Source organism: Doryrhamphus excisus, chromosome 12, assembly GCF_030265055.1.
Source record: "Doryrhamphus excisus isolate RoL2022-K1 chromosome 12, RoL_Dexc_1.0, whole genome shotgun sequence".
NCBI lineage: Eukaryota > Metazoa > Chordata > Actinopteri > Syngnathiformes > Syngnathidae > Doryrhamphus > Doryrhamphus excisus.
The window spans coordinates 20,226,992-20,462,042 of record NC_080477.1 but is presented as its reverse complement, the minus strand read 5'-3'; the positions used below and the strand labels follow the sequence as shown (position 1 = coordinate 20,462,042).

General features: G+C 39.1%; 2 protein-coding genes across 10 annotated transcripts; both read right to left on the bottom strand.

The window, feature by feature from the left end:
- Positions 1 to 109,498: 109,498 nt before the first annotated feature.
- Positions 109,499 to 204,467, bottom strand: chd9 (chromodomain helicase DNA binding protein 9). Of its 9 annotated transcripts, none has more exons than XM_058089449.1 (39): positions 204,130 to 204,467; positions 196,787 to 198,425; positions 166,894 to 167,294; positions 152,175 to 152,277; positions 149,167 to 149,304; positions 147,379 to 147,447; positions 146,193 to 146,248; positions 143,291 to 143,408; positions 141,915 to 142,001; positions 141,542 to 141,679; positions 140,299 to 140,420; positions 139,507 to 139,750; positions 137,700 to 137,876; positions 136,296 to 136,439; positions 134,606 to 134,861; positions 132,684 to 132,894; positions 132,234 to 132,429; positions 131,976 to 132,158; positions 130,449 to 130,634; positions 130,202 to 130,312; positions 128,754 to 128,953; positions 128,465 to 128,664; positions 127,167 to 127,326; positions 124,752 to 124,841; positions 124,128 to 124,231; positions 123,033 to 123,150; positions 122,890 to 122,947; positions 121,955 to 122,003; positions 121,583 to 121,829; positions 119,995 to 120,200; positions 118,030 to 118,896; positions 116,706 to 116,872; positions 115,552 to 115,776; positions 113,398 to 113,575; positions 113,175 to 113,314; positions 112,882 to 113,106; positions 112,648 to 112,797; positions 112,150 to 112,254; positions 109,499 to 110,756 (listed from the first exon to the last, which is right to left on the bottom strand). In XM_058089449.1, the coding sequence occupies exons 2-39, from the start codon at positions 198,320 to 198,322 to the stop codon at positions 109,851 to 109,853; spliced, it is 8,871 nt and encodes a 2,956-aa protein (XP_057945432.1). In that variant the 5' UTR covers positions 198,323 to 198,425; positions 204,130 to 204,467; the 3' UTR covers positions 109,499 to 109,850. The 9 variants fall into 9 exon arrangements, with proteins under 9 accessions (XP_057945432.1, XP_057945433.1, XP_057945435.1 ...); XM_058089450.1 differs by having other exon boundaries at positions 113,398 to 113,572; XM_058089452.1 differs by having other exon boundaries at positions 113,398 to 113,572; positions 115,603 to 115,776.
- Positions 204,468 to 205,234: 767 nt separating this feature from the next.
- aktip (akt interacting protein) lies at positions 205,235 to 212,313 on the bottom strand. Its single transcript, XM_058088999.1, has 10 exons — positions 212,174 to 212,313; positions 211,509 to 211,650; positions 210,270 to 210,478; positions 210,087 to 210,151; positions 209,901 to 210,001; positions 208,569 to 208,657; positions 208,396 to 208,494; positions 207,323 to 207,430; positions 207,194 to 207,254; positions 205,235 to 206,269 (listed from the first exon to the last, which is right to left on the bottom strand). Exons 2-10 carry the CDS (start codon positions 211,548 to 211,550, stop codon positions 206,165 to 206,167), a joined length of 879 nt encoding a protein of 292 aa, XP_057944982.1. The 5' UTR covers positions 211,551 to 211,650; positions 212,174 to 212,313; the 3' UTR covers positions 205,235 to 206,164.
- Positions 212,314 to 235,051: the final 22,738 nt, after the last annotated feature.

Here is a 235,051-nt window from a genome sequence, read left to right as displayed (position 1 = left end):
GGCTGGGGACCAGTCTCGGGTGGGATGCACGCTGTGACCTGAATGAGGATAAGCAATCTGGAAAATGGCTGAATGTCTGAATCCTCAGCAGCCTTGGAAGACAGGAAGGACTTACTGACCGCATGGCTAATTTGCATAGACAATGTTGACTTTTACCTTATTTCTTTGTTCAAAAGGCTTTTTAAAAAAAAAAAAAACATAATCATATTTTATTGCTCATCAGTGGCATGCGCCCACCAATCAGGGGCAAGGACTGCACAATGACAAATCTGCAGGACATTTCATTACATTACTCCCAATTATAAATATGTCCTCGGCAGCGTTAAGTCATTCACAGTGCTCGTCATTCATACTAATTAGCGCTCGTCCTGCGTGAGCCACGTGCTGCAAGAGCATATTTCAATATCCCATTAAACGATTCTGAGATAGGCGCTCTGATTGACGTTCCCGTAAACGCTGAGAGAGGATTGAATTATGTTCTGGGCTCCACTTTTTTTTTAACGGTGTCAGATTTGCTGAGGTTTGTTAAAGGGCGGCGTAAAATGTAACTACTATGGGGACAACAGAGCACAACCTGCCATTTACTCGTTTAATGGATAAATCCTTGTGCTCCGATCAATACATCTCGAGTGCTGTAAAACAATCAATTACTTATGCTTACATTATGTAGACTGGCTTGTTCGTTGTAAAAAAAATATATATATATATATAAAAAAAGACGAAGAAGCAGATTTTGACTCATTAATTACAAAAAACACCCCAAAAAATGAAAGTGCCCCCAACACTTTTACAGTTACTCGAGTGAACGTCTTAATTTTGTGTGGCACTTTTCATGTTTGAAGAGGTTTTGTGTGAAATTTTAATGATTTGCTGATTTAAAGCGGTGTAAAGTGGATTCTCGGAGCCTCCAAGAGCCACCCCGGCTTAAATTAAAAGCACACACAGAGCCTCGGAATGTGTGAAATATTTATTTCCTTGCCACCAAATATTAATTACTGTAGATTTTGACAGGACATCTGTTATTCCAGAAATGTTGGCTCGCCAGGAAATATTATACGCGTCTCCTGTGGTACTGCACGATCTCTAAATGGTCCTGTGTAATGAGTTTTTAGTAATGAAATTTCAATGCGGTATGATTAATAGCTCTCAGCTAGAATGCAGTCAATTATTCTGCCACACATTTCTTTGTATACTTAATAGGAAAAAACAGTAATTTGTTTTTTTTGCCCCTGTATGTCCATTGAACATGAAAGGAGACTCAAATATTTGACTCAGCTGAGTAATAAAAACTGTATCTGATCTGAGAGAAGCGTTGACATGACAGCAACCTAGCAACAACAGAGACAACAATCCCTATGACACTGTAATATACATACCAGGCTAATAGTTGGCTATGTAAAGAAATAATACAGCATTGACCCAAATATGACAAAAAAAGTATGATATCGCCTGAACACTTGTGTGTGTGCATTAGGAAGAAAAGCTCAGACTCCCTTGGGTAGAAGTAATTTGGCGTCTGTTGGCTTGCATTTAGAAATCTCTAGTCCCAAATATAGTAACCCCTCATTTATTGTGGTTACCGTATTTTCCGGAATATAAGTCGTACTTTATTTCATAGGTTGGCTATTCCTGCGACTTATACTCCAGAGCGACTTATAAATGAAAATAGTGTTTATGTTACATAAACACTGGACACCTTTTCTGTTCATGTTTATTTTTTGTGTAGCTGAATAAGCATTGTGTTAGCATATCTTACACCTATTCAGCCTGTTCTCTATTCTTTTATTGTTAGAACTTGCCTTCCAAGAGGACGTAATGTCTGTTTTGGTCAAGTTTGTAAAATAAATTACCCGCAAAAAATGCGACTTATATTCCGGTGCGACTTATGTATGTTTTTTACCTAATTATGCATTTTTGGCCTTGTGCGACTTATACTCCCGAGCGACTATAAGTCGCACTTTTTTTCATAGGTTGGCTGTTACTGCAACTTATAATGTCTGTTTTGGTCAAGTAGTTTGTAAAATAAATTACCCGCAAAAATTCCACTTATACTCCAGTGCGACTTATGTATGTTTTTTTCTACCTAATTATGCATTTTGACCTTGTGCGACTTATACTCTGGAGCGACTTATAGTCCAGAAAATACAGTAGATATACCATATTTTACGGACAATAAATCACACTTTTTTTCATAGGTTGGCTGTTCCTGCGACTTATACTCCAGAGCGACTTATAAATGAAAATAGTGTTTATGTTACATAAACACTGGACACCTTTTGTGTTCATGTTTATTTTTTTGTGTAGCTGAATAAGCATTGTGTTAGCATATCTTACACCTATTCAGCCTGTTCTCTATTCTTTTATTGTTAGTTATTGTTATTGTTTGTAAAATAAATTACCAGCAAAAAATGCGACTTATACTCCAGTGCGACTTATGTATATTTTTTCTACCTAAGTATGCATTTTTGGCCTTGTGCAACTTATAATCCGGAGCGACTTATAGTCCAGAAAATACGGTAATTGGTTCTGGACCTGACTGTGATAAATGAATTCCACCAAATTCTTTATTTATAAATTTTATATTTTCATAGTTTTTTTTACATGATTAGAGCCCTCTTGGCTTGAAATAACACCCCTATCGTCATTGTTACACTCATATTACTCAATATAGTAGACATAACAAGAGAAAATAAGTCTTGTTTTGCTTGTGTGTTGCTGTGAATGTGTTGAGTGTTAGCTTGTCGTGAGCTATGGCTACAACAGTAGCCCATTTTAGGGATTACTGTTGCGAGATAATTCAAGCGTGCAATGAAAAAATAAAAAAATCAATCAAAAAATAAATCAAAGCGTGCTGCCCCGATGGTCAAATCTGGTGCTTGTGTGTCTCACTGAACACTACACTAACATTACTGACACCGCCATCTTGTCAAGTATGTGTGAAGTGCGTGAGAGTGGCAGGAAGAAAAGCTCTGACTTGCTTGGGGAGAAATTGTTTGGAACCTGTTGGTTTACAGTTACAAATCTCTGCAGTTTGACGCCCCTGCACAACTTGAAGCTCCTTTGTCCCATACTAGACCACGATGGTGCCATTGTGAACCACAGTTCAAGTGCACCAGCAGAGCAAACACCACAGTTTGCATACCGACTGCAGTCATTTACTCCACATGATCAGTAGGTTTGACTTAGAAGAGATACTTTCCATATAATCATCACGGTATATTTCCCATAAAGGGAAAGGTGCTCCAACAAGTCAGATCATGTCTCATATGCGTTCCATAATCACGGTAATGATGCAGATGCTTCTGTAGTATCAAAGACAGGTTATTCTATTTGATCTGACGTGGCCGCACGCTAATGCCTGTCACTGGCCATATTCCTGTGTTTATATCACGGGGAGGAAAAAATCCTCATGAATATTTATGAAGCGCTGCAACTGAATGCTCAGCATGAAATGAAATGGTGCACTGCTTGTTGGCTTTGGGACTCAATGTACACATTTTACATTTCATACAAATTCATGTGCTAACAGCGTGAACCCGCGGGCTACTTCAATCGGTCTGACCGCTTGAGAGTCTTGATCCTCTTGATCCTCTTGCAAGTGAACGCGATAGGGACTCGAGACACGATCCAGTGTTGAAATGACCCAAAAAAAGCATATAGAAATTACAAATATCGAAGAGAAAATTATTCCTAGTGTTGCTTTGGTTAGCTTATGTCTGTTTTTCGGTTTAGGTTGAAAATTTACGCTAAAATATTGCCTTGGTTTGCGTACCTTTTCTGGATAGAGTACAGTATAGTGCATCTTGTTGAGTTATTAATTAGTTTGAGTCCAACTGTGTTCGTAATGTTTCTTTATTTAAAAATTTGTCCCCAAGCTCTGTCACTCGTTGATGATGTCATCAGCGCTCAACTTTGTAGTTCTTTGATAACAAACACAGTGACAACACAAGTGTTTTCTAATCGATCACAACTACAAAATAAGCCACAATGAAGCTAAAGAAAGTTGTGTCAGCACTTTAACAAATAAAGTTTTGAATTGAAGAGATACAATAATCCCTCGTTTATCACAGTTATTTGGCTCCAGACCGCGATGTAGGATTCTTTCTTTATGAATGGAATATTTTCATGGTTAAAGCATAGAAAATAGAATGATGATACAGTTTGTAGTATTCTATGATAAGGAGAACTGTTGTTGTATGTTGGAACTAAGCACTCATAATGGCGTTAAGTTTGCCAAAAAAAAAAAAAACATTAAAAGAACGCTGGATTCTATACGAATGCTACATTACGTTAGCAAGTCGTGTCCCAGAATTTAAAAAAAGAAACAACAACATTACGTTGTTCATTCATTCATTCATTTTCTACTGCTTATACTCACGAGGGTAGCGGGGGTGCTGGAGCCTATCCCAGCTGTCTTCGGGCGAGAGGGGCGGCGTACACCCTGGACTGGTGGCCGGCCAATCACAGGGCACATATAGACAAACAACCATTCACACTCACATTCATACCTATGGACAATTTGGAGTCGCCAATTAACCTAGCATGTTTTTGGAAGGTGGGAGATGGCAGAGGGTGGAATTGAACTCGGGTCTCCTTGCTGAGAGGCTTGTACGCTAACCACTTTCTCCACCGTGCAGCCTTAACAAAACATATTAACAGTTGGAATGGAATTGAACCCTGGTCTCCTAGTTGTGAGGTCTGCGCGCTAACCACTTGACTGCTGTGCAGCCCCCAAATCTATTTTACGTGTAATTTTCCATTATTATGTCTACTATATTTGGTAATAAGCGTATACAGGTGACTATAGGGGTGTTATTTCATGTCTAGAGGGCTCTAATAGTGTTTAAAAAAAAGCCTACTTGGAAGGTTGGAATATTATATATTAGATTTGGTTTGTGTCGGACCTTCTGGAACAGATTAATGACACTAACCAAGATTTCACCGTACTTACTGATGCATGTGGACAAAATAACAAAATAGCAGTGTCAACGCTAAGCCAACCTCAGTAGCTTTTTTATTATATTATTATTATTTTTGGGCCAGACTAGTGTACCTAAAGTGTTAACGCAGCTGAAAAGGTTGTGGTGTGCACACATTTTGCACTCAAGCCATGTTTTTTGTGTTTGGTTCTGTGCGGCATTAAAAGACGTATTTTAGATGGGCAGTCAGCGAAAAACCTCCAACGCAGACGAAACTATTGTCTGCACAAAAAAATAAAAAATAAAAAAAGACACCCTACATTTTGCCAATGCACATTTTCAGACAGCAATCGCGTTTCTTGGCTGGCAATCACATCATGCTCTGAGCATGGAGACAGACAGTATGAACACAGTGCACTTTTGCAGATACATTTAAAATAACTGCATTTTCTCTTCCATGGTCCAATAACTGAAGAAAGGAGCTTGATTTGTTTTCCCCCATGGCTGCAAATCTCATTTTTATAGCACCAGATATTATGTGCAAACCAATTCCAAATCCACTTTTCCACAGTCTACTTTTCCATTATCACAATAAAATTGAGGCTCATTTTTTACGACGGCTGAATGTTGAAATACATTAAAATGGCTCGGAGAATAGCCTTGCCCTCTTGAACGTTGTCTTTTGAATTAAATGTCAACAAAAGGTGTAAAACAAAATGTAACCTCATCTCGGGCTGAATATAAATGTGCCATTTACTGATATAGATGAGGCCCCCGCTAGAAAAAGAGACTCATCTCTCTGCTCATAAATTAATAAGAGGGTGTCTTCACTTGAGTGACACATCTTTGATTTGTAGCAAATAGTTCATTTGAATCCAAATCTGCCATGCCATAATTCCTCACCGTGTCTTGCCTCCCCTCACGGTCAATTCCGGGAGAAAAGTAATACACCGACGTGTAATAAATGAACGTATCTGCTAATGTAAGCTAAAGTAAAATCAATATAACAGAACACAATTTAAATAAAGTTCATTTCAACTGCTTAAAACAAATTGCTGATGGAGCCCGGTGCATTTAATGATTTACACCGCTAATAGTTTTCCACTCTAATTGATTTCTGCATCTTGATTACGCCGGGATTAATGCAGTCTTTGCATTAAGGGGACTCGCACCAAAGCTAAAAAGTGCAGTCGTGTTGTTTTAAAAATCGCATTGCTTGCCTGCAAATTGAATATATTACATAACATCGACTCACACGTGAGCGGTTCCTTGTTGTTTTTTAGGACGACGTACTTCCTGAGGTGGATGTTGTCTTATCAATGTATCATAATGGCGGCTTTAAATGGATTTACATTGGTATTACGCAATGAACTGATTATGTGATGCACTCAATTGTAATCTGATGCGTGTTCAAATGAAATAAAACCATTATCGATACCATATACAGTAAACCTCGGATATATCGGAAATTCGCTCACAACGGACAGATAAAAAAGAACCGATTTTTCTGTAATGCATTTCCAATAAAAATTCATTGCATATATCGGATTTTTTATAACGGATTTCGCCTATTTCGTACAAAATCTCCAGTCCCGTTCCAATGCATTTCCATTAAATTTCCCTCGCATATATCGGATGGCCGCATCGTGGCGCTCCGAAGCTAGCTGACATTCTGAGACGTTTTAAAGCAGAGGACATTTTTAATGCCGACGAAACTGGGTTATTCTGGCAAATGCTGCCAGAAAACACACTGGGATTTATTGAATGAGATCTTAACCTCACTATTGGAAATAACGTAGGCCTGACGGGCGTAACAGGGCCTAGCTTAATTAACAATTTGTTATGCTCAGAGTCCAATAAAGTTAAATTCTCATTACCTTACGTTTCTTTTCATTGCCTGGTCCAGGTACATTGGAAACATAGTCAAGGAAGTGCCTTTTTATAACGGATAAAATCCGATTTACGCATATACCGGATATAAATCCCATATATGCGTAAAACTGACATTTTCCGGTATACGCATATAACGGATTTCGCTTATATCGGACAAAACCAGTGGGAACAATTGAATCCGATATATCCGAGGTTTACTGTAGTAGACATAATACGAGTAAAAGTACTGTTCTTGTGTTCCCCGGCATCACATCTGGCCTTTGTCTCACCCAACACTGACACCAAGTGGTGTGTTACAGTACTACAATCACAGTTTAAATGCTTCTTCTGCCTTGTAATTGTAATTTAGTTAATTTAGCAATTTTTATGCTTGAAAATGTTTAACATTTGCTTAAAACCGAGCGACGTAGAATTGTTCCAACAGCGATTTAACGAGGTTACGGTTTGGTTCATAAAACTGGCTAGCTTTTGTAGAAACAGCTTGATGAAATGCAACTCGGGCTTCATTCGTTTGTAGAAATAAATTTGATATTTATCCCAGTTGCATATATCCGACCTATACGACATTGGAAGGCGGGAGGATAAAGGTACTCGGGCAAAAGTTCTTCTTGTCATTCAAAGATTATTTTAAAAAGTGTCAGTGAAGCACCTCACGTCAAAATCTCAACATTCCTAAGCGCCGACATCCACCCACACGCTCTCTGAGTTCTCCGTGAACTGACACATCCAAAAGTCTTGGCCTCTTTATTCTGCACAAAATCATTTGGTTAAGAAACTGTTGACTCGTAGTCCTTGAAACGGCAACAAATATAAATAAGGAGAGCACAAATTGAAGCAATATTGACCTCCACAAACACACAGCGATGCGTCGTTCATGGTTGGATGACATGACATTAACGACAATTTCAAATCTAATTTTCAAGTTATAGTATTTTAAAGTCCAATTGCTGCACATCAGTGCCTGATCCTACTGTGTGTGTGTGGGGGGGGGGGAGCTGTAGCTGAATCCTACAGTCTCTTTCCAAAAACTGTCACATCCATTAGTGTAGACCTGCCAGTGCCCTGACAAACTCCCTCAACTCAATTCAATTGGACATGCATTGGACTGTGTCCTCATAAATGGCAGTGCTTTCTGAAGAAGGGATGACTTCATTTTGCCAATAAAAGTAATCACTACATAGTATTAAAGTAGAAGTCGGAATATATATTTTATTGGTATTTGGACAAAAGAGCTTAAGGAGGCGGTCAATGTGTAAGAATTGAGGATGGTAGACTATATGGTGCATTATGGTATGCATATGACAGAGGCTGATTGGGTCATGATATATTGAGGTCATACAATTTGGCTTGAACAAGTATGAAGAGACATAATTTTGCAAGAAAAAATATCAATATCGCAATTATAATGTCAAGTATTTTAATATAGATATAGAGTATTATTGCATAGACATCATTGTTCTGTGTTAAGGGCCTACATCTTCTCCAAAAAGCTGGTCCAAAATCCTTTATATGACAGCAAAGACCAACTGCATGAGTGCCCAGACTGCAAGCTGTATTTAGTATTTTTAGAAATATGACAATTGATCGACAAGTTACACATCCACATGATTTATTTCATAATATAAAACATATAACATATATTTAAAATCTAACTGGTAAACTTTGAAACAACTATACCGTCCTAAATACTAAGTTGATATCATTTCATAATACACAATTCGATTCAATATGGAAATAAAGATTCATTCATTCATTCATTTTCTACTGCTTATCCTCACGAGGGTTTGGTACACCCTGGACTGGTGGCCAGCCAATCAATCACAGGGCACATATAGACAAACAACCATTCACACTCACATTCATACCTATGGACAATTCGGAGTCGCTAATTAACCTAGCATGTTTTTGGAATGTGGGAGGAAACCGGAGTACGCGGAAAAAACTCACGCATACACGGGGAAAACATGAAAAATCCACACAGAGATGGCCGAGGGTGGAATTGAACCCTGGTCTCCCAACTGTGAGGTCTGCGCGCTAACCACTCGTCCACCGTGCAGCCCCCAAATCTATTTTATGTGTAATTTTCCATTATTATTTCTACTATATTTGGTAATAAGCGTATACAGGTGACTATAGGGGTGCTATTTCATGTCTAGAGGGCTCTGAAACCAAGAAAATCTAACAAAACAGAGAGTTAGATTGCATGTTCATTCATTCATTCATTTATTTTCTACCGCTTATCTGTCTTCGGGCGAGAGACGGGGTACACCCAGGACTGGTGGCCAGCCAATCACAGGGCACATATAGACAAACAACCATTCACACTCACATTCATACCTATGCACAATTTGGAGTCGCTAATTAACCTAGCATGTTTTTGGAATGTGGGAACATGCAAACTCCACACAGAGATGTGGAATTGAACTCGGGTCTCCTAGCTGTGAGGTCTGCGCGCTAACCACACGACCAACGTGCAACCCGGAAATAAACATGATTACACAAAATTCCACAATACTTTTGGATATAACTATATATATAACTACTAAATATATTTAGTAGTTATATATATACTAAATATATATTTAAAAATATATATATATTTTTTATTCTGTTTACTTGCTCTATTCAACTTCATTCTTTTGTAAAGTGTCTTTGAGTATCTTGAAAAGTGCTATACAAATAAAATGTATTATTATTATTATTATTATTAACCTCAGCAGTATGTCAGTCAATGTAGCGTTGATTATACATACAGGTCATGTATTACACCCAGTTAACCTTTGCTATAAAATATACCAGATGCACAAGGAATGAAAAATGAAAAGTTAAGGCAAGTAGCCATAAAACAATACTTTCACAAACAAAAATGTAGAAAACACACATTTCAAAACAAAGATCCTCCACGTGACAAGACAGGAAGTGATGGCAAAGAAGAAATGGAACTTATTGTCATGCAAGCGAGCTAAATTCCAACAAAAATCAACCACTGTCCTAGAACATTAAAATGTCCTTATAATATGAATGGAATAAAGGTAACGTTTTTTTTTTTCCCAACTAACAAGGGAGTTCCGCATTTTTATGTAAGGCCTTATGTATTCATAATAAGTCTTATGTAACCTCGGCTATAATAGCCTTTTTGTGTGCAGAGCACTGAACCGACGGACTCTTTTTCCAGGTCTCAACTAACAGGCAAGATGCAGTTGTATGAAGAGAGAAAGAAAGAAATGGAGTAAGATTGAACAGAGCTGAAGAGCAAAGGGGGGGATGAAATGCGCGCTACAGACAATCCATTTACTCCCCAACACACCTTGGGATATTGAGAACGATAACAATGCAGCCAGAGCCGTTTGTGCCCCGAGACCGACATATAATTGCCTGCTCTTCCTATATTTTCTATCCGGGCAACATCAATCTCTGTTGCCGCTCTGTCAGAGCTGTCGGAGGCTCACGGAGTAAAGTCAGATCTCCTCTATTGGGCTTTGGGAAGTGCCGGAGTTAAGAGTGAGTATGAGGCATGATACAAGTGGCTCTCCTTTAAGCCTCGGATGTCCTTTTTATATCTCGTGTCGCTGCTTTGATTTGCTATGCAACTCTACAGCCGACAATAACAAAGTGGATCTCGGTGCCGAGATTGTAGACCCGGTGTGAAATACACATTGTTTATTAGAAGCAGGGAATAACTTACCTTACCTTGTAGCATTACCTTACGTTACATTACCTTAACACTGCATGAAGTCCGACATGATTCAGGGAAAAAAAATACACATTGTTCATTAGAAGCGGGGAACAGGGCGACAAGCTGGAAATATTATGCTTCATTTCAGGAAATAAGAACGTTCATTAAAATATCATAATAATAGGAAATCATTTGAAAAAGAACTACAATATTTTCGGCACAATAAGTTACAGTCAGTACAGTCATCCCTGAAAATATCAGTGTTTGATTATTGGTATGTCGCATTTTTCCAAAAATTAATAAATGTGCAGTTTCATGGTAGACTGTGATCTATTATCAGTCAAAATGTACTGAAATCCAAATGATGAGACATTACCTTACATTACATTACCTTAACACTGCATGAAGTCAGTCATGGCACATCCGACATGATCCAGGGAAAAAAAATACACATTGTTCATTAGAAGCGGGGAACAGGGCGACAAGCTGGAACTATTATGCTTCATTTCAGGAAATAAGAAAGTTCATGAAAATATCATAATAATAGGAAATTATTCGAAAAAGAACTACAATATTTTCCGCACAATAACTTACAGTCAGTATAGTCGTCCCTCAAAATATAAGTGTTTGATTATCGGTATGTCGCATTTTTCCAGAAATTAATAAATGCGCGGTTTCATGGTAGACTGTGATCTATTATCAGTCAAAACGTACTGAAATCCAAATGATGAGACATTACCTTACATTACATTACCTTAACACTGCATGAAGTCAGTCATGGCACATCCGACATGATGCAGGAAAAAAAACAAACATATTGTTCATTAGAAACTGGGAACAGGGCGACAAGCTGGAAATATTATGCTTCATTTCAGGAAATAAGAACGTTCATAAAAATATCATAATAATAGGAAATCATTTGAAAAAGAACTACAATATTTTCCGAACAATAACTTACAGTCAGTACAGTCGTCCGTCAAAATATCAGTGTTTGATTATCGGTATGTCGCATTTTTATGTCGCTAAATTAACATAACAATCCAGTGAGTCCAACAAGCAAGTTACTGGTAAGCAAGTTCACCAAGCTCCCGATCTCTTGGCTGTAAACGGAAACGTTCAATGGATAATTTGGTGTCGCCGATTAACCTAACCTTCATGTTTTTTGGAATGTGGGAGGGAACCGGACTACCTGGAAAAAAACACATGCACAAAGCGGAGATTCAAACCCAGATCTTCCCAATCTCCTGACTGTGTGGCCTACATGCTAACCACTCGGCCACCATGCAGCCCAAATAGAAGTGCAAGAGTCACGACAACCGGAGTCATAAACTGTTTTATTTATGAAGTGACGGCACTCATAAACAGGCCAAATGCTATATAATCCTCCATTAATCAGGAAGTAACGTGCTAACTCACAATCCGATACAGCTGTACGTGTTTTTTTTTCCACTTTTGTTAGCAGTTCAGCCTTGGCAGAGGTCCTTTTTCCGCTATGATATTGCATAATTGAGACATTGTGTGGTCTCTGTGTGAACACTGGATTATAATATTAGTTTCACAGTCAAGCTAAATGTATCGTAGCAATGAAGGGAAAAGGGGGATTTGACATTAACGCCCCTTTCCTGGCTAGGCCACGCTAGCTTCAGCAATAGCCTAGCGAATATTTTACGTTCATGTTCACAAAAACAGTCCCGTGTAAAATGTCGTTGACAAATGAAAATATTTTTCTCTTGCTCCAATAACTTTTGTCTGAGAAGGCAGAGAGTTTATGCGCCTACAGCCCCGCCCATAAGGAAGCCTGTCCCTCTGTGACATCACAAAGGAACAGTTTTGCAACGCCCTCTGAAACGTAGCGTTTTTGAGCCATACCAAACTTCTTTCAGGGCTCACTTCCAAATGCGTAAACCTCATTATCTTAAACTTTAGCATCATTTAACACAAGAATACAACATTCTAACAACATTTATAGGTCAGAAAAGTGGGAAAAGCTGTATGTGTTTTTTCCACTTTTGTTAGCAGTTCAGCCTTGGCAGAGGTCCTTTTTCCGCTATGATATTGCATATTGTGTGGTCTCTGTGAACACTGGATTATAATATTAGTTTCACATTCAAGCTAAATGTATTGTAGCAATGAAGGGAAAAGGGGGATTTAACATTAACGCCCCTTTCCTGGCTAGGCCACGCTAGCTTCAGCAATAGCCTAGCGAATATTTTACGCTCATGTTCACAAAAACAGTCCCGTGTGAAATGCCGTTGACAGATGAAAATATTTTTCTCTTGCTCCAATAACTTTTGTCTGAGAAGGCAGAGAGTTTATGCGCCTACAGCCCCGCCCATAAGGAAGCCTGTCCCTCTGTGACATCACAAAGGAACAGTTTTGCAACGCCCTCTGAAACCTAGCGTTTTTGAGCCATCCCAAACTTCTTTCAGGGCTCACTTCCAAATGCGTAAACCTTGTTTTCTTAAACTTTAGCATCATTTAACACAAGAATACAACATTCTAACAACATTTATAGGTCAGAAAAGTGGAAAAAGCATAATAGGTCTCCTTTAAGAAAACGATAAATAACTGGAAACATACAGGAAATGCATTCATACCTATGGACAATTTAGAGTCACCAATTAACCTAGCATGTTTTTGGAATGTGAGAAAAGGTGGAATAATTAACATGCACAATTAAAGCCGACTTGATTTGAATACATGTTGCTATCATTGTAAAAATAAATGCACTGTGATGCAACAGCTGGTTCTGTGAATACGTATGTAATATTAAGTTTCTACTTGAACTTGGGGGGCGTTTTTAACACTCCGCAGTTGCCTCATTTACATAACCAAACACATATCCGCCATCCGTGCACACCGTATTTGCATGTGGAACCCGCCTCATAAAGGCCACACCTCGCAGAGCCGTAAACCACCTTGAGATTGTGAGCTGCGCTGTCGACTAATCACTGTTTGCAAACATTTCTCCCAACTTTGCCAGGGGAAAAAAAAAAAAAAAAAAAGATTGTTTGAGGGGCTGAAGAGAGGCAATATTTCACCGGGCCAAAGAGGTGCAGGCAATCTGCCTTTGGAGTGGAAAAGGCAGCAGTGTTTTATAATGGAAGAAATTCAATGTGACATGTAGAGAATGAATTGCTCAGTCAAGCAGAAATATCCCTTGTTCTAATGGCCAGGGACATTCAGTGGCGTGTACTCTCCTCCTCCCCCTACTCTCAACCATCCCCCCACACTTCTCTCTATCTTCCGCCTTTTAGCTGTGCAATCACAACATGCTGTCGTCTGCAGTGGATTAGGATACAAACAGTCGGATTGATACAGCTGCGACATATAGACGCTGAGGGGCGGTTTTGCAATGTGAAAAAACATGCTCAGACGTGAACTCAGATAGCAACGTTATTTGTGTCAAATTGGTCATGTGCGGTGAGGTTCACGGCTGGCGAGGCACTCTTGCGTTTGACTTGCTGCACTCCAGCTGGTGCTGCTGCTGTAAAAAAATAAAAATAAAAAGTTGACTTTTCCTTTCTATAGAAGGACGGCAGTGACAAGCACCTTCACGCATGCCCTAACCCCTTCAGGATGTGGCGAGTACTGCAGGGCAAAGAATACATAGGCATGATGTATAATAAGGAGAACCAGGAAGTGCGATTGCCTTCAACCTCGCTGTGACTACAGTCACATTTATACTTTTTTTATTTACGACATATTGCGCAACTGCAGAGTCTTGAGACACATGCTAACTCACAAACTAGAGAGCTAGCGACCTAAACGGTAGCCTCCAAGTTATTTTCTTTAAACTTAAAAAGCCAAAAACTTACCACTTCCACACGGATAGGGAGGATAACTATTAACAGTTATTTAACCTTTAACATGAACATTAATCAAACGTAATAATTTTTTCTGGGTACATGATACCATACAGCATCCATATCAAACTTGCGCTGGCATTAAACTTGCATATCAAGGCGGGGGCCTCAAACTAGTGTCCTGCGGGCCACATTTGGCCCGCGGGCCGCATGTTTGAGACCCCTGCTTTACAGCATCCAGTAGAATCTCATGAGTATACTCTACGATACATTTGAAGCCCACAGATATAAGGGTGTCTTGAGACGCTAACACGAGACGGGATTTCAACCTTAATAAAAGTAAATTGAAAAAAATATATGACAATATATTGCAGTCCGCTAATTGAATGTCTGCCACCTTGCATTGCTACACTCTTGGTATATGCTACTAGCCACACCTCCAACCGTCAAAAAGCTCACTCTGTTTATGCCCTTGTTCTATGCAACAAATGCATCAAGGTGCTGAACGGTAGCCTCCAAGTTATTTCCTTTTAACTTAAAAAGCCAAAAACTTACCACTTCCACACGGATAGGGAGGATAACTATTAACAGTTATTTAACCTTTAACATGAACATTAATCAAACGTAATAATTTTTTTCTGGGTACATGATACCATACAGCATCCATATCAAACTTGCGCGGGCCGCACTAACATTAAACTTTCATATTTGGCCCGCAGGCCGCGTGTTTGAGACCCCTGACATAGATGAATACAAATGTAAATAATGGAAAGTTATATTTTGATTGATGTAAGAAATGTACTGTAATGTTTCATATATTTGCCCAAACAAAATGAAAAAATTATAATAAAAATAAAAAATTCCTTGTCTGTTCTCCATCAAAAAGTCACAAAAGTAAAGCAATCGGCGCTTTAGCCTTTGTCCATTCATTCAACTGGTAAATACATGTACACGTTTGTAGGACTGATTGAACCAGCAACTAGCATGTTGTGTGCAGTCATCCATATTCCAAAGTTAATAGCTACAGAAGCCACGTCTTGTAAAGTAAAAACTAATATCATTCAAGTCCCGCCCCCCCCCTCCCATGTCACACGAAGCCTGCTCAAACTGTCATGTAGTCGTGTTATCTGTGAAGTGGGCCTGTGAGCGTCAGGCGGGGGCTCTTTGCAACAACAGAATGTATTTTCCATGGGTCAGCGCCATACTATACTATACTATACTATACGGTGATACTACGTGTATCTTGCTGCTGACACTAAATATTTATTCTGTCCCCCCGTGAGTCGGGATGATATACCGCCATGCATCCTTTTGCATTATTGGCTTTGGAGTGTTTATACTTTCTGTGATTGGCACTTTAGATATTCATCTCTTTTTCTTTCCTTTCCTTACATGAAATATGATTTCTTGAAAGGTGTGAGCCCGGCTTGGAAGATTGCTTTCTATTATGCGGGGTGTGAAAATGATGAATTGGTGCCGGGAATGTTTCAGCTGTCAGACTCGCCACTCACATCCATTGTGTTGACTGCATTGCTGAGGATTCTCATGAACACATAATATGTTGTTGATGCTAAAGGTAAAGGAGGGAGGGGGGGTTTGGGTTAGTGCAAACACTTTCCTGTTCACGCAATTTAGCCGCTGTCACTGCACAGACAGGAAATAACTCTGAGACTGAAACATGGCAACACTGAGGTTATCTTGGTGCCGATAACAGGTGACAAAACGTGTAACTTATTAACAGAAATTCATGCCATTGCTGTCATTTTTCTCTGGTGGCAGACACAGTGTCTGTTGGTACTTTAATTTGTCCGCTTGAATGCATTACAAGATTCCCACATGTTATTGTGAGATGGCTTTTGGATTATGTTATGGAAGCAACTGAAGTCAAATTAATTACTAATGAATTTTTAAAAGGGGCTGCATGGTGCACGAGTGGTTAGCATGTTGGCCACGCATTCATCTGTAGATGACCTGGGTTTGTATCTCTGTTTGTGCGTTGAAAAATTCAAGAGGAGCCTTTACAGCAGGGGGTCTCAAACTCAATTTACCTGGGGGCCACCGGAGCTAGGGTCTGGGCAAGGCTGGGCTGCATCAAAAAAAAAAAAAACGCATTTATTAAAAACAGAAAAATATACAAACTTTTTCAGTGCTTTGGTTCCGATTTTCTACAATAAAAGCTCTGATAAAACATTCCACTGTTCTCAAATATCTATTTTCTGCACAAAATAAGATGAAAAACAAATCAAGAATAAAGAAAATCAATCAATCAGTAATAAATAAATATAATAATAATAATAATAATAAAACGGCAAAAAAAAAAAAAACTTAAGAAACCACATATAGTTGGTGGGTAGACAAATTATTTTTTTTTAGATTAAAATGAACAAAGCATTATTAGAGCCCTGTAGACATGACAAAACACGACTATAGTCACATTTATACTCTTTTTATTTACAACATATTGCGCAACTGCAGGGTCTTGAGACACATGCTAACTCGCAAACTGGAGAGCTAGCCACCTAAACGGTAGCCTTCAAGTTATTTCCTTTAAACTTAAATAGCCAAAAACTTACCACTTCCACACGGATAGGGAGGATAACTATTAACAGTTATTTAACCTTTAACATGAACATCAATCAAACGTAATATTTTTTTCTGGGTACATGATACCATACAGCATCCATATCAAACTTGCGCGGGCCGCACTAACATTAAACTTTCATATCAAGGCGGGGGCCTCAAACTAGTGTCCTGCGGGCCACATTTGGAGTCGCTAATTAACCTAGCATGTTTTTGGAATGTGGGAGGAAACCGGAGTACCCGGAGAAAACCCACGCATGCACAGAGAGAACATGCAAACTCCACACTCCACTCTGAGGGTGGAATTGAACCCTGGTCTCCTAGCTGTGAGGTCTGCACGCTAACCACTCGACCGCTGTGCAGCCCCCAAATCTATTTTATGTGTAATTTTCCATTATTATTTCTACTGTATTTGGTAATAAGCGTATACAGATGACTATAGGGGTGTTATTTCATGTATAGAGGGCTCTGAAACCAAGAAAATCTAACAAAACAGAGAGTCAGATTGCATGTTCATTCATTCATTCATTCATTTTCTACCGCTTATCCTCACGAGGGGGTGGCTGGTGCTGGAGCCTATCCCAGCTGTCTTCAGGCGAGAGGCGGGGTATACCCTGGACTGGTGGCCAGCCAATCACAGGGCACATATAGACAAACAACCATTCACACTCACATTCATACCTATGGACAATTTGGAGTCGCTAATTAACCTAGCATGTTTTTGGAATGTGGGAGGAAACCGGAGTACCCGGAAAAAAACGACACATGCACGGGGAGAACATGCAAACTCCACACAGAGATGGCCGAGGGTGGAATTGAACTCGGGTCTCCTAGCTGTGAGGTCTGCGCGGTAACCACTCGTCCTCCCCTATTATTATTATTATTATTACTATCATCATTATTCTTCAATGAGATTCTACTATCATCATTACTCTATCCTCTGATTATTACTACTACTACTACTAGTAGTAGTAGTAGGCTAGTATTAGCCTGCTTATTGGCTTTCTTATTAGCCTGCTAATAAGAAAAAATAACGTGTGAGTGATGGGAAGAAAATTGTGCAAAAGAAATTTAGATTGCATGATAAAAAATCTCTAGGGTCGGCGATCTAGAGCAGTGGTCACCAACCTTTTCGAGCCCAAGATCCCTGGTCTTGACCATGACCTGGGTTGTCGTCCCAATATATTTTAGTTCTTGTCACTCAAATGTCATTCAAATATACCTTGAAGAATGATTACCACGATACAGTATAATGCGCGGGGAGAATATGCAAAATCGACACAAAGATGGCCGAGAGTGGAATCGAACTCGGGTCTCCTAGGTGTGTGGCCTGCACGTTAACCACTTATTTACATTTATTGTGTATTTAATTCATTTATCTATCATCGTCCCAAGCAGAGTGCCCAGGAATCAGGTTTTTTTCCAGAACGAGAAATCTTGTCGTGATGTAATCTCGTGATCTCGTTATTTGTTTTGAACAAATATGGTTCCAAATGTTCCAAACATCCAAAGGATTGTCAGAATGAGTCATCATTTGCACTGGATTACCCCAACCTCTCCCCGGGGACAACGACCGCCTATTCACATGGACTCATCTCCCTCTGCGCTGTAGATGTGCTAAGCTAATACTCTTCCAGGCGTTAACATTAAGCTGGTCTACAAAGTCCGGCGCCGCTGAGGAAAAGGGGGCTCCCTGTGAGGCCTTGTTTCGAGTCAGCACGCCATTAGTCAAATCGCCATAGAAAAAAAAAAAAAAAAAAGATCTGGAAAAGGGGGAAGGAGGTGGGAGTGTGGAATCAAAACAGAATATGCATGCATAAAATTGAAACACATTTGTTGCCATGGCAACCATTCAGCATGTCATTCACTTGTCAAGCCGCATCAGGGCCGATGGGTACTATTGTCTGGGGTCCTGGTGAGCAAGGTTGCCTGGAAGAAGCTCAAGCGGGGGGGCCCCCTTCTTCTCGGTCCCCCCCCCCCCCCCCCCCCCCCCACCCCCCCCCCCCCCCCCCCCCCCCCCCCCCCCCCCTCGGACGACATCCAGGTCATTCACCACGCTGTTACTCCTCTTTAATACACATTCTGCTCGTTTTCGCCGAGCGCTAATCGCAGGACAAATGGCCGCCACGGCTAAAAAAAGAATGGAGTAAATGCGGTGTGGTACTAAGGCGTGGCGCTTATGATTTGTATGAAAAGCAGCAGGGAAGGAGGTCCAAAAGGAGGGAGGTGGGGAGGGGGGTCGTCGGGATTAGGGTGAAATTTGGGGGTCACTATACTTTCAGTCCGAGATTTCTCTGCTTCACTTCATAGATTTGGTGGGCGGGGCAGGCCTTGCGGACCCTCCATGACTTGGTTGTCAGCATCAGTTAAACAGCCACAATGGAAGAAATGGCCGTTTGACTTTTCATTTCTGACATATTCCCGCTCCTGAAACCTTAAAGTCGTCCCGAGTCTGTTCGGTGTTGCTTTACGACGCACATTCGTGATAGCGAGCGACGCCGAAACGACATTTTGAACAAGTAGCTTATTTGTTTGGCGAGAACAGGCTGACCTCCGTTTGCGGAACAAATGCACACTTCCTCCTTGTGGCTAATGATCAACCTTATGTTAGCTTGTTAACAAACGTTATGTTAGCTTGTTAACTTTTGCTTCAAGCCTTTCCTCGTAGTGGATGGGCTTCTTCTAGATGCATCGAGGCCCACTGGGAACATGGAGTTCCCACACGGAACACATTAGGTGAGGAACAGGGACGGAGAAATACAATGCAGCAAAGTCGTTGGCTCATTGCTAGCAGTAGTAGCAAGGAGAACCAGAGCTTGACAACCCTCTCCTGCTTGGGAATACTTGGTCTTATGGGTGGGGAACGGGGCTATAAGCTAGAACCATAAAATTAAAATTAAAATTAAAATTAAAATTAAAATTTAAATTTAAATTTAAATTTAAATTTAAATTTAAATTTAAATTTAAATTTAAATTAAAATTAAAATTAAAATTAAAATTAAAATTAAAATTTAAATTTAAATTTAAATTAAAATTAAAATTAAAATTAAAATTAAAATTAAAATTAAAATTAAAATTAAAATTAAAATTAAAATTAAAATTAAAATTAAAATTAAAATTAAAATTAAAATTAAAATTAAAATTTAAATTTAAATTTAAATTTAAATTTAAAATTAAAATTAAAATTAAAATTAAAATTAAAATTAAAATTAAAATTAAAATTAAAATTAAAATTAAAATTTAAATTTAAATTTAAAAATAAAATTTTCTTCACTTCCTGCTTTCCTAATATAAATTAAAATTAAAATTTAGTGCATCCCATAATCAGTTCACAGTTCCACATGTCCAAAAGGAGTAGGAAGAAGCAAAGCTTGTTAAATCCTATCCCTCCATCTGGTACTTTTACAATCAATAACTGTTACATTTGTTCACTTCCTGCTTTCAAAATTAAAATTAAAATTAAAATTAAAATTAAAATTAAAATTAAAATTAAAATTAAAATTAAAATTAAAATTAAAATTAAAATTAAAATTAAAATTAAAATTAAAATTAAAATTAAAATTAAAATTAAAATTAAAATTAAATGCATCCCATAATCAATTGTTAGTAACTGTTACATTTGTTCACTTCCTGCTTTCCTAAAATAGTTTAAGGTTTTTTTTGGGGGGGGTTGTTTTAAATTTTAAATTTTATTTTTGTCATGTACGGCCCTTTTGATGCTAAAGGTTGGAAACCCTAGACGGCCCAAGTCAATATAAACTAGAAATACCTTAAAAATACGACAAGGCTTCGCTACACATCTTAAAATAAAGCCAACCCTTGCATGATGCTGCTGTTAAAACATGGGTGTCATGTTTGCACTCAAGCGCACATCGCCATGCTAATGTTGCTAACATGTGTTCGCCTGTCCCACTCCTGAAAGTTCCGATGCGATACTTTGGAAAAGTGGTGATTTCTTCAGTACTTCGATGTTAGCATTTTGTTTTCAATTGACTTTAAATCAAGTCTACTTCATGCTGCAAAGAATTGCAAAGAAAACTCAGCACACAAGAGAATTGCTTTTTTTTTTTTGTAATCATAATTACCATTTTTATATACGGCTTATCTCACAACTTTCTCCCACAGGCACTGCCGCACATCTCTTATACTTGTAGAGAAAGTCGTATTTAACAAGGCATGAAGGTTGAATTTACTTCCCGGTAATAGTCAAATATAGCGTATACATCAGTGCAAACTCATTTCAATGATGTTTTTGTTTTTGTTTTTGTTCATAAGTACTGTAAGTGAACCAGACAGCACATGAAACACCGTCCTTGAAAATGATGGAACGAAGGGACGCGGTGGTGCGCTTTGATGAAAAATGACTTTTAATTAAAATGTGCTATTTGATAACATAAAGACTAAATGAGATTGATTCAATAGACTGAAGCTGCATTTCTAATTAGTGCTTGACCTTAAATGAGCTTTTTTTTTTTTTTTTAGACTTTAATATGTGTTTTTTTTTTTTTAATCTATCGTCCTCGTTTATTTCACTAAAACAAATTGGAAAGCTCTTGCAAACCCTGAAGGGAAAGTTCCTGAATATATTGAATATATTTTGAAAAACAAGCTAAAGTATCACTTAAAATAACAAAGTTCCCTTTATGAAGTGTAAACATGTCATATGACTTTGTTAAAAATGTCCAAAATAAAGTAAACCATTACCAAAGTCCCTGCTACAAAGTGAAAAAAGTGGACTTAAACCATTTTTAATGAACTCTCCTTACCTACGAAGGTTTGCGTTATGGCTTAAATGCACGCCCGTGTTCACAGCCGGTATCGGGCCTAATGAGGCATTAATCGGAGGTGTGGGTTGTCACTCTTTAGAAAAAAGCACGGGGTCAGCAAAGCACAATGAAGACGACAACAAAGAGTGACTCTGCTGAGCGTCAGTCTGAACTGTATGCTCAGCAGTCACTTCAAAAGATGGCTGACAGAATATTCAATGGAAAAGATATGAAAGGATTCTTTCACTGCTTTTGTTTGTTGCCTTTTTCTCCTTTTGATTTCATTTCTTTTTTTTTTTTTTTCAAACGAGCGATTAACCCCTTCATCGCGAGCGTACCCCCACGCATGTGCACACACACAACACACACACCAAACCTTTCTCTGCATAACTATAATGAAGTGTTATGGTCACATACTATCAAATAGGCATACTACAGGAAGAAAAATAATATTGAAAAAAAAAATATATATATATATAATACAAAATATATAGAATAAAATAGCAATAAAAATAATAGAAAGTAGATGTTATGCTGGAAAAAGTATAAAGTATAAAGGTAAAATATATAAAATATTTATATTGTGAAATATACAGGTGAAAATTTGTTTTACTTTAGTCAGGTTGTAATTTACTGAAAATAAACTTGTAATATGAGAAAAATCCAATATTTATATTATAATATAAATATTTATATTATATTTATATTATAATGTGTTTTTTATCTATCTTCCTTGTTTATGTCACTAAAGCATTATTATTATTATTATTATGCATTACCATTATAAATTATTATTAATAATAATTATCATCATCATAAGTCATTTTTATTTTTATTTTTATTTTTATTTTTATTTTTAATTTTATTTTTATTTTTATTTTTATTTTTATTTTTATTTTTATTTTTATTTTTATTTTTATTTTTATTTTTATTTTTATTTTTATTTTTAATATAACTAAAACTAATGTCAAAATTATACTTCATGACAAAAAAATTCCCAGATTTTGTTTTTTGTAACATCCCAAGTACTATTATTAAAAAAAGTTTTGTTTTTACCGCAACATGGTATAATTAAAACTTAATAATAATAACTTTTAAGAAAAAAAATGAAAATTTTGAAATTTTACTGACAAAAAATGTTGGACACACAAAAGTAAGATTTAATTTCACCAGAAAAAAATGTTACAAAAAAGTCAGAATATAAAGGTGAAAATTTATTTATTTTATTTATTTTATTTATTTTATTTATTTTATTTATTTTATTTATTTTATTTATTTTATTTATTTTATTTATTTTATTTTCAAACTGTAAATGAGAAAAAATATATATAATGTTTTTTTTATTTACAAAAATATCAGTCACACCAAAGTAAGATTAAATTTCACCAGAAAAAATGGTTACACGGTTTACTGTACTCAAGTTGTAATTTTACTCGGCGAAAAGTAGTAATATTATAATAAAACTACCCATTTAAACAATACTACAGGTGTAACATTGCAATAACTCTGAAATCTTGATTTGATGCTTTTTAAATTGTGCCAAAACCATCCATAAAGCTTCTCCGCTACACAGGAAAGAAACATCAAGATGAATGCTCATTATGGCTCACATTTATGTCACCTCATGAATTGCTACTTTACATTAGCATCAATCATGCAACTTCTCATCAAAGTCCTCGCATGTTTTCAAGATTTCAAGCAAACATTCCCACTGATGATGCAAACAGTCTTTGCAGTGCTTGATCATTCCAAAGCACTCCTGTGTTTTTCCTTGGCGCTTTGAAAATGGAGGTAAAGACGGCGGCTATAAATACGCAAGGGAACAAAAGAGCAATTGACTGCCACCGTGTAGGAGTTCCACCATCTGCTCGAGGAAAAGTAGACTTTTTTGGAAGCTTGACCATCATCCACGATCCTTAGAAGATATTGGGGTTGGGTTTTTGGTTTTTGAGTCTGGGAAATTTAACGCCAACTGGAAATTACGGTCCAAAGTCCAAAGTATTACTTGTTACAATGCATGTACTTGATACTACATGGTAACAGAATGTATATGAAACCTTGTTGGAGGTTTTTGGATGTGTTTTGAGGCACATCTCAGCACTGGACATTTTTGAGAAATTTTTCATGGCACACCGATTATTGTATTCCAGGGTTATGTAAAAATAGAAAAGAGGAATCTACCAAAAAGAAAGATTAGACTCTCATATTTCATCAAAAAATAGAAAGTTTGTTTCTACCTTTTTCTGTTCTTTAGTAATCAGGAGTAAAATATATGTAAGTTTCAGGAAAATATCAGTTCGCAACAAAAAGGGGAGAAAAACAGCTTTTTGTGAAAAAGATATATTTCAAGCACTTTGACACAAATTTAGCTATTTAGCCAAAAGTATTAAAGTTAGCTTGCATTAAAATGTAACTTTGTGTATGCTACCTGGCCTCCATGCTTGGGAAAGATGCATGCCGAATTCTTATAAAATGCACTTCTTATAATTGCACCGAACATGATCTCTTCTATTGTACAGTTACATCATCATCTCTAGTAGTTGACTTTGTCAATCACATAGGAGTGTCCCATTACGTGCAATAATGAACTGTCTATTTTTATCTGTTTTTATATCTTTAGCACACACAGAAATAAGAAAGACGCATGTTAGTGTCTCATATAAGGATTGTGGATGATGGACAAATTCCCCAAAAAACGTCTTTTGTATTCCTAATTAGCATACATGTCCTCGCTTTGTTTAAAGATACCCGTTTTGACCTTTAGCGCTAAGGAAAAATAGAAATGCATTTTGCGGAAATTAGCTTCATTGAGCTTTTATTGAGACGAATGGTCTCAATAAAAGCTTGGAAGAGCTGGTAGATAAATGACGGCATTGCAGAAATAGTTTTCAAACAACCTCATTACGGCGTGTAAATACATTGAAACTATTCATACTGTATCGGTGTGTACTGCTGTCGAACATGAGCTGTACGTCCGTGGACAGAAGGTGACATTGTTGCAGAGCTGTATTGATTAACAGAGCACATAATAAGACACAAGGACGATGTCTGACATGCAGTCCAAAGCCTCCAATACAAGGTTGAGTGTAACATCGTCTATGTTACAGCTATACGCTATGATAGGAAATAGCTGATTCTATAAGGACACAAAGGAAATGGATCATGGTTGACTGCATTACCTTAACAACCACCCTCTACTCAAGGACTTTTTGGACTAGATAAAATCATGTTTCTACTTCAGAGTGAAGTTTCATTACATGGAAATATCGTCAAAGATACTCTAGAGCAGGAATCGACATCTACGACAGTAGATATTGCATACAAATATGCCTTTGCTAAATGAAGGCAGGTTGATGTTTGCTAAATACAAGGATGAAGAGTCTTGAACCAGTCGTGATGTGCTATATATATCACTAAAAAAATAAAAGAATAAAAATTAAATTATATGAGGAAAGCAGGAAGTGAACAAATGTAACAGTTATATATATCACTATATTGACAGTTACTATGGTACCCATTATGTCATTGGATGGTCATATCACCTCGTACTTCGGTACGTGACAAAAAATAAATAAATAAAAAATACAAATAATAACTTATATGAGGGGGCGGCACGGTGGTCTAGGGGTTAGCGCACAGACCTCACAGCTAGGAGACCAGGGTTCAATTCCACCCTCGGGCATCTCTGTGTGGAGTTTGCATGTTCTCCCCGTGCATGCGTGGGTTTTCTCCGGGTACTCCGCTTTCCTCCCACATTCCAAAAACATGCTAGGTTAATTAGCGACTGTGAATTAGAGTGTGAATGGTTGTTTGTCTATATGTGCCCTGTGATTGGCTGGCGACCAGTCTAGGGTGTACCCCGCCTTACGCCCGAAGACAGGCTCCAGCACCCCCCGCGACCCTTGTGAGGAAAAGCGGTAGAAAATGAATGAATGAATGAACTTATATGAGGAAAGCAGGAAGTGAACAAATGTAACAGTTATATATATATCACTACTATATTGACCGTTACTATGGTACCACTATGGTGGTCATATCACCTCGTACTTCGGTACATAACAAAAAAAATAATAATAATAATTAAAAAAAGTAAATTATATGAGGAAAGCAGGAAGTGAACAAATGTAACAGTTATATATATCATTATATTGACCATTACTATGGTACCCATTATGTCATTGTATGGTCATATCACCTCGTACTACGGTATGTGACAAAAAAATAAAAACATGAAAAAAATAAAATTATATGAGGAAAGCAGGAAGTGAACAAATGTAACAGTTATATATATATCACTATATTGACCGTTACTATGGTACCCATTATGTCATTGGATGGTCATATCACCTCCTACTTCGGTACGTGACCAAAAAAAACAACAACAAAAAAAACTATAAAAGTATATTAGGAAAGCAGGAAGTGAACAAATGTCACAGGAGTCCTTATTAACAACAAAACACCCCTATCAGACTCTATAGAGGATCTTTGACAAGCGTTTTTGCAGAAGGTCCGAAACAACAGCAGAGCACTCCTGCCACATAGAGGATCTTTGACGAGCATGTTTGCAGAAGGGCCTTATCAACAACAAAACACCCCTATAACAGACCATATAGAGGATCTTTGACACATGTTTTTGCAGAAGGTCCTAACAACAGCAGCACACTCCAGCCACATAGAGGATCTTTGACTAGCATTTTTCCAGAAGATTCTAAACAATAGCAGAGCGTTATTGCCACATAGACGATCACTAAATGACATTTTTGCACAACATTGTTAAAAACAGTAGAGCGCTCCTGCCACATAGAGGATCTTTGACTAGCATGTTTGCAGCAAGTCCTTATTAACAACAAAACACCCCTATAACAGACCATATAGAGGATCTTTGACACATGTTTTTGCAGAAGGTCCTTAACAACAGCAGAGCACTCCTGCCACATAGAGGATCTTTGACTAGCATTTTTGCAGAAAGTCCTAACAACAGCAGCGCACTCCTGCCACATAGAGGATCTTTGACTAGCATGTTTGCAGCGAGTCCTTATTAACAACAAAACACGCCTATAACAGACCATATAGATGATCTTTGACACATGTTTTTGCAGAAGGCCCTTAACAACAGCAGAGCACTCCTGCCACATAGAGGATCTTTGACTAGCATGTTTGCAGGAGGTCCTTATTAACAACAAAACACCCCTATCACAGACTCTATAGAGGATCTTTGACTTGCATTTTTGCAAAAGATTCTAAAAAAACAGCAGAGCGTTATTGCTACATAGAGGATCAGTAAATGACATTTTTGCACAGTAGAGCGCTCCTGCCACATAGAGGATCTTTGTCTAGCATATTTTCAGCGGGTCCTTATTAACAACAAACTCTATAAAGGATCTTTGACACCTGTTTTTTACAGAAGGGCCTTAACAACAGCAGAGCACTCCTGCCACATAGAGGATCTTTGACTAGCATTTTTATAGTAGAGTCCTAAAAGCATATTGAGGATCTTTGGCACACATAATAAAATGATGAATATGTATTGAAGGATACACATAATCACCATGTTTCTTGCTATTTGTCCATATCGTGTATCCATAATGACTTGCAGTATTTATTTAAGTACTTATGTATGTAATACTACTGCTTTTTAGGATGCAGAAAGGCACACATTTACTTCATTAGCCTTGATTGAAATCCATTATATGCATGTAAAATAGATGCTTGCACAGCTAGAAAGAATAAAAGAAATAGGCAAGGAGAAATATGGAGTAAAAAAAGAGAGGGTGGGGTGGGATGGGGGGGGGGGGGGCTGCAGTAATATCCATTAGATTTATTGTGCTGCAATTCCCAGTCCCTCCAGTTCTGCCTGAGGGGGACTATATTACATTTCATCACAGTTTCATTTTCTCCCGCAGATGAGAAATGGGAGTTGTGTTGCCGTAATGTCGCGTGTATGTGCTCAATCTCATCTCTAATAAAATCAAACACAACTCCTGGCACTTCTTTTTTTCTTTTTTTTTTTTGGCCTGCACGGCTGCGTGAAACAAAATGAAACACCATCTGTTATCATATCACCAGCCCCTTATTAGAACATAAAGATCACAAGACACGCAGCCGAGAAGGAAAAAAAAAAAATCCATGAGCATAATAAATACAGTCGGTAATGGGAGGAGATGGCGAGCTTGCTGTCTAAAAGGCGTTTTCATCAGAATCACAATCATTAGATTCTCTTAAGTGCTGTGAATTTATGCTAATAAAGACAAATATTGTTGATATGATTACATTTTCTCATCCTAACTGCTGCACTTTGTATATTTAAGTGTGTATACTGGAAGTGTATAAAAAAATGCATTTGCATTTTCCCATCCAAACAAACCAAACTAAGCATCTAACCTTCTTTCATTTCCATTTTAATGGATTTTTTAGATTCAAATGTTGATATATGACTACACAAATGACTGTATGATTAATATCTATATGTAATGAAACCCACTTGCGGTTGTATTACAATACAGCAATAGTAGAATAGAGTTATAATGTACCGTGAAGGTCTAATTATAGCAACCGTGTTTATTTACCCAAACTAATAAATTGGAAGCAGAGAATAATTAGAGAAAGTCTCATTTCATAATATGAAAACGTTCAATAAACACTCCTTTTTCATTGTTAATTGATTCCACACCCGAGTGTGATAAGTGAATTCCCACAAAGTAGGATTCCCTATTTATAAATGGAATATTTCTGATTAGTAAGCCAATTGAAAAATGATCCACATCCTTTCAATACTGTTTTTAGCATTGTTAGAGCACTCTTGACATGATATAACACCCCTATAGCCACCTTTCTACTCATGCTTGCGTATATAGTAGATGTAAAAAGAGTAAATAAGCCATTTAAGACATAAATAAGATATAAATAAAAACTGTGTTTTGCTGTAAATGTGTTCCAGTGCGAGGGGAGCCGAGTGGGTGAGCGGACAGGAAGTGATGTTGGGTCCAGTATGCATACTGTAAGTTAACAAACTGTGATTCCTTTGATGACTTTTAATACATTTCAAACATACTTATATTGTTTGCAATATATATATATATATATATATATATATATATATATATATATATATATATATATATATATATATATATATATATATATATATATATATATATATATATATATATATATATATATATATTGTTTTACTTTAGTCAGGTTGTAATTTACTGGAAAAAAAAACCCTGTAATATGAGAAAAATATAATATTTATATTATAATATTATAATAATGTGTTTTTTATCTAGCATTATTTTTATTTTTTTTATTTAGCATTATTATTATTATTATTATACATTATCATTATTTTTTTTAATTATTATTATAACTACAACTAGTGTCAAAATGATACTTTATGACAAAAAAATTCCCAGATTTTTTTTGTAACATCACAAATACTATTATATATATATAATAGAAGATATATATATGTAGAATAAATATATATAATAGAAAGTAGATGTTAGGAAATATTTATAAGGTGAAAATTTGTTTTAGAAAATAAACCTGTTATATGAGAAAAATATAATATTTATATTATAATATTATAATAATGTGTTTTTATCTATCTTCCATGTTTATTTCACTGAAGCATTATTATTATTATTATTATTATTATTATTATACATTATCATTATTTTTTTTATTAGGGCTCGAGCACTGACCAGTGCGAAAGCCCTATTGTAATCGTAATGTTTATTATTATTATTATTAGGGCTCGAGCACTGACCAGTGCGAAAGCCCTATTGTAATCGTAATGTTTATTATTAGGGCTCGAGCACTGACCAGTGCGAAAGCCCTATTGTAATCGTAATGTTTATTATTATTATTATTATTATTATTATTATTCTGACGAAATGACGGCCTTTTTGAGGGCCTGAACATGCCCGAAAACTCACCAAATTTGGCGAGCGCATCAGGTCTGGCGAAAAATTTGATATTTTATGGGTTTCAAATATAATGTCCCAAAATTGGCTCTCTAGCGCCACCTTGAATTTTAAAAAAAATTAGCCCCCGCCACCACTTTCACCGATCGTCACGAAACTTGGTGGAGACGTCTATCGTGACAGGACGGACCAAAAAGTCTCAAGAACCCATATTGGAAAACGAACAGGAAGTCGGCCATTTTGGATGGCGCCGGCCTTTTTCGGGCCAGAAGTTGGGGTCGTATCTCGACGAACTCCTCCTAGGGGGTTTGACCGAATGAGTCCGTTGTTGCATCAACGGACACTAGACGGATGGCCGACGTTAAATTGCGAAGGATTTTGGGATATTCCATACGATGTGGGCGTGGCACGCCCCCAAATTTTGCCCTTTTTCATCTGTCCGGGCCTTGCACGCTGAGCGTAACTGTAGACGTGAATAACTTGGCTCTACGTGGTCAGATCTTCATCATACTTGGTACATGTGATCATGTTCCCGCCCCGAAGGTCCCCGTAGGTCACTTCCTGATTTCGTCGCAGCGCCACCTATTGGCGACAGGCTAAAGGCGTGTCATCTACATGAGGCCTTTTCTGGCAGGAGATTCATCAGATGAACACCGAGGTCACAAGGTCACTGCCTGACAGCCTGGTGAAGCCTGTTGATGGACCATGATGCAGGAAAAGCGCACGTGGTGGGCGTGGCCTGGCGGCGAATGCTCAGGCCTCGCCGTTTACAAAAAAAGGGTCATCATTCGCCCGCAGAAGGTCGCATGTGCTTGAAAACTCATAAGGGGGGGCAGATTCCAGGCCTGAGGGCCCTGGTGGGGCCCCCATTTGAAACCAAGCCAAATTGACTCACTAGCGCCACCTACAAGTTTTAAAATAATTATCCCTCGCCTCCCGTTGCACGTATGGGCATGATTTTCGGAGGAGACATCACTCGTGACAGGACGCACAAAAAAGTCTCAAGAACCCATGTTCAAAAACCAACAGGAAGTCGGCCATTTTAGGTGGCGGCGGCCATTTGGGGGAGGATGTAGGGGTCGTATCTCGACGAACTCCTCCTAGGGGGTTTGACCGAATGAGTCCGTTGTAGCATCAACGGACACTAGACGGATGGCCCACGTTAAATTGCGAAGGATTTTGTGCTGCTACTTAGGATGTGGGCGTGGCACGCCACCAAACTTTTACTTTAACCTTAACTTTTACCTTATCTGGCCCTGCCTGGTGTCTGGCCTTGCCTTGAAGCAATGTACATCAAAGTCAATACACAGTTTGACTGACAGACTGATGATGTCAGTTGATGGACTGTGATGTGTGTAAAGCACATGTGGTGGGCGTGGCCACGGCGAATGGTCAGCCTTCGCCATTGACCATCGAAGGCTCATATTTCGCCCGCAGAAGGTCACAGGCTGCTGAAATCTTACACGTAAGGTCAGAATCCAGGCCTGAGCGCCCTGGTGGTGCTCCCATGTGACACCAATCTAAATTGACACACTAGCGCCACCTAGAAGTTTCAATTCATTATCCCTCGCCGCCCGTTGCACGTATCACTATGATTTTCGGTGGAGACGTCTATCATGACAGGACACACCTAACGCTCCAGAACCCATGTTCAAAACACAGCGCCACCAACTGGTGGAAATGTATATCTGCTGTAACTTCCTCCCACTTGGTCCGATCTGCCCAAATTTTTTTCTGGTGGTTTGGGGTACCCTCTGCTTTATGACAGTGTGTGTACATACACTATAGCGCCACCAACTGGTGAAAATGTATATCTGCCATAACTTCCTCCCACATGGTCGGATCGGTCCAAAATTTTTTCTGGTGGTTTGGGGTACCCTCTGGTCTATGACTGTGTGTGTACATAGACTCTATAGCGCCACCAACTGGTGGAAATGTATATATGCCGTAACTTCCTGATTCATGGTCAGATTGTCTTGAATTTTTTTTTGGTGTGTTGGGTCAATCTCTGGTCTGTTATACTGTATGTACATAGACTGTATAGCGCCACCAATTGGTGGAAATGTATATCAGCTGTAACTTCCTTCCACATGGTCGGATCGGCCCCTAATTTTTTCTGGTGGTTTGGGGTACCCTCTGGTCTATGACTGTGTGTGTACATAGACTCTATAGCGCCACCAACTGGTGGAAATGTATATAACTGTAACTTCCTTCCGCATAGTCTGATCGTCTCTAAATTTTTTTTGGTCAGTCGGGTCACCCTCCACTCTTTGAATCTGCGTGTCCATAGACTCTATAGCGCCACCAACTGGTGGAAATGTATATCTGCCGTAACTTCCTCCCACATGGTCGGATCTGCCCGAATTTTTTTCCGGTGGTTCGGGGTACCCTCTGGTCTATGACAGTGTGTGTACATACGCTATAGCGCCACCAACTGGTAGAAATGTATATCAGCTGTAACTTCCTTCCACATGGTCGTATCGGCCCCAAATTTTTTCTGGTGGTTTGGGGTACCCTCTGGTCTATGACTGTGTGTGTACATAGACTCTATAGCGCCACCAACTGGTGAAAATGTATATCTGCCGTAACTTCCTTCCACATGGTCGGATCGGTCCCAAATTTTTTCTGGTGGTTTGGGGTACCGTCTGGTCTATGACTGTGTGTGTACATAGACTCTATAGCGCCACCAACTGGTGGAAATGTATATAGCCGTAACTTCCTTCCACATGGTCGGATAGTCTCTAAATTTTTTTTTGGTCGGTCGGGTCACCCTCCACTCTTTGAATCTGCGTGTCCATAGACTCTATAGCGCCACCAACTGGTGGAAATGTATATCTGCCGTAACTTCCTCCCACATGGTCGGATCTGCCCGAATTTTTTTCCGGTGGTTCGGGGTACCCTCTGGTCTATGACAGTGTGTGTACATACGCTATAGCGCCACCAACTGGTGGAAATGTATATCAGCCGTAACTTCCTTCCGCACGGTCGGATCGGCACCTAATTTTTTCTGGTGGTTCGGGGTACCCTCCGGTCCGTTACCGTGTGGGCGCATAGACTGTATAGCGCCACCCACAGGCGGAAACGTATATCCGCCGCAAGTACCTACCGCACGGTCCGATCGTCGCGGATTTTCTTATGGCGGTTCGGGGCGTCGGACGGGACGTGACCGCGCACCCGCCTCGCCGCCGGCGTCGCCCCCTCCTGGCGGAAAATTGCAAGTGCCGTAACTCCCTTACCGCTTATCCCATCGCCACAGTTTTTCGAACGGCGCGTCCGCGCGCCCGTCCGGACCCGCGCGCGCCCCCGACCCGTGCGTACCCCCGACCCGCGCGTACCCCCGACCGCGTCGGGGTGCTCGAGCCCGCTCATCACTGCTTGCAGTTTTAATTATTATTATTATTATTCTGCCGAAATGATCGCCTTTTTGGGGGCCTTAACATGCCCCAAAACTCACCAATTTTTGCAGGCGCGTCAGGTCTGGCGAAAAATTTGATATTTTAGGGGTCCCAAATATCATGTTCCAAATTTGGCTCTCTAGCGCCACCTTTTAATTTGGAAAAAATTGGCCCCCGCCACCAGTTTAACCTATCGTCACGAAACTTGGCGGAGACGTCTATTGTGACAGGACGGACCAAAAAGTCTCAAGAACCCATATTGGAAAACGAACAGGAAGTCGGCCATTTTGGATGGCGCCGGCCTTTTTCGGGCCATAAGTTGGGGTCGTATCTCGACGAACTCCTCCTAGGGGGTTTGACCGAATGAGTCCGTTGTTGCATCAACGGACACTCGACGGATGGCCGACGTTAAATTGCGAAGGATTTTGGGATATTCCGTACGATGTGGGCGTGGCACGCCCCCAAATTTTGCCCTTTTTCATCTGTCCGGGCCTTGCACGCTGAGCGTAACTGTAGACGTGAATAACTTGGCTCCACGTGGTCAGATCTTCATCATACTTGGTACATGTGATCATGGTCCCGCCCCGAAGGTCCCCGTAGGTCACTTCCTGATTTCGTCGCAGCGCCACCTATTGGCGACAGGCTAAAGGCGTGTCATCTACATGAGGCCTTTTCTGCCAGGAGATTCATCAGATGAACACCGAGGTCACAAGGTCACTGCCTGACAGCCTGGTGAAGCCTGTTGATGGACCATGATGCAGGAAAAGCGCACGTGGTGGGCGTGGCCTGGCGGCGAATGCTCAGGCCTCGCCGTTTACAAAGAAAGGGTCATCATTCGCCCGCAGAAGGTCGCATGTGCTTGAAAACTCATAAGGGGGGGCAGATTCCAGGCCTGAGGGCCCTGGTGGGGCCCCCATTTGAAACCAAGCCAAACTGACTCACTAGCGCCACCTACAAGTTTTAAAATAATTATCCCTCGCCTCCAGTTGCACGTATGGGCATGATTTTCGGAGGAGACATCACTCGTGACAGGACGCACAAAAAAGTCTCAAGAACCCATGTTCAAAAACCAACAGGAAGTCGGCCATTTTAGGTGGCGGCGGCCATTTGGGGGAGGATGTAGGGGTCGTATCTCGACGAACTCCTCCTCGGGGGTTTGACTGAATGAGTCCGTTGTAGCATCAACGGACACTAGACGGATGGCCCACGTTAAATTGCGAAGGATTTTGGGCTGCTACTTAGGATGTGGGCGTGGCACGCCACCAAACTTTTACTTTAACCTTAACTTTTACCTTATCTGGCCCTGCCTGGTGTCTGGCCTTGCCTTGAAGCAATGTACATCAAAGTCAATACACAGTTTGACTGACAGACTGATGATGTCAGTTGATGGACTATGATGTGTGTAAAGCACATGTGGTGGGCGTGGCCACGGCGAATGGTCAGCCTTCGCCATTGACCATCGAAGGCTCATATTTTGCCCGCAGAAGGTCACAGGCTGCTGAAATCTTACACGTAAGGTCAGAATCCAGGCCTGAGCGCCCTGGTGGTGCTCCCATGTGACACCAATCTAAATTGACACACTAGCGCCACCTAGAAGTTTCAATTCATTATCCCTCGCCACCCGTTGCACGTATCACTATGATTTTCGGTGGAGAAGTCTATCATGACAGGACGCACCTAACGCTCCAGAACCCATGTTCAAAACACAGCGCCACCAACTGGTGGAAATGTATATCTGCCGTAACTTCCTTATACATGGTCGGATCGTCTCCATTTTTTTTTGGGTGGGTTCGGTCACCCTCCAGTCTGTGACTGTGTGTGTATATAGACTCTATAGCGCCACCAACTGGTGGAACTGTATATCTGCCGTAACTTCCTGATTCATGGTCAGATTGTCTTGAAATTTTTTTTGGTGTGTCGGGTCAATCTCTGGTCTGTTATACTGTGTGTACATAGACTGTATAGCGCCACCAACTGGTGGAAATGTATATCACCTGTAACTTCCTTCCACATGGTCGGATCGTCTCCAAATTTTTTTGGGTGGGTTCGGTCACCCTCCAGTCTGTGACTGTGTGTGTATATAGATTCTATAGCGCCACCAACTGGTGAAAATGTATATCTGCCGTCACTTCCTCCCACTTGGTCCGATCTGCCCAAATTTTTTTCTGGTGGTTTGGGGTACCCTCTGGTCTATGACTGTGTGTGTACATACACTATAGCGCCACCAACTGGTGGAAATGTATATCAGCTGTAACTTCCTTCTACATGGTCGGATCTGCCCCAAATTTTTTCTGGTGGTTTGGGGTACCCTCCGGTCTATGACTGTGTGTGTACATAGACACTATAGCGCCACCAACTGGTGAAAATGTATATCTGCCGTAACTTCCTCCCACTTGGTCCGATCTGCCCAAATTTTTTTCTGGTGGTTCGGGGTACCCTCTGGTCTATGACAGTGTGTGTGCATACACTATAGCGCCACCAACTGGTGGAAATGTATATCAGCTGTAACTTCCTTCCACATGGTCGCATCGGCCCCAAATTTTTTCTGGTGGTTTGGGGTACCCTCTGGTCTATGACTGTGTGTGTACATAGACTGTATAGCGCCACCAACTGGTGGAAATGTATATCTGCCGTAACTTTCTCCCACATGGTCGGATCTGCCCGAATTTTTTTCTGGTGGTTCGGGGTACCCTCTGGTCTATGACAGTGTGTGTACATACACTATAGCGCCTCCAACTGGTGGAAATGTATAACAGCTGTAACTTCCTTCCACATGGTCGGATCAGTCCCAAATTTTTTCTGGTGGTTCGGGGTACCCTCTGGTCTATGACTGTGTGTATACATAGACTCTATAGCGCCACCAACTGGCGGAAATGTATATAGCCGTAACTTCCTTCCACATGGTTGGATCGTCTCTAAATTTTTTTTTGGTCGGTCGGGTCACCCTCCACTCTTTGAATCTGCGTGTCCATAGACTCTATAGCGCCACCAACTAGTGAAAATGTATATCTGCCGTAACTTCCTCCCACATGGTCGGATCTGCCCGAATTTTTTTCCGGCGGTTCGGGGTACCCTCTGGTCTATGACAGTGTGTGTACATACGCTATAGCGCCACCAACTGGTGGAAATGTATATCAGCCGTAACTTCCTTCCGCACGGTCGGATCCGCACCCAATTTTTTCTGGCGGTTTGGGGTACCCTCCGGTCCGTTACCGTGTGGGCGCATAGACTGTATAGCGCCACCCACAGGCGGAAACGTATATCCGCCGCAAGTACCTACCGCACGGTCCGATAGTCGCAAATTATTTCATGGCGGTTCGGGGCGCCGGACGGGACGTGACCGCGCACCCGCCTCGCCGCCGGCGTCGCCCCCTCCTGGCGGAAAATTGCAAGTGCCGTAACTCCCTTACCGCTTATCCCATCGTTGCGGTTTTTCGTACGGCGCGTCCGCGCGCCCGTCCGGACACGCGCGCGCCCCCGACCCGCGCGTACCCCCGACCCGCGCGTACCCCCGACCGCGTCGGGGTGCTCGAGCCCGCTCATCACTGCTTGCAGTTTTAATTATTATTATTATTATTATTATTATTATTCTGCCGATTCGACGGCCATTTTGAGGGCCTGAACATGCCCGAAAACTCACCAAATTTTGCAAGCGCGTCAGGTCATCCGAAAATTGCGATCTGGTGGGGGTCCCGAAAACAATGTTCCAAAATTGACTCTCTAGCGCCACCTTTTATTTTTGAAAAAATTGGCCCCCGACACCAGTTTCACCTATCGTCACGAAACTTTGTGGAGACGTCTATCGTGACAGGACGGACCAAAAAGTCTCAAGAACCCATATTGTAAAACGAACAGGAAGTCGGCCATTTTGGATGGCGCCGGCCTTTTTCGGGCCAGAAGTTGGGGTCGTATCTCGACGAACTCCTCCTAGGGGGTTTGACCGAATGAGTCCGTTGTTGCATCAACGGACACTAGACGGATGGCCCACGTTAAATTGCGAAGGATTTTGGGATATTCCATACGATGTGGGCGTGGCACGCCCCCAAATTTTGCCCTTTTTCATCTGCCCGGGCCTTGCACGCTGAGCGTAACTGTAGACGTGAATAACTTGCCTCCACATGGTCAGATCTTCATCATACTTGGTACATGTGATCATGGTCCCGCCCCGAAGGTCCCCGTAGGTCACTTCCTGATTTCGTCGCAGCGCCACCTATTGGCGACAGGCTAAAGGCGTGTCATCTACATGAGGCCTTTTCTGGCAGGAGATTCATCAGATGAACACCGAGGTCACAAGGTCACTGCCTGACAGCCTGGTGAAGCCTGTTGATGGACCATGATGCAGGAAAAGCGCACGTGGTGGGCGTGGCCTGGCGGCGAATGCTCAGGCCTCGCCGTTTACAAAGAAAGGGTCATCATTCGCCCGCAGAAGGTCGCATGTGCTTGAAAACTCATAAGGGGGGGCAGATTCCAGGCCTGAGGGCCCTGGTGGGGCCCCCATTTGAAACCAAGCCAAATTGACTCACTAGCGCCACCTACAAGTTTTAAAATAATTATCCCTCGCCTCCCGTTGCACGTATGGGCATGATTTTCGGTGGAGACATCACTCGTGACAGGACGCACAAAAAAGTCTCAAGAACCCATGTTCAAAAACCAACAGGAAGTCGGCCATTTTAGGTGGCGGCGGCCATTTGGGGGAGGATGTAGGGGTCGTATCTCGACGAACTCCTCCTAGGGGGTTTGACCGAATGAGTCCGTTGTAGCATCAACGGACACTAGACGGATGGCCCACGTTAAATTGCGAAGGATTTTGGGCTGCTACTTAGGATGTGGGCGTGGCACGCCACCAAACTTTTACTTTAACCTTAACTTTTACCTTATCTGGCCCTGCCTGGTGTCTGGCCTTGCCTTGAAGCAATGTACATCAAAGTCAATACACAGTTTGACTGACAGACTGATGATGTCAGTTGATGGACTGTGATGTGTGTAAAGCACATGTGGTGGGCGTGGCCACGGCGAATGGTCAGCCTTCGCCATTGACCATCGAAGGCTCATATTTCGCCCGCAGAAGGTCACAGGCTGCTGAAATCTTACACGTAAGCTCAGAATCCAGGCCTGAGCGCCCTGGTGGTGCTCCCATGTGACACCAATCTAAATTGACACACTAGCGCCACCTAGAAGTTTCAATTCATTATCCCTCGCCACCCGTGGCACGTATCACTATGATTTTCGGTGGAGACGTCTATCATGACAGGACGCACCTAACGCTCCAGAACCCATGTTCAAAACACAGCGCCACCAACTGGTGGAAATGTATATCTGCCATAACTTCCTGATTCATGGTCAAATTGTCTTGAAATTTTTTTTGGTGTGTTGGGTCAATCTCTGGTCTGTTATACTGTGTGTACATAGACTGTATAGCACCACCTATTGGTGGCAATGTATATCAGCTGTAACTTCCTTCCACATGGTCGGATCTGCCCCAAATTTTTTCTGGTGGTTTGGGATACCCTCCAGTCTATGACTGGGTGTGTACATAGACTCTATAGCGCCACCAACTGGTGAAAATGTATATCTGCCGTCACTTCCTTCCACTTGGTCCGATCTGCCCAATTTTTTCTGGTGGTTCGGGGTACCCTCTGGTCTATGACTGTGTGTATACATAGACTCTATAGCGCCACCAACTGGTGGAAATGTATATAGCCGTAACTTCCTTCCACATGGTCGGATCGTCTCTAAATTTTTTTTGGTCGGTCGGGTCACCCTCCACTCTTTGGATCTGCGTGTCCATAGATTGTATAGCGCCACCAACAGGCGGAAACGTATATCCGCCACAAGTACCTACCGCACGGTCCGATCGTTGCGAATTTTTTTATGGCGGTTGGGGACGTCGGACGGGACGTGACCGTGCACCCGCATCGCCGCCGGCGTCGCCCCCTCCTGGCGGAAATTTGTAAATGCGGTAACTCCCTTACCGCTTATCCGATCGCCGCGGTTTTTCGTACGGCGCGTCCGCACGCCCGTCCGGTCGCGTGCGCGCCCCCGACCCGCGCGCACCCCCGACCCGCGCGTACCCCCGACCGCGTCGGGGTGCTCGAGCCCGCTCATCACTGCTCGCAGTTTTAATTATTATTATAACTAGAACTAGTGTCAAAATGATACTTTATGACAAAAAAATTCCCAGATTTTTTGTAACATCCCAAATACTATTATATATACATATATAATAGAATATATATATATATATATATATATATATATATATATATATATATATATATATATATATATATATATATATATATATATATATATATATATAATAAATATATATAATAGAAAGTAGATGTTATGAAATATTTACAAGGTGAACATTTGTTGTTATTATTATTATTATTATTATTGTTATTATTGTACATTATCATTATTATTATTATTATACATTATCATTATTATTATTATTATACATTATTATTTTTATTATTATTATAACTAGAACTTTTATTATTGCTATAACTACAACTAATGTCAAAATAATACTTTATGACAAAAAAAATTCCCAGATTTTGTTTTTTGTCACATCCCAAGTACTATTATGAAAAAAAGTTTTGGTTTTGCAACATGCTATAATTAAAACTCAATAATAATAACTTTGTGGTGGAATTGAACCCTGGTCTCCTAGCACTTTTAATACATTTCAAACATAAATTGAAGTCTTTATGTGTTGTTGTTGTTTTCAGACCTTTTCCTACTAGCTTATGTTGTTTGCCAAATAACACAAAAAGTAAACGGGTAGAATAGCAGTCTATGCTACGATAGCATGCAAGAAAACAACAGCGGCGAGAATAATAATGCTAGTCTGATGGCAGCGTTGTCATTAGCACCGTGACCGTAATGCATGTACTGGCTTGCTGCAAGTTGCCTCATAAAGCAGCTCATTAGACGGCGGGGCGGCCGGGGTCAGTTGCCTCAGTTTGATATTGTGTGTCAGTATCAAATAGCAACGGGGCAACAGGTGGGGGGGGGGGGGGATTATCATTGCGGTGGCGCTACTATTAATACCGACGTTTTTTTTTTCTCGCATATCGCTTACCACAAACACAATGAACAATCAGAGCTAAAGGACGGGATCGTAGTCGTGTTGTCTCGATGTTCTAGCGGAACCAAATCCACTTAAAAAATGCATTTCTCATCTCCAACCCGCCAGAAAACAAAAGAGCTCACAGCCAGAGAGAGAGAGAGAGAGTGGGTGTAAATAATTTTCCGTGGCCCCACTTTGTCAATTTCAGAGAGCCATCTCATGATAGTCATTAAATAAGTTGTGTGTGCCGCTTGTTTTAATTGTCAATAGTAAAGCAATCTGTTCATAATTACAAACGTTTGCTTGTGGCAATTACAAAAGAGTGGCTGGTAGCGCTTTAATTTGCCTGCTCTAATCTTGTCTGTAATTAGAGCACACACAAGCAGCGAGACGACTCGCAGGCAAACAAGACGGGACTGGAATTCCCATTACGACAAAGTGCTGACTGCCTGCCTGCAGCAACACACACACACACACACACACACAAACACACACATGGTTTGCCTTTAGCGCAAACATTTTTCATACATTGAAATCCATTTGTTTAGCTTTACAGTGCATGTGGTAGATTCCGGTTTAAGCCTCCCTGCAAACGACTAAAGTCTGCAACATCAACATGGACTCCTGCACGTCTGTTTTATTACAAAGAATGATGATAATCATGTATAACGACTGACATGTCGACTAATTGTAATGCGTAATGACTGACAAGTACAGGACCAACCAATGACTGCTGCATGACGAATGAGTCACATGACTGACCAATGACTTGGGCAAAGTGTAATCGGTCATGCCGATGACCAATAACTGTTAGAGTGTAATGACTTAAATAACATAAATAATTAGTCACATGACCAACCAATGACTGGTGAAATATGTACTGTTATGACCGACATATAACATATATTATTTTGATAATATTATAAATAATATATACTAATAATGTATATAATATAATATAATAACGATAATAATAATAATAATAATAATATCTAATATTATATAATATAATAATAATGTATAATAATTATATATATATAATATATTAATGATATATTAATATAATATATATACATATATATATTATTTTAATATATTATTGACTGAAAAACTATTGCTAACTTTGCTGGTTAGCTAATGTTAGCTAATATTCAAGATATTTAACGATATTGCTTTAAGTCAAAATCACATCTGTAGAATCATAGAATACATTTTGACATTTTTGCAATATTTTAGTTCTTTATCATTCAGGAAATAAACGAAAAATATCTTAAAGACATCAGGTCATTGAATATCTTATAAACAATGAGTTTCTTTTCTCAAAAATTTTATTTTCACTGAAATATTGCAGCCTTGGAGTTTGTAGGACTTCAGGATGTTTGCCACCACCTGCTTATAATGATCTGCCTCGTAGTTTCCAAGAAAGTCAATTTCTGCAACTGTTTGTGAATTTTCTCTACATGCATGCATTTTGTCCACCAGCTGCTTATAATGATCTGCCTCGTAGTTTCCAAGAAAGTCAATTTCTGCTATTGTTTGTGAATTTTCTCTACATGCATGACATGATTTTGACATGTTTGCAATATTTTAGTTTTTCGGGATTTCGGGACGTTTGCCACCAGCTGCTTATAATGATCTGCCTTGTAGTTTTAAAGAGACTCTGCTGTAAATGTCAGTTTCTGCTACTGTTTATGGCATTTCTCTACATGCATGCATTTAAGTCAAAATCACATCTGTTTATGCAATAGATTTTGAAAATTTTTGCAATATTTTAGTTTTTCGGGATTTCGGGACGTTTGCCACCAGCTGCTTATAATGATCTGCCTTGTAGTTTTAAAGAGACTCTGCTGTAAATGTCAGTTTCTGCTACTGTTTATGGCATTTCTCTACATGCATGCATTTATGTCAAAATCACATCTGTTTATGCAATAGATTTTGAAAATTTTTGCAATATTTTAGTTTTTCGGGATTTCGGGACGTTTACCACCAGCTGCTTATAATGATCTGTCTTGTAGTTTTAAAGAAACTCTGCTGCAAATGTCAGTTTCTGCTACTGTTTTTGACATTTCTCTACATGCATGCATTTAAGTCAAAATCACATCTGTTTATACAATAGATTTTGACATTTTTGCAATATTTTAGTTTTTCGGGATTTCGGGACGTTTACCACCAGCTGCTTATAATGATCTGCCTTGAAGTTTTAAAGAAACTCTGCTGCAAATGTCAGTTTCTGCTACTGTTTATGACATTTCTTTACATTTTATGTCAAAACTCTTGACATGGAAGCTGACCAATGTGTGCATAAAGAATATGTCACATGACCGACCAATGACTGGCACAGCGTATGATGCACGGCATGGAAACGGACTAATTCCTGCATTAAAAATGAGCCACGTGACACCCCCATGACTAATATCTCTGTCATGCATTTCACTTTCAGCACATATCTTTACACACATGCAACCAAACAATTTTTCTTCTCTCTTCCACTCTGGTGCCGCGATAACAATAACTCCATGAGGCGCAACATCGTTCACTGTCACTGCAACCTCCATTTCACTGTCTCAGACCTTTTCCTCCCCCTCCCCTTTTTGCAGAGCATAGCTATTAATTCTCCTCAGAGGCAGCTTGATGGAAGGCTAACAACATTTTATATTGTTGATACACTTCTGACTCGGAGCTGCATGCTCTCAATTACAGATGAGAGATAGCCGGTAACCAGGTTACAAATAGGCTTCACTCTTTAGATGATGTCAGGCACCTTTTATCAAAACCTGCATGAAAACAAAACGGGAGCTTCTTCTCGCGGTGCTGATTTTTATCTTTCAAGACGAGATGCTTTGCTAAGCATTCAGTTTTTGGCTCGCTGCCACCGTAACTCACTTTAAGAGATTAGAATTCATATTCATTCACACACTTCATTTGACTGGGGTTCTCTCCCGCAGCCCAGTCAATTAAAGGAGCAATTTGTAATTTGCCTCTGGAGAGATGCTGTTTCAGTTTGTTTGCATGGATGAGAGTTCCCATCCTCTGCTTTGTATATCACCAGGGGATTGGTGTATTTTGGTAAAAGGCTTCTTTAGATGTGATGTTTTGCAGAATGAAAGCAGAGCACTTTGGAAAACATATGAAAGGATAATAAATGTAAATATGAAGCTAAAATTCAACAACAAAATTCATTACGGACTACAAGTCACTACGTATGTATCTGTGCAATACTTGCTTTTATAGTCAGTATAGTTACTCCAGACCCCATTCACTGTGCAATATCTGATCAACCTCCATGTGCAATATTAAGAGCTCTAAATGCAATATACAGTAAACCTCGGATATATCGGATTCAATTGTTCCCACTGGTTTTGTCCGATATAAGCGAAATCCGTTATATGCGTATACCGGAAAATGTCCGTTTTACGCATATATCGGATTTATATCCGGTATATGCGTGAATCGGATTTTATTCGTTATAAAAAGGCACTTCCTTGACTATGTTTCCAATGTACCTGGACGCGCAGGCAACGCTGCAAACGCTGCAAATGACGTCGTATAGCGGCCTGTCACGATTCGGCGAATCGGAGCGCCACGATGCGGCCATCCGATATATGCGAGGGAAATTTAATGGAAATGCATTGGAACGGGACTGGAGATTTTGTCCGAAATAGGCGAAATCCGTTATAAAAAATCTGATATATGCAATGAATTTTTTCTTGGAAATGCATTACAGAAAAATCGGTTCTTTTTTATCTGTCCGTTGTGAGCGAATTTCCGATATATCCGAGGTTTACTGTACTAAGTTCTATGTGAAGTATTTCCATAATGCCTCATATTAACTCTCTAACAAGATCTCAGTGTATAGACTGGTCATATATATATATATCTACATAATGTATTGTATATAACTCTGGGGAAAACTGTTGATTTTGTTAATACTTGGGTTGTTTATATTGTTTATTTTTTCTATATTGTGTATTTTGTACTGCTTAACTGACTCTGTACTCTTGCTGCTGTGCAATACAAATTTCCCCACTGAGGAAACGAATAAAGGCATATCTTAATCTTAATCTCTTAAATCAGCTAGGAAACGGTAGCGCTATCTTTGGCAGGAGAGCCAATCACAAGCTAGCAATGCACTCACAACAAAACATTGGAAATCGCAGGATGTCATTAAAGGTAACAGCATCACATTATAACAATGTCATCTTAACACTAAACTCATCACGCAGCAACTTAACACTCAAAAGGTATACACTGGAAATATACAAACATGGACCGATATGAGTTTATAATGAAATTCAAATTTTCCCATAATGCATTGAGTCTGATCAAAGTATTCATCGGCCCCTGTGGGGTGCTGCAATGACGTCAGCTTCTCTTTGGACTCTCATTTTTGCAGCATTGTAACGCCATCCATTTTCTATGCTGCTTGTCCTTCAATGGCCTACATTAAATCACACAATATCAAAGTGAGACACTCATCTCCTTGATATGCAGATTATCTGTCGAAAGTGAATTTACACTCATTTTAATGTAGGAGTGTCACAATGACACTGTACGCCGCGGGGCAATCATTAGGTACGAGCAGATGTTAACAAGTAAAGAAAAATGCCACAACTTCATCAACATTTTCAGACTATGTTGACATCTCAAGTACGACAACAAACATACAAGGACTATGTTGTTTCCCCGGTAGGATGCAATAATGAATTAATTATTTGCGTATCAATAATTAATATAAAACATTTATCACTTGATTGAATTTAAATCTTCTTATGTATTTGAGTCAGCACAAAGAAAATGGCTGCAAAAATGAATATATGTTTTTAGGAGTGACTGAACGCTTCTGTGCTCTGGCCTGAATACAAATGCAAACTGTTACATAATGAATGAGCGCCTCACTCAGGGAATAAAGATTAGCTGCTGACCCCTTTTTACATCATCATCTTATTTCAGGAACCAGAACCTCTTGGGTTCGCGACGGTTTGTGCACCAGTTTCCGAACACTTGGTACCGAGAAAACAAGGCGGGCTTGGTTGCACCATGTGACGTGCACTGTCGTGCGCATGATGCTGCTGTTCGAGATTGAAGATGATCTGATCAGTTTAAGTTGCGCTAGCTTTAGCGCTGAGGGTCAACAAACAAACATGAGCTTCTGCGCAGAGACTGTGATGAATAAATCATGAACACCCCCCCCCACACCCCCTTCCCCACACATGCTAAACAAACCCCCCCTCCCTTTCTCGTCATTCTTGCACATCTGCTGCCATCATATAGCCTCTTCCTACTTGCTGTTCAATAATGAAAATAATTAAAATATTTTTTTTATTTGTTTATTTGGTTAGCAGGATTTACGCATTAATTAATTGATGATTTTTTTTAAAAATGTATGTCAAGTGTTTCAAACGCATGCATAGGATGGCAAAAGATACCAATTTTGTGGAATTAATTAAAAATGCATCAGGAGGTTGCCTACAGCCACTGCTGTTAACTCATACAATCCCAGCCATTTTTCAAAAACCGTTCCGCTCAGTTTTGATGATTTGGATTTTGAGTGGTTAATTGGCCACTCCAAATTGTCCATAGGTATGAATGTGAGTGTGAATGGTTGTTTGTCTATATGTGCCCTGTGATTGATTGGCTGGCCACCAGTCCAGGGTGTACCCTGACAGTTGGGATAGGCTCCAGCACCCCCCGCTACCATCGTGAGGAAAAGCGGTAGAAAATGAATGAGTGAATGATGATACAACAGCCACCACAGGAAGTACGCTGTCAAAAATTAGTTAATCATTCACTCATTCATTTTCTAGGGCTTATCCTCACGAGGGTCACAGGCGTGCTGGAGCCTATCTCAGCCGTCTTCGGGCGAGAAGCGGGGACAAGCTAAAAGTCAACTTCCTGTCCGCCCACCACTAAGGTATCGCAGGTATCCTTTACCCTGATTATGTCTCCTATATTGGATAATACAAGTGAATGTTTAGCCATCTTTATAATACACTGATGATACAACAGCCACTGCAGGAAGTACGCTGTCAAAAAAAAACAACAATTAAGTACTCAGGAAGTAGCTTGCTCGGTAAGAAAAGGACAAACCAACACAAATAAGACCGTCTTTCGCCAGAATTTAAAAAACGATTAATTCTGATGATGTTATGTGATTTTCTGTGAACCAGGAAGTAGCCTAACAAGCGGGAACAAATGAACACAAATCGTTTGTAATAACAATTGAACCTTGTCGGCCATTTTGAAGGGGTAAAACTTGTATTTGGCAATTGTTTGAAGTATTTCCCAAGGGAATAGCTGTGTACAAGTCTAGTTTTTATCTTTGTGTTTAGCGGGGTGATCCAAATTAGAAGCGGTTGGCCCTGATAGAATTCTATGCTCCATTGAGAGTGATGCATTGTGTGGCCTCCACCCTGGGGTCCCTGCCAGCAGAAATTAAACTCTTCAGAAAAGATAAACATCATATTACTTCATTAGCCTTTTAAAACGCATGCAAATTAGAATTATCATTATCTGCAACCCCCCTCAACCCCCGCCCCAACACCCTCGTCCATACACACAGTGCAAAATGATGAAGTCGGTCTGTCCGGCGTCCGCTTCTACCCCTTTTGTCACCAACCGTCTCGCTGGCTCCGCCCCGCTCGTTTTCCCACACAGGGAATTAAGCATTCACGCCGCCAGTCAGCGATAAATAACATTTGTCATGACGGGGATCTAATAATGATGGTGGCCGAGCTGAAGCGCCTCATCAAAGCCCATCAGCGGACCAATATGGCGGCGTGATTACATGCGGCAGCTGTCCGTGACAAGTGTATCTTAATCAGCCTCCACGCGTCTCATGAATACGTCTCCTTATTACAGACGTCTTTGCATTGGTGTCCCTCTTTGTCATACTAATTACTTTGCCCATGGTGGATATTATTATGATGCCATGAAAGAACCTTACATTGAAGTACACACACAAATACTAGTTTCCAAGAAAGTCAATTTCTGCGACTGTTTGTGAATTTTCTCTACATGCATGCATTTTTTTCCCACCAGCTGCTTATGATGATCTGCCTCGTAGTTTCCAAGAAAGTCAATTTCTGCGACTGTTTGTGAATTTTCTCTACACGCATGCATTTTGTCCACCAGCTGCTTATAATGATCTGCCTTGTAGTTTCCCAGAAAGTCAATTACTGCTACTGTTTGTGAATTTTCTCTACATGCATGCATTTTGTCCACCAGCTGCTTATAATGATCTGCCTCGTAGTTTCCAAGAAAGTCAATTGCTGCGACTGTTTGTGAATTTTCTCTACATGCATGCATTTTTTTTCCACCAGCTGCTTATAATGATCTCCCTTGTAGTTTCCAAGAAAGTCAATTTCTGCGACTGTTTGTGAATTTTCTCTACATGCGTGCATTTTGTCCACCAGCTGCTTATAATGATCTGCCTTGTAGTTTCCAAGAAAGTCAATTTCTGCGACTGTTTGTGAATTTTCTCTAAATGCATGCATTTTGTCCACCAGCTGCTTATAATGATCTGCCTCGTAGTTTCCAAGAAAGTCAATTTCTGCGACTGTTTGTGAATTTTCTCTACATGCATGCATTTTGTCCACCAGCTGCTTATAATCATCTGCCTCGTAGTTTCCAAGAAAGTCAATTTCTGCTACTGTTTGTGAATTTTCTCTACATACATGCATTTTGACGACCAGCTGCTTATAATGATCTGCCTCGTAGTTTCCAAGAAAGTCAATTTCTGCGACAGTTTGTGAATTTTCTCTACATGCATGCATTTTTTTTCCACCAGCTGCTTATAATGATCTGCCTCGTAGTTTCCAAGAAAGTCAATTTCTGCGACTGTTTGTGAATTTTCTCTACATGCATGCATTTTTTTCCACCAGCTGCTTATAATGATCTCCCTCGTAGTTTCCAAGAAAGTCAATTTCTGCGACTGTTTGTGAATTTTCTCTACATGCATGCATTTTTTTCCACCAGCTGCTTATAATGATCTCCCTCGTAGTTTCCAAGAAAGTCAATTTCTGCTACTTTTTGTGAATTTTCTCTACATGCATGCATTTTTTCCACCAGCTGCTTATAATGATCTGCCTTGTAGTTCCCTAGAAAGTCAATTTCTGTTACTGTTTGTGAATTTTCTCAACATGCATGCATTTTGTCCACCAGCTGCTTATAATGATCTGCCTCGTAGTTTCCAAGAAAGTCAATTTCTGCTACTGTTTGTGAATTTTCTCTACATGCATGCATTTTTCCACCAGCTGCTTATAATGATCTGCCTCGTAGGTTCCAAGAAAGTCAATTTCTGCGACTGTTTGTGAATTTTCTCGACATGCATGCATTTTGTCCACCAGCTGCTTATAATGATCTCCCTCGTAGTTTCTGAGAAAGTCAATTTCTGCTACTGTTTGTGAATTTTCTCTACATGCATGCATTTTGTCCACCAGCTGCTTATAATGATCTGCCTCGTGGTTCCCTAGAAAGTCAATTTCTGTTACTGTTTGTGAATTTTCTCTACATGCATGCATTTTGTCCACCAGCTGCTTATAATGATCTCCCTCGTAGTTTCCAAGAAAGTCAATTTCTGCGACTGTTTGTGAATTTTCTCTACATGCATGCATTTTTTCCACCAGCTGCTTATAATGATCTGCCTTGTAGTTTCCAAGAAAGTCAATTTCTGCAACTGTTTGTGAATTTTCTCTACATGCATGCATTTTGTTCACCAGCTGCTTATAATGATCTGCCTTGTAGTTTCCGAGGAAGTCAATTTCTGCTACTGTTTGTGAATTTTCTCTACATGCTTGCATTTTGTCCACCAGCTGCTTATCATGATCTGCCTCGTAGTTTCCAAGAAAGTCAATTTCTGCTACTGTTTGTGAATTTTCTCTACGTGCATGCATTTTTCCACCAGCTGCTTATAATGATCTGCCTTGTAGTTTCCAAGAAAGTCAATTTCTGCTACTTTTTGTGAATTTTCTCTACATGCATGCATTTTATCCACCAGCTGCTTATAATGATCTGCGTCATAGTTTCCAAGAAAGTCAATTTCTGCGACTGTTTGTGAATTTTCTCTACATGCATGCATTTTGTCCACCAGCTGCTTATAATGATCTCCCTCGTAGTTTCCAAGAAAGTCAATTTCTGCGACTGTTTGTGAATTTTCTCTACATGCGTGCATTTTGTCCACCAGCTGCTTATAATGATCTGCCTTGTAGTTTCCAAGAAAGTCAATTTCTGCGACTGTTTGTGAATTTTCTCTAAATGCATGCATTTTGTCCACCAGCTGCTTATAATGATCTGCCTCGTAGTTCCCTAGAAAGTCAATTTCTGTTACTGTTTGTGAATTTTCTCTACATGCATGCATTTTGTCCACCAGCTGCTTATAATGATCTGCCTCGTAGTTTCCAAGAAAGTCAATTTCTGCGACTGTTTGTGAATTTTCTCTACATGCATGCATTTTTTTTCCACCAGCTGCTTATAATGATCTGCCTCGTAGTTTCCAAGAAAGTCAATTTCTGCGACTGTTTGTGAATTTTCTCTACATGCATGCATTTTTTTCCACCAGCTACTTATAATGATCTCCCTTGTAGTTTCCAAGAAAGTCCATTTCTGCTACTGTTTGTGAATTTTCTCGACATGCATGCATTTTGTCCACCAGCTGCTTATAATGATCTGCCTCGTGGTTCCCTAGAAAGTCAATTTCTGTTACTGTTTGTGAATTTTCTCTACATGCATGCATTTTGTCCACCAGCTGCTTATAATGATCTGCCTTGTAGTTCCAATCTGCACTTCATTAGCGACTTAAACCAAGAAAAATATCACTACTTTTGTTCCAGAAAACATTTTGTAGGATTATTATTTTGGTGTGAATCAGAATACGGTCTGCGCTCCCCGGGTGCTTTTGGAGTTTACAATGTTTTGAATAGAGAATAACAGCGTGTCCTCAGAAGGGTGTGCAGTGAAAATATGTGTTATTTAAGCATCTGTCCTCTATGATTGCTCTTGTCCTGACCTTGCTGCAGCCACAGTGCGCTGCTGAAAAGCTCTGAGATTGAAGTCAAATGGAACACGATGATGAAAGTAGTCTTCGGCTTTGCTTTTCATCTTTTTTTTTTCTCTTCTGTCTGGTATGACAAAAAAAAACACATTGTGTCTTTGTGAAGAGAGAGTGAGTGAAGGCATTGGCCTGTGTGCCTTTAAAAGATAAGCTAAAAAGCCATCAGACCTTGTGAAGAACAGACAAATATCAGGAGAATCAGAGCCAGGGTGAATAAGATAATTAAATTGTGTGCAAAGAGAGATTCATTAACCCATTAGGGTACACCATTGCCTTAGATTACACTCATGGAAGTGTAATAGAAATATAAGACCACCGATAATAAGATCTACAAAACAATATTTATAAACACAACACTTTTGTTTTCCCTCTAATCTTTCATAAGCTGAACTCAAAAATGTGAAACTTAATTTAATCATTCATTTATTCATTTTCTAGGGCTTATTCTCACGAGGGTCACAGGCGTGCTGGAGCCGTCTTCGGGCAAGAGGCGGGGACAAGCTAAAATTCAACTTCCTGTCCGCCCACCACTAAGGTATCCCAGGTATCCTTTACCCTGATTATGTCTCCTATATTGGATAATACAAGTGAAAAGCCATGTTTAGTCACCTTTATAATACACTGATGATACAACAGCCATCGCAGGCAGTACGCTGTCAAAAAAAACAACAACAATTAAGTACTCAGGAAGTAGCCTACTCGGTAAGAAAAGGACAAACCAACACAAATAAGACGGTCTATTGCCAGAATTTAAAAAACGATTAATTCTAATGATGTTACGTGATTTTCTGTGAACCAGGAAGTAGCCTAACAAGCGGGAACTAATGAACACAAATTGTTTGTAATAACAATTGAACCTTGTTGGGCATTTTTTTTGGGGGGGGGGGGGGCGAAACTTGTATTTGGCAATGTTTGAAGTATTTCCCAAGGGAATGGCTGTGTACAAGTCTACGTAAGTGAAAAGCCATGTTTAGCCACCTTTATAATACACTGATGATACAACAGCCATCGCAGGAAGTACGCTGTCAAAAAAAAAACAACAACAATGAAGTACTCATTGGTGAGTCTATGTTATCTCTCTCTCAATCTCCCTAGAAAAGGAACCCAAAAGGGTTCACTTGTTCTGTTCATTCTGCTATAGAACCAACATGCCCAGGCTGTTTTTCATACGGTTGATTTATTTATCATAGTGGCAGGCCTAGGTAATTCTCATGTAAAGGTGACTACAGTAAACCTCGGATATATCGGACTCGGATATATCGGAAATTCGCTCACAACGGACAGATAAAAAAGAACCGATTTTTCTGTAATGCATTTCCAATAAAAATTCATTGCATATATCGGATTTTTTATAACGGATTTCACCTATTTCGGACAAAATCTCCAGTCCCGTTCCAATGCATTTCCATTAAATTTCCCTCGCATATATCGGATGGCCGCATCGTGGCGCTCCGATTCACCGAATCGTGACAGGCCGCTATACGACGTCATTTGCAGCGTTGCCTGCGCGTCCAGGTACATTGGAAACATAGTCAAGGAAGTGCCTTTTTATAACGGATAAAATCCGATTTACGCATATACCGGATATAAATCCGATATATGCGTAAAACGGACATTTTCCGGTATACGCATATAACGGATTTCGCTGATATCGGACAAAACCAGTGGGAACAATTGAATCCGATATATCCGAGGTTTACTGTATAAGGGTGTTATTTCCTGTCTTGAAGTTATCCCATTGATTCAACATTCACCACAGCCACATTCCATAATCCGATGTGAAATGTCTTGCAGTATGTGACGCAAATGGCGGATATGGACTGGTTTTCCGTCAGCGCCTCGAGGGTTAACCGCATAGTCATGTGTCACTTTTCAATTTCACATTGATTCATTATGTTCAATTGATGATAATAAAACATTCATCATAAACACACACACAGTTCACTAGCTAACAGGACAATTGGATCACCGCATCAGGCAGCAGTTAATTGGAACGCCTTGGAATCTTTGCACAGTCCACCATCTGCTCCGATTCTCCACGTAGTCTAATCTCCGTCGGAAGCAAATTAAAAGTCCAGTCAAATAGTGTATCAATTCCACCTGACAACCGACTGCCTCTCAGGCGCCTTTTATTCCTGTGATTGCTTGTTACGTTCCATTTCAGAGGGGGGGGGGGATATCAGGAGGCCAAAAAGGAAGCTCCTCTCATTAATCTTCCATGAAACTGCTGGGAAATTGAGTTCAGGATGGAAAGCCCCCGTGTTTGAACCGGCAAAAGGCGTGTAAGCGTGTCCGAACAAAGCGGGCGCGGAGGTGTTGAACGTCACTTAATACATCACTTAGTCGCTGATAAGCAGCCGAGTGATGGGTCTTCCTGTTCTGCCTTGAAGTGTGTCGTCACACTTAATCACGACACTTGTCGCTTGTCGGCAATCTTTCATCAACCCAACAAGAAATTGTTTTTTTTTTTTTGCTTTAACCGCCTCTGCATGCGCTATAAAATATCCGTTTACAAGAAAGTATAATATCAATTTTTGAAGTTGTCTACCACACACCTTCTTGCATAACAATATGTCATTCAAAGCCGACAAATTTCAGATTATAACAAAGAAACATTCAAAAGTAAATAAATAATATCCTCGGTGTCGCTATCAATTTCATTAGCACTAAAGGGTTGTTCAAAGTGCACTAGAAAGAGAGTAAACGTCCACAGTGACATGCAGTATTATCTCCAGCGCTACATTCAATTCATTGGAGTCTTCAAAGCGCCGCTTAAATGAAGAGCGATACAGACGCCCGAGGAGAGACACTCGGACTGCATACCAACTAGCCTCGCACCAGTAAGACGTTGATTGGCGCCTGCTTCGCTCCAGAATCAGTCAAGAGAGACTGATTTACTTTCTCCAATGTAGCATTCATGGCAGGTCAGCTTCATGATGTTTTATGGATGATGGGGGATGGGGGGTGGGGGGCTGGGGAGGGACGCCTAGTTCACCTTAACAAATACTTGCAACCCTGAACAATTATGGTAATGGTAATGGTAATGGTAATGGTTTTATTTCATTTGAACATGCATCAGATTACAATTGAATGCATCCCATAATCAGTTCCCAGTTCCACATGTCCAAAAGGAGTAGGAAGAAGCAAAGCTTATTAAATCCTACCCCTCCATCTGGTACTTTTACAATCAGTAATTGTTACATTTGTTCACTTCCTGCTTTCTGTAATACAATTTAAGGTTTTGTTTTGGGGTTTTTGGGTTGTTTTGTTTTGGTTGGGGTTTTGGTTTTGGGGTTTTGGGGTTTTTGGGTTGTTTTGTTTTGGTTGGGGTTTTGGTTTTTGGGTTTTGGGGTTTTTGGGTTGTTTTGGTTGGGGTTTTGGTTTTTGGGTTTTGGGGTTTTTGGGTTGTTTTGGTTGCGGTTTTGGTTTTTGGGTTTTGGGGTTTGGGGGTTTTTGGGTTGTTTTGGTTGGGGTTTTGGTTTTTGGGTTTTTGGGTTTTTGGGTTTAGGGTTTAGGGTTTTGGTTTTTGGGTTGTTTTGGTTTTTGGGTTGTTTTGGTTGGAGTTTTTGGATTTTGGGTTTTGGGTTTTGGGTTCTGGGTTTTGGGTTTTGGGGTTTTTGGGTTGTTTTGGTTGGGGTTTTGGTTTTTGAGTTTAGGGTTCTGAGTTCTGGGTTTTGGGTTTTGGGTTTTGGGTTTTGGGTTCTGGGTTCTGGGTTTTGGGGTTCTGGGTTCTGGGTTTTGGATTTTGGGTTTTGGGTTTTGGGTTCTGGGGTTCTGGGTTTTGGGGTTCTGGGTTCTGGGTTCTGGGTTTTGGGTTTTGGGTTCTGGGTTCTGGGTTCTGGGTTTGGGGTTCTGGGTTTTGGGTTCTGGGGTTCTGGGTTCTGGGGTTTTGGGTTTTGGGTTCTGGGGTTCTGGGTTCTGGGGTTTTGGGGTTTTGGGGTTTTGGGGTTTTGGGGTTTTGGGTTTGGGGTTTTGGGTTTTGGGTTTTGGGGTTTGGGTTCTGGGTTCTGGGTTCTGGGGTTTGGGTTTAGGGTTCTGGGTTCTGGGTTTAGGGTTTAGGGTTTAGGGTTTAGGGTTTAGGGTTTTGTTTTGTTTTTAAATGTTGTAATTTTTTGTCCTGCCATAATGGTAGTATAGCTGAATAAGCATTGTGTTAGCATATCTTACACCTATTCAGCCTGTTCTCAATTTTTGATTGTTAGAACTTGCCTTCCAAGAGGACGTAATGTCTGTTTTGGTAAAGTAGTTAGTAGTTAACCCTAACCCTAAAATAAATTACCCACAAAAAATGCGACTTATACTCCAGTGCGACTTATGTATATGTTTTTTCTACCTAATTATGCATTTTTGGCATTGTGCGACTTATACCCCGGAGCGACTTATAGTCCAGAAAATACGGTAATTCTGCATTTTTGGGCTTGTGCGACTTATAGTCCGGAGCGTCTTATAGTCCAGAAAATACGATATATGTCAAATGATGATCAATATACTGTACATAGCTAGACAGACAGAGCGACAGACCACGTAATGTTTTTTCCACCCGCATAAATAAAATCAAGGTTACGCAATCAATCTTTAGGGGATTTGAAATCATAATATTGAACACGACTGTCAGCCATGCCATTAGCGTGATTCATTCCTGCCGTTTTACATTTACAATTTTCCCACAAGAACATTGATTCCCTTTTGCTGAGTGTGTGTGTGCGTGTGTGTGCGTTAGCATCCATTTGTTTGCCTTTTAATACGCACAAGCACGTTCCCGGGTGGATTGCTTATGTATGGCACTATTTCCTTCTTATTTTATTTTTTATTTTTTTGCATAATTTCAATGGGAGAAAATGTATTAATTTTTTTTTGTGTGTATGGGGTGAGAAGAGCCAGTGAATAAATCTCCTCCACCCTATTATTATTACCCACAATGCCTTGTCAGGTCCATACATCATCTGAGCACATCATAATTAATTGCACACTGAACTATTGTGTTCAATTAAGCATGAGGGAATGGATGGAGGGGGACGGAGGATGCCGTGTGTGTTAAGACCTTTATTACTTCCACTAAAGAGGTCACATTTTTTTTAGTATAGACTCCCAAAATTCCAGCATATTATTTTGTTTGGATTAATAGTATGTCTCGTTTTTTTTTTTTTTGTTTTTTTTTCACAAAAAAAATAAATAGTATGTCTTGTTATTGTATTAAAGCAACAGTATGTATATTATTTGACTATGGTGCAGTGGCTAATGCTGTATTATGTGCTGAAATTACAATTCAGAAAAACATGTTTGCAGCTGGGATAGGCTCTAGCATACGCCTACGACCCTAGTGAGGATAAGCTACAAAAAAAATAGATGAATGGAACCAATTCCATTATCAATGTCTAACCACTATATTATATTTTATATATATAAACTGGCTAGGTTTAATTAGAGGTCAAGCTTAGTGACTTAGTTATTTTGGTCATGACATCATCATGAGTTCGTAGCGACAAAATCATTGACATACCCGAAAAGCCCTCATGCAAGACCTTTAATTTAAGAGACGACTCAATGAAGTCTGTTAAAAATTGATTTTTCTTTGTCCTCAGGCGGATTTCCTTAAGGTCAATGTCAACCACCACTAAAAACGAAGCGGCTAATTGGCTCTATTTTGACTCGACGCTTGCTATGTTTGGAGAGTTTCCGATGTTTAAATTGCAGTTTTTGAGTTCGACGTACTGTATTAGTTAGTATTTGGCATTGCTATGATATTTACCTTTAACCCTTTGCCATTACGGATTTATACCGCCCGCCCCCCCCCCCCCCCCCCCCCCCCTCCATTTGCGCACCTAGGCGTGTGATAGGTCATTGGACACCTTATTTCCCAGAGAGTCGACTGATATGCACCATTTCCAGGATACAATTAGAACTGCAGGTTCCGTGAAGACAAATGTTAGACTACCGGTACTTGCAAACATAAACCTGTGGAATATACTATTTTTGTAGTACAATCGTTCCTTGTTTATTGTGGTTAATTGGTTCCAGACTCGAATTTGATTAGGGAATTTCAATGAAGTAGGATTCAATATCCGTTAAATATTTTAGTAGTTAGAGCATAGAAAACCTGTTCATGACTTTCTAAATAAGATTTTTAACCATCATTAGAGTTCTGTACACATGAAATAACACCCCTATAGTCACATTTACACAACTATTATTATTATTTGTTGACAACATATTTCTCAACTGAAATGTGCAGGCTACGGGAACACTATGCTAATACACTAATGGTAATGGTAATGGTAATGGTAATGGTAATGGTAATGGTTTTACTTCATTTCAACATGCATCAGATTACAATTGAATGCATCACATAATCAGTTCACAGTTCCACATGTCCAAAAGGAGTAGGAAGAAGCAAAGCTTATTAAATCCTACCCCTCCATCTGGTACTTTTACAATCACTAACTGTTACATTTGTTCACTTCCTGCTTTCCGTAATACAATTTAAGGTTTTGTTTTGGGGTTTTGGGGTTTTGGGTTGTTTTGTTTTGGTTGGGGTTTTGGGGTTTTTGGGTTTTTGGGGTTTTTGGGGTTTTAGGGTTGTTTTGGTTGGGGTTTTGGTTTTGGGGTTTTTGGGTTGTTTTGGTTGGGGTTTTGGTTTTTGGGTTTTGTTCACTTCCTGCTTTCCGAATACAGTTTAAGGTTCATTCATTCATTTTCTTCCACTTTTTCCTCATGAGGGTCTCGCGGGGGTGCTGGAGCCTATCCCAGCTGTCTTTGGGCGAGAGGCGGGGTACACCCTGGACTGATGGCCAGCCAATTACGGGGCACATATACACAAACAACCATTCACACTCACATTCATAGCTATGGACAATTTGGAGTCGCTAATTAACCTAGCATGTTTTTGGAATGTGGGAGGAAAACCGGAGTACCCGGAGAAAACCCACGCATGCAGAGATGACCGACGGTGGAATCGAACCCTGGTCTCCTAGCTGTGAGGTCTGAACGCTATCCACTCGACCACCGTGCCGCCCAGGTTTTTTTGTTTTTCTTTAAATTTTTTTATTTTTAAATTTTTTTGTGATTTTTTTTTTGTGATATGACCATCCAATGACATAATGGGTACCATAGTAACTGTCAATATAGTGATATGTATATATATATATATATATATATATATATATATATATATATATATATATATATATATATATATGTATATAGCACTTCATGACTGGTTCAAGACTCTGAAGTGAGTCTGAAATTCATTTATTGTAAACATAAGCAAGGGTTTAAAATATGGTGTGGGGAAGAAAAACATACCACTTCCACACTGAATGGGAGGAGAACTTTTTTTTTTTTAATACTTCATAATGTCAGACATGCCTTGGCTTAACTAAATGCAGTGTGAAGGTAATGTACCAGAATGTACCAGAATACTACGAACAGCGGAGAAACACACACAGCTGGCAAGATGTGACAAGATGTTTCCTTGTTTCCTTGCTGTCATAATTGTTAGCCCCTCCCACCATGTCATCAATCCAAAGCAGGTCAACTTTCTCTTCCTGAGTCACCAGCAGCAAATACACCCAAGGCTGAGAACATGAACGAGAATCTTGGTGGAGGATCATATGGCTGAGATGATGGTTGCAGATACGGAGGAGCAAGAGGAAGAGGAAGAGGAGGAGGAGGAGGGTGTTGGGTTGTGTTTGCTCGATGCAGCAGAAGTGGGTCACTGAGCTGAGCTGCAGGTACATCATCGTGTCTTGGCAACATCGTGAAACTGTCCCATCTGACCTCATTCTATTTTCTCATTATGTTTGAGCGTAGACTCCCCCCCCCACCCCCACTCTTCTTTTTTAAGGTTAGGAAAACAAACATTGCAGTTAGGTTGTCATGGTGATTGCAATAGGAAGTGATGATTCAGGAGTAGAAACTGTGTCACGGGTAGTTTAGAACAGATGCGTAGAGAATAGTTGGAATTTCACATGCAGAAAAAAACAATGCAAAAAAATGTTTGTTTTGTCAAACTGGGAGGCTTTGCTACACGTCTTGAAACTAAAGGCTACAGTCCTGCTAGCTATTAGTCGTTCAACTACAGACACGGGAGCTGTAAGTTTGATCATTTTGTTTTTCTTCAGTAAACAGGCTCACCTAATGTAATGTATAATGTTAGCAGTTTAGCTAGCATAGGTATGCTAGTGTTGTGTTTGTGTCTTGTTGTGTTGTAATATTCGATATATGGCATCTATTACAGTGGACACGTGCAGAGTTACAGTGGACAATACGACTTCTCGTGGACAAACATAGCCATTAGCATAAAAGCTACAGACACGCAAAATAGCATCAAGGCTACATTTTAGCCAACACACTCCCAAATACCTCTGAGACTTCAAATAGTTGATAGTAATATTTCTCACATTAGCCACGTTTACATGAGGAGTTTTTCTCTTTCCGAATGGAATCTTTTCCAAATGACCTTTCTGGTATACATGAGGGGTCTCAAACATGCGGCCCGCGGGCCAAATGTGGCCCGCAAGACACTAGTTTGAGGCCCCCGCCTTGATATGAAAGTTTAATGTTAGTTTGATATGGATGCTGTATGGTATCATGTACCCAGAAAAAAATATTACATTTGATTAATGTTCATGTTAAAGGTTAAATAACTGTTAATATGTAGTTATCCTCCCTACCCGTGTGGAAGTGGTAAGTTTTTGGCTATTTAAGTTTAAAGGAAATAACTCGAAGGCTACCGTTTAGGTTGCTAGCTCTCTAGTTTGCGAGTTAGCATGTGTCTCAAGACCCTGCAGTTGCGCAATATGTTGTAAATAAAAAAAAGTATAAATGTGACTATAGTCGTGTTTTGTCATGTCTACAGGGCTCTAATAATGCTTTGTTCATTTTAATCTGAAAAAAATAATTTGTCTACCCACCAACTATATGTGGTTTCTTAAGTTTTTATTATTTGCTGTTTTATTATTATTATTATATTTATTTATTACTGATTTCTTGATTTGTTTATTTATTTTTTATTTATTTATTTATTATTTATTTTTTGGGTGCAAAAAAATAAAAATTAAGATATTTGAGAACAGTGGAATGTTTTATCAGAGCTTTTATTGTAGAAAATAGAACCAAAGCACTGAAAAAGTTTGTATATTTTTCTGTTTTTAATAAATGCATTTTTTTTTTTTTTAGAAAACCTGATGCGGCCCAGCCTTGCCCAGACCCCAGCTCCAGTGGCCCCCACGTAAATTGAGTTTGAGACCCCTGGTATCCATGGAAAGGAATATTCCAATCTCTTGTCTACATGCGCCGCTGTAATCAACCAGAATAGTCAATGGGGCATGCCCAGTAAAACGTAAACATCAACATCACATGATACCGACTTCTTTGAGTTTTTCTTACACTTGTTGGAATAACTCCGTATTGCCAGTTTTTCGTCCGTCCAGTCTTGAAATTTAGTTTGAATCAAAAACGAACTTTCCACAGCCTCCATTTTTAAAACTGAAGAACGTCTGGAGCTGCGTGTTACGTCATATCTCAGCATTCGCTGAAAAAACGCACCCGGGATTAATTTAAACTGGAAAAGATCAAATTTAATCTTGCTAATATTTTATAATTAAACTTGGGACATGTTTTATATAGATATATATTTTCTTTTTTAATAAAAGTGGACTTGTGAATGGCGTATAGAAGGGTTTAGATTCTGTTCCACAGATGGCGCTAATGCACACCAAAGCTGCTTGCCAACCAACAATAAACAACAGAAGAAGAAAAACACCATGAAGAAGAACGCACCCTGATCCGGGTACAAGATACCTCAATCGGATTGTGGAAAGGAATATTCCACCCCTGGGAATACGATTATATACTCATTCGGATTGGCACTATTCTTTCGGAATGAGGTTAGATTCTTTCCGTTTGAGCAAATAACCCGAATGCAATTGGAATATTTGGGTCCATGTATACGTGGCTATTGTATTTGATAATCGTTGACATTGAGTACATGTGAACCGCTTCCAGATGCATTTAAATTGATTCATTTAAAGCAAACTTATAAATCCACCAAGCGATTCACTTTATTGGCTGCTACAAACTCTTTAATTGACAATTCCTCCTTACAGTTGAATAGTCTCCAGAGAAATCAGCCTGCATTAAATCCTATCTCTGTTTGTGAGCATTAGCCCTTATTTAAAAGGGGGGGGGGGGGGGTGCTATTAGTGGATGCTGAGATTTTAGAAGGATCGTTTAGATTCAGTCTGATACTGTTTGTCAATTAAAACAAACAACATGTGACTCTTGAACGCACACATATACACGTATTTCAAGTTTGTGCATGAATATTGGATGAGCGTGTTGCAGCAGAGAGAATGAATGTATGATTAAAGGAAGAAGAATGAAAGTGTAATAGAAATTAAATTTTTGGAGGGGAGGAGGGAGACATCCATAATCTGTTTCCCCCCTCTTTTGTTCAAACACAAATGCTCCGGGCTCCAATTTCCATTTCCCACTCGGATAATAATGAGACGGTAAATTGAAGTGGACTAAAAAAGAAAGGAAGGACTTTCAAGTTGAACTCGGATATATTATGACCTTGATTTCTTTTTTTTTTTTTATTATTTAAAAAAAAAAGAACGTACATGGTGCAATGGAATGAAAATGAAAAAAAAAAAAACGGCACAGTAGCATCTTTTGTCATTGCAGTTAATGCACATACAAGATGCATCCATCCCATAATAACACAACACCCACTGCAGCTGACTTTGTGTTCTTTTCCACGTTGCCTTGTGTCCCTGCTGTCATATCATTCTCACAACATTGTCTGAAATGTACAGCAAGAGTTATTTTGAGTGAAGTGGATCAATATATGTGATGACGGAGACGACATGCTTGACATTCACAACACAGTACACGATAAAGTACACGCACGCATGCTGTGTACCACTATTCACTATTATATACAGTACTAAGCGCTAACAATACAGAGCTGTGTTCCTATACAAAGATAACATAGTAATGCTCACTTTCACATATAGAGGACTTGTGTATTTTTTTGCACCGCATCTAACTGAGTTGTGTATTTTGTGTACGGTGGAATCTTAGTTAGTGTCAAAACGAAACCTCGCTCCGTCACGGTTTTTCACAAAGTAATAACCACAAATTCAGTGTCTAATCCGCTACTTTTTTTCTTTAGCCTTGAACCCTGCAACTAATTTCCGGCTAACTTCGAATCTCGTGACATCTATGTAATGTACAACAATGTACAACAATATACTAGTCTTACAAAGATCACTAAACTCATCACACAGTAACTTAACACTCAACAAGTATCCCTGAAAACATTAATTGGGGGAATTCAACATGAATTGCGGTGCTGCAATGACGTCAGCCTCCTTCTTCACAAAGAACTTGTCAACCCACTGGAAATCACAGGAGGTCATTATGTACACTGTAATTGTAAAACGATATAATAGTCTTACAAAGAACACTAAACTCATCACACAGTAACTTAACACTCGGCAGGTATCCCTGAAAAAATTCATTGGGGGAATTCAACTTGAATTACGGTGCTGCAATGACGTCAGCCTCCTTCTTCACAAAGAACTTGTCAACCCACTGGAAATCACAGGAGGTCATTATGTACACTGTAATTGTAAAACGATATAATAGTCTTACAAAGAACACTAAACTCATCACACAGTAACTTAACACTCGGCAGGTATCCCTGAAAAAATTCATTGGGGGAATTCAACTTGAATTACGGTGCTGCAATCACGTCAGCCTCCTTCTTCACAAAGAACTTGTCAACCCACTGGAAATCACAGGAGGTCATTATGTACACTGTAATTGTAAAACGATATAATAGTCTTACAAAGAACACTAAACTCATCACACAGTAACTTAACACTCAACAGGTATCCCTGAAAACATTCATTGGGAGAATTCAACCTGAATTGTGGTCCTGCAATGACGTCAGCCTCCCTCTGGGCTCCTCTGGTGGACAGAGGCGGCATTGCAGCCCCGTCCATCCATTTTCTATGCTGTTTGCCTTTGAACCCCGCAAGCTATACAGCGGTGCAGCTAATTCCTGGCTAACTTCGAATCTCATGACATTTACTTTACTTCAGAAGTACTACTAGTTGTTTAAATACTGTGCCGAAACGAGGAGTGAGGAAACGGTCACTTTTTCTTGGACAGGAGCCAAACATGAGCTATCAGTGCACTCGCAAAGAACTTGTCAACCCACTGGAAATCACAGTAGGTCATCATACATATTTACTGTAAATGTACAACAATATACTAGTCTTACAAAGAACACTAAACTCATCACACAGTAACTTAACACTCAACTGGTATCCCTGAAAACATTCATTGGGGGAATTCAACATGAATTGCGGTGCTCCAATGACGTCAGCCTCCTTCTGGGCTCCTCTGGTGGACAGAGGCAGCATCTATCAGTGCACTCGCAAAGAACTTGTCAACCCACTGGAAATCACAGTAGGTCATTAAACACAAAGAACACTAAACTCATCACACAGTAACTTAACACTCAACAGGTATGCCTGAAAACATTCATTGGGGGAATTCAACTTGAATTTCTATGCTGTTTGCCTTGTCTAAGCTTCGCTCAACAATTCCGGCACACGTGACCTCCAGTTCTAACATTATAATCCCATTTTAATCAGTTTTTTAATTTACTGTATCTTATTCATATTGCATTGTTTTTTATTTAAGTAGCTTTAATAGTCTTACAAAGAACACTAAACTCATCACACAGTAACTTAACATTCAACATGTATCCCCGAAAACATTCATTGGGAGAATTCAACATGAATTCCGGTGCTGCAATGACGTCAGCCTCCTTCTGGGCTCATTACAGAAGCAGCATTGTAGCCCCGTCCATCCATTTTCTATGCTGTTTTCTATGCTATAATTCCATCTTAACATCAAGCTAGCTTAGGCTATTTGCTGAGGGAAGTGTAGCTGAGTGTCTGCTAGTTGGAAGTGTTATTTTAGGATGTGTAGCGAAGCCTTTAAATTTTTTTTTTCTTTTTTTTTTACAAAGCTGTCTTTTGTGAAGTGGTGGTTCCATCTTTCATGACAGAAATTAACGTACCCGATTCCACAAAACCAGGAAAATTGTAGGGCCGGGGGGGTCAATCGCACCACAGTCTGGACCCCAACATCCCGATGTGATTGCACCCTCAAAGCTAAACAGGCTCGAATCCCTTGCCTCGTGAGGCACTTTACTGCTCTGTGGTCTACGGGGCAAGTCAAGAACCCAAATCCACATTCAGCGAGCCTCCGAGTGTTTCACAACAATAACACAACGGGGGGGGGGGGGGGTGGGGGGGGGGCTATTTACGGTGCTCATTTTGATCCAGCGCAGGACAGAGATGTTTAAAAGACAGAATCTAATTGTAGCCCTGGGACCTCAAGTCAAGGCCGTGATATTTGCGAGCTTGAAGACGGGAGACGCAACATCAACATCTTCTTCGTTCTGCACTCCGCTCTACATGAATCGCATTCCCTTGTGTGGTTTTTCGCAGCCATTAAAAAAAGAGACCGATCGGCCTCTCTCAGTCGGGGAGCCACAGGCTAGCGTAGCTCCACCGTGGCGGAAAGGTTAACGTCTTTAAAAAAAAAAAAACATCCCGATGATCAACGCAAGGCTCACTTCTAACGAGCTCGTCGTGCTATTTGTAATTTCAGGTGGAAACGGTGTCAAGTAAAGTCATCACATCACAGTAGCTCGCCACTTGGCGCCCCAATGAAAGTGTTGCTTATGCATATATCAGCCCCATCAAAAGAAGAAGAAGAAGAAGAAGAAGGGGGTTGGGATGGCGTCTTTGTGCTCGCTTGAAGCTCATTATTCAGTCGATAGAAGAGCACATCCACTTCATTGTTCTTCAAATCTGCCTGAACGGACTCCTGAGCCGCCGCAAAAGAACACAGCTGTGCTATACGTGCTGAAGGGTGGAGGAGATGTATCGAGAATGATCCGTCAAGAGCGACGTTATTATTGCCTTTTTAATCACCTTTATAGTCGACTGCATTGATATCACCATAAATGCTCTAATTATAGCCGGAGCCTTTTATTTACCTGAAGCACAAACAGGAAGTAGGGAATAATCGGATGTTATTATAGAGGCTGTTATTTACGAAATGTGACAAAACCATCTGCAGTTGTCCCTCGCGATATCACGGTTCGAATACTGCTACCATACAATATTGCAGTTTTTTCACAAAACTGCGACTTGGACTCCGGAGCTACTAATATCTCCTCCTCCTGTCACTCATTCATAGTGGACGATGACCTATTATTGGTCAAAAAATAATGAAAGGCAAGTTGCAATATTCTGGTCACTAGGCAACAGTAATAATATGAGACATGACATAAGAATACATTACCATATGCCATGGCTGAGATCAAGTGTAATAATGGTTCTCCTCTCATGTGTGGAAGTGGTAGCTTTTTGCCTTCTTTGTCCTTTTTTCCCACTCTGTTTTGAACACTTTGTTAATAACTTTCTTTTTTGACTAATTGTTTGAATACTGGCGGCACGGCGGTCGAGTGGTTAGCGCGCAGACCTCACAGCTAGGAGGACCAGGGTTCGATTCCACCCTCGGCCATCTCTGTGTAGAGTTTGCATGTTCTCCCTGTGCATGCGTGGGTTTTCTCCGGGTACTCCGGTTTCCTCCCACATTCCAAAAAAACATGCTAGGTTAATTAGCCACTCCAAATTGTCCGTAGGTATGAATGTGAGTGTGAATGGTTGTTTGTCTATATGTGCACTGTGATTGGCTGGCTACCAGTCCAGGGTGTACCCCGCCTCTCACCCGAAGACAGGTGGGATTTCGGTGCTGCAATGGCGTCAGCCTCCTTCTGGGCTTCTCTGGTGGACAGAGGCGGCATTGCAGCCCCGTCCATCCATTTTCTATGCTGTTTGCCTTGTCTAAGCTTTGCTCAACAATTCAGGCCCACGTGAGCTCCAGTTCTAACATTATAATCCCATATTTATCAGTTTTTTATTTTACTGTATCTTATTCATATTGCGTTGTATTTTATCTAAGTGTCTTTAATAGTCTTACAAAGAACACTAAACTCATCACACAGTAACTTAACACTTAACAGGTATCCCTGAAAACGTTCATTGGGGGAATTCAACATTAATTGCGGTGCTGCAATGACGTCAGCCCCGTCCATCCTCCTCCATCTGTTTTTTTTTATTTACTGTATCTTATTCATATTGCATTGTATTTTATTAAAGTGTCTTTAATAGTCTTACAAAGAACACTAAACTCATCACACAGTAACTTAACACTCAACAGGTATCCCTGAAAAAAAATTCATTGGGGGAATTAAACATTAATTGCGGTGCTGCAATGGCATCAGCCTCCCTCTGGGCTCCTCTGGTGGACAGAGGCAGCATTGCAGCCTTGTCCACCAAATTTAATTTACTGTATTTTATTCATATTGCATTGTATTTTATTTAAGTGTCTGCAGTTAACCTACTCCAACCAACAATTTCCCTTGTGACTCAATAAAGTCCAAGTCCAAGTTAAGGTATGCCTAAGTTGACCATGATGTCGCAGTGAGTGGAGTCAATTCCCGTGGGACGAGGAAGACAGCTCGCTTGGAGCGTGATTGAGGAAATAAGCGGTGTTGCCCACAAGGCCGGGGCGATGACTGTGACCGTGATGACTCACAACCACAAATGTAAACTGATCTTATGTGTCCAATCATGGATGCTAAAGCCATGTCCACATGGAAGACAATACTTTGGAAATAAATATGTATTTTTCAGTGTGTTTTGGCCTCGAGTCCAAACACAGTTAAGGTCTCTTTATATAGAATAATGTGTTCTTAACTGAAAACAGATAAAGCCAAACTACATGCATGATTTTGTTCACTTCCAAGAGAGAGATGTCAGCATTTTTTATTGAGTTTTGTTTGTTTCTTTCGGCTTTTTCCTGATTACGGAGTCGCCACAGTGGAGTGCAACTGCTAAATAACCAGTCATGGGGCCAAAGGCAATTGATCGCCAGGAGTGCCCGGGACGTCTGCATCAACGAAATCCATTGGTAATTTTTCACTATTAATTATTATTAACTATTAATTTAATATTTTTTATTTATTTTTAATTATAATTTAATGTAATTATTAAGATTAATTAATATTAATTATTATAAAATTATAAAATTATAAAATTATAAAATTATAAAATTATAAAATTATAAAATTATAAAATTATAAAATTATAAAAATACTATTAATGTATTTGTGGTTCTAATTTTGGGGGATTGAAATGGATTTACATTACATTTACATAATTTCCTGTTGGACAGTTGGTACGTTTTGTTCTTAATTTATTATTTTTTAATTTATTTTAATTATAATTTGATTATTAATATTAATTAATATTATTATAAAATTATACAATTATAAAATTATAAAATTATTATATTAACTATTAATGTATTTGTGGTTCTTATTTTGGGGGATTGAAATGGATTTACATTACATTTACATCATTTCCTGTTGGACAGTTGGTACGTTTTGTTATTAATTTATTATTATTTTTATTAATTTTAATTATAATTTAATTTAATTATTAATTAATATTAATTGTTATAAATTACTCATTAAATTATTCATTAAATTATTAAATTATTAAATTATTAAATTATTAAATTATTAAATTATTAAATTATTAAATTATTAAATTATTAAATTAACTATTAATGTATTTGTGGTTCTTATTTTGGGGGATTGAAATGGATTTACATTACATTTACATAATTTCCTGTTGGACAGTTGGTATGTTTTGTTATTAATTTATTATTTATTTATTTTTAATTATACTTTAATTTAATTATTAATATTAATAATATTAAATATTCTAAAATCCTAAAATCCTAAAATCCATAAATTATTAAATTATTAAATTATTAAATTATTAAATTGTTAAATTGTTAAATTATTAAATTATTAAATTATTAAATTATTAAATTATTAAATTACCTATTAATGTATTAGTGGTTCTTATTTTGGGGGATTTACATCATTTCCTGTTGGACAGTTGGTAGGTTTTGTTTGTTGTTGTTATGAGGGTAATGGTTTCACTGTATTGCCATTTTGTATGAATTGCAACAACTTACCAAAGCAGTAACATTCTGCAATGTCGGGACTCGGGTATGAACTTCAACACCGGACATTCGCATCTTCCGCCCTGTTGTGTTGGAAGCAGTCGTCGCCGTCTGACAAGCATTTTATACGTCACATCGGAAGCTGAGTCATCTCGTGAAAGCTCATCCCGTCGAGGCGATGCCCGCTTTGCCGGGTTCTGTATGAAAGGCACAGGCGGATAAATATATCAACAATCGACTGTGAAAGAGGCTTATTGTGTGCTAATGTATTAAGTCATTGATTAGCGAGTTGTGCCATAATGTTATAGTCCATGTAGTGAATATTACAGCTATTAATCATACATCATAGTGCTTATGACAAGCCCCCATTGTTCCACACAATGAGTTTCGGGGGGGGGGGGTGTTACTAAACCTCCCCTATTGGCTATTACAGCTATCCTAATCAGACACCAATGTCTTTCTTTGCACTGTCGTCACTGTTGGTTAAAAACAGCCCTAATTAAAACACATAGACAAGCATTGCCCCCCGTACCCCCACCCAAGGGAATCCATCATTCTGCCATTTAACACTGTACTTATTTTTTATTTAACATTGATTTCCCTCAGGTGTTTTTTTTCTGCAATATAGTATTAAAGCTACAAGGCAAACAATTACATACAAAGCAGCTGCATAATTTATATAAACACAGTTGTGCTTGTATGAGTTTTATTCCTTTCTGTGTACTTACTTTGGATATTTTTTTCAGAAAGAAGCTCAAAAAATGTACTCTGACCAAAGCATATTAGCTTAATAGCCAGAGAATGAAATATAAAAGATGTTGTACAAGCAAAAGTGCCACTAACATACCTCCCATAATATTGTTGTGTTTATCCTTTTGTCAATATTTCAATCAAGCAATGCTGCCAGAATAAAGCCAGCGTGTAGTAAATCATGGGCGGCCTACATGACCCAGTTGACCTTGCAGGGATAATAGGAAAGGCATTGTTGCTGATATAAAGAGTATGAGAGGGGGAGAGAATTCAATTTTGATTCAGCAGAGTAGTTCCAAGTGATTTTGACCTAATGGATTGGCAGAGATATTGCATGCGGAGGTCACCCTGGATGAGGGTTTTTTTTTTTTTTTTGGGTGGGGGGGGGCTGCTGTCATGATTGTCCTAACTGAGATTTGTTCTGCATTTCCAAAACATGCAATGCTCTGCCTCAAGGTTAGATACTTTTGGATTCAGAATGGAAATGAAAAGGTCTGGTTTTGCAGTAATGGCTCCTTGATCACGGTTAATGGGTTCCAGACCCGACCACGAAGTCGGATTCCTTATTTATAAAGCAAACATTTTCATAGTTAGAGTATAAAAAACATGTTTATGACCTTCCACGTATGGTTTTTAATATTATTAACCCCCAAGACAGGAAATAACCCCACTATAGTCAACTTGACACTCATATTACCCAATATAGTCGATCTAATCAGAGACAATAAACCATTTCAGACATATAAAATATTCGTCCTCATGTGTGTTTCAAGACATGACAGGAAGTGACATCGGGGATTCAGACTCGTACGGAAAAACTGTAGCCCGATGATGATTATTATGGTGTTATAGTGGACAATTCAAACCTGCAATAAAAGCCTGTTGTTTTGGCGATCAAGTCCGGTGGGTTTTACTAGTGACACCTACTGTACTTCTTTTAATGTCCAAACTGTATTTGTATTTTACTTCATTTAGCCTTTTTTATAGTTGAAAATGAATCATTTGGGACAAGAATATGTAAAATTTTCATCACACAGCAACTTAACACTCAACAGGTATCCCTGAAAACATTCATTGGGGGAAATCAACATTAATTGCGGTGCTGCAATGGCGTCAGCCTCCCTCTGGGCTCCTCTGGTGGACAGAGGCGGCATTGCAGCCCCGTCCATCCATTTTCTATGCTGTTTGCCTTGTCTAAGCTTTGCTCAACAATTCAGGCACATGTGAGCTCCAGTTCTAACATTATAATCCCATATTAATCAGTTTTTTAATTCACTGTATCTTATTCAAATTGCATTGTATTTTATTTAAGTGTCTTTAATAGTCTTACAAAGAACACTAAACTCATCACACAGTAACTTAACACTCAACAGGTATCCCCGAAAACATTCATTGGGAGAATTCAACATTAATTTCGGTGCTGCAATGGCGTCAGCCTCCCTCTGGGCTCCTCTGGTGGACAGAGGCAGCATTGCAGCCCCGTCCATCCATTTTCTATGCTGTTTGCCTTGTCTAAGCTTTGCTCAACGAATCAGGCACACGTGAGCTCCAGTTCTAACATTATAATCCCATTTAAAAAAAATAAAAATAATCCAGTCCAACAAGGTTTTAACTTTGATGCACATTCGAACTTTTTTTTTTTTTTACAGAAAAACAGTAGCCCGATGATGATTATTATGGTGTGTCTGCTGTGAGACAATTCAAACCTGCAATAAAAAGCTGTTGTTTTGGCGATCAAGTCAAGTGTGTTTTACTAGTGACACATTAGAATCCCATTTAAAAAAAAAATAAAAATAATGTAGTCCAACAAGGTTTTAACTTTTTTGGCGATGCATATTCTAACTTTGTTTATTTGCCTTTTCCGGAAATGACATTCCTCAAGCTTCTGATTGGTTAAATTGCCTCTACAGTTTGTAGTGACAGCGCCACCTAGCTTGCAGATTCATTTTCAGTTTTTTTTTTTTTTTTTTTAACTAAACTGAGTGAGGACAGACTTTTTTTCTTACCCTGCAGTGGAGAAAAAAATCTTTTTAGCAGTTCAGCAAGAAGAAACCAGTGAAAGGAATAAAGTCCCTGCAGTACACCTTCCTCACCTCTGGATTGACTTGAACATGACCTTATCAAAGTGCAGATCTGTTTACCAATTCTTGAAGGAGACAGAGAAGAGAAACAGTTCGAAGAGGGGAATGCTGGGCTGCATTTTAGCCCCACCCCCCCTTTTTTCTGTATTACCTGAGGCATGTCAGGAGAGAAGAAACATAGCAGGAGCACATAAATTGAAGCAAACAGCCAGCCATGTATATACGACACAGACGCACACAGGCTGAATGATTTATTTGCAATGGCTGCTTTGAAGGAGAGGAGAGCACAGTGTCCTCTCACAACAACAACACCACCAACAGTCCAAGTTGGCTTTTGACTGAGCTTCTTCGATGCTCCGCTGCGCTGCCCTTTCATTTGGCCACCTACGTGACATACTATTACACAACTAGCAACTATGACGAGTCTGTCAAAAAGAACATTGGAGATAAAAGGTCGCTTCTGGTTATCAGTATGCCAGACCCAAAAGGATAGAATGAAGCAAATTTTAAGGGTTTTATGATACCTGGAAAACTAACATATTTTGCAGGTGCATGTACATGGATAAATTTGTACGTATTTTAAGGCTCTTGGATATGACGTAAAATCAAAAATGGTGTTTTATATGATTTTTGGCTCCTGGCGAAAATCTGAAGAAATTGATTTTGAGACCATTCCAGACCTGACATAATGATAAACAAATCAACCCCTGGCAAAAGTACAGTTTTATGCCATTTTTGTTGGTGCCGTGAACACAGAAAACACTCTTTTACATCAGATCAGGTCTTGCTACGTCATTTTTTGCTAATAATTTGTTCCAAAAAGGTCAGAAAAAAACTAAAAACTCGCAGGGGTGCTGGAGCCTATCCCAGCTATCTTCGGACGAGAGGCGGGGTACACCCTGGACTGGTCACCAGCCAATCACAGGGCACATATAGTCAAACAACCATTCACACTCACATTCATACCTATGGACAATTTGGAGTCGCTAATTAACCTAGCATGTTTTTGGAATGTGGGAGGAAACCGGAGTACCCATGCACGGGGAGAACATGCAAACTCCACACAAAGGGTGGAATTGAACTCGGGTCTACTAGCTAACTCTAATTGTAAAAGTATTACATTGCAACTTGTGACATAACTGTTGTCAATGAACTACGGTCAACCACTGATGACATCATAGACGTGCGACAGAGCTGACTTCTGGTTCCTGTGTCCATATACTGGCAGGCAGTGTTGCCAACTTGACGATTTTGTTGCTAGATCTGGCAACATCTTCGGGCAAGAAGCGGGGTACACCCTGGACTGGTGGCCAGCCAATCACAGGGCACATATAGACAAACAACCATTCACACTCACAGTCATACCTATGGACAATTTGGAGTCGCTAATTAACCTAGCATGTTTTTGGAATGTGGGAGGAAACCGGAGTACCCGGAGGAAACCGAGAGTGGGATTGAACTCGGGTCTCCTAGCTGTGAGATCTGCGTGCTAACCACTAGACCACCGTGCAGCCTGAAGAAATTTTTCTCATAGGATAAATAAAGTAACCTGTTTTGTCACACTACAGGTTATTTAGCAGTGACGTTGAATAAAAATTGATTCTCTGGAAGGATATGTTGGAATCTCTCGCCACAGAGTTTACAAGGTTTCCTGGCCCAAAATGACCCGTTAGCAAAAACGGGGAAAAAAATATATATTGTTGTGGCAGATGATGAAACAAATCTGAATACCCCCCCCCCCCCCCAAAAAAAAGTGTCCATTTATGCCTTTTTTTGTTTCTCTTGGGACAACTGATGAGGGTTTGGAAGGTTTCCCGGACCTTCTGATGCAACATGGAGGGCAGCGGCAGCAAGCTGGAAAATAACCGTCTTATGAAGGAGGATGAAACAACTTTGTATCAAAGCCTTGGAAAATCGGTGTTGCCATTTTGGCTTTTTCTGGACCCCCTAAAAACATGACTTTACGACAGGTCTGAACATACCAAAACATTTGAAACTTTTTTAAAAAGTAGTGCCATATCCCGTTTGGGTTCCTGGCAAAAACCTGATTTTGGTACAAGTCCAGACCTAACAAAACGACAACCAAAAAGGGAACTTTGATGCCATTTTTGGGTCCAGATGGGACCCTGATGAGAGTTTGGAAGGTGTCCCAGAACTTTTGGCCCAAAAAGGAGCGGGGGCATTATTTGGTTGGTGATGAAATCACCCCGCCTTCTCACCCAACATCAGCTGGGATAGGCTCCAGCATACCTCAGTGACCCTAGCAAGGACAAACTGCATAGAAAACGGATGGATGGTGATGTAACCAACCATATTTTGGTACTGCAGGGCCCCATGATGAAAATCCTACCCCTCCATCTGGTACTTTTACAATCAGTAACTGTTACATTTGTTCACTTCCTGCTTTCCTAATATAATGTAAGGTTTTTTTTTAATAAAATAAAATAAAATAAAATAAAATAAAATAAAATAAAATAAAATAAAATAAAATAAAATAAAATAAAATAAAATAAAATAAAATAAAATAAAATAAAATAAAATAAAATTAAATAAAATAAAATAAAATAAAATTAAATTAAATTAAATTAAATTAAATTTTTGTCACTTACCGAAGTATGCCATAATGCCATAATGTGTACCATAGTAAGTGTCAATATAGTGATATATATAGCACATCATGACTGGTTCAAGACTCTTCATCCTTGTATTTAGCAAACATCAACTGCTTGTATTGTTTCTTGAATTGGCTCATCGTTGTGCATTGTTTAAGGGTCTTACTCAATCCATTCCATAGTTTGATTCCACATACTGAAATGCTATGGCTTTTTAACGTAGTCCTAGCATAGAAGTGTGCTTGACATTTTTAGCTAATTGGTTATTTTTAGCCTTATGCATTATTTTAGCTGTTTGAAGACGAACTACATCAGCAAGTTGAAGTATTTGTGATTTTAGAAATAATGAGTTAGTATGTTCTCTGTAGGCGCCATTATGAATTATCCTTACTGGCCTTTTTTTGCAGTACATTTAGCGAGTGAAGATTACTTTTATAGTTATTAGTATATATTTCCACATAATAAGTAAGATATGGTAGAACCAGAGAGCAATAAAGAGTGTGGAGTGATTTCTGATTGAGAACAATACATATTTTAGAACAATACGTTGTTTCAGGCTTTGGAGAAGAAGTAACTTCTCCAAGATGATCCGTCAAATTGATACCAAATTTGAACCATGTAGGCTAAACTACACAGATCGACTAAGCTAAATTTGAGCAGGTCATGCCAACAAAAAAAAAAATTCTGAGAACTTGGCTCTACCATACAGCTTGAGTTCTGTATTATTGATGAAAAACATGTCCTATTATTCTAGCCATCTTTTAGATGAGCAGTGAGGGATATTGAAGCATGGCCGTTTATGTATATTGTAGTTATGTTACATTCCAAGAAAGACCTTCCCCGATGAATAAATTCCTCAGTTGTTGTCAAGGAAATTAAGACGGAAGATGAGCTAGGGATAGATTATTTCTACACTCACATTGTAATTCTAAGTTGCTGTCTGCTTGAAAAATGGCGAGCAGGTTGGTGGACAACAGACTGTATGAGAAGACAGGCCATAACTTAAGCCCACTTTTTTTTGCAAGACGCAGCAAATGAAGCTGAATTACCCTTCAGGTTGCCTCATCAAGACACTGCTTCAATGAAGACAGATTGTTTCTGCGGCCTCTTTGAGTAGTATTTCATCATTTGAATAGAGGAGCCATGTTGGAAGGCAAGGCTACGTACACATTGAGTTTGACGAATAATAACGTATTTACCGTAGAGCCTCAACGGTCATCTTTCAGCTTTTACGCCACGGTTCTTCTTCTGTTTTATTGCATATTACTTTGATTTTATGGAGCCATTTTTGCACACCGGATAGCAAACTGGCCCAGCATGCTGTTCGGGCGGCAGCCAAACGGGGGAAAGTGATTATGGAGCGCGAAAGTAATGATTGCCCATGAGGAACAGCAAATTAGTTTTCTGTGTCACTTGTGAGCTAATAGCTCCTCTCAAGGAGATGAGATCTGTGTTTATCTTGAGACATTTGCATAGAGGAGGGTTCTCCAAACATGGGTTCGGGGACCAAAAATTGTTCACAGGAATTTAGAAATAAATGTACATGTATAACTGGTGTCTTATTTTCTTCACATGACTGTCCTATGACTGTCATAGACATGCTATAGTCGTGTGTCAGTCATGAACGAACAGGTCAAAAGAACCAGTTCTTTTTTTGTGAACGGAATGAATGGTTTTATTTCATTTGAACATGCATCATATTACAATTGAGTGCATCCCATAATCAGTTCACAGTTCCACATGTCCAAAAGGAGTAGGAAGAAGCAAAGCTGATTAAATCCTACCCCTCCATCTGGTACTTTTACAATCAGTAACTGTTACATTTGTTCACTTCCTGCTTTCCTAATATAGTTTAAGTTTTTTATTATTATTATTTATATATTATTTATATATGTTTATATTTATATTATTAAGTAATATTTTAAGTATTATTTTAAGTTTTTTTTTATTTTTTTATTAATTATTTTATTTATTTTTTGTCACGTACCAAAGTACGAGGTGATATGAGCATCCAATGCCATAGTGGGTACCATAGTAACTGTCAATATAGTGATATATATAGCACATATAAAGCATTTTTTTTGGGTTGCGCCCCTAAAACAAAAAAAAATACCCGTTAAAATAAAAATACCCGTTCAGTTCGTTCAGTTGCAAATGCTTTTTTTTTTTTTTTTGATTGGCTAGAGAGTCAGTTCAACTTTCATTTTTGCAGGGCGGGACTATCTGCGTGCTTGCCTGTCTTATCCTATCATCACGCCTCTCTCTGTGAGTGGGTGGGGTTAGCTTGACTGAAAGACCGAGACCGAGAGATTGACCGACACTGTTGATGACCTGGTTCAATCCGTTCACAAAAAAGAAGTACTTATTTTGACCCGTTCGTTCATGACCGACACACCACTAGTCATCACGTGTTGTTGCGCTGTTGAGTCGGAACGAACGTGAACATGAGTGAACAGACTGACTCGACACGGCCGACCGGGTCTGTGCAGATCACAGGGTAATGACCAATTGACCGAAATGAACGGATCTTTTTACTGAAATTAACGATTTTGCCCACCACGAACATGCTAGTATACATGTAACACAATATCTTAAAAGTTTTATAATCATTAAACAAATGATCAATAACTTATGGCTAAGTAGTTGCTCAGTCTTGCCTATGCTTCTATAATAGTTTGCTTGATGGCGGACATGTTTTTCAAACAATCATGCTCAAATTTTACAAACTTATGGGGTGGGTTGCACGGCGGTCGAGTGGTTAGCGTTAATGTGACCAGTTATTATGTTTGACAAATACAATGCATTTTGAATTGTTTTATTTACATAAAGTAAGACCAATGTGGGCCGAGTGGTTAGTACGGTGAAATCTTGGTTAGTGTCATTAATCTGTTCCAGAAGGTCTGACACAAACCGAATCTAATATATAATATTCCAACCTTCTAAGTAGGCTTTTTAAAACACTATTAGAGCCCTCTAGACATGAAATAACACCCCTATAGTCACCTGTATACGCTTATTACCAAATATAGTAGACATAATCATGGAAAATTACACATAAAATAGATTTACACAACGTTAATGGGGTTGCACAGCGGTCGACGGTTAGCGCGCAGACCTCACAGCTAGGAGACCCGAGTTCGATTCCACACTCGACCATCTCTGTGTGGAGTTTGCATGTTCTCACCGTGCATGCGTGGGTTTTTTCCGGGTACTCCGGTTTCCTCCCACATTCCAAAAACATGCTAGGTTAATTAGCGACTCCAAATTGTCCATAGGTATGAATGTGAGTGTGAATGGTTGTTTGTCTATATGTGCCCTGTGATTGGCTGGTCACCAGAAAATGAATGAATGAGCTAAAGGTTTGTAACTAATTTCGTAGTGATTCGGTGAATCAATCTGACGTATGAGGGGTCTAACTTTGGGATTCGATCACAGTGGCGCCTTTTCTGAAAAATAATAGCACACTCAGCAGGGTATAAATGCATGTTTTGACTAAATTTCACTTGTTTGTGTGCAATGCTAAAGGAGTAGAAGAGTAATATTGCACAAAGAAATATCCTGCATCGTAATCAAATATCTAAATTGGATTTTGAGCTGAAAAAGTTTTCTCCAAAATGACCAAACAAACTCCAAGCAGCGCTACTCTGTCAGTCTGAGATCCATCAAGTCAACTTCTACAACATGGATTTATCCAACATGTCAGCTGAAAGTGGTGGAGCGAGGTGGACTATTAGACACGTCACCTGTGAGTGATCATTGTCTTCACGCTAACCCGTCCGTGTTGCCGGACAAAAGGCAGACAAATGGAGCGGGGGGGGGGGGTTGTTGTTTCAAGGAAGGAGGGGTGACATATGTGCTGTGATAGAAGCGGTGTGCCAGTCATGCATCAAGAGGTCCTTTACCCTGCTGTTTGTAGCCTTTCATTATTGATGCGTCCACAGAGTTTGGCTTCACCGCAATGCAGCGACAGTGTCAGGCATGTCAACGCATTTGCAGCGCGGGGCGCTATGTAAACATTTATGAATGATTTAGGTGTGCAGGCTGCTGCTGTTGCTATATGGTGCAGGGTTTTTTTTCCCTTATAGATGAGAGGGAATCTTGCGCTACAAGTTTGGACGATATCATCAGGGATGTGCAACTTGACCTGGATTGTGTGATTTCCAGCAAGGCAACATATTTTGAATAACATATTTGTCTTTTACACCTGTTGAGTGTTAAGTTGCTGTGTGATGAATTTAGTGTTGTTAACAAAGTGTCCTTCATAAAATGCCACTGTGAGTCAGACTTACGTTGTTATACTGCTATATGTAATGACCATATGTGTCCCTAAAGTTCACCTAACATTAAGGTCATTCCTATCAGGTACATATTTGTCTTTTACACCTGTTGAGTGTTAAGTTGCTGTGTGATGAATTTAGTGTTGTTAAAGTGTTCTTAGTAAAATGACACTGTGAGTCAGACTTACGTTGTTATACTGCTATATATAATGACCCTCTGTGTCCCAAAAGTTCACCCAAAATTATGGCCATTCCTATCAGACACATATTTGTCTTTTACACCTGTTGAGTGTTAAGTTGCTGTGTGATGAATTTAGTGTTGTTCACAAAGTGTTCTTCGTAAAATGCTGTTATACTGCTATATGTAATGACCGCTTGTGTCCCAAAAGTTCACCCAAAATTATGGCCATTCCTATCAGACACATATTTGTCTTTTACACCTGTTGAGTGTTAAGTTGCTGTGTGATGAATTTAGTGTTGTTAACAAAGTGTCCTTCATAAAATGCCACTGTGAGTCAGACTTACGTTGTTATACTGCTATATGTAATGACCATATGTGTCCCTAAAGTTCACCTAACATTAAGGTCATTCCTATCAGGTACATATTTGTCTTTTACACCTGTTGAGTGTTAAGTTGCTGTGTGATGAATTTAGTGTTGTTAAAGTGTTCTTAGTAAAATGACACTGTGAGTCAGACTTACGTTGGTATACTGCTATATATAATGACCCTCTGTGTCCCAAAAGTTCACCCAAAATTATGGCCATTCCTATCAGACACATATTTGTCTTTTACACCTGTTGAGTGTTAAGTTGCTGTGTGATGAATTTAGTGTTGTTCACAAAGTGTTCTTCGTAAAATGCTGTTATACTGCTATATGTAATGACCGCTTGTGTCCCAAAAGTTCACCCAAAATTATGGCCATTCCTATCAGACACATATTTGTCTTTTACACCTGTTGAGTGTTAAGTTGCTGTGTGATGAATTTAGTGTTGTTAACAAAGTGTCCTTCATAAAATGCCACTGTGAGTCAGACTTACGTTGTTATACTGCTATATGTAATGACCATATGTGTCCCTAAAGTTCACCTAACATTAAGGTCATTCCTATCAGGTACATATTTGTCTTTTACACCTGTTGAGTGTTAAGTTGCTGTGTGATGAATTTAGTGTTGTTAAAGTGTTCTTAGTAAAATGACACTGTGAGTCAGACTTACGTTGTTATACTGCTATATATAATGACCCTCTGTGTCCCAAAAGTTCACCCAAAATTATGGCCATTCCTATCAGACACATATTTGTCTTTTACACCTGTTGAGTGTTAAGTTGCTGTGTGATGAATTTAGTGTTGTTCACAAAGTGTTCTTCGTAAAATGCTGTTATACTGCTATATGTAATGACCGCTTGTGTCCCAAAAGTTCACCCAAAATTATGGCCATTCCTATCAGACACATATTTGTCTTTTACACCTGTTGAGTGTTAAGTTGCTGTGTGATGAATTTAGTGTTGTTAACAAAGTGTCCTTCATAAAATGCCACTGTGAGTCAGACTTACGTTGTTATACTGCTATATGTAATGACCATATGTGTCCCTAAAGTTCACCTAACATTAAGGTCATTCCTATCAGGTACATATTTGTCTTTTACACCTGTTGAGTGTTAAGTTGCTGTGTGATGAATTTAGTGTTGTTAAAGTGTTCTTAGTAAAATGACACTGTGAGTCAGACTTACGTTGGTATACTGCTATATATAATGACCCTCTGTGTCCCAAAAGTTCACCCAAAATTATGGCCATTCCTATCAGACACATATTTGTCTTTTACACCTGTTGAGTGTTAAGTTGCTGTGTGATGAATTTAGTGTTGTTCACAAAGTGTTCTTCGTAAAATGCTGTTATACTGCTATATGTAATGACCGCTTGTGTCCCAAAAGTTCACCCAAAATTATGGCCATTCCTATCAGACACATATTTGTCTTTTACACCTGTTGAGTGTTAAGTTGCTGTGTGATGAATTTAGTGTTGTTCACAAAGTGTTCTTCGTAAAATGCCGTTATACTGCTATATGTAATGACCGCTCGTGTCCCAAAAGTTCACCCAACATTAAGGCCATTCCTATCAGGTACATATTTGTCTTTTACACCTGTTGAGTGTTAAGTTGCTGTGTGATGAATTTAGTGTTGTTAAAGTGTTCTTAGTAAAATGACACTGTGAGTCAGACTTACGTTGTTATACTGCTATATATAATGACCCTCTGTGTCCCAAAAGTTCACCCAAAATTATGGCCATTCCTATCAGACACATATTTGTCTTTTACACCTGTTGAGTGTTAAGTTGCTGTGTGATGAATTTAGTGTTGTTCACAAAGTGTTCTTCGTAAAATGCTGTTATACTGCTATATGTAATGACCGCTTGTGTCCCAAAAGTTCACCCAAAATTATGGCCATTCCTATCAGACACATATTTGTCTTTTACACCTGTTGAGTGTTAAGTTGCTGTGTGATGAATTTAGTGTTGTTCACAAAGTGTTCTTCGTAAAATGCCGTTATACTGCTATATGTAATGACCGCTCGTGTCCCAAAAGTTCACCCAACATTAAGGCCATTCCTATCAGGTACATATTTGTCTTTTACACCTGTTGAGTGTTAAGTTGCTGTGTGATGAATTTAGTGTTGTTAACAAAGTGTCCTTCGTAAAATGCCACTGTGAGTCAGACTTACGTTGTTATACTGCTATATGTAATGACCCTCTGTGTCCCTAAAGTTCACCTAACATTAAGGTCATTCCTATCAGGTACATATTTGTCTTTTACACCTGTTGAGTGTTAAGTTGCTGTGTGATGAATTTAGTGTTGTTGAAGTGTTCTTCGTAAAATGCCACTGTGAGTCAGACTTACGTTGTTATACTGCTAAATGTAATGACTGCTTGTGTCCCAAAAGTTCACCCAACATTAAGGCCACTCCTATCAGGTACATATTTGTCTTTAACACCTGTTGAGTGTTAAGTTGCTGTGTGATGAATTTAGTGTTGTTCACAAAGTGTTCTTCGTAAAATGCCGTTATACTGCTATATGTAATGACCGCTTGTGTCCCAAAAGTTCACCCAAAATTATGGCCATTCCTATCAGACACATATTTGTCTTTTACACCTGTTGAGTGTTAAGTTGCTGTGTGATGAATTCAGTGTTGTTAAAGTGTTCTTAGTAAAATGCCACTGTGAGTCAGACTTACGTTGTTATACTGCTATATAGTTACAATAAGTCTTGTAACAAAGGTCTTCATTCATTCATTCATTCATTTTCTACCGGTTATCCTCACGAGGGTTGCGAGTATGTTGGAGCCTATCCCAGCTATCAGATAGCTAAACAACCATTCACACTCACATTCATACCTATGGACAATTTGGAGTCACTAATTAACCTAGCAAGTTTTTGGAATGTGGGAGGAAACCGGAGTACCCGGAGAAAACACGCATGCAAACTCCACACAGAGATGGTCGAGTGTGGAATCGAACTCGGGTCTCCTAGCTGTGAGGTCTGCGCGCTAACCGTCGACCGCTGTGCAGCCCCCAAATATATTTTATGTGTAATTTTCCATTATTATGTCTACTATATTTGGTAATAAGCGTATACAGGTGACTATAGGGGTGTTATTTCATGTCTAGAGGGCTCTAATAGTGTTTTAAAAAGCCTACTCAGAAGGTTGGAATATTATATATTATATTGTATTTGTCAAACATAATAACTGGTCACACTAAACAGTGCTTATGACCTGTAAGGACCCAAAGATTAAGACAATGACTTTGGACTTGCCTTCAGGTCATTTCCAAAACATCTCAGTCGAAACAACAATGGAAGCACTAACTGATCTATTCACGTGGCCATATTTATGTACAAATATTCAAATCGGTAGAGTTATTACCAGCGTAAACAAGACGGCAGTCAAAATGTGTAGACAAGAAATCAATATTTAATAATATGAGAGAAATGGTTACACACATTTTAATTACATCTCCTAAAGTTTACATCCAATCTTGTGGGTGTTATGGACTTTGATTTAAAGCATGAGCACATAATGGTGGTTTATGGAGTGTAATATTTGGATGAAATCCAAATATATTTCATTACACATTTCCTGCAGAAATACTACTATTTCCTCTTGCCTACGAGATGGACCTCCTCAGTACAGTTTGGCCCACAGCTCGCGCTCATATATTTTCTTTTTTATATCACAAGCACAGCTTATGACCTCAGCTCTGATTTGCGCTTCAGGGGATCTTTAAAAAGCAAGCATCACACACACTGTCTGACCGACTGCCTGTGTCCATCCGTGTTAATAATATAGTGCCCGTGATATTTTCATGGAAGACGGGATATTTTACAAGCCATCTCTCCAGAGTGAGAGAGCGAGCAAATGTGAAAATGCAGCAAAAATGATTGCAAAGATCTTGCTGTTGGCGCAGAGCAATACGGGTAACGACCGTGATATGACAGGACAATATGATGCTAGATTGTGCTGGTGGAATGGTGAAGTCATCCCAGCAATTTTGGCACTAGTATTAGAGCCTGTGTAAAAGTACTGCAATACTGGAAACCGTAATCACGCCACAGGTGACGAAATCAGGTAAATGACATCAATTTGAATGGACTGCCATGGTGTCGGTAGTCATCAAATAAGCACGTGGATAGGCTCAAACTGACAACAACTTTGTAAGAAATATTTGTTGATGCTTGATAGGAATGGCTTTAATGTTGGGTGACACAGAGGGTCGTTATATATAGCAGTATAACAACGTAAGTCTGACTCACAGTGTCATTTTACTAAGAACACTTTGTTAACAACACTAAATTCATCACACAGCAACTTACTCAACAGGTGTACGTAAAATACAAATATGTACCTGATAGGAATGGCCTTAATGTTGGGTGAACTTTTGGGACACAAGCGGTCATTACATATCGCAACTAAATATAGCACTAAATTCATCACACAGCAACTTCACACTCAACAGTTGTAAAAGACAAATATGTACCTGATAGGAATGGCCTTAATGTTGGGTGAACTTTAGGGACACAGAGGATCATTATATATAGCAGTATAACAACGTAAGTCTGACTCACAGTGTTATTTTGCTAAGAACACTTTAACAACACTAAATTCATCACACAGCAACTTAACACTCAACAGGCGTAAAATACAAATATGTACCAGATAGGAATGGCCTTAATGTTGGGTGAACTTTAGGGACACTGCAATTACATATAGCATTATAACAATGTAAGTCTGACTCACAGTGTCATTTTACTAAGAACACTTTGGTCACAACACTAAATTCATCACAAAGCAACTTAACACTCAACAGGTGTAAAAGACAATTATGTACCTGATAGGAATGGCCTTAATGTTGGGTGAACTTTAGGGACACAGAGGGTCATTACATATAGCAGTATAACAACGTAAGTCTGACTCACAGTGTTATTTTGCTAAGAACACTTTAACAACACTAAATTCATCACACAGCAACTTAATACTTAACAGGTGTAAAAGACAAATATGTACCAATATGATTTTGAAATGGAAAAAAGTTTTCCCATAATGCATTGTGTCAGAGCAACACATACGTACATTAAGGTGCTGCAATGACGTTAGCCTCCCTCTGGGCTCAGATTTTTGAGACAAATTTGTAGTATTTATTGTTGCTCTTGTTTCATTATAGACTGTAATATGGAGGATTCATTTACACAAGAATGATTGCATACTTTTACATTTCTCATATAATCAAGCACCCATTTTTGTAAGAGGCAGTTATAATTTATTTCTGCGTCTAATAGCCAATGTATCACTGGCAGGAGGGTGCCGGCTTGGTGCATATTTCATTTTCCCCGAGCATGACAGCTCCTGAATAGAAATCTTAATGATTTGCTCTCGCTGGCATAATTTTAATTATGGATTTTCCTGCACATGATCGATCCGGAGAAAGCCACAGTAATACAAGCTGTACGTTCTACTATATTAATTATTAGATATCCATTAAATTTTGATGATTAATGTGCTGGAAAGAATCCGTTTCTCTAAGCCACCCCCCCCCCCCCTTCCACTCTTTTTATTGCAGACTAAATTAGGGCTTTGACTCTCCTCCTCTCGTTGAGAGATGTGCTTTTATATTGTGGACGAGGGCTTTGGCTGCCCTGAGAGATGGAGCAATTTGCCATCGATTGGGAGGGAGCTTCAAAATTGTGAGAAAAAAAAAGGGATCCTTTTTGAGACGGAGTAGGGAATTACATTTTAAACATTCAGTACAGTATGTCATCGTTCCAAGAAAGTGGAGGTAATCTTTGAAAATAGAAAAATAGCTTTGTTTGTCTACACGGCATACTTCAAGTGACACAGTTACAACTTTTTCAACCATATGGCATAAAAGAATAAAATGGATAAAAACAAAAATCCTTCATAAAGATCAGCCACATACTTATATATGTGTGTAATGTATAATTAGTAAAAATTAAAAGTAAGCAATTAAAAGTAGCATAACATTTTACTCTATATTTTTATTATTTATTATAAAAATATATATATATATATATAAATATAATATATAATATAAAAATATATATTTTTTATTATATATATATATATATATAAATAAGACTTTCTAAATGTTATTTTTATTTAGAGTCCTGTAGACATTAAATAACATCCCTATATTCACCTTTACAGTTCAATTATTAATTTTTTAGACCACAGTACAACGCTTATGCTCCAGGGACTCGAGCTTAAGAAACTTAAAAAGTAAAAAAAAAAAAATACCACTTCCACATGGAATGTGAGATTTATTTTTACTCTATCATGTCGTGATTAAGACTTTCTAAATATGTTTTTTTAACATTTTTAGAGTCCTGTATACATTAAATAACATCCCTATAGTCACCTTTACAGTTCTTTTTTTTTTTTTTTAGATCACAGTACAATGCTTATGCTCCAGGGACTCGAGGCAGCCGCTAGCTAGCGAGCTTAAGAAACTTAAAAAGTAAAAAAAAAATACCACTTCCACATGGAATGTGAGATTTATTTTTACTCTATCATGTCGTGTTTAAGACTTTCTAGATATGTTTTTAAACATTTTTAGAGTCCTGTAGACGTTAAATAACATCCCTATAGTCACCTTTACAGTTCAATTATTCATTTTTTAGACCACAGTACAACGCTTATGCTCCAGAGACTCGAGGCAGCTGCTTGCTAGCGATCTTAAGAAACTTGAAAAGTTTTTAAAAAATACCACTTCCACATGGAATGCGAGATTTATTTTTTACTCTATCATGTCATGTTTAAGACTTCCTAAATATGTTTTTTTTTAAGTTTTTAGAGTCCTGTAGACATTAAATAACATCCCTATAGTCACCTTTACAGTTCAATTATTAATTTTTTAGACCACGGTACAACGCTTATGCTCCAGGGACTCGAGGCAGCCGCTAGCTAGCGAGCTTAAGAAACTTTTCATTCATTCATTCATTTTCTACCGCTTATCCTCACGAGGGTCGCGGGGGTGCTGGAGCCTATCCCAGCTGTCTTTGGGCGAGAGGCGGGGTACACCCTGGACTGGTCGCCAGCCAATCACAGGGCACATATAGGCAAACAACCATTCACACTCACATTCATACCTATGGACAATTTGGAGTGGCCAATTAACCTAGCATGTTTTTGGAATGTGGAAGGAAACCGGAGTACCCGGAGAAAACCCACGCATGCACGGGGAGAACATGCAAACTCCACACAGAGATGGCCGAGGGTGGGAATTGAACCCTGGTCTCCTAGCTGTGAGGTCTGTGCGCTAACCACTAGACCGCCGTGCCGTGCTTAAGAAACTTAAAAAGTAAAAAAATCCGACATGCCATGGTTGACTTCATGCAAGGTAATGTAATGTAAGGTAATGTCACAATGTTGTGAGTCCTTGCTGCCACCTAGTGACCAGAATACTACAGATGTCTTATATTTCAATATGTTTTGACTAATAGACCGTAGTCTACCACCAAACTGCCATTATTACTGTATTATATCTTGCGGAATACACACTAATAGAGGTTCCACTGTAGTAAAAGTCTTTATTCAGAATTCATAGGAATTCTATTGGAAATCCTTGACGACCACACATTCTCTACAGAAGCAAGATGATCATCTTGGATGGTAAATATAAAAAAGGACAAGGCTAAATACTGAAAAGGCTTTAATCACATACAGGTGCAACCCATTTGGAAGAGGAGAGTATTCAACGCATACGAGGCTTATTTTAATGTAAAGGATCATTCAACAATGCAAACAAATGAATGCAGTCATTAGCTATATCTCGTATTGCGTCTAAATGGATGATTTCGATGTTCTTAAGGCCGAGTCCAGACCACAACGAGAGTAAGCGAGCCTACTGATTGTGTATGTGATTGCAGAGGAAGGCCAGGCCTCCTAATCTGTGAACACGAAGGTGTTGGAGGGCGATGCTACACGTGAGGAGATAGGAGGAGAGGCAACCACATAAAGAATAATGAGGTACCAAAGCATGAGTTGTGTGGATTATAAGAATTCTTCCTTCCTTCCTTCCTTCCTTCCTTCCTTCCTTCCTTCCTTCCTTCCTTCCTTCCTTCCTTCCTTCCTTCCTTCCTTCCTTCCATCTTTCCCTCCCTCCTTCCGTCCTCCCTTCCTTCCTTCCGTCTTTCCCTCCCTCCTTCCGTCCTTCCTTCCTTCCTTCCTTCCTTCCTTCCTTCCGTCTTTCCCTCCCTCCTTCCGTCCTTCCTTCCTTCTTTCCTTCCTTCCGTCTTCCCTTGCTTCCTTCCTTCCTTCCTTCCTTCCTTCCATCCTTCCTTCCGTCTTACCTTCCCTCTTCCCTTCCTTCTTTCTTCCCTCTTACCTTCCTTCCTCCCTCCCTTCCTTCCATCCTTCTATCCTTCCCTCTTCCCTTCGTTCCTTCCTTCTTTCCCTCCCTCCTTCCATCCTTCCTTCCTTCTTTCCTTCCTTCCGTCTTCCCTTGCTTCCTTCCTTCCTTCCTTCCATCCTTCCTTCCGTCTTTCCTTCCCTCTTCCCTTCCTTCTTTCTTCCCTCTTACCTTCCTTCCTCCCTCCCTTCCTTCCATCCTTCCTTCCCTCTTCCCTTCCTTCCTTTTTCCCTCTTCCCTTCGTTCCTTCCTTCTTTCCCTCCCTCCTTCCGTCCTTCCTTCCTTCTTTCCTTCCATCCTTCCTTCCATCTTTCCTTCCCTCTTCCCTTCCTTCTTTCTTCCCTCTTACCTTCCTCCCTCCCTTCCTTCCCTCTTCCCTTCCTTCCTTTTTCCCTCTTCCCTTCGTTCCTTCCTTCTTTCCCTCCCTCCTTCCGTCCTTCCTTCCTTCTTTCCTTCCATCTTCCCTTGCTTCCTTCCTTCCTTTCTTCCTTCCATCCTTCCTTCCCTCTTCCCTTCCTTCTTTCTTCCCTCTTACCTTCCTTCCTCCCTCCCTTTCTTCCATCCTTCCTTCCTTCCCTCTTCCCTTCCTTTTTCCCTCTTCCCTTCGTTCCTTCCTTCCTTCCTTCCTTCCTTCCTTTTCGACCGAGGGTCTAGGGGGTGTTGGAGCCTATCCCAGCTGTTTTCAAGCGAGAGAGGCGGGGTACACCCTGGACTGGTGGCCAGCCAATCACAGGGCACATATAGACAAACAACCATTCACACTCACATTCATACCTATGGACAATTTGGAGTCGCTAATTAACCTAGCATGTTTTTGGAATGTGGGAGGAAACCGGAGTACCCGGAGAAAACCCACGCATGCACGGGGAGAACATGCAAACTCCACACAGATGACCGAGGGTGGAATTGAACCCGGGTCTCCTAGCTGTGAGGTCTGCGTGCTAACCACTCGACACTATTTTATGTGTAATTTTCCATTATTATGTCTACTATATTTGGTAATAAGCGTATACAGGTGACTATAGGGGTGTTATTTCATGTCTAGAGGGCTCTAATAGTGTTTTTAAAAAAGCATACTTAGAAGGTTGGAATATTATATATTAGATTCGATTTGTGTCAGACCTTCTGGAACACATTAATGACACTAAGCAAGGTCTGCGCGCTAACCACTCGACCACCGTGCAGCCCCCATTAACATTGTGTAAATCTATTTTATGTGTCATTTTCCATTATTATGTCTACTATTTTTGGTAATAAGCGTATACAGGTGACTATAGGGGTGTTATTTCATGTCTAGAGGGCTCTAATCGTGTTTTAAAAAACGTACTTAGAAGGTTGGAATATTATATATTAGATTCGGTTTGTGTCAGACCTTCTGGAACAGATTAATGACACGAAGCAAGGTCTGGCGCTAACCACTCGACCACCGTGCAGCCATTGATATTATGTAAATCTATTTTATGTGTAATTTTCCATTATTATGTCTACTATATTTGGTATTAAGCGTATACAGGTGACTATAGGGGTGTTATTTCATGTCTAGAGGGCTCTAATAGTGTTTTTAAAAAAGCATACTTAGAAGGTTGGAATATTATATATTAGATTCGGTTTGTGTCAGACCTTCTGGGACAGATTAATGACATGAAGCAAGGTCTGCGCGCTAACCACTCGACCACCGTGCAGCCCGGATTGCATACAGTATTTGCAAAATGTCCATCTTTTTTTTTTTTTTTACTTTTGAGTGCAGCTCCAGCAAGAACTCACAATGTCGCAGCGTCCTATCAAGTACAGGTAGCGGTGGCGTGTTATTGATGCATGACAGCGAGGAGTGAGATGGCTGCGTATAAATGATATGTATCTACAAATCAGCCACAATCTGATGGACTCAACGTCTTTCCTCAGCAAAAGTGGCAAAATGTGTTTCTGGAGGGCCGTTAAGCTTCAGCATCTCTGACAAAATATTTATCTGGCAGTGACACTGAGACGTAGATTGCATTTTTATGTCGCTCCATCGCACGGCTGGCTCTGGACTAAAATGTTATTCCAAAAAAAAAAAAAAAAAGAAAGTGACTCTTACTCTGCTACATTTACTGCTTACTTGGGATTTTCCCCCTCAAGTCTCTTTCCTTTTTAATATTAGCCCCCGCTGACTCTCTCCGCGCTGCTTTCTTTTATCTGCAAGTTCATTATCATCAATAAATCAACTACTTTCTATCTTTCATCAGCATATCGTGTTGTTCCCAACTGCGGCACCCGTTCTCTCGCTGCCTTTTTTTCTGTGTAAACCAATTTATTTACCTTCCCTTCTCCTCTATTGCAGATAGTATTAAACAATGCCCTAAGAGCAGTAGCTGTCTGAATGGGAATGATTTATTACAAAGAGAGAAGTCTGTGCATCAGTTTGCAGAGGACTGCGCTGTAAAATAAGCCCATTTATATTCTATATGGTCAGGCCTGCCTCGCTTAATATTCCTGCCAGCGCTTGTACGCCTCGTGTCGGCCTCGCCCGCAATAAAGCCTTTGAAAAGTCTACAAACACTATTAAGCACATTTTTATTGGATTAGTGCATGCAAGGTGGAGCGCTTTTAAAACAACACAGTGGGGTCAGAGTGTGTGTGTGTGTGTGTGTGTACACGTGTGTGTGTACATGTGTGTGCATGAGGCTACATGATCATCAGGACCATTACAATGGAGATATGCTTCAAGAAGCTACTTGCTACTGGCTACCTTTGTGTGGGCAGGGAATGTGATGCCTGTGTGAAATGATAATGATGACGCACTTGGTGTGTGTGTGTGCACAGTACAAGTCATTGGTCGGTCTGATGGGTTATTCTTACATACATTGGCAGATTCATATTTCAATGATTATGCAAGGTGCAAGTCATTGGTCATGTGACTAATTCCTCATGCGATCAGTGATTGTTCACACATGTAAATTATGCACAGTGAAAGTTATTGGTCAGTCATGTGACTAATTCTTCATGCAGCCATTGGTCGGTTCATGACGCACATAATTATGCACAGTGGGAATCATTGGTCAATCATTAGACTGATTCTTCATGCAAACATTTGGTCAGTCCGATGAGTCATTCTTCATACAGACATTGGCCGGTCCACATTTCAATAAATGTGCAAGGTGCAAGTCATTGGTCAGTCATGTGACTAATTCTTTATGCAGACATTGGCCAGTTCATGACACACTAATTATGGGCAGTGGGAATCATTGGTCAGTCATTTGATTAATTCTTCATGCAAACATTGGTCAGTCCACGTTTTATAAATCATACAAAGTGCAAGTCATTGGTCAGTCATGTGACTAATTCTTCATGCAAACATTGGTCAGTCCACATTTTAATAATTAGACAAAGAATTCTTCATGTGATCATTGGTTGTTCGCAGGTCAATACTTACACAGTGTAAGTCATTGGTCAGTTTTATGAGTCATCATTGGCTGATCCGCATTTCAATAAATATGCAAGGTCCAAGTCATTGGTCAGTCATGTGACAATTTCTTCCTGCAGACATTGCTCAATCCATGTCCCAATAATTATACACAGTGCAAGTCATTGGTTGGTCCACATCTCAATAATGAAAGTCATTGGTCAGTCATGTGACTAATTCTTCATGCGATCAATGGTTGTTCGCAGGTCAATACTTGCACAGTGCAAGTCATTGGTCAGTCCTATGAGTCATTCTTCATACAGACATTGGCCGGTCCACATTTCAATAAATATGGAAGGTGCAAGTCATTGGTCAGTCATGTGACTCATTCTTCATGCAGACATTGGCCAGTTCATGACACATTAATTATACAAAGTGCAAGTCATTGGTCAGTCATGTGAAGAATTCTTCATGCGATCATTGGTTGTTCGCAGGTCAATACTTGCACAGTGTAAGTCATTGGTCCGTCTTATGAGTCATCCTTGGCTGATCTGCATTCCAATAAATGATATATTATATAATTATATATAATGCAAGATATATAATATGCAGATATTGGCCGGTCTGTGTTTCAATGATTATGCACAGTGCAAGTCATTGGTCAGTCATGTGACTAATTCCTCATGCGGACATTGGCCAGTTCATGACACACTAATTATGGGCAGTGGGAATCATTGGTCAGTCATTTGACTAATTCTTCATGCAAACATTGGTCAGTCCACGTTTTAATAATTATTCAAAGTGCAAGTCATTGGTCAGTCATGTGACTAATTCTTCATACAGGCATTTTGCCGGTCCACATTTCAATAAATATGCAAGGTGCAATGTCAGTCATGTGACATACTCCTCACACTAACATTAGCGAGTGTTCCCCCCCACCTGTGTCTCAGTCGTGTTCCACTCAGCTGTTTCCTGTTAGCATACCCATACGGTCTACCCACCAGTGTCATCATCCCGTCTCCATGTTTTACACGCCTGTTGATGAGACGTAATTGGTTCTTGTCGCCTCGCCCTTCCTGTTCTACACACCTGTGTCTAATCAGCCTGTCCTCTCCGTTTCTTGTTAGCATACCCTCATGGGCTATCTTTCTGTATTTCATAATTTTGCCTTCATATCGTAACCCCCCCCCCGTGTGTCCCACCATCCGACCATGCAGGTCCACATTACGTACTTCTGGGGTCTCTTAAAGCCACGACAAATTGAATGATGTAGCAGTATAGGAAGCCATTGTGTAAAGATGTAAAAATGCAGCTGTCCAGGTGAAGGCTGCTGACCCGTGAGAGCGCAGCTGCCATCAGGCACACAATACCACACCTTCCTGCGACCCAATTTACACACGCCACTTCACCAACGTATTCAGCGCTCGTTTCCTCTCCAGGACGAAGATTTTCTCTTATGGAAGGGAAAGAAAAGGTGCAATACAGTAACGTCTTTCTCCTTTAAGAGGTCTCACGGTTTGCATCATAATAAAGCCTTTTAATTGACATAAATGGAGATATGAGGAGTGCCCGGGGGGGGGGGGGGGGGGGGGGGGGGGTGGTTCGTTGTTTGCACGGTAGAGGTGCAGCAACAAATGTGTTCTGTTAATCACATGTGAACACACGGCTAATGAGTAAGGGGCCCTGGGCTAATTGGCGGCGTTTGTCTGCAGCTGGTTGTGTTGCTTCGAGGACCTCGCAGAAGCTTCCCACCGCTATTCAGGCTTTGTGCTCCCAAGCTGAGACGCCAAGCCACTAGGGGGATGGAGACCCCCCCCCCCCCCCACGCCCCCCTTAGCCCCGGGACCCTTCCGTTTAGTTAACAAGTGCGACTTTGGTGCACCTTGGGCGCTACCTTCATCCCAGGAGCTCAGCTTGATTCCGTGGAGATACCTGCTATGTTTCTGTTGGTAGGTGGTCTCGATGCTTGACGTTTTTTACAGTATATTGGAATAACATCATGGCAGCTTCTAAAAACAACAAAAAAAATCGGTTAATTGACATTTTTTTGCGCGTTAACGAGCTGTTGTGGAAATTTCTAGTGCAATAAAGTGAGATTTTTACTATGCAAGTACAATGTAAAATTAATTAATAGTACATACCAATGACTCGACCACTGTGGTGTTCATTAATCAATAAAATTATTGTAATTTAAATGATCAATTTAATGTAATAATTTCATTAGTAGTACAATCCGCAACTTAGAGACGTTCACATATCAAAATAATGAGTGCTCTAACACTGGAAAAAAATCAATATATAAAATGCGAGTATTTTCTAAAGTCTTAAATTTAGAAAGTCTTTCATTTGACTTATAAATATATTTATGTCTTTATAACTAAATTTATGCCAAAAGAGTTGGAAATTTGAGGTCAAATAAGTCAAAGGTCACTTAATATAATACATATAATAAAGTTGTATGATTTAAAAAAATTATTCATAATTTTACGACTTTTTTCTTTAAATATTTGGCAAATTCTTGTTAATTTTCAACTTTATTCTCAGAAAATTACTTTATTTTTCATTATATTATATTTTAATTATATTTTTAATATTTTTAATTTTACTTTAAAAAAAACGTTATTGTTGGAAATTTACAACATTTTTTTTTCTCATCAATTTATGACTTTACAGTAAAAAATAGAAAAGACACAAGCGTAGGGAGGGATACAGCTGATTGGCTGTCATTATTATTGTGTCGTATTTGGTTAATTTAAATAGAAATTCTCATTTGTTTACGTTTTTAACAATAAAAAACAATTTCATGAAAATATGAAGATAATATTTCACTTTATTTTTAATTATATTTTTGTTATATTTTAAATATTTTTAATTTTACTTTACAAAAAACTTTATTGTTGGAAATTTTCAACTGTTTTTGTCATCAAAATTACTTTACAGTAAAAAAAAATAACAACAGAGGAAAAACACAAGCGTAATGAGGGATGCAGCTGATTGGCTGACGCAATAATGAAGGGGCGGGGCAGGCAAATAAAACTAATACAACAGTTTAAACTACGTGAAAAAATGAAATGTTGACTTTACATCATATTATTATGTCATTATTGTCATATTTGGTTAATTTAAATAGAAAATCTCATTTCTTTACGTTTAACAATAAAAAATATTTCATGAAGATAATATTTTACTTTATTTTTAATTATATGATATTTAAATTATATTTTAAATATTTTTTATTTTACTTTACAAAAAATTGTATTGTTGGAAATTTACAACCTTTTTTTCTCATCAATTTATGACTTTATAGAAAAAAAACAACAGAGGAAAAACACAAGGGTAGGGAGGGATGCAGCTGATTGGCTGACATGATAATGAAGGGGCGGGGCAGGCAAAAAAAACAATACAACAGTTTAAACTACGTGAAAAAATGAAATGTTGACTTTGCATCATATTATTATGTCATTATTATATTGTCGTATTTGGTTAATTTAAATAAAAAATCTCATTTGTTTACGTGTTTAAAAATAAAAACAATTTCATGAAAATATGAAGATAATATTTCACTTTATTTTTAATTATATTTTTGTTAAATTTTAAATATATTTTAATTTACTTTTCAAAAAACTTTATTTTTGGAAATTTACACCTGTTTTTTCTCATCAATTTATGACTAAGTTAAATAGAAAATCTCATTTGTTTACATTTTTAACAATAAAAAAAACAATTTCAAGTCCACCAATAAAGAACATCACAAGCGCAGCAAACAAATGACTGAAGAGCAGATATTTCCTACCCGGCAACAAGAGCGAAATCCATAGTGATTAAGGAGGATAAATAAGCGATGAAAACAACAAGCGGCGTTGTGATGGTGGGGGGGGGGTTATTATGCTGGAGGAGGAGCTCCATTAAAATTTCATCATGCGTGCATATTTCCACGAATGACATTATCCGCATTATGCTAAGTCACGTCAGCTTGTCTGCCACCGCACTAAAGTGGGCACGTCAGCTGACGGCAGGCCGCGTATGCTAATCACTAGTTAGCCGCGGCACCGGAGGCATCGCTTTGTAAAAGCCAAAGGAAGAGCACGTGTCGCCGTGCTTGGCAAGTTTTGTCTTTAAATCCCAAACCACACAAAAATCATTCAGACATGACTTTTGCAAACTTTGCTCGAAATCCGTCAAGGTAAAATGCTAACGTATTTTCTTAATAATAACACAAATATAAGTACAATTACTACTTACATGTAGACATTTTCCGTATGCTTTTGTGTGTCTTCTCCATTGCGTTTGTTTTCATTACGCTACTAACATTGCTAGTAGCGTGTCTGCTAAATAAGCTCGTCGATTAGCATGCGCATGCATAAGCGGCGCCGCTCCATTAGAATTCCAAAACATCCATATGTTCTATTTTGTACGGCTGAAAAATGAATACATTTAAATACATTTTGCCGCCGCATTGTTCACTGAATCATGTCCATAAAAGTGTTGTGATGAAAAAGTTCACAAGGTATGCACATAGTTTTTCATACATTGGCTGCCTTCCTGCCATCATTTGTAGCTGGTATTTCACCTAAAAGTAAATAAATATCTGCCCCATGCTAACGTTAGCCGCCAGTGCTAGCCGCATATGCTACTCATTCCAACCATTGGAACATTCAAATCTTTACATTTGTCTTTCAAGAGAATATTTAAGTTTTCCACCTCTGAGCACAAAGATGAAAACTAAAATTTTGGTAAAAGGTAAATACAAAAAAATTAATTACAATGAAAAAAATTCCAATAATAATAATTATATTTTGAAATTTGAACTTCCAAGTATTATTTTGTGCCATGTACCTTTTCAAGAGTAACAAAACTAAAATAAAATACCACAAAACTAAACTAAAAAATTAAATTAAATTAAATTAAATTAAATTAAATTAAATTAAATTAAATTAAATTAAATTAAATTAAATTAAATTAAATTAAATTAAATTAAATTAAATTAAATTAAATTAAATTAAATTAAGCTGGCTAATAAACCCTAGTAAAAAATGAAAAAAAAAAATTAAAATGAAAAATGAAATCGTAATACATTGTGTGACTATAAAAAATATAAATATAACCAAAAATGTATTTAAAAAATGGCATGATGTGAAGAAATAAATATATAAGGATAAGTAAGTAAACGAAAAATACAATTCGATTATGAAATAAAATATAAAATTCTAATAAATTATTTAAAAAAAATAAAAATCACTAGACTGCCACACAGTCCTTAAAATGAAAAATGAAATCATAATACATTGTGTACTATAAAAAAAATAACACAAAAATATATTTAGAAAATGGCATGATGTAAAGAAATAAATATATAAGGATAATATAAAATGCAATAATATGGTAGTGTATTCTAATTTAAAAAAAAATCTATATGTGAAATTAAAAATCAAATAACTGGCTAATATGCCCTAATAATGAATGAATGAATAAAACAATAATTAAAATACAAAAATATATAAAATATGAAAATAAATATAAAAATAAATAGTATGAAAACACACAATATAAATAAGTAAATAAAAAATGTGATTATGAAATAAATGATAAAAATCTAATAAATTATTTTAAAAAAATTAAAATCACTAGACTGCCAAAGAGTCCTTAAAATGAAATCATAATACATTGTGTACTATAAAAAATATAACACAAAAATATATTTTTAAAATGGCATGATGTGAAGAAAAAATATATAAGGATAATATGCCCTAATATAAAACTGAGAAAACAATAATTAAAATACAAAAATATATAAAATATGAAAATGAACATAAAAATAAATAGTATGAAAACACACAGTATAAATAAGTAAATAAAAAATACAAAATGCGATTATTAAATAAAATATAAAAATCAAATAAATTATATATATATTTTTTAAATCACGAGACTGTCACAGAGTCCACTCAGGTTACAAATGTTTCAAACCTCTTATCCAGGCACGACTGACCGCTGCAGAGCAACAAAGTGAAAACGTTCCAACGTTACAGTAAAAGCAGAAAGCAAGCAACACTCGGCGGTGCCGTGCTGGCTTGCACACTGCACAGCTGTTAAGTACTATTTAGCCGCGCTATTGTTCCGCCAGACAAAACAGCCCATTCAGCCACCAAATGTTTAGCGGTGTTGTGACACCACGGAGGCCGGGACAGCAGGAGGTCCACCTATGGATGGCAGCCAGCTAATACGTGTGCGTACTGTACGTTAGTCAATTAAAATATAAAAGAAGAGCTTGTGTCCGTGCGGGGTGACATACAGTACGTCAGCATAAACAAACATCTTCTTCTTTCTTCTGTTCTCCAAATCGTGCAAAATGAGGTTAGTGAAGCTCCAAGATACAAAGATGATGAGATAGTTTTTTTGAATTTCTTCATCCTGCGCGGGTCATTTCTTACTTTATTCTAATTGCATACTTTCCATTAAAAAGTGGGGGAGAGAAAAGCTTGTTTTCCTTGATTACTTTGATGTAGAAATGGGAGCAAGGGAGCAATTTACATTTATTCTGTACTATCTCCATCCCTCCACCCACCCTTTCCTCTTTTGTGCTAACAGCAGAATTCCTATTTATATATTGGCAGTGGAACTAAATTACTGCAAACATCTCTGAGGGCCAGCCAGGCAGAACAGATTGGCACAGTACGGTATCGTGTCAGTGCCCCCTACCGGCCCTTAGTGGAAGTGCATGGTTGTTTCTTTCCAGTACAGCAGTGGTATTGACTTATGTTGTTTTTTTTTGCTGTGTTTTTAAATAACTGCATCATAATTATTTATATGCATTTAAAGCAGCAAATCAAGGCATGGAAATAACTTGAAGAAGGCGTATGGTAAATACAAACAGCATACAAGTTACATTGGTACTGCATCACATACGAACATACAAAATAAGAACAACAAAAAGCACAAATGTTTGAAAATACAAAATAAAAAAATAGAGTGGATAACATGCTAACATAACTATCTAGATAGCAACTTGAGTACAGGAAGCACACCATAAACATGTGAATTACACTGTATATATGCATTGTACCATGTAAGATACTATTTATTTGATAGTGGTGCTAACATGCTAACAGTTGGTATGCTAACATACTGTATAACAAGCCAACAGCTTGAGCCCAGAAAGTACAAAAGCAGACGCATAAGGGGTTTCATTCAATTGAAAGAGTGATATCATGATTAAGAGTAATTTGTCAATGATACACTTATATGCTAGGACTACGTTATGCTAGCCATAGCATTTCAGTATGTGGAATCAAACTATGGAATGGATTGAGTAAGACCCTCAAACAATGCACAATGATGAGCCAATTCAAGAAACAAGCAGTTGATGTTTGCTAAATACAAGGATGAAGCAGATGAACCAGTCATTAAAATTGATTTTAATTTTAATTTTAATTTTAATTTTAATTTTAATTTTAATTTTAATTTTAATTTAAATTTAAATTTAAATTTAAATTTAAATTTAAATTTAAATTTAAATTTAAATTTAAATTTAAATTTAAATTTAAATTTAAATTTAAATTTAAATTTTAATTTTAATTTTAATTTTAATTTTAATTTTAATTTTAATTTTAATTTTAATTTTACACGGAATTTAATTTTAACTTAAATTAAAATTGAAATTAAAATTTTAAAATTTAAAGTAATTTTAATTTAAATTTACAAGGAATTTAAAATTAAAATTAAAATTAAAATTAAAATTAAAATTAAAATTAAAATTAAAATTAAAATTAAAATTAAAATTAAAATTAAAATTAAAATTAAAATTAAAATTAAAATTAAAATTAAAATTAAAATTAAAATTAAAATTAAAATTAAAATTAAAAAATAACTTAAATTTTTATTAGAAAAGCAGGAAGTGAACAAATGTAACAGTTACTGATTGTAAAAGTATGTGACAAAAAAATTAAAATTAAAATTAAAATTAAAAAATAAAGTAAAAAAAAACTTAAATTATATTAGGAAAGCAGGAAGTGAACAAATGTAACAGTTACTGATTGTAAAAGTACCAGATGGAGGGGTAGGATTTAATAAGCTTTGCTTCTTCCTACTCCTTTTGGACATGTGGAACTGGGAACTGATTATGTGATGCATTCAATTGTAATCTGATGCATGTTCAAATGAAATAAAACCATTACCATTACATATGGTGCAATTACATTTCACACGTCCAAAAAGACACACAAAACCTCAGAAACGGTCACATTCAAATAATGAATATTCACTAGAAGTACTGTAGTATCATGCATTGTTGTTAAAGCACACAGAGTAACCCCATCAGTGATACTCCCATGACTTTATGCTGCAACACAACCAGGCTTTTGCCTTTTAGAGTATTTTGTACACACACATACACACACACACACACACACGCAACACCTGAGGTCTTAATGGGCTCTTAGCAGTCAAGTGCGGATCAATTAGCAGTGTTCAGCGACTCCACTGGAAAAAAAAAAAAAGAAGCTTTTGGTGGTGTTCAGCCTCTAAATAGGATCCAGTGTTTCCGTTTCCACGTTTCCAGCCAACTGCGTGATGAAATAGTTCCGATTTTACTCGAAGGGATGAACGCTTTAAGACGCGACACTAATGACGTTTACAAAAAAGGGAAAATGGCGTCCTTACCACCATTTCTCATTTGGCTGGCAAATGCCAAGATAATTGAAATGTCATAAAAAGTTCATGACGCCTGAGAGGTGACTTGTATTCAGAAGCTGGCTTATAATTATGTATTTATTTTCATCACTTTCCTGGAGCACCATAAAATAAGAAAAAATAAGAAATGAAAGATGATCTTAAGTCGACGTCTTTTAGCAACATGTTCGGCTATAATAAAAACGTCTGTGATGGGACCGTTTTGACAATACGGTCATTAAATGTCTCACGCCGACAGTGTTTGTAGTGATGCTAAATTAGCAGTTAGCTCAGTATGCTTTTGAATGGCACCACTCGCAATAATGCACAATGCAACAATATCATTGTTTCAAAATAAAAGTATGTTACATATTGTTCGATACCGAACCGTGACCCCTGTATGGATAGTTGGATATGTTATAAATATTATATGAATATATAAATAATTCCAAAATATTTTTCCGCCATATTATTTTCCTATAAGACGTCACCTGTGTCTCCACTACAGCAAGGTGCTGATTATTGCTATTCCAACGGCGTCGGCTTACAACAGTGTCATCTGCCAACGTTATTTCATGCTCGGTTGGCTGGGAATCAATTTCACTCGGGGAAACAATTACTGAAGGTTTTTTTTTTTTTTTTTTTTTTTTTGTGCATCCTTCCAATCATAATATTTGAATCCAATTCATTGTGCCCGAGCCAGAACCCCAACTCATCAGCTGCTCACTGATCATGTGACACTGATGCGTGTGACAAGCTGTTTGCTTCAGTTTGGGATTCTTCCCAGCGCTTCTCTGGTGTGATGAAGATTCGTGGTGACCCATCAGGACTCCGACTCAAAGCGTTTAGCTTGCTAGCGCTCTCGTACCAACGACCAAGTCCATCTAGTCTCCATTTTAACGATCAGGTTAGGTTTAAAGAGACTACACGCCGTCTCGTTCTCAGAGTACATTTAGACCAGGGGTGTCCAAAGTGCTGCCCGCGGGCCATTTGTGGCATGCAGGTGTTTAATTGGTTAAAAATATAATTTCACAACATAATTAAAAAGGCAAATATGAAAAATTCAAAATATTAAAAGAAAAAAGTTGTAATTTAATGACAAAATATTGTAATTTTACAAGAATAATATGAGGAAAAAGTCATTTTAGTAGCATAAAGTGGAAATATTCATGAAAAAAGGTGCCATGCTATTAGTATTATTCCCATATATTATGGGAATAAAGTCATAATTATGAAAATAATATTTAAGAAAGTTAAAATATTTGAAAAAAATGCATCATCATGAGAAAAAATTGAAAAAAATATTAAAATAAAAATCATAAAATGAAAACCCCCCACAATTTTTTTTTTAATTAGGTTGTGGGAAAGGTTATATAATGGTAATAATATACAAAAATTACTTAAGAAGAAAGTTTAAAAAGTTCAAATATTTGGAAAATAAAAACAAGAAGGATTAAATTCATTAAGTAATTTTTAAGAGAATTAATAAATGGTGTTTGTGCCATACTATTAGTATTATTCCCATATATTATTGTAATAAAGTCATAATTGTGAAAAGAATATTTAAGAAAGTTAAAATATTTGAAAAAAATGCACCATCATGAGAAAAAAGTCATTTTAGTTGCAAAAATTGAAGAAAAATATTAAAATAAAAATCATAATATGAAAACTAAAAAAAAACATTTTTTTTAAAAATTAGGTTGTAGGAAAGGTTATATAATGGGAATAATATTACTATTACTTAAGAAGAAATTTAAGAAAGTTCAAATATTTGGAAAATAAAAACAACAAGGATTAAATTTATTAAGTAATTTTTTAAGAGAATAAATTCTAAATATTCAGAGAAAAAAGTTATATTCTAACAAGAAGAAAATTTGTAATTCTACAGAAATAAACATGTGACATAAGGAAAGATAAAGTCACAAAGGGGAGTTATGCTGGAGCCTATCCCAGCTGTCTTTGGGCGAGAGGCGGGGTTACACCCCGGACTAGTGGCCAGCCAATCACAGGGCCAACTAACCTAGCATGTGTGCTTACGTTTAAAAAATAAGAAATATCAAAGTGGTCTTATCGTGGCTAATAATTGACAGCCTCCCTTCCCAAACAGCAGAGGAAGAAGAACTGTCTGTGGATGGTTACCACGACGATATATCTATTTATCCAGCAAGGACGGGAGCCACAAATAGATGAAGTGCAACAACATGACATTTGCTCTACTTCAATTACTTTTGCGGGGCCCGGGCCACGTGGGTTAAAAGCCAACAAACCATAACTTTCTGTGACATTCAGCTCCTCTAACTGCGACCTGTGATGGATTCTCCCCGACAAAGCCTTCATCATCACAAAGAACACAGAGTACACTCTACGCCCTCCAGCAGCACACACGGAAAAGAACCGAACCCGATTGGGACGTCAGCTTTATCGCTGCTGCAACATGCAATCATCGACATGTAAGACGAATGCAGTTTTAGACTGGCCAATGACTGTAATGATTGATAAGTAAACAGACCAATACCTAATACCGATACTTGGTAGCATTACCGACCAATGACTGTAATGATTGATAAGTAGATAGACCAATACCTACAGTACCAATACTCAGTAACATGACTGGCCAATGACTGTAATGATTGATCAGCAGATAGACCAATACCTAATACTGTTACTTGGTAGCATTACTGACCAATGACTGTAATGATTGATAAGTAAACAGACCAATTACTAATACTGATACTTGGTAGCATGACTGACCAATTACTGTAATGATTGATATGTGACTGACCAATACCTAATACTGATACTTGGTAGCATTACTGACCAATGACTGTAATGATTGATAAGTAAACAGACCAATACCTAATACCGATACTTGGCAGCATTACTGACTAATGACTGAAATGATTGATATGTGACTGACCAATACCTAATACCGATACTTGGTAGCATTACTGACCAATGACTGTAATGATTGATAAGTAGACAGACCAATAACTAATACCGATACTTGGTAGCATTACTGACCAATGACTGTGATGATTGATAACTAGACAGACCAATCCCAAATACCACTACTTATTAGCATGACCAACACATGTTTAGCCACATGATCAGGCCGACCAATGACTGTTATCACATCTGGTGAATTTACAGCAGTTTTTATCCCATTTCTACAGTTTTTTTAAATTTCATACTATTTCAACTTTGTGATTTTTTTTCTCACAATTCAATTTTTTTTAACATCTCATCTATGTGATGCTACTGGTTGCTATGGTGTTTCCTGGCCCTTGAAGTCTAAAGATAAGGGGGCGGGGCATCAATTCATGCATATTCATATGAGAGCAACATGTGTCATATTCCACATATGTTCCCCTTTAAGAAGCAGGAGGCTGACCTGATCCAATGGGACAACATGGAACCCGGATCCCGGAGGCCACGTGGCTATCGGGGTATCGTGTTTGTGCCCTCACTGTCAACACCGACTATAATGAGCGAGTGCTGCACTTAGCTTCTTTCACAAGAAAGAACAAATGAGGAGGAAAGCACACAACAACACCACCAAGACGAGGAAAAAAAACACTCCCTTTGGACTGGAACATTGTGTTTGGAACACCGTAAATACAATTTGATTGACACAAACAGAGGACTATTTGGCAGCCGGAGATCAAGACAGGACCAGTGGTGGTCTCAGCAGCTGGTGCAGGTAGACTGGTGGAACAAAGCCTTCTTAATTGGCCTCCTAATGGTCCCTTTAATAGCACACTCATTAGCATTTTAATGATGGGCCTGTAATTAGGGTGGCCAAAGGATATTAGAAGAGCCTAATAATAATAATAATCATTATCATCATAATACCTCTCAGATCACAGGGAAAAGGCACCGTCACCGCGACTTGTAATATTATGTACTTTTCTCATCAATTTATGACTTTATTATTGTGAAAACGCATAATATTATGAGAAAAAAGTCATTATGAGAATGAAGTTGTAATATTACGGGAATAAAGTTGTAAATAATTTGAAAGTTTTCTCATCAATTTACGACTTTATTCTTGTAAAAACGCATAATATTATGAGAAAAACGTTATTATGAGAAGAAAGTTATAATATTAATATTACAACTATATTTAGTTGTAAACAGTACAACAGTAATATTACTATTACAGCTATATTTAGTTGTAAATAAAAATGCATAATATTATATATTATTGCTGTAATATTTACAACTAAATATTTACAACTAAATATACGTAGTTGTAATAATAATATTACAACTAATATTAATTTATGAGAAAAGTTTCAACTTATTTACGACTTTATTCTTGTAAAAACGCATAATATTATGAGAAAAAAGTCATTATGAGAATAAAGTTGTAATATTAATATTACAACTATATTTAGTTGTAAATAAAAATGCATCATATAAAAAATGCATGAATAAAAAATGCACAATATTATATATCATTGTTGCATATTAATGTTACAACTATATTTAGTTGTAAATAAAAATGCATAATATTATATATTATTGTTGTAATATTTACAACTAAATATAGCTGTAATATTAATATTACAACTAATATTAATTTATGAGAAAAGTTTCAACTTATTTATGACTTTATTCTTGTAAAAATGCATAATATTAAAAAAGTCATTATGAGAATATAGTTGTAATATTAATATTACAACTATATTTAGTTGTAAATATTACAACAGTAATATCAATATTACAACTGCATTTAGTTGTAAATATTACCACAGTAATATTAATGTTACAACTAATATTAATTTATGAGAAAAGTTTCAACTTATTTACAACTTTATTCTTGTAAAAACGCATAATATTATGAGAAAAAAGTTATTAAGAGGATGAAGTTGTAAAATTACGAGAATTAAGTCGTAAATAAGTTGAAATTTTCTCATAAATTTGTGACTTTATTCTTGTAAAAATGCATTATATTATGAGAAAATTAATTATGAGAATAAAGTTGTAATATTAATATTACAACTAATATTAATTTTAACTTATTTATGACTTTATTCTTGTAAAAACGCCTAATATTATGACTTTATTGTTGTAATATGATGTGTGTTTTCTCCAAAATGTCCAGGCCATAGAAAGACACCACATAGAGCAGATAGACGGCGTTTTAGCCAAAGTGGTGGAGTCGCCACCATCACACAGACTTTTATGTCTTTGTCTTCTTATCAAAAGTGGTATTTAGCCAGCCTGCTCACAAGGGGAAGAGATGGCTGTGCTGAAGGTCACTTTGTGAGCTGAAAGAATGACATTTGAAGATACTACTTCCTCTTTTTTCACCCGTGACACACGCACACGCACACACATCACTTCCTCCAAAAGGAGCGTAGTGTAGTTACGGCACGGTAAGGAAACAACACCAGATGAGTTGTTGTTGTTGTTGTTGTGTTGCGTCGACTAAAAGGACAGTCAGTGTGTCCTTACGCTGCCATCTGCTATAATCAAGTCACGGCGGTCCACATGTCTCCTCGTATCGGCTGACCTTTTATCTCCACTTAAATCTTATTTGCCTGCAGGACTTTTATGTGCATTCATAATCTATTTGTACTCATGCTTCTCATGACATTTCACCCAAAACAACAACTGCTCAGAGCACTGTAAAGATACACCAGACCCATGTCTTTACAAAATATCATCATATTGCAAGCAAAAAATAAATATAAAAATAAAATTATTTAATATATTTATATATAAAATAATAAAAAAATATATACATTTAACATATATTTAATATATCAAATATATATTTTATAATATTTAATATTTTTATTTTTATTTAGAAAAAAGTCATATCATCTTTACAAAATATCATCACATTTCAAGAAAAAATATATGAAAATAAATAAAAATATTTAACATATTTATATATAACATATTAAAAATTAAAAACAATATATATAATATATATTTAATACATTAAATATATATTTCATAATATTTAATATTTTTATTTATTGAGAAAAAAGTCATCATATTACAAGAATAAAGTCATAATATTGCAAAAATAAGGTCATCACATTGCCAGAAAACATCACCATAAAAAGTCATAACGTTGGTTGGAAGTTGAAATATTACAAGGATAAAGCCATACTGTGGCAAAAAAATAAAAGCGTAAAATTATCATTTCATTTAATTATTTAATTTAATTATTAATATTAAATATGTATTTCATAATATTTAATATTTTTATTTATTGAGAAAAAACTCATCATATCATCTTTACAAAATATCATCATATTGCAAGAAAAAATATATAAAAATATAAAAATATTTAATATATTTATATATAAAATATTAAAAAATAAAAAATATATTTAACATATATTTAATATATTAAATATATTTTTATAATATTTAATATTTTTATTTATTGAGAAAAAAGTCATCATATTACAAGAATAAAGTCATAATATTGCAAAAATAAGGTCATCACATTGCCAGAAAATATCACCATAAAAGTCATAACGTTGGTTGGATGTGGAAATATTACAAGTATAAAGCCATACTGTGGCAAAAAATAAAAGCGTAATACTGGCAGAAAATAGTTGTAACATGGCCATAAAAAGTAATAATATTAGTAGAATAAAGTCATAATATTGTGAGAATATTTTTGTCTATATCAAGAGGAGAATGTTGCAATACTATAAGGAAAAAGTCACATTATAGGGTAGAATACAAATTAAAAAGTCATAATATTATGATAAAAAAATAATACTACAAGGATAAAGTCATAATATTTCAAGAATAAAGTCGTATTTTGCACTGTTTTGTGCTACCAAACATGATTATTTGGAATTAATTCATTGTACAAAGTACATCATTTTGTTGTGAGAATGCTGAGAATCCAACATTTCCATGGATTGAAATACGACAAGGGTCAGAAAAGAAGCACAAGAACATAAAAATATGACCCCATCAGATAAACAGGCATTACAGTAGGTACAGTATAATTGTAAATACGGTTAAACACGGGAAGGCGGAAGCAAGTAAAAGGAAGGCGCTGATTGGTGGACACGTGATGACGACAGTTGAAAGTAATCACGGACAGACACAAAAAAGGGACAAATCATATTAATTAGCTGATAAAGCTTCTAAAATACTTTCTTCTTATGACGCTACTTAAATTAAAATCCTCCCACCAACTCACATTAATAATTTTCTTATTATTCAATTATATTTCCACAACATGACCGATACTTGTAATTAAACATTTGCAGCACTCTTCTGCTCTCTGGTGGCGAAAGAGTGAACTGCTTATACTTGTTTTCCTTAATTGCGTCGTCATCTAGTGGTCACTCGGCAGCACTACAGTTTAATATGGCTAATGACTCATTTTTTTTGCTTGTCTCTTGTAGTTTTTCTGCTACAAATTATGATTGAATTCTCATTAAAAAAAACTTTAATTGGCTATATAATATGAAAAAAGGAACCATGAATTTAAAACAAAGACTTACTTTGTTACAAGTGAACATATACCTGTATCACTGATGAAAGGAGAGTTTTGATGTGAGGGCATATTGCTGGAACTTCCTGGTACGTCACAAAGCACCAGGTAAATTCGGTGTCTTCCATTGCTGGTAATGGCTTCTCATGTCCTCCATTGAATTCCATTTATTTCGTCAATAGTTTCTTCAAATGTCGTATTAATGCTTGTTAACGTGCCAGCCAGCAATATGGCTTCCGTGGCACGTGCTCGTAAAGTTCCACATGATTGTTATTGGGGGACAAGTGGGAGGAGCTTACCAAAGACGTTCGGTGGGTTAAGACAGTACACCGCCCGAAAGGATCGCTGCGGGCTAAATAGTGCTAGCTAGCTAAAGATTGTGATCGATCTCGTGATTTTTGACAAAAATCTGCCTTTTATATGTAATATTAATGCTGTATAGTAATATTACAACTTAAATTTGATAAAAACGTGGACTGTTTCATATTACAACTTTACTATTATGATTTTATTCATATGAAATGACACTTAAAATACTACTACGTTATTTAGTTTTTTCAGTGTAATATTCCAACATTATTTTTATGATTTTTTTTCTTGGAAAATACAATTTATACTGGTAAAATTATGTATATATTATGAAATAAGTTCAGACAATATATCTATATCTAAACTGAGAATGAAATAATATTTAAAAATGTGTTTTATCCCAAAAATACTTTATTAAGATAAGAATTGTGTGCGTGATGGACAGCAGTGGTGTCTTGTTGACCGTGGACATGCCAATCTGTAAATCATACAAATTATAATTAATACCATTTCTGATCACTCTCCTAATAAGGTGATGGCGACTTACTTTAGGATGAAGTGATGCCAATCAGCTGGAAGCTTCCTGGCTTTCCTGTTGGTCCTTGTCTCCATCTTCTCCCTTGGCGTCCTCCAGAGGTGTCTCAGGAGCGGACACGGCCGTCTGTGGCCTTTCTTTGGGTTTTTGCGAAGGATCCGCGGCCTCCGTGACGGCGGCGGCGGCTCTGCTGGTGTTGCAGCCCATGACTTTGTCTGATGTTCCTTCTCACCTGGTCCGAGTATGAAGACCCGATCAGGCCGCTTCCACGTGTCCACGTGACAATGAATCTCAGCATGTTTTGGGTCACCACGGCAACCGAAGACACTTCCTGTTGTCTCGACCGGACTGTTTCTTCACCTGCCAGGTAACAACGGCAGAAACCAAACAATGGCATGTGACCGTTGTGTGGTAACCACGGCAACAGCAGTCCCTCACTATGGACATTCTGTTCTTATCAACTCTTGCTGAGTCATCACAAAACCAAAACAGAAGCATAAGACTAAAAATTACAGCTTTTAAATAAATTCTGGGATTATTTTTGGAACATCCGAATGAGAAAACTAGAGATTTTGACCAATATCGTAGATTATTTCATGTCATAGCAAGAAAATTACAGATTTTGAATGAGGTCAGGGATTATTTGGTTACATCCGAGTGAGAAAAATACTGACTCACAAAGTACATATATTATTTCATGTCATGGGGGGAAAAATTATATATTTTAAATAGAATCTGGCATTATTTTTGGAACATCCGAATGAGAAAACTAGAGATTTTGAACAAAATTGTAGATTATTTCATGTCATAGCAAGAAAATTACAGATTTTAAATGAGGTCAGGGATTATTTGGTTACATCCAAGCAATCAAAGCATGAAAACCATCACTTTTGGACAAGACTAGGGATTATTTGGTTACATCCAAGTGAAAAAAATACTGACTCAATAAGAACATATATTATTTCATGTCATGGGGGAAAAAATGACATCTTTTAAATAAATTCTGGGATTATTTTTGGAACATCCGAATGAGAAAACTAGAGATTTTGAACAATATTGTAGATTATTTCATGTCATAGCAAGAAAATTACAGATATTAAATGAGGTCAGGGATTATTTGGTTACATCCAAGTGAGAAAAATACTGACTCACAAAGAACTTATATTATTTCATGTCATTGGGGGAAAAATTACAGCTTTTAAATCAAATCTGGGATTATTTTTTGAACATCTGAATGAGAAAACTACAGATTTTGAGCAATATTGTAGATTATTTCATATCACAGCAAGAAAATTAGTGATTTTGAATGGGGTCAGGGATTATTTGGTTACATCCGAGCAAGAAAATAACATACCTTGACCAATGAAGTATATTATTTCATGTCACAGGAAAACAATGACAGATTTTAAATGAGCTCTGGGATTATTTTGTTACATCTGATTCATCAAAATTACAGATTTTAAACAATGGCATAGATTATTTCATGTTCTAGCAATAAAATAATTGTTTTCGAGTGTGGTCAAGGAACATTTGGTTACATCTGAGCAAAAAATCTGAATGAGCTCTGGGATTATTTTATTCTTTTTATTATTTTTTAGCAGGGACATGTGGTTGGGATGATTTTGGGGAAAAGATTTTGGCCAACGATCTTGATGATGTCACGTCAGAGCAAGAAAATTACCAATTAAAATCCAGACAATTTATTATTTTCAAACATAAAACCAAAAAATGTATTTATTTTTGAATAATTAAGAATCACGTTTGATCTATTTAATCCAAGTACTGTAGATTTTATAGGAATGTTAGCCAAGGCCAACGACCAGACTAAATGAAGTTATTTACAATAAAAATGATCTTCAAATAAATTATTGTTGACTTTTTTAACCATTTGTAAATAATAAAGCGTAATAACAAAAATGGCTCCAAACAAAGAGACACGTGATGAATACTCAGAAGAATATGTTTAATAAAAATAATTAAACCTCAGTTTCCTCTATAGAACTTCATAGAAAGTAATCCAATAAATTACAAATGACTCTTTTCTTCTTTTAAGACCCCCCTCCCTCCCTCCCCCATCCCATTTCTTCCCCCCCCCACTACATAAAATCGACTACACAGAGCACAACTTTTGCAAATATTACTCAAGAATGAAAAATAACAGGACAAAAAGTGACCATGGTGGTGACATTTACGATATCGTCAAGCTTGAAATAAAAAAAAAAAACGACTTGATGCGAATTCTGTCTCAGTGATGACATGGATGACAACCTTCCTATACAGCAGTAATGTACGCGCGTATTTAACACCGCTGGAATTCCCCCCCAAAAAAGCAGGAGCCGAGGAAAAACTGATGGATTATACATTAATGAAGCATAAGGGCACTGCAAAGCGTAAGAAAAAACATAGAAAAATACCTTCAAGCTAGCAATGCAATGATTTCAGTCTCGGTGCGTTCACTGACCGTGGGAGAACGAGGCTTAACAGCGACTCTGAGCGTGTTGATGAACTAACAGTCCAGCAGTGTCGGAGCCAGCGTCGCTGTCCGATATAACACACGAAAAAAAAGGTACTTCGGTTTGATTTAATTCCAGTGTTTGTGTTGTTGCAGTGTCCAAAAAACTGAGGTACAAGATAAGGGCACTTCTACGTCTAAGCTGAAGCTCCGAAATAAACAAACGAGTGGCGGCGGGGGGTGGAGCCCTTGCCACAGCTAGCTAGCTAGCTAGCTAGCTTGCCATTTCGCTAGCTAACTTGCCATCTCGCTAGCTAGCTAGCTAGCTGTGGCACTGCGTTTCAAAACAAAAACAATCAGAATTTGTGCTTGAGCCGCGCTACGACCCGGAAATAAACACCGGAAGCCGTCACACGACGTTCCGATATCGCAACACATTACCGGAAGCTCGTAGTGAGACATTTTGGCACAGCCGTGTGAAATTTTGGAAGCTAAAAAAAATCTCCGGACACGACCGAGCGCCACGTGCCGTGCGATAACGCAGCCAAAATCATATTTTTTTCGGATTTTTTTTGTTATTGTTTTTAATTTAAAGGCTGTGCTAACCGTGCGGGAACAAGCTGATGCTTAAAAAATGCGCTAGTGAAACGGAATCTACAGCTTGAGTGACATTCGTTAGCTGCCCGAGTTATTGCTCACTATCAGACACTATCCGCCATTTGCAAAGCAAACATAAACATTGACAAATTATAGCCCCGCCCCCACCATCCAAATATATTAATAGCACAGCTCGACCAGCGTGTCGATGTGGTTTTGAATAATAATAATAATAATAATAAAAGTAAATCCTGACATAATTACAATAATGCCTTTTTCCTTTTCATGATGCATTTTTGTACATCGTAGGTGTGACGATTCTACATGCAAAATGTCTCAAAACAAGACGGTACCTTTTGAACAAACACTGAAATTTTATTTCAGTTTTTTTTGTGCCTTTTTCGTGTTTTTTTTCCTCATATTTTATTACACAACAATTTTGTTAGTTATTTACATGTAAAGAAAAAATCGTAAGTGCTCGCAAAAAAAAAAAAAAAAATCCATATGTGTGATATATGAATACATTTCTAGGAGGGCGATACATAAATAGATTTATCGTCTTAGTTTCATCCGTCAGTCCTCGTCGCTGGAATCGTCTGAGGATGATGAGGAGCTCCCCGATTCCGATGAAGATGACTCGGCTTTTCCTGAACCGCTGTTGTCTTTCTGTTCCCCCGACTCGTCGTCTTCTTCGTCATCGTCGTCGTCATCGTCGTCTTCCAAAGTTTCCTGCTTTGCGGTTGACTGCGGGACTACGGTTGGGGGCGGAGCGTGAGAAGGGGCGGGGTCAGCGTTGGCGGGCTGCGCGGCGGGAGTGGGAAGGTTAAGGCCTGGAGTGAGAAGCATCCCTGGGTAAAGCATACTGGAGAGTAACAAGGGGTTGAGCGGGACTGCGGGGGTGGAGCCTGCCGAGGCACTTTGGGGGCCACTGGCAGACGAGGCGGTGCTGGAAGTGGAGGAAGCCGCGGCGCTCGCGCCCTCTGTCCTTTCTCCTTTGGCGTCGACCGAGTGGGCGGACGACTCTCCTGACGCGCCGCCTCCGCCGACGCCGCTTCCATTCTCCTTCTTGTCCTCGGAGTCCTGGCCGGCTTTCCCGAGCAAGGGGCTCACCCCGAGCAGATTGGGCATTCCCGCCATGCCGGAGAGCATCATAGGGAACATGGCGGCTAAGTTACTAGCGGCGAGGTTGCCGGCGTCCGACGGCAGGCCCATGAGGCCCGCGGTGAGCTGCAGGGACTGCAAACTCTGGAAGTTCTGCTGGAAGGCCTGTAGGCTGCCCAGGTCCATGCCCGCGAGGAGCCCGTTGGCCAGCAGGGGGTTCAAGCCCAGCGAGGACGCCGAAGGCGTTGCTGCTGCCGCCGCCGCCATTGCCGCCGCTTTCACCAGAGGGTTCTTTGGCCGCCGTCCTCGGCGACTCACCTCCTCGGGAACGATGGGACCCGTCAGGATCCGGTCAAACATGCTCTCTGGGAGGTAGCCCTGAAAGGATGCCAGGTGGATGGGTTAGCATTTAAGGGAAAGGAAAGGGCGGATAAAACCTGCCTCTTCTGTAATGTCAATTTGATTAGCCAAAATGCTACTATTAGCCATTAGCCACTCTATCCTCCTATCCCGCCTCAATATCGCCGATTCTGCTCTGTCCTGGCTCCAGTCATACCTCACCAATCGTCAACAGTTCGTGCACATAAATAGCTGCCCCTTTACCTCGAGGTGTTCCCCAAGGTTCGGTGCTTGGTCCTCTTCTCTTCATCCTCTACATCCTTCCACTCGACAATATCATCCGTCGACATGGCCTCAGTTTCCACAGCTACGCCGATGATATTCAAACTATACATTTCCACCACCTCCACCAACTCCAACATCTACTCCACCCTCACCAACTGCTTAACTTGGATGGAACAAAAAATTCTTAAACTTAATATAAAACAGATATTATCATAATTGGTCCCAAAAACATCGCAACACCTACCCATAATTACAAAATTTAAAAATAAAATAAAAAAAACCCTTAAACTGTATTATGGAAAGCAGGAAGTGAACAAATGTAACAGTTACTGATTGTTACTACTGCAACAGTATTCTCTACGTTACACCATCCAAAACCCTCAACAAACTACAATATATTAAGAACTCCGCTGCCCGCCTCCGAACCTCCACCCGCTCCCGTCAACACATTACCCCTGTCCTCCAAAACCTCCACTGGCTTCCCGTCCCCCAACGCATTCACTTCAAAGTTTTCAAACAGCTAAAATAATGCATAAGGCTAAAAAATAACCAATTAGCTAAAAATGTCATCCAATACTTCTCTACAAGAGAGGAGAAATATGATCTCAGGGAAGAAGTACATTAGAAACACTTCTATGCTAGGACTACGTTATGCTAGCCATAGCATTTCAGTATGTGGAATCAAACTATGGAATGGATTGAGTAAGGAAATCAAACAATGCACAACGATGAGCCAATTCAAGAAACAATACAAGCAGTTGATGTTTGCTAAATACAAGGATGAAAAGTCTTGAACCAGTCATGATGTGCTATATATATCACTATATTGACAGTTACTATGGTACCCATTATGGCATTGGATGGTCATATCACCTCGTACTTTGGTACGTGACAAAAAAAATAAATAAAATTAAATATAATAAAAAATTAAAAATAAAATGAATAAAAAATAACTGAATTAATTAAAAAAATAAAAATTAATTAATTAATTAAAAAAAATAATAATAATTTAGATTATGTTAGGAAAGCAGGAAGTGAACAATGTATTATTATTATTATTATTATTATTATTATTAAATACAGTGTAGTACTGACTGCATTACATAATATTTTGTCTATTCCCGTTCCCCAAACATATCAGACTCACCGACTGCTTGACAACGTCCGCCCATTCGGGCGGGACCCCGTACTCTGGGTTCTCCTGAAGGAAGCGGCACAGATCCTTGAGCGGAGGCGCGAAAGCTCCACCCACCTTTAAAAAAAAAAGATAATAATACAGACGGTGTAAGGAAAAACAAAAACATATAGCATATAATCTAATTGCAGTTCATTAGCATTGTTACATTTGATAAATAAATAATCAAGTGAAGCTGCACGGTGGTCTAGTGGTTAGCGTGCAGGCCTCACAGCTAGGAGACCCGAGTTCAATCCCACTCTCGGTCATCTATGTGTGGAGTTTGCATGTTCTTCCTGTGCATGCGTGGGTTTTCTCCGGGTATTCCGGTTTCCTCTCACATTCCAAAAACATGCTAGGTTAATTAGTGACTCCAAATTGTCCATAGGTATGAATGTGAGTGTGAATGGTTGTTTGTCTATATGTGCCCTGTGATTGGCTGGCCACCAGTCCGGGGTAGTAGTACCACACCTTGCGTGCGTTCCTCCTGTTGATAATCTGCACTCTCTCCTCGCCCGTCAGACTGTTGACGTCGATCTTGTTGGGGTTCCTGCAGCGATGCCTCTTCTGCTTGGGCCGTCCGTCCTGGATGTGGAACTGCAAAGGCATCTTGTTGACGCCCTACGTGGAAAAACAATAAAAAAAAAAATGACGACAAAGGATATATAGCTCCTCGGATTTTATGTACGCAGCTCAGATTCTCACAGGGATGAAGGCTCCCGTGTCCGGTACAAAGCCGGGGTGCTCCTTCAGCCACTGCTCCAGATCTTTCTTCCTGGGAGCGTCATCCCCAGCAAGCCGGGTACCGTCTTTGAGGTTGATGACGGGAACCCTGCTCTCCATGTCTTCGGGACCCGGACCCAAGTTCTGAGTGTAACCCGGCACTGGAGGCACGCCCACTTGGCCGATTCCTCCCCACCCGGGAAGTGCCTGGCATCACATTGGGAAACCACGGTTGTGTATCTGTACTCGCGTATCATCGCGGTCCGGCATCTTACCTGGTCAGGGACTTGAGTCCTGTTCATAAAGAGCAGGTCCATGCCCTCGACGTTCTTCCTCCTCCCCCTTCTCCGCTTCGCCACCGGCTGACCATCCAGGACTCCGTTTATCCTCATGGGACCAGCAAGACCTGAAGGCACTGCAGCACAAGCGGCATCCAATACTGTAAATCATCAAGTTTTTGCTGCCATCTGGTGGTAAGAATAAGAAAAGACGCCGTACCGTTCTGGAAGCTGCACTGCGGCTTGGTGATGTCGGCCAGGCCCGTGTCCGAGGCGCTCTGCAGGTCGTGGAGTCGAGCCAGGTACTGCTGCTGTGACTGGGGGCCCTCCTCTGTGTCCAGGGGCCTCTTCAGAGGGAGACCCTGTTTCTGGAAGGTCAGCTTGAGACTTCCCTCCTGCTGCACAAAAGCACAGGGGCAGCGGTTGGGGTGAGTCCTCCTTGTTGGGTGATGCATTCAAGGTTCTTTTTGGAGCTCCAATGCTACATGATTTTATATATATATATAGCATTGTTTTTTTTTTCAAAACACAAATACATACAGTGGAACCTCAACATTTCAATGTCCCCATTTGGTAAAAAAAATATAGATGTGCTAAGATGTTATATACTGTAGATACTATATAAATATCTTTGTTTTTGGAAATGTTTTTTTTTTTTTTTTTAAATTGTATTTACTCTTGTTACATAACGTTTTCAGCAACCAAATTTTTAAAATTTTTCATAAAATAGAAATAAATAAATAAAAAATTATTTAGTATTTCAACTTTATGCTACTAAAACTAATGTTATTTTCACATTACTGTGTAAAATTAAGATTACAAAATTAACATTTATTCTTGTTAAATTAATGCAGATTTTTCTATTTTTTAAAATTTATTATTATTATTTATAATTTATTTTTTGTTTTTTTAAGTTAAATCATTTCTAAAAACATATTTTTAAAAACAGAAATACATAAGAATAACATTTTCTTTAGTATTTCAACTTTATGCTACTAAAACTAATGTTATTTTTCCATTACTGTCGTCAAATTAAGATTACAAAATTAACATTTAGACTTTATTCTTGTTAAATTAATGCATATTTTTCTATTTCTTAAATTTATTATTATTTATAATTTATTTTTTGTTTTTTTAAGTTGAATCATTTCTAAAAACTTATTTTTTAATTATATGACAATATATTATTATTATGACTATTATTTATAATTTATTTTTTGTTTTTTTAAGCTAAATCATTTAAATCGTATAAATTTAAATCATAAAACGTATTTTTAAACAATATATATTTTTTATTATTATAACAATATATTATTAGAATTATTATTCTAACAAGAACACAAAAAGTTGACTTTCCGCTTCTGCATGCCGTGGATCATCTCTCAGGGCGCTTTAAACATTTGATTGGTTTGATTTGATGCCGCCAAGCAGTGGTTAGCTTCTTTTTACGTTTTTATGAGTGTCAAGTATGCCGAAATGTTACTTAAAGAGTCACGCAGATAAAGTGAGGAAATAACAGACCGTTTCTGCATAAAATAAGTTTATATTTCATGGATGTAAGCCAGTTAAAAAACATAAATTTTACTTTGTAATTGCTTGTAAACATTTTTAAAAACGCCAAAGTCTTGGCGTTTTTTTGGAGACGCCAAGACTTAGTGTCGCGGGAAGGTGCGTTAATGGCACGGCTCAGTGTCCGTCTTTTTAATTGGCCGAAATATGAAACAGTTGCAAAGAGCTGTCTAAAAACAACAAAAAAGTGGGGGAGGGGCATCGAAGTGGGCGTTGTTATGCTTGGCGTATTTTAATTACGACGCTTTGAGGACGTTTGCGGTGTTGCCAGATTGTTGGCATATCCGACACCGAAGCTTCCAGCTGTGCATAGCAGTATGCGTATGAGTCCCGGTTGGACTTATTGGTAAAAAAAAAATAAAAAAAATGAGGAGGTTCTCCTGTAAATACTTGCGTTGCCTGCGTGTTAGTACACCTGACACACAGCAGATAGTGCCAAGTGGGTAGAATTGATTGGACCGTACTTTGGAAGCCATGCTGCACAGGAAATGTGGATATTAAAAGCACCCAAAATAGTAATATCCTTTAGTTGGACACTTTTTACAGTGTTCTCTTCACGTGTGCTGATGTAATCACAACCTTTTGGCCCCGATTCACAGTGAGTGCGTGGGAAAAAGACAGGAAGGCTGTTATTACATGAATCTCTCCTCCTGTGAGGCCGTGACAAGCACTAATTTCACCCCAAAGGAAAGGAAAGAGCAGCGGAAAAAAAACCAAAACATGCTGAACATGGCAGCAGAGGTGCAAGGGGTCCTAACAAGAAGCTGAGGGGGTCATGAGGAGGAACGGGAGAAAATCAACATACATCGTTCAGCTTTACTGAGAACTCCTTGCTTTCTGCAACATGCTTGGTCACCTTTGACCCCTGGGGCGAGGCCGAGGGGTCCTCACACAGACTGCCGTCCAGGAGCTTGGTGGTGTAGAAGGAGGCTATGGCGCCGCCGGGCTCGTAGACGCGCCGCGTCACCGGCCACTTGCCCTTCAGCACCGCCTGGCAGATGCTGTCCAGGCGGTTGATGATGACACGGTCCTGAAAAGAAACGATGCAGAGACGTCAGGGGGATGAATGATCCCGCTTAAACGGAAGAGTAATAACTATAAAAGCAATCTTCACTCGATAAATGTACTGCAAAAAAGGTCAGTAAGGATAATTCATAATGGCGTCTAGAGAGAACATACTAACTCCTTATTTCTAAAATCACAAATACTTCAACTTGCTGATATACGTAGTTCATCTTCAAACAGCTAAAATAATGCATAAGACTAAAAATAACCAATTAGCTAAAAATGTCATCCGGTACTTCTCTACAAGAGAGGAGAAATATGATCTGAAAATAAAAATAAAAAAATAAAAAATTAAAAAAATAAAAATTAATTAATTAAAAAAATAAAAATAAATTCATTCATTCATTTTCCAATGCTTTTTTCTCACGAGGGTGGAGCCTTTGGGCGAGAGGCGGGGCACACCCCGGACTGGTGGCCAGCCAATCACAGGGCACATATAGACAAACAACCATTCACACTCATATTCATACCTATGGACAATTTGGAGTCGCTAATTAACCTAGCATGTTTTTGGAATGTGGGAGGAAACCGGAGTACCCGGAGAAAACCCACGCATGCACGGGGAGAACATGTAAACTAAAAATAAATAAATAAATAAATAAATAAAAAATATAAATAAATTAATTTAAAAAGTAAAAATAAATTAATTAATTTAAAAAATAAAAATAAATAATTTAAATTATGTTAGGAAAGCAGGAAGTGAACAAATGTAACAGTTACTGATTGTAAAAGTACCAGATGGAGGGGTAGGATTTAATAAGCTTTGCTTCTTCCTACTCCTTTTGGACATGTGGAACTGTGAACTGATTATGGGATGCATTCAATTGTAATCTGATGCATGTTCAAATGAAATAAAACCATTACCATTACCACAAGAGCACACGCGTGGCTCACCTTTGGCCAATAGGAGGCGAGCATGTATCCTCCTGCCTGGAAGGGATGGGCTGCGCTGTGGGCGATGCCGTTTTCAGAAGAATGGGGGTCCTGCGTGTCGTCTTGTGTGGCGCCAAGAGATGCCACGCTGTCCTCGTCAAAAGCCTTCACGCTGGGGGCTGCGGGCACTGCAAATGAGACGGTTAGCGACCTTGCAGGTATGCGTGATGTGGAGTTTTGTGATTTCCCGACCGCCTTTGAACTTGTCACATGTAACATTAGTCTTATTAATGATTGAATGATGAGAATTATTCTGCGCTTAAAAAAAACTGGGAAGTCCTGGGTACGAGTGCCAGTAGTGGCATCTATGTACTACTGTACTATGTACAATGTACATCAGGGGTCTCAAACACGCGGCCCGTGGGCCAAATGTGGCCCGCAGGACACTAGTTTGAGGCCCCCACCTTGATATGAAAGTTTAATGTTAGTGCGGCCCGCGCAAGTTTGATATGGATGCTGTATGGTATCATGTACCCAGAAAAAATTATTATGTTTGATTAATGTTCATGTTAAAGGTTAAATAACTGTTAATAGTTATCCTCCCTATCCGTGTGGAAGTGGTACGTTTTTGGCTATTTAAGTTTAAAGGAAATAACTTGAAGGCTACCGTTTAGGTCGCTAGCTCTCTAGTTTGCGAGTTAGCATGTGTCTCAAGACCCTGCAGTTGCGCAATATGTTGAAAATAAAAAGAGTATAAATGTGACTATAGTCGTGTTTTGTCATGTATACAGGGCTCTAATAATGCTAAGCCCACAGTCAAAGGGCTTTTGAAGCATCTAAAACTGGGGTCTCAAACACGCGGCCCGCGGGCCAAATGTGGTCCACAGGAAACTAGTTTGAGGCCCCGCCTTGATATGAAAGTTTAATGTTAGTGCGGCCCGCGCAAGTTTGATATGGATGCTGTATGGTATCATGTACCCAGAAAAAATTATTACGTTTGATTAATGTTCATGTTAAAGGTTAAATAACTGTTAATAGTTATCCTCCCTATCCGTGTGGAAGTGGTAAGTTTTTGGCTATTTAAGTTTAAAGGAAATAACTTGAAGGCTACCGTTTAGGTGGCTAGCTCTTTAGTTTGCGAGTTAGCATGTGTCTCGAGACCCTGCAGTTGCGCAATATGTTGTAAATAAAAAAAAAAGTATAAATGTGACTATAGTCGTGTTTTGTCAGGTAAATTGGCCCCCAGGTAAATTGAGTTTGAGACCCCTGATGTACATCTATGTACTGCTATGATATGCTGTGATGGTGACTGCGAGTGAATTCGAATGTTAAATTCCCGACTCACCTTTCTCCTTCCTGTCCTCTCCTTCACTGTCGCTGTCATCAGAAGAAGAGGAAGACGATGACGACGAAGACCCCGAGGAGCAGGACGATGAAGACGACGATGAACTGGACCCGGAGCGGGACGAGGAAGAAGAAGACGACGATGACGACGAGGAGGAGCGTGACGAGGAGCTCGATGAGGAGCCGTCCGAATCAGACCCGGACGCCCGCCTGTTCTCCCTGCGGCCCCGTTTGCTGGCCTTCTTGGGTTTCCTCTCGGAGGAATTGGGCGTCAGGGGTTTGGTCCTCGCCGCCACCATCTGCCTCTCGCTGTCCCTCAATTCTGTGACGGGTTTCTCCTCCGCCGTGCCTGAAGGGGTCGCTGGTGCAACGGCGGGACTCCAGCCGTCTTTCATTTTTTCCCTGCTTTCCTCGCCTTCTGATGGGGGCTCCGCTTTGGGGACGACTCCAGCCGTCTCCGAGTCCCTTTGGCTCGGAGGCGGGAGCGGAGAACCCGTCAGCGGCGAGGCCTGGTACTGAGGGTGCAAGAGCGGCGTGAACGTACGCGGCTGCTGCGACGCGGGCTTCGTCTGGCTGGAGTTACGCTGCGCCGCCATGAAGCCCAGTTCGGGGTCTCGGAGTATGTGGTAATCCGTGCGGCTGACGCCGTGCTTGGCGGCGCCGATTAGCAGGTCTCGGTCGTGGGTGCCGACCTCCCACCACACGGGTAAGTCGGAGCTGATCTGGCACAGGGACAGGCGCTCGTAGAGCAAGCGGTGGCGAAGGACCTGCTCTCTCACTTGGCGGAGGAGCTCCACTCGGTACAAAGTGCGAGACGCCCGCTCTTCCGTGATGGGCTGGATGATGAGGGACGGGTCCACCGCGGAGTCTGGAACGCATGTTGGGAAACAACGGAAAAAACCCTATGTTTATTTTTCCACCAATCATTAAGCAGCCTGGAACTCTGCTGAGTAGTCAGCATGTTGTTTTGGCAAGTACAGGGGTCTCAAACTTGCGGCCCGCGGGCCAAATGCGGCACGCGAGACGCTACTTTGAGGCCCCAAAGTTTAATGTTGAAATGACAGCTTAAAGCTGTGTGCACAGCGGACACAATTAACATGATTTTGCCCCGCCCCATACTGTTACCCTACCCTGTTACGCTTTGGATTAGCAATGAAGCTAAAGGCTTATATGACGCTGGGTACAAATAAATGCAGGAAATGATTTGGAATAAAATACGTGTCAAGATAAAGCATCTCATCAAACATGTTGTTAAAGTTACGACACTGCTCCCAGATGGAACTGAGTACGATGCTAACTTGCTAATTGGGTCAAATTATTAAGTTTCATTAATGTTCATGTTGAAGGTTAAATAACTGTTAATACTGTTAATTTGAATATGAAAAAAAAATTCTCTACCAACTGTATGTGGTTTCTTATGTTTTTCTTATTTGCTGTTTTATTATTATTTTACTTATTTATTACTGATTGATTGATTTATTGTCTTTATTCTTAATTTGTTTATTTATTTTTTAAAATCTTATTTTGTGTATAAAAAAATAAAAATGGATTGATTTATTGTCTTTATTCTTAATTTGTTTATTATTTTTTAAATCTTATTTTGTGTATGGAAAAATAAAAATTGATTGATTTTTTTTATCTTATTTTGTGTATAGAAAAATAAAAATTGATTGATTTATTGTCTTTATTCTTAATTTGTTTATTATTTTTTTAAATCTTATTTTGTGTGTAGAAAAATAAAAATTAATATATTTGAGAACAGTGGAATTTTTTATCAGATATTTTGGTGTGAAAAACCGGAACCAAAGTACTGAAAAAGTGTAGGGTATAGCAGAAGCAAAAGCATGTTTTTAATAAATGCGTTTTTTTTGTTTTTTTTAAAACCTAAAACCTTCACCCAGAACCTAGCTCCGGTGGCCCCCAGGTAAATTGAGTTTGAGACCCCTGGTTAAGTAGATGATCTGACCTCCTTCTTTGGGCGGCAGGCGACAGACGCGTCGGCACATGGCGGCGAAGGCGCACAAATATTTCTGCAGGCTCTCGTCGGTCTTCTTGTGCAGTCGAGCCATCGCGCGGAACTTTGTCCAGTCGAAGCGGCCCAGCGTCGGGTCGAAGACGACGCCGAAGGTGGAGACCACACGGTAGAAATCAGCTTCTTCCCGCCGGGTCCATCTGTTAACAGCGGAAGGAAAACATTCTACGTTTAGTCATAGTCGAGTTCCGATGAGAGAGCTGAAAAATAAGGATCGACCGATATATCCAGAAATATTTTGCACATGGTTAAATATTTATTCCTTTTAAAGTTGATTATGCCGTTTAAATGTATTTTTAAGGAAGCTGAATGCTACTTTGTTCAGTGTTTACATTTTAATAAATATTTGTTTAAAATTGAGACCTGTAATATTTGTATATTGTCGAGTGGTTAGCACGCAGACGTCACAGCTAGGAGACCGGGGTTCAATTCCACCCTCTCTGTGTGGAGTATGCATGTTCTCCCCGTGCATGCGTGGGTTTTCTCCGGGTACTCCGGTTTCCTTCCACATTCCAAAAAAAACATGCTAGGTTAATTAGCCACTCCAAATTGTCCATAGGTATGAATGTGAGTGTGAATGGTTGTTTGTCTATATGTGCCCTGTGATTGGCTGGCCACCAGTCCAGGGTGTGTCCCGCCTCTCACCCAAAGGCGGCTGGGATAGGCTCCGGCACCCCCCGCGACCCTCGTGAGGAAAAAGCGGTGGAAAATGAATGAATGAATTTATTTTTATTTTTTTAAATTTATTTTTATATTTATATTTTTATTTTTATATCTTTATATTTTTATTTTTATTATTTTTATTATTTTTATTTATTTATTTATTTATTTATTTATTTATTTATTTATTTATTTATTTATTTATTTATTTTATTTTATTTTAAGATCATATTTCTCCTCTCTTGTAGAGAAGTATTGGATGAGCTGGGATAGGCTCCAGCACCCCCGCGACCCTCCTATAAGGATGAGCGGTAGAAAATGAATGAATTAATTAATTAAAATTTCGGCCTGCACGGCGGACGAGTGGTTTGTGTGCAGATTTCACAGCTCGGAGACCCGAGTTCAATCCCATCTCTGTGTGGAGTTTACATGTTTTCTCCGGGTACTCCGGTTTCCTCCCACATTCCAAAAACATGCTAGGTTAATTAGCAACTCCAAATTGTCCATAGGTATGAATGTGAGTGTGAATGGTTGTTTGTCTATATGTGCCCTGTGATTGGCTGGCCACCAGTCCAGGGTGTACCCCGCCTCTCGCCCAAAAGAGAGCTGGGATAGGCTCCAGCACCCCTTGCGACCCTCGTGAGGAAAAAGCAGTAGAAAATGAATTAATATTTGTTATCATTGTCATTTTTTCATGTAAATTGAGGGAGCAAAAGCAGTATCGGCCACAAATATTGGGCCAAGCAAAATCGGGTGATGGGAAAAAATCGGCACTGGCTCAAAAAAACACATCGGTCGATCCCTATTGAAAACAATCATATTTTTGCAGTCTACAGTATGAAAGGTGTTTCTAATTTCTTACCTTTGCTGTCGTTCAATCTTGGCCGCCATCTTGGGGTTGAGGGGTTCGACGAGCGCCGGCGGCAGCAGCGGGCAGAGCGGCGCCGACATCATGGAGACCTGCTGCAGCGACTGAGACTGTACCTGGTGGATCTGCAGGATCTGCCGGCTCTTGGTGTAGCGCTGCGAGGCCGTGATCAGGCGCCTCAGCCGAGCGGTGAGCACAGACGATGAGGGCCAGTAGGCGCTCTCCGCTTCCGGAGCCGCATCTGGAGGGAAGAGGAAAAAAAAAAAAATTGCAAACTTGAGTGCTAATTAACGTCTGTGGACATTTCCGACTTGCGGACATCATCCTGATGATTCAGCGGCAGGATTACGTGTGACTAACACTCACCTCCGGCGTTGTCAGTGACGACCAAGTCTCCGGGAGAGGAGGCGTCATCCTGCAAGGGTAAAAAAAAGGCTGTTACTTTACAGCAGGGGTCTCAAACATGCGGCCCGCGGGCCAAATGTGGCCCGCAGGACACTACTTTGAGGCCCCCGCCCCCCGCGCAAGTTTGATATGGATGCTGTATGGTATCATGTACCCAGAAAAAATTATTACGTTTGATTAATGTTCATGTTAAAGGTTAAATAACTGTTAATAGTTATCCTCCCTATCCGTGTGGAAGTGGTAAGTTTTTTCGCTATTTAAGTTGAAAGGAAATAACTTGAAGGCTGCCGTTTAGGTCGCTAGCTCTCTAGTTTGCGAGTTAGCATGTGTCTCAAGACCCTGCAGTTGTGCAATATGTTGTAAATAAAAAGAGTATTTTGTCATGTCTACAGGGCTCTAATAATGCTTTGGTTAATTTTAATATGAAAAAAAATAATTTGTCTACCCACCAACTATATGTGGTTTCTTAAGTTTTTATTATTTGCCGTTTTATTATTATTATTATATTTATTTATTACTGATTGATTGATTTTGTTTATTCTTGATTTGTTTACTTTTCATCTTATTTTGTGCAGAAAAATAAAAATTAAGATATATTTTATTGTAGAAAATCAGAACCAAAGCACTGAAAAAGTTTATATATTTTTCTGTTTTTAATAAATTCGTTTTTTTTGTTTTTTTTTTGGAAAACCCAGACCCTAGCTCCAGTGGCCCCCAGGTAAATTGAGTATGAGACCCCTCCTTTCCAGAATGAAGGATGCCTCAGCAAGAATGAGTAACATGAGCAGACGTGCATCAATGCTAAGAAGGAAAGGTGTTGGTCTCTGTCAGTCTGATTATTGATCGGCCTTTTCAAAAGAGACAACGTGACCTTTTAGGTGGGGGTGTGACATTACCTCCATATCATCCTTCAGCAGCGCCGGAGCAGGCTTGTACTCGGGATCATCCACATCCCTGCAAACACACACAGAAAAATATTTAACGCTTGATAACTAGACATGTTTTTTTTTTTTAATTTGTTTGGTGTTTGGTTACCCACCCGTCCATGAAATCGTTGCCTCTCTGCTCGGCGGCGATGGCTTTCTCGTCCGGTCGACCGACTCGGTCTAGGAAGCACAACGCGGGATCCGCTCGGATGGTGTTGTACTTTTCATAACCTGGAAGTACAAATGATAGTTACACAATGAAAGCATAACAAATGAACATAATGGCCTCCACAGCGTCACTATGGAGGCCATAAAATAATATCGGATGACAAAATATACTTTACATATACATTAAAGGTTACGCATTGAAGGGGTATTATGTGTGTACTGTGTGTACACACGCCAGTTCAGTTGCAAATGTAGAAAAAAAGGTTATTTTCTTATGAAACAACAATTTTTCTGTGTTGTTTATGTTGTGGCATTGTTGTTTAGACATTTTGGACAAACATATATGGATTAATTTGTGTTAAAATCAACAAAAATGGCTTGATGTGATAAACTCATACACCTACTGGGTGGTAATATATAATATGAGAAATGCAGCATTAATTAAAATGACAAAAAAAATGAAAATAAAATAAAAATATATATACATAAAAATACCCAAATACTTAATTGAAATAAATATTAAATATATATATTATATTATAATATATAATTACTATATTATTATTTTTAAATAAATACACATTGTACAAATACAGACCTTTCCCATAAAATGACAAAAAAACATATCAAATATACATATAAAAAATATCCAAATACTGAATTGAAATAAATATTTAGTATATATGTATATATTTAATAACACTCAATTATTATTTAAATTATTTTTAAATAAATACACATTGTACAAATACAGACCTTTCCCATAAAATGACAAAAAATATATAGAAAATATATATATATAAATATCCAAATACTGAATTGAAATAAATATTAAATATATATATTTAATAACACTCAATTATTATTTCAATTATTTTTAAATAAATACACATTGTACAAATACAGACCTTCCCCATAATAAATACCTAATACCCTAATAGATCCCTGGCAGTTTCTACAGTCTGCCATGAGGAAAGATGATACTGTATACATAAAAAAAATAAAAATACAATAAAACCCTTTATGAAAGTGTCACTGACCATGCTTGAAGACCCCCAGTAGCAGACACTTGTCAGAGACAGCGTCCCACCACAAAGCTGGCAGCTCGGAGTGGTCCGGTTCTGGCACCCAGATCTTTAATTCACTGGAGGAGGACGAAAGGGGGGGCGGGAAGTCAAAACTGTGTGATATATGATTAAAAGCTAGGAGTAATTGTACGCTGCCTGCATTGGAGAAGGAGGTGGGATTGACTAAATGCAATATTTTGTAAAAAAAAAAAAAAATACTTGTAGTCCCATCACACTGTTATTATGGATCCGTTCTAATGCAGTAATATCTTTCACCAGCGGGTGGAGCTCTTTAGCTTTCTGGTGGATTTGTCCAGTGAGTTTTTTTCACCCCCACAACAGGTGCGAAAACAACATACTTTTACCCACTTTTGAAGCTGTTTAAATATGCATTTATTCATGCAAGTCTTGGAATACTCACAATTGTAACAGTAATGATAATAACAGTAAAAATTACAAACGACGAGGACCGTTATCATCGCATCATTTGTATTGCTGATGCTGCCACGCATGTAATGGCATCGAACTAAACGTGTTGATGAGGATACCGTCACATCTTCGCCAAGCTGCAGCATAAAGCTAAAGTGGCGCACTCACCTGGAGTCCACGTTGTTGAGAACCTTCTGGGCCTCGCCTCCTATCACCTCTTGTTTCAGGTAGTACAGCATTCTGACCCGTAGCAGGACCCTGCACACACAAAACCCACCAACGCGTTAAAAAAAAAAAAAACCCTGACCAAGCACAACTGCCTGAGTGAGCATTGAACACGCACACACGGCCGAGTTGAACACAAAGCCACCATAATCCTCAATGGAGAAATACTGTGGTGTTTTTTTTTGATGGGAGAAACATATGACTTTTATCTTATTGGGTGACGTCTTTAACGTAAATTCGAGCACTTTGGACCTGATGTTCAATCAGCCGAGTCGTCGTATCGACTTAAAATGGAGGATGAACGTGGTAGAAAGTGTTTTTGGTGTGATGCTGTGACCTTGACCTCTGTGTTTTTGGACTCGGACGTGAGCTTCCTGGCTTTCATTTTTCCTGCCACTTGTTGCTAGGCAGACCACAAATGGCGTCGACTATCACTACCACTGGGAAAAAAAAAAAAAAAAAGTTGGCATATGCCAGTCACGCACGCCTCCACTTGGCTGTTTGAATGCCAATGGCGGTACTCTGTATTCAATATAAAATGCTGATATTAGACATTTCACTAGATGATAGGCTCATTAATATTAATTTTAATTATTTTAATTATTTTGATTTTAATTATTTTAATTATTTTAATTTTAATTATTTTAATTTTAATTATTTTAATTGTTATTTTAATTTAAATTTCAATTTTAATTTTAATTATTTTAATTTTAATTTTTTGATGATAGGCTCACAAAATTATTTTTTTAATAACTTCTAAACATAAATGTAAATGTATTATATTATTATTATGTTAGTATAAGCGAATGTCAACGTTCTGAACTCCTGTTTCCATGTTCCATGTTGTCATATATATATAGTGAAAATATTTGCATGTTGACATTTTGTGTTTGTATTATTTAGTCCAAAATCCCCAAAATAAAATAATTTTAATTTTGATTTTAATAATTTTAATTTTAATTTTAATAATTTTAATTTTGATTTTGATTTTAATAATTTTAATTTTAATATGATAGGCTCACAAAATTATTTTTTAATAATTTCTAAACACAAATGTAAATATATTATAGTATTTTATTATAAGCGAATGTCAACGTTCTGAACTCCTGTTTCCATGTTAGTGTCATATATATATAGTGAAAATATTAGCATGTTGACATTTAGTGTTTGTATTATTTAGTCCAAAATCTTCCACGCTATTCCCAAGAAGGGGCCAGAGTGTGGTGAATAGGCTCCGCCCCTCCGGCCGCCACACTTCTGTGTGACTGGAGCAGCTGCTGTAACGCTCCACAACACCTTGACTCCCAATCCACCTGTCAGCACGTCCCTTCGTCACTCTCCTTCCTGGTTCTGTGTGAGTACGTGCGGCGTGAATCACACACACACAAACACACACAAACACACACAAACACACACAAACACACACTACTGCCAACAATCTCTGCGCTGTCACACACTTGTTAAAGAGCGAGCGGTTGCGTGACGCGGTTGGCATGCGAGGAATCCCTCAAGGATGCGTTCATAGACAAACAATTCATCCAGAAGCCATCATAAGAGAAGGAAGTGGCGTGACAACAAGCAGGAAATGAAGTGTGATAAATGCTTTCTATTCCTGCAATAGGTGCTCTGGAAAGAAGGCGGGTTAGCGCCCTCGAAAACGCAAGCGTCAGCAAACTGTGTCCCCGTTGGCTCTGCGTGTCACGTATCAGACAATCCCTGCTTTCAGCACTACTGGACTACGCCGCACAAAGGGGAACTTTCCACGGAAAACGCAGCAATCCGTGGGCACGAGCACGCCACTGAACAGGAAGGCAGCCATCTATTTGGCTTTTGTCTCCGTCAACAGCGGCATCCGCCCCGGCAGTCTTTCCTCTCCTCTGTCAGCGATCAAGAGTGATCCATGGTGGCCATTAGCCGGCCTGAAGTCTCATTAAGATTTCTATCACTCAAGCGCCGCCCCGTTGTGATCCGCGTCTGTTAATGAATCAGCAGGAAGAGTCAGAAGCGGTGCATCGTTCGATGCCTCATCGCTGCTGGAGCTGAAATGTGGCATTGTGACGAGGACGGCACGTTTTTTATTCTCAAAGACGTCGAGTCAGGACAAAAACAAAAAATTAGGAGGTCTGTGATATTTCCTAGTATGAGAATCAGCCGTGTAAACAGTACACCCGTACAACCAAAACTACAGCTGCATAATGCAGAATTATAAAGATAAGAAATGCATGATATTATTCCCCCTGGCATCTATGCAACTTATGACTGGTGCATCATGAGCTTGGGTCAAACAATGGCCAGTGTAAGCTGGGGGTGGGGGTGGGGGTGGGGGGGTGGAGGGGCAACACAACAACATGAACTTACTTGTTGCAGTGGTGTTTGAGGTGCTTCTTGTAACCGTCGTCCTGGAGCATGTGCTCAGGATTGTGCTTCCGTAACCACTCGGCCTTGTGAATGTCAAAGGAGCTGGACTGGGTCTTCATCTTCTTTCCCTTCCTGCCCCGAGGAACCGGGGCAGAGAGACCTAAGCGGCAGAGGACAAACACTCATAAACGGTCTTCTGTATGGTTATCAGTGGCGTCATTAGGCCTATTTTAGGGGGATTTTAGCCCCCTTAAAATGTTCTCAAGTAAATAAATAAATAAATAATTTGATATTTTTTTATAGATTTTACAATTTTTTTTTGATTTTTTTAATTTATTTTATTTTTACAAAACAATTATTTATTTTATATATTTTTTATATTTTTATTTTATTTTTACAAAAATATATTTATTTTATATTTTTTAATATATTATTTATATTTATTTTATTTTAGGGGGACTTTAGCCCCCTTAAAATGTTCTCAAGCAAATAAATAATTTGATATTTTTTATAGATTTTTAAAAAAATTAATTGAATTGAATTTTAATTGATTTAATTAAAATGATTTTATTTTTACAAAAATGTTATTTATTTTATATATTTTTATATTTTATTTTATTTAGATTCATTTTATTTTAGGGGGACTTTAGCCCCCTTAAAGTGTTTTTAAGTAAATAAATAAATAAATATATAATAATAAATAAATAATTTGATATTTTTTATTGATTTTTTTAATTTATTTGATTTTTCAAAAAATAAATCTCTGACAAATTTCATATAACAGGGCAAAAGCAGGCTAATAAGCAAGTCAATAAGCAGGCTAATACTAGCCTACTACTACTACTACTAAGAGTAGTAGAACCTACTACTAGTACTACTAAATAGTAGTAGTAATAGTAGAGTAGTAGTAGACCCTACTACTAGTAGTAGTAGTAATAATCAGAAGAAGAATAATGATAATAGTAATAATAATAATAATCAGGGGGCTGCACGGCGGATGAGTGCTTAGCACACAGACCTCAGCTAGGAGACCCGAGTTCAATTCCACCCTCGGGTATCTCTGTGTGGAGTTTACATGTTCTCCCCGTGCATGCGTGGGTTTTCTCCGGGTACTCCGGTTTCCTCCCACATTCCAAAAACATGCTAGGTTAATTAGCGACTCCAAATTGTCCATAGGTATGAATGTGAGTGTGAATGGTTGTTTGTCTATATGTGCCCTGTGATTGGCTGGCCACCAGTCCAGGGTGTACCCCGCCTCTACTACCATCGTGAGGATAAGGAAATTCAGCTTTTTATACCCAAGTGATTCTGCAGCTCCTTGGTGCGTCCGTCTTCTGTGGGTGCGATCAAGTCCCACATGAAGCTTTTGATCTTGTCATCGCCACGGTAATGCACCAGACAGTAGGCCAGGAGCGCCCTGCAGATGGACTCCACATCCCAGTCCGTCAGCTGCTTCTTAAAGCGCCCGTGGTTTAGGATGTCCTTCCATCGCCCCCACCTGGGTGACGACACGTTTTATATTTGAATTAAATTGACACGATGCCGCTGTGGCGTATTGATGGCGTCGACGCGGTTTAATGACCGCACCCGTATACGAGCAGATTCTTCTCCACTCGGAAACATTCGGTGCGACCGTAGCTGTTGGGACGCTCGTGGGTTCGCCTGAGTTTGGGTTTGGAGTCGTCGCTGTCGCTGTCGCCCTCCGACAGCTCCGCCAGCTCGTCCTTGGTGGAGCTGAAGGGCCTCGTCTGCTTCCTGACACGCGGGGTGTCGATGACCAGGCTGTTCTAAAAACACAAGAGAAAGATTCTTCACGGTGTGGCTCTCAACGTTTTTTTGGAAAATTACTATAAATTTCAACATAATTGGGGACATGACATTAAATCACTACTACGGTATTTACGTGCGGAGTTCCCCAGGGGTCAATACTGGGGCCAAAACTGTTCATCAATGATATCTCCAAAGTTACGAAAGACTTAAAGCTGGTATTATTTATGGATGATACCATTGCTTTTTGTTCTGGAGGGGGTATAGATGAAATCATTAGAAAGGTCAGAGACTAACTAAGTTATTATTATTATTATATAAAATTAAAATTAAAATTAAAATTAAAATTAAAATTAAAATTAAAATTAAAATTAAAATTAAAATTAAAATTAAAATTAAAATTAAAATTAAAATTAAAATTAAAATTAAAATTAAAATTATTATTTTTATTATTATTTTATTTTTTGGGATTTTGGACTAAATAATACAAACACTAAATGTCAACATGCAAATATTTTCACTATATATATATGACACTAACATGGAAACAGGAGTTCAGAATGTTGACATTCGCTTATAATAAAATAATAATAATATATTTACATTTGTATTTAGAAGTTATTAAAAAAATAATTTTGCGAGCCTATCATCAAAAAAATTAAAATTAAAATTAAAATTAAAATTAAAATTAAAATTAAAATTAAAATTAAAATTAAAATTAAAATTAAAATTAAAATTAAAATTAAAATTAAAATTAAAATTAAAATTATTTTATTTTTTGGATTTTGGATTACAAATTTACATTACAAATTTTAAAAATTACAAATTTTAAAAATTACAAATTAAAAAAAATTAACAATTACAAATAAAAACGTAAATTATATTAGAAAAGCAGGACGTGAACAAATGTAACAGTTACTGATTGAAAATTAAAATTAAAATGATTAAAAATATAATTATTAAAATTGGAATAAAAATTAAAATTAAAATAATAAAAATTAAAATAATTGAAATGAGAATTAAAATGAGAATTAAAATGAGAATTAAAATGAGAATTAAAATGAGAATTAGAGGTTTATTTTAGAGGTTTATTACAGGTTTATTTCTTAGAGGGGTTTCTTTCCCATGCACGAATCTCTGCTCTGGTCGAGGTTTCGTATTCGCGGGAGTGGACCACTCGTGCCCCACAACCACACTTTGACAAACACTACCCCGCACTTTCTTAAGAGAACCTAATCGCTTTACGAATATGGTAGAAAACCCCTTACTCTGCCGTTCACCATATCCATATCGACGTCTGCCTTTTTGGCCCACTTGTCCCAGAAGTTGGGGTCATCCAGAGAGATGTCTGTGCGGTTTCCGGACGCCACAAAACTGGCCTGGAAGAAGATAATGTCCGATAAACTCAACAAGCTGTATTCCAATTTAATGCAATTGTGATCAAGCATAAAAAATAAAGGTGCTATTTTAGGAATATGGGATACTATATATATATCAACCCGGTTCTTATATTACCTTGGCAAAGGTGGACCCCCGCCCCTCGGACTCAATGGTGATAGTCTTGGTCCTGCGTTGGAGGATCTGGTCGATGTCCTCCTCACAGAACTTGGCACCTTCATCCTCTTCATCCATGATGGCGCCGTAGGCCCCACGTCGCAGCAGATCCTCGATTTCCTTTTTGGACAGCTGTTGCTGGATGGCCTGGGAAGGAGGAAGGATGATTAAATCCTGGCAGCAGATGGCAATGACTTGCCTTGGGGGATTGGAGGTCTTGCTCAAGGACTTTAGCCACGTTTACATGAGGAGTTTTTCCTCTTTCCGAACTGAATCTTTCCGAATGACCTTTCCGAAAGCAATGGTATACATGGAAAGGAATATTCCAATCGCGTGTTTACATGCGCCGCTATAATCAACCAGAATAGTCAATGGGGCATGCCCAGTAAAACGTAAACATCAACATCACGTGATACCGACTTCCTTGAGATTTTCTTTCACCTGTTGGAATAACTCCGTATTGCCATTTTTTCCGTTCAGGGGTCTCAAACACACGGCTCGCGGGCCAAATGTGGCCCGCAGGACACTAGTTTGAGGCCCCCTGCCTTGATATGAAAGTTTAATGTTAGTGCGGCCCGCGCAAGTTTGATATGGATGCTGTATGGTATCATGTACCCAGAAAAAATTATTACGTTTGATTGACATCTTCATGTTAAAGGTTAAATAACTGTTACTAGTTATCCTCCCTATCCGTGTGGAAGTGGTAAGTTTTTGGCTATTTAAGTTTAAAGGAAATAACTTGAAGGCTACCGTTTAGGTCGCTAGCTCTCTAGTTTGCGAGTTAGCATGTGTCTCAAGACCCTGCAGTTGCGCAATATGTTGTAAATAAAAAGAGTATAAATGTGACTATAGTCGTGTTTTGTCATGTCTACAGGGCTCTAATAATGCTTTGTTCATTTTAATCTGAAAAAAATAATTCTACCCACCAACTATATGTGGTTTCTTAAGTTTTTATTATTTGCCGTTTTATTATTATTATTATTATTATTATTATAATTATTTATTTATTACTGATTTTCTTTATTCTTGATTTGTTTATTTATTTTTCATCTTATTTTGTGTAGAAAAATAAAAAGTAAGATATTTGAGAACAGTGGAATATTTTATCGTAGCTTTTATTGTAGAAAATTGGAACCTAAGCGAAGTTTTTTTTTAAAAATTGTTTTTAATAAATGCGTTTTTTTTTTTTTGGCTGTGGCCCAGTCTCACACAGACCCTAGCTCCAGTGGCCCCCCAAGTAAATTGAGTTTGAGACCCCTGGTTTAGATTCTGTTCCACTTTTGTCCACCTTTTTTTAAAATTAAAAATTATTTTATTTTATTTCATTTTATTATATTATTTCATTTTTTAAATTAAAATTAAAATTAAAATTAAAATTAAAATTAAAATTAAAATTAAAATTAAAATTAAAATTAAAATTAAAATTAAAATTAAAATTAAAATTAAAATTATTAACCCCCCAATTCCAATTCCATTTCCAGCACTCACCCCTCCGCCGGTGCCTCCTCCCAGACTGTTATCTCTGCCGCTCATGCTCTGCAACACGGCTTTGTCCAAACCCAGCTTGAGGCTGGCGCGATCAAACATCTCCCGCTCGTAGGAGTTCCTGGTAATCAGTCGATACACCTTCACCGCTTTGTTCTGACCAATCCGGTGGCAACGTGCCTGCGCCTGTCGAGTTCCGTATTAAAATCAGTACTGCTTACCGGGTTTTTGGATTTCATGTCTTTTCTGTTTGTGTTCTACCTGCAGGTCGTTCTGAGGGTTCCAGTCCGAGTCAAAGATGATACAGGTGTCGGCCGCCGTGAGGTTGATGCCCAGGCCGCCGGCTCGTGTGCACAGGAGGAAAACAAAGCGGTCTGAGTCGGGTTTGCTGAAGCGGTCGATGGCCGCCTGACGCAGGTTCCCTCGGACGCGACCATCTATCCGCTCGTACAAGTACCTGCCAAGACAGAGCAGTCACATTCTGTATATGACCCAAATATAAGACAAAACCTGAATATAAGACAAAATTTGCGTTGAAAAAATTAATTTTAATTATTTATTATAATTTATTATATAATTATTTAATTAATTATTTTAAATTTATTATTACAGGACAAAAATTATCTTGTATTTTAACACGTATTTTTAATTGGCTAATATTGAGCGTCGTCTTATATTCGGGCAAATAAGTGCAGCGAGTCGAGCAGTTACCTTCTCTGAATGAGGTAGTCTTCCAAGATGTCAAGGCACCGCACCATTTGGGAGAAGATGAGCACCTTGTGGCCGCCGGCCTTCATCTTCGGCAGTAGTTTGTCGATGAGGACGAGCTTCCCGGCGGACTGCACCATGGCTTGTAAGTGGAAGTCCAAGGCAGCCGGGCTGTAAACCTCCCTGAAGTCCTCCAAGATCTTCTCTTCTGCCCCTAAAATTTGTGAAAACAAAATTCGAAATTCAGAGATATGGAATGACATTTTTTGAAATTATGAAAATTGAAATTTTTTGAAATTATGAAAATTGAAATTTTTTGAAATTATGAAAATTGAATTTTTTTGAATTTTTTTCTTCAGATTTGTTGAATTTTGTTTAGACTATTCAACAATTGTTTTTTTGTTTTGTTTTAAATTGTGTCTAACTTCCAAATTTACAAGTTATAACTCACATTATTATTAGTTTCTTTTTTTATTCATTTGTTTATTTTTCAATTGACATGTGCAGATTAAAATTAACATTCTTAAAATTATTGTTATTATTATTTTGCATGAATTTGTTTGATTTTGATAATGGTTTTATTTCATTTGAACATGCATCAGATTACAATTGAGTGCATCCCATAATCAGTTCCCAGTTCCACATGTCCAAAAGGAGTAGGAAGAAGCAAAGCTTATTAAATCCTACCCCTCCATCTGGTACTTTTACAATCAGTAAGTGTTACATTTGTTCACTTCCTGCTTTCCTAATATAATTTAAGTTTTTATTTTTAATTTTTTTTAATTAAAAAAAATATTCTCTTTTATCATGTTGTTATACTATTTCATTATTTCATTTTTAATTAAAATTAAAATTAAAATTAAAATTAAAATTAAAATTAAAATTAAAATTAAAATTAAAATTAAAATTAAAATTAAAATTAAAATTAAAATTAAAATTAAAATTTTTAGTTGACTTAGGAAGGCATATGCAGTACTACGAATCTAAATTTATTATTATTTATTATTATTATTTAATACAAAACACAATGTAGTAACGTATAAGCCTTCCTAAGTTGACTTAAAATTAAAATTAAAATTAAAATTATTTGTTGACTTAGGAAGGCTTATGCAGTACTACGAATCTAAATTTAAATTTTAATACAAAACACAATGTAGTAACGTATAAGCCTTCCTAAGTTGACTTTAAAATTAAAATTAAAATTAAAATTAAAATTAAAATTAAAATTAAAATTAAAATTAAAATTAAAATTAAAATTAAAATTAAAATTAAAATTAAAATTAAAATTAAAATTAAAATTAAAATTAAAATTAAAATTAAAATTTTAAGTCAACTTAGGAAGGCTTATACATTACGACATTGTGTTTTGTATTAGTTTCATTTTAGTGGACCTGTATGGGTTATAAGTGGCTTTAATTCAGGTAGTTTACATTACATAACATACATACATAATATATATGAATGAGGTCCATCATCCATCATTTGTTTATGTTGTTTTTATGCTTTGTTGTTTTGTCTGTATCATGTCCATGGGTCTTTAGAAAAGCACTTACAAATGAAATATATCTTTATTATTATTATTGCTACAGGTCCACACCAGTGCAAACTACAAAGAAACTAAATGTTATTAAATTATCTTTACATCAGCGTCAATTAAAAGTTATCATTAAACACTGCGCTATTGTCAAGGGAGTGTATAATTTGTATCTATTTATTAAAACAAAATGCGGCGTAGCAGCGGTATCAACATAACCTTCAGACATCACTGCTCTGCTCATGTCTCCTTTTTAGGTGCTCTTCAAGCAGATGCAGCAATAATCCCTCTAATGGTGTCATTGAACACGCAAACAAATCACACGCTGTGATGCAAGGATCTGTTAAGACAACCACTTAGTGATGCAAGCGCACACACAGGAAGCCGTTACCTTTGATGAGGTAGGGGTGGTTGCAGCACTTCCTCAGCTCCATCATGGTGTTGACCAGGTTGGGCATGTTGGACTGGCCGGCGCCTTTGGCCAGGAAAGAGAAGTTCTTCTCCAGGATGGCGCGGTAGTACTTCTTCTGGATGTTGGTGAGCTCCACCTCGATGATGGTTTCCTCCTTGGGCGCCAACTTCTTCTCCACGTCCTCCTTCAAACGCCGCAGCATCATCGGCTTCAGGATGCCCTGGAGCTTCTGCACCTGTTAGCCCATAAAAAAAAGACAATTTAGATAGTGAAAGTTTTAAACAAAGCGACAATAAAAAGAGGTTATTATCCTGAGAGCTGGGATGTGTTATTGCGTGGAGCTCAAACAAAACCACAAGCTTGGAGGGCGGAAAAATACACAGCAGCTGTAAATGTTAAGTGCTGCGTCTGCTCACGAGAACATCTCAACTTGAGGCTAGTAGTTTTTTTTTTTTTCTTTCTCCCACACTTTCCAAACAATTGCAGGCAAAGCCATTAGCGCAGCTTCACTTGTTGGTTCCACCTATGTAGACCTCATTTACACCATTTTACAGAACACGCTGTGTCTTATTGATGCATTTATTTTATTTAATGTTTTATTATTTTATTGTATTATTATTTAATTGTATTATTATTTTTATCATTTTATCATTTTTATATTTTATTATTTTATTATTTTTATGTTTTATTGTTTTATTGTTTCGTTTTATATTTTTATATGTTTATATTTGTATATGTTTATATTTGTATATGTTTATATTTTAATATTTTAATATTTTTTGATTATTTTTATATTGTATTATTGTATTATTTTATTTTATATATTATTTTTTATTATTTTATTTTATTATTAAATTTAAAATGTAAAATGTAAAATTTAAAATTATAATAATAACCCATACAGGTCCACTAAAATGAAACTAATGAATTCAAATTTTAAAATTTTACATTTTAAATTTAATAATAAAATAAAATAATAAAATATAAAAAAAATAATATTATATAAAATAAAATAATACAATAATAAAATAATACAATACAATAATAAAATAATACAATATAAAAATAATAAAATATAAAAATAATCAAAAAATATTAAAATTTAAAATTCATTAGTTTCATTTTAGTGGACCTGTATGGGTTATAAGTGGCTTTAATTCAAGTAGTTTACATTTTTATCATACATAATATATATGAATGAGGTCCATCATCCATCACTTGTTTATGTTGTTTTTATGCTTTGTTGTTTTGTCTGTATCATATCCATTGGTTTTTAGAAACGCACTTCCAAATTAAATATATCTTTATTATTATTATGATTTACATCAGCGTCATGATGCTTCCACCTATGTAGACCTCATTTTCACCATTTTACAGCACACGCCGTGTCTTATTGATGCAGTGCAGCACTGATGAAATCATCAGAGAGGCTTCAGAGTCAGAGACTAGTGTAACATTACGCCTAAATCAATATTAAATTAAGAGCGCTAATTACAAACTTCATGCCTTGCAGGAGTAAAATGAGTGCGTCTTAATAAGCTGTACTGAGGAAATATGGAGTCGTTTTCTTTGGGGGGGGGCTATTGACACCTGGTGCTCTGTAATCACGGTTGGATAAGTTTTTCAATTCTAAGGTTTGTTACGAGGGTGTTCAAGGGTGTGGGTTCACCTGCTCTTCAGTTTTGAGGTCTCCAAACTCCTGCATGAAGGTGTTTTCCGAGGGGAAGCGCGCTGGCTCCAGGAAGTGAAGCAGGCTGAAGAGTTCCTCCACGGTGTTCTGGAGAGGGGTGCCCGTCAGCAGGACCTTGTGCTCCTGAAGAATGGAGAAAAGCCAATAAAAATAAGCACGGGCTTATTCATGCTAGCACAATTCGGGACACAAACTGGGGTGCACTACTGGGCGGCGGCTGACTAATTTGCATCCACTTTAGGAAGTTGAACTACTCACTACACTTATGCACAGCTCAAATATAGAAATATAAAATATCTACAGTCTGAATCACATTAACGTCAGTTCAACTCAACGTTAATGTGCAGAGCCATCCAAAACTTCTTTCACTTCCGAATGTCTAAACCTCATTATCTTACACTTTGGCATTATTTAACATGACAACACAACATGGTACCAATATTTAGAGGTCAGAAAAGCATAATAAAAGCATATAAAAGCATAAAAAAGCATAAAAAACCATAAAAAGCATAAAAAAGCATAAAAAAGCATAAAAAAGCATCAAAAAAGCATCAAAAAAGCATAATAGTTCCCCTTTAAGAATGTTAAAATGTCACATTAAAAATATATGCCATTTTGGATTCAACCAAACTTGGAAGTTGAACAGCCATTATCATCATTATGTGCATTTTGCTTTTTCTTTGTTTTATTGGCATTCATTCATTCATTCATTAAGACATAGTGCAGTTGCCAACGGTGATTAATCCTTCATTCATTTTCTACCGCTTTTCCTCACGAGGGTCGTGGGGGGGTGCTGGAGCCTATCCCAGCTGTCTTCGGGCGAGAGGCGGGGTACACCCTGGACTGGTGGCCAGCCAATCACAGAGCACATATAGACAAACAACCATTCACACTCACATTCATACCTATGGACAATTTGGAGTGGCTAATTAACCTAGCATGTTTTTGGAATGTGGGAGGAAACCGGAGTACTTATAAAACATGACTAGATGATGGTATCACGTCGCTCAGGGGTCTTTTAAGAGTGTTTTTTCTTTATTTTAGTTTAGTTTAGTTTAATTTCATTAAATTAAAAATTAAATTAAATTAAATTAAATTAAATTAAATTAAATTAAATTAAATTAAATTAAATTAAATTACATTAAATTAAATTAAATTAAATTAAATTAAATTTTATTTGATTTTATTTGATTTATTTAATTTAATACAGTGGTGACATTTTGATGCTTTTATGGCAGTCAGGGATTTTAACAAGCAACTTCCCTGGACAGTTAAAAGTTTTATAACGGCAGCAGTGTTCTCTATTGTTTAGGGATTCAAACAGCGTTTAAAAAAAACGTTGAAATGTAATCGATCAAGAACATAAGCGACACTCGGACTTACAAGGCTCATGAGTTTAAAGCCCTCCAGCAACTTGCAGTTCTTGTTCTTGAGGCGGTGGGCCTCGTCGATGATGACGCAGCGCCACTCGATGGCGTTGAGTTCGGGGCAGCCGCCCAGAATCATCTCGAATGTAGTGATGATCGCCTGGAACTTGTAGGCGCCTCGAATGACGCGGCCCTTTAAAAATAATAACAGAAAAAAAACAAAAAAACATTATGAAATATTGTAAAACAAGAGCAAAGTCACTGGTGAGACTCAACCGCCGTCTCCCACTGGATTGTTTATCTGTCAGCGTGCGACGGGGAAGCGTCGACTCACTCCGCCTCTGCATTTGTAACCATCGCCTTGACAACGGGCCTCTCGGGGCCACTCAGTTATACAGCGTCCTCCTCCTCCTCCTCCTCCTCCTCCTACAACCAGACGAGCCTCAGAAGAGCCTGAGACGCGCTGACAGCGAGCGTTCCGCTCAGAGGACGCCGTGACATCACGGTGCTGCTGCCGCGGGGAGACTGCGAGGTGGCGGGTTTGGTTCCGCTCCTCTAAACCTCGCCTTTTATGAACATATGAACATAACATGCTAACAGCCACTAAACCACCTGAAATCGCATTAAAAAAAAAACTGAGCAGCCCACTAAATGTTGGATTAGTGCAACTAAATTAATTCAACTAAATTAATTCAACTAAATTGTTCTGAGGGACGCATTTTCATAGAAGTATCACTATGAACTACTGTTAAAATTTCCTGGTAATGCGTACTCTTCTGCACTAGGGGTGTGTATTGGCAACAATCTGGCGATACGTTTCAAGAAACGATATATCACGATGATTTTTTGTTTTTCCTTTTTTCGTTATTTCCTGGAAAAACTGAATTACACCAGAAATATGCACTTACTAAACACATTTTTATTCCATTAAAACATTATGTTATGCTGTATCACAAACTTTCCTAAGCGTAGCATTTGGATAAATAAAGCTAAAAGGACCAAATGTGGCCCGCAGGACACTAGTTTGAGGCCCCCCGCCTTGATATGAAAGTTTAATGTTTGATATGGATGCTGTATGGTATCATGTACCCAGAAAAAATTATTACGTTTGATTAATGTTCATGTTAAAGGTTAAATAACTGTTAATAGTTATCCTCCCTATCCGTGTGGAAGTGGTATTTTTTTAGCTTTTTTAAGTTAAAAGGAAATAAATTGGAGGCTACAGTTTAGGTCGCTAGCTCTCTAGTTTGCGAGTTAGCATGTGTCTCAAGACCCTGCAGTTGCGCAATATGTTGTAAATAAAAAGAGTATAAATGTGACTATAGTCGTGTTTTGTCATGTCTACAGGGCTCTAATAATGCTATGTTCATTTTAATCTGAAAAAAAATAATTTGTCTACCCACCAACTATATGTGGTTTCTTAAGTTTTTATTATTTGCCGTTTTATTATTATTATTATTATATTTATTTAGTACTGATTGATTTTCTTTATTCTTGATGTGTTTATTTATTTTTCATCTTATTTTGTGCAGAAAAATAAAAATTAAGATATTTGAGAAAGCACTGAAAAAGTTTGTATATTTTTTCTATTTTTCTGTTTTTAATAAATGCGTTTTTTTTGTTGTTTTTTTTTGGAAAACCTGATGCGGCCCAGTCTCACCCAGACCCTAGCTCCAGTGGCCCCCAAGTAAATTGAGTTTGAGACCCCTGCCTTATATAGTCTATAATAAATGTCTAAAAATATCGATATCATACTTTTTAATATCGATACAGTATATACGATATTTTCTTACACATCTATTCTGCACCCTAGCAGTGTTTACCTGCGCGTCCCTGAAGTACATCTCGTACTGCTGCAGCATCTGCCTGCTGACCATGCTCCCGTGGTACACAATAACGTTCAGGTGTGTCCAGGTGCGGAATTCCCGCTCCCAGTTGGCGATGGTGGAAAGCGGTGCGATGATGAGGAACGGCGCCTTGATGCCCACGCGGTGAATCTCCTCCAGGAAGGTGATGGACTGGATAGTCTTTCCCAGGCCCATCTCGTCCGCCAGGATGCAGTTTCGCCTGAGGATGACAAGGGAAACCAAAGGGAGTTTTGTTCGTGATGTTTTGAAAGGGTGGGTGGTTTCAAGCACATCATAAAACAGATCGGGAGATAAAAATAACGATGCAGCGGCAAAGGAAAAAAAAAAAAAAAAAGGATATTAAAAGACTGAAGAGAGCAGAGAGCATCAAGAGATGAGCTACGTAATCAAGACTCCTCCGCTCTCTTCCAGTGGGGCACTTAAGCGCCGTCCAGAGGGTTGGGGAGGGGGGGGGAACACGCCGCTATTCTCACTGGCCTCTTAAGCAGCTTTGCATTGCTGATGGATCTCACCGCGTGGGATCACACAGGAAGTAAGGCAAGCTGATCATTCAATTAACCACAGTTTCCTGTAGTTTTATCTACCTCCGCACACGCTTCACAATGTCGACCCAACGGTTTGTCAATTAACACTACTACAATATTGGTTCTGTTTCTGATGTGTTGTGCCATATTCTTGCTAATAAATTACCAAGCTAACAATTTTTTGTCCACTTTCTCATGCACTCCACATCATCCCGAAACTGACCTGTTGTACCAGTTGAAAAGGAGCCAGTTGACGCCCTCCAGCTGGTAGTCCCTGAGGCTGTTGTCGTTCCGGTATTGTCGCGACTGCTCCCTCTTCTTCCACAGGTTGGCTGGGGGACGCTCCTATAATGGTAATGGTAATGGTAATGGTAATGGTTTTATTTCATTTGAACATGCATCAGATTACAATTGAGTGTATCCCATAATCAGTTCCCATTTCCACATGTCCAAAAGGAGTAGGAAGAAGCAAAGCTTATTAAATCCTACCCCTCCATCTGGTACTTTTACAATCAGGAACTGTTACATTTGTTCACTTCCTGCTTTCCTATTATAATTTAAGTTTTTTTTTTTTTAACTTAATTTTTTTAATTTAATAATTTAAAAAAAATTAATTTTAATTTTTTTGTCACGTAAATTTACAATCAGTAACTGTAACATTTGTTCACTTCCTGCTTTCCTAATATAATTTACGTTTTCTATTTTTTTTTTATTTTAAAGCTTATTAAATCCTACTCCTCCATCTAGTACTTTTACAACCAGTAACTGTTACATTTGTTCACTTCCTGCTTTCATATTATAATTTAAGTTTTTTGTTTTTTTAAGTTTATTTTTTAATTTAATAATTTTAAAAAAATCATTTTAATTTTTATTTTTTGTCACGTACTTTTACAATCAGTAACTGTTACATTTGTTCACTTCCTGCTTTCCTAATATAATCTAAGTTATTTATTTTTTTTTTATTTTTTTATTTTTTTACTAAATAAGACATCCGACTTGCAAGTCATGTTGCCAGTTGGTATGTTTAAAAGTTTAAATACTTCGAAAGCAACTGGTGGGCCGGATTGAAACTCTTGGTGGGCCGCATGTGGCCCCCCGGGCCTTAGCTTGCCCACCCCTGCCCTAAATGATAACAGCAGGGACGTTATGTTTAAGGTTTTTTTTTTTTTTTTTATTTTTATTATTTTTTAATTTTTGTCACATACCAAAGTACGAGGTGATATGACCATACAATGACATAATAGTCATATAAGTAATATCAATATAGAATATTGAAGAATAAAAATGAAATAAAACAGGAACAGAAAAGTATCTGAAAATTGAAAATAATGTTTATAGTGCATTTTAAGAAAAACTATTGGTAAACACAGAAATTAAACTCCACCACATATACATATATATAGGTTAACTAAAATAAATTAAAAAAGAGATGAATACAGCCGCATGGCGCCAACATCTCCACTTACCACCCTGCGCGAGTCGGGCTTGGCTGCCTGCAGCTGCTCAAACTCTTCTATCTTGCTCTGATCCACGTCGTCCTTCAGCTCCCAGGTGCTGTCCTCGTACGGCAGCGAGCACCACTTCACCAGATAGTACACCACCTCCTGCCGAGACAGGAACGCACGGGGGCAGACGGAGAATGAGGACTGGAAAAGACGGCGCCGCTTTAAGAGCGTTTACAAAAGGGACCGCCGGCAAGCCCATTAGCTTGGCCTTGGGCACTTGTCAGGTACAAAGGCTGCACTCGAGTGGAGACGATACGCAACTAAACTGTGAGGAGAAAACTCGCACCTAACAGATATGATTACCGCGTAGAAAAAAAAAAATATTCATTTGTACCTCCCCCGTGTCTTTATCCTCACAATAAGACACCTCCAGCACTCGGTCCACCTCCACGTAGTCTGGGTTGAAGGGCTCTTCTTCCATCTAGGAATCACAAGAGGGAGACAAAGATGGAGAATCAACTGGAGTACCGACTTGCCATCTGGAGTAAAAAATGCACATATAGTATATACACATATACTCTTGTAGACACACAGTACACACACATTATATTGTATTTATATGTACATAAATATATGTACATAAAGACACACAAAAACATACAAAAGTAGATACAAAGTTAAATCAGATTAATCACGGTTTTTACAATGAATTAATCATGATTAATCACAACACCCTCGGCCATCTCTGTGTGGAGTTTGCATGTTCTCCCCGTGTTTTCTTCGGGGACGAGCGAGGCGGGGTACACCCTGGACTGGTGGCCAGCCAATCACAGGGCACATATAGGCAAACAACCATTCACACTCATATTCATACCTATGGACAATTTGGAGTCGCTAATTAACCTAGCATGTTTTTGGAATGTGGGAGGAAACCGGAGTACCCGGAGAAAATCGGGGTGGAATTGAACCCTGGTCTCCGAGCTGTGAGGTCTGCGCGCTAACCACTCGACCACCGTGCCGCCAGTATGTGAATGGTTGTTTGTCTAAATGTGCTCTGTAGATCGGATGGTGACCAGTGACCCCGCCTCTCTCACCCGAAGACAGCTGGGATAGGCTCCAGCACCCCCACGGGATTCTAAAAAACATGCTAGGTTAATTAGCGACTCCAAATTGTCCATAGGTATGAATGTGAGTGTGAATGGTTGTTTGTCTATATGTGCCCTGTGATTGGCTGGCCACCAGTCCAGCGTGTACCCCGCCTCTCTTGCCCGAAGACAACTGGGATAGGCTCCAGCACCCCCACGGGATTCTAAAAAACATGCTAGGTTAATTAGCGACTCCAAATTGTCCATAGGTATGAATGTGAGTGTGAATGGTTGTTTGTCTATATGTGCCCTGTGATTGGCTGCCGACCAGTCCAGGGTGTACGCATGTTATTATGAGCAATGAGGGGTTGACTTCATAGACTTAAAAGGTAAATGTACTCATTTTCAGTGTATTTTTCTGGCATACTTAAATGTAGAAAATTGTACATGGACTTAAGAGTTATAAAGCGAGTGATAAGAATATCCACGCTGTGTTTTTTATATTGTTTACACACACACACACACACACACACACACACACACACGTGCCTACCCACACATCTAAATAAGCGTGCTCACAACATCCACACAAATGCCTTATATGCATAATAAGCATGTAGGCAACACACACACACACTCGTCACAAATGTCAGCCACACACACACACACACACACGGCGTCTTACGTCGGCGAAGAAGAGCGCCCTCTGTGCCTGTTTCATCTTGAAGCGTTTGATCTTCTGCTGGATCCTCTTGTCCTTCTCCAGCTGCTCCTCTGCGGCCCACTCACAGTGGAGGTAGGAGCTGCACAAAACAGTGAGTGAAATAGTGAGTGAAAGGAACGTGAGAGAGCCTGAAAAGAAACCTTGTGAGAATACATCCTGCAATTAGCAGGTGTGATCAACCCCCCCCCCCCAGTTCTAAATATCACCAAGTCTCTATTTAGTAAGACACTGGACCAAAACCAAAATATGCTTCAAAAGTTCTTTTTTGGCATTTTTACACAAGTATATCCTTTAACAAGAGTGAACAAAAATGAAAATATAGCAATACTGCAAGGTTTTATTTTGCGTCCCCCGGGCGGCACTTTGGACACCAATGGCATCACAAGAGGGAGACAAAGATGGAGAATCAACAGGAGTACCTACTCGCCATCTGGAGTAAAAAATGCACATATGTACATACACAAAAGTAGATACAAAGTTAAATCAGATTAATCAGGGTTTTTACAATTAATTAATCATGATTAATCACAACACCCTCGGCCATCTCTGTGTGGAGTTTGCATGTTCATTTGCATGTGCAAATGAAAATATAGCAATACTGTGAGGTTTTATTTTGCGGCCCCCGGGCGACACTTTGGACACCAATGGCATGACAAGAGGGAGACAAAGATGGAGAATCAACTGGAGTACCTACTCGCCATCTGGAGTAAAAAATGCACATATGTACATATACAAAAGTAGATACAAAGTTAAATCAGATTAATCAGGTTTTTTTTCAATTAATTAATCATGATTAATCACAACACCCTCGGCACATCTCTGTGTGGAGTTTGCATGTTCATTTGCATGTGCCAATGAAAATATAGCAATACTGTGAGGTTTTATTTTGCGGGCCCCCGGGCGACACTTTGGACACCAATGGCATCACAAGAGGGAGACAAAAGATGGAGAATCAACTGGAGTACCTACTCGCCATCTGAAGTAAAAATGCACATATGTACATATACAAAAGCAGATACAAAGTTAAATCAGATTAATCAGGGTTTTACGATTAATTAATCATGATTAATCACAACACCCTCGGCACATCTCTGTGTGGAGTTTGCATGTTCATTTGCATGTGCAAATGAAAATATAGCAATACTGTGAGGTTTTATTTTGCGGGCCCCGGGCGGCACTTTGGACACCAATGGCATCACAAGAGGGAGACAAAGATGGAGAATCAACTGGAGTACCTACTCGCCATCTGGAGTAAAAAATGCACATATGTACATATACAAAAGTAGATACAAAGTTAAATCAGATTAATCAGGTTTTTTTTTTCAATTAATTAATCATGATTAATCACAACACCCTCGGCACATCTCTGTGTGGAGTTTGCATGTTCATTTGCATGTGCCAATGAAAATATAGCAATACTGTGAGGTTTTATTTTGCGGGCCCCCGGGCGACACTTTGGACACCAATGGCATCACAAGAGGGAGACAAAAGATGGAGAATCAACTGGAGTACCTACTCGCCATCTGAAGTAAAAATGCACATATGTACATATACAAAAGCAGATACAAAGTTAAATCAGATTAATCAGGGTTTTACGATTAATTAATCATGATTAATCACAACACCCTCGGCACATCTCTGTGTGGAGTTTGCATGTTCATTTGCATGTGCAAATGAAAATATAGCAATACTGTGAGGTTTTATTTTGCAGGCCCCGGGCGGCACTTTGGACACCAATGGCATCACAAGAGGGAGACAAAGATGGAGAATCAACTGGAGTACCTACTCGCCATCTGGAGTAAAAAATGCACATATGTACATATACAAAAGTAGATACAAAGTTAAATCAGATTAATCAGGTTTTTTTTTTCAATTAATTAATCATGATTAATCACAACACCCTCGGCACATCTCTGTGTGGAGTTTGCATGTTCATTTGCATGTGCCAATGAAAATATAGCAATACTGTGAGGTTTTATTTTGCGGGCCCCCGGGCGACACTTTGGACACCAATGGCATCACAAGAGGGAGACAAAAGATGGAGAATCAACTGGAGTACCTACTCGCCATCTGAAGTAAAAATGCACATATGTACATATACAAAAGCAGATACAAAGTTAAATCAGATTAATCAGGGTTTTACGATTAATTAATCATGATTAATCACAACACCCTCGGCACATCTCTGTGTGGAGTTTGCATGTTCATTTGCATGTGCAAATGAAAATATAGCAATACTGTGAGGTTTTATTTTGCAGGCCCCGGGCGGCACTTTGGACACCAATGGCATCACAAGAGGGAGACAAAGATGGAGAATCAACTGGAGTACCTACTCGCCATCTGGAGTAAAAAATGCACATATGTACATATACAAAAGTAGATACAAAGTTAAATCAGATTAATCAGGGTTTTTACAATTAATTAATCATGATTAATCACAACACCCTCGGCACATCTCTGTGTGGAGTTTGCATGTTCATTTGCATGTGCAAATGAAAATATAGCAATACTGTGAGGTTTTATTTTGCGGGCCCCCGGGCGACACTTTGAACACCAATGGCATAAATCAGCATGATTCATTTATATTTTATTTCATCATCTGACAAGCCAACTATTAAAACCGATATCTATTTCCTGCATCTTAAATACTTTATGGCCTGAAAACATTCTCCATAATAGGAACCCTGTTCTTTTTTGTAATTTAACATTATTTTACGAGTTTCTCTCTTTTGATATTTTTAGAAGGAATAAATTGGATATACGCTTCTCTCCCGTGGATAAGTGACCATACGTGAAACGGATTACCCGTAAACAAGTCACATGACAATGCATGCCAAGCATAAACAAGCAGAAAAGGACTTACTAGTTTTTGTATTTGACAAAAAATTCCTCCACTTCCACCACCAATCCTGGAGAGATCTGGACCAGGATAGAAATAAAAAAAATAAAAATAAACATAAACACAGAGGCAAAACAACAATTGACCAAAATAATATACATTTAACATGTTACTATAAAGCAGTGCTGGGTACGGGCTGCCAACATGTACACATTTGCTGTACTCAACATGCAATTTGACTCCTGAATACGCTTCTGCATTTAGTTGTATTTACCTGGTTGCACAGTACAAATAAATAAATAGATACTAGTTTCTCAATAGTATCTCAAAACAAGGGGCGGGTATTAAAACATTTTTGAGAAAATAAGTGAGAGCCATTGCTCTAAACCAGGGGTCTCAAATTCAATTTACATAGGGGGGCCACTGGAGCTAAGGTCTGGGCGAGACTGGGCCACATCAGGTTTTCAAAAAAAAAAAAAACGCCTTTATTAAAAAATTTATTAAAAATTCAACTGTTCTCAAATATCTTACTTTTAATTTTTCTGCACAAAATAAGACGAAAAATAAATAAACAAATCAAGAATAAAGAAAATCAATCAATCAGTAATAAATGAATATAATAATAATAATAATAATAATAATAATAATAATAATAATAATAATAATAATAATAATAATAATAATAATAATAATAATAATAATAATAATAATAATAATAAAACTGTAAATAATAAAAACTTAAGAAACCACATATAGTTGGTGGGTAGACAAATTATTTTTTTCAGAATAAAATGAACAAAGCATTATTAGAGCCCTGTAGACATGACAGAATTCATATTTATATTTAGACTTTTTTTATTTACAACATATTGCGCAACTGCAGAGTCTTGAGACACATGCTAACTCGCAAACTAGAGAGCTAGCAACCTAAACGGTAGCCTTCAAGTTATTTCCTTTAATAGCCAAAAACTTACCACTTCCACACGGATAGGGAGGATAACTATTAACAATTATTTAACCTTTAACATGAACATTAATCAAACGTAATAATTTTTTCTGGGTACATGATACCATACAGCATCCATATCAAACTTGCGCGGGCCGCACTAACATTAAACTTTCATATCAAGGCGGGCCTCAAACTAGTGTCCTGCGGGCTGCATTTGGCCCGTGGGGCCGCGTGTTTGAGACCCCTGCTCTAAACCATTACCTCCTTCTTGACGACACGGGACGACATGATCTTGTCAACGACGGCAGCGTCTTCTTCACTAGGGTTCTCCTGCAAAATAAAGATAAGAGGAAACATGGACTACTGTCTAATAACTGAACGCCTCGGGACACCTCCCAGCCGCGGTCACATGAGGCTTTTTTGGAGAGTTTCTAATCTAACTCGGGAGTCTTTTAGAGACGCTCGTAAATTGTGCGGGTTGTAAAAAGCCCTGAGGTGAAATTGAGATTTTCGGACTGTTTTAATAATTTAGTGAGGTTGTAACATTTTCTCTATTGAGCTGCGCTGCGCCGTTAAACTTGGCTTATAATTTAGATTTCATTCATAAAAGCAACTCCCCTCTATAGTTAAGAGAATAGAAAAGTGTGTTGATAACCATAGAACCAGAAATGGAACATCAGAAAGGTTATATCAGGTTGAAGGACATAAAGAGGGTGGATAAACTGATCTGGAAAGCCGAAGAAGCTCAGTCGGAGGTGTTTGTACCCACAGCATCGGACAATAAACGGGCTCATTTTGTAACAGACTCCTGCAGTTCCATTCACACAGTAAACACTACATAAACACTGCAATAAGCTTTTATTTCTGCATGCTAAAATAAAGGTTTAAAATATTGTTGACTTTTTGTTTGTGAGGACATTGAAAGAGTGAAGGAAAATAAATTTCTGGGGATCACAATAGATGAAAATATGAGCTAGAAATCTCAAATATACAACATAAGGTGGCCAGAAATATTTCAATATTGAACAAAGCAAAATTTGTTCTCAATCAGAAATCACTCCGCACTCTTTATTGCTCTCTGATTCTACCATATCTTACTTATTGTGTGGAAATATGGGATAATAACTATAAAAGCAATCTTCACTCGCTAAATGTACTGCAAAAAAAGGTCAGTAAGGATAATTCATAATGGCGCCTACAGAGAACATACTAACTCCTTATTTCTAAAATCACAAATACTTCAACTTGCTGATATAGTTCATCTTCAAACAGCTAAAATAATATAATAATGAAAAATAATGAATAAATATTTTAATGATAAAATTAAAATTAAAATTAAAATTAAAATTAAAATTAAAATTAAAATTAAAATTAAAAAACTTAAATTATATTAGGAAAGCAGGAAGTGAACAGATGTAACAGTTACTGATTGTAAAAGTATGTGACAAAAATTAAAATTAAAATTAAAATTAAAATTAAAATTAAAATTAAAATTAAAATTAAAATTAAAATTAAAATTAAAATTAAAATTAAAATTAAAATTAAAATTAAAATTAAATTTAAAATTAAAATTAAAATTAAAATTAAAAAAAATATTTGTTAAAAAAATAATAACTTAAATTATATTAGGAAAGTAGGAAGTGAACAAATGTAACAGTTACTGATTGTAAAAGTACCAGATGGAGGGGTAGGATTTAATAAGCTTTGCTTCTTCCTACTCCTTTTGGACAATGTTGAACCGTGAACTGATTATGGGATGCACTCAATTGTAATCTGATGCATGTTCAAATGAAATAAAACCATTACCATTATTTCCATTATTTCCTACAGAACAATTTGTTTTGAAACAGGTTCCACAGCAATAACCTTTTTATTTCTGCATGCTAAAATAAAGGTTTAAAACATTGTTGACTTTTTGCAGATCCTGTTTTTTGTTTTCATTGTCCAACCACATTCACCATTAAAGAGGAATGGGAACACGTTGCTGGGAAGTGCTGAATTTCTACTGTATGAATCATAATCATACTTTAAACCCGGTTAAGTACTCACGACAAAGAGCTGTACCGCGGGCTCCTTGGACGCCGCCTTCTTGGCCTTGACGATCACTTTGCCGTCCTCGTCCGACAACCTGGCCTCCAGCTCTTCGGCGTACTTCTTCCTCTTCACCTGCCGATTAGATCGCCTCTTCTGGTGCAACACAGGAGATCAATACGGTTAGAAAAACAAGCGTTGACCCAAACAGGACACAATTGTCATCCGAAAAGTTACTAGAAATAGACACAAGATTTACTGAATAATTAACAATATCACAGTGTTTATGGCGGCACGGCGGACGAGTGGTTAGCATGCAGACCTCACAGCTAGGGGACCAGGGTTCAATTCCACCCTCGGCCATCTCTGTGTGGAGTTTGCATGTTCTCCCCGTGCATGCGCGGGTTTCCTCCCACATTCCAAAAACATGCTAGGTTAATTAGCGACTCCAAATTGTCCATAGGTATGAATGTGAGTGTGAATGGTTGTTTGTCTATATGTGCCCTGTGATTGGCTGGCCACCAGTCCAGGGTGTACCCCGCCTCTCGGCCAAAGACAGCGACCCTTGTGAGGATAAGCGGTAGAAAACAAATGAATGAATGAACAGTATTTATGGCGGCATGGCGGTCAAGTGGTTAGCGTGCAGGTGACCAGGGTTCAATTCCACCCTCGGCCATCTCTGTGTGGAGTTTGCATGTTCTCCCCCGTGCATGCGTGGGTTTTCTCCGGGTACTCCGGTTTCCTCCCACATTCCAAAAACATGCTAGGTTAATTAGCGACTCCAAATTGTCCATAGGTATGAATGTGAGTGTGAATGGTTGTTTGTCTATATGTGCCCTGTGATTGGCTGGCAACCAGTCAACCAGTCCAGGGTGTACCCCGCCTCTCGCCAAAAAACAGCTGGGATAGGCTCCAGCACCCCCGCGATACCCATGAATGAATGGCCCACTATAAATAGATACTTTATAAAACTTGATTTCTTAAACACATTATAATGGGACTGTGTAGCTTGCCTTTATAACTCCGTATAGCCAATAAAGGGGAATGTTTGTTTATTTAACGGGGCAATAAGAATGTTAACCTACTGTAAGGTTCGAACAATATGTTTTCATTTGGATTCGGTATATGGCGCTCAGTGCATAGGAAGTTTTTTTTATTTTTATTTTTTTGTGTCCCGTCCAGCAACAACAATTCCCATAACAACAACAGAGACAAACAGGACTGCATCAGTTAAAAGTCAATAACGGCTTAAGGTGACAATGGAGATGATATCACTGAAATGTATGGAGGAAGTGTTTTAATTTTCATGTCTGTGTGAAAGGAGGAAGTCACGAAAGAGGATGACACTATGTCGCCTCGTGTTACAAAAAACACCCAACTCGCCTTCGACATCATTTTGAATTCTTTTCATTCTTTAGGGTTATAACGTAGAAAAAAAAAACGTTAAAATAAAACATCAAGCTGCGTCCCCTTCGTTGAACGTCCGAATAAACGCTCTGTCGCTGTCAGCACATTCTTTATTCGACTCTGTGAAGGTGCTATTGTTCTTGTTTTGACCTCATGCGTTGAATGTGCACTCGAGAGCTGTGGAGTGTCGAGCCGCAATTGTTGTTATAATTTAATTTTACTATCAAATAAGCTAGCGAAGAGACAAAAAAAAATACATGTTAACCCCTTCTGTTCTGTATTTGCTGTTAGCCATGTAGCTAAAAAATTGCAACACAACAACAGAAATCTGCGATTTTGAGGACGGCGATGTTGATAAAATGACCCCAGCATGGCAAAGCTGATCACATGACAAGCAAAACATACACCACATGACCAAAGCCACAATAGTGCCTCCCTTTGTCTATAGATTTAGGCATACGTGTTATACGCTAATACAACGTTTTCCTTCATTGTGAGGTCAGCAAGACAGCATTATGCAGCATATACAATGCAATGGCCGCATTTTGCAACTATAATAGGAGACATTACCTATCGATGCCGGCATGCATGATCGATCGTTCATGTTATAAATCGCATTTGCTCCACTTTTCTACTGTCTTTGTCCGGCTCTCACTTTTCTTCTGTTTCTCTAGTGGCAGCGTGATAGGTCCAATACCCGTTTTCAGGTAACGTCCCTGCTGTTATCATTTAGAGCAGAGGTGGGCAAGCTACGGCCCGGGGGCCACATGCGGCACAACAAGAGTTAGAATCCGGCCCGCCAGTTGATTTCTAAGTAGTTCAACTTTTAAACATACAAACTGGCAACATGACTTGCAAGTCTTATTTAGTAAAAAAAAAAAAAACAACAACAAAACCTTACAATTAAATTAAAAAGCCGTAGCATTTCAGTATGTGGAATCAAACGATGGAATGGATTGAGTAAGACCCTCAAACAATGCACAACGATGAGCCAATTCAAGAAACAATACAAGCAGTTGATGTTTGCTAAATAGAAGGATGCTATGGTACCCTTTATGTAAAATAAAAATAAAAATAAAAATAAAAATAAAAATAAAAATAAAAATAAAAATAAAAATAAAAATAAAAATAAAAATAAAAATAAAAATAAAAATAAAAATAAAAATAAAAATAAAAATTAGAAAGCAGGAAGTGAACAATTGTAACAGTTACTGATTGTAAAAGTACCAGATGGAGGGGTAGGATTTAATAAGCTTTGCTTCTTCCTACTCCTTTTGGACATGTGGAACTGTGAACTGATTATGTGATGCATTCAATTGTAATCTGATGCATGTTCAAATGAAATAAAACCATTACCATTACCATAAATTACATAGCTGGATGTGGTCTAATATTTAAAGTGCTACTGAAAAAAGGGACATGAGAACATACAGCTGATAGTATAACACTTTTACAGATAAAATTAGACAAATAATTCAAGGAAAATTACTAGCATAACATTGTGAGTGTGTGTGTTAAATATATATTCTATATATTTTCCCACCCCTGATTTAGGGTAGGATAACATAACATATCATACTGAAGTAGATATATATATGTGTAATAATAAGGGATCTTACCGAGTTTTTCGAGGTGTGTCGAGATGGAGGGCCCTCGTCCGAGTCCTCTTCTGAAGAGTCAGGCTTCCTCTTCTTCTTCTTCTCAATCTTGATGACAATTTTCCTGAGGAGCAAAACAACAATTTAGTTCATGAGGTTTGATCAGAGAAGAGACGTTGCCAAATGGTTCTCACGATAACTGTAACTACAAATTCTTGTTCTCCCCGTGATTTGAGTTTTGCGCCTTTTCTACCGTGGTCTGGGTCTCCACAGCAGATCCCGTGTTTCCATCTCGCCCTGTACTTTACATTGTTCTCCGTCAGTCCTATCATCTGTATGTCCCCTCTAACCACATTAACCAACCATCTCTTTGGTCTTCCCCTTCTCCTCCCGAGCAGCCCCATCTTCAGCATCCTTTGACCAAAAATAGCCACCATCGCTCCTTCTCACATGGCCAAACCATTTCAGTCTGGCCTCTCTGACCTCGTCTGCTCGTTTCTAATCCCGTCTATCCCGGTCACTCCCGATGAAAATGTAAACATCTTCATCTCTGCCTCCTGTCTGCCGTCATCAGAGTTGGTCTCACTACTGACTTCACTGATACTCGTTTGTCATAAGAGACTCTTGACACTCTTTTGCTTTCCTCGACACCCTTTCATCATCTCCAGCTCATTCCGACAACTCTCCAGGCTTTTTTCGACCTGCTCTCACAATGACATCATTGTCCATGAAGCCTCCTGTCTGACCTCATCTGTCAATCCGTCCATCACCGCAGCAATCAAGAAAGGGCTTGATGCAGGCCGACTTCAACCTGGAACCAATCTGTGTCACCCACAGTGCAACTCGCTGCTGCCCTGTTACCCTTGTGCATGTCCTGTATAACTCCAACATACTTCTGTCACCACATATTTCCTTGCAGTCTCTCGTACGTTTTTTTTTCAAAATCCACAAAGTTACAATAAAACTCATTGTGTTCTCTGTTTTAGTTCTCCAAGGCTGATAAAATACTAGCGGGAACACGCTATCCGCCATCTGATTGAATTGTCATACTGGTGGTGGCGTGACGCAGGAAGATATGGGAGGAAGGCCAGTGGAAATGTAAATACACAGCTCCACGGAGGTTCCCGTTGTATGCTTATATCACACACTTATTTGTTAGCTCTTCAGTTGGTTGCCACCGGGCTCATACAAAGTAGGTATGTTTAGGTATCGGTATGTTTCAGTTTGAGTCCAACCTTATGGAATCGATTAATAAACGCTAAACAAGGTTCCATTGTAAAGCCAAATAAGTCAATCAAAAAAATAAATAAAATCAACGTCCGGCTGCACGGTGGTCGAGTGGTTAGCATCCGGGCCTCACAGCTAGGAGACCCGAGTTCAATTCCACTCTGGGCTATCTCTGTGTGGAGTTTGCATGTTCTCCCCGTGCAAGCGTGGGTTTTCTCCAAATTGTCCATAGGTATGAATGTGAGTGTGAATGGTTGTTTGTCTATATGTGCCCTGTGATTGGCTGGCCACCAGTCAGCTGGGATAGGCTCCAGCACCCCCTCGTGAGGATAAGCGGTAGAAAATGAATGAATGAATATTAATAATAACAAAAAAGGGCTGCACAGCGGACGAGTGGTGAGCGCGCAGACCTCACAGCTAGGAGACCCGAGTTCAATTCCACCCTCGGCCATCTCTGTGTGGAGTTTGCATGTTCTCCCCGTGCATGCGTGGGTTTTCTCCGGGTACTCCGGTTTCCTCCCACATTCCAAAAACATGCTAGGTTAATTAGCGACTCCAAATTGTCCATAGGTATGAATGTGAGTGTGAATGGTTGTTTGTCTATATGTGCCCTGTGATTGGCTGGCGATCAGCCCAGGGTGTACCCCGCCTCTTGCCCGAAGACAGCTGGGATAGGCTCCAGCATGCCCCTGTAATCCTTGAAATGAATGAATATTAATAATAATAACAAACAAAAAAGGGCTGCACGGCGGTGCAGACCTCACAGCTAGGAGACCCGAGTTCAATTCCACCCTCGGCCATCTCTGTGTGGAGTTTGCATGTTCTTCCCGTGCATGTTTTCTCCGGGTATTCCGGTTTCCTCCCACATTCCAAAAACATGCTAGGTTAATTAGCGACTCCAAATTGTCCATAGGTATGAATGTGAGTGTGAATGGTTGTTTGTCTATATGTGCCCTGTGATTGGCTGGCAACCAGTCCAGGGTGTTTGTGGTAGCAAATGAATGAATGAATGAATGAAAAACAACGTCCTGTATTGAGTGTCTTCCACTGTAATTTTAATTTCTCCTGAAAGGCTCAGTTGGGCCATATATCAAATTGGAATTAACGCCGACCTTCACCAAGGACAAAGAATCCTAATTTGAATCGACAATAAATTAAAAACGCCCATCCTCCTGCATATGCCTGAATTGTATTATTTGTGCGTTAATTACTGAGAAAGGAAATAAATCAAACAAATGGAAGAAGACAATAGACAAAATTAAATTGCACGTCAATGCAGTAAACAAGAATGGATGGAAAAGCTTTTTTGAGGCGTTTTTGAGAAGGCAAGCTACCTTAAAACGTACAAAAACAAAAAAAGACATTGGAGCATTTCCATTTCAGCCCCTCTGGCATGGGGGTGCGCGTATGTGCATGCGTGCGTGCATATGTGCATGCACGGTGGGGGTGGATGGTGTAGGTTAATTGCACTGTGTCTCCATGTTTCAACTCCAACAAAGACCCAACACAGGACAAAAAAATGTGAACCTGCCTGTTATTCTGCTGCAAGATGACGTATGTTTGCTAAAAAAAAAAAATTATCACTAATAAACAAGTACGCTAAAAACGCTGACATGTCAAATTTGCCGTTTTGCAATGACGCTTGCAGGTGGCGAGTCAAGGTCGTGAGATTCACTTGAAGACCCAGAAGGAGCCCAGATGAAGATAGCCGTGCTGACTAAATGTATTATTTAGACGTAAGAAGAAAAGAAAGGGGGGGGGGGAAAGATTCCTACAGCAGTGCAGTGCTATAAAGAGCTGCCTCTTCTTCCTGCTGGCCCCTCCTCCTTCTCTCCCGGCCCATGATATTACATTTCACATATCCTCCGACAATGACACTTTACGGTTGCCACGCAACGTGCCCTTGAGAGGCGTGTTGGGCTCTTGGTGGTGACATCACATCCTGTGAAAGGCAACACCGGTGCTCGTCCGCTTTGTCGGCCTCGTCGGCCTCGTCTGACAGGGAGGGCAGAGAAATGTGCCGAGTCAGAGCGTCACCGACTCGATCTAAAAAGGTTAGAGAGAGACAAAAAAGCCACATTGGACGACTAATGAAAATATGTCTGCCGCTGAATAATAGCGTCACATTGCCGAGCGGCAGCTCTGCAGATTACAGGAGACAACGGGGATCAAGCGACGCTGATCCCCCCCTCCCCTCCCGCACGGGAAAACCTGAAGTGTGAAACAAGATATTTGAAGGCTGTGAAATCGTCAATAGAGGCGCTCTGAGGTGGTTCCCTGGTATCGCCGATCTAGCTGGCGAAACACTGGACCACCCGCTGTTTTACAAGCAATGGCTTTGACAACACACCTGCTACACAAGCTAACGTGGCTTCAGTTGAATGGCAGGAGCAAAACATCCATCCATCCGTTTTCTACACTTATCCTCAGGAGGGTCGCAGGGGTACGTATGCTGGAGCCTATTCAAATTCCACACAGAGATGCCCAAGCGGAGATTCGATCCCCGATCTGCTCACATTTCAATATCATTATTTTTTGTATCTTTGTTTACACATTTCTGCGGCCATATCTGTGTGGAGTTTGCGTGTTCTCGCTGTGCATGCGTGGGTTTTTTATTCGGGTACTCCGGTTTCCTCCCACATTCCAAAAACATGCTAGGTTAATTAGCGACTCCAAATTGTCCATAGGTATGAATGTGAGTGTGAATGGTTGTTTGTCTATATGTGCCTTGTGATTGGTTGGCCACCAGTCCAGGGTGTTTGCGGTAGCAAATTAATGAATGAATGAAAAACAACGTCCTGTATTGAGGGTCTCCACTGCAATTTTAATTTCCCCGCCTCACTCGCCCAAAGACAGCTGGGATAGGCTCCAGCACCAACCGCGACCCTCGTGAGGATAAGCGGTAGAAAATGAATGAATGTTTACATGTGGCTGCACGACGGACGAGTGGTTAGCACGCAGGCCACACAGCTAGGAGAACCGAGTTCAATCCCACCCTCTGGCCATCTCTGTGTGGAGTTTGCGTGTTCTGGGCGTGCATGCGTGGGTTTTTTATCCAGGTACTCCGGTTTCCTCCCAAATTTCCAAAAACATGCTAGGTTAATTAGCGACTCCAAATTGTCCATAGGTATGAATGTGAGTGTGAATGGTTGTTTGTCTACGTATATGTGCCCTGTGATTGGCTGGCGACCAGTCCAGGGTTTACTCTGGGATAGGCTCCAGCACCAACCGTGACCTTTGTGAGTATAAGTGGTAGAAAATGAATGAATGAATAGAGTAACTGAAGTTAGCAGTCTTAGTCTTGAAGTCTTCTGGAGGAGTAAAAAAAAAACAACACTGATCTAATGTGTTATTTCTTAAATAGAAAGCTCACACACAGTATATACTATTTTAATGGAGTTGTTTTTGCTATTGAACCTTTAAAAGGAAGTAAATGAGCGTCTAAAAAGCAGGCGGAAACTAAAGAATCAATTTACCGTCAAAAAAGATTTGAGGAAGAATGCAGGTTGGCAGGAAATACAATGGGATAAAAAAAAATGGCAGTCAGAAGAATCATGGCGAAGACGCAGGTGGGTGGAACACAAGGGTCAGGTGGAACTGATGACTGAAACAGGAAAGGTCAAAGCAATGGACCGTGGAGCTTGTGTTGTCACAGTATGGGCGCATTTGTGTCATTTTTAGATGCTCACTTTAATGCTAATATAAATACACACACATGATGTGTGTACATAGTTCAGTTACTATTGATTACATTGTAGCATCGCAAGGCGGGGCTCAAAAAGGGAGGACTGCTCTAGGGTTGCTTGAGATTCTGATTTTTTTTTTTTTTAATTTGGGATGGCGTAAGGAAAAACAAATACATGGATACAAGTCGGGCTGGTTTTGAAATGATATGACATACCGTATGACGCTATGCCTAATTGGCTAACTTTTCATAGCTAACATAGTGTCATTGGTGTTAAGGCTGCACCAAACTATGCAGGGTTTCCACTATTTTTTTGAAGCTGTAGTGGTGGGCTGCATTGGAGGGCGGACTGCCACTGCTGTCATTCATTCATTCATTTTCTACCGCTTATCCTCACGAGGGTCGTCGAGGTGCTGGAGCCTATCCCAGCTGTCTATGAAGTCAACCCCTCAAACACCAAACTATGCAGGGTTTCTACTATTTTTTTGTTTTAAGCTGTAGTGGTGGGCTGCATTGAAGGGCGGACTGCCACTGCTGTCATTCATTCATTCATTCATTCATCATACCACTTATCCTCACGAGGGTCGCCGGGGTGCTGGAGCCTATCCCAGCTGTCTTCGGCCGAGAGGCGGCCATAGCATGCCCATAGCATGCGCATTAGTGTTGCACAATGTAGTGTAAACAAACAATAGTCGGAGTGTACATGTGACTATAGGGGTGTTACTTCATGACTACAGAGCTCTAACAATAGTTTTCTAGTCTGGAACCATTCATTAATTCATTTTCTACCGCTTATCCCCATGAGGGGGATGCTGGAGCGGGGTACACCCTGGACTGGTATCCAGCCAATCACAGGGCACATATAGACAAACAACCATTCACACTCACATTCATACCTATGGACAATTTGGAGTCGCCAATTAACCTAGCATGTTTTTGGAATGTGGGAGGAAACCGGAGTACCCGGAGAAAACCCACGCATGCACGGGCAGAACATGCAAACTCCACACAGAGATGGCCGAGAGTGGAATTGTACCCTGGTCTCCTAGCCGTGAGGTCTGCGCGCTAACCACTTGACCGCCATGCCGCCCATATTTTTTTAAATATATTTTTAAAATATTATCTTATAGGATTTTCGCAACATTTGCAAAGCGTAAGAAACGTTCCCGCTCGGATCAGAAGTGGATAAAATTGTATCAGGACACCCTACTAGTGCTACATAATAAAAGTTACATAGATTAAACCCAGCGTTCAATCATAATCGAATGGAACTCGTGGGCAACTTTGCCGACTCGTGATAGTAATAAACTGTGTAATTACACAGCTGTACCCTAAGGGGATCTGTGATGCTCTTGGTTAAAAAGGTAGCCATTTTCTGTGCAAGATAGCTTAGGTTTTAGTCTTTCTACTAAATTGCGTGATGACAGTGAAAGACAACAATACGGCGCTTTAGCCCATTAACAAACGTGTACAGTAAATATGGCGCACAATGACACACAGGCATGCACACCCTGCAAGAGATGAACAATGGAACTGTGGAAATAGGAAAAAAAAAAAAAAACAGCCCGAGAGATGACAAAAAGTGAGAGAGGTGAGCGCACTATATGCTGCGGAATATAGGCTACACATTAAACCTCCATTTTCTATCATGTAATTGATCTCCCTTGCACCATTTTGTGTTAATATTTTCCCCTGTTAGTCTGCTAGCTTTGTAGCATCAGCGTATTCGGGAACAGGCCAGCGCACAGGAAACATTGAACAACAGCTCCGAGCATGCTGGAAGAAATTTATAATCAGGGGAAAAAAAAAAAAAAAAAAGCCATAAAGTAGGGGGGAGGGGGAACGAGCAGCACAATGCTCTCATCTGATAATTGCACACAAGGTTATTTCACAGCCAGGTAGGCCGCATGGAAAATCTAATTCCCAGCCTTTCCGGGAAGCTACCATCGCTGAGGCTTTGCCTTGAAAATAACCTTTGCCTGAATATAATGGACACATCTTGTAGGTACATTCTGAAACAGGAAGCTACTCTACATCAAGTTTTGCTAGTGTTTTTTTTTTTTTTTTTTTAAGCCCACCTGGAAATCCACACGTGCGTTTGCTGCCCAGGAATTCCAAGCACGGAATGATTCACCGCCGTCAAACCTTTGATGGATCACTTCACTAATATCTAGGAATCATAGACTGAAGTACAGCTGCGGATACGTACAAAGTAAATCACCTGTGGCACGGAAACAAGAGTTCAGAACTGTGATGACTGACAACCAGGCCAGGTGGTACCTCGCCTCTTGACAAACACTGTCTGAAATCGCCTCCAGCTAACCTCTTCACCTTTTAGTCACTTTGTGATGGTCATGATTGGAAAGGAGTTTACTGATTTAGTACCATTGAGATTAAATCATTACAAGATTCTTCTTCAGAGAAAACTGTCGTGGGCGTGAGATGATAATTAATGAATACATCGGCATGAGTAATTAATGAATACATCGCCATGAGCGTGCGTGTCCGTTTTCCTAGTCTCCCTCATCCAAAAAGTCAGAAAGAGAGTTCACTCTGAGCATTGGTTTCGGCACGTTGTGGTGTTTGTTTCATAAAACAATGGCATGAATGGAGTGAGCCCTTTTCTAAGTCATATAATCACAGCACAGAAGAGTAATGTAATAGAATTTATATTAGTAGATTGCAAAATATTCATTCATTTTCTACCGCTTATCCTCACAAGGGTCGCGGGGGGTGCTGGAGCCTATCCCAGCCGTCTTCGGGCGAGAGACGGGGTACACCCTGGACTGGTGGCCAATCACAGGGCACATATAGACAAACAATCATTCACACTCACATTCATACCTATGGACAATTTGGAGTCGCTAATTAACCTAGCATGTTTTCGGAATGTGGGAGGAAGCCGGAATACCCGGAGAAAACCCACGCATGCACGGGAAGAACATGCAAACTACACACAGAGATATGGCCGAGGGTGGAATTGAACCCAGGTCTCCTAGCTGTGAGGTCTGCGCGCTAACCGCTCGACCGCCGTGCTGCCCTTTTTTTAATTTATTTTTTATTTTTTATTTTTTATTTTTTATTTTTTATTTTTTATTTGTCTTAATTTTTAATTTTTAATTTTTATTTTTCTTAATTTTTAATTTTTAATTTTTAATTTTTAATTTTTAATTTTTAATTTTTAATTTTTAATTTTTAATTTTTAATTTTTAATTTTTAATTTTTAATTTTTACTTACCACTTTCACACGTATAGGGAGGATATCTATTAACAGTTATTTAACCTTTAATATGAACATTAATCAAACGTAGTATTTTTTTCTGGGTACATGATACCATCCTTGCGTGGGCCGCACTGACATTAAACTTTCATATCAAGGCGGGGGCCTCAAACTAGTGTCCTGCGGGCCACATTTGGCCCGCGGGCCGCGTGTTTGAGACCCCTGCTCTAAAGTTACAGTGGGTTGTTTTGTACTCGTTTTGAGCTTTGTTGAATTGAATATCAAATCAATCTGTTCTATAGGGGTTCAACTTTTAATAAAAGTGTGTATTTGTCAGAAAAATAATAGCACAAGTAACACTGTACGCGTGCATGTTGGGAGAGGTTTTCACCCGTTTTGGTGCAGCGGTTCAGTCGGAGAAGAGTTAATTACCTTTGCGCTGTCTGACCTGGTGGACACTTTGCAACATTGAAACAAACAGAAGCGATGTTCCTCGAAGAAAACGATGTTGCCATGGCGCTAGCATGTAATCGACCCGGAGAAGTCTCGTTGGAAACTCCATTCCGGCCGTGTCAAATGGCATAGAAGTGAGCCTTGGGTGCGTCTAAGCATCAAGAAGCTAAGGATGACGTCTGAAGCGGGCGAGCAAACCCTTATGCTGAGACGCTTTAATATTTGATGGGAGATTCTGGGTGGTGCATGCAAATGAGCATTAAAAAAAAAAAAAAAAAAAAAGACTTTTCCCCAAGGCTGCTTGTCATCGTGTGTGCAGGCTGTTCTCCATTATGCTCCTTACATTAGCAACCGGACACACAAACAAAAGACTATCAGGAGGTTCAAGCCAAATCAGGCGCATAGAAGGATCCTGCAGCCATGGACTCAATGTCCCGCAAATCAATTTAGTTTACACTTTTACGAAACAAAAATTTGAATAAATGCCGTAATCCTTAATCCAGCACCTAAGGTAATGCTCCTGTTATAGAACATCTCTGTTCCTCGGCAGAACAATTACTCCTCTGCATTTTTGTTGCGAGTAAGCGACTCTCCTGTAATATAGATGATCTTTGACTATCAGTCTTGCTCAGTTAAATAGACAAACAATCTACTGTATCTTTGAGGGCAGGGCAATCCGAGGTCATTAGCGTTTCTATTTTGTTGAATAGCCTCGTGATGTAGTAATGTAGAGTAATTTCACATAGATCTCGTCATATCCTCTTGTGTGGAAATATGGGGCAATAACGATAAAAGCAATCTTCACTCGCTAAATGTGCTGCAAAAAAGGCCAGTAAGGATAATTCATAATGCCGCCTACAGAGAACATACTAACTCCTTATTTCTAAAATCACAAATACTTCAACTTGCTGATATAGTTCATCTTCAAACAGCTAAAATAATGCATAAGGCCAAAAATAACCAATTAGCTAAAAATGTCATCCAATACTTAAAAAAAAATTAAAATTAAAATTAAAATTAAAATTATATTGGGAAAGCAGGAAGTGAACAAATGTCATGTGTCTGTGCCAAAATTAAATTAAACTAAATTAAATTAGGAAAGCAGGAAGGAATTAAAAAAAGAAAAAGAAATTAAAATTAAAATTAAAATTAAAATTAAAATTAAAATTAAAATTAAAATTAAAATTAAAATTAAAATTAAAATTAAAATTAAAATTAAAATTAAAATTAAAATTTTGTGGCCCAGCCTCACCCAGACCCTAGCTCCAGTGGCCCCCAGGTAAATTGAGTTTGAGACCCCTGGTTTACATAGTTGCTAAAACTATCACCATTCAGCCTACGCAGCCCAGAGTGGAAACACGAGCCTGAACAGGGTTTTTACTTGACTTGGACCATGCCATCCCACGTTGAACTCAACAATACTGCTTGGGTAGAAACAAAACTCATCATTATTGAAACAAACACGACTAAATAATCCATTCTTAGCCGTTTCTACACGGGAGAAAGAGCCAAAACATGAATATTTACGCCTTTAACAGAACATTTCGCACACTCCCACTGACACGCTCGCACCGAAAGCTTTGCGCAGCTGAACTTGCTGTCAGCTCACAGCGAGAGTCGGTTGCAAGGACACGGCGGACCATCACTATGGCTTCATTCATCGGGTGTAATATCTTGGATATCTTGTAAAAAGGCTTGGTACAATACGTGATGTAATGCATGCTAAATGTACTGCAAAAAAGGCCAGTAAGGATAATTCATAATGGCGCCTACAGAGAACATACTAACTCCTTATTTCTAAAATCACAAATACTTCAACTTGCTGATATAGGTATGCTAGGACTACATTAAAAAGCCATAGCATTTCAGTATGTGGAATCAAACTAAAAGTACCAGATGGAGGGGTAGGATTTAATAAGCTTTGCTTCTTCCTACTCCTTTTGGACATGTGGAACTGGGAACTGATTATGGGATGCACTCAATTGTAATCTGAAAAATTAAAATTAAAATTAAAATTAAAATTAAAATTAAAATTAAAATTAAAATTAAAATTAAAATTAAAATTAAAATTAAAATTAAAATTAAAATTAAAATTAAAATTAAAATTAAAATTAAAATTAAAATTAAAAAAAACTTAAACTATATTAGGAAAGCAGGAAGTGAACAAATGCCATGTGTCTGTGCCAAAATTAAATTAAACTGAATTAAATTAGGAAAGCAGGAAGTGAACAAATGTAACAGTTACTGGTTGTAAAAATAAAAATAAAAATAAAAATAAAAATAAAAATAAAAATAAAAATAAAAATAAAAATAAAAATAAAAATAAAAATAAAAATAAAAATAAAAATAAAAATAAAAATAAAAATAAAAATAAAAATAAAAATAAAAATGAATTAAATTAAGTAATATCTTCTATATCTTGTAAAAAGGCTTGGTACAATACGTGATGTAATGCATGTTACACAAGTAGGCCTGGGAACTGTAAGCTGCATACGTACGTCCTGATCCCAATGTAGGCCAAGCATGGTTACGCGGAATATAAAAATGGGTTATGCAGCTCATTACCTCGATGGGAGGATGCTACCTTTTGGAATGACAGAAAGCAGACCGACTGGGAATGCCTTTCATGGAATGCTTTTTGGTCGCCTGCAGAGTTGGCATAGAGGAAAAAGCTAGCTGGTGTACATTTATAGTAATATTTTTTGCCTCCGTGTTAATTACACGATCAAACAGAGCATTAGTTTATGATTTTAGGGACACTGCAGAAGATAAAACTGCATCACGGAGGCGTGCGATGCGTTTCGCCCGTTTTATCCTCAGCTAATTAACACAGAAAGCTCCACATAAATTACTCTGGGCAGACACCAAATTCCGCATATTTCCATTTATATTAATTCATTTCATGGCTCTGATGGAAGAAAGGTGTGGCCTGGAAGTATTCGATCTCCTCAAAACAGTGAAATGAGGGGGATGGGAGGCAGATTACGCTGGCTTGCATATACGAGCCAGCGCCGTGGCACATGTCTGAATGCAGCTTTTGTTCGCTTCCGTGTCTCCGCCGATGGCCCAGGCCTGCTTTATGGTCACAGCACGCTGTAAAAAGCTGACCTTTGAGCTCTCGCTATAACTGCAAGTAGACCATGAACCCTTGTGGAAAAAACAAAACCAGAATCTAAAACCGGGGATTTGCAACTTTAAATCCTGGGAATAAATTTCATAAAAACGATCAGCTCAATTCACTCATACTGTATTGGTTTCTATTGCTGGAATACGGCAGCGATCTGGCACCATGTCAGACACAAACACCGTAAAATCCAAAGAACACTGTTGACGCTGTTCCGACACAATGTGTATCTCAGCAAGATAAAGCCTCCCTTTCACACTCATTCCAGGCCCGAGAATGTCGCGCCGCCACTGTGCAAATTTAAAGTGGAAAAGACTTGATATGATGTTTCGACGACAAGGTTAATGCGGAGGAACTGGGACGGGCGAGAACGGCTGCGACATTGTTGACATACATCACATGGAAAGTTTTGTGTAAATAAGAGCGGTGGCGTGATGGTGGAGGTTTTTGTGAAAAGGTGTTCTTGTTTTTTAGTGCAAAGAATTCCACTCACTCGGACCGGAATTCCAGAGGCTATATTGCAACACAAACTAGTCCATTGCTAGGACTATGTTAAAGAGTCATAGCATTTCAGTATGTGGAATCAAACTATGGAATGGATTGAGTAAGACCCTCAAACAATGCACAACAATGAGCCAATTCAAGAAACAAAAAAAATTAAAATTAAAATTAAAATTAAAATTAAAATTAAAATTAAAATTAAAATTAAAATTAAAATTAAAATTAAAATTAAAATTAAAATTAAAATTAAAATTAAAATTAAAATTAAAATTAAAATTAAAATTAAAATTAAAATTAAAATTAAAATTCACTCCACACTCTTTATTGCTCTCTGGTTCTACCATATCTTACTTATTGTGTGGAAATATGGGCTAATAACTATAAAAGCAATCTTCACTCACTAAATGTACTGCAAAAAAAGGTCAGTAAGGATAATTCATAATGGCGCCTACAGAGAACATACTAACTCCTTATTTCTAAAATCACAAATACTTTAACTTGCTGATATAGTTCATCTTCAAACAGCTAAAATAATATAATAATGAAAAATTAAAATTAAAATTAAAATTAAAAAAATAAAGTTTAAAAATAAAAAAAAAACTTAAAATCCATTAGGAAAGCAGGAAGTGAACAAATGTAACAGTTACTGATTGTAAAAGTACCAGATGGAGGGGTAGGATTTAATAAGCTTTGCGTCTTCCTGCTCCTTTTGGACATGTGGAACTGGGAACTGATTATGGGATGCACTCAATTGTAATCTGATGCATGACCATTACCATTACCAAACATCCAGGAACATGTATTAGACCCAGAAACCGAAACCAAAATTACCATACAACTAATCAAGAGACCCAAAATAAATGTTAACATATACACTGTAACTCAGCACTTAACAGCACAAAAAACACAAATGTTAGCATAGCTATGTGAGCTACAGCGCTAACATCACCCTCACATTTTAATAGCATCATCATGCTAGGTTTGCTGAAGCAAAACAACAAAACAAAATGATCACAAAATGATCTGTAGATGACTGGAAGACAGTCAAACAAAGCAGGTATCTGGTTTGTTTTAAGATGTGTAGTGAAGCCTGATTTTATTTTTTAGTTTTCCACTGCTGTCTGATGTTGAGTCGGGGGCATATATAGGGGGCAGACGCCCATCAATTTCAAGTTCAATTTCAAGTTCTAATGCAATACCGTTCGATTCCAGTGACACTTTTCAACTTACAGTTGCTAATTTTGTCTCCAGGCACTAGTAGCTCAATCTGTAAGCTATGGGTTGCAGAACTGCTCCAAGTGGAAATGCAAATTCCATTGGCTGGTAGCGTCATGTGGGGTTCTGTGCCAACTAGAAGCAGAGAAGTGCTGTGAGTTATGCGTTGCCCGGATGCGATCCCGCGACAACAGCCATGCAGGAGCATGAATTTGAACCCATTTGCATTCACGAGGCAGGCAGAGGATAAATCATTTTCCATGATAATGTCACCATTTCCTGAACAATTCACCTTTTTGCCTATTGCCCAGGACTAGAACACTAGCCAATCATTAGCCACGTATACATGGACCCAAATATTCCAATTGCATTTGGTTTATTTGCTCAAACGGAAAGAATGTAACCTTTGTATGCACCTCTTTCCTTTTGCTCTATTTTCTCCTATTTTTGCTGTTTTTTTTTTGGTTTACTTTGATTTCCTTAATGTCAAGCTAAGAAAAACAACAAGACACAAATTGTCATATTACCTCGTACAAGGTACAAGGTACATTATTAAAAAAAAATAAAATAAAAATAAAAAAACCTTAAACTGTATTATGGAAAGCAGGAAGTGAACAAATGTAACAGTTACTGATTGCAAAAGTACCAAATGGAGGAGTAGGATTTAATAAGCTTTGCTTCTTCCTACTCCTTTTGGACATGTGGAACTGGGAACTGATTATGTGATGCATTCAATTGTAATCTGATGCATGTTCAAATGAAATAAAACCATTACCATTACCAAATGGTTCCTGGGCCACACTTTGGACACCCGTGCTTTTTGGATGATCATATGACGTGAGCAGCCACAGCTCTCATCACAACCGTTTAGCTTGTTAGATTCCCGTTGGGAGCGAATAATGGAAATTAAATAGGGAAGAGGGGTGTTAGTAATCGATGTAGTACAACAGTCAGTACATCCCAAAGCAGATGAGAAGCCGTTCTCAGGGGTGGGCGGACGACCCTCTGAGCGAGTTGTAGACAGACAGGAAATAATGCATCACAACTAATCACAGCGTCAACGCAAGGCCAAGATTTTTGTGTGAAATGCACCAAAATGCGTACATACGTAAGAGTCAAAATGCATGTCTTGTATGAAAAATGTGTGCATTGTAGAAGGTCCACAATAGGCCCCATTATGAGGTTGGTACCTTTAAATGTATTATTTATATACACTTCACGTTTGGAAGGTTATTGCTCTTTTTTGGGTCCTTAAAATGGTCTAAACATTGACCCTGGAGTCCCGTAATTAACCCAAAAAGGTTCAAACACTTACCCAATCTTGGGCTTCTGCTTGGACGTGGAAAATGGTATGATGCAGGCCTTTCTGGAGGCTTTCTCTTTAGATCGCGCTTTTCCATTCCCTTTATGTTCCTGCCGACTCTTGTGATGAGACGAGCTGGGAAAGCACTCGGGGCTCATCACCCTGGGGATGTTCTTCTCCCCCCGCTGCCGGGCCTTTGCTATGGCCTCCGATATGATCCTGTTGGCCTTCTCCTGCTTGTCCGGGGACACCGGATCGGACTGGTGGTGCGACCGCCGTGGCTTCCTCTTCTCCGACGAGGAGCTGGATGAGGACGAGGATGACGATGAAGAAGAAGAGGACGACGAGCTGCTCTTCATCACGGGGCTGAGAACCCGGACCTGGTTGACGGGACCATTAGTGTTCTTCCGAGGCTTTAAAGAAAGAGAAAAGCAGGAGGAAATTAAACTTCGGTAAACATGCAGTTGACTTGACGTTTATACTAGACGTTCACATCACTAAAAATACCTTTTTTGTGGTTTTAACCCATTTTTTAAAAATAATTTTCACAGAAAATGACAGCACTGACATTGAACTCCTGTGGTGTAAAAGGCCGCCGGCCCTTTAAGACCTACATATTCCTGCCAGGCTGATACTGTACATAATAATATGTGAATGATGACTGCGGTGAGGCCTCGTGGTGCGGTGGGCCTTGAGCTTCATGAGAGAGGACGCCGATAAATGAACGACTCAATGCCAACCTGGGACCATAAATATCTATATTGCCACATATACATGGACTCAAATATTCCAATTCCATTCGGGTTATTTGCTCAAATGGACCCTAAAATTAATATTTATTTTTAATATTTAGTGTGAGCACTTATTGTAACCATTGTGTTCAAGTCCGGACTCCATTGCCTTCACCTTCCTAAAAAAAGCGCTTGATCATCTTGGAGGTGTGTTTGGGTTTTTTTTTTGTGTGTGTTTTCTCTCAATGAACCGCAGCATCCTCCCAATCCCGGCAGCACTCGTGCAACCCCAAACCACGATACCACCACCATGCTTGACTGAAGTCAAGATGCGATAATTTTACCAACAGACAAAACTAGTCGCTAATTTTGTTGATACTGACAAAATACAAATGCAAAAACCCAGGAAGTGTCTGATGTGCGTATGCTTTGATATCCTTATATTGGCAAGACAGCGCATTATTTGCTGCATGCTGATATGTCTCATTACAAGAAAAATAGGGTGCCTGATGGCTCTGTTGCAGAGTGTTTTTTTTTTTTTTCCTGCACTGAGCCAATTCCACAATATCTCATTCAAAACAAATCTGAATGACAGATACAATATTGGTTCGGTTATCACACCCTCGCTAAAACCTCACAGTTTTTCAGAAATTACTTCATAAATAATCATCGGTTTGTGGTAGACTATTATAGGGTTAGGATATGTAGAACCCTGGTCACTTGGTGGTAGTAATGACACGTTACCTTAACACTGCAAGCCCGGCATGTCCTACATTATGAAGTAAAAAAAAATAATAATCCTCCCATTCTGTGAGGAAGTGGTAAATTTTTGGCTAATTAAGAAGAAATAAATAAAAGTCTAACTGGATCACTTGCTAGCTAGCGGCTGTCTCGAGCCCATGCAGACTAAAGGTTGAGCAATGTGGTGTAAACAATGAATGATAGGAGTGTAAATGTGACTATAGGGGTGTTATTTCATGTCTACATGACTTTAATATTTTCAACAACTTATTTTCAAAAGTCAGGTTTTCTATACTCCAACTATAAAATATTCCATTCAATAACATTGAATCGTTCATTCATCGTTCTATCCCAGTTGTCTTCGCAAAAGAGGCAGGGTACACCCTGGACTGGTGGCCAGCCAATCACAGGGCACATATAGACAAACAACCATTCACACTCACATTCATACCTATGGACAATTTGGAGTGGCTAATTACCTAGCATGTTTTTGGAATGTGGGAGGAAACCGGAGTAACTGGAGAAAACCCACGCATGCACGGGGAAAACATGTAAATTCCACACAGAGATGGCGGATGGTGGAATTGAACTCGGGTCTCCTAGCTGCGAGGCCTGCGTGCAAACCACTCGTTCACCGTGCAGCACATTGAATCGTATATTGCAGAAATACATTTATCACAGTCAGGTACAAAGAAGGGACGACCGTAAAGTCGATATCGGAAGCACTCGTGCAGCCTCAACTTATTTTCAGTGGATACAAAACTTCTCTAAAAGCTGCACACCGACTACTCTAAAGCACAAAAACTAAAAATTTTGCATGAGAATGCATACATTATGTACATGTGTGCTAACTGAGAAAACCGAAAAAGATGCTAACTGAGGCGTACTCTAACCAAGGTTCGACTGAAAGATCCTACTAGGACTTTTGCAAAACATTTTGTTTGGACAGTTGCATAGCCAAACATTCTTGAGTGGTAAAGCACATTCAAGTTTGATTCCCAATCATACTGTCCCTTCAGAAAACATACTGTAATAAATAAATAAATTTGCGCGCTAACCACATGACCACCGTGCAGCCTAGAAAACATAATAATTGGGCTAATTTTAACAGAAAATTTTGCATGAGAATGCATACATTATGTATATGTGTGCTAACTGAGAAAAGCGAAAAAGATGCTAACTGAGGCGTACTCTAACCAAGGTTCCACTGTATACAAAGATCCTACTTGGACTATTGTAAAACATTTTTGTTTGGACAGTTGCATAGCCAAACATTCTTGAGTCGTAAAGCACATTCAAGTTTAATTCCCAATCATAGTGTCCCTTCAGAAAACATACTGTAATAAATAAATAAATCTGCGCGCTAACCACATGACCACCGTGCAGCCGAGAAAACATAATAATTGGGTTAATTTAACAAAAAAATTTGCATGAGAATGTATACATTATGTATATGTGTGCTAACTGAGAAAACCGAAAAAGATGCTAACTGAGGCGTACTCTAACCAAGGTTCTACTGTATACAAAGATCCTACTAGGACATTTTGTTTGGAAAGTTGCATAGCCAAACATTCTTGAGTCGTAAAGCACATTCAAGTTTAATTCCCAATTATACTGTCCTTCAGAAGACATACTGTAATAAATAAATAGATCTGCGTGCTAACCACATGACCACCGTGCAGCCTAGAAAACATAATTATTGGGTTAATTTTAACAAAAATGTTTGCATGAGAATGCATACATTATGTATATGTGTGCTAACTGAGAAAACCGAAAAAGATGCTAACTGAGGCGTACTCTAACCAAGGTTCTACTGTATACAAAGATCCTACTAGGACTATTGTAAAACATTTTGTTCAGTTTTGGACAGTTGCATAGCCAAACATTCTTGAGTCGTAAAGCACATTCAAGTTCGATTCCCAATCATAGTGTCCCTTCAGAAGTTATACTGTAATAAATACGTGAGGGCTTGTACTCACAGACTAGCTCACAGTCTAGCTTGGACCTTTCCAGCAACATGTGTATGAACGTATGCATACTGGAGGGAAGCCAAGAACACGCACACACAAAAGCTGCATTATGACCCATCACGTGTTCAAACGCCACCGAGACTATTAGGTAGAAAAATTGACTGGATCAAGCTGGAATGTTCCCATTGAAGCGGATGGGAGGGGAGGGGCTGAAAGTAAAGCCTAGGAGTGGAGGAACATGAGAGCACATGCAGAATGAAAGAGAAGGAGAGAGTGGAGGGTGGGGGGGGGGGTAAAATATGAAAACAAGCAAGAAGCAAGGGGAAGGGAGGGGGGGGGGTACATGATAAAAATGCAGCAAAATTGAGAGCACTGCAGCTGTGTAATGTAGTCTATAAATAACTGAAATTACAGCCTGCTCGTACTGCGATGACTTCTATCGCCCTGGGATGAAAAAGGACTATTAAGACCTGAACTCGCAGTGGAACGAGAGAATCAAAGGATTCATATTGTTTGTTTTTTTGCTGACTTTCCACATTTGTAGGTCCCAACTCTTGAAGGGCACACATAGTACACACAGTACACACATACACAGTACACACAGTACACACACTGTACAAGTAAATGAGAGAACGGCGAAGCGGCGGCCGACGGAACGAGGACTTTGATGGGCGGGTGGAAAGAATAGTGCACATGTCGGCTCTCCGTAAGCAAAGCATGAGTATGGAAGAAGGGGGGGGGGAGAAAAAAAAAGCAGCAATGAGTTCAAGATGGCGGCGGTGCAGCATGAGTAGGTTGTTCAGTTCCTGCCTGGCTCCTCCCCCCCAACCCCCCCCCCTTTCACCGACCCCTCCCTCCCGAGGCTCACTTACCCTTCCTCTTGGCCTCTTCACTGTAGACATTTTCTTCCTCTTTTCCTCCCCCCCCCCTCCCCGGGCAAGACTCCCTCCCTAACAAAAGCCTCTTTCGCCGGGTTTTTTCGTCCCCCCTCGCCGTTTTTCACACTTTTCAGCCTCTTCCTCTCGGACCCCCCCCACCCCTTCCCCGTGTCCCCTCCCTCTCACACACACACTCTCTCTCTCCTCTTCTGGTTGGCCTCCCAACCCTCCTCTTCCTCCTCCTCCGCCGCCGCCAGCGGTCCGTTCGACTCCTCAAGGCGGGTGTGTGTGTGAGAACGCCGGATCCGTTTGTCTCCTCCCCGCCTCCTCCCCCCCCCCACCAACCCGCCTCCCCAAGCGGGCAGGGCTCAAGAGGAGCGCATGGGAGCTCCCTCACCCTCCCTCCCCCCCTCTGTGTCTCTCTCTCTCTCTCTCTCTCTCGCTCTCTCTCACTCCCTCACCCCTTGCTTGTCTCTTCACAGGGTGATGCGGCGCTGTGGGCGGCAGAGGAGGTGAGTGGCAGTCCAGGAAGCGCTCATTCTGTTCGCCGTCCCCCCCCCTTTCGTCTCTCTAGTTTCCTACCCTCCGTCCGACGCTCTCATTGATTCCTAGTCCGTCTCGATTCAGTCCTCTTCGTTGTGTCCTCGCCGCCGCTGTCGTAGTCGTCGTAGTCGTCCTCGTGCGATGATATAAGGTAGGTTTACTCTTTAAAAAAAAAAAGCACACAAGGAAAACCTGCTTCTTGTTCGGATGTTTTTTCCCTTCTTGTTCCCGGTGTTTTCCTCCCCCGTGTTGCCCTCCCCCTCTCGCTCCAGACTGCAGCAGGCAGCGCAGGCGGCAGGAAAATGAAAGCACAAAGCGGCAAAATGCATCAGCATGAATATTAGAGATGTCGTTAAAACCCAGACTCGTTTCTCTCTCTCTCTCTCTCTCTCTCTCTCTCTCTCTCACACTCGCTCTCTCTCTCTCTCTCTCTCCAGCTCGCTCCCCCCTCTCGCTCTCTCTCTTTGTAAAAGGAAGTAGGCCAGCAGATGGTGCTAACAGTTATTACATTAACTTTCACAAATTAACCCTCAAAGTGCCGCCTCTCTCTCGATGTCCTCTTTTTAAAAAAGTACTTGTACTTGAGCTTGTAGCCAATAATGCGATGATTCATGTACGAAAACCTTGCAAATATCAGCGTATGGTTTACAGTTTAAACATCCATTACACACAAAAGGGTGAGTAATTTTACTTGATTTTAGTTTTATTGTACCGTGTTTAACTTAACAATATGACTGTTGAAACTGCCCACGATGCAGAGATTGGGACAGGAAGTTGATCAATGGGTTCTGTTTAAAAAGGTACAGGCCAATAAATAGCACATCAACTGTTACAGTACAGTGCAGTACAATGCTCAGTACAATATTTAATGTACCGAGTGGGCGTAAATAGGCAAAATGTACTATCTTCAATAATACCTAAAAAAGCCACTAAGTGACAGTATCGCTCTGCAAACACCAACCTGATTACATATTACATCCATTACACACAAAGGGTGAGTAGTTTTACTTGATTTTAGTTTTATTGTACCGTGTTTAAACTTAGTTTTATACCAATATGACTGTTGAAACTGCCGGCTCTCTCCCTCGATGTCCTCTTTTTTTAAAATGTACTTGGAGCTTGTAGCCAATAATGTGATGATTCATGTATGAAAACCTTGCAATGTTCCCAGCAAATATCAGCAAATTTTATCATACAAGAACGATAACGCAATGGCTCCTCGCCAGTTATATATGCTAACAGTCGCATTTTATATAAAAATATTAGTTCATAGTATATCATAAAACAAATACGGCACACGCGTTAAAAAAAAAAGACGTGACACCACAACTTATGAGACTTTGGCTCGGCGTGCGTCAAAAAAAAGATTAGCGCTGCAGCAATTTCTAAATAAATAAATAAATATTTTTCTGTAAAAAAGCCACTAAGTGACAGTATCGCTCTGCAAACACCACCCTAATATTACATATTACATCCGTTACACACAAAGGGTGAGTAGTTTTACTTGATTTTAGTTTTATTGTACCGTGTTTAACTTAGTTTTATACCTCGCCAGTTATATATGGTAACAGTTGCATTTTATACAAAAATATTAGTTGATAGTATATTAAAAAAAATTAACGTTGAAGCCATTTATATATACCTCGCCAGTTATATATGGTAACAGTTGCATTTTATACAAAAATATTAGTTGATAGTATATAAAAAAAATTAACGTTGAAGCCATTTATAAAGAAATTTTTTCTTAAATTTCCATGAAATCATACCTATTATCTTTGTGCAAAATAAGATATTACCACACTCGCTATGACTGGAAAAACAATGATCAACGTTTTTTATGCTTTGTTTGTGTTTGGTTCCTATTGATTTGGTCCATCTAGGGCAGTATTCTCTGCTGGGTCGGGCTAAAAAAAAAAAAAAAAAGTGGGTCGCAGAGCCGCAGGTCTATGCCTGGGCAATAAATAAATAAATAAATAAATAATGAAATAACCCGATGTCCATGAATGCACCTCTTGCTCTTGTCTGTGCTATTCACTTTCTACGCCGCCACAGCATGCGTGCCACGGACTTGATGTGCCGTCTGTCCCGACACACAGCTGCAGATATCGGTTGGAGAAGAGCGCACCGTAAGAGGACAGCGTCTCAGCGCTGCGGCTCGCGTTGTGATGCAAACATTATAAAATATCTGAGAATTATGAGTGAAAATATTTCCATCCATGCCGTTGACGACAAAAAGCAGGATAACCACAGAACCAAAAATCGTGACTTTTTCCTGTGTCATTCCTGATTAAATACGGAGATCTGAGTTCTGTTTAAAAGGTACAGGGACGTAAACAGGCAGAATATACTATCTTCAATAATACCTAAAAAAGCCACTAAGTGACAGTATCGCTCTGGAAACACCACCCTGATTACATATTACATCCGTTACACACAAAGGGTGAGTAGTTTTACTTGATTTTAGTTTTATTGTATCGTGTTTAACTTAGTTTTATATCAATATGACTGTTGAAAATGTGACCGAGGGTGCTATAGTTTAAGCCTGGAACCAAATTCATTCTCACTTTGACATTACAGTAAACCTCGGATATATCGGACTCGGATATATCGGAAATTCGCGGACAGATAAAAAAGAACCGATTTTTCTGTAATGCATTTCCAATAAAAATTCATTGCATATATCGGATTTTTTAGAACGGATTTCGCCTATTTCGGACAAAATCTCCAGTCCCGTTCCAATGCATTTCCATTAAATTTCCCTCGCATATATCGGATGGCCGCATCGTGGCGCTCCGATTCGCCGAATCGTGACAGGCCGCTATACGACGTCGTTTGCAGCGTTGCCTGCGCGTCCAGGTACATTGGAAACATAGTCAAGGAAGTGCCTTTTTATAACGGATAAAATCCGATTTACGCATATACCGGATATAAATCCGATATATGCGTAAAACGGACATTTTCCGGTATACGCATATAACGGATTTCGCTTATATCGGACAAAACCAGTGGGAACAATTGAATCCGATATATCCGAGGTTTACTGTACTTTCCTATGAGAGACTGTTTATGATCATTCATTTTGAAAATTAAATAAAATTAAAGCTAAAACAGCTTTGAAGTCAACCGCAGCCAAGAAATTGTTTGGACTTTAGAGGATCCACTGAATTTAGAAATGAAAGTCCTTTCAACCTCAGAGACAATGAGGACTTTCTTCTTGCGGGGGGGTCGAGACCTGGGATCCTCACTTATGAATCCTGAACAACAAAAAAAACTCCAAGAGAGGAAGTGCAAGCTTTTCCTGGGGTCCAGAAGCGGCAGTTTACGAGAGGATCTGGCCTTTCGATGACTCCCGACGCAGGCGGCCATGTGCAACAGCTGGCACATGGCGCCGGGAACGAGGGAGACACATGGCTGGCCCGTTGCCAGGTACAGTGCAGCGGACAGTGCTGGTCCGGGACCTCACAGGCGAGCGACAGGGAGGCCGTTGGCTTTGGAATCTTACGTTATAGAGAGGCGCTACTATCCATAATGACAAACTGCACCATAAAGGCGAGTCATGTGATGGGCGGTGTGTGTGTGTGTGTGTGAGGGGGGGGGGGGATTAGCAAACATGAACAAAACAATCATTCAAACATTAGCCAGCCTTCGAAAACCAGTCGGCAAGAACCGTTGTTTGAATATTAAATGTCCAATGTTGAAGTAATGTCAATAAACATTTGTATGGCTGACCAACAGCGGTGGTGTCTTTATCTCTTTGAAAACGAACAACAGCAGCAACAACAGCAACAACAACAACAACCGAAACGGCAGTGGCATCATCAGATCCACCTGCCAGGCCTCGCTTTTTTGGAGTTTGGACTTTAAAACAGAAGCCGTGTGCTCGCTGGAAGCGGAGGAGCGGAGTCCCCGTCCAAGCTGAGCAAATGTATCGTCTGATAACGCCCAGCAGGGTACAAGCGCTTTGGCAATTGCACACACACACACACACACACACAGCGATAGCACAACAGGTGGTAAAGCTTATGTACAGTATGTAAGCATATGGTGAGGTTTTGTGTGATAAAAATGTATTGTACAGAATGCAACGTTAAAAATGGAGGGGTCTTTTTTTTTTTTACATATTAAAGCACACCAACACCAACTATTAGCGTTAAAAACAACAAGTCATTGTATGACTAATGTGATTACTCCTCGCCATGGAAACAAGGCAACATAGAAGAATGGAACATTTTACATATATAAGTGACATATGATGAAATATTTAATAGCGCAAGCTGTTGTACCTGGGGCTTGCAATAATAACATAGACTTTCTTTATTGCACAATAACACAGCAGTGAAATTGCCAACGAAACGTTGTTGCCTGGCTCCCGTGAAATAAATAATAAATAATAAATAATAAATAATAAATAATAAATAATAAATAATAAATAATAAATAATAAATAATAAATAATAAATAATAAATAATAAATAATAAATAATAAATAATAAATAATAAATAATAAATAATAAATAATAATGTGGAGAATAAATAGATTGCATCAAATATGTCGAATGTCGTTGCCTGGCTCCCATGTAATAATAGATAAAAAAATAAAATAAAAAATAAAAAATAAAAAATAAAAAATAAAAAATAAAATAAAAAACAAAAAATAGTGTAGAATAAATATATCAAATATGAACAATGTACAGCGTAAACAGTAATTTGTACAAATAATTTAAATAATTTAGTGGAGAATGGAGAATAAATAGATTACATTAAATATGTCGAATGTCGTTGCCTGGCTCCCATGTAATAATAGATTAAAAAAATAATAATAATGTGTAGAATAAATATATCAAATATGAACAATGTACAGCGTAAACAGTAATTTATACAAATAATTTAAATAATTTTGTCGAGAATGGAGAATAAATAGATTACATCAAATATGTTGAATGTCGTTGCCTGGCTCCCATGTAATAAAAAAATAAAAAATAAAAAATAAAAAATAAAAAATAAAAAATAAAAAATAAAAAATAAAAAATAAAAAATAAAAAATAAAAAATAAAAAATAAAAAATAAAAAATAAAAAATAATGTGTAGAATAAATATATCAAATATGAACAATGTACAGCATAAACAGTTATTTGTACAAATAATTGAAATAATTTAGTGGAGAATGGAGAATAAATAGATTACATCAAATATGTCGAATGTCGTTGCCTGGCTCCCATGTAATAAAAAATAAAAAATAAAAATGTGTAGAATAAATATATCAAATATGAACAATGTACAGTGTAAACAGTAATTTGCACAAATAATTTAAATAATTTAGAATAAATAACTAAATTATTGAGTGTCTCCCTCACATACTTTTATATGATATTATATATCATAAAGCTATGAGCATGAAAAACAACAACATTGCTTCAGCTCCACCGGCAACATAAGCGTTAAATATGCAAAACCAGCCCGCACAGCTCTTTGCGGGAGGGCGTGGCTTCCTCTCCAAAAGCAGATGGGAGGGGGGAGGATGAGGAGGAGGCGGGGGCTGGGTATGGGCGGGAGGCGGTACAGGAAGTGAGACGGGGGGAGGGTGGGCTGGATACAGAGCCACAGGTGTCAGTCTCTCTCTGGAGGCTGCATGACTTTCTCGTCACGGCGTCGCAACAGCAGGCTTTTTTTTTTTTCTACTTCTGACTGAACTCGCCCCCCGAAAAAGGGAAGAGAGAATGAAGATGGGCGATTGGCATTAAATAAAGAAGATCATGTGATGATTTATGTAAGGACATTTACAGTGGAAGCTTTAAAATGTCAATTTCCTGGGAAAAATATTATTAATATGCACCACTAAGTTTGATGACATCACTAATATGTGCACAGCATAGCCTTCACATCGAAATCATGTGACTCAAACATGTCATATGATTAAGAAAAACTAATTTAGAACAAATAAATTAAAGGCTAACTAGTCAGCTTAGTAGCTTGCTATATGCTACTAATGCCGGCCGTCTCTTACGTCCCTATAGTGATCCCATAGCAAGTGCATTAGTGTTGCATAATGTAGTGTAAACAAATAATAGACTATAGGGGTGTTACTTCATGACTACAGAGCTCTAACAATAGTTTTCTAGTCTGGAACCATTCATTCATTCATTTCAAGAAGAAGACCTATTAGATATGATTGTTATATCTATAGATTCAGTGTAATAGATTCTCACAGAAGGACTTCTTGACAACCACTCACATAGCACAATCACAGTTGCATTAGTATGACACACAGTATGACACCGTAAGGAGTTATGGGAAAAGAGGAAGAAGACCTATTATCTATGATTGTTATAGATATAGATTCAGTGTAATAGATTCTCACAGCAGGCCTTCTTGACATACACTCACATAGCACAATCACAGTTGCGTTAGTATGACACACAGTATGACACCGTAAGGAGTTATGGGAAAAGAAGAAGACCTATTAGATATGATTGTTATAGATATAGATTCAGTGTAATAGATTCTCACAGAAAACTTTGACACACACTCACATAGCACAATCACAGTTGCGTTATTATGACACACAGTATGACACCGTAAGGAGTTATGGGGGGGAAAAAAAGAAGACCTATTAGATATGATTGTAATATCTATAGATTCAGTGTAATAGATTCTCACAGAAGGCCTTCTTGACACACACTCACATAGCACAATCACAGTTGCGTTAGTATGACACACAGTATGACACCGTAAGGAGTTATGGGAAAAGAAGACCTATTAGGTATGATTGTTATAGCTATAGATTCAGTGTAATAGATTTGCACAGAAGGCCTTCTTGACATACACTCACATAGCACAATCACAGTTGCGTTACACATACATATGGCACACAAAAGATGCATTCTTCTCACTCATACAAGCTTCACATTCACTTCTACACAAACTTAACATTCACATTTCATTCATGTTTTTGGAATGTGGGAGCAAACCAGAGTACCTGGAGAAAACCCACGCATGCACGGGGAAGAAGAACATGCAAACTCCACACAGAGATGCCCGAGGGTGGGACTGAACTCGGGTCTCCTAGCTGTGACATCAACAGCATACGGGGAGTTGCATTCAACAGCAGCAAGAGATTTTAATGTTAACTGTTGTTAGCATCTTTTTTTTTTTACACCCGTGTGACATTTAAGAATGTCGAAGCGTGACGCCCATTACACCTCACATTAAATTCATGATGACATTTAATACTTTTCCCACATTTTTATTACTGTTAAGAATGTTAAAGTGTGACTTAAAATGTACCTCTGCAGTCAATAAAAACTTTTTTTTTGTGGTTAATAGTATTTTTATGATTTCCTCCGGTAAATTGAGTATGTGATCGACGTTCCAGTCACAGTAAGACAGTAAGATTTATAAAATGGCATTTTAAGTTACAGGTAAGAAATATCTTATACTGGACTTTGGGCTTCACTATTCATAAATTAACTCATTCGATATACTTATACGTTTTAATGGACCCGGATACCCGAGCCCAATTTATACGTCTTTAATATATGTCTTCTATACATGACCAAAACTTATTTAAATTTATTTCACATAGACCAGGAGCTTACTCGTGGACAACAGCAGGCATAAAAACAGCAACAACACTTAAAACGTCCACTCTCATTGGGATGGTTGTATCTTCCAGCACAAAACTTGTGGTCCAGTCGTTAGGTAAAAATTATAGAGCACCTTGTTGAGTCTTGGTAATGAAATTGAAAGCCAGGTATGCACGCTAACGAGACGCCGGGTTACTCTGACAATTATATATATTTTTTGTGTTAGCTGCTACAATAACAATGTTACTGTAGCTTGGTTAATATACAAGTCAATTATAAAAGTCAGTTGTAATTTTTTTTCCATCAAATTAGGTACTTCCCATGATGTGCATTGTTAGCTATCTTATTCCAACTTGTTTTTTTATTGTTAGAAAGCTCAAAAACGGGAAAGAAATGTGTTTCATATAAGGATTGTGAATAATGGGATTTTTTTTTTTTTTTTTTAAAGGCTAACTAGTCAGCTTAGTAGCTTGCTATATGCTACTAATGCCGGCCGTCTCTTATGTCCCTATAGTGATCCCATAGCATGTGCATTAGTGTTGCATAATGTAGTCTAAACAAATAATAGACTATAGGGGTGTTACTTCATGACTACAGAGCTCTAACAATAGTTTTCTAGTCTAGAACCATTCATTCATTCATTTCAAGAAGAAGACCTATTAGATATGATTGTTATATCTATAGATTCAGTGTAATAGATTCTCACAGAAGGACTTCTTGACAACCACTCACATAGCACAATCACAGTTGCGTTAGTATGACACACAGTATGACACTGAAAAAATTATTTCAGGGATTTCAATATTGATAAAAATAAACATTTTGACCATAATGGTACAATCCTAACCAAGTGAGAATAGCTGAAAATGAATGAAAAATGTTGATGCTTATAATGATTCAGGTTCTTGCTGTAGCAAAGAGATGCAAGTAAAAGTGAAAGATGAAAGCAAACATGAAACACTGCATTGCATTCCTAACTAATTCAAAGCACAAACGTGTTGCTATCAACGAACTTTCACTCATGTTGTACGGTATAGCGTTTGAGGCTACCAGAGCCCCCCCTCCGTCCCTCTGGAGAAGCTGGTGAAAGCCCAACAGAGCATTATGACTGCACCGGACCCCCTTCTGCTATCTGGCCTACTCTACTGTGACCACACAGACCGAATCAGGGCACAAGACTTGCACAGAAACAGGATTCAGTTCTACCCAAAACAAGACATTTACAGTGCCGGTTGGTGCAGATGCTACACCGCCGACCACAATAAACCTCTGTGTGCGTCTAATTTACATAACGCCCGACTAAGTTTACCAATACATCGAGGCTGCGAGCCCCTTTAAAACAAAAAAACAACAACAGCAAGACACGCATAAACACGAGTGCAAGCAGATCAGGGTGTAGTGTTTCCGGTATAACAGGTTGAAACTCCTCTTTATGTCATGACAAGGCTGAACCCTAGGGGAGGGGGGGGGGGGGGGGGGCAATGGGTCTAATGCGAATGGTTTGGTTTATTTCCAACATGCCGACCGAAATGCCATCACAGAACATTATATGGCTGCACTGTAATTCAACACACATGAAAGGAAGCAGGAATGAACCTACTCCATGTCTCGGTAATTACTGAACGTGTTCACTGCGGTAATGCATCCGACAATTATTAATCCAAAAGAAATGTAACTTCCAGACTTCTACCCCTCCCTCCTAGATGCTTTGAACTCGGCTAAAAGAACTACAGTTCCCATAATGCTTAGACTGTACCAGTAGTCCGTTGTATGAAGAAGAAAAGTGGACGCTAATATCATATTTTTTTGTTTTGATCTGACAAATCTTAACTAAATTTGATCAAGTGTAGAATTAATACAGCTGTTGAACTGCAGTGAAATAAAGCGACTCACATGTCACTCGTCGGAGATATTGAATGATGCTGGGAGCACTAAGTGTAATTAGAATTGCAAGGTTTATAGCGTGTTTTTTCTGTGTAAATATCCCGTGTTACAACATGGACACCTGTGGCTCTTTAATTTTGGTGGGTGTGTCTTACATTTCAAGTGTGCTCAATCCAGAATTTTAGGTCATTTGAAACGGCGGTCAAGTGGTTAGCGCGCAGACCTTACAGCTCATAGTCCAGGGTTCGATTCCATGCATGTTCTCCCCGTGCATGCGTGGGTTTTCTCCGGGTACTCCGGTTTCCTTCCACATTCCAAAAACATGCTAGGTTAATTAGCGACTCCAAATTGTCCATAGGTATGAATATGAGTGTGAATGGTTGTTTGTCTATATGTGCCCTGTGATTGGCTGGCCACCAGTCCAGGGTGTACCCCGCCTCTCGCACGAAGACAGCTGGGATAGGCTCCAGCACCCCCGCGACCCTCATGAGGATAAGCGGTAGAAAATGAATGAATGAATATTTAGATTAATGAAATAATCGGTTAGGCCCTAGATCAAGGGTCTACAACTCACGGCTCTGCAGCGCTTTCATCCATCTGCTTTGGTTCCAAATGGTTCTGCGTCGGAATTGAGTGTGCTGTGCGATTCTCCGCCAAGTTGCAAGGGGCAGTGTCTTCAGGTAAGTCAACTCGGTAAGAAACCATGACACTGGTCAGCTATTGTTAGCTTCCGATAGCAACTGAACGATACAGACGTTACCTTCAATTTAGTGGTCAAATGGGTTTTGTGGCTCCGAGTAGGGTTTAATTTGGTAAAATTTTTATGTTGTGCCGGCATACCGATGTTTTGAATGTAATAACTTTCCACTCTAGTTGAAAAAAAAATGTTATGTATTATCTGCATAGTCTTAGCAAGTATACCAAGTTAATAACATCTAAAGAAAGTACAACTTGTACATCAAAAATTGAACATAAAGATATTACCAACTTCTTCTTTGTTCAAATCTGTGTCTTATTTCGTAACAATGCTAATTTTCTCCAACACCTTAAATATAAAACCATTTAAACTAGATTAGTCCTTGCGAGAGTCAGCTCTGGAGCGGTTTTCCCATCAGAAGTGCTTAAAGGTTCATCTTTTCGGGTCTGGTAGCAAGAGGTCAATCGTCCATAAACAGTGCAACAATTATACAGAACAGTGGGCCCCATTCTCAACACTTTCCTGTACTTTATCACACTAAATGTGTTGCTGTTTCACGCTCAGTAAAGCTGTAAAATAGAGCAGCAGTAACGATTTAAGGTGATTTTAATGGCACTAATCGTTCATTCGTTCATTCATTTTCTACTGCTTATCCTCATGAGGGTCGTGGGGGTGCTGGCGAGAGGCGGGGTACACCCTGGATTTGTTGCTAGCCAATCACAGGACAAACAACCATTCACACTCACATTCATACCTATGGACAATTTGGAGTCGCCAATTAACCTAGCATGTTTTTGGAATGTGGGAGGAAACCGGAAAACATGCAAACTCCACACCAAGATGGCCGAGTTTGTGTCTAACTTTTTCTGTTTGTTAGTAATCAACAGTAGAACACAGATTAAGTTCCAGGAAAATATCAGTTCCTAACTAAAAACACTTTGACACAAATATTTCTTGCCTTTGTGCATATTTGGTATTGAGCGAGTTAATTGGCTTCTTGTTATAGCAAGAAAGGAAAACATGTAAACTCCACACAGACATGGGGTGGAATCGAACTCGGGTCTCCTAGCTGTGAGGCCTACGCGCTAACCACTCGCCATGCAGCCCCAAAACAAAGATCAGAAATAAAAGTTTGTGCCCAACTTTTTCTGTTTGTTAGTTATCAACAGTAGAACACAGATAAAGTTCCAGGAAAATATCAGTTCCTAACTAAAAACACTTTTGACACAAATATTTCTTGCCTTTGTACATATTTGGTATTCAGTGAGTTAATTGGCTTCTTGTTACAGCAAGAAAGGAAAAATGTAAACTCCACACAGAGATGGAGTGGAATCGAACTCCGGTCTCCTAGCAGTGAGACCTACGCGCTAACCACTCGCCATGCAGCTCCAAAACAAAGATCAGAAATAAAAGTTTGTGCCTAACTTTTTCTGTTTGTTAGTAATCAACAGTAGAACACAGATAAAGTTCCAGGAAAATATCAGTTCCTAACTAAAAACACTTTTGACACAAATATTTCTTGCCTTTGTACATATTTGGTATTCAGTGAGTTAATTGGCTTCTTGTTACAGCAAGAAAGGAAAAATGTAAACTCCACACAGAGATGAGGTGGAATCGAACTCGGGTCTCCTAGCTGTGAGGCCTGCGCGCTAACCACTCACACTAATGATGAAATTTTGGTGGGCTTCTTGGAAAAGTTCGAGACTCAATCCTGATCCAAACATAGCTAGATTGAGCGTCGCAATTCAGATTTTTTTGGTCCGTCATGCAGCACTTGCTGAGTCAGACATCTTCAGATTGTAATCAGGTCTTTCCCAAATGTGAATTCACATCGGATCTGGATCAGATAACAGCCAGTGTAAACAGAGATTGACGTGCCAACATGTCAATACGCAGATCGATGACATGTACCCAAAGAACACACCCAAGGTGAATACAAAACACACCATTGGTTCATCAAAACGCTAAATCTATTAGAACTAAATGAAAATGAATGGCAGCAATGGCCTGTTGTGTCCCAATCCAGAGTTTTAGGAATGCTGCCTTCAAGTACAAGGTATTTTTTTACATGTCATTTGCATCGGTCACAAACTCAGTGTTGCTTTATGACCCAAAATAGTACAAGGTTGTGCGATCAAGAGGAGGCCCGATTTCTCTGTGCACAAAAAAAACGCCAACTGGTATGTTTGTATGTTGTAGGTTTGGTTGCATCGTATGTAAAAAGATCTTAATGTCTTAATGCACTTATGGCGTCTTTGTGTAACTTAAGGGCGAGTTACATACTGTCTGGTTGCTCTGACATCATATTATTTACATAACCAATGTAATTATCGCCACCACGTGGAACCCTGATCAGGGTTAAGAACAGACAATCCAAAATGAACCATCTTTAAGTTGGAGGGGGGTTGATGAACTCGCATTTCCAGACGTTCACAACTCCTCCATTATTGCAGAAGAGCTAAAAGGGGGGAGGGGTGGAAACGAGTCCCGTCCAAAGACAGGCTGACACGTGCGCACGATGAACATGTTCCGGCAAGATGCACGTGCGCACCATTAAGGATTTTTCACTCGCTTCGATTCCCCGACTGTGATGACAATACTGAAAATTGCAGGTGTCTGTGGAACGATGTCCACCCGGATGTGTAGGAGCCAACCGGTCTAACGACGTCTAAGAAAACGCGATGATGAGCAGGAAGCTGGGAAGCAGGCGCCACAATTCAAGGACAAAAAGTGCATTGCATAGAAGGAAGACCACGCATGTCTGGTCGATGGTGTTAATGTCTACAGTCATCGGTGTATTCCAGTTGACTATGTTTCCGACAGCTTAGAACTTAATCGACTGTCTTACAACCAATTAAACACAGACAAATGTTGTCCGGAATGCTGGGAAAAAAAAATAATGCAGGTTCTACAAAATATCAAAGACTGATCCAAAAATATCGGATTATTATTTTGATGGGAATTCACAAGCAACGTTTACATGAGGAGTTTTTCTCTTTCCGAATTAAATCTTTCCGAATGACCTTTCCGAAAACAATGGTATACATGGAAAGGAATATTCCAATAACTTGTCTACATGCGCCGCTATAATCAACCAGAATAGTCAATGGGGCATGCCCAGTAAAACGTAAACATCAACATCACGTGATACCGACTTCGAGTTTTTCTTTCACTTGTTGGAATAACTCCGTATTCCCAGTTTTTCCCTTTGTCCAGTCTTGAAATTTAGTTTGGATTAAAAACAAACTTTCCGCAGAAGTCCAGTCCCGATTGCTCGCCTCCATTTTTAAAACCGAATAACGTCTCGAAACTGCGTGTTACGTCATATCGAGAACGCACCCGGGATAAATTTAAACAGGAAAAGCTCAAATTCAATCTTGCTAATATTTTATAATTAAACTCGGGACATGTTTTATATAGATATATATTTTCTTTTTTAATAAAAGTGGACTCTTGAATGGCGTATAGAAGGGTTTAGATCAGGGGTGGGCAAACTACGGCCCGGGGGCCACATCCGGCCCGCCAAGTGTTTGAATACGGCCCGCCCAATCTTTCCAAAGTATTTCATTTAAACTCAACATACAACCTGGCATCATGGCCTGAGCCAACCTTTTGATGGTTTTATCAATTTCGTTTTTTGACATGGTCTGTTGTTTACAAAGTGCTCCTGAAAAAAGGGACACAAGCACATAATAATAATAATTATTATTATTATTATTATTATAATAATAATTATTACTAGATTAGATTATAATAATAATAATAATAATAATTATTATTATTATTAGATTATTAGATTATATTATTACAACTATTATGATTATTATTATTATTATATTAATGCTAATTATTATATTAATTATATATAATATTATTGTTATATTTGCATATTTTACATAATAATAATATAATTATTATTTTAATTTTATTGTAATTATTATAATATTTTATTATTTTTAAAATATTTAAATATAAAATAATAAATAATAATAGCAGATTGCATGACAATTTTACAGATACAATAATACCAGGTGTGGACTGTTACGTGTAAAATATATAGTCTGCCCCCCCCCCCCCCCCGTAAATTTTGTCATATCAATGCGGCCCGCGAGTCAAAAAGTTTGCCCACCCCTGGTTTAGATTCTGTTCCACAGATGGCGCTAATGCACACGAAAGCCGCTTGCCAACCGCCAATAAACAACAGAAGAAGAAAAACAGAACGCAGTCTGACAACTTTCCGTTTGAGCGGGTACAAGATACCTCAAATTGGATTGGGGAAAGGAATATTCCATATATATTCATTCGGATTGACACTTTTCTTCCAGAATGAGGCGTATACAAAGGTTAGATTCTTTCCGTTTAAGCAAATAACCCGAATGGAATTGGAATATTTGGGTCCATGTATACGTGGATGCTAATGCAAACATGACCTTAAAGACCAAGATTACTACTATGAGTAATATACAAGTATCTATGAAGTCTATACACAGTAGTTGCTATAGTTTCCCTACCAAATGGGGGGGGGGGGGGGGGGGGGGGGTTCTGCAACATGCGGTCAACACCAAAGGCATGTGAACAAGGGCTACGCTATTAGCACACTTTGACACTCGCTCTAATTAAACGTTTGTGTTGGAATCGGATTGGGGAAAGGAATATTCCACTCCTGGGAATCTTATCATTCGGATTGGCATTTGTCTTTAGGAATGAGATGTATACAAAGGTTACATTCTTTCCGTTTGAGTGAATAAACCGAATGGAATTGGAATATTTGGGTCCATGTATACATGGCTACTATATGTGGAACTAGTACTTTTATCATAAGAGGTGTGTCCAACCCAATATACATGTACAATGTATACACAAATAAAACCAATTCAATCAGAGCAAAATTCAACATACAAAAGTATTTTTTTTACTTTGTTTTTCCCATACTACCTTAAAAATACAGTTAATCTGAGCCTCTAAAACCAGTTATATTCCCTATTTACACATGACTCAGCCTCGGTGAAAGAAAACAGTGAAGGGAGTGAACACTAAAAGGCAGTTTGAGTCTTCAGTTAGAAAAAAAAACAAAACAAAAGTTGCAACGTTTGCTTCCATGGGAACGAGCTAATGACTTCCTGTGGTTTTTAACCTTCATGTTGGAGTTAGAAATCAGTAACCAGACATCACTTGGTTGATGTGGAGCTATTTGTATAATAATAATAATTAAAAAATATATATTTGCACTTTTTTTCTGTAAGTTTGATGTATGGAGTTGTTGACGTTTACCCTTCAGTCCAGCAGACCACCACTAGATGACCATTATATATATCATAGACACAAGGGCAAAGGGGTCATTCTTACAGTTGGAGTACTTTTATCTGTTTAAGCAAAAAAAAAACTTGAGTATCACCTCTATGGGTTTTTTCCTAAGATTCCTCTTTAGATGCCAGACAGACTGTGGTCGCCGAACCACAATAGGTTGTCCACAAAACTGCGGGTCAAACCAAGTTCAGTTCCACAGTTGCCTCGCGTCGCTACGCTCTCGCATTCCAGCCTCGTACAAATTCACCATTCTTTTTACACAGACATTCTCTCTATCTCTCGCTCTTGCTCTCTCACCACAAAATACTTGTCGTTTACTTCCTGGAGAAGAAAACACAGAGAGAAGAAGAAGAAGAAGAAAAAAAAAAAAAAAGGAGAAACTTAAAAGATTCGGACCTACGGTGCTGCTACGGTTGAGGCCGTCTTCCCACATGCTCGGCACACACTCTCACTCAAGTACAGCCCCCCCCACCACCACCACCCCACCCTCTTCTTTTGAAGCTCCTCCCCCTTTTGGTTCCTCCTCTTCCGCCCAACCGCCTGACATCCTGTTTACCTCTGACCCCCCCCGTCAGCCTTCCTTATCTGTCAGGCCTCCCAGTAGAGGAGCTGATGAGCCGAGTGCAAACGGGTAGACTACTTGACACGGCGAGGGCGGGAGGCAGGATGAAGTGGGGGGGGGGCAACTGAGACAGCCTATCAGCATGTTGGCTATCGAAGCAGCAGGTTTCCATGGTGTGTGTGTGTGTTTGCGGCTGTGTGAAATATGCGCATGTTGTGTGGCTCATGTGGGTGGGGGGTGGGGTTGGGGGTGGGGGCCCCGGCGTTGGGTGTCGTGTTTCAGGGCCCGATGACAGCTCTGATCGCTCCGTTTGAGAGAGAGTTATATAAGCCTCAGGAAGGTCGTCGGCAGTAGGCGGCGAAGCGAGCGTGACGCAGGTGGAAGACGAGCCCTGCTCGTGAGCGCACACTCGGCCTCAGCGCGAGGGGTGAGTGGCGGCACTTAGACGGATAATAAATGCCCATCAGGAAAAGCGGGAGTGCGTGTGGCGTACCCGTACAGCGTCACTGCATCCATCAGGACTTCCTGTACCGGTCAGTTAACCCTCAAGTGGAATATATTCAAATCCACTGAGGGCCGCATACAAAAAAAAAATCTAATTTGCATAATTTGTTTGGGTCTTAAAAAGGTCGGCTTTGCATTTTAGAATCTTTAGAGTCAAAATTGGGTTTATGGACCAGATTTTAACTTTACCATTTAGAAAAGTACAACGAAAAATCAACATATTGCAATAAACTAATATAATTTCTACTACAATACACTCTGTGTGTATGCTAGCAGACCCGCCTCCACCCACCAAGACAAAGAGACTGTATGACCGACAAAAGGATTCTATGTTCTATGGAACAAAGGTGGAATAAAGCCTCTTGTTGGCTACTGAATTATTTTGTTATTATTTTAAAAATTATTATTATTTAAAAAATTATTAATTATTAAAAATATTATTCATTCATTTTCTTCCGCTTTTCCTCACAGGGGTCGCGGGGTGCAGGAGCCTATCCCAGCTGTCTTCGGGCGAGAGGCATTGTACACCCTGGACTGGTGGCCAGCCAATCACAGAGCACATATAGACAAACAACCATTCACACTCACATTCATACCTATGGACAATTTGGAGTCGCTAATTAACCTAGCATGTTTTGGAATGTGGGAGGAAACCGGAGTACCCAGAGAAAACCCATGCATGCACGGGGAGAACATGCAAATTCCACACAGAGATGGCCGAGGGTGGAATTGAACTTGGGTCTCCTAGCTGTGAGGTCTGGGTGCTAACCACTCGACCACCGTGCAGCCCAATATTATTATTATTTATTCATTTTCTACCGCTTTTTCTTCACAAGGGTCGCTGGAGCCTATCCCAGCGGTCTTCGGGCGAGAGGCGGTGTACACCCTAGACTGGTGGCCAGCCAATCACAGGGCACATATAGACAAACAACCATTCACACTCACATTCATACCTATGGACAATTTGGAGTCGCTAATTAACCTAGCATGTTTTGGGAATGTGGGAGGAAACCGGAGTACCCGGAGAAAACCCACGCCTGCACGGGGAGAACATGCAAACTCCACACAGAGATGGCCGATGGTGGAATTGAACACCGGTCTCCTAGCTGTGAGGTCTGCGCGCTAACCACTCGACCGCCGTGCAGCCCAATATTATTATTATTATTATTATTTTAGTCTGTATGGGCTCACCCCATTCACGCCGTTGTTCTATGGAACAAACCATAGTACAACCCTGCCCGTTTGGAAGCAGAAGACAAGGGAAATAAAACATGCATGAACGCAGCAATGTATTTAGGCCGGAAAAATGATCCAGTTTTCATTTTATTACAATTATTATCATTTTTTTGTCATGTTTTAACTTAGCGAGATCTTGCGACAACGCTAGCAATCACTAAGAACTAATTAATTCTCCAGCGGCCATCCATGGCCCTCCTCCTCCAATTGAAAGCCAAAGTGTACCGAACTTGATCAGAGCACTCAGCATCGCCAAACATTAGGTGTTAAGTGGGGTCAAGGGCCCAGTTTGAATTCACCCTTAGGGATACGACTCGGGAATGTTTGGCTATGCAACTGTCCAAACAAAAATATTTTACAATAGTCCTAGTAGGATCTTTGTATATAGTAGAAGCTTAGTTAGAGTACGCCTCAGTTAGCATCTTTTTCGGTTTTCTCAGTTAGCACACATATACATAATGTATGCATTCTATGCAAATTTTTTTGTTAAAATTAACCCAATTATTATGTTTTCTCGGCTGCACGGTGGTCATGTGGTTAGCGCGCAGATTTATTTATTTATTACAGTATGATTGGAAATAAAACTTGAATGTGCTTTAGAGTAGTCTGTGTACAGCTTGGAGAGAAGTTTCGTATCTACTGAAAATAAGTCGGGGCTGCACGAGTGCTTCCGATACTGACATTGTGGCATCGACTTTACGGTGGTCACTTTGTAGCAGCGGCTTAGTTCCAGACCTGACTGTGATACATGTATTTCTGCGATATACGATTCAATGTGCTGCACAGTGGACAAGTGGTTAGCACGCAGACCTCACAGCTAGGAGACCCGGGTTCGATCCCACCCTCGGCATTCTCTGTGTGGATTTTGCATGTTCTCCCCGTGCATGCGTGGGTTTTCTCCGGGTACTCCGGTTTCCTTCGCCATTCCAAAAATATGCTAGGTTAATTAGCCTTAGACTCCAAATTGTCCATAGGTATAAATGTGAGTGTGAATGGTTGTTTGTCTATATGTGCCCTGTGATTGGCTGGCCACCAGTCCAGCTGGGATAGGCTCCAGCATGCCCCTGTGACCCTTGTGAGGATAAGCGGTAAAAATGAATGAATAATAATAATAATAATAATAACAAAAAAGGGCTGCACGGCGGTCGAGGACCTCACAGCTAGGAGACCCGGGTTCGATCCCATCCTCGGCATTCTCTGTGTGGATTTTGCATGTTCTCCCCGTGCATGCGTGGGTTTTCTCCGGGTTCTCCGGTTTCCTCCCACATTCCAAAAACATGCTAGGTTAATTGGCGACTCCAAATTGTCCATAGGTATGAATGTGAGTGTGAATGGTTGTTTGTCTATATGTGCCCTGTGATTGGCTGGCCACCAGTCCAGCTGGGATAGGCTCCAGCATGCCCCTGTGACCCTTGTGAGGATAAGCGGTAAAAATGAATGAATAATAATAATAATAATAATAATAACAAAAAAGGGCTGCACGGCGGTCGAGGACCTCACAGCAAGGAGACCCGAGTTCAATTCCACCCTCGGCCATCTCTGTGTGGAAATTGCATGTTCTTCCCATACATGTTTTCTCCGGGTACTCCGGTTTCGCCCCACATTCCAAAAACATGCTAGGTTAATTAGCGACTCCAAATTGTCCATAGGTATGAATGTGAGTGTGAATGGTTGTTTGTCTATATGTGCCCTGTGATTGGCTGGCCACCAGTCCAGAGTGGTAGAAAATGAATGAATTGTGTTTTCTAGCTCCTAAAAAAAAAGAACACACTACATTTGTCCAGTACACTGAATTTCAAATGCATAAAATCTCCATATCAGGTTATGTACTGATTTCAAAATAATTGTATGTCATTAATTTCAATGTGCACCTGATCAGGTAGAAATAGCCGATTGCAGACCACGGCGATTCAGACATGGGAAATGTGCACATCAACATCCATACAGGAGTCAAAGACATTATTTTTACCCAATTGAACCTCTGAGTAAGTCCAGTCCTTTGGGACAATGACTCACGCTTGAACCCCAGGGGCTCATCACACCTGCGAGCTGATGGTGGCAGCATTCGGAGCTCCTAATTAGGTGCTTTCACTGCGGGGGAGTGGAGTAGAGAGAGACACAGAGAGAAAATGGGCCCCCCTAACCCCCTGATGTCTCGGCTGTTCAGCAAACACACCACAGTCAGCAGGCTCTTCACAAATCAGTGCACATGTTTAGCACTGTCAGCCTGGAGGCATCAACGCGAGACCGGACAAAGGGTACAGTCAAAAGGGGTCTTGATAAGGACAAAGGCAAGGCAGCAATCGCCCATTTCTGTTTCAAAATGGGGGCTTTACTTGGACACACAGCTTGGAAATTAACTTGCAGTCTTCTTGCTTAGTAAAGAAATGAGAGGAAAACATGGTGGACATCTCCTGGTGTTCTGCCCTGATCTTAGTTTGTGTTCTGATCCCACCACAAATGGCGCTTTCAGGTTAAAATGCAGCAAGTATAATATCCTTTTGGAATCTTTCCGAATGACCTTTCCGAAAGCAATGGTATACATGGAAAGGAATATTCCAATCGAGTGTCTACATGCGCCGCTAAAATCAACCAGAATAGTCAATGGGGCATGCCCAGTAAAACGTAACCATCAACATCACGTGATACCGACTTCCTCGAGTTTTTCTTTCACTTGTTGGAATAACTCCGTGTTGCCAGTTTTTCGTTCGTCCAGTCTTGGAATTTAGTTTGAATCAAAAAAAATAAAAAATCCGCAGAAGTCCAGTGCCGATTGCTCGCCTCCATTTTTTTTTAATCGAAGAACGTCTGGAGCTAGTCGCAGACGCAATGGGAACGTAGCCTTGGTGTCATTTTCTGAGAACTTGGAAAAACTTGGTTAAAATACACCTCATTAGCCACATTTACATGAGGAATTTTTCTCTTTCCATATGGAATCTTTCCGAATGACCTTTCCGAAAGTAACGGTACACATGGAAAGGAATATTCCAATCGCGTGTCTACATGCGCCGCTATAATCAACCAGAATAGTCAATGGGGCATGCCCAGTAAAACGTAAACATCAACATCACGTGATACCGACTTCCTCGAGTTTTTCTTTCACTTGTTGGAATAACTCCGTGTTGCCAGTTTTTCATTCGTCCAATCTTGAAATTTAGTTTGAATCAAAAAAAAAAAATTCCGCAGAAGTCCAGTGCCGATTGCTTGCCTCCATTTTTAAAACTGAAGAACGTCTGGAGCTGCGTGTTATGTCATATCTCAGCATTCGCTGAAAGAACGCACCCGGGAACAGGAAAAGATCAAATTCAATCTTGCTAATATTTTATAATTAAACTCGGGACATGTTTTATATAGATATATATTTTCTTTTTTAATAAAAGTGGACTTGTGAATGGCGTATAGAAGGGTTTAGATTCTGTTCCACAGATGGCGCTAATGCACACGAAAGCTGCTTGCCAACCGCCAATAAACAACAGAAGAAGAAAAACACCACGAAGAAGAACGCAGTCTGACAACTTTTTGTTTGAGCGGGTACAAAATACCTCAATCGGATTGGGGAAAGGAATATTTCATATATATTCATTCGGATTGGCACTTTTCTTTCGGAATGAGGTGCCTACAAAGGCAAAGGCAATAACCCGAATGCAATTGGAATATTTGGGTCCATGTATACGTGGATGCTAATACAAACATGATTACTACTATCAGTAATATACAAGTATCTATAAAGTCTATACACAGTAGTTGCCATATTTTCCCTACCAAATGGGAGGTGGGGGTCCTGCAACATGTGGTCAACACCAAAGGCACGTGGAGACCCCCCAGTCATGTGAACAGGGGCTACGCTATTAGCACACTTTGACACTGGCTCTAATTAAACGTTTGTGTTGCCGCCTTGGTGCCTTGGTGGTGTTTGTTTGGTCAGGTTGGAACATGGTAATCGCACTCGGGTGTGCACCAAATCAACTGGTTTCTCATCTCGGTTTGGTCTAAAACAAACAAACAAATTGAAGGAGAAAAAAAAAACAAAAAAACAAAACATCTCACTTCGCATTGCAGTGATGCGGACCGTAAGGGTTTTGACTGGTTGGATATATTATACATAACATAAATTAATTCATACAGGGCGTGCATGTAAATAATCAACAAGTGTCATGGTTGCTCACCGAGTTGACTCTCTGGGAAAAACGCCACATGTATTGTTCTCAGTAGGGAATTGAACATTAAACGCTGAACCCCAACAAAGAACTACAAAAGGTGCGACTGCATAGAAGCGTAATCCAGGCGATAAGGGACATCCAGACGGATGCACACGGACAAAGAACCACAAGACTCACCAAACCATAGAAGAAGAAATGACACAGGCGCATCATCAAGCGAATCATTATGGAGAATAAGATAACAGAATGTCGACAGGATTGAGTCATGCCAATCGAAATATTCAAATATTACGTTTGCTTGCCGTTAAAGCTCACTTCTGGTCATGTGATGGCAACAAAGTGGCCATTGGTTTTTTCATGTTGACAAGCCTCCGTTTTTTTTTCTGGGCACCCAGAATGCCGTTTCCATGTGGATAGGAGGCTGAAACGATAAAATATTTTTCCGTTTTGACGTGAACATGTTTCGATATGGATGGTCCCTGGGAAAAATAAGAGTACCAAACCACAGATGCTACAGCACCATTATTCAAGCCACAGGTCCAAGTGACAATTCCTATTCCGTACCTGTATTGGAGTTTTTACCGTATTTTCTGGACTATAAGTCGCTCCGGAGTATAAGTCGCACAAAGCCAAAAATGCATAATTAGGTAGAAAAAAAACATACATAAGTCGCTCTGGAGTATAAGTCGCAGGAACAGCCAACCTATGAAAAAAAGTGTGACTTATAGTCCGGAAAATATGGCATATATACTGTATTTTCTGGACTATAAGTTGCTCCGGAGTATAAGTTGCACAAGGCCAAAAATGCATAATTAGGTAGAAAAAAACATACATAAGTCGCTCTGGAGTATAAGTCGCAGGAACAGCCAACCTATGAAAAAAAGTGTGACTTCTAGTCCGCATAATACGGTATATATACCGTATTTTCTATTTTCTGGACTATAAGTCGCTCCGGAGTATAAGTCGCACGAGGCCAAAAATGCATAATTAGGTAGAAAAAAAAACATACATAAGTCGCACTGGAGTATAAGTGGCATTTTTTGCGGGTAATTTATTTTCCAAACTACTTGACCAAAACAGACATTACGTCCTCTTGGAAGGCAAGTTCTAACAATAAAAGAATAGAGAACAGGCTGAATAGGTGTAAGATATGCTAACACAATGCTTATTCAGCTACACAAAAAATAAACATGAACACAAAAGGTGTCCAGTGTTTATGGAACATAAACACTTTTTTCATTTATAAGTCGCTCTGGAGTATAAGTCGCAGGAACAGCCAACCTATGAAAAAAAAGTGCGACTTATAGTCCGGATAATACGGTATATGTACCGTATTTTCTGGACTATAAGTCGCTCCGGAGTATAAAGTCGCACAAGGCAAAAAATTTGGTAGAAAAAAACATACATAAGTATGTTACATAAACACTTTTTTTTTCATTTATAAGTCGCTCTGGAGTATAAGTCGCAGGAACAGCGAACCTATGAAAAAAAAGTGTGACTTATAGTCCGGAAAATATGGCATATATACTGTATTTTCTGGACTATAAGTCGCTCCGGAGTAAAAGTCGCACAGGAAATTAGTCGAAAAAAATATACATAAGTCGCACTGGAATATAAGTGTCATTTTTTGCGGGTAATTTATTTTCCAAACTACTTGACCAAAACAGACATTATGTCCTCTTGGAAGGCAAGTTCTAACAATAATAAAAGAATAGAGAACAGGCTGAATAGGTCTAAGATATGCTAACACAATGCTTATTCAGCTACACAAAAAATAAACATGAAGACAAAACAGTTTTTTTTTCATTTATAAGTCGCTCTGGAGTATAAGTCGCAGGAACAGCCAACCTATGAAAAAAAGTGTGACTTATAGTCCTGAAAATACGGTATTTATTATCTTTCTTATCGGTAAGAGTGTATAGAAGTGACATATTCAACCATGTTTGTTGTTTGTGAAATTTACGTAGTTAAGAGTGGGGGCTGACGCGATCGCAGAAAGCTCAAACCTCACTCCCGATGATAAAACATGAGCATATTCATGCAAAAAAAAACTAGTTCAATTGCATTACCTAGGTATGTTTTTAAAAGCCTGAAACAATCTAATTAAGGTGTTTACATGCCCTTTAAAAAAAAGCTGGTTTTAAGTGAATTCATGGAATAATTTGTTGTTTTCAAGCGCATGTAAAAACGTGTGAACACACATGACTGCGTCGCCGCCACTGTCAAACTTTGTCGGCTGCTTTAGCCTTTGGACGTGTGTCATCACCGAGTGTCTGTGCGGATGCTGCTAGGTAACGAGCCAACTAAAGATCCGGGATCTGCCTGGAGCCTGTTACAGCCAGCTGAGGCAAATCACCCAGCATCCGCCCCCCCCCCCCCACCCCCACTGCCACCCCCCACCCAACTCATTGCTCTCCGCTGCTGTCTCATTCCCTCCCTTCCTTTCCTAAGCTGTCCGTCTTTTTTTTTTTTTTTTTTTTCCATGAGCTACTGCTCTCCACATCTCTTGGACCCCTTCCCCCTCCCTTGAGTGCTTTCCTTCAGCACACTCTAGTTTTTTTTTTTTTTTTCCTTCCTCCTCCTACTGCCGCCTGCCTCTCTCGCACATGCACACGCCGGACACTGTGGCAGCTACCACAACAGTGCGCAACCTCCCCCACACTCCAAAGCGAGGCACTGCGCGAGTGCTCCTGGCTTGCCCTGACCCACATCTTGATATAGCCCTAAGTATGCTTACAGCTAAGTCCTGAAGACACTCTGCTCTTAACCTAATCAGGCCTGACCTGCTGTCGGTGTGCAGGACAGATAGACAGACGGACAGACAGACAGACAGACGAGCCAAAAGGGTGGACAAGAACTTCCAGTGCCTTTCTGCTCAATAAGACGTGCCGATTCCCGACAGGTTTTTATCAGGCAAAGCTAGTTAAACATTACAAGACAGGTTAGATTCAGTGCCACCAGAAATGGTCGCAGAGTTGAGATATGCTGCTGCAGCCATCTTTGATGGAAATTTAAAGGGCCAGATTCCACAGATTCAAACCTGAACCTTTTTGCGTGCTCACCAACTCGTTACACTAACCACAATTACAAGTAATAAAAACGTATATTACCTCTTCCCTTTGTTCAACAGGTAGTGGTTTGCTGTGCTTGGGACCCCATGTATTGTTTGAATCCGCCCAGGAGGCGTTTGATTGATCCGGCTGGCTGAGGGCGGCCTCCAGCTGGGGCAGTAAGTCAGGCAGGAGGTCGGGCGGATCCAGAACCCCTCCCAAATCTCCATCCTGAGCGTCTGATGCCAGTAGGCTGTCTCCGAGAGACGGGTATCCGTTAGCGTTGACGGCCCCGCAGCTTTGCGGCTGCTCAGAGGGCAACTGGCGGGTCAGGCTCGGGTAGCAGCTCATGGATTCCCCAAAAATCTCAGACGACCTGTTGTTTCCTGGCGTTTCTCCAGAGCAGCGCAGAGCCCGGAAAGGACACTCCTCTGCCTGGCTCGCTGGCATTCTAGCATGCCGCTGGCCTCGAACTGACGCAGATGGAAACTGACATGCCGCCCCTGGGAGCTCGGGGAGAGCTGCGGCGAGGGGAGCGGCGGCGGTGGCGGCGGGCCTCGTCGCCACCGAAGCCGACGACAAAGACGGCTGACCGAGACTGGGCATTTCTGGCTCTCCGGGGTACGCAGGGTACTGAGCCGGTTGGTACGTGGCGGAAGAATTCACGGAGTATGCGGGCAGCGAGTGGACCATGGCCGACGTATTCATGGGAACGTTATTGTCAGTCATTCCCGATCTGCAGAAGTCTTGAGCTCGCATCTGATAGCCGCACTGCTGCTGCTGCAAGCAAGACGCGGGGTCTCGAAGGGGGCCGTTTTGACCATCCGCATAGGTCTTACTCGGCAGAACCCCTGAATGAAACCGCGTTCCTCCTGCGGTCAGATGGTGTTGGATCTGCTGTGGACTCTGGTGGAGTTGCTGCTGCTGACTCCGAGGTTGACTCCCCTGGTGAAAGGAGAAGCCGTGATGGTGCCGTGGCTCCAGGGGGATGGCCTGGGTGTTAATTTGTTGGTGCGGGCGCTGGTTTAACAGCTGTTGCGGGTGACTTTGCTGTTGTTGCAGCTGCTGGCGCATTCGGTGATGCGTCGGTTGTTGTCTGACGTGGAGCTGCTGGTTGTGCAGTTGCTGCTGCTGTTGACAAATCGGCTGCTGGGACACCGGGTGGTACATGTTCCCGTTCTGGTCCTGGTTGCCCCACATTGCGGTGCTGCTGCTGAAAAATAACCCGTTGGATTGAGGTACTTGGGTGACGGTGGCGCTGTGGTACGGGCCCGGTTGCTCCACAATCATGCCACCGCCTCCGCTACCCGCACCCCCGAGACCAGGAAATGCCTGGCCAACCGGATTCTGCACTTTGCTTCCAATGTAGTGACCCATCTGATTGTAAGACGGCATCGCTTGTTGAGTCGACGTGGAAGACGCCGGGAGAATCATGTCCTGGCTCTTCCCCGGGCCAAGAGGCTCTGGTACTTGGATGGGCTCAAAGTCGGTGCCGAGATTGAGCTCATCGGCAAATGACGGCGCCGAGGGGAAGCAGTCGACGTCCACCCCTTCCAGACCTCCACCAAAGAGGTTGGGGTCGTCAAAAAAATCCATTGCGATGCTCTGAAAGTCGATGGAACCTCCTGAAGTGTGTGGATCCCGGTTGGTTCCGATGAACCACGGCGGCAACGGAGCTATGGCATCATATCAAATGTGCCTGGGGAGATAAAAAAAAAATAGAGAGTTTGGTTAACAATATTTTTGGACTTGGTCGGGAACCAAAGAGAGACCCCAGGCCGCCAACTGTCAAAGTAAAATGTTGTAAGCTAGTTTATTGTCGGTAAAATAGGCAAATATTGTGCCGGTTTTAGGGATGGGAAAACCGAGTTCACTAGCCACGTATACATGGACCCAAATATTCCAATTCCATTCGGGTTATTTGCTCAAACGGAAAGAATCTAACCTTTGTATACACCTCATTCCGAAAAAGAAAAGTGCCAATCCGAATGAATATATAATGGGATTCCCAGGGGTGGAATATTCCTTTCCCCAATCCGATTGAGGTATCTTGTACCCGCTCAAACGGAAAGTTGTCAGACTGCATTCTTCTTCGTGGTGTTTTTCTTCTTCTGTTGTTTATTGGCGGTTGGCAAGCAGCTTTGGTGCGCATTAGCGCCATCTGTGGAACAGAATCTAAACCCTTCTATACGCCATTCACAAGTCCACTTTTATTTATTAAAAAAGAAAATATATATCTATATAAAACTTGTGCCGAGTTTAATTATAAAATATTAGCAAGATTGAACTTTATTGTCAAACAATCATTTTCCGAGTCGATTAATTAGTCGATTAATCGAAGCTTGTTGTTTTGATTATTTGAGTAATCGGTTAGGCCCTAGATCAGGGGTCACAAACTGGAGCTAGGGTCTGGGCGAGGCTTTTTTTTCCAAAAAAAACAACAAAAAACGCATTTATTAAAAAACAGAAAAATGAGTAAACTTTGCTTTGGTTCCGATTTTCTACAATAAAAGTTCTGATAAAACATTCCACTGTTCTCAAATATCTTACTTTTTATTTTTCTACACAAAATAAGATGAAAAATAAATAAACAAATCAAGAATAAAGAAAATCAATCAATCAGTAATAAATAAATAAATATAATAATAATAATAAAACAGCAAATAATAAAAACTTAAGAAACCACATATAGTTGGTGGGTAGACAAATTATTTTTTTTCAGATTAAAATGAACAAAGCATTATTAGAGCCCTGTAGACATGACAAAACACGACTATAGTCACATTTATACTCTTTTTATTTACAACATATTGCGCAACTGCAGGGTCTTGAGACACATGCTAACTCGCAAACTAGAGAGCTAGCGACCTAAACGGTAGCCTTCAAGTTATTTCCTTTAAACTTAAATAGCCAAAAACTTACCACTTCCACACGGATAGGGAGGATAACTATTAACAGTTATTTAACCTTTAACATGAACATTAATCAAACGTAATAATTTTTTCTGGGTACATGATACCATATAACTTTCATATCAAGGCGGGGGCCTCAAACATGTGGCCCGCGGGCCAAATGTGGCCCGCAGGACACTAGTCTGCCCTAGATTAACCAAGTTAATATGAAACTTGTTGTAGATGATCGCTGCATAAAACAAATCACACACACCGATCATTCTCACCGTACACGACTAACTCAAAGTGATCCCCCCCCCACACTACCAACCTCAATTCCTACCATCTGCTTCTGCTGTGAAAACATGCTGGAAGAACTTCATAATGGCCCACCCTGCTGGTTTGAAAAAGGGGCGCTACAAAGCCACGTAATAGCTAGGTCAGAAACCCAACGCTGTCAATTATCTATCAGCAGGCCTTTCATGTGTGCAGCAAAGCAGCTGCTGCCGCGAGCCAACTGCCAGCCACCGGCAGCAGGTGCCTTTTCCTGCTACAACCCCCCCACCCCCCAGTCTTTCTTTTTCCAATCCAACCAACCCTCCCCGAGCTCGACAACCGACGGAGCTACCGGGCCAGGAAGCGAAAGAGGAGTCGTTAGACAGCTGATAGAATTTCAACAGCGCAGAGACGCAGGAAAGACGAGGTTTCTTTGAAGGCGTGGACTCGTCTGACGTCGCCGCTACAGGAAGAAGGCGCGTAATCGTGTTGGGGCGTTTATTTGGGAAAACCTGAACAGCACCTGCCTTCATGACTTGTTTTGAAACCCTGAAATTCTACCATTGGTAAGAATTCAGAGCAACTGTTGCAATCCAGATGCAATTTTTCAGCCGTTCATCAAATGTGAGGAACTTGAAGGCGGACTTCTTTTGACGGCCAGTCAAAGCCAACGGAGGAAGCGCCGCACTATGAATGAACACACATTACACTCGGAATATTGTATGGTCATATCACCTCATACTTTGGTACGTGACAAAAATAAAACTTAAAAAAAAAACTTTTTAGGAAAGCAGGAAGTGAACAAATGTAACTATACAGTATATCACTATATTGACAGTTACTATGGTACCCATTATGTAATTGTATGGTCATATCACCGCGTACTTTAAAACTTTAATTTAAATTACATTAATTAAAATTAAAATTAAAATTAAAATTAAAATTAAAATTAAAATTAAAATTAAAATTAAAATTAAAATTAAAATTAAAATTAAAATTAAAATTAAAATTAAAATTAAAAATACTTAAACTATATTAGGAAAGCAGGAAGTGAACAAATGCAATTGTAAAAGTACCAGATGGAGGGGTAGGATTTAATAAGCTTTGCTTCTTCCTACTCCTTTTGGACATGTGGAACTGGGAACTGATTATGGGATGCACTCAGTTGTAATTACCATTACCATTACATTGCCATTATAATCTTGACAATTACAACAACTGCCATGTTGTGTGGATTACAGGTCCGCTACCGTGCAAACAACTTTTTAATGATGTCTATTCGTTTAAGACCTAGCTAGATTGGCCTACCCCCCGTGAACACGTCCCTCTCTTCACGGAAATTAGCCTTGGCTTCACTACACATCTTAAAGTAAAGCCCAAAACTCTGCCAACTAGTCAGCTACTACGTTTTCTCAATTTAATTCAATTCCAATGGGAATGTCAAGCGTTTAAATAAATTAAATCACAATAATAATGAAAAACAAGAGTATTTACAAAAAAAAATAACGTTTTCTTTCTGGACACGTGCTAAATGATTTTGAAGGTTTTTGAGCAAACAATCAATTAGGGAAGTAATTAGAATGGAAGCAAGCTAAAAACAACTTTACCTGCTTACTGACTTGCCTTAAATCAACGAGACATAATCCTGCTAACCTTTTCACGCCCCCCGCCCCTGTCCCTGCCCCCCCTCCCCACATCTTCCTACTAACCCCAAGGCTCTAACCTTCACGTGGTGTCGACTTCCAGCTGTTTCCTGAACAATCGTGACGACACATGCCCAACAATATCAACACGCGGCTTCACCCTCTCCTCCCTTCTTAACCTTCTCAAGGACCCATTTGTTGGCGAAAACTCACACCTTCGACACCAAAACATGACGATTGACATGTTTTGCCAAGCGTGTTTGCTATGGACAGGACTACTCTGCTGTTTTTAAGCATCCGCTGTAAAAACGTAAGTCATATATCTTCTCTATGAGGGGAGAACTCTGCTGTTTTTAAGCAACCATTGCAAAAACGCAAGCTAAAGATCCTTTATATGACAGGAAAACAAGTACACAGCTGTTTTGGAGGACTGACCATCCACTATAAGACAGCTATTTTTGAGAACCTACTATAAAAGCTGTATCCCGGCTGTTTTTAAAGACCTACTGCAAAAAAATGCTAGTAAAAGATTCCCTATCTGACAGGAGCACTGATGATTAAAAGGACAAAAATACTAATCGGACACACTATATGGCAGGTACACACTGCTGTTTTTAGGTATTTCTGCTAAACTGTAGTCAAAGATCATTTGTATGACAGCCGTTATGAAAGGACCTACTGCAAAAACATTAGCCAAAGATCCTTTATATGACAGGAAAACAAGTACCCATCTGTTTTGGAGGACCGACCATCTGCTATAAGACAGCTATTTTTGAGAACCTACTATAAAAGATGTACCCTGGCTGTTTTTAAAGACCTACTGTAAAAAAAATGCTAGTCCAAGATCCCCTATCTGACAGGAGTACTGATGATTATAAGGAATTACTGCAAAAATACTAGTCGGACACTCGATATGGCAGGTACACATTGTTGTTACACACTGCTGTTTTTAGGTATTTCTGCTAAACTGTAGTCAAAGATCATCTGTATGACAGCCGTTATGAAAGGACCTACTGCAAAAACACTAGCCAAAGATCCTTTATATGACAGGAAAACGAGTGCACAGCTGTTTTGGAAGACCGACCATCTGCTATAATACAGCTGTGCCCAGCTATTTTTGAGAATCTACTATAAAAGCTGTACCCCGACTGTTTTTAAAGACCTACTGCCAAAGATCCTTTATATGACAGGAAAACAAGTACCCATCTGTTTTGTAGGACCGACCATCCGCTATAAGACAGCTATTTTTGAGAACCTACTATAAAAGATGTACCCTGGCTGTTTTTAAAGACCTACTGTAAAAAAAAATGCTAGTCCAAGATTTCCTATCTGACAGGAGTACTGATGATTATAAGGAATTACTGCAAAAATACTAGTCGGACGCTCGATATGGCAGGTACACACTGCTGTTTTTAGGTATTTCTGCTAAACTGTAGTCAAAGATCATCTGTATGACAGCCGTTATGAAAGGACCTACTGCAAAAACATTAGCCAAAGATCCTTTATATGACAGGAAAATGAGTACACAGCTGTTTTGGAGGACCGACCATTCGCCAGTAAGGAATTACTGCAAAAATACTAGTCGGACACTCAATATGGCAGGTACACACTGCTGTTTTTATGCCTTTCTGCTAAACTGTAGTCAAACTAGTCAAAGATCCTCTATATAACAGGAGCATTCTGCTGTTTTAGGGGGATATACTTCCAAAACATCAGAAATCCTGCTCTGCTGTTTCTAAGGAGGTAAACACTAGTCAAAGATCCTCTACTTGACAGGACCACCACTGTTTTAAGGATCCACAGCAAAAACATTGGTCAAAGATCCTGTAATTACTAGATCTCCTTTTAAAAGGAGGGACAACTATTCATTGATTCTGTATATGGTTGCTGTTTTTGATGATCTACAGCTAAATTAGTCAAAGCTCCCCTTGAAAAAGTTTGCCAAACATGGCACCATTGAAGAGGAAGAGGTCGCCATGTTTGTTCTCGTCTCAATTAGCGGCCACCAGGCTAACCTCTCAAGTCAAGTAGCATCCTCCTTCCGCCCTTCCTTCGAAACTCCAGCATAAACAATGGCAGCCAAACTAGATCAAATACAATTAAATAAGAACTTAAAAGTATTAGCTTCACTTTGACCGCTTCGAATAAGGTGTCGGGGAAGAAGGGGGCGGTTGGTGAATGGACGATGGCTTGAGATTAGAAAGAGGGTCGACTGTGATGGTGTCCGAGATAACACGGAGATAACAACACCAGCAGCAGCAACGCCGGGTGTCATTTCCTGGGCCGAGTTTCGGATTCATTCGGCACGGCAGACGAGCCACACGACACGGGTTCGGCTCACTCTGAACTGGTCGCTGTCAGTTCAGGACTACCACCCAACCCTCCAGCGTCCACACGCACACTCGCCACTTGCCACCCGGGAAACTGCGCCAAAGTGCGGCCATGCTGTTCCAAAGTGGCCCCGGAACAAGTGCGCTAAAGTCAACGGGCGTCAGAATGACATGAGGCGCAACACTTGACAGCTTTCTCCTCCTCCCTCGCTTTACGGAAGAAGTATCCGAAACAAAAACCTCACCGAGCGGCGGCGTCTTACCCGAAATGGAGCCCCGGTTCGCTTGCGTGTTCTCGGTGTGAAGTTAGTTTTTGCAGTCCTCAGCTCCACACAGCTGCTGCTCCTCCACCAGCGCCGCCGCCGCCGCTGCTGCTGTTGCTGCTGACGTGACTGCGATAACGCCACATTTGCATACTAGTGACCTCCTCCCTGATTGGTCGTCCGACGGAGCGTTCGCCTCAATTTGGCCCCGTTTAAAAACCCGTTCCCCAGGTCTGGGAGACGGTGAGGCGCGCGGCACCGCCCACAGCCATTGCACAGGAGAGCGGTTGATTCAATCATGGATTCGCGACCAAAGTCCTGCGCTTGATGACACGGGCGCATATAAAATGGCCGCGTTAGGAGCCAAAGCCAATCCGGAGAGCTTTTACTTTGGCAGTACGAGTCAGTCCTCCATGCAAAACATGTCAGAAAGGACCCGCGACGGCGTAATTCACTGTGAGAATATACGGACCTCTAGTGGACTGATTGGGGTATTACACCCTTAAAGCCACTTTTTACGGAACTATGCAATAACGCTTGTCAAAGACACTTTTGTAACAAAGATGCCACGCATTTTTAGGACTTCCTGCAAAACTATATAGCCAAAGATCCTCCAAAACAGAAGATCTTTACTATATTAACGTACTGCCAAAAACAATGGTAAATAATTCCTGACATGACAGGAGCAGAGTTTTGTTTTAAAGGACTTACTGTTTTAAAGTCATCACGTGATGTGGATGAAACCAAAGTATAGCAAAGGGGGGGGGGGGGGCGGAAAAGAGTTGAAAACAGCAAATCTAAGAATCTTTTATAAGGACCTGCTGCGTTCAAAGACACTCTAGATGTCAGGAGCATGCTGCTGTTTATAAGGATATATTGTCAATGATCCTCTATTACAAGAGTTGATCTACTGTCAAAAAGTCAAAGATCCTCTATCACAGGAGTGCTCGGCTGTTTAAAAAGAAAATACTGACAAATTATGTCCATGAAGGGTAAAATCTGAAGTCTGGCATTGAAAATAATCTAAACTGTGATGCTGCAAAATCTTACAAATAATAAAAAAACGACAACAATACATACAAGTCAGATAAAACATAAGCGTATGGAGTATTAAATCAATATTTTATTGTCATCAAGAGAAAAAAGCATTGATCGATCTATGCGATACTGTCATTCACACACAATGCAAAGGATCTGTGGTGAACATCAGGTCGATAAAATAGTTTGATTTAAGATGGGAGGCTAAATGGCAGCAACATATTTGTCCTTTCACAGCGGCTATAAATAGATCCAGCGGCTTTTAGCACCATCTAATATTATATTCTTACACCAGTCATACAGTTAATTCATGTGCAACAGTGGGAAATGAAAAAATGTCAACAAATGTGATTATCCTTTGGAGTTGAATCCTTGAATTGTGTGCCAACTGATAAGGGTGCAATAAATCAGATTGCAATCATATTGGGAAAATACCATCTCCGGAAATCAAACCTTGAACCATTATTTACATAACCTATCCTTTAATAAGAATTCACCAATTTAAAAATAATAATAATAAAATGCTACTTTACTTCTAGAGCATATTTAGATCCATTCGGAAATATATTATGAACCGTAAGACGATGCTTTGCACATCATTAAAAATAAACCCAATTAGTAAGAAAACAATACAAACATTGCCATGATTGACAGATTGGAGGTCTTCAACCCAGCTGTGATTGACATTCCTGGTCTGATGAGTAGAACAGTCCTGAGCCAGAGAGAGAGAGAGCATGTGATCCACTGCACTCGCGTCTTATGAGACGACTCTTTGATTTTACTTGGAGACATCCATTTGTCATCTTTGCCTTACAAACTTGGTTTTTCCTTACGCTAAAGCTGTTGCGTGTTAAACTTTTAAAGCTGAGCAATAAAAACAAAAATGTTCCTTTTTCCTTCTCTTGAGGAATCCGGCTCACAAACATTGATTGGGGAGGCAAAAGTGGCATGGCGAGTGGTGCAAGTGCTTCCCTCTAGTGGCCGTGTGCGGGTTCAGCTACGAGGGGGGGCTGTCGTCTTTGCTGAAGGGCTGCGTCGATCCCGGTTTGACCCAGGACAGGCCTGTGCCCTGCGTTCCCTTGTGGTGATCCTCGGGTCGTCTCTAGAGGAAATGGGCCAGGTAAAAAGTTTTCTGGTAAAAGAATACACCTTTCTCTGCTGTGAATTGCACCCTTGGGTCGGTTTCTCCACCGTGTTGTTTTTAATAAATTAAGAAATGCATCAAAAAAAGTTAAATGACCATTATGTTAAAAGTTGACATCATAACTCGTCCCCGTTAGCCAACTTGCTAACAACTTCCAGGTTGCTGGTGTGTGCGAGTGACAGGAAGAAAAGCTCTGACTCACCACCTGTATGCATATATAAATCCCGAGACGGTGAATATAAGACGACTCATCATGGCTGTTTGAAACCGTTTTTTTCCTTTGGAAAATAAATAACGTCATATCTACGTCAGGCTGCACGGTGGTCGAGTGGTTAGCACGCAGACCTCACAGCTAGGACACCAGGGTTCAATTCCACCCTCCCCGTGCATGCGTGGGTTTTCTCCGGGTACTCCGGTTTCCTCCCAGATTCCAAAAACATGCTAGGTTAATTAGCGACTCTAAATTGTCCATAGGTATGAATGTGAGTGTGAATGGTTGTTTGTCTATATGTGCCCTGTGATTGGCTGGCCACCAGTCCAGGGTGTACCCCGCCTCGTGAAGATAAGCGGTAGAAAATGAATGAATATCTACGTCAACAAATACACAAGAGCTATGCTAACTGTTTATGTGCTAAACCATGAACGGTCTAATTTTCTGTCCTACTCATAGAAACGTCCAAATAATTTATTAAGGTCAAATCTAATGTGGAAAGGAAAGAGATCGGCTAACATGTTTAGCCCATTATCATCACTGGAAGAGAAGCTACCCAATAAAAAAGGAAAAGCATTTGTGATGTATTAAATAATGTAAAGCACATTTTCCGAACAAACGTGCACAGCAGTCTTCAGCTACGACAAGCTAAGAAAATAGAAGACACCTACTTTGTATGTGAACATTCGTTCTTTTGCTTCCTCGTGAACAGCTGGATTCCATGGAGAAAAGCTGCAGCAAAGACAACAAGACGGTATTATTTACCATCAGGTACACAAAAGGTGAAATAAGGAGGTTACCTTATTGCGTAGGGATCGTCTATCTTGGGCTGGTCAAACAGACGACTGTTGCATAGTTTCACGCTGTCCACCACTTTGCTCTTGAACAACTGCACGTCCTTCTCATAGCTGAGGGGACATCAGTTTTGAGAACTTAAAAGGTGCAAAACAATCATGCATAAAGCAAACACTCCAAAATATATCGGCAGCAAAGGCGTCTATAGGGGGAAAAAAACTGTGTTTAAAACACTAAAAACATTTCAGTATGTGGAGGAAAATGATGGAACAGACTGAGAAGAGAACTGGAACACTGACTTAATTTTAGGTTAGCCAAACTGGTGCACTTTGAGATCATTTATTTGATGTAAAGTGCATTTTAAATTAAATTTATTATTATTATTATTATTATTATTATGTAATTGTTCAATACGTCAGATGCTCATAACTCTAACAATCAGTGGCATGTGGTTGAAACATCATGATGTGCTTTTTTAACTGTGAGAAGTTGTTTTTAATAGTAAATTGTGGTGTATAAAATATACAAACAAGTACCAATACAAGTTTAACATTAAAAAATAAACACATTTTCCCAGGATGTATTGCGTCCATCCAATAAAATGCTTTGCTCAGACGCAATGCATGATGGTAAAAACTTTTACATCTTTTCCTCTTTGAAGTCATATTGGTAAACCTTTTGAGTGTTAAGTTGCTGTGTGATGGTTTAGCGTTCTTTGCAAAATGACACCGTGCATCAAACTGTAATATTGACAAGCTCATTGAGTTTTTTTTTCATAGCTCATGATTTGCTCCGGGCTGCACGGCGGACGAGTGGTTAGCACGCGGACCTCACAGCTAGAAGACCGGGGTTCAATTCCACCCTCAGCCATCTCTGTGTGGAGTTTGCATGTTCTCCCTGTGCATGCGTGGGTTTTCTCCGGGTAGTCCGGTTTCCTCCCACATTCCAAAAACATGCTAGGTTAATTGGCGACTCCAAATTGTCCATAGGTATGAATGTGAGTGTGAATGGTTGTTTGTCTATAGCTTATACACCAAAACTGATGGTACTTTTAGAGGTGATGACTTTGGACACTCACAGGACAGCAGCTTCTGGGTTGAGGGGTTCTGTGGTGTGGATCTTGTAGAAAATTGTACGTGCATACATGAGGACTTGCCAGATGTGGTTGTGATTCCGTCTACAAAAGGAAGATGCCTGTTGGAGATGTTCTATAAAGTTCATAGGTATAAAAAAAAAAAAGCATAGAAATACCTCCATTTGGTGAAAGCTCTTTTGACATCAAGTTCTCCAGAAACGGGGTCGACGAGCGGGTGGAAGACTGGCATGTCAAACACTAATTTCTGTAATAAACCATTGAAACAATATAAAATTAAAACCATTCTAAAAGAAAGCTACTGAAGAATGTATAATAGTTGAATTGGCATTTGACTTTTTTGGTTTTTAAATGCAGTTGAACCCCAGCTTCAGTTAACACTCCTCTTGTGTTAGGGTCGGCACCGACCCGTTTTACATTTTAATGCTTAAAAAGAATCACATAACATTTGTTTATTGCATCAAGGCTTTTTGACTTGGTCAAGAAACTCTATTTCAACAAAATAAATAATAATAATAATAATTTTTACTACATTTTAAAATGGTCTGGTTCAAATTATGACCACCGGGTTATAATAATATGACTATAAAGCAATATTTTGAGCCAAAACTGAAATCATAAGTGTACAATTAGCCAACACAATGACAACCAGCTCCTCTTCTCATCATGTAAGCTTCAGGGGATTCTCATTTTGACCGCTTTTCCAGTATACATGTGAGGTGAATTCACTCATTTGATTGGCTGATTTCACATTTACAATTTGGATCATGGAAAGAATGGCAAGAAGTACAGTAAACCAAGATCTGGACCTGTTCTGCTTTTTGATTTCACTTTATACTAAAGTTCTGTTGCTGAAAACACTAACTTTTTCTACTTTTTCTTGACATTAATAAATATGGGTCAAAATTCACCCAACACGATAGATGTTTCTTTAGTGATTAATACTAAAATGAGAAAATAAATGAAACTAATTGATTTAAGAGATATGTTCTATAGCCCTCAGTAATAGCCAGGTAACAAAAGAACCTTAAATTTATTAATATGATTTTTTTAGGTTCATTTTACCATTTTTGGAAATTGAAATCGAGGGGTATAGTGACAAAAAAGCCCCAAAATATACACCAAAAGTATTAAAATCAACATTTTCATGGATGAGGAAGCCTAAGAAGGTAACCAAGACATGAGAAGCAAATTTGATGGTAACTTATTGTTTTTAGTGTTATTTTATAGCTGATTTAATACATGGGTCAAAACCGACCCGGTAACATAAGAGATGATACCAGAAAGCTAACAAAAGAGGAAGGTTAAACAAGCAACAAATGATTAACTCCAGGGCTTCTGCTTTTACTGTAATTACTCGATAAGAAGCCTTGCAGGTTGTAGCTACATTTGCTGCATCATGAGCAGTCCGCATCCAGCGGCTTTATCTACCCGTAAATGCGTACATTGGTGTGAAACTCGTGAATGTGAATCCAGTGAGCACTACTCACTGGACAATCGCCGTCTGGATAGTTATCTGGGATGTACACAGTGAATTTAAAGACTCCATCTTGGTACAAGCCATGCCTGATGAATATGACTCCAAACCACACTAAAAACAAAGGAAAACAGAAAATATTAGCAGTGAAAGTGCAAGGCGGATAAAGCGACCGATTTCCACATGCAACAACACTCACTCAGCGCTGACTTGTAAGACGGCTGCACATAAATTCCAGGCAGTTTCTGCTTAATCACGAGTGTGCTGCAGGGCACATGACAGCCAAGTTCAAATCAATTTGAAACACAGACAGGGGAAAAAAAATGCATACAATGCTACTCTTTCAGCATTTTATAAAACAGATTCCTATGTAGAAACTTACAACTCAGCCAGCAGGGAGTACTCCAAGTAAAACGGTCCGTAGGGCACATGCTGGCTGTTGGCTGAGTGGGCCGGGCTGCCCATGCCTGTGGGCTTAGTGACGGCGGCTGCATTCTTGGGGATGGCTGGAAGCTGCTTCTTGCCGAAGGGCTGCCGGGGCGGGCTGGTTTTCTGCTCCCCGTGTCCGCCCTGGTCCTCGCTGTCAGGTCTCTGCAAAATAACGCAGCTGACATCTCAGCATGGGTGGCGCTTAAAGTGGGATCTACATGTGCTTTGAGCATCTTCTCAGGTTACGGTGCAGCTCATCGAGATGAGTCAAAGCGAAGGTGTGTTTATGTAAGTCAATCGTTTGAGGAAACGGCACCGTAGATATTTATAACTGTACAGAAAGACGTTGGGAATGTACCAGGAAGGTTCGGTGATGACATTCAACATTTGAAACGAATGCCAGCTGGCAATTTTGGTGGCCACGAATGCAACCTGTTACTGTTCTGGCTGCTTGCTTCATGGGTGAAGCAATGGCCCTGAATGGCGGTCTAGATAGATAGATAGATAGACTCCCTTTATTGTCATTGCACAAAAACACAGTAGTGAAATTGCCAACGAAATGTCTGTCCGTGTCTTATACAGCATAGGTTCCTTTGATGGTTTTCCGAAATTCCCGTTCGAACATTGCATCCTCACTCTTTTTCCACAAAGTCATGAATTAATAAATCAGTGCTGTTTTGTGGTTGAAAACGGCTTATTAGTAAAAACTAAAATGTAATGTAATTGTACTTATTCTTGGTCTAAACACTGCATTTTCAAGCACATAAATGGTTAAATTAAATGAATAAATACAAATAAAAGGCAGAAGAAGCATTCCAATTGTGAATATAGTATTCTAAATTGTCCACTTGGTGTTCAGTGAAACCAGGGCTAAGTTATTTATAAGTGTAATTTTATTTTTTGTGATTTTAGCTGACCTGGTATAATGTTTTCATATGAGTAGAACAGATTTCTAATGCCATAATGCCATTATTTTCTAATTTTTAACTCTTAACGGCTGACACCACATGCATGGTGCTTTCAAAGCCGGTGTTTTTGTGCTTTCAAGTACTTTTGGGCGTTTGTGTGTTTGACTGCAAAGTACACAGCTGACAGTTTAATGAGAAACTAGCAACTCCACAAAAATTGTTTTTACCATACCTTTAATTACCACCACAACTATCACATTTAACAGTTTTCTTAAATACCTTACCTTACGACTCGTATTGGCAGACATGCTCCAGAAGGGGTTCATTACTCATGAAGAGGATCAGTATGGTGCTCCCCCTTTCTCCCTTTAAGTAGGTGCCATGACAAGGGCTTTTCAGGCCATACATGAAACAAATTGTGTGGCTCTGCAGACAGAGAACAGATAAACATGTAACAATGTTACACAACACACCTCAGAACATCTGCACAAGGGTTGGTTTCTTGTCAAATTGTGTACGTTAACAATTGTATAACCACATTATTAATGCTCAAGTCGGCTAATAATTATTAGTAAATGTATACTAAATTAATTGTCGGCGTTCTAGATCGTCTGACAAGATAGCAACTTGGGTGTCATTCGCCTAGCCGGATGAGGGCTTACACTAGCAGGATAGCGATTGCTGTATCACGGATAACTTCTTATATTGAAGTTAATTTCCATTCAGAGCATATCATTGACTTTTCCAAACGGATGGTTAAAGCCCAATACATGAATTTATAAACAATTTGACGTTACCTCACCTGCTTCCTTGAACCAAGCCACCTAGCATTAGCTTTAGCAAGATCGATTTAGCGTCTGTGACAACGTGAATATGCCTCAAAATTTACCGCGCCAGCCTTCCGAGGATAGTCAACACACTTCCACAAAACTTTAAAAAAGCAGTTTACCTCAGTTTATGTGCTGCAAATACTCATCTGTTCGTCATCCCATGGGTGTAAACACGGCTAACTAGCTGATAGCATTAATGGAGCTAAACACTTTGACAGCCGGAGCTCAAACTAACTTGAAGCGGAGGGGCGTTTCTATGTATCAGCGAGCATTCTCATTGGTCCGGTAACGTGGCATTCGTGTTTTTGATTCGTCGGAATTCAGTCACGTGAAAAACAGGAAATGGGACATCGGCGACAGCGACGACTTGTGGAAGAAACATGAAAAAAAAACAACAAAAAAGTACACTTTTGGAGAAACAGACACTTAGAAGGTCATTTAATCATTAACTATATACAAAAGCACTACTATAAATTAGTAACGCTATTCCCTCAGTAGGTTTCACAACTGGAAGTGGACACAAGGCTAGCAAACACCTGTCACTATTAGCAGCTGTCAAGTGCCAAGACATCAAATTACAGTACTTTTGTCCATCAAATAAAGCCAGGAATAGAAAGTGACGGCGGGTGTGTAAGGAACTTATGCTTAAAAATATGTCAGAATTAGAAAAGTAAGTGAACAGTCACTAGATAACTTCCAAATGGCGGAAAATCTCAGGTATTTATGACACCCCCATCAAAGCCTTTTATCAGTATATTTGAGAATTCAGAGAACATTGACAATACTTGCAATAAATTAGCTTGACATTTACACCCACGCACACACCAACAGGAGGCCATCAAACGAAATGCCTCCCTCATGCAAAATAAGATAACAAAATAATTCAGTAGCCAGCAAGAGGCTTTATTCACCCTGTACAGTTGTTTCAGCACTTTTGTTCCATAGAACAATGGCATGAACAGAGTGAGCCCTATTGTCGGTCATACAGTCTCTTTGTCTCAGTGGGTGGAGGCGGGGCCACTAGCATACACACAGTGCAGAAGAGTGTAACCTAGTCACCTTGCGAGTCGCCACAGCAGATCTTTTTGATTCGCATATTGATTTTTGGCTTGAGACCTTTAAATAGAGTCCAATATGTTATATATATATAATATAATATATTTTTAAGGTTTCATATTTTGTCATTTTCTTCTCATGATTATGATTTTATTGCCGTAATATTTTGACTTTATTCTTCTAAAATTTGAACTTTTTCCACAATATAATTTTAATTGACTTATTTTTCTTATTTGAACTTCATGCAACTAAAATGTAATTTTTTCTCATCCTACATCATTTTCGTAAAACTTTTTATTTTTCCTGTTAATATTTTGGCATTATTTTTTTAAATAAAATTATTGCTGATTTTTTAATTTTTTCTATTTTTTTCTGTTAAGTTGCATTTTTAGAATGTATTTTTAAAATGTTGTATTTTTAGAATTGTCATTTTCTTTTCACAATTATGACTTTATTGTCGTAATATTTTGACTTTATTCTCCTAAAATTGGAACTTTTTCCACAATATAATTTTAATTGACTTATTTTTCTAATTTGCACTTCATGCAACTAAAATGGAATTTTTCCTCATATTACAACATCATTTTCATAAAACTTTTTATTTTTCATGTTAATATTTTGACATTTTTAAAATAAAATTATTGCTGATTTTTTTCCATTTTTTTCTGTTAAGTTGCATTTTTAGAATGTATTTTTAGATTTTTTTTCACAATTATGACTTTATTGCCGTAGTATTTTGACTTTATTCTCCTAAAATTGGAACTTTTTCCACAATATAATTTTAATTGACTTATTTTTCTTATTTGAACTTTATGCAACTAAAATGTAAATTTTCCTCATACTACAACTCCATTTTCATAAAACCTTTTATTTTTCCTGTTAATATTTTGACATAATTTTTTATAAAATTAGTGCTCATTTTTAATTTTTTTTCTATTGTTTCTGTTAAGTTGCATTTTTAGAATGTATTTTTAGAATGTTTTATTTTTAGATTTTTTTTTCACAATTATGACTTTATTGCCGTAGTATTTTGACTTTATTCTCCTAAAATTGAAACTTTTTCCACAATATAATTTTAATTGACTTATTTTTCTTATTTGAACTTCATGCAACTAAAATGTAATTTTTCCTCATACTACAACATCATTTTTGTAAAACTTTTTATTTTTCGTGTTAATATTTTGACATTATTTTTTATAAAATTAGTGCTGATTTTTAAATTTTTTGTATTGTTTCTGTTAAGTTGTATTTTTAGAATGTGCCGTAAGCCAATAAAAAAAGACATCACAACCCCCGAGCCGCACTTTGGACACCCATGTGCTTAAAGACACTTTGATGAACAATACACTCTTGGCATTAGCGTCGGTTTAAATTGAACGTTTCGGTGCGCTGCACAGCAACCGTCCCTCGAGGGAAGGGTGCATCCAAGCCATCTGTGTCTCGCATTTCTTTTAGTTTTTAACCACAATTTCTTTGGCACTCGCTTGATGAATTGATTTCCTTACAATTACACCTCATTATTTTTCCGGGTGAGGGGAAAAAAACTAATTTAACGCATGAGCGACTGTATTAATTGGTAGGGATGACATTGTCCAAGTTTTGGAGTAAATACAAATTATTGACCTCATCATTGTTATTTGATTGTATATTGTCCCATGTACACTTGACTGACAAAGCTAATTAGTGTCCTGCTTAGTTTAGTTTGCGCAGCAGAGGAGGCAAGGTCACCGCAGTACTTTTGACACGTACAAATCAAAGACGACCACAAAAACAAATAAGTTTATGGCGCCTTTGCCTTCCTCGACATTGAGCTAAACTATCCGAGGCTAACAAGGGTGCAAATATCCACACCACTGCTTTTGTAATGAGGTGTTTTTTTTTTTTTATTATTCTTTAGCAAATCAACTTGTGACCTTGCTTGGTCAAACAAATATACTAATGAAAGTAATTACAGCGGGGAGATTGGATTGACTAATTGAACGTGTGACACTCTGCAGTTTTTTTGTTATTAAACTGCCAACCGTCAACTTTTTTAAATGCTATGACTTGCTCATTTATTTTAGACACAAACTTATTTTGAAATTGGATGTTTATTTAAAGACGTTTTGACATCATGTATTTGTTTTAGCGCTCCTAAATTTAGAAGGAAAACTACATTTATACATAAATAAGCCACATAGTTTTATAAGCAGCAAGTGCCTTTGTCATAAAACAGCATATTGTGGCGCGCACAAATCCATAAAAACAGCTCTGTAATTGACAGGAGCCGATCATCAGCTATGAAAAAAACTCCCGACGAGCTTGCCAACCTACCTGAAATTTCAGGGAGTCATTGCGCACGGTGATTAAACTCATCACACAGCAACTTAACACTCAAACTTTACAGCAAAAATATACTAATAAGAGTTTGTTTGGGGAAACCATTTCTTTGTAGGGGCATAGACAATGGTCGATGGTGCTACAATGCTGCCTCTGTCCACCAGAGGGAGCCAGAGAACTCGGAATCCAAAGCCTAGAGGGAGGCTGACGTCATTGCAGCGCCCCAATAAATGCATTGCTCATACGCAATACCGGAATTTAGAGTACATATTTTATATACAGTATAAGTTAGCCTGGCAAAGGCTTTGTTTGTTTATATTATTGATGGTTTATATAATTGTGACATAATAATGGTGGTATTTAGAGGTTGATTGGTGCTACAATGCTGCCTCTGTCCACCAGAGGGAGCCAGAGAACTCGGACTACAAAGCCTAGACGGAGGCTGACGTCATTGCAGTGCCCCAATAAATTAATTGCTCCTGTGCAATACCGGAATTAACAGTACATATTTTATATACAGTATAAGTTAGCCTGGCAAGGGCTTTGTTTGTTTATATTATTGATGGTTTATATAATTGTGACATGATAATGGTGGTATTTAGAGGTTGATTGGGTTACTTAGTCGAGGCCGTAATGGTTGTGGTTTGGGAAAATCCTTTCCAAAATGTCAAGTAAACAAGAAAATGTACAGTTTTTACGGTTTTTGTGTACCGTACACAAACACAGACTCACAGTGATTAATCTCATCACACATCAACTTAACACTCAAACTTTACAGCAAAAATATACTAATAAGAGTTTGTTTTGGGAAACCCTTTCATTGTAGGGGCATAGACAATGGTCGATGGTGCTACAATGGTGCCTCTGTCCACCAGAGGGAGCCTGAGAACTCGGAATCCCAAGCCTAGACGGAGGCTGACGTCATTGCAGCACCCCAATGAATGCATTGCTCATACGCAATACCGGAATTTACAGTGCGTATTTTATATACAGTATAAGTTAGCCTGGCAAAGGCTTTGTTTGTTTATATTATTGATGGTTTATATAATTGTGACATGATAATGGTTGTATTTAGAGGTTTATTGGGTTGCTTAGTCAAGGCCGTAATAGTTGTGGTTTGGGAAAATCCTTTCCAAAATGTTAAAGTAAACAAGAAAATTTACAGTTTTTACGGTTTTTGTGTACCGTACACAAACACAGACTCACAGTGATTAAACTCATCACACAGCAACTTAACACTCAAACTTTACAGCAAAAATATACTAATAAGAGTTTGTTTGGGAAAACCCTTTCATTGTAGGGGCATAGACAATGGTCGATGGTGCTACAATGCTGCCTCTGTGCATCAGAGGGAGCCAGAGAACTCGGACTCCAAAGCCTAGAGGGAGGCTGACGTCATTGCAGCGCCCCAATAAATGCATTGCTCATACGCAATACCGGAATTTAGAGTACATATTTTATATACAGTATAAGTTAGCCTGGCAAAGTCTTTGTTTGTTTATATTATTGATGGTTTATATAATTGTGACATGATAATGGTTGTACTTAGAGGTTTATTAGGTTGCTTAGTCAAGGCCGTAATAGTTGTGGTTTGGGAAAATCCTTTCCAAAATGTCAAGTAAACAAGAAAATTTACAGTTTTTATGGTTTTTGTGTACCGTACACAAACACAGACTCACAGTGATTAAACTCATCACACAGCAACTTAACACTCAAACTTTACAGCAAAAATATACTAATAAGATTTTGTTTGGTGAAACCATTTCTTTGTAGGGGCATAGACAATGGTCGATGGGGCTACAATGCTGCCTCTGTCCAACAGAGGGAGCCAGAGAACTTGGAATCCAAAGCCTAGAGGGAGGCTGACGTCATTGCAGCGCCCCAATAAATGCATTGCTTATTGTGACATAATAATGGTGGTATTTAGAGGTTGATTGGGTTGCTTAGTCAAGGGCGTAATGGTTGTGGTTTGGGAAAATCCTTTCCAAAATGTCAAGCAAACAACAAAATTGACATTTTTTTTTACTGTTTTTGTGTACCGTACACAAACACAGACATGTTTTCACTACAACGAAGCCTTCCATCCGAGATGGTCTGCAGTGCAGTGAAACATCATATCTTCATATTAGTCTGCCTAGTCAACAACAAAAAGCAACCACTCATTTTATCATCTAATTGTTTGCATTTCTCATTCATAATATTCAATCTGGACAGCTGGTGGCATAGTTAAACTTGGAGATGAAATATGTTCCTTCACGCTCGTCTTTTTTTTTTTTCTTTCCCCTCCGAGAGTTTTAGGCCTGCCGATTTTCACATCCACAATTTGGTTTAAATGACAGCTGGCAGTCCCCCGTGGAAGCAGCCTTGGCAGCCCGAGCGCACAGAAAAGAGTGAAAACGGATGACTCCATATTCAGATAATGCTTAATAACAATGTTAGTTTGAATAAAGAAAGCCAGATCTGGATTCAAATGTAATATTCATTTTTGGACATATGAACAACTGGGGAGCACGGGTTAAAAAAAACAAATCCACCCAGCCGGCAAATCCTTCATATAGCAATAGTCTGTTCTTATCCCCGAGGCTATGGCCGGGCTAAAACCTCAATGCAGCAATTATTTGCTGTAATGACTGCAGTTCAAATAAGCCCGGAGATTTTATTAAACCAAATGAGGGAATCGTCTGTGTATTATCGCCTCGTGATTGACAGTGACAAGTGTTGGCCACACTTGGATGTGAGCAAGACGAAGACGCTCTCGATAATGTTAGCCCCTGATAAAGTTGCCCGGGTAAAAAAAAAAAAAAAAAAAACCTCATTCAACAAATAGAGAAGTGTGAGCTTTGCGCATATTAATTCCAATTGTCAGTGAAGAAGCAAGAGGAGACATAACGGGGGTGGTAATCTGTCAGCCACTGCCCTTCTAGTCATTCACTGACTGGCATTTTACACAACTAATGAAAAAGAAAATCCATTGTGCTGATCATATGCATAGATTTCACTCCATAATAATAATAATCACGCTGAAATAGACATATTCATAATAAAAGTAAAGGTCACTCTCCGCCACTCATAAGCTTCCTAAAGCTGCAACCTTTTGCAAGAGCAGATTCCCTGATAAAAATCTCAACAACGCAAGGGTGCATAGTTCTAACCTATGGAACTCAACTTTTCATGTGTTTGGTGCTTGTGTGTTACATGCAACACAATACATACAATCTAAATACAAGACAATAAAAACAGCCATCTTTTCATCCTTCCTACGTCTTTATGTAGGTCACATGGGTCCCCCCCCAATCCCCCCCCCTCCCTCCTGATGGACGTTCCTGACGTTATTACTGCATCGCCGCGACTTCCAACGCTGAGCCCCGTCTGCATATGCATCATACATTGGCATTTATTAGTGCCATGTACTAAGTACAGGCCATGTTATTGAATTTGAATATCATCTCCTAACCACATTCGGAGGCTCCCGGAAATATATTCTATTAAGATGAAGCAATCGCGTTTAATAACACCCAAACTAATAAAAGGAGAGCAGATCAGAAATCAAATTTAGGAATATTGCATAGCGGCAGGAGTGATCCAAAAGAAGAGCCTTGTCTAATATGAAGATATTTCTGGAGCTGTCAACGTCTGCCATTGTAAGTACGCATGCATCTTTGTTAAATGGTCGTCTGCCTTGTTAGCATCAACAATCAAAACAAAAACTTTGGCTGACCCGGGAAATGTCCGGAAAAAAGGTGCGTAGCTAGGATTTTATTTAGTTTAGTTGAGTCACCATAGATGCAATCATACTGTGTGTTGGCTACCAAGCTCCGGCACACTTTTTCTGTGTGTTAGTAATCAACAGTAGAACAGAGATAAGTTCCAGGAAAATATCAGCTCCTAACTAAAAACACTTTGACACAAATATTTCTTGCCTTTGTACATATTTGGTATTGAGTGAGTTAATTGGCTCCTTGTTACAGAAAGAAAGGAGAACATGTAAACTCCACACAGAGATGGGGTGAAATCGAACTCGGGTCTCCTAGCTGCGAGGCCTGCACGCTAACCACTCGCCATGCGGCCCCAAAGTAAAGATCAGGAATAAACATTTGTGTTTAACTTTTTCTGTTTGTTAGTAATCAACAGTAGAACGCAGATAAGTTCCAGGAAAATATCAGCTCCTAACTAAAAACACTTTGACACAAATATTTCTTGCCTTTGTACATATTTGGTATTGAGTGAGTTAATTGGCTTCTTGTTACAGCAAGAAAGGAAAACATGTAAACTCCACACAGAGATGGGGTGAAATCGAACTCGGGTCTCCTAGCTGTGAGGCCAACGCGCTAACCACTCACCGTGCAGTCCCAAAACAAAGATCAGAAATAAAAGTTTGTGCCCAACTTTTTCTGTTTGTTAGTAATCAACAGTAGAACACAGATAAGTTTCAGGAAAATATCAGTTCCTAACTAAAAACACTTTGACACAAATATTTCTTGCTTTTGTACATATTTGGTATTGAGTGAGTTAATTGGCTACTTGTTACGGCAAGAAAGGGGAAAACCCACTCATGCACGGGGAGAACATGTAAACTCCGCACAGAGATGGTGTGGAATCGAACTCGGGTCTCCTAGCTGTGAGGCCTACGCGCTAACCACTCGCTGTTCAGCCCCAAAACAAAGATCACAAATAAAAGTTTGCATCTAACTTTTTCTGTGTGTTAGTAATCAACAGTAGAACACAGATAAGTTCCAGGAAAATATCAGTTCCTAACTAAAAACACTTTGACACCTTTGAAGCCTGCGCGCTAACCACTTGTTCGTCGTGCAGCCAAGAACAGATTGTAGAAAATACAAAATACAATTTCTATCACCGTGTTTCTTGTATTTCATCCAAGGGTAGCTTAGCCACTAGATAGAGTCACTACTATATTGTTTAATTCCATTTCCGCTGGGATTAATTTAATTGGGAATAATTTTTTGTTTTATAATTTTTTTATAATTTCGTCAATGTTAGCTTTTTTTTCCGACTTTGTCTAATCCAAACAATAAATGACTCATACTATTTCGAGGTGCCACTCATCCCGCCAGTCCCATTCTGTGGTTGCCAGATAGAAATGATCGAATGTCACTCCTACACGTCACCGACTTCCCTCAAGCCCATAATTCCCCCTTCCTGAGTCGATGCGGACAACATTCCGTCACTCGCTTTTTCACTTTGGTGTGTGTTTGCACCACCACCCTCCGTCCGTCAGACCCGTTCAATCGCTGCGTAAATTCGGACTCCCGCCGGATCCCGGGACTGTCACTCGGCGCCGGTGCGGTGCCAGGCATTGATCGGCGTATATATCTTGTTCTCTACTTCGCCAACCTTCATCAACAGATGTGACTGCAGAATTGATTGCGAAGCGAGTCAATGACTCGAGTCTCTTCGGAAACATTTTTATTTATGTTTGTGTTTATGTGGATAGCTTAGAGGGCCATTAGCCGGATTACCTTTGAGACTTGGCTGAACAACAGATGTTCAAGGACGGCTCAATCAATTTGCCTTGCAAGACGGCTGCCGTTGCCGGAAACAAGTGATGGCTTTACAAGGGAAAAAGAAGGACTGTTGTTTTTGGAGCAGTGGACCGACATTTTGCTGCTACAGTCGTCTCAATAAATCATGCTGTTTTATGGCTGGATATGATAATGTGCGTATTTAAGCAAATGTTACATATTCTTTTGCTTAAACTAAGCACTTTCTAAAACTAAACTCTTTATAAAGCTAGAACTGGATCTTAATTTTCTTGGATTATGTCTACTATTTTGCGTAATACCAGTGTAAAGGTGACTAAAGGGTATTACTTTATGTCTAATAATGTTAAAAACTGTATTCAGAACAGGTTCTCTTGCTGTAACTACAAAAATATTGAATATAAATCCTAATTGGTCTGGAGCCAATTAACTCATTCAATACCAAATTTGTACAAAAGCAAGAAATATTTATGTCAAAGTGTTTTTAGTTAGGAACTTATATTTTCCTGAAACTTATCTGTGTTCTACTGTTGATTACTAACAAACAGAAAAAGTCAGACACAAACTTTTATTTCTGATCTTTCTTTTGGGACTGCACGGCGAGTGGTTAGCGCGCAGGCCTCACAGCTAGGAGACCCGAGTTCGATTCCACCCCATCTCTGTATGGAGTTTACATGTTCTCCTTTCTTGCTGTAACAAGAAGCCAATTAACTCACTCAATACCAAATATGTACAAAGGCAAGAAATATTTGTGACAAAGTGTTTTTAGTTAGGAACTGATATTTTCCTGAAACTTATCTGTGTTCTACTGTTGATTACTAACAAACAGAAAAAGTTAGACACAAACTTTTATTTCTGAACTGTCTTTTGGAGCTGCACGGCGAGTGGTTAGTGCACGGGCCACACAACTAGGAGACCCAAGTTCAATTCCACCCCATCTCTGTATGGAGTTTACATGTTCTCCTTTCTTGCTGTAACAAGAAGCCAATTAACTCACTCAATACCAAATATGTACAAAGGCAAGAAATATTTGTGTCAAAGTGTTTTTAGTTAGGAACTGATATTTTCCTGAAACTTATCTGTGTTCTACTGTTGATTACTAACAAACAGAAAAAGTTAGACACAAACTTTTATTTCTGAGCTTTCTTTTGGGGCTGCACAGCAAGTGTTTAGCACGCAGGCCTCGCAGCTAGGAGACCCGAGTTCGATTCCACCACATCTTTGTGTGGAGTTTGCACGTTCTCCCCGTGCATGAGTGGGTTTTCTCCGGGTACTCTGGTTTCCTCCCACATTCCAAAAACATGCTAGGTTAATTGGCGACTCCAAATTGTCCATAGGTATGAATGTGAGTGTGAATGGTTGTTTGTCTATATGTGCCCTGTGATTGCCAACAATTGAATTGTGTGATAGCTAGCTTTGGCATTCCTTGTATGGAATTCTATCCATGTCGATTCGATTGTCGATGATTTCATGTCATCGGTAAAAAATAAAGTGCAGTACTTGGCTGCAACCAGCAGAGGCACTTGACTGGCACAGTTAGCACGTCAGTAACGTTGCAGAACTTTATGTCAATATTATTTACGTTTGCTGGGATATTAAACTAACAACACCTGGCAAAGTTACAATTAATCTTCCCGAGCCGAATCACGTCGATCATTTCGTTAGCATACTAATTTAGTACCTTTACTTAACTGAAAAAAAAAATCCAATAATAATACCTACACTATATGTGCGGTACGTGTTTTAGCGTCTTGAAAATCATTCTTGCCGTTGAGTACAAGTACTTTCTTTATTCAATAAAGCTTCGATAGAATGAAACACATTTAATAGGTTGTTAATTAAATCACTCGCAGAAAAGGCCCGGTTGTAAGTAAAAAGATTATCAAGCAGCCGCAGCCTCTAGAAAAGCCCAATTTCATTTATGCAGAGTAGCATATTTTAATTACTGCAGCATCGCTATTAAATTCCAATGAATGTTTGATATGGATATTTTTCATTATAGTCAAATAATCTCAATTTGACATAAACTGTAATTTCTCCGAGAAAATCACACTCTTTCATTTCCTTTTTTTTTTTTTTTTTTTTCAATTTCCCCCCCTGCCCCTCCATGAATGAAATATGTTGCACCATCTGTCTGTCAAGTCTGCACTTTCTTATCTGCTCACTTATTAAAATTAAGTCTCAACGCAAAACGGTATTTAAAAAGTTGAAGTGAAACAATTTGCATCGGGAATGTGTGTGTGCGAAAATGCTAATGCCTTCTTCGCCGCTAAGCCTCCAAATCGCTGTCATCCGTTCTGGAGCGGTGATTGCTTTCCGCGTGGATGCCTTCATTTCATTATTGCTAAAATTACAAACATAAAGAATATCGCTGTAATATTTCTGCTTTTTGTAAAAGCTCAATCAACCATAATGTCCTAATTTCTTTCGCCGCGAACCTCATTTTATATTATCTCCCCACTCAAGAAATGGATGTCCCAGAAGGGATTTATTTCATTTATCGGGATTATTGAATTAAATTAAACGAGACACACTTAGCACAAGCAGAACAGAGGTACCTTATCCACTAAGAGGGTAAGGCCCGCTCTTTACTTGCTATTTAGGCAAACACATTAGGCGCCAATGCCTTTTGTTGGCGGCGCCTGCGTTACTGAATAATTCATTCATTAAGAAAAAAAAAAAAAATTGTAGCAAGAGTGGGTTGTTGAATGGATTTTTAATTCAGCTAATTCCCAACTGCAATATGTTCTTGCAATATATGTTCTTTTAACATGCATAAGACAATTTAAAAAAATAACATGATATGTTTTTACATGTTGTTGAACGCAAAAATATTATTTTAGGCCACTTAGCTATCAAAAAACTGTTAATGACCCCTTTGAAAACTGCTGTTCCTTCACCCAGCAGCAGATGGCAGCCTGTTTCCACTGTTGAAGCCCTTGCAAGCTGAACCACTTCTTCCCTATGAAATGCATTCCCATTTATTATAATTTTACCTTTTTGAAGCCAGTACTATAATAATCACCCCCCCGACATTGCTACCACACAGGCCGACATGTGGCGGCCCTTCTTCCTTCGCAGGCCGACCCGAACCGCAACCACGATGTGAGGTCCCCCCCCAATACGCCCCAACATCAAGGCTAGGCTAACCATCATAAACGGTCATACGACACACCTGTGGGGGTGCGTTCAAGAAGCCTTCATCCACCCACACTCTCGCTGCTGGCACAAATTAGCAGACATCCTGAGCGGCTGTGGCGAGCGTGTCGCTTTTTTTATTTTTATTTTTTTTTAAAAGAGCGACAAAAATAACAGGGCGGGGTGACAATAGCGTTGTCACATGTGTCCGTCGCATTTTGCTGGATGTCAACAAGTTCAGGGCTTTATCTCGGGTTTTAAACCGCTGCACGCTGACACATCACAAGACTCTTTTTATTTCCGAATGCTGACCAGAAAGAGAATGTTTAAAAATGGACGCCAACCTGAAATAGGATTTATGTTCTTTGGGTAACTTTTCCTACATCCTGACCCCTGGTTCCCTAACGTGACCCCCCACAAAGTTGGACGTGTGTGTCAAAATTGGTGATTTTATCACAATGTTTCGTGGTAGCATATGAACACAGTTTTACATCTTTATTTATTCATTTTTGACCTGTAAAATTCACAATACTGCTAAAAAAACACAATATATCGTAATGTTTCAATCATTATTTCTGGAAAAAATTGATGCACATTATTATCAAATATCACAATAATAATAATTTATAATACTTATTTAGAATTTGCAATAATAATTTACACTACAGGCCTCTCACACAGTACTTTTTAAATATTTTCCATTTATTTATGAATCTATTTATTCAGGACAGTGCACATTAATGGACATCTGCAACCAATACAAACATAATCTGCAGTTCCCAGAGAAATAACAGTATAAAAACAATACACAATAACAATAAAAAACACATAATAAACACAAAATATTAAAAGGCTAAAATTGTTGTGTGCTTAATCCACTATTTGAGATTTGTAAGATCGTGTATTTCTGAGAATTATTATCTTATTATTTATTTCAACTGCTTCTAATACTGGTATCAGAATATTAAATACAAATTATTAATATACATTATATATATTTATCAGCATATATTGTAGAGTATTATTTTATTATTTATTTATTTTTCAGTATTTATTTCACTAAAACAGAAAAAATATACAGAATACTATTACATCTTGTATTGTTTTCCTTTTCTAATAAATGCCTTACCTCTAATAAACCTCTTGACATCTTCTTGAATTTATTTATCCCAACCCATTCATAAGAATGTGGTATAATAAACTAATAATACTGTAAAACAATAAAAAACACTTTCCACATAGGCCTCAAGTCTAATAAACGGCCAACCTCTAATAAACCTCTTGAAATCTTCTTGAATTTATTTATCCCAACCCTTTTGTAAGAATGTGGTATAATAGACTTATAATACTGTAATACAATAAAAAAACACTTTCCATATAGGCCTCAAGTCTAATAAACGGCCAACTTCTAATAAACCTGAAATCTTCTCGAGTTTAATTATCCCAACCTATTTCTAAGAATGTGGTATAATAAACTAATAATACTGTAATACAATAAAAAACACTTTCCATATAGGCCTCAAGTCTAATAAACAGCCAACCTCTAATAAACCTCTTGAAATCTTGAATTTATTTATCCCAACCTATTTCTAAGAATGTGGTATAATAAACTTATAATACTGTAATACAATAAAAAAACACTTTCCACATAGGCCTCAAGTCTAATAAACCGCCAACCTCTAATAAACCGGAAATCTTCTTGGATGTATTTATCCCAACCCATTTGTAAGAATGTTGTATAATAGACTTATAATACTTTAATACAATAAAAAAAAACTTTCAATTTTTTGCTCAAGTTTAATAAACGGCCAACCTCTAATAAACCTCTTGAAATCTTCTTGAATTTATTTATCTCAACACATTTGTAAGAATGTGGTATAATAGACTTGTAATACTGTAATACAATAAAAAACACTTTCCATATAGGCCTCAAGTCTAATAAACGGCCAACCTCTAATAAACCTGAAATCTTCTTGAGTTTATTCATCCCAACCTATTTCTAAGAATGTGGTATAATAAACTAATAATACTGTAATACAATAAAAAACACTTTCCATATAGGCCTCAAGTCTAATAAACGGCCGACCTCTAATAAACCTCCTGAAATCTTCTTGAGTTTATTTATCCCAACCTATTTCTAAGAATGTGGTATAATGAACTAATAATACTGTAATACTATAAAAAACACTTTCCATATAGGCTTCAAGTCTAATAAACGGCCAACCTCTAATAAACCTCTTGAAATCTTGAATTTATTTATCCCAAACTATTTCTAAGAATGTGGTATAATAAACTTATAATACTGTAATACAATAAAAAAAACACTTTCCACATAGGCCTCAAGTCTAATAAACGGCCAACCTCTAATAATGAATATGTGTTTTTTTTAAACACCGTGATTGAGTGATCGATAAAGACCGGTGTCCCGTGGCTTAGCGGTGTAAGTATCAACACGCTTGAGGCCCTACGACGTGCATTAGCATCATAAGCCGAGGTTCACACAGCATTTGCGATACCTCCGTGGGCGGCCATGCTTCACGTCCCCACGCTCATGCGGCCGCCTGCTAAATAATGTGCGCTCATTTGACGGGGGTCATTGGATAGAGATTCTGGCGCCTGAATAATTAATAGAGACAATCTAAGGAGCCGGCTTCTGTTTCTGTCCCCCCCCCCTTTCGCTATCGCCGGCTTTCAATACAGACTTCGCCGTCTGATTCAAACCTCCATCACAACAACGCTGTAGGTCGACGGGTGCGACGACAAGATTGTCCCGAGCATGACCCAGAAGACGGAGTAGAGCAAACGCAGCCACGGAATCTATTTGCATTTTGAAAGTAAAAGTAAAACAAAAGCTATTACAGCGGCAGCTCTGTTTAGCTAAGTAATTGCTTTTCATTATTCACGGTGCAATTGATACCCGCAGTGTATCTTGAAAGTGGTGCAGTTGTTGGAGTGAGGCTGGAAATGAGATCTTTTATTGATAGTCCCGTGTCTCAGATCTGATTGGTACAAATGCTGGGTGACAAAAAAAAAAAACAAAAAAAAACGGTTGATCGTGATTGTGTGTCTGTTTGTGTGAATACTAATGTCAATCTTTGGGGTTTCGAAATTTGGAAATTTGGAACGTGAAGATTGCTATTGATGGAATTCAACACAAAATCTGGGGCAGGCGGAATCTACAAACTAATGCAAACTTTTGCTTAACTGCTACTGAAAGTCCCTGAAACAACGCTCTGATGTTGTAATGTTTAGAGTTGGATATCCATTCAGTATATTCAGAAAAAAATGAATATTTCTTCAAAATCCTTTGACATATTAAAGATTTACGGTAACGCTACTGATATAGACACCCAGTGCAAATGCTGGGTGACAAAAAAAAAATGGTTGATTGTGATTGTGTGTCTGTCCGTGTGAATACTAATGCCAATCTTTACGGTTTCGAAATTTGGAAATTTGGAACGTGAAGATTGTTATTGATGGAATTCAACACAAAATCTGGGGCAGGCGGAATCTACAAACTAATCCAAACTTTTGCTTAACTGCTACTGAAAGATTTACGGTAACGCTACTGATATAGACACCCAGAAATCAGACACCCGTTTCCAGAGTCTTGTCAACGAGGCTTAGCTACATTATTTTGGCCTCCAGAACCAAGTGTCCAATTCCTGTGTGGACATTGTTCAAAAACTTCACAGGCAAATTCCTCTGGCGTTCATCATGGCGAATTCCCTTGCCACATGTGTGTAAATCCTATTGAGTTCAGTCTTGGTTGGTTGTTTGGCGGAGATCTTGAGATCTTTTATTGATAGTCCTGTGTCTCAGATCTGATTGGTACAAATGCTGGGTGACAAAAAAAAAACAAAAAAACGGTTGATTGTGATTGTGTGTCCATTTGTGTGAATACTAATGCCAATCTTTGGGGTTTCGAAATTTGGAAATTTGGAACGTGAAGATTGTTATTGATGGAATTCAACACAAAATCTGGGGCAGGCGGATTCTACAAACTAATCCAAACCTTTGCTTAACTGGTACTGAAAGTCCCTGAAGCAACGATCTGATGTTGTGATGTTTAGAGTTGAATATCCATTCAGTGTATTCAGAAAAAAATGAATATTTCTTCAAAAATCCTGCGACATATTAAAGATTTACGGTAACGCTACTGATATAGACACCCAGAAATCAGACACCCGTTTCCAGAGTCTTGTCAACGAGGCTTAGCTACATTATTTTGGCCTCCAGAACCAAGTGTCCAATTCCTGTGTGGACATTGTTCAAACACTTCACAGGCAAATTCCTCTCGCGTTCATCATGGCGGATTCCCTTGCCACATGTGTTTAAATCCTATTGAGTTCCGTCTTGGTTGCTTGTTTGGAGGAGCAACGCTTGAACAGCTAGGGACGGTAGCCATAATACCCCCCCAACATGGTTGTCAGGGCCTGTGTCCCTTCCTTGCCGGCACGGGGGAGAATAGGGTGATAAGTCGCAGGCTCCACGGTTAAAAAAAAAAAAAAAAAATCGCAGTAAGAAATAGAGCTCTTTAAAACATCCACCAAGACAGGAAGAATGACACTTAGCCCTTAATCATCTCTCTGTCTGCAGGGATCCCCTGTACTTTTGTGTCTATTGCAGATAATGGCCTTTCCTCACTTGACAGCGTGTCTTTTGCGAGTGCAACCAATGCTTAAGTGTATCAGGGTGACAAAGCGATGCCAGATTCAGTGGTGTCGCAGCCCGTCATGTTGTGACAACGCTGACAGCTGCGGCGTTAAGACGGGGCAGGGCGGCGGCTGTTAAATGGAGTTAGAATAGATAGTGCAGAAAGACCCAACTTCCAGAACAACACTTTCCCGAAGGATTAGATTAGGAGCGGCAATGTGCAACCCGGTAACACCAGCTGGAACCGTGCAGTGGAGGACTCAGAGAGAGGGGGCAGTAGGGGGGAATCTTGGAAGGGAACGCCGCAATGCTGTATGTGTTTTAAGAGTAAAAGCAGAAGCAAACAACATGAATGACTATGATTTTCATGTGATTGATTTCTCATGCACTGGAGTGGCTGGCAAGGTCTTCAAGTGTGCTGGATTAGGGAAGAAAATGGGAGTGGAAAAGTCCCAACCATCTTTGTACTCTGTATTCATTTTTTTCCCCCGTCATCTTGTCTGATAGCATTCTTTCGAGGTCATTTTTACAAGGTTCAAGGTGTTTCCTGTTTGTCTAAAACAGTAACGACAAATTGTATAAAGGGCATATGGCGGGCCAGATGTTGTGGGAGTTCGCCATTGCTTGACCTCAAACTAGACTAATTCTGCATCGACCTCAGAACAAGCGCAGGAACATGGCGACGACCGCACTGCTGTTGCTCTGCAACAAAAGTCTCAGAGTTTTGGCGAGGGGTGCATACAGCTACACTTTACGATGGGCTGTGGACAGTTTCTGCATGTGGGTCATCTGGTGCATCTGGTCGAAGTAGAGTCGAAGTAGAGGCCACGGGTTGCTAATTTTAGGAAACTTCGCCTAACTTAAGCTTGGTTCATCGCAGGCCTGATCACAGTCTTTCGTTTCTACCATCAGGCATTTTGTTCATTCATTTTCTACTGTTTGTCCTCACAAGGGACACGGGGGTGCTGGAGCCTATCCCAGCTGTCTTCGGGCGGGGTACACCCTGGACTGGTGGCCAGCCAATCACAGGGCACATATAGACAAACAACCATTCACACTCACATTCATACCTATGGACAATTTGGAGTCGCCAATTAACCTAGCATGTTTTTGGAATGTGGGAGGAAACCGGAGTACCCGGAGAAAACCCACGCATGCACGGGGAGAACATGCAAACTCCACACAGAGATGGGATGAGTTAATTGGCTCCTTGTTACAGCAAGAAAGGAGAACATTTAAACTCCACACAGAGATGGGGTGGAATCGCACTTGGGTCTCCTAGCTGTGAGGCCAACGCGCTAACCACTCGCCGTGCAGCCCCAAAAGACAGATCAGAAATAAAAGTTTGTGTCTAACTTTTTCTGTTTGTTAGTAATCAACAGTAGAACACAGATAAGTTCCAGGAAAATATCAGTTCCTAACTAAAAACACTTTGACACAAATATTTGTTGCCTTTGTACATATTTGGTATTGAGTGAGTTAATTGGCTCCTTGTTACAGCAAGAAAGGAGAACATTTAAACTCCACACAGAGATGGGGTGGAATCGCACTCGGGTCTCCTAGCTGTGAGGCCAACGCGCTAACCACTCGCCGTGCAGCCCCAAAAGACAGATCAGAAATAAAAGTTTGTGTCTAACTTTTTCTGTGTGTTAGTAATCAACAGTAGAACACAGATAAGTTCCAGGAAAATATCAGTTCCTAACTAAAAACACTTTGACACAAATATTTGTTGCCTTTGTACATATTTGGTATTGAGTGAGTTAATTGGCTCCTTGTTACAGCGAGAAAGGAAAACATTTAAACTCCACACAGAGATGGGGTGGAATCGAACTCGGGTCTCCTACCTGTGAGGCCTGCGCGCTAACCACTCGCCGTGCAGCCCCAAAAGACAGATCAGAAATAAAAGTTTGTGTCTAACTTTTTCTGTTTGTTAGTAATCAACAGTAGAACACAGATAAGTTCCAGGAAAATATCAGTTCCTAACTAAAAACACTTTGACACAAATATTTGTTGCTTTGTACATATTTGGTATTGAGTGAGTTAATTGGCTCCTTGTTACAGCGAGAAAGGAAAACATTTAAACTCCACACAGAGATGGGGTGGAATCGAACTCGGGTCTCCTACCTGTGAGGCCTGCGCGCTAACCACTCGCCGTGCAGCCCCAAAAGACAGATGCAGCAATTATGCAGGATTTATGTGTGAAAAGTGCTACTGATACATAGAATATATATTTTGAATAGAAACTAACTATACGGGGGAACCTGTGTGGTGAAAATGTCTCAGCCGACAAAGAGTACAATGACTTGCGGATGCCCTCATTGTTGTGCAAAGCCTGTTACAACCAGGACTGGAGCTCGTCCTATCACTGAGGGCTCTGCGGCTGACCATAAAATGCTTCCAGATTTGTCACACATGCGCGCACACATGCACAGATTCATTGTTCGGAGTCAAAATGCTTCCAGTAAAACTTGCATCTATCAAGTTGAGCTCTATTTTTGAAGTATGGCGCTAGCAATGATTTATGGGAGGGCCTTTGGACTCCTCGTGCGCTCGCCCTCCATCATGAGCGAAATCCGCTGCTGTAAAAGTAAAATACACTCCGGCAAACTGAGTGAAAATGTACAAAGTCATATTTTATTTAGGCTGGGCTTTGTGTGACAAGTTGCTATTTGCCATTGGGAAGGGTATGGGAGGTCCGGGAAGCTATTGATTATTTAAATAAAGGTTCAGTTCACTGAGGTGGCTTGAACACATTGTCTCCTGTACTATAAAAAAACAGGAAGAATGAATATACTAAAAAAATTATAAAAACAGACCTTCCTCCATTTGCCACAAGCATATGCAGCGGATAATTTATTAAAAATCGGCCTAATTTTCTGTGACATATTATATCTTTGCCTCAGTAATCGTGAGCCCCATTTCATTGAGTGAATTAGGTGCTCACGGCTCGGTGCGATCAGGGACCTGGAAAATGAGTGTTCACAGCCCGCTAATGGTCGGCAGATGAAGCAGACAATCATCTTTAATGTTCAACAGCAACACAGAGCGGAGCCTGATATAAAACTGGTCTATTATTACCATTGTATTATTATACTGGCCTGGTAGGGAGAAACATACAGGAGCGTTCCGGAAGATGGACGATTGATTATATGGTTGGCTTAGGTTATTGCTAATGGTGCTTGGGTAGAAGTGTCAGCGTTTAAGCCGTTTTAAAATTCAGAGTTAAAAGATAACAAATGTCCAAGCATAACACAGATTTATCTTAACAAGATCCTGAGTAAAAATCACAAATTCAGACTGGAACCTTGGTTAGAGTACGCCCTGGTTAACATTCATTCATTTATTCATTCAATTTCTAGTGCTTTTTCCTCACGTGCTGGAGCCTATCCCAGCTGTCTTCGGGCGAGAGGTGGGGTGGGGTACACCCTGGACTGGTCGCCAGCCAATCACAGGGCACATATAGACAAACAACCATTCACACTCACATTCATACCTATGGACAATTTGGAGTCGCCAATTAACCTAGCATGTTTTTGGAATGTGGGAGGAAACCGGAGTATCCGGAGAAAACCCACGCATGCACTTGGAGAACATGCAAACTCCACACAGCGATGTGGTGGAATTGAACTCGAGTCTCCTAGCTGTGAGTCCTGCATGCTAACCACTCGCCGTGCAGCCCCAAAAGAAAGATCAGAAATAAAAGTTTGTGTCTAACTTTTTCTGTTTGTTAGTAATCAACAGTAGAACACAGATAGGTTTCAGGAAAATATAAGTTCCTAACTAAAAACACTTTGACACAAATATTTCTTGCTTTTGTACATATTTGGTATTGAATGAGTTAATTGGCACCAGACCAATTAGGATTTATATTCATGAAACATAAAAACTGCCTGAAGGTGGAATCGAACTCGGGTCACCTAGCCGTGAGGCCCATGCGCCAACAACTCTCCGCCATGCAGCTTTTTGAGTAAGCAGTTTATATTAAACAACTATTAAGCTGAAATAAAACTGTCTTTAAAAGCCAAAATTTTTGTATTTTCTATCACGGATTGGTCACTGTCATGGTCATTCACTCAGTCATTTGAAACCTCTGAAAATATCCTGAGGGTTACGGAACAAAAAATCCAGTTGAAGATGAAATAAAAAATATCTTGGTAGTCCTATAAGACACAGGACAATCCTTGGCCCCAAAAAAGGTTATTACTGATGCCGAGTTCGGTCCGAAAGGTATAAGAATGTTTTATTCTGTAATGACAAAAAAATGCAACCTGGATCTTGATGGCTTTATGTGCTACTGGCATGTATGGTCATATCACCTCGTACTTTGGTACGGGACAAAAAATTTAAAAATAAAAATTAAATTTTTAATTTTTAATTTTTAATTTTTAATTTTTAATTTTTAATTTTTAATTTTTAATTTTTAATTTTTAATTTTTAATTTTTAATTACACTATATTAGGAAAGCAGGAAGTGAACAAATATAACAGTTACTGATTGTAAAAGTACCAGATGGAGGGGTAGGATTTAATAAGCTTTGCTTCTTCCTACTCCTTTTGGACATGTGGAACTGGGAACTGATTATGGGATGCATTCAATTGTAATCTGATGCATGTTCAAATGAAATTAAACCATTACCATTACCATTACCATTACCATTACCATTACCATTACCATTACCATTACAAAGGAGATCCCACCTGAGATGTTTTCCACACTTCACAATGGATTGGTTGCCATCAAAATCCGGGGTGCTTTTTCTTTCAATAGAACTATGGAGCTCCAGATTGTGCAGGGGCGTCAAACAGCACCTGGTTATGTGGAGATGTTGCAGGGGGCTGCATACTTCATAACTGAAGGCCCTCGTCTGTGTGGTAATGACTGGCTTTTTCGACTTCACAATGGCCACATGACAAAGATATTTAAATATGCAATATCAATATTTTATCATCATTAGACAAATGATGCATGGTTATGAGTAGCTGTGTATGTAAAGAGCACATTGAGCTGTGTGAAGAAACGTTTTAAGCGTGCAACTGTTTATTTGTTTGCATTTCTGAGTCGTGTGAAAGGCAAGCAGGACTTCCAGAATTGTTCCTATCGCCACATTTCTCCTTCTGTATTTCCTTAAACCCACTCCAAACAACCGCCCCCCCCTTCTTTTCTCTCCACATTCAAGATAAATATGAGACCAAATGGAGGAAAAAAAAAAAAAATCACGCTTGAAGGAAAAGGGACTAATCTCCCTGCTGCCTGTTTTCATTCCTCTGTGTTTAATTGATAGAAATTGCACGCATCAAAGAAAACTCACACTGAGATTTAATGGGCATAAAATGGACATTAGCATTTTAAAGAGGTGGATTAACACATTAATCCGGGCAATTTTCACCACGGCACTTCCAATTGAGATCGTCACAGCGCGAAGGCTCCTAATAGGGCTTAACTGGCTTTCTGCTTTAGTGCTGCTTCGCTGGGATAACACCAAACTTTTTCGTTTTTTTGGAGGGGCTTAATTTGCGTGATGGCCTTTTTCCTTCCAAGATGACTTGTTACACAAGTAGCGCCGCATTTTTCATGAGACTTTTTTCGAATGGTGGCTGAAAAACCATAATCAAAGGGGTGCATTGTTCAGAGTTGACTTTTCATACATGCTGAACATATGTGGTTTTCCGAAAAAAAAGAGGCGGCTTGGTTTACCGCGTTCGATGCCCGTACAATAGAAGCATGTTCTGTACACGATGCGGTGTGTCGGCTTCATGATCAAAGCTCACCGGATGAAAGAAATTTGGGTTGATTTTACTGATGATTGGCAGATGCATGAGGATTGGATGCTGACATGTTCGACCCCCAGGGACGTCGGGGTCTTCTTGTGCACAACCGCGAGGATCAGGAAGTGGATTTATTCACACAAATTATTTATAAATATATTTTTTATATATTTATATATTATATATATATTTATATTATTTATTTATTCATAATCAAATTTTATTTATATATTTATAATTATTTATGTATTTATTATAAGAATTTTATTTATATATTTATAATTATTTATTTATATATTTATAATTATTTATTTATTTATAATAAAATGTATTTATATATTTATAATTATTTATAATTATTTATTTATTTATAATAAAATGTATTTATATATTCATAATTATTTATAATTATTTATTTATTTATAATAAAATGTATTTATATATTTATAATTATTTATTTATTTATATTATTTATTTATTCATAAAAAAATGTTATTTATAATTATTTATGTATTTATTATAAAAAATTATTTATATATTTATAATGATTTATTTATAAAACATT

Excerpts from the sequence above, each read along its gene's own strand:
- chd9 (XM_058089449.1), bottom strand. The coding sequence starts at position 198,322 with ATGGATTTTTTTGACGACCCCAACCTCTTTGGTGGAGGTCTGGAAGGG. Across the intron at positions 132,159-132,233 it reads ACCCTCAGAACGACCTGCAG|GCGCAGGCACGTTGCCACCG; the intron begins GTAGAACACAAA and ends GGAACTCGACAG. Across the intron at positions 130,635-131,975 it reads GAGGAGGCACCGGCGGAGGG|GCCATCCAGCAACAGCTGTC; the intron begins GTGAGTGCTGGA and ends CCTCCTTCCCAG.
- aktip (XM_058088999.1), bottom strand. The coding sequence starts at position 211,550 with ATGAACCCCTTCTGGAGCATGTCTGCCAATACGAGTCGTAAG. Across the intron at positions 210,002-210,086 it reads GTCTTACAAGTCAGCGCTGA|TGTGGTTTGGAGTCATATTC; the intron begins GTGAGTGTTGTT and ends CTTTGTTTTTAG. Across the intron at positions 208,658-209,900 it reads ATCCAGACGGCGATTGTCCA|AAATTAGTGTTTGACATGCC; the intron begins GTGAGTAGTGCT and ends GGTTTATTACAG.